Source organism: Dipteris shenzhenensis, chromosome 24 (genome assembly GCF_047967505.1).
Source record: "Dipteris shenzhenensis isolate YYH24624 ecotype China chromosome 24, Dip_SZ_1.0, whole genome shotgun sequence".
NCBI lineage: Eukaryota > Viridiplantae > Streptophyta > Polypodiopsida > Gleicheniales > Dipteridaceae > Dipteris > Dipteris shenzhenensis.
Genome location: NC_141619.1, coordinates 14961139 through 15231796, shown reverse-complemented (window position 1 = coordinate 15231796; position 270658 = coordinate 14961139). Strand labels below are relative to the sequence as shown.

General features: G+C 43.3%; 3 protein-coding genes across 4 annotated transcripts; 2 read left to right on the top strand and 1 right to left on the bottom strand.

Annotated features, from left to right (window-relative positions):
* The first annotated feature begins 24640 nt into the window (after positions 1–24640).
* LOC147886264 (protein argonaute 10-like) lies at positions 24641–52594 on the top strand. Its single transcript, XM_087395074.1, has 22 exons — positions 24641–24868; positions 25331–25533; positions 25678–25827; positions 25994–26127; positions 26216–26349; positions 26632–26732; positions 26945–27077; positions 27236–27352; positions 31081–31188; positions 31272–31331; positions 31521–31643; positions 31748–31907; positions 32031–32152; positions 32275–32412; positions 32806–32948; positions 33160–33222; positions 51084–51147; positions 51266–51437; positions 51545–51618; positions 51719–51813; positions 52196–52227; positions 52386–52594. Exons 1-22 carry the CDS (start codon positions 24641–24643, stop codon positions 52592–52594), a joined length of 2763 nt encoding a protein of 920 aa, XP_087251200.1.
* A 21618-nt stretch (positions 52595–74212) lies between these two features.
* Positions 74213–207604, top strand: LOC147886263 (uncharacterized). 2 transcript variants are annotated; one of them, XM_087395170.1, is made up of 14 exons: positions 74213–75127; positions 93649–93739; positions 93845–93929; positions 113471–113555; positions 113679–113757; positions 142470–142539; positions 158557–158602; positions 185268–185514; positions 185637–185848; positions 185970–186044; positions 186279–186348; positions 197270–197350; positions 197462–197541; positions 207161–207604. In XM_087395170.1, the coding sequence occupies exons 1-14, from the start codon at positions 74994–74996 to the stop codon at positions 207237–207239; spliced, it is 1434 nt and encodes a 477-aa protein (XP_087251296.1). In that variant the 5' UTR covers positions 74213–74993; the 3' UTR covers positions 207240–207604. The 2 variants fall into 2 exon arrangements, with proteins under 2 accessions (XP_087251296.1, XP_087251297.1); XM_087395171.1 differs by having other exon boundaries at positions 113679–113748; positions 207161–207601.
* A 32682-nt stretch (positions 207605–240286) lies between these two features.
* Positions 240287–241557, bottom strand: LOC147886262 (uncharacterized). The gene is made up of 2 exons (XM_087395878.1): positions 241214–241557; positions 240287–241076 (listed from the first exon to the last, which is right to left on the bottom strand). Exons 1-2 carry the CDS (start codon positions 241463–241465, stop codon positions 240393–240395), a joined length of 936 nt encoding a protein of 311 aa, XP_087252004.1. The 5' UTR covers positions 241466–241557; the 3' UTR covers positions 240287–240392.
* Between the last annotated feature and the right edge of the window lie 29101 nt (positions 241558–270658).

The following is a 270658-nucleotide window of genomic DNA, read 5'->3' as shown; positions in this document are numbered from 1 at the left end:
GGAACTAATGATGGGGATTAAACTCAGCGAGCGTAAGGGTATTGATTGAGGCATTGCACAGTGCATGTGATATGGCCATGGGCTAAATTTGTATTTCTTTGATATTGTAGACCTTAATATTAGTGTTCTTTGATGTTGTAGACCTTAATATTAGTGTACTTTGACTGCAACTAGATTGGGATCGATTGATTGGTGATTCATTCAATTGATTGTTACCAACTAATGTGATTGCGGCTTGTTGACTACAAGTAATGGAAATAATGATGGGGATTAGAGTTAGCGTAAGGATACCAATTGAGGTGCCGCATAGTGCATGTTATATGTGGCAATGGACCAACTTTGTATTTCTTTGATATTGTATACATTAAGCAATATTTACTGTGATAGGATATAATTAAATTTTGTATAAATCAACCCCAAAGAGGCTATGTAAAAAGCTTCCCTTATTTTGGAGGAGACAAGGATTTTTTAATGGAATATTTGAAATACTCTAGATGAGGAAGCGTGAGCCAGTCATCCAAGGGAGAGATTATATGTCGTCGTCTCTTTGTGCTTTGGTTTCTTTCTTAATTATCAAGTGTAGTGCTTTGTGTATTGGAGAATTGTTGTTTGACGTTTTAGTGGTATCAAAGTGTATGTAGATACATGCATGCATGCATACATACATACACACATACATACACACATAAATACATACATACATACATACATAATACACACACACACGTGTGTGTGTGTGTGTGTATTTATTTATTTATTTTGTGTGTGTGTATCCACACACACACACACACTTACACTTCAAACTTATAAGCCTCTAATATACTCAGCCCTTCCTTATTTGCAAAAAAAGCTTTTTCAAGGCAAAGCATCTTCTCAAAGAAAGGTTCTTCTTGAAAGCAAAAGTTATAAGAGAACATCAAAGGGAGGTTTCCACTCAGACTTTGGGTCAAGTAAAACTGTGACACCATTCCAGCAAAGTCTTTCCTCAATGAAGGCAAAAGCATAGCTAAACTTGAAATCCAAATCAAAGCAAGCATTTAAAGCCACAAAGTGATGGAGCGATGAATTTAAAAGCACTCAAGAGTAAAAGGCAAGAGATGTAGATTGATGACAAATTTCCTACTCCAGTTCAAGCTCCACCCAACCATGAGCGAGATAATTGATTTCTTTTCAATTTGTTATATCACATACACTTAGCATCGTTCACTATCCAATTCGTTATCATACACTTGAAGCGCATAAAGCATCTCACATTCACCTATGTTTTTCATACACTTAAATATCCTTATTGCTCTAGTCTTGATTTATTTATATCTATTGCATTATCATGGGAGATCGACAATATCCACACATGCTCTAAGAGCTATTGAATGCACTTCAAGAACAACAGAAACATGACCATAAGTGTAGGGAGAAATCAGAGAAGAAAGTTAAGAGCAAGAAAAAGAAGAGCCACTCTTTCAATGAGTTATCTGATTTTGATTATGAAGGTCATTATATTCAGAGGATGATGAACGCCACACTTAAAGCACAGAATTCGATCAAGGGGAACAAAATAAGTAGTAAAGGTTTCACATTCCAAAATCTTTATGGAAAAAAAGATGCGCACACTATCCTATCATGTATTAGTCAACTAGACAATTAGTTTTTGGTGGAGTGATTCTCTAAAAAATATAAAATCAAATGTGCTATGAGCCATTTGGTAGAGAGAGCTACACTCTAGTGGAATGTTATGAAGCATAGTTGAAGACATCCAAATACTTGGATGACTTTCCAAAAGCTCATAAAGAAAGAATTTCTAACAGCACACTTCCAAGTGAAAGCTAAGCAACAATGGGATATCTAAGACAATTTGAGAAGGAAACAATCTTTACATATATTGATAGAGTTTGGCAACCCTACTTTAGTTGTAATCCTTGTTGGAGAGATTTAACGAGGGAGATCAAAGGAGAAAGATGTAGCAGGGTTAAAGTTAAAATTTAGAGCAAAGATCAATATGCTCCATCCACATTCACTCAATTTTAACCATCTCACTTACCATGAAGTGTGAGTGAAAGAATGGTATACCAAAATATGGAAAGGGTCTAGACTAGTGTGTACCTTTTCATAAAAAGATAAATTTGATAAAAAACATTTTTAAAAACCTGAAATGGGTTTTTCCTGTCAAAAAAATAGATTCTCCTCTGGAGACCAATGACCCACCTCTAAAAGGGGAGTGATAAAGTGCTACAAGTGCAACAAAGAGGGACACATAGCAACAAATTGTTTGGAAATAAAGAAGACTTTGATCGCAAATGTGCATATGATTGAAGGAAAATGTATCCGAGCAAGAGGGTAACATGACATGAAGCCACTTCAAGGTGAAGGTAAGTACGATTGTCATGCAATTGTTAATAGAAAAGGTTTTATTAATGGGAAAGGAAGGAAGTTATTTTGTATAATGATGAGAGTACCCATGACTTTATTTTGGAAAGGGAAGTACCATTGTTGAATCTAGGGTCAGACCATTCTTTCTAAAATCAATCTTAAATTTGGTTATCATCAAGTTCATATGTTAGAAGAAGACATATCCAAGATGACCTTTTGAACTAAAACTGGGCATTATGAATTCCTAGTTATGCCTTTTGGGCTAATAATGCTCTGGCTAGTTTCAATAGAATGATGAATTGGATCTTTCTTAAACACCAAGACTGCATAGTGCTACTATTTGATGATATTTTAGTGTTTAGTTAAGACATAGAGGAACACAAGAAACATGTGGAATTAGTTTTTACACTCTTGAAGGAAATTTAATTATATCTTAATACTAAAGTAGTTTCTTTCAGATCAAATAGAATACTCAGGTCGCATAATATTAGCCCATGGAATCCAAGTAGATCCAAAAATGATCAAATGTATAGTCACATAGCTGACCTAAAGATATACATGTTAATTAATCATTCTTGGGATTGTAGCTTTTATAGAACTGTTTGTTAGGAAGTTTGCATTCATTGCAAATCCATTCAAAGAACTCCTTAGAAAAGTTAGACATTTTCATTAGACTGAGCGACAAGATAAACCTTTTTGCATCTTTTGAAGAAGCTCTTACAAAATCTCATGTGTTGCAATTACTCGATTTTTATAAACCTTCCTTTGTAGTTGTAATTAATGCTAGTGGTCATTGGATTGGAGCATTCCTTATGCAAGGCATATACCAAATCTTTGCATGGTGGGGCTGACTCTCCACCTCTCCAGATCAAGCTCACAATAAGTTTTACCCATGAAGTAAACAAAGACCCCCTTCTCCTTGGGTTCTGCGTATTCATGGATAATGGAGCTTCTCGAGACAAAAGCCTTGAACACGATAGCATCCTCTAGCAAGCCCTGAGTGAGCTTATCGAGACCATTGGAGATCTCGTCAGTGACACCCTGGAGGTTGAAGGCACCATCATCCGTGATCTCCATGTTGTCCTCCTTGTTCGATTCAAGCATGTTAGCAGCTCGCGTCTCTTTGTCATCCTTGGCCCTTTTAGCAACAAGAGAGGCTGAAGGTGACACAGCAGGAGCCTCACAAAATATGAAGAGGGGAGAGGAGAAGAGTTCAGATGAGGAGAGAGGGCACAGCTAGAGAGCACACCACAAATGACTAACTGTACACTAGATTTAGTTGAAAAATAGAATATATACAAACCCTTTTAGGGTTAGGGTTAGGGGATCTAACTCTTTCCTTTATAGCACTCTATAAGGTTAGTGCTATGCACATATGATCACGTGATGGTGCTATGCACACATGATCACATGATGTTGAGCATGAACTCTCAACACCTTCCCTCAAGATCAACATCATGAAGTAGGCCTTCCCTCAAGATGATGATCCTGGGGAATTGAAGAAGGACTGAGCATTACATTCCATCACACCCCTTTAATGGGAATGTCCTTTCTCTATGTCAAACCAAGAGCTAGTCGGTGTTTCTCGAATAGCTCTTTACCGAGTGGTTTGGTAAAGATGTCTGCAACATTTTCTTTGCTATCACAATGCTGCAGTGTGATGTCACCAAGTAACACTCTTTCTCTGATGAAGTGCTCTCTGACATCAATATGCTTTGTCCTCGAGTGACATACTAGATTCTTGGCCAATGCTTGAGCCGATTGATTATCACAATATATTGTTGTTGGCTTTGACTCATCAAAGTAATCTGTTTCTGACAATAGTCTTCTGAGTCATATAGCCTCACATGCACCTGTAGTGAGTGCTCTATATTCTGCTTCAGTCGAAGACAAAGAAACAGTTGGCTGTTTGTTTGACAACCATGATATAGCACCTTGACCAAGGAAAAATGCATATCCCTGTGTCGATCTCCTAGTCTCATGATCTCCGACATAGTCACTGTCATAGTATCCATGCAACCGTGGATGACTTCCTCTATATTCTATCCTAAACTATCTAGTACCTCTGATGTATCTCAAGACTCTTTTGGCTGCATTCCAGTGAGACTGTTTTGGATTTGCCATAAACTGTGCTAGTGAGCTTACTGCATAACAAATATCTGGCCGTGTGATTGTCAGATATATAAGAGATCCGATGAGCTGCCTGTAGTATCTGTCATTGATTGTAGGCTTTTCTGAATCTTTAGTAAGTTTCAAACTTTGTTCCATGGGAGTGGCTGCAATCTTGCAATCTGCCATATGAAACTTCTTCAGGAGACTGTCAACATACTTGAGCTGACTCATGAATGTGCTATCTGAATCTCTCCAGAACTCAATTCCAAGACAATAGTGCATAAGTCCAAGATCTTTCATGTCGAACTCTACAGATAAGTCTTGTTTCAGTTTTTTGATGAAGCTATCCTTGCTTCCTGTCACAATCAGATCATCTACGTACAAAAGTGCAATAGTAATGTCTTCCCCTTGAACTTTGTAGTAGAGAGTATGATCTACATTGGACTTCATGTATCCCAGATCAGCAAAATACTTGTCAATTCTATTGTACGAACTTTTGGTGCTTGCTTTAAGCCATAGAGACTTTTCTTGAGATGGCAAACCTTATTCTCCTTTCCTGGTTCGACATAACTTGTTGGTTATTGCATGTAGACTTCCTCGTCTAAGTAATCATTGAGAAATGCATTCTTGGCATCGAGCTGATACACATTCCATTTGCTGAGTGTCGCTAGTGATATCAAGAACCGTATGGAATCCATCTTTGCTATTGGAGCATAAGTCTCATCATAGTCCTGACCATATTGCTGTGCAAATCATTTTGCAACTAGTCTAGCTTTGTATTTTTGAATACTACCATCTGGATTGTACTTCACTTTGTATACCCATTTGTTTGCTATGGCCTTCTTTCCTGGTGGAAGGTCACATAATTCCCAAGTATTATTCTTATACAAAGCATCCATTTCTTCATTCATAGCAGTTTGCCATTCTGGCTTGTCTACTGCGTCTTTGAAGTACACTGGCTCTTCTGTAGCCATGATGGTAGTCATAAAAGCATAGTTGGTGGTTTCCACCTGAATTGCTTTGCCTTTCTGAGCATATGTCAATCTGGCTGGTGGTCTGCTTTCCCTAGTAGACCGTCTGAGTTGCTATGGCTCTGCTTGGGGTGTTTCTGGCAATTCTTGCTCTTCTTCATAAACCTGTTCTGTAGATGATTGTGAAGTCGATGCTTCTATCTCCTATGTAGGTGAGGTTTTCCATTCTGATTCCTCATCAAAGATGACATCTCTGGAGATAATGACTTTTCGGTTGATGGGATCATACAATTTGTATGCTTTGCTTTCTTCACTGTAGCCAACCATGATGCATTTGTGTGACTTTGCATCCAATTTCCTGTGATGATTATCATGTATGTGGGCATATGCTATGCAACCATTTATGCGGAGATGCCCAATGTGTGGCTTTTGTCCAGTGAATGCTTCATAAGGAGTCATACCCTGTATCGGTTCGGTAGGAAGTTGATTAAGCAAATAGTTTGCTATAGCTATTGCTTCTGCCCAATACTGGTTTGGAAGATGCTTTTCACTAAGCATTTCTCTAGCACTGTCTGCTAAAGTCCCATTCTTCCTTTCAGCTCTTGCATTCTGCTGAGGAGTATCTGCACATGTGAATTGTCTTCGAATGCCCTGGTTTCTGCAAAAGTTCATGAATGATGAAGACATGTATTCATCTCCTCTATCTGATCTCATGACCTTGATCTTTCTGCCTGTCTGGTTTTCTACCATGGCTTTGAATTCTAGAAATCTGGAAAACACTTCAGATTTCTCTTTTAGAAAGTAGACCCAACAATATCTACTGTAGTCGTCGATGAAGGTCAAGTAGTAAAGTAAACCATTGATGCTGCGGGTTTGGGCATAACCCTAGACATCTATATGTATCAAATCAAGAATACCTCGCACGAGAGGTACTTCTGACAAAGTTGGTTCTCTTTTGTTTGCCAAAGTAGCATGCTTCACAAAGCTTTCCAAGAAACTATAGCTTCAGAATCCCAATTGCCATATTCTGATTCTTGAGATCTAACAAGTACTTGAAATTGACATGACCATATCTCTCGTGCCATTTTGCAGATAGTGGCATCTGTTGCGGTTGAGCTGACATGGCATGCTTATCTGGTACTATAGCTAGCATTCTGTATAAGCGTCCTTCCTTGACACCTTTTGTTACTAGCTGGCATCTTTTGGATTTGTCTCTAATAGTGCATTCATCACCGTCGAAGATGACTTTGTAATTGTGTTCCGTCATTTGACCTACTGACAAATGGTTCTTGCTGAGCTTCGGAACATAGAGCACATCTTTCACTAATCCTTTTGTACTAGTGAAATTGTTCATAGGGATAACAGCTATCCCTTGAACTGGATTCGGTGTATTGTCTACTGCGTAGATGACATTTTTCTGTCCTTCTAATGGTTTCATCTCTGTGAACCATTCTTGATGATTTGTCATATGAGATGATGCACCGCTGTCGATGTACCAAGGATCCTATTCCACTTGGTCGACTTGATAGCTGTAATTTTCTTTGGGATTGAAATCAGTGTCTAGGTGCAATGTATCAGTCTGATGCAATTCCTCCCTTGCAAGAAACACATTTCCATGTTCATTTGCAAAGTGACTGACCAGAATGTCCACCACAATGACTTCCTCTGCCTCGGGAATCCCCTCGATTACCACTGGATTGACTGCCTTGGTCGTACTGCTACTTGCGGCAATCTCTTTCATAGTGTCCAAACTTGTGACAGTAGTTGCACTGAATTTTTAACACATTGGTGGATGCATTCCCTCGTCCTTGGTATCTTCCTCGGTTGGAATGATTTCCTCTTTGTTGATTCTGATGTTGCTGAGGATGATGCTGATGCTGATGTTGATGTTGACTTTGATTTTGTTGCTGATGATGACTTTTCTAGTATGATCTACCTCTGCCTTTGCCTTTGCTTCTATCTGAAGCTGTGAATGCCTGATCATTAGAATGACCTTTTCGTGCTTGGATGGCCTGAGTCCTGAGTTCTTCACCAAGTAGAATTGAATGAAGTTCTTCTAGTGTCGGAATTTGTCATTGGATGGCAATAGTATGGACTAGATTCTCGTATCCCTCTCCTAGTCCATTGAGAATGACTTGAACCATTTCTGCGGGGTTCATAGTCTCCCCTGCTGCTGCCAGTTGATTATTGTAGTCTTTTATGCGAAGGACATAAGCATGACCGGTTTCACTGCTATTGCAAAAACTCTGGTTGATCTGGTTTCTCAGGGTGAGAATCCTGGATGTGTTCTTAGACTCGTAGAGAGCTACGAACATATCCCATGCTTCTTTCGATGTCTTGACTGTGTTGAGCTGTCCTAGCATGACATCTTGCACATTCTGCTTGATCAGGTGATAGGCATACTTGTCTTTCTTATCCCATTCTGCCTGAGCTCGGGCAATGGCAGGATCTGCTATTGGTGCGGAAACTGTTTGTGTAGATGTAGATCCTGTTGTTGGTGCTGTGACAATAGATGGAATAGAGCTACTGGTAGCTGGATCGGCCAATGGTCTAGGTGTAGACCCATCGACATACTCCCATTTATCCTAAAGTACAAGAATGGTCTCCATTCGGTATTTCCATGTACCGTAATTGGAGTTGTCTATCTTAGCAGATGCCTCCAGATTGAGGTTGCTAGTCGACATGGTGCAAGAAATGTACTCAAAAGTGTCATGAAGATCTCTGTATGAATCAATTGCAAATACACTGAATATGCCAAGTGAAATCTCTGTACCATTAGTGAAGATAGATCTCCAATATATAAAATCTGATCTATATTACAAGGCTTGTGGCAATGATGCCGGGAATAGCCAAGAGGCTTTACAAGGCTGAAATGATGTGCACGATGCCGTGAGATAGCCAAATGGGCTTTACAATGGTGGCATGTGTGTGTGAAATCAAATGCTATCTGCCCATTGAAACAATCTACAATGCCTCTGTACTCTAAAGTCTGCTCACTGAAGTGATGAACGTAAGGTTTCAGGTAATGTAATGATGTGAAACTGTATGTGAGCATATGGACTGACTCCGAGTAGGTAATAGTCGGGAAATTCGAGCATGGCTTAAATTAGCAACTTGGGGAAATTCAAAGCATCCCCTCTATGGCAATCTAGTCTACTCTGATCTAGATCCAAACCAATCGTTGATCAATAAAAGAACAACAAATAATTCCTTTTCTTTTGTTCATTTTAAGTGCTGCGTCAGATGCGTCGATGTAGAGGCAAATGTGCGTGAAGGAAGTAGTTTTGCCGGCGAGGCTCAAATGTGAGTGTAACTTGCACCGAAATGTGCGCGTGATGTGACGAGCATGTAGAGCACAAAAAAACGAGCGACTTTCCTTTTTGGAGCGCCCTCAAATTCTTCCTGGACTAAGAGATATGACTTGATCTAGGTGGAGGGGCAAAAGGAGTGCAAATGTGCTCAATGATGGTGTCATTGTGAGTCACATGCAGTGATGATGTGGTGCTATGCCTAGCAAGAGGTGTGCCAGTGGAGCCCTGTGCTGAGGTGGTAGGAGTGGTCACATGAAGTGATTGTGAAGCACTGTGTGTGCCTATAGAGGTCAGTGCTGACTGGACAGTTGAGGTGGCACTGATGATGATGTCAGCAGATGACATGGCAATGTTGACATGGCTGTGATTACGTGGCACTGATGACATGGTAGTGGTGACATGGCAGATGAGGATAAGGGTGCCATGTGTCACAATTTTGACCACACCTTAATCGAGGTTAACTTGACCGAGTTAAGGTGACTGTACCACTTAACTGAGGTCAAATCCAATCTGCCACGTGTTGACTTCTAAGGTCTTTGAACCTTTGTGAAGCAAAAAAAAAGACGATGACGGATTTCGACGACAGAGTTGGAGAGCTGGAAGCTGTGTGAAAGGTCGTCCGGTTGTTGTCAATGGAGACCCGTCCGTCTGTGCGCTGGGAGCCAAAGCTAGTCGATGAAGCTTTGTAGAGGCCGCCGTGCGAGCTGAAGGAGTGCCTCTACTGAGAGGTGATGGGCTCACTGGCTGAGCATGTGTTGTGAGCACGGTTGAGTGCTGGCTATTAGGGGTAGTAATCGGTGGTCGTAGGAGCCGTTGGAGCTCGCAGTAGACATTTCGTTGAGGAGCTATGAGACCTTGAGGAGCCTGTAGAAGTCAAGCTGCAGATCTACTGATGGTGGGAGGCAAGAAGCTCGATGGTACTGGCTGTCAAGAGCCACTAGAGGTCTACGAACCAGGAGATCTAGAAGCCTTGATGGACAGGCTATCTTTGCTTGGAGCTGGAGGATGCGAAGTCACGTTGGAGACGGCTATGGAGCTACTGGTGCATACAGGAGCTGCTGTTGTAGAGGTCATCGAGAAACCCGTAGAAGACCGTCGAATGCATTGCTACATAAGGTCGAGGAAGTCAGTGAAGATCGTCGAAGGCATTGCTATAGAGGAGGCTTCGTTGTAAGTGGTTTAGTCGGTGAAGACCGTCAAAGTTTTTGGACTTTGGAGCAAGCTGATGAGACGGAGCTATCGGTGGGCTACGTTGGCCTTCGATGGAGCCATCGGTGGGCTGTAGTAGTTGATAGAGCCTTGTTACTACTAGCTCATTGGCGCAGAGTTGACGCAAAGCCGGAGCTTGTTGCAGGAGCCGTGGTTGCCATTACAAGGGCTTGTTGTAGGACTTTAGAGGGTCGTCGAAGCTCGCTGTTGCATTGCTGTGAGCTATAGTGCTTGGAGGCCACCGTTGTGAGTCGCTATGAGCCCGGGAGATAGGAGCTTATTGCATGGCTGTGAAGAGGATGTTGAATGAAAGCTTGCTACTTCAATAGTGTGCTTCAGACCCTTGGAGAACCTTAGGTAAAGCTCGCTGTGGCTAGTGACAGAGAATAAGATCTCTTACAAACACTCAAGAAGAAATACCGAATGAATATATCTATCTCATAATAGAAATCTCTCATGAAATCTCTCTCTCTCTCACAATAAGAATGTCTCACAAAATGAATTGAAATCCTCACAAGGAAATCTCAAGAAATGAATGGAAATCTCTTAAGCAATGATGGAAATTTTCTCTCAAATGGATGGATGAAGATCTCTCACCGGAAGTGGACTCTCACGGAGAACACTTAAGAGAACTCTCAATCTCACAATCTCTCTCACACTCTCAAGAATCGCAATGCCTCAGTGGAAGGCAAGGGTGCTCTGATACCATGACAAAATATGAAGAGGGGAGAGGAGAAGAGTGGAGATGAGGAGAGAGTTAGGGTTAGGGTTAGGGCATCTAACCCTTTCCTTTTAGGGTTAGGGTTAGGGTTAGGGGATCTAACCCTTTCTTTATAGCACTCTGTAAGGTTAGTGCTATGCACATATGATCACGTGATGGTGCTATGCACACATGATCACATGATGTTGAGCGTGAACTCTCAACAGAGCCTTCATGGAGCTTGACAAAATAGGAGCCCTTGAGATTGGAAGCACGGATTCGGGGGGGGGGGGGTTGAGCCAGCCGAAGCTCGGGGCTCCGAGATCAAAGCCAATTCTTCCCGCCTTCGAATTGGGGTTGGAGCTCATCTCCTTTTCTTAAATGCTTGCCTTATTAGTGCATCATCTAAATGTTTGCCTCCTCCCACTACCAGTTAGTGAGCACCCGCTTCCCCATCCCCCTGTTGTTTGCCAGCATGCAACAGTTAGTGGAGCACCCGCTCCCCCACCCCCCCTATTGTTTGCCACAGCATGCAACGCCTCCCTTCAATCACACCAATCTTTCCGCAATGCTCCATCCTTTCCCCATCATTCATGTTGCCACTTGCTCTCGCCACCCCCCTCACCCATTGCCCACCAATCCCTGGTGTCCACACGTCACCCTTCTCGAGCACCCCCAGACCATCTTCGTGTAGATGGTGTAGCAAGGGAATCCCCCCTCAAATCCATGGTTCTGATAGTAATTCTCCACTATAGGGAGGGTATGGGGGTGACCTCTAGGGCTCTTAATGGAGTGATTAGTAATTTGCTACTATAGCGAGAGTATGGGGCAACCTCTAAGGCTCTTAATGGAGTGTTCATGTAAGTGTGCATTCCCATTGGCATTTACAAGGTCTTAATATCTTCAATCACCTAACGGCCTATTAAAAATGCTTGTAAAGTAAACCCCCAACTGAAGGTGCTTTAAGGACTTCTCTAAAGAGAAAGAATTAAAATACAAAGATTTAATGGTTAATGTTGAGCATTGGGAATGCTACTTCAAGAATTAGAATGTAAAAATTTAATGGTTAAGGGTGAGCATGAAGAATTTTCTTGGCAAATATCAACTCAAAAATATACGCCATAGGTACATGTCTTGAAAAAACTTAATAGGGCCAAGAGTCAATGAAAAGCACCTATTAATTAATTAGTCTCCCATGGTGGGGGAGGGAATGGTACATGGTAAAATATTTATTTATTTTTTTAAATTGAAAGTGGTATATGGCAAAATATTAGGGATAAAGGGGGGAGGGGGAGAGCTTGAATTAAATAAAGGGGGGAGGGGAGTTTTCAATCTAGGCGTTGAGGAAAAAGAGGATTACCAAAAAGCGAGTGAGGAAAAGTGAGCGAACCAAAAAAAGCGAGCAAGAAAAAGTGAGTGAGCCAAAAAAAACAATCAAAACAAAACAATGATAGAGCATATACCCAATGGACACAATAATCTTCATTTATGTCAATCCTCAAGTGCTGCTTACCACTATATTAGGAGGCAGTGCCAACATGCACTTGTTCATCTTGTTATGCATCAAGCTTCAAAAACATAAACAGTAAGTGTTCAAAATCTATGCAAGTCATCGCTCTTTCTTTTTTTTGTTCATCCGACCACTAAACTGACAAACAGCACTGCTATTCTTCGCTCAGTCCATATACTCATATGCATAGTCCATATACTATTGTGAAATACTCCAATTTTACTCATTCAATTTTTTGTAATCCTCCATAATCAAGTTCTCTCTCTCCACCAACATAAGTGAGATCACCAATGAAATCTTCCACACAAGCCAAAAGTTTCATAGGACTTCTTGAATGGAATAGTCCACATTACATGCATGAGCAAATGCTTGGTTTTTGAAACTCTATTCACTCTTGGAACAAAACCTATGTTTTTCTGTTTGCAAAAAAACCCTCCCTAATGAATCACTCTTACATCCCACCAATCCAACAAAATCTAAAGAGTAAGTACATCCCTTTCTTTAAAATGAATTAAATTCCAAAACAAATTAATCTTTGCTTATAGAAATCAATGGTAGAAGCCAAAATAGACAACATATTGACATTGTCCCTATTAGGTAAGCTTTCCTCTAGATCCGATGCAAGAAAACTGCTAATTGTTTATTAAATTCACATTTAGATGCATGAATTTTTACTAAATGGTGCAAAAGGTAATGATAATCATCTGAATCAAGCCTTGCCAATTGTTTTGATATGTAACATGACTCCATTTGGATTCAAAAGATACAAGACGTCAAAATTGTCATCTTTTGGGCCAAAAGAGGGAGCATTAACACGTTGCCTCTTTTGGCCCAAAAGATGAGAATTTTGGATGCCTAAATTCTCACATTTTGGGCCAAAAGAGGCAGCGCGTTAACGTGCTGCCTCTTTTGGCAATTTTGATATACATCCCAATGGGGTCATGTTACATATCAAACCAAATGGCAAGGCATGATTTAGATGATTATCATGACCTTTTGCACCATTTAGTAAAACTTTTTGCATCAAAATGTGAATTTAATGGAATTTTTGCCAGTTTCTTGCACCAGATTTAGAGTAAGGCCGCTCGTAATAGGAGCATGTTAGAACTCTATCTATATATTGGGACAAAAAAATCAAATGTTTTCTATGCAAGTTCTTCTTATGAAAATACATATAACACTTTGCCCAAGGTAGACTTTCAATAACATGTTATGATCATGTTTGATGGGGTGAAGTTTTTATTGAATGATGCACTTCAACTATATACTACTTGATGGTAGCCACAACATTTCTATGCAAGCTCATCTCATGAGAATAAATAACACTATCACTAATGTAGACTTACAAGCTTATGTTATAATCATTTTCAAAATTATGGTAATACTATAAGGCTTTATTAATGATAAGGACATACATATAGTGAGGTTATGTTTTTCTCAAGTGATGCACTTCAACTATATAATACCTGTTGTTAATAGCCAAAGTATTTCTATTGAAGCTCATCTCATAGAATATAGAACACTATAACTAATGTGCACTTGCAATATTATGTTATAATCATGTTCAATGTTGAGGAAGCGCTATAAATCTTTATTAATGATGAGTACATACATACAATGAGATCATGTGTTGGTAGCCCAACCATTTATGCTTTGCTCGCTTTTTCTCGCTCGCTTATTTGGTCCTGCTCGCTCGACATCACTCGCTTGATCGACTGCCTTGAGGAAAAGGCGAAGACCTTTCTCATGTACACCTGCATAGAAATACATGCACATATTCTTGTTATAGACCCTCTCTCTCTCATACATAAACAAATTCTCTTTGAAACATTATCCTCACACAGACACACATGCATGCTTGCACACATACACACACAACCACCCAAACTTAGGAGCCATGCACACATACACACACAAAAACTCAAACTTAGGCTTGCAATCCCCTTTGGATGCCACATATGCTTTCCTAATCCAAGAATAGAAGTAAATATAGACATCTATATTTGCATATTTGGCCTTGATTGTGCAATACGCATGTGTATTTCCTTTTTTACTTTTCTTTTTAAACTCCATAAAACCTATTTTCCGACAAAAGCAATGCTTAGGCTTCACTAAGGTCTTATTTAAAATTTCTTGAAAAGAATTCAGATATTCAGCTCCATAGTAAAATGCAAAATGTTGTTTCTTTGAATTAAAGGAAAACTTACAAGGCATTGTTTTAACATAAACTTGCAAGAAATTGTCTTGACTCATCGAGTAGCATGACATGTCTCCAATGGGTTCGATAGAAATAGTTGGGTATGGGACATGGATGTATATATACTGACTTATATCTATGAATGGCAACCATATATGAAAAACACGATATATCAAACAATTTGAATGTCTTAAAAGTGACATATTTTGTCTTTCTGTGTCTATGTGTAGCACGCGTGTGTGCATGTGTGTGTGTGTAACATTGTTTACTCTCTCTCTCTCTCTCTATCTCTCTCTCCTCCCCTTCTCTCTCTATCACCTTTTATAAAATATTAAATAATATATCTCTTATATTATATAATACTATATATATATAAACACACATATATATTATTATTATTATTATTAAATCATTTATAAATAAATATAAATTATATATGTATAGTCTTCTCTCTCTCTCTCTCTCTCTCTCTCTCTCCCCCCTTCTCTGTCTATTATCTTTTATATAATATTTAATAATACATCTTTCTATTATGGAATATTATATATATATATATATATATATATATATAAACACATACACACACCCCCACCCACCCACATATTATTATTATTAATTTATAAATTATTTATAAATAAATATAAATTATGTATGGATAGTCTTCTCTCTCTCTCTCTCTCTCTCTCTCTCTCTCTCTCTCTCTCTCTCCCCTCACATGAAAATATATAAATAAAGAAAGAAAGAAATAAACACACACACACACTTTTTTAGTGAGAGGAGAGTGAGAGTATACACACATCCACACACACACACAAACACACATATTATTATTAATAATTTATAAAATATTTATAAATAAAGATAAATTATATTTGTGTAGTTTGCTCTCTCTCTCTCTCTCTCTCTCTCTCTCTCTCTCTCTCTCTCTCTCTCGCTCTTTTATGTCTCCATCTCTCTTCTTTCTTGGCCACCACTCGCAGTCTGCCAACCTCGAGCCCTCTCTACGAAGTCTAGCGAGACACTGTTTGCTATGTGGCGAGCTAGTTGAGGTGTCTATGGCTGCTTCACATGCCAGTGCATTAGACCGGGTCTCGCGTCAGCTGCCTTTTGCCTCCTGTCTGCTCACTGTGCCACGTGTTGCTTTGTGGATCATACTGCTCAGTCTGTCGCACTCAATTTTGCTAAGTGGTCGTGTGACATGGCATGTCATGATAGGGCAAAGCATGTCAGTCTACTCCACAACTAGCAGTCTCCCCCTCTCTTCGTATGCGCCGTCCTCACCACATGGCACCATGAGCTTCTCCTCTTCTTCCTCCTCCTCGAACCTCCTCTAAAGCTCCCTCCTCTCTTCCGAAGCCTCCAAATCAATGCCATGTGGTGAAGGATGAAGTCCGTCCACTTGCATCACTTAATATTGAATTTCAGAGACCTAGAGGGTTCCAACGCAAAGGGATTCAGTCTTGGTGTCAACTCTAGGATGCTAGGAGGGTGGACTGCGTTCTGTTGGAAGAGATGAAAGCTAGATTTGTCCTAAATGCACAGGAAGTGCATTTGCTAATGAGGGTGTATACCCTGATTCCTAAGGAGAGGCCATCTAATGAAGTTAGTTCAAAAAATTGGTTGTCAAATCAATGGGTTTTGGGGCACACCCCACTGAGTAAATTCACGGCTAAGATTGTGTATAAGAAGTTGTTGAAGATGCTAGAGTTGGTGGATGATCTTAACAAGAAATGGAGACTAAGAAGGGGAGGTAAGTGGTGGACTGTTTGGCTAAAAGGCTTTTGGAAAGAGTGCAAGATTGGGCAAGCGATCTTCCTATTAAGGAAGTTGATGCAATTATGGTTGCCTATGAGAGCCAAGCTAGCTAGATGGATTGTCATGATTCCATTGTGTCCACTCTGTGGGTAGATGATAAAATCTGTAAAACATTTGTTTTGGTCTTGCATCGAGGTGAGGGGAGTATGGACTAAGATGGAGGCTTTGGTAAGGAAGACTAGTTTGAAGCTTTAGTTCTTAAGAGGCTTGAGGTTTAATAGGAAATGGAGACTAAGAAAGGGAGGTAAATGGTGGACTGCTCAGCTGAAAGGGGTTTGGAAAGAGTGCCAGATTGGGCGAGTGAGCTTCCTATTAAGTAAGTCGATGCAATTATGGTTGCCTGTGAGAGCCAAGCTCGCTAGATGGATTGTCATGATTCCATTGTGTTCGCTCTGTGGGTAGATGAAAAAATCTGTAAAGCATTTGTTTTGGTCTTGCATTGAGGTGAGGGGAGTATGGAGTAAGATGGAGGCTTTAGTCATGAGGACTGGTTTGATGCTTTAGTTCTATATCCAGGCTAGACGAAAACTGATCTTGCTGGGGGATACATTGGGTCTGCCATTGACATTAGCTGGTTGTTGGCCATATATTAGAGTGGTGGTGGCGCCCCCAATTAGGAATTTGAGAAATCAAAGAGTCTTTTGTGACTCTAGAGCTTGTGGAGGAATGTCTGTTCAGCAAGAGGTGACTGAAGGGGTCGCAACATATCTTCAAGATTTTGGTGGGTTGCTCATGAAGATGAATGACTTAGTGGCCGAACATTTGAAAGATATGGGAACTGCTCTTCTGTTTGTTTAAACTCTGTAGATATTTGCATAAGCCCAAGGAATCTTCCCAAGTTGGGCTAAGTTTTGATTGGGGTTGTATGGGGTCTGACCCCCCCGTTTTGTTTTTTTTTTCAATAAAATCCGGCGCTTTTCCAAAAAAAAATTAAAAAAATAAAAGTTTCCTCTGTTAATGCACTCCAACCTATTATCCTCTCTAAGGGAAAAAATAAGGGAAATCAAGCATAGCTTTTCTCCTTGGAAAAGCATATTCTAGAGGTTTTTCTCTTCGTGAATGACATAACAATCAAAGGGAAAATGAAAGAGGGCTATAAAGAAATGTCACATCAATGGTTTATAGTGCCTTGAGATCTAGAGCATGGCATGCTATTTTCCATTGTCCTCATGTCCTACATATTTCCCATATACTTCCCAATAGTGCATCTTACTCAGCATAACAAAAATACCTAATTTACCCTCTTTTTCCAGTCCATGACATAAGACCCTAAGCTAGCCACTTTCGATTCTTCCTTTCGAGAACCTCCAAATGTTTTCCCAATTATATCTAGCATATCCACCATAGTCAAAGCATCCCTTCACTTTAACTCTCAAGAGGTAAGTAAACACTAAATATTTGATGTATGGCTTCACTTGTGTGGCCTATATTGGGATGGTTTCCAACCCAAAGAGTCCCTTTTAATTAAATTGTGAGGATAGGAAGATCCAATGAGAAATGCAGAGGTGTGCTTGGATAAAAAAATTAACATCACCATGGGCTATCACAAAATCGAACAGAAAGAAATGTACAAAAAGGAATTTTTGTCCTTATTTTATTATTGCAACTACTGAATATCATGCATTTAACAACACGCAAAAATCCATCTTTTGTGAGCATTTTTTAGCCTTGTCACAACTTGCCCCATTTAACTCTCTCTCTCTCTCTCTCTCTCTCTCTCTCTCTCCCATTTTTTTCTTTTGGTTTTGTGATTTCTTATCAAGTTCCTGGATCTACCTTTTGCTTCTCAAATTTTATGCATTTTGATTTACTTGAAAGCTCTTAGCTTCTTACTTACACCTTGACAGCCCTACAAATGGAGTGTTCATGAGATGATGACTTTGTTATGCATGAATCATATATTGTCGTAGGTCCTCTATTGATTATGATCTTGTTAATGCTAATGTTCTTGCTATTTCTTGTTGGCACAGATGTGGCATGCATTGGAGAAAAAGCCAAGCGAGGTGATCCAAATGAGCATTGGAAAGGTAGGATTTTGAATTTCAAGATAAGCAAAAGGGGACGGGAATAGTCAAAAGTTTTAGTATAGCATGTCTATAGGTTTCTCCAACTTGATTTGGGAAACTTGCACCTAAGTTCAATCTGTTTGCAAAAATGTAATAATCTTCTTTCTAGGCCACTTTGTTTTGTCGTATGCACTCACAGTGGGCCTCAACTAGCCAAAGCTAGATTTTTGGTGTCGAAGGTGGAGGTGCACACGTCTCTGCACATATGTAAGGAAATGTGCACATATACATGCACAGGCACATGGATGGCATAGCGATAGGAACCCTGGACCTCAATAGCATGAGGTCTAGGGTTCGATCAAAATTGTGTGTGTCTTTTTGCACATACTTACAATGCAGTTTTCGGCTACCTTTCTGGCAAGGGCATCCTAACGAATATGACAAAATAAACAAGCATAGGAATAACCCTCTATTTTGAGCTTTAATAGTCAAGAATGGCAAGTTCCTTGCACTGAAACACTTGAGAGTTTTCAAGTCAAGATGGTAAATGATATTCACAAGCACATGAAGGATACATTTGGATCACACAAGATACACCTCAAATGGATTTATGACACTTGGTAGAGTTCTCTTCCTTGGATTCAGAGACTGTTGCACATCTTGCACACACATGCCATCCATGTAAATTCACACATTGTTGACTATTTTTTGGCATTGGTTCTTGAACATATCCATCAGCCCTTTCATCAGGGATTCATGACACTTGGCACTTCTTCCATCAGGGATTTATGACACTTGGCCAAGTTCTCTTCCTTGGATTCAGAGATTGTTGCACATCTTGTACACACATGCCATCCATGTAAATTCACACATTGTTGACTATTTTTTGGCATTGGTTCCTAAACATATCCATCATCCCTGTACAGCCTCTTGGCCATAAGCCCTCAGTGGTTGCTCAAGCATAAAACCTGAGTGGCAGCTCTCATACAGTGTTCTCACTCTCATTAGTACACGGTTAAGCCTCTCACACAGAGCACTAAACCATTTCCAGCGTGGAGTTATTCACATCACACAATTTATGATATACCAGTCATGACTCCGAATGAGAATCATGAGAGGAAAGAGGACAATTCATTGCCACAGGGTATATACTCCAGCTTATGATGCTGACTCGATCATTGGTCTTGAGAGATCAAATGCAGATGTTATGCATGCTAGCATGGATCAGCCCACTTGTTCTAATCATGGACATTCAACGGTAATCACTCAGTGTGAGGCACATTTGACGTGGTAAGCCCTTAGCATGAGGCACTCCCATAAGTACATTTTGATTCTAGTGATGTATAGCCATCACATTCATGCATGGATCCGCCAACTCCATCTACAGTCACATTAGATGGAGATACACACGAGGAGCTCAATTATGATCATGCATATTTATAGTAGGTAAGTCCTTAGTATGAGGCACTCGCGTCTCTAGCAGCATGTAGAGATTTATGCCACATTGCATTAAGCTCCTCAGTTGATTCCATTGCAACATCCATCACCAATGCTTTCACCTTTGACATGAGCACATCACATCTTTGGAAATAGTTTCCACAAGCAGTTCAGATTAACACATTAGTCTTTAGGACATTGCAACATCGGCTCAATCATGCCGCATTGTACCACCCTTGGATCCAACAATCTCCACCTATTTTGATCAGTAGATCATTCCTTAGCATGAGGATATTTATGCATGAGTGCAGTCTTGCCCCAGTGCAGTGGACATCATCAGGTTCAGCCATAGCACAACTTGGGAAACCTCAATGTTTCAGCATGCACTTATGGTTGTTGTATATAGTCCATACTTGATACAAATTAGTCGTTGGATCCAGGATTATAGATCTATCCCGACATAAGTATTCGACACCTCCTATGCCTCAAGGATATCTTATGCATACACAGTTGTATTTCAAGCTTCTAGATCTTTACACTATCAACTCCATCATGAGCCTTTGACAGATGCTACATCCTATGCCGAAGGATGTTTAGCCATCCATGCACATAGTAGATGATCTTTAACTCATGACAGATGAGCATACAGGTTTGACAAGGCACCATGCCTTGTTAGTTTTATAGGCATTTTCATCAATAGAGAAGAGTATTATACTTGCACCTTCGACCATATATTTTCAACCCCTGGATCACTTTGTCCACACCGACTATGCGGTCTTCTTTAACCCCACATCATTCGAAAGAGATTATAGTTCTACTGCGCTTCCCTTCGGCCTATCTTCTAGGTTTTATTCCCGAAGGCGAAGGATGGCCCACAACTTAAGAGGGGGAAGTGCACGTTATGCACATTATCTCATAAGTTGTACTCATTCTACATGCTTCCGCTATGTAGTCACTGTGCTCACACATGCACATACTACTCTGATTCTTTCCAGTTTTCTTTTTCAGTTTTTGATGCTATCATATGCACCAAACGAGACACAAAAAGATCTTATACATGCACCCTCTATTTACCTAATGCAATTTAAGAGGGGGCATTGAGGATGGTGTAAATTACACCATATCTTAAGGGCATTAGGGGAAAACCCTAACCCTAACCCTAACCCTAAGCCTAATCCTAACCCTAAGGGATGTATATAGTCATGTTTAGTTTAATACAACATAGTGTACAAGTAGCTATATCGTCTGCCCTCCTCTCTCTCTCTCTCTCTCTCTCTCTCTCTCTCCACTTTATTAGCAAAAATGCGAGTAAACAGGGTGAAGGAAGGGGATCCAGTATGACTATACAAGCGATCCACGACAGGGAATTATTATAGAGTAAGATAAAATCTATTTAAACAAGACCTAAATCCACAAAAGATAGCAAGTGGCACCTAAGTCACCCAAAAATTGTCCAAACAATGGTGGCTCTAGCTAGAATGGCCACATACAAATGCTTATTCCACCACAAAACTAGATCTACAACAAGTGCATGAGACCAAGACAATGAAACCTGGAAAAATTCGAGTGTAATGAATTCCTCCTCGAAGCATTAGAGAAAAGTAAGTTAAAGAATTAGAAGTGGAAAAGACAAGTATGTTCTCCACTGCCGAGCAACTACTACACCGATTGCTCATGATCGTATAGGAAATCTCTAGTGTGGACTAATGTTGTGTCGGATTCACCAGTTGCTCATGATTGTATAGGAAATCTCTAGCATGGACTGATGTTGCATCGAACTGCTAAATGGCGGAGTGGTCTCTCATGTGCTCGCAAACTAGAAGCTCCAATGTGAGTGATAACTAGAACTGGAACCTCTTTTGTGAGTGCTAACTAGGACTTTCGTTCATATTTTGAGTATTAAATTGTGATTTGTGCTTCTTATGTTGCTTCATTTTGGATAGCCATCATCTAGGTAAAACTCGACTCTACTGACACCTATGTATATAGATAGATATGATATATAAGAAGATCAAAGCGGGGGGAACCGACTGGCAAATGTGAGCCATCACCCGGCTTCGATCTTTACTATTATAAACATCACTCGAGGCGAGGCGAACGAATCCAATCGGATGAAGCAGATCATCTCCTGGCCTGGTTGATACATAAACAGGTGTCTCTCCCTCCCTCTCTTTCCCTCTCTCTATTTTCCTCTCCCTCTCTCTCTTTCTCCCTCTCTCTCTTTTACTCTCTATCTCTCTCTTTTACTCTCAGTCTCTCTCTTTTACTCTCCCTCACTCTCTTTTTCTCCCCCTCTCTCCCCCCCCTCTCTCTCTCTTTTCCTCTCTCTTTCCCCCCCCCCTCTCTCTCTCTCTCTCTCTCTCTCTCTCTCTCTCTCTCTATTTCTCTCTCTCTAATAGCCTATAGACAATCAGCCAAGGTGAGGTGAATCTGACCGGCCGAGGTGGGTCATCACTTTTTTTAACTACTTCGCCTTCAGTCTGCTGAGATGGTCGAAGAGATCCTCGACAGAGGCAGCAAGATAGGGTCTTTTGAGCTCAGGAGGTCCATTAGGCAGGGTTGCCCCTTGGCTCCCCTATTGTTTGCTCTAGTTATTAATTTGCTTGCTATGTTCCAAAATTTGATATCAAGGGGCTCTCTGGATCCAATGAGGCTGCCGGGATCCAACTCTCTGTTCTTTGCCCAACTATTTGCTGATGACTCCAATTCAGTATGTAAAGCTGACCTAGAGCAACTGAAGCTGTGGTCCTGGGTTTGTTTGAGCTGCACTGTGCTGCTTCTGGATCGAAAATTCAGTGGGACAAATCTAAGGCACTTTTCATAGCAAGGAGAGATCCTACGGACTGGATGAGAGCTACTAGACTGCAATGGGTACTGAGAGGCTAGGTAATACGGCACTTGGGCATCCCCATCGGAGCTAGAATCTCAATTAGGCAGAGATTCATGTGGTGGTGGCCCAAATTCAAAGCAAAAATCGATGCATGGTCTAAAGTCCCCTTGAGCGTGTTGGGCAGATGCACTGTGGTCAAGCACATTTTAGCACCAGCTTCGTTCTACATGCTCTCTATTTGTGCATTCTTCAAGAGTCACATCGTGTTGATTGAGAAACAGCTAAGGGCATTTATTTGGAAGAAGACCAAGTGGAAATGGCTTTCTTGGTCTGTACTGTGTGCACCCAAAAAGCTGGGGGGTTTCGGGGTCCCAAACTTAAGGAGAAGATCAACCTCTTTCCTCATGAAACTGTGGGTGCAATTTCTGGGATCCAAGGAACCTTGGACTGCGTTCCTAGAGTATGATGTACGTAATGCAAAAGTCAAACATTTCAACGAACTGGACATGTGGACCAAGGTCTTCTTGGTTGCCCCCTTGACTCTTAAGGGGAGCTTCTTCAATCGATTGGTTGTGGTATGGAAGGAAGGACTAATTATGCTCAACTGGAAAGGCCTCCCGGCAGGGGCGTAAGATTTCTCCTTGAAGCTCTCCATCTGGTGGCAAGCGGCTTGGCCGAGCGGGGGTAAATTTACAGTAGGCTGCGAGAGAATTACAGGTTAGATTGATGCCAAAGGTGTACACACATGGGAGGACCTCTGGGATCATTGCGTCTGGGGGTGGCTGTCTCCCTACCAGATCGGAGACATATTTCTGCTGTCTCAGGCTAAAGTGAATTTTATCAACAATCTAATGGATAGAATCCTCTTGGAATGGCCCACCAACATACAGAGCTCAGAAGTCTCAGTGCTTGAGGAGTGGGTGTGGGGTGTAGATATTCCCCTAACTAAATTGAATTCTAAGTCTCTGGACAGTCTCCTTGCCTACAAGGATGGATGGTTTCACAAACTAAACGACCGATGGCTAAGGGAGGATTCAGAGGTGACTTGGAGGGGCAAGTTTGCTCGGCTGTGGAAATCGACACCTTATAGCAAGGTTAATTATTTTCTCTGGAGAATTTGTGGAGGCTACTTTCCCATTGGCAGCAACGTCCCCTGGCTCCAAGTGGATGACAGGTGCAAGCTGTGTAAATGCTCTGCTGAAACCCTTACCCACTTATTTTGGGGTTGTCCTTGGGCCCGAAACTTGTGGGGGATCATTCAAGGGCGTTGTGCCAAGCTTTTGGGTATGGAGTTCATCTCTAAAGGAGCTGCCATTTTTGGAGCCGATCTAGGTCCGTATAGGGCTACCCTATGGGAGATTGTTAGATATGCTACTCTCCACAGGATCTGGTCAGCTCGCTATGATGCCTTTGTTAGCAGGTTGGCTGTTTTTTCACTTGCATGCAAGCAAGCAGTAGTAGACAGCTAGAGTTCGTGTTCAGGGCATTTTGTTCGAGATGACTTTTGTATGACTGTGTTAGTGTGATTAATATATAAAGTATAACTCTTTCAATAAAAAGAAAGAAAAGAAAAAAAAAGAAAGGAGATGATGAAGTGATAGATATGAACAAAAAGTATTAGTGAAGTACGTTGTTGTAAGTACTTAAAACAAGCGAGGGGAGTGGTGGGCTTATTCACGTTTGATTTGTGAAGTCCACACTCTTCAATCATAGAGTTGCATGCAAAAAATATAAAAATATAAAAATATATATTTTGCATGCAACTCTTACACACTCAACCTTCTTCTTCTTCTTCTTCACTCTTCTTCTTCTCCGTCATCGCCATAGCCAACTAACAGCGCAAGCTTCGCCATAGCCTCTAAGCTCACAAGCTCCTTCTCCGTCTATTCGTTTGCCTCTCTGTTTGTGAGTGCCATCGCCATAGCCTTTACGCACCATAGCCAGTACGCTCACAAGCTTCCTCTTCTTCTTCTCCGCCCCCGCCCCTGTTTCTTTATGAGATCGCCATAGCCTGTACGCACAGGCTTCGCCACAGCCACTACGCACAAGCTTCTTCTCCTCCGTCCTTTTGTTTGCCTCTCTTTGCTTGAATGAGATCGCCATAGCCTTTAAGCACAAGCTTCGCCATCGCCAGACCCAGCTCCTCTGAGTGAGATCGCCACCAGCACCTTCGCAATGGACGCCCCGGCCGGCGACGCTTCAACCCCCGTTTCGCCTCGCCCGCCTCCGCCTCCTCGCAATCATCCTCCTCCTCCTCCTCCTCCTCCTCCTCCCCCTCCCTCCTCCTCCTCCACCGCTTCTCTCATTCCCCGCCCTGGCTTCGGTCGCATCGGCACCCCCGCTCCCATCTTTGCCAATCACTACCGCGTCAAGTTCGATCCAAAGATCCTCTACCACTACGACGTGAGTCCGAATTCGCCCCTCTCGCCTCTGTTGTAATTTGTTGCTGCAATGCTCAAGCTCTGGCGCATAAAAAGTGTTGCACGAACGTGGAATGTTGATGCGATTCTTGCTTTGCTGGAATGCTGAAGCTCGTAATCAGTACCACGCCTGCATAAAAAGTAACATGGAATGTCGATGCGATTCTTGTTTGCTGCAATGCTGAAGCTCATAATCATCACGCCTGCGGCAGAGTCGACGTTGCAGAAACATGGAATGTCGTTGCAATCAACCACCAGACTCGCGACGCCATATAACCGATTGCATGGCGCTGCTCCTTTAGCCTGTAGCTCGCCAATACTGGTTTCAATTAGCACTGACAGCAAAGAGATCGCTTTTGCATCTTTGCTTGGGTTCGAAGCAGTGTGGCGCGTTTCATAGCTCACCTGCTCGAGCTATAACTGTATTGTCTTCTGTCTTGTGCAGGTAACCATAACTCCGGAGGTTCCAAGAGGCCTGAATCGTGCAGTGCTCGAGGAATTTGTCAAACTTTATGGCGCAGAAAAGTTGAGGAACGCAAGAATAGCTTACGATGGCCAAAGGGCCCTATATACCGCCAAGGCGGCTGCGAGTGAGATCATTGAGGCGGAAGTGGAGCTGCCGGAAACGGATGGCACGGGTCCCAGGAGGTCTGCTTTCGTTTATCGAAATCTAGGAGCAAACCAGATGATATTCGCTTTGCTTTTAGCCAAGAATTTGATGAATCGATTTTCGGGTGAATGTTGTGCATTCGCTCATTCAGGTCGATGATATCATCGGTTTGTGAAATCCAGGCGCAATCGGAAATTCAAAGTCGCACTCCGAGAAGCCTCGCGGCCCAACTTGTTCCATTTGGCGGATTTTCTAGCTGGGAAACAGAAGACAATTCCCCAGGACTCCCTCCAAGCCCTCGACATTGTTCTACGAGAGGCTGCTGTGAAGTTGTAAGTACTCGACTCCGCATGATTCTGGCTCTTCATGAGATTTGCTTATATTCAAAGCGGACGACGAATCGGGTTGTTCGTCGTTTTATGTTCTATTGATGGAAAAATACGTCGCACCACCCCAAATTGCATGGCGTCTTACGTTGTTAATTATCGGTTGATGCAGCTTCATACCCAGGGGAAGGTCATTTTTTGGAATCTCTTTCGGAGTGACCAGCTTGGGAGATGGTGTTGCCGCATGCAGGGGATTCTACCAATCCATCCGTCCCGCACAGGACGGGCTGTTATCGCTAAACTTAGGTTCGTGCACGAACTCTGATAAGTTTCTGTAGTTTGCAAAAAAGCTTGGAAACAAAACCTTACGGCAATGTTTACGGTTCTATTTCAGACATCGCAGCTGCTCCTTTCTATAAACCACTGCGCCTCCCAGACTTTTTGGCAGAAGTATTTCGTATGGATGTCCGGGACCTTCAACGTGAACTTTCTAGGCCCGATGCTCGAGGTGACACTAATCGCGTGAAGGTGAGCTAATTGTGGGGTGGGAGGGAGGCGTACATATGTTCTTTGAGGTGGTAACCGATTGTGTAAAGCTGAGACCTTGAGGACAGAGAGGATGTTTGTAAGGCAATATAGATGTTTTATAGTTCTATGTGAATTGTGGCGATGCTGCGATGGCATTTATCTAATGACCACTCAGTGATGGGAGTCTAAGGGCAGTGGGGGTAAGAGATGTTCAGAAATTTAGCTGTTGCAATTGATTGAACTATGTTATCTTGCAATCTAACGTGACGTCAATGTGATCAGACTAAAAAGCTGTTGAAAAATGTTCGGGTCGAGACCGTACATTCAGTGAAGCGCAAATACCGCATTCAAACCATATCTGACCAGCCGTTAAGCATGTTAACGTAAGACGTGATACAGTCGGGGTGAATTTTGATGTTTTATACTACCTCACTTAACATTTTTGACACTTGGTTTGACTCATTTTGGTGGAGTCGATTGGATGAGGAAAAATTGCCAATCGTTGAGACGGAGTGGAAACATTTTATCGACACCTTAGCTGCTCGTCATCTTACATGTTTTATTTTACACCTTTTCTTTCTGTGCATCTGAACAGGTTTGACATGAATGGGGAGCGTGTATCCGTTGTGGATTATTTTGCACAGACGTACAAGTACAGGATTCTCTATCCTGAGCTTCCTGCAATCGAGTCTGGTACAAAGGACAAGAAGCGGTATCTCCCTATGGAGGTGCATGGATGCTTTTCAGCATTTTTTGGCCCAAAAAATGGACGTTTCTATTTATCTTATCTCTGGAAATCTTTAGTTCCTGCAGAAAATGTCTGGTAGTATTCTCAAGCGGTTTTTCAACCTGTTGATGAATCCTCAAAAGTTCATTTGATCTGCAGGTCTGTCAAATTGTGGCTGGACAACCATACATGAGGCAAATGAATGAGACACAACGAAGTGCACTTCTAACTGCCACGTGTGTCCATCCTAACGAAAGAAAGGCAACGACTGAACAGGTCAAATTTCAAGCCCCCTCTAATCCAGGAGTTGAGCAAAACATGCCTTGGGTTCATTTCTTTGTAAATCTAAGCACACTACAGGTCTGTGTTTCTCCAAAACGAAGCAACGTAATGACTGATATTTCACCTTACATAAACTCCAGTCTGTGGGGAACCAAATTTGCGTAGCGTCCAATTTAATCTTAGGCACAAGTCTGCTTGCAATTTCATACGTTGAAATTTGGAGACTAATCTTATGGATGTATACTGTACCATTAAAATTTGGAACCATGCCAGATGATCTGGACTGGTGAGAACATACTTCTAGCTACTCTCTTTTCAATATTTTGAAAGGTTGAATATATATTTAAGCTAGATATAAAAATCTGAGCTGGAAATGAAAACTGAAGCATTTCTTGGAGTACTCACTATAAACTTTTACTTTCCTTGCAATCGAAGCATGGCTTTCTGATGAATGGTGCCTAAGTGATACTATATTCCTAGTAATTAAGACGTTTACTAGGCCACAGCAGCTGTAACAGTAGGGCTGTTTGTATATAATACAAACTGAGAGTCAGACAAAACAAATGGGACCTTATCAATGGGTTCAATTTAAGAGCTTATACAAATTGTTTGCAATGTCCGAGCCAACCAAGAGCGGCATGAGAAGTAAATTGGACAAGAATGAGTCAGATACAATTGTTTAGGTTAGTTTATTCTGATAATGAGTTTGAGCTCCGCTGATTACCATCCACAGTAATGGAAGATTGCTCTCAGATCTGAAGGATATCTCAAGAATATGGCTCACCTGGTAGTAGCTTCAAGTCCTCAAAAGGGACACTCCTACCATTGTGGTGGGAAAATGAATGGCGTGATGCCTCTCCCTACAAAAACGGCCTTTGTCTCAAGCTACTCTACTTCTTTCTGTTCTTTCTGTTCAAAATATATATCTTCCATCCCCGCATCCTTTCCTCGTTGCACTACTGATGGAAGAGCATTTGTGGCATGTAAGGAAATCTTGAGAGCCACTATAACTTCACACTTAAATGCTTCTTGTGAGCTTAAGCCATCAAAAGTATGTAGATGCATATGCACACACATGCGTGCACGTACAAAGTTTATTCATATTAGTACTTTGGTTATCATTGCTTTGCACTTGTCTCTTCACTTCCAGCTTTTCCATTTTCTTTCCATTCTGTTCCTGTGCCTTCATGTGGTATCAGAGCTAGCTTTCCTCAAGGAATGAGGGGGCCTTGAAGCTCACCTCAGATCTATGGAGAGGCTAGCTCCTCCACTCCCTCTCGTCGTGAGCTCCTCTTGTAGCTACTCGTGATTTCCGCTTCTCCTTAGCCTCTCCTTGAGGTGATGATCTTCATCAACGTGGAGCTGCACACCTACCTTCCATTGCTGTGTATGAAGGGGAGCGAAAGCAAAGGGTTCTGTAATGATTTGACGACCTGATTCTAGGAGTGTTGCTATTCACATGTCTGCAAGTTCTTGCTATTGCATGTGTACCACGGAACGGTTTGCATGAAGCGCTTGGCAGCATTCAACGATTTCATGTATTTGAGGCTTTGAAGAAGCATTTTTTAGGGCCCATTGCAAGAGGCTTCTCCGGTTGCTCAATTGGACCATAGAGACGTCTACGATTACAGAGGTGTTTTGTCAAAGGCTTCAAGTAGTTTTGGATGCAAAATTCAGCTACAACCTCTACTCCTTCCATGACTATGTTTGCCCTCTATTCAACTAGCTGAAGAAATGTTCTAGCTTTTCCTGAGCAAGTTCATTGCCATATCTCCAGCAAACGAGCAAGACGTGTTACTTCTAATACCTATGCTACACTGAAGTTTGTTTTCTGAAGATCTGCAGAGACAATTTCTCCTATCAAGTGCTCAGTTCTCTTACGCAGCTATGAATTATGAGTTTCTTAGTTTGGACTATACGGCCATTCAATTCAGGAGGCAGTATTGAGCAGTAGCACCAGATGGAATCGGTATGTGTTTGGCTCGTCACAGATTCTTTGTTTCAGCGACTAATGAAAGTGTGACATATCGGACATTGCCAGTCCGGCAAAGGAGAGACCACAGAGGATTAGCTGTTTTGATTCAAATTGAAGCCTATATAGTATGTAAAATTTTGGGGCTTTTCTATTTCTTGTCATCCCTTGGCATACTTGAAGCCTCTGCTATGTAAATCTTTTGGGGATTCGCAAAATCCATGTAAAATCATCATTTATTTGTATTTTGTATTTGGTGATTTTGCTACCTTAAGCAAAATTAACCCCCATTGAGGCTTCTTTTCGACATCTGGTGATTCTCCGACCGACATTTTGAGTCAGCATGTGAGTGCTCCATGTGGCTGCCCCATGGACTTCACCGACATCTTTATTGGGGCATTCCTGCTTAGTGCTTCATCGACATCTTCATCGACACACAGCAATGGACACTCGTATGTGCCGCTAGCTGCTTGGAGGACATCTCTTTCTCAAAGAGATCTATATTTATTCTACAGCTTGATGTACTTGGGTTCTTTGCCTTGGGTAGTCTCCCAAAATTTGATGTATTGAGTTTTGGTTTTATTGAGTCAATAAAGGTACTCTGCCTTGGATAGTCCTCCTAAAATGATGTATTTGTGTCTTGTTTTTTTATTTGTGTGGCATCCTACCATGTCCTGTATGAAGCCAGGGGGGAATGTACTGTGGGAGCCATGTATTGGCTTTGATAGGATCTCATTTTGCTCTAGTTGTCTAGACCTCTGAGTTGTTCATGCATCCATGCATGATGGGTCTCTGAGCCATGCTTCATGAGCCTCTGAGTCCATTGTACCATGCTCACTAGCCTCTGAGCCATGCCCACTTGCCTCTGAGATTGTATGGCAACAATGTCTAGTTCTGACTTGGAGATTAGAAGTCCGTATTTGTCATGTTCTGTTCTTGGTTCCATTCTAGTAGTCCCTCACCTTGCCTTCATCGGGGGGTGTTAGAACATGAAGTCAAAGTGAGTGTTCTAGGTGGTCTACGTGTGGTTTTCTAGTCTAGTGAGTCCTAGACATGCCACATGTCATATTGGGATATGTCCCATAAACAGGTGTCTTTTTAGAGTCTAGTGTCACACTATATAGTGTTGTACTTGTCTATTGTCTATTATATCAGTCAACATCAAGCTATCTATTCATGTGAGTACTTTGGTTATCATTGCTTTGCACTTGTCTCTTCACTTCCAGCTTTTCCATTCCGTTCCTGTGCCTTCATAACATACCTGCTTTTCCTTTCTACTTAATTTTTTTTTCTAACACAAATAACCTCTCACTTTCTCATATTTAGACAATTGTTGTTTTTCCATCTTTTGATGGACTAAAGCCATGCACATTTTATCACAATTTTGAGAGTGGAACTAAAGTGCGTGCTTATGGGTAAAACATTCGAAAGCATCCACTAGACTTTTCAATTTTAAGAGCTTTATATCGATCATTTATTACTGATACCACCACGGTGGTAAGAAGACAGAAGCCATAGAGTTCTTTGAATTTACCAAGTTAATTTGTTAAAAAATAATGATATCAAGTTCTTAAAACATTTGGAAAAATAGAAGTACCTTCCTTTGATTCTATTGCTAGTTTCAGAGATGAGAGCTGCCAAGGAACTAACAACACTGTGTTAAGTAGACACAAACCATAGAATTGATAAAGTTAACCAAGCTGCAAGTTTTTTTTTTTTTAAGATTGTTTTGATTTTGTATTTTGAGCAGATAGCAAAAGACTTAGTAAAGGCATCCTACGGTATAATCGAAGAGTTTGGGGTGAAAATTAACAGCCTTATGACCAAAATCCCAGCAAGGGTCTTACCTGCTCCACGAGTGAGTGTTTTTTGTCAGCTGATGTCTAGTGCACCGTCTCTTTTTACAAAGATGATGAACCTGTGCTGGTTTAATTGTTGTAGATTCTTTATCAGAGTATGGAGGAAAATCCACGAGAAGGTCGTTGGAATATGAGGGGAAAGGTATACCTTGCAATTGTCTCAGAAAAAAGTACTAGCATTAAAGAGTGGGAAAAGTACAAGGATTCAAGAATTTTCGTGCTTGTGCAACCCTTCCTTGAGATTGTGATAGGTTCTTTTGTTTAGTTCCCATCCATCTGGTAGTGGCATTGATTTAAATTCTTGCTCTGCTTCACCACATTGTTCATGCAGCGAATTTTTGAAGGATGCAGAATTGCGAGATGGTCCTTGATTAACTTTTCACATAATCTTCATGATCGAGCCGTACAGGATTTCTGCGACAGACTCCCTCAGGAGTGTGAGATTTATGGTTTGGTGAGGTCCTTTTTTAATGCACGGGTATCTCATATTGACCAGAAATATAGTAGAAGTTTTTCACCAAGTTGTTTTACAGGATTGACTTCTCACAAACTCTGCAGATGATGAGTCCTCAAATGGCAGTTCCCTGGATCAATGCAAGAAACGATGGTGTTGAGAGAACTATCAAGAACCTCTACAATGCATGTAGACAGAATTTGAATAAAGATTTGGAGCTCGTCATCTGTGTCATGCCTCAGTCTGACAATAAGTCCATTTATGGTTTAATACATCCTTCCCTGTGAAACTTTCAGAACTTTCTTTGATAGTTACAAGCTAAATATGGTTTTGTGGTTCATAACACCATTTGAATTATCACTATACATATTATATTTTCTTTTGCAGCTGCTGTGAAGCGAACATGTGAAATAGAACTGGGCTTGGTGACTCAATGTTGCTTGTCGGATCACATTCGAAAGTGCAATCCACAATATATTGCAAATGTTATCTTGAAGATTAATGCCAAGGTCGTTTATCTTACTTTCAACTCTCGGCACATAATCAACTGATGCATACTTGACAAAGTCTTTCTTCCATGGACCTGGTAAAACATTTGCTGATTGGAAACGCTACTGCATTTTATGGTCAGCTTGGGGGGTACAATGCTTTGCTCACAGATGAAATGAGGAAGAAATTACCCCTTATATCTGATGTTCCCACTATTATAATTGGGGCTGACGTATCACACCCCCGAGTTGGAGATGACTACAGCCCATCAATATGTGCGGTACGTTGGCCTTAAAAAAGCATATAATATTATCAAAATTTTTGGTTCGGAAAGGTTTTTCAATGCTTTGTCTTCCTGGATAAAACAATTTAGGTTTGCAGCGTCCACTTGTCACCTAAGAAGCTAATAGCTGGTGCTTTGTGTAAGATGGTTATGTATATGCATGACACATGTGGGCGTGTGTAAGAATCACTCTTCTTACTAGTTGCTGCTTTTAAAGATCCCCTCTTGCTCTTCTTTCCCCTCCCCCTCTTCCTCTTTCTCCTTTTCTTCTATCATTTTGTTCTTCAAAACTTACATTTCATTTTCACTTTTGTAATGTTGCATGTATTAAAGCATTTTGAAATCATGTACATAGGTTGCTTTATGATTATTGTGGATAATTTGAAATAGATTGCGGCAAGCATGGACTGGCCATATTTCTCGAAGTATCAAGCTCTTGCATGGAGTCAGCGCCAGCGTGCAGAATTGTTGGAAGATCTATTCTGGGTAAAAGAAGATGGACAGGGTCTGAAGCAATCTGGTGGGATTCTGAAGTGAGTCCTTCCATACGACAATCATATTTTGCAATGGCACATGAAATATGCCCCTCAACATCCGACACAGTCTAGTACTTATCTATTCTAACGGAGTCTCATTTGAAACATAAAAAAGAAAGTAAATGATAATCCTGGCTATCATGTCTAAATAGAGTAGCCTTGAGTCTTGACTTGTGCACACAGTTCCTTGACTTACCTGACAATCCAGGGAATTGCTTTCTTCATTTAAAGACAAATGCGGAGAGAAGCCACAGAGAATCATATACTACAGGTATTTATCTGAAAGTTCTACATGTACTCCTTTAATGTTGCAATTATGGTCACAATAAGAGGGTGAATCTTCACAAGCACAGCCATTCCTTTGAATACTGCTATTGGGCACCCCTTTCCCCAAGTATGTGTTTATGCAATCAGCATCCACATATATAGATGCCTACACACAGTTATGTGTTTGTACATGTCCTCATCTGTGTGACTGTTGGGAATGCTGAAGTCTAGAGAAAAAACCAACATGAAGTCCTAATGCAAATGTGAATAACGACCATTGACTGAACGTAGAAAGAAAACATGTTGGAATACACGTAATCACATATCTCTAGTGCAAGATGTAAGATTAGACACCATGTTAGAATAACAATGACCTTGTATCTATCACACAAGTCAGCTAAATGTTGCAGCTTTGTCAACATTCCACACCCCCAATCTCAGTTCAACACATGTGAACACAAGTAGATAGAAAGCACTTCAGATCTGGATAGAATACACTCAAATGTGCAGCCAAAATGAACATTTATAAACGCATAAGACAAATACAAAACTGAGCCAAGTATGTATCAAAAATTTAATGTACAGCTGCTATGGTAAGGTACCAATACCGGATTTTTATGCTGCACCACATCTAATGTACCTAGTTGTTAGAGTATCTACACATGGGACAGATTAGGAAAAGTAAATCTCCCTTTGATGCTCTAGTGCTATTGAAGCACAGGGAAGGAAGTTGGAGAATGTGCGTGAACTATTAAAACTTGAACAAAGTTACAATCAAGAACCGTAGGGACTCGGGAGTTGCCTATTTTATGAAGATCAAGCTTTTTACTAGCTATCATCAGATACACATACTTGAGGAAGATGTCTATAAGATGAGATTTTGAACTACATATGAACATTATGAGTTTTTAGTACTCCCTTTAGACTCACGAATGCTCTTGCAACCTTCTAGCATATGATGAACAATATCTTTCGTGAATATCTGGAAGTTAGTGAGGGGACTATTCAAACTAACTGTTCCTTTGACGAGCATCTTTAAGGAATGCAAACTTTAGTTCAATAGTCATATCTCCTAGAATAATAAGCTTGATGAGGCTTTTTAGACTCTCAAGGTTGAGGTAAAAGGAGCACCTATATTGGCTTTATTGGTTCCTTACTGATCATTTGTGATCAAGACAAATGCTAGTGATTTTGCGGTAGGTACAATCTTATTCTAGGAGAACCGACTTGTAGCTTTTGAGAGTAAAAAAGCTAGTCGACACTCAAGTTCATTTGCCTACTCAAGAGAAAAAATTGTGTACGGTTATTTATGCATTGAAAACCTAGAGACATTATCTATATGGAGCCAAGTTTGTTGTATTGATGGATGATGAGTCTATCAAATAGACATATGAAAGGCATGAGTTCGAGGGGAATGAAGGTGGATTAAATTGATGCAAGATTTTGACATGGAAATTGGATATCCGAAGGGCTTGAACAAGATTACAAATGTTTTGAGTCGCATTGGTGAGGTAACCTCTTGGAGTTTTATTGAGATAGTAGCTGACCTTAATGATTATGTAGAATTGACAATCATTTTGGTTGTTATTGGCAGTAGGTCTAGATAAGGAGCTTCACATAAATAGACTAAGACTTAGGTATCACATGATCTATTTAGGTGGTGGGTGGTCAATTCTACATTCAGAATGGCTTGCTATTTTGAAAAGGATAGGTCTGCATTCCTAGTGACACAGAGGTTAGGAGAAAGATCTTACATGAATGTCACGACACTTGGTAAGAAAGACGTTTTATTGGCCTAAGGCAAAGGCTAAGACGATTGACTATGTGCCTAAAATACGAGCAGCGTTGATTAAATAAGACAAAGCACCTTAGGGCTGAAGGATTGTTGCATTCTCTAGACATCCCTAGAAGTAAGTGGGAGAGTCTTTCCAAGGACTTCATTGTAGGATTACCATGAACCTAGCAAGGGCATGATGCTATTTGGGTTGTGGTGAATAGATTGACAAAGATGGCTAGATTTTTAGTTACAAAAACAACCATAACTGAGTTGGATCATTAGGTTGTTGAGCTATATATGGAGTGTATGAGTTGCCATGTGACATATTAGTGAAAGAGATCAAAGTTTTATGGACACTTTTGGCAGAAAATATTTAAGAGACTGATCATCTTGAGTCTGATGGAAAGATAAATTAGGTCTTGGAAGATATGCTAAGGGCATACGTCTCCAAGAGACCAACTGATAACGACATGCCATTACATATTTGCAGGCCAAAGCATCCGCATAGTGTGAGGAGTTGCCTACCCATATGGGTGATTTCTGCGGCATATTTTGATGTCCTTTTCCAACCTCTTCTTTGTTCATTGTCCTCTTCCATTCTTCCATCCATATGGGGTCTCTCCCCTCAGTTGTTATGATGCTTGGCATTGACCTTGTTCGTGCATTAGATTCCCTTGCAAGAATAATTGTATTCCCTTTACAGAACTTGGCTATATCATCCCCTAAATGCATGAGGGGGTCTTCACGGGATATGTGGCTGTTATTTTTGTAGATGAGTGATGGCGAGGGTACAAAATAGCATGCTGCCAGTTAATATTACCCTCCTTTGCCACTACTTCTAACCACATGTATTGTATATGTGGGTCTCCGTTTACAACTTTTACTGTTTTCTCCCATATTATTCTGATGTAGCATGCTATCCCACCAAATAGTCGTCCTCCTATATGTGTTTTTGCTTTCCGGGATTCTCGAATCTAAAACCCTTGCTCTCATATTGGGATTATAAAGTCTAAAACCCTTGCTCTCAGTATTATACCCAACAAAATGGATTTCATACCCTTATCATCTAGCTTTGATCCTTGTTGTTCTAGAACCAAAGCATATGCCAGGAATCCAAACACTCTAAAATGACCGACCTTAGGCTTATCCCATAAAATGCCTGAAAAGGTCCAATGCCTTTGTAGGACATCTATTTTGGATGTAATTGGTTGTAGTTACAACCTCCCACAAAATTCCTTTGATGATTTCTTATGCTTGAGCATGCATTGTGTGATCTCCATAAGTGACTTGTTTCTCCTCTTTGCAACCCCATTTTTTTGTGGTGTGTAAGGCACTGTCATATGATACGTAATCCCATGTTCTAAGAAATATGCCTTGAAAGCATGTGACATGTACTCCCCTCCTCTATCACTTTTGGGTGTTTGATTGTAGAACTTGTTTGATTCTTGACCAAAGTCTTGAATTCACGATACCAATGAAAATCCTCAGACTTTCTTTTCAATAGAAAACCATGTGAATTGAGAATTCATCGATGAAGGTGAAAAAATATTTGGGACCTTGATGTGTGGCTATCTCCATGGGTCTGCAAACATCACTATGCACGAGCAACAAGGCATTTGATGCAACTTGCCAAGAACACACCCTTCTCAAAATTCTGAACTGAGATGCCATAATTTTGGCATTCCCTCAACCATATTGTGATTGAGCAAGTCAAACTTCTATGATTGACATGACCAAAACGAGCATTCAAAGAACACTTTGAGATGAATTTGACACAGTCATAGCATGTTGTACAAGAGGTTTTGCATCAGGCTTTTAAAGACCGCCATCATACGTTCGAGTGGCAAGCAATGCATACCCTTCCCTGGATCATTAATTCTGCATTGATCATCTTGAAGTTCCACCAACATGTGTTGATCATGATCTATAGATGGAACTGAATCAGATGTTTTCTGAAATTTGGAGCATACCATACATCACAGATATATTGAGCCTTGCCATTGGCCAAAAGAACGGGAACATTTCCCACCGCCGTGATGTCCTGAGAAGTATCATTAGCACATATAACCTGTCTACCATAAACAGGTTTGATGCTATCAAACCAATCATGTGCTTTGAAGCACCAGTCTAAACACCAAGTATCAGTGACAGCAAAAGAGGCATCATGTGTAATATCCACAGAATTTGCATGTAAGTCCCCTGAGAGAGATCTCCTCAATGGTAGCGAATAAAAAATCCTTGTCATCCTGCACAAATTGAGCCTGTGGTTGAGAAGTGCAACAAAATTATTGCTGGAATTGCCTTGTCTGCTTTGCTCATTTGTTATTCTCTTCTGACATTCTGCAATAAAGTGACCAGGCTACTTGCAGTAATTGCATCTTTTCTTTCTTACCTTTGCAGATTTTTGAGCTTTTGAATCACTTTTGTTTTGTTTGGCGTTGTTTCTCAGAAAAATTTCCTTGCCGTAGGTAGCACGTGCTTGCTCCTTGTGACGGAAGGCATGAGAAAACTTGGAGATTCTTTCCTCTTCTAGCAACAACCACCCTACCACAGCTCATCAAATGAGATATAATCTTTTCTTAGGGGAATACTCAAACAAGTGACAAATACTTCATAAGAGGGAGCCAAACTGTTGAGACCAACTTTTTGTTCTCAATGGCCTCATCAATGCTTCCAAGCTAATCTCTCAAATCTGGAATTTTGTCACATGCACCGTTATGGTCTAATCAGCGTCTTAAGCTCCTTGAGTTAATTGGTTTCAGCGTCTTAAGCTCTTTGAGTTAATTGGTTAAGGCAATGCCCCATGCCTCATTCTTGACATGATATATACTCAGTGAATTTGTTCCATGCATCCTTGACATGATTGCATGATTTGATATTTTTCATGATTTGTCTCTTGACTGACAACGCAATCAAAGACAAAGCTTGGGCATTCTTGTGCTCAAATCTTCATCGGTCCTTTATGAGAGGGGAAGATGAACCTATAGATAAGGCATGACTACTTGCCATGCTGGAGCAAGAAACCGCACTTCATCCCAACAATATCTCACAGCATAAAAGACAACCAGGAATAGTTGGACCCATCCAACTTATCATCCTCGATCAATGTCCAAAATTGTCTAAAAGAGACATTCACTAGCAAGAGCAATGGCTCTAATATCAAAACAAGACACAAGAGTGTAGACCATATAGAAAGCTCCACTGAATAGTTTCACAATGAAAGTACAACTCTTGGGTTATATATGAATTCTAGATACGAAGAAGTAAGATAGACTATAATAATTAAACTAAAGGGGTAATGATATGGTGGGAAAAGGGTTTTCATGGGAAAAATTAATTTCCCATGCTAAATGTCATAATGATTTTTAACACTATGCATTTTGTGTCACATAACCCTACAAATGCTTCACAAATTCGGTTTCCCATAAAACTACTAAGCTCAATTGCTCATGGGATTTGTGGTTAAAAAAAAGAGACAAAAATGTGGGGGACCACATGCCACCTTGGCATTGAATCCCGCTATTGAGCCCTAGGTCATGAAGGGGGAGTGGAATAGTCTAGTGATCCCTTTCCAAACGATCCTCGCCTGTCTACTGTCCCACAAGCAATGTTGAATAGACTCTTAATAGAAAAGGCGACAAATACATCTTCAATTAGAAAAAGACGACCCTTCCCTAGTTGGGACATCCTGTTCCTTGGCTGCTCCCACTGTCCGCCATGCCCGCCTTCTCCCTGTACCCTTCCGCCTCTGTCGCCTCTGCCTCCTCTCTGCCTCTTCCTCCTCTCCGTCCCTCCGCCTTCGCTTTCACCTCCTCTCTGCCCTTCTACCTCCGCCTCTGTGCCCGCTCCTCTGTGTCTCCTCTCTGGCCATCCCCCACCTCCACCTCCTCTTCGCCTTCTCCCCCGCCTACATCCCGCCTCCACCTCCTTCTCCCTCCCCGCCTCCACTTCACTGCCATCTCGCCCCATCCCGCCTTCACCTCCCTCCCCGTCTCCACCTCCGTCTCTGCCCTTACCTCCATCTTTACGACACATACACTGAGTCCATCTAGGAGTGCAACATCCTGGATAGCATCTTCACATTCTGGGAGGTAGTGGATTGGTCCAAGGAGGAGTCACAGCCATTGGTCATCCTCCTCTTGGATTTTGAAAAGACCTACGATAGGGTGAAATGGTCTTTTCTGGAGGATGTACTATGCAGAGATTCAGTTTCTCAGACAATGGATCAAAGAATTTCTGTGCTTTATGCGGGGAGCTCTAGCCAGATGCTTATCGGAGGACACATGGGCGAGGCCTTTCCTCTCTCTTGCTCAGTCCACCCCCTCGCTCCCTTTCTCTTCTTGTTTATGGCGGAGGCTTTGGGCTACTACTTGAGATCGGGTTGAGGCTTCCAATCAGGCAGGAGGAGGAGCTGCTGGACTCTGAGTTTGCAGATGACACGGCCTTGTATGTAGAGGGCACCTGGCTATCTACTGTGACGCCTCGGGTGCGTGGATCAATTGGACAAAATCCATAAGTTTCTTCACAATCTCTGAGGAGACACATGAGATTAGAGAGTGGGAAGCGACTTTGGCTTTAGATGGATACTGCGGGGCCAAACAGTGAGATACCTCGGATGTCAGGTTGATATTGATATTACAGTAGAGCAGCAGATCGCCTCGGTCCTTGAGAGTGTTTGGCATAAGTTTCTATACTGGAGCTCGATCAAACTATCCCTAGCGGGCTGTGCCTTAGTGGGAAACCAAGTCCTTCTTGCCACGGCCTGGTATATCGCCTCTTGCTAGTCATTTCACAGAGGGTGCATTGGGCAACTTCGACGGTTGGTTCGGAACTTCTTTTGGGCAAGTTTGGACGGCACGAGGAATACTAGAGCCCGGGTCGCTTGGCAGACGGTGATCATGTCACATGGCTCTAGGAGGCTTGGGTATCATTGATTCGGAGATGCAGAGCAGATCCCTCTTGGGCAAGTTGGTTGTTCGTGGCCTCATCCCAGGTGCAGAGCCTTGGAAGCTCCTCTTATAGTGAGGGCTTCTCGGGAACACCACACACATTGGGAGGCAGTGGCAGCATTCACACAGATGGATCTTCTCAAAGGACCCTTATGGGGCTCAGGTTCCCCCTTGATGAGGAGCCTCCATAGAATCTGGCAGAGATAAGCAGGGGATCTCATTCATACTCAGCCTTGATATAGAGGAGTTCGAGCGTGAACCCTTGTTTGGCACCCAGAGATTAGAGATTAGAGAGAGGTATGCTCAGGCAAAGGACTCACATTGGATGAGCACATTGGGACAGTGGACCGGCCGGCTCCTTTGGTAGATGGAGAAGATTACCCATGGAGGTAGAGGTGAGGCTTGGCGCCTTAGCACATTTGTGAGAGCCAGAGCAACGAATGGATGAGTCCTGGTGGGAGGGACTTTGCGTATGGATGGACAACAGATGGTTGGGCCAGTTTTCTCGGACTAGTATTTCCTTGAGGATGATGATGCAGTGAGGCAGCATGCAGCCCGATTTTTATCATGTAGGATCTAGACGCCTACTCCAGGCACTCACTGAGAGAGACCCAGAGATGAATGGAAGTCTAGATGGGATTCATTGGCAGATGATCAGAGTGGTGGGACGTATGTGGAAGGAGTGGCACATTGACCCTCCCAGTATTTCAAGGCAGGATGCCCTCAGATGGCACCTCTGGCTTTGGGAGGGTAGGTCCTTGAGGGAGGTCTAGTGGGATCTGGGGGAGTGGTTTTGGTCCTCCAGTGGTGGCCTTGCTGAGCAGGTGGATGAGGTGCCCTTCTTTTCCTACACCACACGGATTGGCAGGAGGCTTCACATGGACTCTTCGATGTGGACTCCTTTGAGGGAGAGGCATTGGGTGGCCCAAAGAGTGCCCCGGGATGTCCGTTCTAGGTTTTGGATGCGGTTATGGTCCAGTTTACGGCCAAGAAAGATCTACTTCTTCTGGCTGGCCCCCCATGGAGGCTTGCCGATTGGCCTGTGGTTGGAGCAGATGCAGGTGGAGGGGCAGTGTCGTTGTTGTTCTATTGGTTTTTTGGAGACGATCCCTCACTGCCTTTGGAGATGTCGTAGCGCAGCGAGAATTTGGATGGGAGCCCTCAAGATTATGACCCGTATGCAGAGTCTTTTAAGAGACTACACTTGGGGGACGGTGGCTTGATTGACTGAGGGAGGACACGCGTTCCAGATTGATGAGATCTCCCCAGCGTACCAGATATAAGGTCAAAGCATTCAGAGGATAGAGCTCCATGAGACAGTCCCTCCTGATAGCTCCTCCTCCTAAGGATAGCATATGGGAGGTAGTAGTCAGTATTATTGCGCGGAACATTTGGGTTGGTTGCTGCAGTCTGGTGATGGGTGAGCACCCGATTCCACTCTCGGCTACCTTGGTTGTCATCTTGCAGGATATCATCTACACCCTCCACTCCACCTGGGAGCGTGGGACCCCAAGCTCTAGGGTGGCTGTCGCAAGGCATGCTCGATTTTGCAAGGCTTGGCTTGTAGGAGTTTTTTACATTTTCACTCTGCGAGGGATTCGCTGGTTGTATAGTCCCCCCACCTGGCTATTATCCCCAGTACCAGAGATCCCCTAGGCAGTGGGCTGGGTTTCTTTGGAATAGGCCGGTTTTTCTTTCGGCTTTTCCCAGTTTTTTCCATACTAAGCACCTTCAGGGCTGCTGTTTTGTACGAAGTCTTTCAAGCATTAATAGAAGGTTCTTTTCTTTTCCCCCCCTTCCAAAAAAAAAAAAAAAAGAGTTGAATTCGTCTTGAACCTAGATTTCCACTGATTCATTGCAATCCCTTTGTTAATAGAAAAGAGTGATTTTCCTATTTTTGGGGGATTTTTAGAGTTTCTTCCAAAAAAAGATTGCAAAGCATTAGAAATCTGAAAATCCTTTCGAGCTTCTTGTCTTTGAGGCTAAGATGAAACTTCTTGGCATTATTGACCATGTATAGAAAGAAGGGAGAGCACTTCTCTTAGTGCCCTGCACCAATCCATTCCCATTCCTCAGGATTCCACAACAAGTACTTTATGGGGACAATTCGATAGAATCAAATCCTCCATGAACCCAAGGAAATGTGAGCTCGATTGGGATCTAGATACAATCCTGAAGTCGTGAAGCAATGCTCCACATGACCTACGACCCTGATAGGTTAAAATGGAAAATGCATAGGGATATTTTCTGTACATCTCGACAGCCTGTTGTTACGTCAACTATGATACCGTGACATCGGTATAACGGGGAAACCACGAGGGCTTGACAATACTTACCTATGTGGCTAATAGGGTCTAGGGGGAAATCCTAGGTCTAGGCAATTAATGGAAGGGTGCATTAGTTGAACCTAAAGTTAATGATAAGGTCCACTTGGACACATGGCACCATGAGGGATGGCCACTTGGCAGGTATTGGGCTAGGAGGGAGGATTCTAGAGGGGGCCAAAAAAAGAAAGAAGATTGAGGAGGCTCCAAGAGAGAGGAATCCGTGGTCGGGTGGATCAGAGAATGCGCAGAAGCCCTCGAGGTCTTGTATCATTGGTATCAGAGCTAGAGTTTGACGATTTATGCAGCGCGGGCTGTTACAAATTGACGAAGGTGGAGGTGGTGACTTGAGTCTTGAGAGACCGCACACGGCATAAATGAAGCAGAAGAATTTGAACGTTACCTTGAGGCTTGCCAGATACGGATTTGCATAATTAAAGAGTCGTGCGACCTACAATAGCAGTTAAATGGCGCAGTAGTAATTCAATGTCGCAGCAGCAGTCCCGGACGAAGGGCTTTGGAGAACTACGGACGATTATGCACTCAAAGAGTGTTGACACCGTGGAGAACTAATAGCCTATAGTATTTAAAAGAATCACAAGAGTCTGAGAACACCATCGCACTGCGCAGACCATCGCAATCATACAGCCATTGAAACTCGAGAAGGTCGTCATGCCAGACTACTTATCAATGTGAGAGCAAGAGCTGCAAGACAGGCAGGAATTCAGAGTAGAGGAAGCGGAAATGGCATGAACGAGCTTGCAAATGGTAGCGCAAATCATTGCGCAAATCGTCTGTTTGTCGACCTGCACGTTACACAGACAGACAAGGCTTAAGGCTTTGTAAAAGCCACGTCATACAACGAGACTTGCCACATCATCTAAAGGTCATAGACCTTTGTAAAATCCATGTCACCATAGTCTTTTTACCCCTCTCCACAGTTTAAGACCTCCCCTCTTTTTCCAAAGGATAAGGACCTTTTCACCCCTTTCTCTCTTTCAAGATCCTAAGGTTCTCCAACCTTTAGCCTCGCCGATATCAAGTAAAAGACCAAGGAGTTCGAGATTCAAAAAAGAGAAAGAGCGGAATTGAAAGGCGAGTTCGTGAATCAAAGAAAGCAAGACGACGAATCCAACGCCTCAAACAAATACCAGGAAAGTGGGCATCACATTTTTCTATCTGATATAAAGCGCTTTGCTTTACATTTTTTGGAAAATATACATTTTTAAAACGACAACTCCAGAAAGGGATGGTATGATTAGGGAGGCCGAGGAAAGGGCTAGAAAGGGAAAGGCAATAGTTAGAGAGAAAATACATGAGGAGGTACAAACTGAAACTCAAGAGGATAATGTAGAAATGGAGGATATTGATTATGGTGATTATGGAATTCCGTATGCAAAATTCACTAAACTTGAAACTCGAATGCGAAATATAGAAACACAGTTAGGGGTTATCAATGAAACATTAGAACCCTAGCTGAAGCTATAACTAAGATAGCCAATTCTCAATCGGTATCTATTACTGAAAAATCACTGATTCCTCCTAATCAAGTTGAGAGGTCTACCTCTCGACTTAGAGAAACCTCGAACATCCTTAAGGACTTAAAATCACCAATTTTCAATGGGGAAGAAAAGGAGCGTAATAAAGATGTGATTAATACGTTCTTGCAAAAATGGCAAGACTTTCATCGACTCAGGAATACACTTCCTGAAAATCAAGTCGTGGAAGCAAGTCTTTCCCTTGGAAATAAATCCTATAAATGGTGGATGAGCCTCAGGGAGAGTGATAAAATTCCTAGATATTGGACTGAGTTTGAACAAGCCTTCCTAAAAGAGTTTTTACCGAAAAATGAATTAGAAAGAGCGTGGGAGGCTTGGGACAATTGCATTATGGGTAAAAACACTCTAGTCCAGTACATAGAGGCACTCCTTAAGCTGAAGGGAATTGATGAATTCCAAAAGATAAGGGGTTTCGTGAGAGGTCTCAAAGACACTTATAAGGTTGAGGTGAAAAGAAATTCTCCAAAAACCTTTGAAGAAGCCATTAAGTATGCCCAAATATATGATGATACGATGGGGAAATTCAAAATTGGAACTTCGGAGCAAACAGGTTTTGTTCCAAAGTTCAATAAATTTTTCAATTTGAAAAGGAAGGGGCACTTTAAGAAGGAGGTTCCTCGGGCACCACCTAAGAAACCTCAAACACAAAATTATCCTCTCTTGAAAAAAGAGGATTATGAAAGGGCCAAGCAAGAAAATCTTTACTTTAAATGTCTGGGCAAAGACCATGCTGCTTGGAACTGTCCTAAAAATAAACCAACGGGAGCTAAAGCCCCAAATAAACCTCTACAAAAACAAGTGCATGCAGTGCAAGTGTTACCGCTTAATGGTACTGAAAAGTACACTGAGGTAGAGGTCTATCATGAGAATAGCACCCACATGTGCTGTCTATCATCGGCAATGTGGCAGCCCACCTTTGGTCCTCATGATTTAATGAGGATGCATGGAAAAATTAAGGGACAAAGAGTAAGAGTGATGGTTGATGATAGTGCAACACATAATTTCTTAAACTACTCATTAGTTAAGAAATTAAAATTGCCTGAGAGTCCCAGTGCCCATAAATATGTGGTCTCTTTGGCGAAGGGTAGTGATAAAAAAGTTTGGGACACCATGATATATGGTGTAAAGATGGATATTCAAGGCTATCATGATGCCTTGGATTTCCAAATCATGCATCTCGACCGAACAGATGTAGTGCTTGGTCGAGACTGGCTGTATAGTCTTGGGCATAGCTTACAGAGGAGTTATCTTAATAACTCCATTATGTTTGAAAAAGAGGGTAGAGTCTTTCAGATTCAAGGAGAACACAATGTGCCTAACTCTCCTCTTATTTGTTTGATGGAATTGGAATGACTACTACACCAAGAACAATGCGAGGTATATCTTTGTGAACTTACTTTTATAGGTGATTTTATGTCTTCTGCATCGGAAAGAAGTAATGTTGTTTTTTGTAATGTTAAAAAGTATAAATCTTCTTTCAATAATTTAATGTTTGAATTTAAAGATGTTTTTCCGCTTGACTTACCTGATGGTTTACCTCCTGAGAGAGAAGTAGATCATAAAATAGATTGAATTCCTGGATCTACCCCTATTTGTAAACCCCATATAGGCTTAGTCAAACGGAGGAACGTGAGGTCGAAAGACAGTTAACAGAATATCTTAGGAAGGGCCAAATCCAAACAAGTAGTTTACCTTGGTCTGCACCAGTTTTACTAGTTAAGAAAGGGATGGTACTATGCGTTTATGCATAGATTACCGAGCACTAAATAAAATCACCATTAAAAATAAGTATCCTATGCCTCGCATTGATGAGCTCTTTGATCAATTGCAAGGGGCAAAATACTTTACTAAAATTGATTTAAGATCAGGATATCATCAAGTACGAATTAGGGAAGAAGATTTCCCTAAGACATCATTTCGTACTAGGTACGGGCATTATCAATTTAAAGTAATGCCATTTGGATTAACAAATGCTCCAGCAACTTTCATGACACTTATGAATAGTGTCTTAAGACCATATCTAGGAAAATTTGCTGTGGTATTTCTAGACGATATCCTTATTTATAGTAAAACCAGAAAAAAACATTTGGAACATTTGTAAAAAGTGTCCCAATTGCTTAGAGATAATTCACTCTTTGCAAAAGAATCCAAATGTGAATTCTTTGCAAAAGAAGTGAAATACTTGGGACATATAATATTCCAAGAAGGGGTTCGTATGGACCTTGATAAAGTAAGGGCCATATTGGAATGGCCACATCCCACAAATCTAGAAGAATTACAGATATTCTTAGGTTTGTCAGGATTTTATAGGAGATTCATCCAAGATTATGCTAAGATTGCTGTTCCGATGACGGACCAGCTTAAGGGGAAGGGAAGCACCTTCATATGGGATGAACCTCAAAAGAGAAGTTTTGAAAAATTAAAGGTAGCTATAGCGGCAGCTCTCGTCTTAAAAGTAGTGGATCCCAATGAACCATTCATGGTGGAGACAGATGCCAATGATTTTGCTGTTGGGGCAGTACTTATACAAAAAGGTCGACCAGTAGCTTTTGAAAGCAAAAATCTAGATTGTGCCCAACGGAATTACTCGGCATATGAAAAAGAATTATATGCTATAGTCTATGCTTTTAAGAAGTGGAGGCAGTATTTATATGGTGCAAAATTTGAGATCATTTTTGATCAAGAAAGCATTAAATGGATTTGTAATCAGCCAGAGCTTAAAGGTAAAAAAGCTAGATGGGCTGAGTTAATGCAAGAGTTTGATATACAATTGACATATAGGAAAGGGAAGTTTAATGTGGTAGCAGACTCTCTTAGCCGAATGCCAATTGTTAATGAATTGAGTTTTACTCAATTTCAGAATGATTTCCTAGAGTCCTTAAAAGGGAAATGTGAATTTGATCCTCACTTCTCTGAAATATGGAAAGCAATTAAAAACAGGGATCCAACTAATCGAGAGGCTTTCACTGAGGAGTCGCATGGAAATGGCGACACACCATAGGTTGGTGATAAAGGACTCAAATGGAGAAAATATACTATTAAAGATGGCTACCTACTCTACAAAGGCAGAGTACGTGTCCCGGATAATAATGACATTAGGTGCCAAATTCTTTTTGAATGTCATGATAGTTCGAGTGCTGGAAACTCAGGAATTCAGAAGACATATGTACTTCTGAAAAGGCAATTCTTTTGGCCTGGAATAGGTAAGGACGTCCAAGATTATGCGTTGAAGTGCCAAAAATGCCAGGTTAATAAGGCTGAGCGCCTTAAGGTAGGAGGTCTCCTACACCCATTGGAGATTCCATCTGGCAAATGGGAAAGCATCTCCATGGATTTCATTGTGGGACTACCTAGAACACAGAGGGGGCACAACTCTGTGTGGGTAATTGTGGATCGGTTGACCAAGATGACTAATTTTATTCCTATCCATGAAGATGTTAAAACTCCAGAATTAGCTAGGCTATTTGTGGAGCATATCTATAGATTGTATGGGCTACCAGCCGGTATTGTTAGTGACCGGGATAGCAAGTTTAACAGCCATTTTTGGAGGGCTGTGTTTAAGAGGTTGGAAACTTCATTGAATATGAGCACTGCGGATCATCCACAGAGTGATGGTCAAACTGAAAGGGTCAATCAAATCATTGAGGATATGCTTCGAGCATATGTAAATAAATGGCAAACTAATTGGGAACAGTATTTGCCCATATTAGAATTTGCATATAACAGTGCCAAGCATTCAGCTACATGTTTTAGTCCATTCATGATGATGTATGGATTTCAACCTAGAGCCCCAATGACAGTGGGACTTGAAAAAGAGAAGGTTCAAGCGGCCAAAGACTTTCTTGAGGATATGAATCAAATGCTTAAGTTAGCTAAAGATAGCATAAGAAGAGCTCAAGATAGAGCACAAAGTTATGCAAACCCCCACTGTAGAAAGTTGGAGTTTAAAGTAAATGAGAAAGTCTACCTTAAGGTACCTGAATCTTCAAAATCTCTAAAAACAAGTAAATGTCCGAAGCTGTCTCCTAGGTATTGTGGACCATTCACAATACTTAAGAGAATTGGAGAACTTGCTTACAAATTAGCCTTACTTGAGGGATGTAGAGTACATCCAGTTTTTCATGTTAGTAGACTAAAAACACACAAGAATGCGACATACTATATGGAAAGAATGTCTAATTAAGTGGAAAGATAGATCTGAAGAGAGTTCAACATGGAAAAAGGTAAGCAATCTCCAGAGGAGGTTTCCCAATTTTGTTTTCGAGGACGTAAACAATTCTTAAGGGGGAGGGAATGTTACGTCAACTATGATACCGTGACATCAGTATAACGGGGAAACCACGAGGGCTTGACAGTACTTACCTATGTGGCTAATAGGGTCTAGGGGGAAATCCTAGGCCTAGGTAATTAATGGAAGGGTGCATTAGTTGAACCTAAAGAGGGGTTTAATGGTAAGGTCCACTTGGACACATGGCACCATGAGGGATGGCCACTTGGGAGGTATTGGGCTAGGAGGGAGGATTCTAGAGGGGGCCAAAAAAAGAAAGAAGGTTGAGGAGGCTTCAAGAGAGAGGAATCCGTGGTCGGGTGGATCAGAGAATGCGCAGAAGCCCTCGAGGATTCAAGTTTTGTATCACCTGTCCCCAAAATGGATATCAAAGACTAAGGCATCCTTTTCTATCCTCAAAATCCTATGACTTGAAGTGGAATCCTTGATCTTGTAAATGCCCCTAACCAAGTATACCGAGAAGGAGACCTGTCACATGGAAGAAGCCAATCCAAGGGTATGGGTGCATGAATCTGCCGGACTCTTGTGCACTTCCTATGAGGTGGCTTACTACTTTTATGATCATATGAAAGTCTTTTGAAGATATTCCAAGAACCTACCGAGGAGAAAGGACCTTCTCGCTGTCTAGAACACTGCATATAATGAGAAGTACCAAGTGGCTTGCCATGCTCATCGAATATACTATCATTCCATGTGACAGGTTGTCTTACCAATCTCTTCTTGAGAGGTAGGGGGAATTCTTTGAAGAGAACACGCTGAAGCTGACCTAATCTTTCACGATAGCAGCCATAAAAAGGGAGGTAGGACCTCCCTTCCATCTAGAACACTGCATATAATGAGAAGTACCAAGTGGCATGCCATGCTCATCGAATATACTATCATTCCACGTGATAGGTTGTCTTATTAGTCTCTTCCTGAGAGATAGGGGGAATTCTTCGAAGAGTACACCCTGAAGCTGGCCCAAGCTTATAGGATAGCAGCCATAAAAAGGGAGGAGGGAGTCCTGAGATGGGCTGAGGTGAAAATTTATACGATATTGTCCATCCATGAGAAGGGCTTATAATTCGAATGCAAAAAAAATTCCATGGTTCCTTTCTTGGCAAAAGAGCTCTAGCCACCATCTTACATAATAATGCTTTGCTGTGCAAGTTAGTTCTATTGCCTCCTTCCTTCGTGGGGAGAATCAAAGTCTCCCAAGCCACCCTGGCTCTGGTGTTTGCCGGATCATCTAGTCCACTCCAAATAAATTTTCTTTTAGGTATTTTTAGCTAAGTGATGCAATCCCTACAATGGCACCAACAAGAGCACATAAACCATGCCATGGCCAGCAAGACCTGGTTGACCGCCACCACCCTAGAAGCAAATAGGTTTTCTTGAGCTCCAAAAAAGGAGCTTCCTCTTGATCCTCTCCAACATTGGCATAAATTGTTGTGATGGAGAGATGCCTGCACCAACTTGGCAGTCCAAGTACTTGATAGATACACCCCTTTGGACCCAATTGAAACCAAAATCAGTCCTCTAAACTGGGGTGTCCTCATCATTGATCCAAAAGCCATTGGATTTGTTCCAGTTGATATGTGCACCTGGTGCAATACAAAACAAATCCAAGGCTTCCCTAAAAGATGTGAAGTTTTGTGTAGTGGCATTCCCAAAATCAGTCCTCTAAGCTGGGGTGTCCTCATCATTGATCCAAAAGCCATTGGATTTGTTCCAGTTGATATGTGCACCTGGTGCAATACAAAACAAATCCAAGGCTTCCCTAAAAGATGTGAAGTTTTGTGTAGTGGCATTCCCAAAAACAGCAGTATCATCAGCCACCCAATTATCCAAGAGTTCCTCACTAATGATGTCCACCCAATGATGTCCACATTGGATATTAAATATCTACTCATTGCTTTGGCCACAAGTAAGTACAAGAAGGGGTTGAGAGGGCATTAAGTACAAGAAGGGGGTGAGAGGGCATCCCTGGTGAATTGATATGGAATTCTGAAATCTCTCTTCCGCACTTGGCTGTGGCTATTTCTTCATATTTGGGTTTCATATATAACCTAGTTGCTGTACTTTTATCGTGGAACTATTCAATGGAGCTCTCCATATAGATTACACTCTTGTATCTTGTGACCAACTCGGTGCCTCTCCACAGTTCTAACATGCCCTGCATTACATGACAAGTCTTCTTTCACATGAATTTCTTTCTAGTTTGTATGTGAGCCCTAGACAACATCTTTCGCTTTTAATTCTCATGGATTGTGTGTGCACACACACACACACACACACACACACACACATATGCATGCATGCGTGTGTGTGTGTGTGTGTGTGTAGAGAGAGAGAGAGAAAGAGAGAGAGATTCCTGCATTACGTGACACGTCTTCTCTCACATGAATTTCTTTCTAGTTTGTATGTGAGCCCTAGATTATATCTTTTGCTTTGAATCCTCATGGATTGTGCGCACGCACACACACACACACACACACACACACACACACACACATATGCATGCATGTGTGTGCGTGTGTGTGGTGGGTTTTTACCTTGTATAAGGTTTCCCACGCAGTAATATATAGTATTACCACACACAAAAAATGTGTGTGTGTGTATAGAGAGAGAGAGAGAGAGTAAATTATAGTCTACGAAAGAATGAAAGGTCTGAGTCTAAAGAAACCAGAATCAATTAAGGACTGAGAGTCCAGCAAAACTAAATATAAGCTAAGGACTGAGAGTCCATCCTAGTGCTTATGTATTACATCAGTTATGGACTGAGTATCTCCACCTCTACGTTGGTGTCTTAGCAAATTTGAAATTTTTAATGAGAGCAATGGCTTCACGGTATACTTCCCACTTGCCATTCTTTCGAGATTCTCGTACTTTCTGAAGTTCATTAGCCTTTGTCTAAGAGAGAGAGAGAGAGAGAGAGGCACGAATTTCTGAATTGATTCTGTCTGGTATATGCCATTCTTGTTTCCAGAGATGGTGTTAGTGATGGGCAATTTGAAGCAGTTCTAAACCACGAGTTTGAATCCGTTAAGAAGGTAAATGCCATGATGTCTTAGAAAACCACATCTTAACTGCTTTTAGGTGAATGTTCCGGCTTATCTATTGTGCGCTACAGGTTGATTGTTAAAGCTTTGTATATCCTTGGATTGGTAGGCTTGTGAAGCCTTAGGATGGGGGACTCCATTTGACGAATCCAGAGCTGAAAAGAGACAACGTCAAACAGAAAATACCCCAAAAGTTACTTTTATTGTGGTTCAAAAGCGGCACCATACACGCTTTTTCCCAGCAGACAGAACATCCACAAGAAGTGGGAATATTGTTCCAGGTATAGTTACATTTCCAAATAGACTTGGAGAACTGGTTCCTTGGATAAGTCTCAAAATTCAAGGATTCAAAATTACAAAATAAAGTGGTGGCTTTTGCTTCTTCCAGGGACTGTTGTGGATACAATGATATGCAGCCCCAATCATTTTGATTTTTTCCTGTGCAGCCATGAAGGCATTAAGGTGACCTTATACCCATTAGTTTTTTATTTTGTGAGCTACTGGAATGATATGTGTCTGTATTAATGACAAAAATGTTACTGATCACATTGCATATTGATAGGGGACAAGTCGGCCCACACACTACCATGTTCTCAAGGATGAGAATGGATTTCCAGCTGATGCCATTCAGAAATTAACCAATGATCTCTGTTTCACGTAAGGGGCCAACATCCCTGTATTAATCTCTGTACCCACAAATGAGGACTTCAATATATCAATTGAGAAAATTTAGCATCCTTAGCCTTTACGTTCTGTATCTCTAGTGATCCAACAAGGATAACAGCTGTTGTGATTAAAACATATGAACTCTTTCAACTATGGTGCTTTGATTTGAAATGGTTGAACATATAAGCTTTGCTTCTATATAAGAAAACCTGCTGACTAAGTTTTTTCCATTTCTGGCTCAGTTTTGCCCAATTGCAAACACCTCTGAGTTTCGAAGCTCTAATAGGGAATGTTTCTTTCTAATGGATTAGGTGTAAATTTTCATATGGTACCTGCTAATATTTTCTATGAATCTCATATGACCTGTGTACAGATATGCGAGGTGTACTCGAGCAGTTTCGATTGGTGAGTGACTAGAGCTCCTTTTTTATGAAATTCACAGTTTTCCTATTTATTCAGCACATATTCCATTTGAATGCTGAATCTGGGGATATTTGTTGATGCTACAAGGGATTTTTCACTGCTGCTGCTCTAGGAATTCTGACCTTTGTTTGGTTGCACAGTTCCACCATGCTATTATGCCCATCTGGCAGCAACTAGAGCACGCCTATGGATTGGTTCTGAAACATCATCAGATTCAGGATCACATCATGACGGAAGTAGCTCTGTTGGTACGAGTGGAACAAGGACTAGCAGGGCAAGTGTTGGAGTTATGTCCAGGCCTTTGCCGGCTCTTCATGACCGGATTAAAGGAACCATGTTTTTCATTTAGCCTCGAAAAAGGATACCAACCATGCAGTACATGCATTATGTGATATGAAGTCCCCCCCCTCCTTTTAATCTGCTGGAGAGTTCCTTAACAGATTTCAGAAGCGTAATGATGCTGGAAATGGAAACCTTTTGCATAGACACTCAGGTTCTTGAATAGAAGTTAAACTTTTCATCGATATTGAGCTTAGAGTTGTATATGTGGTTCACCTGCTTTGCAGATTATGGTTTGCGATTGCACCTCTTACGTTTTGGCATTTTGAATTCGTCTTACTAAATATTGAGGCTAATTGCAGGAGTCTCGTTTTCACTCTCCCTTCCAAGGATAGGTATATCACTAGTTTTGCAGAACAGAATGTTCCAAACTATTTTTGGACTGCCTGTGGAATGTGCAACGCATCTTAATCCCCTACTTTCATTGCTTGATGATGATGATCCTTGTGGTAGACTCAATGTAGGAGTTGTCTCAGTGGTATTAGAGCAAATTTCATTAAAAGAATTGTGAGGAACTGAATACGTCTTGGATTTTTGAGTGGCTTGTGCTTTCTTGGTCATAGTTTGCTTTGAGAAATTGTGTTGTCTTTTGGTTTCTTCTTCCTGGTAAATGGAGGAAATTTCTATTGTGTGAGATAGAAAGAAAGCTGGAAAAAAGGAAAGCTATTAGAGAAATTTTGTTGTGTATTTTGGTTTCTTCTTCCTTGTAAATGGAGGAAATTTCTTTTTTTTTTGGGCAAAAAAGAGACTTCTATTAAGTAAGAAAGAAACTCGCTAGAGCAAGCTCTGAGCGAAAATACAACATCATGAAATCATGAGGATAAATAAAACCCCCTCAATGTGAGGTGGAAAACAACCAAGGCTGAGGTTGAAAGTGCCACCTCAACCCTGTAGGAGTCTCAGAGAAGAAAGGAGAGTCCTTCCATTCCCTGAAGAAAGAAGCCCTCCTAGTTGAGGCTGCACGGGAGTCTCCCTGTATACTCATCCATATGGCCATCAAAGTATGTACGGTGTCTGTCTAGATACTAGCCAAAGTGTGTGAGGGGTGAACCTGAGTACCCTCAATAGCCTCTATACATCTGGCCCTCCAGATATGCCAGGATGGTATGCTCGCTATGGAGGAAATTTCTATTGTGTGAGTTGGACAAAAAGCTGGAAAGAAGGAAAGCTATGAACATAGATTTTGTAAGGCTTCAAAGGGAAATATATTGCTTTATTAGAGCTTTTCATAATGCTAAGGAGAGCTTTATGGAAGAAAAATTGCTTAAAAAGAGATTGTAAGCTTTAGGAGATTGCAATCTACAAACCCTAAGCAAATAAAGGTTGTACACACAGTAGGAGTTACTATAGTCTTAGACTTTGTGCATTAGATGCTTGAATGTGACAGGTGAGTCCATCCATTTGCTACTCCACATTTAGTTTTTGGGGTAAATCACTTTAATTAAGGTTTAACCCATTATAAGAGAGCACCAACATTTGTTGAAAAGGCTCGTATTGTCTATGAACAATCACGAAAAACTATAGGCAACAATTTCTAGAGTAGACCACCTGACCATTGATAGCATATCTCCCAAAATGCCACATGATGGGGCTCTTTTTGACCTAGGGTTGGGTTGTGTCTTTCCTATGACCTTGATGGTGAGTGGGTTGATGTATGATTAGGTGGTGAGTTCTAAATGAAGCACTCAATGTTTTGGTTTCTAGTCCATGGTTTGTTGATGATGAGCTTAGTGATAGACTCAATGTAGGGGTTGTCTCAGTGGTATCGAAGCAAATCTTCATTGAAAGAATTGTGAGGGAATAAAGATGTCTTAGATTTGTGAGTTGCTTGTATTTTCTTGGTCATAATTTGCTTTAGAAATTTTGTTGTGTCTTTTGGTTTCTTCCTGGTAAATAGAGAGAAAGATAGAGAGAAGGAAATTGATGAACAAAGATTTTGTAAGGTTTCAAAGTGAAAGATATTGCCTTATTAGAGCTTTTCAAATAGCTAAGAAGAGCTTTTTGGAAGACAAATTGTTTCAAAGGAGACTGTGAGCTTTGGTAGATTGTCATATATAAACCCTAGGTAGATAAAGGTTGCACACAGTAGTAGTTATTATAGTCTTAGGCTGTGTGCATTAGACGCTTGAATGTGAAAGGTGAGCCCATCCATTTGATACTTAATTTTTTTTTTGGGGAAGAAACCACTTTAATTAAGGTTCAACCCGTTATGAGAGAGTGAGTCCATCCATTTGCTACTCCACATTTAGTTTTTGGGCTAAATTAGTTTAACTAAGGTTTAACCCATTATGAGAGAGCATGAATGTTTGTTGAAAAGGATCATACTATCTATGCACAATCATGATAAACTATAGGCAACAATTTCTAGAGTAGATCACCTGGTCATTGATAGCATATCTCCCAAAATGCCACGTGATTTTTAGCTTTCTTACATAGTGAAATTACAGACTGGATTGACCTATATTATGGTCCTTTCTAGACATCATGAGATGACGCATCTGAGGATAGAGGGTAGACTAAAGGGATTTATTTGAAGTATTAGAGGAAAGTTAGTAGATGGGGTAGATTGAAAAGTGCCTATGTGGATTTGGCATGAAAGAAGTAGCTTTCTTCATTGGATTTGCAACACGTTTAATTGTGGATCATGGAGCAAGAAGGTACCCCATGACTAGTCTGTGGGCTATGTAGAGTAAAAGGAGCTACACAATCACCCCATGAGCTTGAACAACTATCTGAGGGGGAGGTCCACTCACTTTCAGAGGTATTACCGGAGGCCTAAGGCCACTGATGTGAGGAGCATGAAGTGGGTGATGCGTAGACCTATGTCACAACTCCATCTCAGTTGCACTACACTACGTGATGTGTGAACCTATGACACAACACTAGTGAAAGATGCTATGGAGTGCTGAGTTGTTGAGTACTAGAACAAAACAGGAAGAACAAACCCAGAAAGGAGATAAGAAGGAACAATGCCATAGATAACAGAGAAAGCAATAGACAAGAGCACAACGCGAACAAGTGCGTATCATAGAATGAAGAGATCCTCATACGCTAGCCTCTCTCAACAGAGATCAGAGATCACTCATCCACAACAATGCAACAGTAGCAATACACCATAACAATGCAACAGGCGAGCTCGTAGCTCTAGCCTCTCTCCTTCTCACTCTCAATCCCTGTACAATGCTGAATGACTCCCCCTCCCCCTCATCTCCCTCTCTCCTATTAGCTGTCCCCTCATCCTTAGCCATCCCGCCGTTGAGTCCCTTCATGTCTCTTGCAACGACCAGCTTGCGCCGAGTCGGTGTTGTAACTACTCCATGTGCACCACCTGCAGCCACCCGGTATCTCCACCCTGTATCTGACAAGGCACTGCTAGATGAACATCTATGCCACCAATGAGTCAGGCTTGCAGAGGTTGGCAGAGTGTGACTGCACGACATGAAGACCCTTGAGGCATGACCATGTGCCTGGGTGATATGTCCTCCTCATGACTATGTCCCCATGTGACTATGCCATCTGGTGACCATGTCATTGCCATGACTTGTGTCATCCCTTGACTTCCCCGACTGGAGATTTGGTTTCTTGTTGAAGTTGCCTCAGCCACCATTGCAGTGTCAAAGCTATTTCAAACATTTAAATAGCACCTGTAGATATTGCAGCAGGTTATATTCAAAGCTGAAGCAATCTCTGCAAAAGGAACTTAGTGGCCTACGAAATGATTGTGCCACAATGGAAGAGCAGGTAGCTTTGCTATTGTTTGGAGAGTAGCTAGGAGCTGTTGGAGCAGAAGGCCTGTGAGTTGTAGAACCCGTGAATGCTCTTATGTCTCTGTGGATTCCTCTGAGAACCAATAGAATTGACAATGGGAGATTGTGAACGTTCAAAAAAGGAACATCAATCTCTCTGCTCTCAATGAGTGGAAGAAGAATATCTCTCTCTCACATACAACTGAGATCTTTGAAAGGAACGGACTATAGATGGAGTTCTTTTGATCGAATGGACGGAATTCACTCTCGCAAGCATGGAATTTCTCTCAATCTCTCATAGACGGAAGTCATTCTCAGAAGAATGGAAATTCTTCATAAAGTAATGAATGGAAATCTTTCATCAACAGAATGAAAGAATGGAAGCACTCAATCTCTCGATCTCTCGATCTCGCAATACTCAATCTCTCTCACAAGAATGGTTCCTCAGCAGAAGGCAAAACCATGCTCTGATACCATGAGAAAACATGTGTGCCTCGGGATCTATGGAGCGCTCTAAGGTGGATGGAACCTATGCAGAAACATGATGAAGAGAATGCTCATGACATGTATCTCAAGTCAATTAGGTTCCAAGATAGATTAGCTTGGAGTCATAAATAGAATCTTGAGTGAATGTGCATTTCTTCTACTCAACAATACATGATAGGCCTCTTATATAGAGAGTGCCCTTGGAATAGTCAACCCATGTGGGATCCTCTCATCCACATCTCTCCTTGTGGATGTCCTCAATTCACATCTCCACATCATGTAGTCCACATCCTAGGGTGGCTACTTTAATACATTCCTTAGCACATACCTTAGCCTTTAATCTATGTGCTCATGGCACCATATCTCTCAACAGGGTTTGTTGTTCAGGGCAAAGAACAGATGGTATGCAAGCTTCAGAAAAGTCTTTATGGGCTGAAGCAGGCTCCCAGGGAGTGGTACCATAAGTTTGATGTATTTATGCGATCCCAAGGGTACACACAGAGTGAGATAGATCATTGCCTCTACACAAAGAAGGCATCAGATGGTAGCCTTCTTATTTTGATTTTATATGTTGATGACATGCTTACTTTGGATGTGGATGCCTTGATGAAAAGGTTGCATGAGACCTTTGACATGAAGGATTTGGGTGATGCCAGTCACATACTTGGCATGAGGATTGTTCGGGATAGGAACAAGAAACTCCTTCATTTGTCATAGAAAGAGTACACTAGCAAGGTACTTGAGCGTTTCAATATGGAGAGAGGGAAGTCCATAAGTACTCCGTTGCCTCCATATGTGAAACTCAGCCAAGCGGATAGCCCTAAGTCAGATGAGGAGCAGGTTGAAATGGAAAAGATACCTTATGCATCCGCAGTAGGAAGCTTGATGTATGCCATGGTTGCTACACATCCAGACATTGCTTTTGTAGTGGAAGCTGTTGGAAGGTATATGGCAAATCCTGGCAAGAAGCATTGGGAGGCAGTGAAAGGTGTCATGAGATACTTGAATGGTACAAAGAACGTGTGCATCTTCTTTGGGAGGAAGAACACATCTGTTGTTGGATATGGAGATGCTAATTTTGCAGGGAATGTAGACACTAGGAGGTCTACTATAGGATATGTTTTCTCATTCACTGGAGTTGCAGTTTCATGGGTCTCTCATTTGCAGCCATGTACGGCTTTGTCTACCACTGAGGTAGAGTATGTTGCAGCCACTGAGGCATGCAAGGAAGCTATATGGCTTACTCGTCTAGCGGGAGACTTGAGCATTGCAGGAGAGGTTCTAGTTTTGCACTGTGATAGTCAAAGTGCCATCCAATTGGCACAGAATCCTGTCTTCCATGCGAAGACAAAGCATATTGATGTGAAGTATCACTTCATCAGAGAGGTGATTGAGGACAAGCGCATCTAGCTTGACAAGGTTCACATAGATGAGAACCCTGCAAATCTTACAAAGAGTCTTTCCTCAGAGCAGTTTACACATTGCAGAGTATTGATGGGTGTCAGATGACATTAGGATGCCCATCTTCTCCCTAAAAGGCGCATTGGCCTTTAAGTGGGAGGTTGTTGGGGTAAAGGCAAATGGCCTAGTATATACCCCTTTGTACCATACATACATAATAAGAGCTTACCTTGATCTGGGTGAGTTAGCACCCACAATTTCGGTGTTCTCTCTTTCTTTGTTGCTCTCCGATAAGACCTCTTCTACATCACTCTAATGGATTTTTGGGATTAGGACTGAGCAATACAACCTCATGACATTTGCTACTTGGAGGGTCTTATTGATAGTGGATTTTTAAAATTATAACCTAGATGAACTTCTTCTTTAATCATAATCACATTTGCTACTTTGAGGGTCTTACAGATAGTGGAGCTTTGAAATCATAGTCTAGATAAACCTCTCTCTCTCTCTCTCTCTCTCTCTCTCTCTCTCTCTCTCTCTCTCTCTCCTACTACTAGTTCCATGGTTATGGGAAAAAACATGAAATTTTATCGAACAATAGCTTCACCGAAAAAATCAATTTTATCATAACATACCTCATACATCAGTAAGCTTACTTAGGCTACATACTTCATTGTTAGATCAAAATTTTAAACAAAATCAAGAGCCTCCCCAAGATGATTCGGAAATGTAAGCAGAAGAAGACAATATCACAACCATGAAACTCAAGGTGAAAGCATATACAGACATGATTATCCTTGGAAATGCTAGTCACAATCATTAATTACAAGATGTGATTGGGAATCCCTCTTTCATCCCCAATATGTTTGGTGGGGAGAAAAAGGAAAAGCATGCAAAACATGTTGAGTCATTGGTAAATAGATGGAAAAGTCACTTTGCCTATTATGACTTTAATGACCAAAGGAGATTAAATAATATACACAAGTACTTGAAAGGTGAATCTCTTACATGGTGGTGAGATGTGAAAACAAATTCCCTCACATGGGAGGAATGTTAGGAGTTTTTTTGTAAGGAGTTTATTCAAAAAGGTAACGAGTTAAACCACTTTAATAAGCTAGCAAGCTTGCAAGTGAACCCACAAGGTTTGAGAACTTGTATCTTGGTCATATAATCTTTGTTGATGAGAATTGTATAGATGGTGCTAAGGTTAGGAAGGTGTTTGAATGGACTATCCCTCATATGGTTAGATAAATTTGGTATTTTTTTGGCTTTATGGTATTTTTCCAAAGTCATTGTTGACCTGTAAGTCAAATGATGTTTTGAGAATTTAAAAATTTAGGTTACCATTGCACCTATGCTAGCAAATTGTTGATCATAACAAGCCATTTGTGATTGTAACAAATGCTAGTGATTTTGCAATAGGTGCCACTCTTTTCCAAGATGAGAGACCTATTGCATTCAAAAGTAAGAAGCTAAATGATGCTCTCCTTAAGTCCCACTAAAGCATTGCATACAAGAGCAAGAATTGTATGTAGTAATACATGCCTTGAATGTATGAAGACTTATTTATATGGCTCGACTTTTAAGGTTATAGTTGATCATGAACCAGTTAAGTATTTTTATAACCAGCCTAACTTGATTAAAAGAGAGGTGAGACAAGTGGAGTCGATGCAAGAGTTTAACTTTTGATTAGATATTGTAAAGGCAGTTAGAATTAAATAGCAGATGCTTTAAGAAATATTAGTGAGGCATTAAATGTGCTTGCGATTGATTTCTATCATTCTCTTAAATCCCAATGCAAGACTAATAGGTATTTTGGTTGAGTATGGCAAAAATTCTACGTTTGAAGTTCTAAAGTGGATACAAACTCTTGTGATAGTGGGAATGTTAGTTTTGAGGATGATGATGAATTAGTATATAATCCATAATGGATTGTTACTCTACAAGGGAAAGGTTATGTATATCTGATAGGGATAACATGAAGAAAAATATTTTATAAGAATGTCATGATAGCCCTCGAGCAAGCCATATTGGTATACATAGGACCTATGATTCAGTCAAGAAAAACTTTTAATATATAAAAATCAAATTGTCAGGTTTAATGTCAACAATGCAAAATTAACAAGGTATAACACTTTAGAATTGGAGGCATGTCACTCCCTCTATAGATTCTTAGTGCTAAATGGTAAGTATATCTATAGATTTTGTCACAATGTTAACTCTATAGATTCTTGATGCTAAATTCTAAAGTACAATGTCACATTGTTAACTATATAGATTCTCAATGCTAAATGGTAAGTATACCAATGGGTTTTGTCACAATGCTAACTCTATAGATTATTGATGCTAAATGGTAAAGTACATCTGTGGATTTTTCATAGGGTTACCTTGAACAAGTCTGAGGACATGACATAGTTTGGTTCATAGTTGATTGACTTACCAAACTTGCATTATTCATACCAGGACAAACGTGAAGGCAAGACCACTAGCATAGCAATTTTTTGAACAACTCTTTAAAATTTATCATTCACCTACTAACAATATCTATGAGACAGAGACTCAAATTTTACTAGATAAATCTAGTAAGTAGTTTTCCAAAAATCAAAAAATTACTTTAAGCTAGAGCTTGGCTTATCCTCCTCAATATGATGGGCGAATAGAGAGGGTGAATCAATTTATGGAGGACATGATTAGAGAACGCCTATAAGAGTGCTAAGAATTTGGCACACAAGGTTGAGTGTATTATGTTCATGCGCCTACATACTAGCCTAGATCATTGATTGCCTTAGATCTAAAGGATACGAGCCAAAATATTTCTTGATAAATATGCATGAAGTTTAAGCACAAGGTAAATATTCCATGAAAAGTGTTCAAGATAAAGGGATTAGAAACATAACTATAGAACTCTCATGTTGAAATTCCAAAATATTTCAAGAATTTAAGGATTGGGAAATAAGAAAATGTTTATCGCAAATATTAATGTACTTTTTGCATCATTCAAACAATCAATGATGTAGATTATATGTTAGAACTCCCACTCCCTTTCTATGGTAGGGTTCATCCAAATTTCCATGCGAATAGACTCATGCAAAAATTGTGAGATGGTGATGGTTCAACATCCTCTAAAGAATTAGTAGACTTTGAAGGTTTGACCTAGGTTCCACATGAAACTTGCAAATTTTTGATAGAAACAACTCAAGAGTAGGATTATTCCTAGGTGTTGTATTAGATGGATGATAGACCCAGATGAAGATTCAACTTGGGAGAGAGTTGTTGACTTAAAGAAAAACTTCATTGGATTTATTGTTAAGGACATAAATACTTAAAGGGGAAAAGAGTGTTACATCCTTGGTAGTTAGCTAGTCACTCACATGTGTCAACGGAGGTCCTAGTGGTTGGAGTTAGGATGAGTAATCCTAACTAGAGTTAAATCTAGATGGGGATCTAGAAGGGAATGGGGCCTATACAAAACTATAGCCGTGGATTGTGGCTATATATCGATATTGCCATAGGGGGATTAGTGTTGAGGATATTGTGCAATACTTTAAAATGTTTCCTACTAGACTTGTTGCATGTCCTTAGAAGAAGCCATCTTCCCTAGAGATATTTTGGAATATGTGGATGATTGAATCATCCTTGTAGATAACTATTTATTTTCATTAGAGAAATTTTCTTTATTGGCCAAGGTGACACATTAGGAGTCTTTAAAGGCTTCCTATTTGTCCTCCCCATCTATATGCCTCAGTCCTTTGATACATGGTTACATTAGATTTTGCATTGATAATGGGAATTGCCATTTTTTTGTAAGAAAATATAACTTTTTTGTGTAACATAGACAACAAGTTCCCTAACCTTTGGATGCAAGAGGCTTCTCTCAAAAGATAAGTATCTTGTGTAACACGAAGTGCTCCCATGTGAGACCATTGATAGGCATCTGACTAGTTCTCCCTACATACAAGGCCAGGACCCATTGAATCCACCACTCTGAGAAGCCCAATATCTTCATGGTGCCCTCCAAAAAGGACCAGTCCACCAAGAGAAGTATTGCAAGAGGTTGACTCCTCTTAGGCCAATCAACAGCCTCCCAAAAAGTGAAGATTTGTCCAAGATATTGCACTCTTGGACAAAATCTATCTAAGTATCAAGGAGATGTCATTGAGGTGGGGTCACACCTATAGGTTTAAGACCTTAGCTAAAACCTTCTAGGTGGTATCCAACAGAGAGATCAATCTCCACTGGTAGATGTCAAATATATTTTTCACTTTTGGAATAAAAAATACATCCATCCTTGACCCAGGGATTGAGCAAGGGAGCTTGAGTCAAAAATCTCTTGAAAATCCAATGGAAGGGAGGTATGCATGAGATCCCAAAAGTAGCAAAAGGTTGGGATCAGTTATGTATTCCCCAAACACTTATGGGGTGTGAGAGCCTCTGAGAGATCTTCATCATAAAAGGTGTCTCCACGTGCATGCCAATGCTTTGGGAGACTACTAAGGGTATATGGGCCTATATGCCTCTCAAATAGCAAGAACCTATAGGAACTCCTCCTCAACTCAAAACAAACATTGATAGAATTCTATGGTAATTTCAATCTCTCCTATAGGTCTAAGAGAATCTACCCACTCTCATCCCTCAAGCGCTAAAGATGGTTTCTTGTTGACCTAGGACCTATGGTCTGAAAGAATTTCTAGTGAGTAATCATGTCTCCCTATTGTACCCAATGTACCCTAGAGGAATGATAATAAAGCTATATTCTATGGACCTTTGTGGCCTCAAGGTCAAGCCACACACACTCATAATGTTGTGCAAGCCATTGGGAGGCTAGGTCTTGCACCTTGAGTCACTCGATGGAAGCCAAATCTCACCTCCATGCCCTAGTCACTCGATGGAAGCCAAATCTCACCTCCATGCCCTATTCATAGGCACAAGACACCACCTAAGAGCCTAGGCCTGAATCTCCTTGCTACTCCTTTGAATGACATCACCTATTAAATCTTCCCACCCCTCCTATCAAGGCCAGTCATGCTATTACCAAATCTATGTTGCACCACCTCCTCCTATAAAAGGAAGTCAAGGAACCTCCTTTTGTGGAAGTCCACAACAAGGTTGCTTAAGAAGCAACAATACTAGGGAGTTATTTGACATCCTCATACCTATCGAGATGTTGGTGGAGCCCCTCTATGTATGGCCTAGTCTCCCACATAAAATCTATCAAGCCGCTCTAGCAAACCATCATGCCTCCTTTGTGTTAAGGAAATGTGTAAGCTACTAGGAAGTCTAGAGAAATCTGTCTCCTGATTTGAGTGCCTTCCACCAATGGTGAAGATAAATTATTCCCACGCACTAAAGTCCATCAATACTCGTAAAAGGAATGCCCCCCTTGCTTCAAACTCAAGGTTTTTCAAGTCTCCTCCAATGGCCCACAAGTCATCATCTACGAAGCTACCTCCAAAAGTTTGGGCACTGCTAGCAACAAGCAAGCATGTACGCGTTCATTATGCATATCCTCTAGTAAGCGGCTACCTCTAAAAGGTTGGGCACTACTAGCAACAAGGAAGCGTGTACATGTTCATTATGCCTATCTTGGAACCTCCCATCCAAAGACCCATCTATCATATAGCAAGTTCTCTCTCTAAGTGATGAGCTTGCCCTAGTCATATACTCAGGGGCAACCACTTGTGGAATAGAGATACATACACCACCACTCCTACCAACTCTGCGGGGGACTAGACTTCAAGGACTCTCTTTGGGAGAAGGAAATGTTGGAGAGGAATATTTGATGCTAAAACATACTAATCTATAGCAAGAGGAAGCCTGCTATCTATCCTACCATAGCCCTCTACAACTCTTGATGGAGTATTAATGCCTGTGGCCATTAACATGTATGATAATGGAGTATTAATGCATGTGGCTACTGATGGAATATTATTGCATGTGTTTGCTTACATGTATGATCATGGATCCCATGCACATCACGACTCATCAAAGTCCAACACATGGAGAGGTGGGGGGTGGAGAAAAATGGTCACCTATGGGTGGGAACCTATGCAACAACCTCTAAACTTATAAGAATTTGAGGGGAGCTTGAAAGAAGACTAATCTATAAAGGCATCATTGTCTCTACTCTAATCTTCAAAGCCCAATGCATCATGAAAGAGACCTCTACCCCAAGCCTACTTGCACACTACTACAAGGTCTAGTACATTGCTTGCCTAAGCTAAATCTCTAGCCCTAAATGAATAACTCTCAAGATGAGCTCTAGCCCCCTAAGCTCTAGCCCCAAGCTGAGCCTGTAGCCCAAGTGAATCACTCCCACTATGAGGCCCCACCTGGCTTGCCTATTGGGAAGCCCAATTGAAAGTTAGCTACATCGCCATGTGTGATTCACATCTACCTACATTGAGGGCCTAGCCAATCCTCCATCATGTGAAACAATTGATCTTTGATATGTCATCATCAAGTTGAACAACCTATATGTCCACTACTCCTCTCTTGTGGAGGCAAAGTTTAACCACAAAAAATGAGAAGTTTGGGAACCAAAAACTCAAATGGAAACCCCCCCTCCCTTTTGAGTTGTAAATCAAAACCATCACCTCCAACCCAAGCGGATACTTGTTCAATATCTTGATGTAGTTCCACAATCCAAGATGCCAAAACTCCCTTCGAAAGGGCTATTTTGGGTGAGGCTTTAGGCCAAGAAGTTAAGAGAAAGGACTGTTGGCTCTTGCACTAGCTGCATCCAGTGTTGGAGGAGTGCTTAGCTATATCCTATGTTGGAGGAGTTCTGGACTGCAGCTACAAGTATGAAGACACAAATTAGGAGGGAGAATATTTAGCCTTGCTCATGCTTTAGGGCTCAGGTTCTAGGCAAGGATAAGGCTCCACAAGAGAAGGACTAGAAGATGAGGAAGTAGGTGGGACTCTTGTAGTGGACAGGGGGGAGTAGGGAGGGGGGGAAGGTTTTGAGAATAACTGCCTCAAGGAAAATAGCCAGGGGGCATAATGAATGCAGTAAGAGGGGGCTCCAAAGGTGAGAGGGATATCTAGAGGGGAGACAAGGTCAGCTAGAGGGGTAGTAGGGGACAAATTGGATGGCTCTCCTATGGCTTGCTACTTTGAAGAAGCTTGAGTGCATTGGGCCAAACTTTGGGGAATTTCTAGGAAGACCAAAGAAAGCCTCAACCTATGGGGTCTAGGGTTTGGCCTAAGAGGGCATGCTCTGACAACTCCCCTTGGAACTAGGAAGTTGCCTCTCACTTTGCTTTTCAATGCTCTCACCTCTTGCTTTTCATGGCCTTCCTACTTGACTTCTTGCTCTCCACTGAGTCCAATTTCCCTGGGAAGGCTTGACCCAAGGACTTTGGAAATGCTAATGCTCTTCCTCCTAGGGACATTGAGCGCCATGCACCTTAGGCTCCCTCTACTATTAGGTAGGGGTAAGGGGCCCATCTCTATCCTCTGGGACAATCACATGCCAAGTTACCCATCTATTTGCATTGGAGGCACTGACCTAGTAACCTAGAGACCTCAATCGTCTTGCAACGCTCTCCCCCATTGAGGGTCTCAAGGTAAAGAACTCTAGACTCTCTACATCTAGCCTGAGTTAGGGAACTTCATCATCTGCCATGATGGGTGCTATTGTATTCAGTGGAGACTCCAGTACTATGGCAGAAGTACATCCAATGGAAGAAATAATGGCCTTATACTCCCTTGAGAGCCCTGGGAAATAGAGCGTCACCGAGAAGTGGGGCATGTGATAGGTTATATCCATGTGTTCTACTACAAAATCATGGTACTAAGGCCACCTTTAGCCCAAATGTTTGTAAATCAAGCCTAACCACCTGAGAGTAGCCATGTAAGCACCCAGGAGAGGATTTGTGTCACCCAACCCCAACCCAGAGGGTAAGACCACATGGTGGAGAGTAAGCCCCCCATGTGGAACTTGCTCCCAACCTACTGATAATAAGTGAATAAAAGTGGATCTATATGATAAGTGTCAAAATAAAAAAATGATGCCCAATAGTAAATGCGTAAACCACTTCAGCAACTTCTTTAAACCTTCAATCCTCCATGCTGCTTATCGATGGTGAGAGGTGGAATTTGTGGAGGCACACACAATAATTGTGATTAGTAAATGTATCTCACACACGTATAATTATTTCTTCACACACACACATGTATACTTCCCCAACTATTAATTATTCTTTTGTGTACCCCTCGTGAAATCTCCCCTTTACACTCTCTTTTTAATCACCCCACACACCAAGCACACTAATCCTCCCATACCTCCACTAATCCCTCTTAGCCCATGCACTCATTTGCTCCTTAGTCCACTTGTGACTTAAACTTAAATTGTGACTTAAACATTTCTTGAAAATCTAAGAATCCATATGGTTGTCTATATTCCTAGGTAAAGCGATAACAAGCCGAGGAAAACATGCATTACCTGTCTACCCAAATGTAACTCTGATGTTCTAACACCTAGCTTGCTTGGATGGTGGCAGGTAAGTGGACCCTGCCCTCGAAACCTGGACTGCCTCAGAATTTCACATCTTTTTTCAATATTGTGTTTGTCAAATTCAATATTATTAAACATCTTAATTTTGGTGGAAATTTTTGCAAACTTTGGTTGTTGCATTTTTCAACTTAGATGTCTGAAACATTTTTTCCTTAAATGTTTCCCTTTTTTTTAACTTTTTATCCAATTGATGGAATTACTTATATGGCTCAATTATTGATGGGACTTTTTAATCTAAACAGACATACACACTTTTTCTTCGTGAGCACTAGAATCGTGGGAACACCATTGCAAGGATAAGCGCCCAATCTAGAAAGAAGATCCCTAGTAAGGTAAGTCTAGAGAATATGCCTTGGTGAAGACTTTGGTGGACTGTAGCCAATGCATGAATTTGGTGGGTTGCAGCACAATAAATTTATTGATGAACGTCTACATAGTTACAAATAGGCTCACGCCTCTGTCTGCATTGTGTGAACACCACATAGCTCCTTTGTTTTCGTTTTCATCTTGACCCAATGAGAGGTACGGCGGCCGTTGGATGTGATTTTTATGTGAGTTTTTTAACCGGGGGCGGGTGGCTGCGCATCTCATTACACACACACCGTCCATGACCAAACCTTCCAGCCCTACATGGACTCCATGTCATGCCCTTGGAAAGACCTTCCAAGCTTAGCTGTCCAACAATGGGCACCCTTCAAATTTGTCAAACACTTGTTTGTCGAGGGTCCCACAAATTACAAAACCATTGTCGGGTGACTGTTGGGCAATGTGTAAAGGGGGTGTCCATGCGGATTGCAGTGCTAATCAAGACTGCCCAAGAGTCTTTGTAGGCACCGATGGGATGGGCGGTAGTGTCAAATCAAGGCTATCCAAGACTCGTTTATAAGCAACAACGCCCAATCAAGGCTACCCATGGTTCTTTTTACACGCAGACAAAGACTGGCCAAGGACTCTATTGGCACTGTGTAAGCACCCTAAGCAATAAGTGCAATGGGAAGGGTCAAAGTAACCCTTTTTCATGCCACATGAGCATGGATATAAAAAGGAGGAAATGTAACTTTTTAATGTGACACAAAATTGGCATTTTCTGTTTGCATACATCTTCTTCTTCTTCTTCATCATCTTCATCTCTATTTGTTTTTCACCCTGATAGAGGTATCTCTTGCAAATATTTATTACAATTCATGGTATCCCCCCTTTCAAAATTTCCCTCCCTCCTCTCTTTATACATTTTCCCCTACCTCTTTTTCCCTCCCCTCTCTAATTCCATAAATTTACCTTCTCTTACATTATGTTCATTGGAAACCCCTCCCCCCCCACCCCAACCTCCCCTCTATTCCCTTTCTTTCATTATGTTTATTAAATCTCCCCTTCCTTTTTATTTATTTATTATTGCTCAAATCTTAAGGTTTTTTAACCTTTTATTCCCTAGCCTATTTAATCTAATCCACCCCCCCTTCCCCTTCTTTAATCTTTCTATCCTCCACTTTAAATTTCGTTGCATAATCCTTCACATTAATTTCCTTCCAATTTTTTCACAATTTCTTTCCAAACTTTTGCATAAATTTACCCTATTTATTAAATTCTCCTCTTCTCCACCTCTCACACCTACATACATTAATCTTTTCTACCCACTATCTTCACCCCAACTATTAGTACGCTCAAAAGTGCAATGTTAAAAATTTGCTTTATAAGTCTTTAGCGTGTGCAGCTATTTTTTATTGTGATCCCGATAACAAGGGAGGGGTGTCTATGACACCTGTCTTCCCAACTAAGTTAAAATATGGTTCTTATCATTTTTCTTGTAGGATGGTGGTAGGTAGGCAGACTCCCCTCTTCAATAAAAGTGATGCTGCCAACAACTTATCAAAGCTCTACTGCTCACTTTTTCTCTTTTGGGAAAATTTGTTCATCCTTTAATGATGCTACTTCATTTTTTTGTGGATGTTTATTGCAAAGTTTATCTATTAAACATTTCTCTTTTCTACTCCAAATTTGTCTACTCTTCATAATGGAAAGGGGTGTTGTAAATGTCTACTACACACACACACACACACACACAAACACACACACACACACACACACACACACACACACACACACACACCCCTTTTTGGGCATATATTTATGCCCCTTCTTTTAGATAGACAACAACCCTTTTGGGATTATCTTATCCACGCACGCATGCGCTCTCTCTCTCTCTCTCTCTCTCTCTCTCTCTCTCTCTCTCTCTCTCTCGCGTGCGCGCGCACGTTGAATACTTTGTACTAAATGGATTGTGTATGAGACAGAGGAAAACCGATGGAGGGCACGATGTAATCAGCTATGCTTGGATTAAGGCCTTGGCACCTTTCTGCAAAGAAGGAAAAGACACATAGGGAGGAGGGAGGAAAATGCAAGGAGATGGCATCCTAATGGCAAGGTACATGGATTATCCACACACTTTAAGTGCATAGAGGGTGTTTGGCAACATAAAGGGACAATTATGGCAAGTAATGGGCCAACCCCATAACTTGAGCTTGGCTTGCACATCCCTGCATGGTTCTACTAAAGAGTGTGCGTCAACTCTTTTTTATGCCACATGAGCATGGAGATAAAAAGGAGGAAATGTAACTATTTAATGTGAAACAAAATTGGCATTTTCTGTTTGTATACATCTTCTTCTTCTTTTTCTTCTTCTTCATCATCATCATCTTCATCTCTCTTTGTTTTTCACTTTGCTGAAGGTATCTCTTGCAAATATTTATTACAATTCATGGTATCCGATAGAGGTATATCTTTATTTATTTTCACCCTGATAGAGGTATACACGAGGTATCTCTTGCAAATATTTATTGCAATTCATGGTATCCAAGAGACATACTCACGTATATGTTGCGAGCAAGAATAGGCCGCTTGAGGTATTTAACACACAAAAATAAGCAAGAATAAGGTCGTTACCTACAAATGCTAGCTATTGTTTTATGGTATATTGCATTGTGCTCAATAAGATGTAAGCTCATTACCTACGTAAGGTTGCTATTGCACATATGGTCATTCCCTACGTAAGACATGTACAAGGGTATTACTTGATTAATGCGACTCCAATAATCGTAGGGTACACAAAAAGAGCAGGTAGTTGAGCAAGCAAGGACTGTCTGGTATCAACAAATTGGGGGGTTGGGAAATAATTGTTTGGACTGGCTGTTTGACAATAGTAGTCACACTACATTGAGCTCGAGAGGTACAAATATTATTGGCAAAGCTTCACATCTCGGATTATATTTTTTATTATACTTCCTATTCTACGGCATAGAATATACAAAAATACTTTTGTACACACATGGATATGTTGTGATGTAGTATTTTGCTAGTACCACCCTTTAGAGGGAGAGTGGAAATAAATCATGGTTTGATAAAACAAGTGTGACATAAGACTAGTGCCAAACAAAATGGAACATTTGGAGGCATGCAAATCCAATATTGAAATTCCTCATGAGGCACCCCCCACTAAGGTGCCGGTGTAGGATTGTAAACTCCTTTTGTTGTGGGGACATCGATAACAACCAGAGTTTTGCAGCAGCGAAGCCTACAGTCCCACGTTAGAGGTTCTTTGTTCTTACAATTCCTTTTTGTGGATGGATGCAGGTGAGTGGAACTCCTTCGACAACATTATGAATTACAATTGCATCAAGTACTTTCTATTTTTTGTAAATAATATACTCCTTAATGTATTCTCTTGCCTTGATTAGTGAAAAAAGCTTGTCCGTTCACGCATTGTCTCCTCGATTGCAAGTCTTGTGAAAAAATTGTATGGGTGATGTAAAAGTTAGTCTTGCAAACACACACACACACACACACTTACCATCCCTTTCCCACTTTACATTCAATTTACCTTTTAACCCTTCCCCCTATTTATCTCCATGTTTAATTCCCCCTCTGGGCCCCTCCTCCTCTTCTTGCCCTCCACCCCCTCTCTATTTTTCCCTAGTTTTCTCATTTATCCCCCCTAATTCTGCTTAAATTTTCCTTAAATTTTTATCCTATATATTTTTTAATTTTTATAATTCCCCTCTAATTTTTTCCTAGTTTTCTCATTTTTTCCTAAATTTCTCCCTTGTTTCTCCCTATTTTGCTTAATTTTCCTAATTTCTCCCCTATTTTTCCTTAAAATTCCCCTGATTACTTCCTTTTTGTCATTTTTTCCTATATTTAATTTTCTTTCTTAAATTATTCCCATTTTTAAATTATCGTAATTTTATCCAATTTCCCCCTTTATTTTTGCCCCTTTCTTCCCCATTTTTTCCTTTATTAATGTTCCTTTTTCCCTTTGTTTTTTTTTCCCCTAATTAACTCATTGGTTCCTTGATTTTTTACTAAATCTCTACCTTTTTAGATCCCTACTTATTAGTAGCTTATTTATCTCTCTATTTTTTAATTTCCTTTTTTTAAATTAAACTCCTAATTATCCCCTCCTAATTATTTGCTAAACTACTTCCTAAACCAAAATCCAAAAAATCCACTTTGTTGCCCGACCCCCCTTCCCCGACTGAGACTCCCCTCACCTATATAACCTACCTCACTCATGCCTATCCTTCTAACTACGTGCCCGCACATGCCACGCCCACCCTACTCACAAACTTTTGTCCATTAGTGCGCTACCCTCAGCGTTTCCTACTGCCTCGCACATAGCTCCGTAGACTGTGTAAAATATTAAGCCTTCCCACCCACATGCTTCTTGCCCGCTGTCCTGTGCTCAGTAACTTCTCACGCTCGCCATAACCCAACTGTACTCCGTGCTTTGTACTCTCAAACTTCTTAAACTCTACAGTTTCCCCCGAGATCCAGCGGACCAATACCTACCTCAAGTCATCGTCTCGCTGACTGCCGCCTACCCGTCGACATCCGTGCTACCCAAACTTCTTGCAACTAATGGCCTTATTCCTTTACTTTTGACCTCTGCACAGCACTATATCTAAAGACCAACCTTTATTCATCGTACTCACCCGACGGCTAGTAGCTTCTCTGCGATTGGCTCGTTGCTTTTTAGTACCTTCAGTCCTCTTTCATTGCTTGTGGTCCTCTCTATCTTCTTATTTTCGTTTTGGATGTGACCTTCTTTACTTCCATAGTTTTTCGTTAGTTTTGCTTTTTAATTTTTAGTTAGAGTTAGCACGGTTTATGTTGGGTCTGCCAGGGTTTGTTAGTTGGTTAATTTTAGGTTGGTTTTTTGGGTTTAAAGGTTAGGTTAGTGCTAGCTAGCTAGTGTGAGTTAGCTTAGTTAGTTTAATGTTAGTAAGTTAATCTAGTTAGGTTAGTTTAGATTTTAAAGTTTCTTAGGACTTGGTTCTTGCTTACTCTTCCCCCTTGGTTTCCCCCTCTCCCCTACATTTCTTGCTTTTCTTAAAGTCCCGCTTATAAAGTTACCTTTTCACCTTCTAACTATTGTTAATTTTTTCAATTAACCTTGTCCTGAATGCCACTATTTTATATTTGCTCTCCTTTATTAACCTCTTTATTAAAAAAATAGTCAATTCCCTAAAAAATTCCTAGTTTGATCCCTTTCTGCTACACTCTTTCCTTAAAGACATTAATTTGCATTAAGCTTTATAAATTTGTTGTTAAGTTTTTATTTTTATTGTGACTTCGATAACAAGGGAGGGGTGTTTATGACACCTCTCTTCCTAACTTAAGTTTAAACTGGTTCTCACCATGTTTTTCTTGTTGGATGGTGGCAGGTATGCAGACTCCCCTCTTCAATAAAAGTGATGCTTGCCACGACTTATCAAAGCACAACCTTTTGAACAATTGTTTATTCTACAATTTTTAATAAAAAAATGCCCACCTCTCATTGATCTCTCGACAAAACATTAGCGTTCAATATTTTTCATTAATTTCAATTGCTCTCTCTTTTGAGCTACATTGTTTTCATTTCATTATGGAAAGGGATCTTGACGAGTCTAAAACACACACACACAACCCCCCCCTTTTTGGGCATGTATTTATGCCCCTTCTTTTAGATAGACAAGCAAGCCTTTTGGGATTTTCTAATCCACACACACATGCACGTACGCATGCGTGCATGCTCTCTCTCTCTCGTGTGCATGCGTGCGCATGCCTTGAATACTTTGTACTAAATGGATTGTGTATTAGACAGAGGACAAGAGATGGAGGGCACGATGTAATCAGCTATGTTTGGATTAAGACCTTGGCACCTTTCGTAAATATATACATGTGTATGTGTAAGCATTGGAGGTGGAAGTGATGAGATACAACATCTACTTCATAGAGACCTTGTGATATCCTAAAAGGTTACGATTATAGTTGAGAGATCACTCATAACTAGTGGAAAATACAAAGTCATATGGAGTGAATGTTTGGTCATTTGTTTATGTAAGAAGGACACATGTTGTGCTAGTGCAATCCCCCAACGTGCAGTACCACTTATGAATACCCTTTTGGTAATAAAGAATACCTAAGGACAAAAGGGGATGGGATACTCCCAAAACCTTGGACTATATTAGCAGGTACGAGAGTGGATGATATGATTAGGATCTGTTACTGTGTTTATGGACTATGGAGACTACCTTCTTAGAAAGAACATCCCAAGTAGTAGGACAAGTCTAGAGAAGATGCCTTGGTGAAGACTTTGGTGGAGTATAGCCAATCAAGACTTTGACAAGTTACACCACAATTAATTAATCGTTGGGGGTCTGCATAGTTACAAAGAGGCTCACGCCTCTATCCACATTGTGTGAACACCACATAGCGGTGACCCTCCTTTGTTGTTGCCGTTCTCATCTTATCCCACCCTAAGGTTGTTTACACAATGAGAGGTACGATGGGCGATGGATATGAATTTTTTAACGAGGGGCAGGTAATGGGTGGGCACTTCATTGCACACACACCGCCCATGACCAGACCTTCTAGTGCTACATGGACTCCACGTCCTGTACTTGGAAAGACCTTCCGAGCTTGGTTGTCCAGCAATGGGCACCCTTCAAATTTGCCAAACACTTGTGTGTCGAGGGTCCCACAAATTAGAAAACCATTGTCGGGCGACCGTCGGGCAGTGTGGAAAGGGGGTGCCCATGCGAAACCTATGATGGGCAGAACGCTAATCAAGACGGGCCAGGAATCTTTTTAAGCACTAATCAAGACTGCCCAGGAGTCTTTTTAGGCATTGGCACGATGGGCGGCAGTGCTGAATCAACGCTGCCCAAGACTCTTTTTACAAAACCCACGATGGGCAACAATGCCCAATCAAGGCTGCCCGGGGTTCTTGGTACGACTGCTCAAGGACGCCGTTGGCACTGTGTAAGCAGCCTAAGCAAGAAGTGCCAAAGGGAAGGGTGAAAGTGAGCCTTTTTCATGCCATGTGAGCATGGAGATAAAAAGGGAGGAAATGTAAAATTTTAATGTGAAACGAAATTGGCATTTTCTGTTTGTATACATTTTCTTCTTCTTCTTCTTCTTAATCATCATCTTCATCCTCAGCTTGAGCTTCAAGAAAGCTGGCTATGGCGTCCAAGCTTCCTTCGTCTTCCTCGTTCATCTTACCTCCTTGCCCTTTTTCCTTCCTCCTCCCCCCTCCTTCAACCTTCATCCCTTCCAACTCTGCCTTTCCTTGATTTGATTTCCTTCGACAATCGCATTTTTCCTCGTGGGACCTTCCCTCCCCTGGGTCCCCCTCCCGCCCCCCACCCCGCCGCTGAATGATTCGTCTTTCCTACTCCACTCGCTTCTCCGCTTCCCTTGCAACACTCGCACATTGCCGCCAAGAGTTCGCTTTCCTTGCTCTGGAAACTTGCTCAGCTGTCTTTGTTTCCTTTCTCAGTCCAAACTCCGCGTTGGCTTTTGTACCCGATCGACATTCCAAATCGACGTCAAAACGAATGATGATTGCGTGACCCGAGTGCGATTCGACGTTTTAATTATAAAGGGATTCAAACGTTTGACATACGAGCTGCGCGTGTAGGGGTAGCAAGGGGAAGTGCCAGGAGTCTGTAATTCAAGGAAGCGATACGTGTGTGGGCTCGGCTTTGCTAGCAAAGTCGTGGAAATGAAGAAATCGTCCAATGGAAGCTTTTGGCCAGAAGCGAGCTCGTGGCTTTCCGACTAATTGCTGGCGTGACAAACGATCTCGTTCTCCTTTGTTCGTCAAGAGATACCTGGTCCGACACAACATATGTAGGATGAGCGAAACTAAGCGGAAAACGAAAAGACAAGCGGAATTGCCTCCAAACTGATTGCGACGTCGCGTTTGTTATGCTTGAAAAATGCGCCCTCGAAGGATAGTGACATGGTCTCGTATTGGGAAGTCCGTTCAGGCCCTGGGAGCCCATTGTGCTCTTCTTTGTTTCACAATTCTGCTGGTTTCAAAGATCAGCTCTCAGACTCGCCTCTCATGGTGGTATGTTTAATCGAAGTTTTTATATTTCGCTTCTTTATGCATCTGTGCTATGCCGTCGTGCTGTGGTTCTTTCTGCTTCAAACGCGTCTGTGCTATGTCGTTGTGACTGATACAGCTTATAGTGTTAAAAGATACATATACGATCACTCAGAGCCGTTAAAGAGTTAAAGACTTTCGTTTGACATTTAGTCACTGATGGTATGAATCCTAAATGTTATTAATTTGGAAGTGGATATCACCTAAGGAGTTCAAGACTTTCGTTTGACATTTAGTCACTGATGGTATGAATCTTAAATGTTCTTAATTTGGAAGTGGATATCACCTAAACATATTAGTCTGGAATTGGTAGGCTTTAGCAAACTAGGCTTTACATATTATAGAGGTTGAGGTCTGAAATATCACCAAGATAAGCAGAGACCACAATTCCTTTTGGATGGAGCTGAAACAGTGCATGCATGCGAGCTCAATGTATAGAGCAAACCAAACTGAAGTACAAAAGAGGGGAAGGCCTCTCCTTGCCTGTGGGTCCAAGTGGAGGTAGGTTATAGAGAGGGGGACTGAGCTCTATAGACAGCCAGTTAGCCAACCCCACAGGATCTTTACTCTCTGTTGTGAACTCTTCTGCACCATGCGGACCCTTTTTTTAACTTGCCAAACTATAATGATCAAGAAAAAATCAAGGCACTTCCACGTAATATCAATTGGTAACCTCCAAAATTAGGTAAATTTGCTACATCACATGGGTCACCTCCACACAAATATGGCCTAGTAAAGCTAAAATTCACCAAAGTTGGAAGTGTTGACCTCCACTCAATACATCATGCTACATGGATCACCAGAATCAAAGTTCTTCTTACATGGCTTCACGATGTCTGATTATCTTCTTAAGCAAATCCAAGGCTTATCTTTTACTTGAGCTTCCTTGGCATGCTTTTTATCGTGTACCATTTCACCATCTTTGCTATGGTGGTGGCACCTTTGGTGGCACGGCTACCCATGCTTGACACGTCGTTGAGACAGTCACTGTGCATGTGCTTGATTCGTGTAATGCAGGGGAAAATTAGCCTAAGTTTGTGGGTGTAGGGCTGATTTAGGAGGGATTTGGGGGAAGGATTGTAAAAGCCCCGCATCCTCGCATTTGCAGATATGTATTGATTTGACTCCCTATCCTGGACTCCTCTTCCAACCTCAACGCTTTCTCTCTCAGATGGAGGCAGCAAAGTTAAGGATGAGCTCAAAGCAGAAAATGCAGCTCTTAAGAAAGTGATGACCATGAATGGTAAGCATGCAGAGTTCGCACAACAGCTTCAACAAGGGGAAAGAAGTGATGCTTGAATGGACAGATTTTGTTAAAAAGATATCAGCAGCTCCCAAAAAAGAGCTCATTTATGAGACAGTAGAGGAAGAGAAAAGACGGGCCGGTAAAGCAATCTGTATCTCTTCCATGCTACCTTAATAGGCTGAAGCTCCTTCTCTACCTCAAACCGCTCTGCATGCAGGTCTTGAGTGTGTAGTGTCTCTGAAGATAGAGGCTTAAATGATGGTCCTGCATCTCCCACTGCTTGCACAACTCCATAAATGTAGGAGTACGAGATATATTAAATGGAAGATCGCACTCGTAAAAGAACCTGCGACATGCCCTACGAGCATTTCTTGATATTGCTGCAGCCCAACCAGCCCGTAAAGATCCTCCCCTGGGTGCTTCGCTTTTCCCCCTTGCTGCCTTTGATGGGGCTGCATGTACATCTATAGATACACCCTGTCTAGGTAATGCAGTGGCTGATGATAAAAGCACAGCAGGTGGTGGTCCAGATGTAGCTCTCAATGGAAGACGTGAACTAGGACTCTTCCGAGAGGAGATCCATGTACATAAATAGCATGGGGAGCCTCAAGCCTCTGTCATCTAAAGTGTCCCAGGCATTCTTCGAAGTTAGGCAAGACTGAATGTGAGGTATATATGACTCTTTGCTGAGAGTGCAATGAAAGACAAAGCCTGTGCATTGCCTTTTCTCTGCTCTAGAGTGATACCAACAGGTGCTTGTACTTGTGGTGGAGCCTGTTGCCTTGCCCACGTCTTATACTACGACCCCCCCTTGTTGTGGAGGAGTGCGTGGGGCAATAGGAGTGGGATGGACCCAAAGTCCCTTGGCAACCGTAATATTTTTAATCATAAAATTCTGCAGAGAATAGTTGGTGCCATCCAATTTATGCTCTTGGGCAACTATACGAAAAACATCTCCTGCTTTTTGGGCCATATCAAACAAATGCACAAATACAACTAGCTCTAACAAGTTCATGTTCTATGAACACAATGCACAACCAAATGAATGCCCACTTTCAGAGCCAATTCTTGGCTTGACGATGCACCTCAAAAATCTGTCCCAAACTGTCAAAATCGGACAGCAAAAATTGACTGTGTAAATAGTCCCGAAATTCTCTGATGCAAAGCAGCAAATGTTGTTGGAAATGGATAGGTCACCTCCCCGTTTGTACGCCCCCATATGAGAGCAATGTATATTTTTACAATATGCCTAAAGAAGGTAGTGTTTACCTAAGTGATGCATTTGACAAAAGCATTTTATGCTGACATCCATTTATGAGGGCAAAACACTGGTTACACTCCTCAATCAGAAGGCACAGTTGGCAAATCTTCATATGGAAAAAGGTGATGCGTTGTTGGAACATCTGAACAAGATGAAAATCGTTAAGGACATATTGAATGAGAATGGCTTTGATATGGATGATCTGGAGTTTATGGAAAGGATACTCCAAAGTTTACCTCTGTCCTTTGAGAGCCTCAGGGTGGCAGTGACTGCCAGAGACACGGCTATCAAGTCAGATGAGCTGGTAAGACTATTGATCCAAGAGGAGGATCAGAGAGAGTATTGGGGCCGGGGGGTGGACCTAGGGTTTGAGGGAATGCCACATGGGCAGCATCCTGGTTGGCATGTGAGCACCATTCAGACATCAAGAGAGGGAAGTGTGGGGCTTCCACACGGGCAGCAAACAGACTGCCATGCGGGCAGCACACCTCACACCATACCTGGCTGGGAAGGGAGGCCTGAGAGTACAAAATGGCCATGCAAGGAGCACGGGAGCTGCAGTACAGATCTGGTGGCTGCAGGAAACTCCTGAGGTGGCACAATTGTACGGCTACATGGCGGGACCCTTGCAGCAGTTGTTGGAGCAGAATTTGGGGCTGACATATGCCCTGGATAGAGGAGGGACCAGCAGGGTACAGGAGGCCAGAAACAAAGGACTGAAGGGGGCACCCAACCAGGTTGGCTGATGGGCCTGCAGAAATCGGCCCGGGGGGGCTGCATGAGTTGGCTATTTCCCCCTCTTCTGGTCGGTCCACTTGGAGGGCCTTGTGTCCTATAAAAGGGAGGCCCCAAGGCCTCACAAATTATCACTTGGAGCAGCCTTCCAAGGAGCAGCAAGGACCAGCAGACCAGCATCATCTGGGCCTCATCCAGGAGGAGAGAAGAAGGCTGGAGAGTTGCATACTAAGTTTGAAGGAGGTGCCCACCTAGGCTGAGGTTCCAGACAGCAAGGTGCGGGGATCCTTTAGATAGAGAGTCTACATATGCTCAGTGGAGCACGTGGGCTCAGAGATCTAGAGGTGCTAGGCATTTAGTAGGAGAACCTTTTGGTATTGTATCTTGTCAAGTTTGTGGACAGACGGAAATATAAATTGTTGCTTCTATATTTGTCTCTGATCACAGTCTATTTGCTAGTCTGCACATACACATGAAATACACACACTTGATGAAGCATTGATTCCATAGTGAAACACTTTCGTGTGTAATTTCTGTGCTAACTATCAGTCTTCCGCTCCGGGTTACCTTCTGTGTGAGAGTTCACTTTTCTAACAAATGTTCTTCAAATGTGTGACCGAATGGCAGCACAAGATGTGCTGCAGACAATGGTCTTCTCGGCTTGAGCAAAGCAGTAATTTCCCAACCTCTGTAGGGGCTGGAACAGCATCAATTCTCCTCTAAAAATGAAGATCTCTAGCAAGTTAAAAAAGAGTAGAACAACCACAAAACCAGTAGTAGGTGCTCCAAAAAGCTTGAAAACAGGTCTGACAATGACTTTTTAAGGCCTACACCAACAGTAGCTGCTGAAACAGTACCAAAATAGCAGCAAATGCTGTTCCAACAGCTCAAAACTGCTTCAAAAACAGCAAAACCCAGTCTGAAGGAGCTCCGAAACAAGCCTCAGCAGGATTGACCAGTAAGAGAACAGCAGACAGCACAAAAATTCACCTTGGGAATGAAGTCAAAAGCCTCAAACTGAATCGACCTTATCAGAGACAGCTGCTGCAGCAATTTGACCAAAAATTGGTCGACCAGGTTTAGAACAACTCCTAGATGACCTCCAACAGGGGCGGCTAGCATTGGAAACTGTGCAGGCAGCAAAAACCAGACGACCAGCAGTAGAAATGGTTTGAAATCAACATCAAAGAAGTCGCCTAGCTTGGAGAAGTGCATAGAAGGTGGTGCCCTACTTTGAAACAACAGTAGGAGGTGGCAGCTGGTCCAAAATAGGTCGAAATAAGAAGAAACTCTTCCAAAAAGTGGTCGCACACTTAGAAAACAGCAGCAGGACCTCTCGAAAAGTGGCGCCTTGTCAAGAGAACCCTACAGGAGGTGGCTGCCAGCAAAAAAGAGCTGTTTTGCAGCAGTTTTCGTGTATAAAGTGAGATTCTTTGTGATGAAACCGATCCACGAGGCTTGGGCAAGCACGGGGAGGTGTTCGGAGGCAAGGAGCAGCTTGCTCTAATGCCAAATATTAGACAAGCGGGAGCAAGCTGTATTGAGAACTCAACAACACACAATGAATGAATGCAGTAGGGTACTCATAAAAACAAAACCCTCCAATGAACTATAATGAGTGTTAACATGTGGTGGCTAACTCAACCCCTAATTGTGGTTTAGGGGGACAAACCTCAGTAAAGGAAAAAAGTGCCCCTAACCCTTATCGCGTTGGCCACTAACATAGAGATTAATATTCCCAACAAAAGGTTTGCTCCTTTCATTGACAGTTCTTAAGGACATGCCGCTACTATTTATACTTCTGTCCTTCCTACTGCTTTCTAAGGGAGGTTTTCTTTAAAGACTCAAAATTCCGACTTTCTTCTTCTAAGGATTCATGTCTATTAAAGGCCATAGAGAAAGGAGTTTGAAGTTTGCTATCTAAGGTCTCTTATACATTGAAAATTGAGAGTTTTGAATCTAGTTGCTTCAAAACTAAGAGAAGTTCCCTTTGTTCGCACCTTTGATATTGGTAGTTCTCTCTCTTCAAAGAATGAGATACCCTTCTGTAAATTTCAGCAAAAGTTCGTGATTTGTTATGTAGACAAATGCTCAAATACGTTTGTCTTCGCTTGTAAAAACTGTTATTTGCAATCTCTACTAGGAGAGGTTAACTCTGCAGCAAAGGCGTATGCTAGTTAGTTTATATCTCAAAAGTATTTGATTTTGAAACATCAAAACTTTAATAAGTCATTTGGGTTCGCTTTTGCAACCTAAGTCTTCCTTATCTTTCTGTAGCTCGGAAGTTTCATAAAAACCCTTAAAACTTAGGTTCATTGTAGTTGCTCGTAAGATTCTCTAGCTTATGTCTCAAAAGTGGTTTGAGTTATTGCTTTAAGGCGATATTACCAATTCTACATGAACTTTGGAGACACCTATTGAGAGAGGCTATTGTTCTAGTAGATTTAAGTTGGATTTTAAATGATTCGGTGGGGATGCACTCCTCAGAGTATTGAAAAGAATTATACTCCAATCTTGCTTGAAACATTTGATTTTACTACACCCTACATTAAGATAGATTTGGAAGATTTGAAGTCACAAATAAGAAATCTTGTGACACGTCCCAGCACTCCTGAAACCCTTGATCTGCAAAACAACCACACACCACGTCAGATCTGAGCAGGCTGCTCACCACCCAACCATGACATCTACGGGATGTGATCCCGAATCAGAAGATGTCTCCTCCGAGCCACGAGCTGAGCTACTGGCACGAACTCCCAATCAGATCCAAACCAGCCTGGTGTCCCATACCACCAGGTGGCGCTGTGAAGCCCTGGTTCTGCCACTGGGCCTTGGGCTACGCTAAGATGCAGGCGCGCGTCCGCGACTCAATCCAGGATCAGACCTGGCACCTGGGAACGAGACTTGCTCCCAACTGCACACTGAGAAGTGAACCCCCTGGGCCTCTTTTATAGACTCGGGCCCCGGCGCCAAAAATAGCGAAGACCTATAAATAGTTCGTACCCTTGCCACTCAACCCGAGAATCAAGCTTGCCTAGCTCTAAGCCTCCCCAGGCTACCTGAGCTAGTCTTGTGTACCCAGTACACGTCAGATACCAATCCGTGCACATGACATACTCCCCCTCCTCTAAGAACTCACTCTTGAGTTCGCTAAAAAACCCGAAAATGTTCTTTGGAGGTTTTGTAATGTCTCCCATGTTGCATCCTCCTCAACACGATCCTTCCACTTGATCTTGTATTCCGTGATAGTACGATTACGAATCTTTCTTTCACGAAATTGAAGAATACACTCAGGTTCGTGAGGAATAAAAGTCAAATCTGTAACTTCTATAATCTCATGAGGAGAAACAAGTTGATCATCTGCACCCAAGACTTCTTTCAGTCTACTGACATAAAAGACTGGAACTTTAACATCAGGAGGCAATTCTAGTCGATATGCAACTGGTCCAATTCGTTTAATGACCTTGAAAGGACCACAATATCTGGGGGATAATTTCGGAACCAAACCAGTACTTAGGCTCTTGGATTCCTTCAGAATTCGCAAATATACCATCGTTCCTTCAGAGAACTCTCTGGGTGAACGATGTCTATTAGCATAAAATCTGTCCCGATCTTAGCAGCATCATTTTGAATCCCTTTTAATCCAACCATAACTGGTGACTTAGGTTGAAACCCGTACATAAGCATAAAAGGACTGTAACCCGTACTAGAATGCTTTGCACTGTTGTAAGCAAATTCAATCATAGGTAGATAATCTTCCCATGAAGACTGTCTCTTAGATACATATGCCCGAAGCATGTCTTCAACCAACTGGTTGACCTTTTCTGTACTGCCATCGGATTGTGCATGATCCGAGGAACTCATACTTAGAGTAGTTTCCAACTTCTCAAATACAAGTGTCCAAAACTTACTTGTAAACTTTGAGTCCCTGTCACTGACTATGCCAGATGGCAAACCATACAGCTTAAACAAGTGGTCCACAAACTCGTGAGCCAACTGAACAGCTGAAATAGTTGTTCTTGTAGGAAAGAATCTAGCCATTTTTGTCAAACGGTCGACTATGACCCAAATGGAGTCATGACCCTTGCGCGTTTGAGGCAAACCAGTAATAAAATCCATGGAAATACTTTCCCATTTATTACCTGGAAGCTGTAATGGCTGTAATAAGCCCGCGCTTCTAAGGCGTTCTGCCTTAGTAACTTGACAAACCCGGCAACCTACTACGTAGTTCTCAATAAATGCACGCATCTTAGGCCAATAAAAGGTATGCTTCACAAGATACAGAGTCCTATGTATACCCGGATGTCCAGCACTAGGAGCATCATGATACTCCCAGAGAATCTTGGATTTAAGGTCCAGAACATCAGGCACACAAATCTTTTCATTCCGAAACAGCAAGCCGTTCCTAATCATCCACTGACCTCTCGCCGCCTGTACCATAGGTGGCACAATCCCTGAGTCCTGGTCAACCATGGAGCTCCCATCCTGGACTCTCTGCCAATAAGAACTGAAATGACTATCAGTTGCGTATAGCCCTCTCAAGGATTGAAATAGGTCTGAGGATATCTCTGTAAATGACAAAGCATTTACAAACTTAACTCGACTGAAGGCATTCGCCACACTATTCAACGAACCCTTATGATAACGTATTTCAAAATCAAAATCTTGCATTAATTCTGCCCATCTAGCTTTCCTTCCCCTCAATTCTGATCCATCACACACAAACTTAATGGACTGGTGATCAGTCAATACAAGGAACTTTGAACCATACAAGTAGTGTCTCCAAACCTTAAGAGCATACACTACAGCATAAAGTTCATTTTCTAGTGTGGGCCAACGATATTGGGTGTCGTCTAGCTTCTTACTCTCGAAAGCTACAGGTCTGCCCTCTTGGAATAGAGCTGCCCCAATCGCATAATCACTCGCATTGGCCTCCACAACATAAGGCCGGGTAGGATCGGGTAATGCAAGAACGGGTGCTTCCTTGATAGAAAACTTCAAGGTTTCAAAAGCCTTGTTCATTGCATCATTCCAAGAGATAGGCTGGGTAGACCTGCGTCCACGACCTTTCAATATGTTTGTCAGGGGTGCCGTGATATGTGAATAATCACGCACAGACTTCCGAAGAAATACAGTAAATCCTAGGAAAGAACGAAGTTGTTTCACAGTCTGAGGGATAGGCCATTCTAAAACATTTTGGATACGATCCAGATCAATGCTAATACCTTCAGAAGAAATCTTGTGTCCTAAGTAAATGATCTTCTTCATAAAGAAGTCACATTTACTCATCTTGGCATAAAGCTTATGCTGTCTTAGAACAACTAAGACAACCCGGAGGTGTCCTATGTGATCCTGAAGCGTTTTACTATATACCAAGATGTCATCTAGGAACACTACAACAAATTTGCCCAGAAAATCCCTGAACAAATCGTTCATCATCTGCTGAAAAGTAGCAGGAGCATTGGTCAAACCAAAAGGTAATACGAGGAACTCGTAATGACCATACCTAGTCCAGAATGCGGTCCTATCTATGTGTTTAGCATAGATACGGATTTGGTGATAACCCGTACGCAAATCAATCTTAGTGAAATACTTCGCTCCGGCCAAACGGTCTATCAAATCATCGGAACGAGGTAAAGGATAGCGGTTCTTAATTGTGACTTTATTTAATCGTTTATAATCTATACACATTCTCCAGGAAGAATCTTTCTTCTTTCTTAAGAGGACAGGTGCACCCCAAGGTGATTTACTTGGGCGAATATAGCCCATATTCAGGTAATCCTGAAGCTGTAAAGCTAACTCATCCTCCTCTACCTGGCTCATCCTATAAGGTGGTACACTGATAGGTTGAGCCTCTGGGACTAAGTCTATGCGATGATCTACTGCCCGTTCTGGAGGTAAACCTTCCGGCAGTTGAGCTGGGAATACGTCCTTAAAACTATCTAACAACATTCTCAATTCACGGTGTTCAAACACACTTAATTCATTCTTGTTAATTACCGAAACAACAAATGAAGAAAGTGGAATCAAAACACATTGATAGACATCATAATGAGAATTGTTTAATTTATTCCGAAGCTGCATCGCAGATACAATAGGTCCCTGAGAAGAGGGAATTTTATCACACTGAATACAAAATTGGGTGTCCTTATCTACAAAAGAAAGAGTATGCTCCGTCCATCCGATCTGAATATTGTGTGTTTTAAACCACTCTATCCCGATCAACAAGTCTACATGCTCCAGATGCATAACATAACATGTAAGAGCTCCCGTGTAGGCCTGAATCCGGATAGGAAGCGCTTCAACCTTGTGATCCCAAAACTGCTTCCCTGCTGGAAGCTGCACCTCATAGGTGTGGTCGCTAGGTACTGTGGACAGCCCCATCTTCTGCACAAATTTGTAATTAACAAAGTTGTGAGAGCTGCCCGGATCAAAGAGAATGTGAACCTGTTGGTCCATAACTTCTCCATAAACTCGGAAAAGATCATGGGAACCAAACGACGACGTATTGAAAGTACAATTACAAGAGAGTGGGCAGGTAATGACATTTACTGAAATACCTGTCATCGAGACTTGGTTCGCTCCCTTGGCCTTGGTACCAGTACCCGCCTGGAGCTTCGGTCCTAGCACCAACTTTTGGTTCTTCCGCTTAGGACACTCATTCTTTGTGTGGCCCCGCTCCTCGCAATAGAAGCATCGTCCTTCTTTCTTGAGCCTCAGAGTGCGAAGGAAACGGGCTTTACCATTCTTTGCTGGAGTCAAGTTTTTCTTGGAGGCGTTGTCCGTAGACTTTGTCTCCCCAATATCAGTCGTATGCTGAAAGAACTTGCGTTTGTTCTTTCCACTCGTGTCGGTAACTGTGGTTGCTTTGGCACCGGCCATGGTATCATCATATATGCGCGCATAAGTCATGGCCTCCTGCAACGTTGTGCATTTGTTGTTCTTTATCTGCAACTTGTAGGAGTCTGGCAAACCATCCACGAAGAAACCTAACAAGGTCACTGGATCCATCTTAGTGGCCCTGGTTTGTAGATCGCGAAATCTTTGAAGATAAACTTCAAAGGTCAAGTTTAATTTTGACATATCGAGGGCTTTGAGCTTGCCAACGATATCGTAATCATCCTCCTCCTTCAGGAACTCCTTCCTGAAGATCCCTTGAAAATCTGTCCATGTATCGGGCTTAGGCTGGAGTTCCTTCCACCATAGCAAGGCTTTACCTGACATGAACCCTGCTGCAAGCTGGATCTTCTCATCATCTGGGTATGGGTGGAATTGGAAGTGTACCTGCCACTTGTGTAACCAAGTGTCAACTACCTCCTTTGTTCTCGACTTTTGGTCGCCCGGAAAAGGATCTGGAGTTATATTTGGGCCTAGCACTGAAGCCATGGCATCCACATGTGTGAGTGCCTGCACAGTGCTAGCCAGAAGGGTGAGAGTTGCTTGAATTCCCTGGAGTTGCTGTGTCAACCCCGATTGATTTGCATTGACCTGCTCAAATTTTCCATCTAGAGCAGTCGTAAATTCACTGAAGGCCTTTTTGGTTATCAGGTCATCATAGAGACCCTGATCCTCCTCTCGCATCCGGTAGCGGGTTCAACGAGGTCTCGGGATTCGTGGGCTTCCGGTTCACCAGGTTCCAGCATCTCTTTCCGTCGGCATCTCTTGGGACGGTTTTCCTCTGCTCCATTCTCCTTTGCGCTTCGTTTCAGTCAGTTATTTCTCTCAGTTCATATTCAAATCAGATTTCAGTCATGTCTGATGCTGCAAATCCCGAGTTCACCATGGGAGAGCAGGATTTGGATTACACTCCCTTGGGAGAGGAGGATCAGGGTCTCTATGATGACGCGATAACCAAAAAGGCCTTCAGTGAAACTCGGGATGCTGGAACCCCAGGAAATTAAACTTGACCTTTGAAGTTTATCTTCAAAGATTTCGGGATCTGCAAACCAGGGCCACTAAGATGGATCCAGTGACCTTGTTAGGTTTCTTCGTGGATGGTTTGCCAGACTCCTACAAGTTGCAGATAAAGAACAACAAATGCACAACGTTGCAGGAGGCCATGACTTATGCGCGCATATATGATGATACCATGGCCGGTGCCAAAGCAACCACAGTTACCGACACGAGTGGAAAGACCAAATGCAAGTTCTTTCAGCATACGACTGGTATTGGGGAGACGAAGTCTACGGACAACGCCTCCAAGAAAAACTTGACTCCAGCAAAGAATGGTAAAGCCCGTTTCCTTCGCACTCTGAGGCTCAAGAAAGAAGGACGATGCTTCTATTGCGAGGAGCGGGGCCACACAAAGAATGAGTGTCCTAAGCGGAAGAACCAAAAGTTGGTGCTAGGACCGAAGCTCCAGGCGGGTACTGGTACCAAGGCCAAGGGAGCGAACCAAGTCTCGATGACATGTATTTCAGTAAATGTCATTACCTGCCCACTCTCTTGTAATTGTACTTTCAATACGTCGTTGTTTGGTTCCCATGATCTTTTCCGAGTTTATGGAGAAGTTATGGACCAACAAGTTCACATTCTCTTTGATCCGGGCAGCTCTCACAATTTTGTTAATTACAAATTTGTGCAGAAGATGGGGCTGTCCACAGTACCTAGCGACCACACCTATGAGGTGCAGCTTCCAGCAGGGAAGCAGTTTTGGGATCGCAAGGTTGAAGCGCTTCCTATCCGGATTCAGGCCTACACGGGAGCTCTTACATGTTATGTTATGCATCTGGAGCATGTAGACTTGTTGATCGGGATAGAGTGGTTTAAAACCCACAATATTCAGATCGGATGGATGGAGCATACTCTTTCTTTTGTAGATAAGGACACCCAATTTTGTATTCAGTGTGATAAAATTCCCTCTTCTCAAGGACCTATTGTATCTGCGATGCAGCTTCGGAATAAATTAAACAATTCTCATTATGATGTCTATCAGTGTGTTTTGATTCCACTTTCTTCATTTGTTGTTTCGGTAATTAACAAGAATGAATTAAGTGTGTTTGAACACCGTGAATTGAGAATGTTGTTAGATAGTTTTAAGGACGTATTCCCAGCTCAACTGTCGGAAGGTTTACCTCCAGAACGGGCAGTAGATCATCGCATAGACTTAGTCCCAGGGGCTCAACCTATTAGTGTACCACCTTATAGGATGAGCCAGGTAGAGGAGGATGAGTTAGCTTTACAGCTTCAGGATTACCTGAATATGGGCTATATTCGCCCAAGTAAATCACCTTGGGGTGCACCTGTCCTCTTAAGAAAGAAGAAAGATTCTTCCTGGAGAATGTGTATAGATTATAAACGATTAAATAAAGTCACAATTAAGAACCGCTATCCTTTACCTCGTTCCGATGATTTAATAGACCGTTTGGCGGGAGCGAAGTATTTCACTAAGATTGATTTGCTTACAGGTTATTACCAAATCCGTATCTATGCTAAACACATAGATAGGACCGCATTCCGGACTAGGTATGGTCATTACGAGTTCCTCGTATTACCTTTTGGTTTGACCAATGCTCCTGCTACTTTTCAGCAGATGATGAACGATTTGTTCAGGGATTTTCTGGGCAAATTTGTTGTAGTGTTCCTAGATGACATCTTGGTATATAGTAAAACGCTTCAGGATCACATAGGACACCTCCGGGTTGTCTTAGTTGTTCTAAGACAGCATAAGCTTTATGCCAAGATGAGTAAATGTGACTTCTTTATGAAGGAGATCATTTACTTAGGACACAAGATTTCTTCTGAAGGTATTAGCATTGATCTGGATCGTATCCAGAAGGTTTTAGAATGGCCTATCCCTCAGACTGTGAAACAACTTCGTTCTTTCCTAGGATTTACTGTATTTCTTCGGAAGTCTGTGCGTGATTATTCACATATCACGGCACCCCTGACAAACATATTGAAAGGTCGTGGACGCAGGTCTACCCAGCCTATCTCTTGGAATGATGCAATGAACAAGGCTTTTGAAACCTTGAAGTTTTCTATCAAGGAAGCACCCGTTCTTGCATTACCCGATCCTACCCGGCCTTATGTTGTGGAGGCCGATGCGAGTGATTATGCGATTGGGGCAGCTCTATTCCAAGAGGGCAGACCTGTAGCTTTCGAGAGTAAGAAGCTAGACGACACCCAATATCGTTGGCCCACACTAGAAAATGAACTTTATGCTGTAGTGTATGCTCTTAAGGTTTGGAGACACTACTTGTATGGTTCAAAGTTCCTTGTATTGACTGATCACCAGTCAATTAAGTATGTGTGTGATGGATCAGAATTGAGGGGAAGGAAAGCTAGATGGGCAGAATTAATGCAAGATTTTGATTTTGAAATACGTTATCGTAAGGGTTCGTTGAATAGTGTGGCGGATGCCTTCAGTCGAGTTAAGTTTGTAAATGCTTTGTCATTTACAGAGATATCCTCAGACCTATTTCAATCCTTGAGAGGGCTATACGCAACTGATAGTCATTTCAGTTCTTATTGGCAGAGAGTCCAGGATGGGAGCTCCATGGTTGACCAGGACTCAGGGATTGTGCCACCTATGGTACAGGCGGCGAGAGGTCAGTGGATGATTAGGAACGGCTTGCTGTTCCGGAATGAAAAGATTTGTGTGCCTGATGTTCTGGACCTTAAATCCAAGATTCTCTGGGAGTGTCATGATGCTCCTAGTGCTGGACATCCGGGTATACATAGGACTCTGTCTCTTGTGAAGCATACCTTTTATTGGCCTAAGATGCGTGCATTTATTGAGAACTATGTAGTAGGTTGCCGGGTTTGTCAGGTTACTAAGGCAGAACGCCTTAGAAGCGCGGGCTTATTACAGCCATTACAGGTTCCAGGTAATAAATGGGAAAGTATTTCCATGGATTTTATTACTGGTTTGCCTCGAACGCGCAAGGGTCATGACTCCATTTGGGTCATAGTCGACCGTTTAACAAAAATGGCTAGATTCTTACCTACAAGAACAACTATTTCAGCTGTTCAGTTGGCTCACGAGTTTGTGGACCACTTGTTTAAGTTGTATGGTTTGCCATCTGACATAGTCAGTTACAAGGACTCAAAGTTTACAAGTAACTTTTGGACACTTGTATTTGAGAAGTTGGAAACTACTCTAAGTATGAGTTCCTCGGATCATGCACAATCCGATGGCAGAACCAGTTGGTTGAAGACATGCTTCGGGCATATGTATCTAAGAGACAGTCTTCATGGGAAGATTATCTACCTATGATTGAATTTGCTTACAACAGTGCAAAGCATTCTAGTACGGGTTACAGTCCTTTTATGCTTATGTACGGGTTTTAACCTAAGTCACCAGTTATGGTTGGATTAAAAGGGATTCAAAATGATGCTGCTAAGAACTTCTTGCTAGATATGCAAGAAATGTTGCAGTTTGCCAAGGAGTCTATTAGAAGTGCTTAAGATCGGGACAGATTTTATGCTAATAGACATCGTTCACCTAGAGAGTTCTCTGAAGGAACGATGGTATATTTACGAATTCCTAAAGAATCCAAGAGCCTAAGTACTGGTTTGGTTCCGAAATTATCCCCCAGATACTGTGGCCCATTCAAGGTCATTAAAAGAATTGGACCCGTTGCATATCGACTAGAATTGCCTCCTGATGTTAAAGTACATCCAGTCTTTCATGTCAGTAGACTGAAAGAAGCCTTGGGTGCAGATGATCAACTTGTTTCTCCTCATGAGATTATAGAAGTTACAGATTTGACTTTTATTCCTCATGAACATGAGTGTATTCTTGAATTTCGTGAAAGACAGATTCGTAATCGTACTATCACGGAATACAAGATCAAGTGGAAGGATCGTCTTGAGGAGGATGCAACATGGGCTCCAAAGAACATTTTCGGGTTTTTTCGCGCACTCAGGAGTGAGTTCTTAGAGGAGGGGGAGTATGTCATGTGCACGGATTGGTATCTGACGTGTACTAGGTACACAGGACTAGCTCAGGTTAGCTTGGGGAGGCTTAGAGCTAGGCAGGCTTGATTCTCGGGTTGAGTGGCAAGGGTACGAACTATTTATAGGTCTTCGCTATTTTTGGCGCCGGGGCCCGAGTCTATAAAAGAGGCCCAGGGGGTTCAGTTCTCAGTGTGCAGTTGGGAGCAAGTCTCGTTCCCAGGTGCCAGGTCTGATCCTGGATTGAGTCGCGGACGCGCGCCTGCATCTTAGCGTAGCCCAAGGCCCAGTGGCAGATCCAGGGCTTCACAGCGCGACCTGGTGGTATGGGACACCAAGCTGGTTTGGATCTGATTGGGAGTTCGTGCCAGTAGCTCAGCTCGTGGCTCGGATGGGACATCTTCTAATTCGGGATCACATCCCGTAGATGTCATGGTTGGGTGGTGAGCAGCCTGCTCAGATCTGACGTGGTGTGTGGTTGTTTTGCAGATCAGGGGTTTCAGGAGTGCTGGGACGTGTCACTCCCCTAGCTTTGGAGGGGGTGCTTTTTCGAAAAAAGCACCCTCTGTGCAGGCTGCACACAGCCCTCTACGCAGGCTGTACACAGCCTGTTCGCTGCCTTTTGAGCCTCTCCTTGCACCCGCTTGTTACCGTACTGCCCTGGGCGTCACCTCTACGCCTCCCTTGCAGCCTTTTCGCCTCTCTCTCCTACCTTTCTGCTCTCTCTCCACTTCCTGCAGCCTTCTCTCACAGGCCCTTTCAGGGATCTCGAAATCTCTCCCTCCTTTTCTTCTTCCTTTTCCCCTCATATCTGTCCACCCCTCCTATCCCAGGTACCCAGCAGAAAACGCAGCAACAGATTTCGAAATTTAGGGCATACCTGGAGGAAAAGTCCGTCATAAATTCCCGCATCAGAAGTTCCTACCTCAGGAGTTGGCTCTGATACCAACTGACACGTCCCAGCACTCCTGAAACCCCTGATCTGCAAAACAACCACACACACCACGTCAGATCTGAGCAGGCTGCTCACTACCTAACCATGACATCTACGGGATGTGATCCCGAATCAGAAGATGTCCCCTCCGAGCCACGAGCTGAGCTACTGGCACGAACTCCCAATCAGATCCAAACCAGCCTGGTGTCCCATACCACCAGGTGGCGCTGTGAAGCCCTGGATCTGCCACTGGGCCTTGGGCTACGCTAAGATGCAGGCGCGCGTCCGCGACTCAATCCAGGATCAGACCTGGCACCTGGGAACGAGACTTGCTCCCAACTGCACACTGAGAACTGAACCCCGTGGGCCTCTTTTATAGACTCGGGCCCCGGCGCCAAAAATAGCGAAGACCTATAAATAGTTCGTACCCTTGCCACTCAACCCGAGAATCAAGCCTGCCTAGCTCTAAGCCTCCCCAGGCTACCTGAGCTAGTCTTGTGTACCCAATACACGTCAGATACCAATCCGTGCACATGACATCTTGTCTCACAAGTTTTCAACTAGAGATATGAAAAAATAGATGCAAAGTTTTAAGAGTTGAAAAATCAGCCTTGCGTTTTGATGTTTGTTGGATGAAATCTAAAAAGCAAGACCTTGATTTTAAAAATTAAAAGGTGCACAAAAGTTATAGATGTTCAAGATGTTCTTTTTGGTTAAACTTTCTTCCAGGTAATTTGTTCATAACTCTAGGAGACTCTTTATTCCAACAAAGCATTGGTATTTAGATGGGCATTCGTGCTGTCTTCTTCACAAACCTCTATATCTTTTACTTATGAATTTGAGTTTATGCAACGATCAATCTCTTGTGAGACTTTTCTAATTGTTCTTCATAAACTCAGTTAGGGTAGGAGATTCATGGATGACTTATTTGTCCCAGACGCTCCTAATTTGACAGATTTCATGTGCAAAAATCTGTTTTTTTTTTGGGTGGACTGATTTATCCTGGAGAGTTTTGTGAATTTAATTGTAGAGCTAGTGGAAACTATTGTAGTTTAGCATTACTTAATCTTCTTTAGGTTTAGAAGTTGATATCTATGACAAATGACAACCACCTGAGTATGCTGTATTCAATATCATATGAATGCCTCACATTGACTCAAACATCTATGATATGGCTAAATATGGAGTAATTGCCTATTACTTTGTATAAAGGGCTATAATACAAGAAAAGTAACGAAGAAACTCCGCTCTGTCTTACGTTGTAGTCTTTATGTCTTTGGAATTTAGGCTTTGGATATGTTTAGGATCCTTGAAAGTAGAATCAAAATCCAAAGTGTGGAGCTTTAAAGCCCACTTTCTTTTTATTTCTTAGTTTGATTCTATTTTTGGAGGCCATATACTCTTAGGTACCTGTTTAGTTTTGGTTTTTTCCCACTCCCTTATATTATTATTTTAAAATTTAAAATAAATAAATGAGTAAATTACTAATTAAAAATAAGGATAATAATTGTTTCCTTGTGTTTGTGTTGATGTTTCATTTGTTTTCTTATACGTTCGCTGGTTTATCTTTGTCCCCTTGTGTGAGCATTAGTTTTCTTAAATTTGGTTTGGTTTGGTTTTTTAATTTTTTGGGTGATTGTTGTTGCGTGTTTTGTGATGGATATTTAACCTGATTCTCTCTGTCTCCCCCCCCCCGGCCTCCTCCCCCGCCTGCCCCTTTTCTTTTTTTATATTTTTGCTTTGTTTCTTTCTTTTTGCTTTTGAAGTTTTTTTGTTTGGTTTGGAATTTCAAAGCTTAGTAAGCACCGGGTTTATCCAAGAGATTCCAAAATCTTTCGAAACCTAAATGGCTGCTTATGCTTGGGTACTGATGAGGACATAAGCGTAGCTTTGCTTACTAAGTTGTTTTAGATATATTCTAGTCTTGTGAATGTGCGCGCGCGTGTGTGTGTAGTCTTTTATTTTTGTATTGAACAAGATTTGTTGGGCCTGGTTGTGAGCTAATAGTAAAGACAAATCTAAAGTTTAAATACTATTGATTATGATTTAGGCGTGCCCAAGTGAAGCCACATTATTGGGGTAGTCAAAATATGGGTGCATTTCCAACCTGCAGGTTCCAAACATCCAGTTGCCAAGAGAAAATTTGTTTCTCTTGGTCATTAAGAGTACATTTTGCAATCTAAAGCTTCAATGCAAAATTTACTCAGCAATACTTTCAATATACATTGGAATATAGATGTTTCTTTTACCTGAAATTGTAAAGTTGCATCTTTGTAGGGCAATGGATTTCTTGTTCAGGGAATTTATTTACAAGATTGTGCTTGCTATATCCTGTTAGGCTATTTGCTTTTCGCTCTTGTTATATCTAGTTAGGCTTTTTGAATCTTATGATCTTCAATGCTCCTTGTCAGGTGGATATTTTTGCCACTGTGGGTTTTCCACGGGATCGTGGCACGGGGACGTTTCTCTTTACCTGCTCCATCTGCTCCACACGATCGTCATGTAAAAGTTCTCATGTTATGCGTTCATTGACCTGATTGGTATACAATCCAGGGAATCTACATAAGATAAAGAATTCCATGTTTGACATGTTTTTTTGTATTGCAGTGGGCTCCCTGTCATGCTATTATTGCTGTGCCTCTCCTTGTGGCTTTTGAACTGTTGCTTTGTACCTATCTTGACCTCCATAATGGTAAAATATGGACCTTTTTTAAAGGGATTGAAAATGCTTTGTTGATGTCTTGTAATATTTCTACAATTTTGTCACCATAAAACAAGAAAGAATTTGGGTGCATTTTGTGAGACATTATACAATGACTCTTTGATTTGTTTTTGTGTTATCACTAGGAGTGTTAAATTCTCTATCTTTAATTAGGGGCCTTCTTTTTGCATATATTTTATGTATATCAGTGTTTCATGATATGAAGCTCCTAGATTTTATTATAGGATTCAAAAATTTTTGCTAGTTAACTTCAAATAGACCTTTTCAAAATGCTTTTTTTTTTGGGGGGGGGGGAGGGTGTTTGTGTGATAATACTGTTTTTATAGTGAGATCTCTTTGTTTTCAGCTCTAACAGAGGCATGAAATTTTGACCTTAAGAGACAATCGCTTTCATTTATTTTGGTATGAAGCAATGCGAGGCCAAAAAAATAATGATTTCGATAACTTCCTAATTCCATGTATGTAGACGGCAGGCTAAGAAATTATGAGGAGGTTGATGATAGGGGTGATCTTAAAATCTTGTTATTGTAGACATATGCGTGAAATATAGCATTGGGGAATGATTGTGCCAGTTGCTATTAATCATAAATTTTTAGTTTGCAAATTCTTTCCTTGTTAAGTGGTTTCAAGACACCTTGGTCACATCATTGACACATTAGTTGACTGAAAGAGATTTTGATTATACTTAAGCATTGAGTTTCTGGGTATAAATTATACCAATGTTGTATACTTCATATATGTGGCTGCCTTCGGCCACTTATTTGTTCCATATTGTTGTGAAATTAAATTGGCATTATTGCTATTAATTAAATCCACATGATTAAGTTTATGTGCACATATGGTTAACTAGAGCATTCTTGCTGATGGCCTTGCCAGTGAGCAATTTTTAGGGATAAAGGAGACCATATTGTTGCATAAAGTAAAATCATCTTTTGTTTGTGAACAAAATGTGTAGGGGGACAAGTGCTAAGATGGTTCTATCTATTTCAATGTATAGTAGGTTTCAGCAAGTCATGGTCACAAAGTAGTCTGTTCACGTGGTTGATTGCAGGAGACTAAACTCCTGGGTATTGTTTTTCAATGTCCTGTGCACTTTTTTGATGTTGCATTGATTTTTTTGTATAAATGATAGAAAATTATCTTGGCATTAAGAAACATGTGTTTGTGTTTGTGTACACCCAAGTGCAATGAGCATTCTTGTGTTCATACCTGTCTGGTGTAAGCAAGTGTAGCCCATGCTTGTGCATATGGTTATCTGTAGCCCACTTTGATTGGTCCGCTTATTCATGTCCTCAATTTCGAGTTGCTTTTGTTGCTTCTCTTCTTTCTGGGGCTTCTCTTCCTTCTTCTCAACCTTATCCCCTTTCGCCATGCTGTTTACTTTCTCCTCTTTTCTCTTTGTTTTTATCCTTTGCTGAATTTCCCCTTTTTACTGAACCTATGTAGGGGAGAAGGGCAAATAAGGGCTGAAAGCTGAGACTGTGTGAGGTGGCAAGGACAGGTCTTTGGCTTATATAACGGGGAAAAAGAAGCTCCGAGTTACACGACCTAGGAAATGATTTTTGCAAAAGGCAAATTGGGGTACTTGAGTATGGTTTAAGGGTGCATTCACACAGGGGGTCACCCCGTTGGAGCCAGCGGGGAGAATGCCAAGGATGCCTTCCCTACGAACCTGCTTTCCTTGCCTTTTGCAAACTTCAGCATCCAGAAGGGAAGTGGATGAGGTGGAGCGTAGGTGTGCTAGTGCAGCGTATATAGATAGATAGAGAGAGAGAGAGAGAGAGAGAGAGAGAGAGAGAGAGAGAGAGAGATGTATTAATGTCCGCGGGAGGCCTCATAGGCCTATGGGACAAATTGCGCAAAAAAAAGTAGACTCATACAAGCCTCAGTGGGGCTGGAGCAAAGGGCGCTAGGGCCCTTGCTGAATACTAATCCATGCTAGCAAAATCATAGTCAGTCAAACACCAGTCAAGTACAAGCTGAATCAAGTCGACTTCGGAGCTGGGCCGAAGCCGGGCACAGTAATGGCTCTTTGGTGAGCTGTGAAAACATCTCGTATCTGCGTCTGTCAAGCCGTCTTGTGCTGTGGTGGGGGGTGCGGTCTCCTTGATTTCTGAACTCTTTGGGCTATGTCCAGGGTGACCCCTCGTCTCTGTCGGTCCCCCTTGAGGAGGGCTGTGATAGGTTGGACGTCAATAGATTGTGCTCTAGGCATTGTCAGTCTCGTGCGTGATCTCTGCGTCCCTCTCTCAGTATTACCGCGTCGGCTCTCTCTGCTGATCCAGGCCAGCTAGCTGCTCCTCCTCTACTCCACTGTGTCCTGGGGCTAACTCATATGTATAGAAGGTTGTGACGCGTTGCTGTGTTTGGTCAGCCTCCATGTCCTGCGGTCTAGCTGCCTCGTGTTGCTCTCTGATCCGTCGCAGTAGTGTCTTCCTGTGCTGGCGCATGTCCATCAGATCCCAATACAGACCTGGTCATGGAAATGGATCAATCGTGATAGTGGACCGAAGGCACTCCCTCCAAGTAGAGAGTGGTAGCGTCCCTGTATCTCATAATAGGCTGGGCAAATACAGAGAAAATGCTCCTCTGTCTCAACTGCCCCAAGTGTACATAGCATGCAAATCCTTTGCTCTCTGGGTATACCTGCAGCTCTCCTTGCCTCAATCCTCAGCTGATGGGATGAAACCCGCATTTGTCCAATGGCATTCCTGAGTGCATGTGAGACTCCTCTATCCTCGAGGTACTGGGGCCTGATGATGAATCCCTCAGACGATCGGCCGGATGTGACAATGGCACTTGTTTGACGCAAGGCCACCGCGGAGCACACATATTGATCGTTTCTAGCGCTCTATCACAAGTTTTGTGCCGCCAAACCCCCTACATCACTAGAGCCTCCCGTGGACTGACTTGACTCCTCCACCAGTATCCAAAGGATCACCACAATGATGCTACATCATAACTTCCTTGCTCCACATGGGCTTAGACACTTTGCACTTTGCACTGGTGCTTTTATATTTTATGATGCACTTGTCTTGGGTGTAGATGCCCTCATATAAAACCATCGGTACCACACCAGATCATTCTAGCAGAGTTCGGCGCCTCACCCCTACAGCTTGATGCGGCTTTTCAGGCTATCACCTACCTCCACAGAGTCAGGGATTTTGGCTCCTCCGCTGACGGTCGCCTCCGCCTACCTTGGTTAGCCCTATCCTCCTCTATGGCCTTATCCGTTGATGGGGACCAGCGATGCTGGTATAGTCGTCTTTCCAGTTGGTTCACCCGACTGGGCCTCGACTTAGACCGGTTGCCTCCTTTTCAGTACAGCCTCGACGCTCCACTATCTCCTCTCTCCCCCACTGACCAGGAGGTCAACCGGCTCATTCGGGTGAATCTGCTCCAGCTCCACACCTGGCGGACATGGTTTCTTCACTCCGAGCTTCCTGTGAAGCTCGACTTCTACCGCCGACACTGCCTCCAGATCTCACAGGAGGGCTTCATCACACCTCCGGGTTACACACAACTTCATCTACCACATGCGCTCCGGATCTCCCTCGGTCAGTTTAGGGTCTCGTCACACCGATTACGGATCGAGAGTGGACGCGCAGAGGGTATCCCACGAGAGGACCGCCTTTGCCCACTTTGCGACTTACAGGAGATCGAGTCGGAGGAGCATTTTGCTTTGAGATGTCCTATCTATTATGCCATTCGAGGCCGATACCACTGCCTCTTCCACAACGGATTCGGCTCCCTCTCACACATGCTACAATTCCCGGATCAGCGGTGCCTTGCCGCTTTCTTACATGAGATGACCCGCCACCGAGATACTTCTCTCCGAGCACGGCGACACGAGCAGCACACACAGCGTGAGGATATCCAGCGGCCTATCACTGACTTCTTTCAGCCACAGGATACCTCTTCTCAGTCTAGCCGACGACGCGGACGTGAGCGAGAGCCAGAGTCACGACAGCTGTGTCAGCGGACAGATTCACACATCCAGGTCCAGGACATCTCGTCTCTGCTCTCGGCCCGCCCCACTGGGGTTACCTTTGCCCTCATCCACAGGGCCACCCGCCGCCCCCGACGACTGAGCTCGACTAGGCCGCGTGACGTCAGAGGCCAATCATCTATCGCAGGGTTTTTTCCGACTTCCCATTTGATGGCCCCTCTATGATTGGTCTCTGACGATCACCACCTGCACATGTATACTGTATCTCCCCCCTGTGCCCCACTTTTTTGTGCCCCCCCCTTCTTCTTCTTTGTATCATCTGGAGGTAGACACATATTTTTTGTATCAGGACTAGACACATAGTCCTTCATAACCTCTTTTTTTGTAGAAACGGTTGGTTGGCCGGTTTTGAGACCACCACCGTTATGCTCATTGTATCAGTTATCTTTAGTCTCATAGACCTTCACGGTCTCCCGAAGACTTTAATAAACTTTCTTTCTTTCTTTCTCTCTCTCTCTCTCTCTCTCTCTCTCTCTCTCTCTCTCTCAGGTGGCAAGTACGAAATATGATCTTTGGGGCATATGTGATACAGACAGTACTCTACGGAGTAGAGGTATGGGGTGGGAGTATATCTCCATCAACGTGGAATGAGATAGAGAAAATGCAAAAGTCTTTCATTAGGAGGCACCTGGGCATCAAGGCTACTACACCATACTCTTTGTTACTCCTAGAGAGAGGATGTATACCCATAGAGCTACATGCTCTGAAGAGGGTACTCAGATACATCACAAAGGTCAAGGGCATGGATAATGAAAGGCTACCAAAGAGAGCATGGAAAGAAAGTCAGAAGCTTCAAAAGACAAACAAGGGCAAGATTTTGACATCCGGATGGGCACAGGACCTAAAAAAATGGTTCAAGAAGTGGGAAGTAGAAGAGTATTTAAACTACTCTTCAGAGGAGATTGATGAAGAGGCTTTTCATTATGACCTGCTGAATGCACTACACAGGAAATGGCAAACAGCAGAAAACAAAGATAAATTTGAGTACTATCGCACATATATCAACCCCGAATATTGGTCAATTTATACAGGAAGGGAGACAACAACGCAGAAGTACATATGTACACCTATAGCAGTGCATAAACGGAGGGCTTTAGCCTCACTTCGCACCCGATCACACCAGCTGCAAATAGAAACAGGGGGATGGAAAAAGATGCCAAGGGAGAGTAGAATATGCCAACTATGTGATCAAGGTATGGTTGAAACAGAAGAACACATGGTAATGATATGCCCTCACTATGCACACATTAGGGAAGAGTTCAATCACCTCCTTGAGGGACATAACAAACTGGCTGATTTGCTGCATAAAGGGTCACCTTCAGCTTTAGGAACATTTGTGTATAAGCTCTTCAAGCATAGGAATCCACCTGAATCCTAGAAGGTGGTTTCTCTTTCCACCCTCCCATCTTCGGGAGGAGCTTTCATGTACTTGTGATATTGTATTGCTCAGGTCCCATAGGCCGGTTTTGGTCTTCAGAGGACGATAATATATTCTTCTTCTTCTTCTTCTTCTCTCGGAGCATAGAAGGAAGGAATGGTATGGGTGATGGCTGCAAGGCAAGAGGGGTAATGGGCAGTTTACAGAGATGGTAGGATGATCATTCGAGAGAGGGTAGAAAAAGAAGCACGAGATGCAATAGGAGGAGAAGGGGACAGCACATGACGGTGTCTGAACGATGCGGCGAGTATGCAAAACAAATCGAGGATGGCAGTGTGGAATTGTAATTGCACCCTATGGTCTGACCCAAGGGGGTTCTTGGAGACATACCATAACAAAGATGTGATCTTCTATACCGAGACGCATGAGAGCCCAGAGAGAGGGCTACCCACAGTGACAGGATACACATGGGAGTCTGCCCACAGGAGGGAATTGAGGAGGGATAGTGGGGTACGAGGATCTGGAGGTGTGGCTGTCCTTTTCAGATCACATCTGAGGCCACTCCTCTCTATGATATGAAGGGAGGAGCATGCACGACACATGTGGATTCGGCTATTCATGATGATATCACAGAGTTCTTCAGACATGGGGATACTCTCCTCCTTGGTGACTTCAATGCACGTACTTGGAACAGACAGGTGGGCGTGTTAGATTTCGATGAGGATTCCCTCATAGTATTGGAGATGGATGTAGCAGAGCTAGGGGTCGTGAGGCAGTCGGCAGATGCAGATGCAGATGCACCAGTGACAGCGTATTGGAGACATTTACTCGAGCTGGGTGCTATCTATGACTTGATCATATATAGTGGTATTTGCAGATGGCCATCATCTGGCGGACTCACCTGTTTCCCACATGGAGGGGGGAGTAGTACGGTAGACTACCTGCTCGGTCCACTAGCATTGGCCCCACGGATACATGATTTTATGGTGCCACCTCATATCTCACTTTCTGTATATCGGTCACCACGCCAACCATGAGGAGGGCCCCCCCACCCGCTCGTGTTCAGATTCATATTGACCATGCTGTTGACCCGGTGTACGTGAGCCACCTGGCTTCTGAGTTTCCAGTACTACTTGGCGATGGGATGGACCTCGTACATGCATCAGACACTCTTATATCGGTGATACATGATGTTGCAACCAGATCCTTTCCCACGACACGATCTGCACGTGTCCCAAATGGGAGGATGCCCCAAAATCCCTGGTTTGATGATGAGTGCATAGAGATGAGAGCCCACCTTACACGTGAGATAGCATTGGGACATGTGACTTCACCAAAGGTGCAACGGATCTCACATTGAGTGACACGGCGTAAGAAGCGGGCTTTCCTCACGCACAGGATGGATGAGGTGATCAGCTCCTTTCGCGGAGGAGATCCTACTACAGGATGGGGACTCTTATCATCAGAATGAAAGTCACCCATTCCCATCACAGATCCCATAGTCTGGCACACATATGCTTGCTCCCTATATGATGTCCTAGGTCAAGCACCACCTGATATGTCCTCTATGCCTAGACCCACCACATGCCATTTGTTTACTCCGAAGAATGTACGAGCTGCCCTTTGCACAGTTGTTCAACCATGCCATATGCCATGGCTTCCCACCTACCTGGGGCACCACCACCATAGTACCGATACACAAGGCAGGTGATCCCATGGACACTAAGAACTACCGTACTCTTATGATTGGCCATACTTTGGCTAAGATATATGGGTCGGTACTAGAGAGGGAGATCATCAGCCACACAGAGGGTCACGGGCAGCGGGCACTTGGGCAGGCAGGATTTCGGAGACAGCACTCTACCTTGGATCACATTTTACCTTGGATCACATTTTCACCCTAAGGGCTATTATTGAGGAGGCGAAGTCGAGGCATCAGAAAGTCAACACTTGCTTTGTAGACTTTCGTAAGACATTTGACACTGTCCCACGCTCTCGCCTGATCAAGAGGTTACAGGAGCTACAACTTCCAATCATCATGATTTGGGGGGTCATGAGTCTATATGAGTCTATCAAAGGGAGGATACGCGCCACAAGAGGCTAATCAAACTGGATTGAGAGCACCATCGGAGTAAAGCAAGGCTGCCCCCTATCACCAACTCTCTTCAGGCTCTATATCGACAAGATCACTTCTTTTGTCGATCGACTAGGCGGAGAGGGTTCGCTACTGGCTGAAATGATGGTGCAAATACTGTTGTATGCCGATGACATAGTCCTCATATCATCCTTAGCAGAGGGGCTGCAGAAACATCTAGAGGCTCTGGAGATGTTTTGCAGGGAGAGAGACATGACAGTTAACCTTGGGAAGACCAAGGTTATGATCCTCAACACCTCGCGAGCAGCAGTATCCCGTCACCATAGTTTCTCATACAGGGGCGAGCCTGTGGAGATAGTGCAGTCCTACACATATCCGGGGATAGTGTTCACTGGACCAGGTTTCACGATGATCCATGTGGGTACGGCACGACTCACACGAGGACGGGGTGCTCTGGCCCGACTAGAGAGGCGATGCTTCTAGGCACTTTTCCAAGACCCCCGACCAAGGGCTGGCTCTTTGACACACTGGTGAGACCGACTGCCATGTACGCAACACCTTTTTGGGGGAGTGATATTTCAGTGATGGAGTGGAAGAGATTTGAGAGATTACACGTGACCATGGGATCCATCGGAGTAAACCCTCAGTCCCTCATCAGATTATACAGGCAGAGTTTGCCATGACCCCCCTCCAGGTTGATGCCATCTTCCAAATGGTGACGTTCCTCCACAAAGTTTGGTCCTTACCCCAGTGGAGACTACCGAGGTTAGCATTAGAGTCCTCCAGGCGACTAGTAGAGAGTGGTGTCGATAACGGCATGGTATGCACGGATATCCACATGGTTTGGTAGTCACGGCATTCAGATGGACAGACTTCCTCCCTTTCAGTACAGTTCGGGTAGCTTCCATCACCTTGTGTGGTATCCTACTGGCGTCCATCTTCTCAACTTTGTTGAGATAAGCCATGGATTGACACAATGCCTCCCCTTCCAAAGGTATCATACCTATTTCAGCCAGTAGGTTGTAACTCCCCTATCAGGAAATGTTTATGTATAGTTTCTATTCTTTTCCTGTATATCCTAGACAGCCCAGGTGCCCAAGTGGGACACCCATAAAGGATGATTGTCTACACAAGCATGATGTACATAAACTTTCTCATTTCCCAATTCCACAAATGCATTTATTTTGGAAGCTATATAGGGGTTTCAAACCCCCCAGAATCCTTCTTTCCACACATGCATTCCATTTTAATTGTCTGTGAAATCTAGTCCTAAAATATTATATGAATTGACTCTTTCCAAGGGCTCCTCTCCAAATGTGTCATCTACTTCTTTGCTGCGAGTCGCGTTGACCATTACCTTGTCTTATCTATATTGATCTGCATCCCCGAGTGTTTGCAAAATCTCTGAGCACATCCAAATGTGCTTGCAGGCTCTCATTATTCTTTGCGAAGAATACTACATCATCTGCGTAGATAAGCAGTAACGAAGCATATCCCGCAATCTGAACCCCTTCCTTGATGTGCATTCTCATCCACTCTTCAAACTCACCCCTATGTCAATTCTTATTACAGCTTTCTCTTTGGAGCATGACCCATCCACTAGCGGCTGTGCTAACTCAGCTATACCTGTTCTTGAGGAACTTTTTGGTTTTCCAGTCTTTCCCATAGCCTCTTACGCAGCACTATGTCAAAGGCTTTCTTGAAATCTATGAAACAGCAGTATATAGCCTCTTTCTTGCATTTGACTCCTTCAGTTGCATCCCCTATGGCAACTAGATTATCTACTGTTGAGTGCTTCGGACGAAACCCTGCCTAGGATGGTTCCCTTACTTCTTGTTCCTCTGCCCATTGGCTGATTTTCTGCTCAAGTATGGTGCCATATAAATTTGCTTACCATGATTGTCTAATAATTCTTTGCCATCTTGCTTCCCCCCCCCCCCCCCCTTCCCCCCCAATCCTCCCCTGCACTGTACAATCCTGCTTATCTGCCCATCTAATGGGAACCCTTCCTGTAGAGCCATTTTCATAAGCCTTGTAAGCATTTCCTTTGTTTTGTCATCTCCCCATGTTAACATCTCTGCTACTGGCCCTTGTGTGTCTAGATCTTTCCCATTGGCTAGCTTTTTCGGGTCCCTTTCAATGTCCACCTCTTCCATTTGTTGCTTTGATAGTATAGTTGTGGTTGATCTTTTCTTCCCATCTCTTTCATAGAGGCTTTTGACAAATCGTATCATGTCTTCCCATTGTGCCTTCTTTTTTTGGGGTTTGTTGCTGTGTAGTTTCTGGAATTACTTTTGTTGCAGCCCCTCAAAGCTGTCAAGCTGCTTGTTTTTGAGATATATCCTTTTTTGTGTGCCTTACTACCTGTTTATATGTTCGAGCTTTTAACTCTTTCTCTGTTGGATTCTCTGCTCTTCAGGCTCTATTTGCATCCTTGCAATCGTGGTTGTACCAATGATTGGATGGCATTCCCGCATTTCTTTTAGTGAAACATTTTTGAGCTGTTGACAGCAGCATATTTGTTATGTATTTACTCATTTCTTGACATGTTGAAGGTATTTGCCCTTGTACCATTGCTGCCCCTATCTCCTCCTCATAAATATGTGCTTTTTTGTAATCCATTCTTAGCCTGGGGTGTGCAGTAATTTTCTTTTTTTTTTCACAGCGTTGCTCGTCTCCATTATGCCTATAGACGTTGCTCTATGGTCTGACTCAAGAAACTCCTCCTTGATCTTCATGTAGTCAATCATGTGCTGTGCATGTGAGTTTGTGATCACATAATCAACTACACTTGACCCTTGGGCTGTCTTGCATGTGTACCCTCCTGTGTTTTGAAAGTTTGTTGTGCCATTGCATATTTGTAGCCCAAAGCATCCACACAATGTGCGGAGTTGCCTTCCCATATGAGTGATTCCCCCTACATCTTTTGATGTCCTTTTCCATCCTCTTCTTTCTCCATTGTTTTCTTCCACTTCGTATCCATATGGGTCTCGCTCCCCTCCGTTGTTATGATGCTTGGATTGATCCTGTTCGTGCATTGAAGTCTCCTGCTAGAATAATTGTGCTCTCTTTAGAGAACCTAGCTATATCTTCCCCTAAATGCATGAGGGGGTCTTCTTGAGATATGTTGCTGTTGTTTTTGTAGATGGGTGATTGTGGGGGTGCAAAATAACATGCTGCCATTTTGATGTCCCCTCCTTTGCCATGATGTCCAGCCATTGTATTGTTTGTGTGGGCCCTCTTTTACAAATTTTGCTGTTTTTCCCACGTCATTCTTACGTAGCATGCTATCCCACCAAACCCTTGTCCCCCTATGTGTGTTTTTGCATTATGTTTTTATGAATCCTTGAAGAGCTTCATTCTACACACGGTTATGACAGTGAAGGAGAGGTTCTATTTCTCTCTACTTTGGATGCTCATTCTCTCCATGCAGGAGATTTTGCAGACATGCACTCTTGGATCATTGACTCAGGTGCCTCATTCCATGTTACACCTTACAAAGAATTGTTTGTAAGGTATGCAGCAGGCAGTAATGGAGTCGTTTTTCTAGGGGATAATCATGCATGCAGTATTGTCGGTGTTGGAGTTGTCAGGCTTGTATTTGCTGATGGTATTCAGCTTATGCTTCACAATGTCAGGCATGTACCCGAAGTCAAGAAAAATCTGATTTCTATTGGCATGTTGGATGACGAAGGTTTTGTGACCAGCTTTGGTCATGGTTTCTGGAAGGTCACCAAAGGTGCCCTGGTTGTTGCCAGAGGCTCTAAGGTTGACACAATGTATACTCTTCATGCTAAAGTATGTAATCATGCTGATATTCATGCCACCGAGCTGCCGAATATTTCTATGTGGTATAGCCGGATGGGACATATGAGCATAAGTGGAATGGAGCAATTGGCTCGCCTTGGCTACTTACCGTCTCTTAAATTTTCTGATTTAAAGTTTTGTGAGCACTGCATGTATGGTAGACAGTTACAGTGTCCTCATAAAAGGAGATTAGGACATAAAGATGCTCAACTTGAGCTTGTGCATACAGACGTGTGTGAGATGCCTAGTCCTTCACTTGGAGGTGCACGGTACTTTGTCACATTTATAGATGATTCCACAAGGAAGGTGTGGGTGTATCCATATTCCCCTCATGCTTCCATATCTCCAAAATTATAAGTATGTTTGTCTCAGCTATTTCCTTTTCTAGTGCGATAACTTTGTCCTCGGTTCAACCTCCTAGGACAAGATCAAGAAGAAGAACAAGAACATGATGATGATGATGATGATACAAGAAACTTTGAGCCATACAAGTAGGTCTCCAAACCTTGAGAGCATACACTACTGCATATAGTTCTTTTTCTAGTGTGGGCCAACGATATTGAGTGTGATCTAGCTTTTTACTCTCTAAAGCTACAGGTGTGCCCTCTTGGAATAAAGCTGCCCCAATCGCAAAGTCACTCGCATCGGCCTCTAAAACATAGGGCCGGGTAGGATCATGTAGTGCAAGAACAAGTGCTTCCTTGATACTTTGTTTCAAGGTCTCAAAAGCCTTGTTCATTTCCTCATTCCAAGATATAGGCTGGTTAGGCCTACGTCCATGATCTTTCAACATGCTGTTTCAAGTTCTCAAAAGCCTTGTTCATTTCCTCATTCCAAGAGATAGGCTGCTTAGATCTGCGTCCATGTCGTACGACCTTTCAAAAGCCTTGTTCATTTCCTCATTCCAAGATATAGGCTGGTTAGACCTGCCTCCACCACCTTTCAACATGCTTGTTAAGGGTATTGTGATTTTAGAGTAATCACGTATGGACTTTCTTAGAAAGACCGTAAGTCCTAGGAAAGAACGAAGTTGTTTCACTGTTTGAGGTATGGGCCATTTCAAAACCTTTTGAATGTGATCTAGATCAATGCTGGTACCTTCTGAAGAAATCTTGTGCCCTAAGTAAATGATCTCCTTCATGAAGAAGTCACATTTACTCATCTTGTTATATAGCTTATGCTGCCTTAATAGAATTAAGACAATCCTGAGGTGTCCAATGTGGTTCTGTAACGATCGACTATATATCAAGATGTCGTCTCAAAACACAACAACGAATTTGCCCAAATAATCTCGGAACAAATCGTTCATCATTTGCTGGAAAGCAGCAGGAGCATTGGTCAACCCAAAAGATAATACAAGAAATTCGTAGTGACCATACCTAGTATGAAAAGCGGTTCTGTCTATGTGCTTTGCATAGATACGGATTTGGTGGTAACCCATGCGCAAATCAATCTTAGTGAAATTCTTCGCTCCGGCCAACCGGTCTATCAAATCATCGGAGCGAGGAAGAGGATATTTATTCTTAATTGTCACCTCATTTAGTCGTTTGTAATCTACACACATTCTCCACGAACCATCTTTCTTCTTTCTCAAAAGAACAGTGCACCCCAGGCTGATTTACTAGGGCGAATATAACCCATGTTCAGATAATTCTGAAGCTGCGAAGCTAACTCGTCCTCCTTAAGATGGCTCATCCTATCAGGTGGAATACTAATAGGTTGAGCCCCAAAAACTAAATCTATGCGATGATCTATTGCCTTTTCTAGAGGTAAACCTTCCGGCAGTTGTGCAGGGAATACATCAACAAAATCATCTAACAACATTCTCAATTCTCGGTGTTCAAATGCGCTTAAATTTTTTGTTATTAATCGAAACAACAAATGAAGAAAGTGGAATCCATAGGTGCACTGTAACCAGAAAACGCGTTTCGGGCAATAGAAATATGAAGAAATGTTTCTGCCCGAAACGTTTCTAAGAAACGTGCAAAACGTGAAACGCTTTTTGAAACATAATTTATATAGAATACACTATTTTTATCATTTATATAAAATAATTTATATAAAATACATTTATTTTACACGTTTCTAGAGGAACGCTTGTCCAGATCCCGAAACGTTTCTTGTGACTATGCATAGGTGTGATCGCTAGGTGTCATGGACGGCCCCAACTTCTGCACAAGTTTGTAATTCACAAAATTGCGAGAGCTGCCTAGGTCAAAGAGAATGCGAACTTGTTTGTCCCTCACTTTTCCATAAGCTCGAAAAAGGTCATGGGGGCCAAATAATGATTTTGTAAAAGTGCAATTACATGAAAGTGGGCAAGTAATGATACAATCATCGACGCTTGGTTAGCTCCCTTAGCTTTGGTTCCTTGGCCTGCATGGAGCTTCGGTCCTGGCGCTTGCGTCTGGTTCTTGCGCTTAGGACAGTCGTTCCTTGTGTGGGCCCGCTCCTCACAAATAAAACAAGGTCCTTCTTTCTTTAACTTTAGGTTGCGTAATAAACGGGCTTTACCATTCTGTACCTAAGTCAAGTTCTTCTTGGAAGAATTGTCAACCGACTTCGACTCCCCTGTATGGTATCATCATATAAGCGCACACAATTCATGGCTTTTTGCAAAGTGGTGCATTTATTGTTCTTGATCTGGAGTTTATAGGAATCAGGCAATCCATCCACAAAGAATCCCAATAAAGTCACTGGGTCCATCTTTGTAGCTCTAGCTTGCAAATTATGAAACTTCTGGAGGTAATTCAAAGGTCAAGCTGCTTGGACATATCGAGAGCTTTAAGCTTGCCTATGATGTCATAGTCCTCCTCCTTCTTTAGAAACTCTTCTTGAAACTCTCTTCAAATTCACTCCAACTGGTGGGCCTCGGGCGTAATTCTTTCCATCAGAGGAGGGCCTTGCCAGATAAGTAATCAACCGCTATCGGGAGTAGGCTAAGAACTGGAATTGGATTGGAAACTCAGAAACCGAAATCAGGCACTGTGGTGGTTCGTCTATGAGCAGTGAAAATGTCTCGAATCTGAGTCTGTCTGGCTGTCTCATACTATGGCATCAGAGGGGAGCGTGGTCTCCTCGATCTCCGAACCCGTTGAGCTATGTTCAGAGTGACCCCTCGTCTCGGGCGGTCCCCTCTGAGGAAAGATGTGATAGGGCAAACCTCAATCGAGTGTGCTCTGGGCGGGTCTCCGTGTCGTGGGTGGCCTTTGCAGTCCTCTCTCGGTAATCCAAACTGGCCGCATAGTCCCGCTAGCTCCTGCTCCTCCCCACTGTGTTCTAGAGCTGACTCGAATGCATAAAAATCCATGACGTGCTGCTGTTTGTGGTCAGCCTCTGCATCCTGTGGTGTGATCGCCTCCTGCTGCTCTCTGATCTATCGTAGCAAGGTCTCCCTGTGTCGGTGCATCTCAAGCAAGTAGAGCCTAATGCAAACCTGGTCATGGAAATGGATCAAGCGTGATGTGATAGTGGGCCGAAGCCACTCCCGTTGTCACGACACGATTTTGTAGTCTAGAATGTATTAGGCTAGCATGATCAAATGTAATAATTAAAAGGTAGGCTAGGTAGGTTTAAATGGCTAAATGCCATATGGATAATGTATTGGATATGTTAATTGTTTTAATATATATGGAGCACTCACACATGTAGGTCCTAGGATAGGAATGGGTAGGAATGCATGGGTATGCATTAATAAATGGTAGGCATAAGATTCATAGGCTAAGGGTAGAATAATGGGGTATGCCCAACGGATGGATCCCAAGAGGCATGAGAGGTTGTGACCTCTCGTATGCATGGAATGTGTGCATGAGGCATTATGCATTCATATGTGGTATGGTGAATTTGCATGAGCATTCTAGTAGTTGGTCATAGAAAAAGTACACTCACGTGGGCACTCCTTCCACCCCATTTGGAGGGCCAATGCTTCAAAATTCTTGCATCATTCTTTCATATATGTGCATCCTCCAACCGGTACGTGACAAGTGGTATCAGAGCAGTGATTCTTTGACTGTGTGGACCTACCATGTTGTAGCATGCCGACATCAGCGTGACATCGTAGAGGACACAAAGAGAGAACAAGAATCAAGAAAATTACTAGGGGGCTTCTTTCTCTCTTCCCCCTTTGAAATTCGGTTAAAATTAAATCTCTCCTTTCTTTCTATACGGGAGGAGACGCTTAGTACATAGTTGGAAGAAAAGGGGTGACAGGATGCGCATGCCAATCATGGGCCTTCAGGGATTCGACGCACCTCATTGATTATGCCCCATCGTGGCGCAGTCCTCGACTCGAGGACTGGGTCTTGTGAAGGCCTTGTGTAAGGCCTTACCCCTTGAGTAGGCCTTGTGATAAGGCCTGAGGCGCACGGGTGGTGCACGGCGCCCCAAGCTGCACACGATCCGCGCCGCGAATCGCGGCCACCTTGCAACTGCAGCCTAATAAAGGATACAGTCCTCTGCTCTCTTCTGGCACTGCCCTCGCAGCTGCGTGACGCACTGCTCTGTTGCACGCTCCAGAGCAGTCCCTCTACCCTCTGTACCCCGTCCAACCATTGCTCTCTAACCCGCCGCCCCGTTGCCACGTGTTGACCCGCCGCCGCCGCCTCTGCCACGGTGCAGTCTCTGCCTCTGCCTTCTGATAGCCCTTTTCCTTGGAGTCCTGCACGTCGCCACGCGTCGCCTCAGCCACATCAGCCTCTGCCCTGCCGCCTTCATCATTAAGACCCCCTTTCCCCCCCTCTTAAAAAAAATGGCAACATCTTAGCTTCCCCTTTGCTGATTTGTTGTTTAAGCTCAGCATGTGTGCTTGCATTGTTTCCTGCATGGTGGCAATGTCCTTTCTGAGAGTGGCATTTTCTGTTTTCAGCTCCTCCATTGCTTTGCAATTTCCTTCCGGGGGTGCTTTCATATCCCTTATTTGCTGCAATTCAATCTCCAAAGCATGTACCCTGTCCTGGAGCTTGTTTTTCTCGCATATCCATTCACCCTTTTCATTCTCGCATTCCTCCTTTTTGCCCCTTTCTTTCCTCCATTCCTCCTGCATTTTCCCTCCATGCTTTTTCACTTCAACTAGTGTTTTATCTACATGTGCCTTCTCCGCAAGGAGGGCCACATTAGTAGATTCCAAGCTATCGATTCTTTCAATCAATGCAAGGCATATCTTTAGGAGGCTGGTGAGGACATTGGACGTAATGTTTGGAGTGGTTCCTGCTGTGTAAGCTGTCATGGCATTTTCAAGTGCTTGTTTCCCCCAAATGTCCTCCACACATGCTCGTGTAGGCATTGTGCAATGTGACTCGTGAGTATCTGCCCTTTTTTATTTGCTGAACTGGAAAATGCAGTAATGCAGTAATAGAGAGAATCTTCACATGTTTTCTCTGCTTCTGCACTTTTTTGTCAAGTTGGAGCCAATCCGGTGGGAGCCCGTATGAGCACAGCAAGGCAGCCCTGATGTGCTGATGTGGCACTGCCACGTGTCAGCAGTGACGTGGCAAGCATGTGTTGTGCCATGTGTCAGTAGTGATGTGGCAAGCATGCATTATGCCACGTGCTGTTGGCGTGGCTTGTGGCAAGCGCGAAGACGGGGAGCATAGGCAGCTTTGACGGATGGGCGTAGGCAGCGACGCAGTGTTAGACATGAGGGAGGCTACGAAGGGTTGCTGATGGAGAGGCTACGTGAGGTTGACGGAGAGGTTACGTGAGATGGTAGACAGGTTACGTGAAGGGGGGGGGTGGCGTCGATGGCAGAGAGGCTACGTGGGTGTAGCGTAGCAGCAGCAGGATAGGTGAGCGGAGAGGCTAGCATAGGCAGGGTAGGCTAGCAGAGAGGCTAGTGTAGGGGCAGGACTATTCATATGTTGACCTGCAATTTCAGCAACCTAAGCATCTTGGCATTTTCAGCACCCATCAATGCATCAAGGGATATTGAATAAAGCTTGAAGTAGCAGGACTATTCATATGTTAACCCACAAATTCAAAAACATTAAGACCTTGCAGGAAAAGTAGATTGATCATGGGTTGGGAGTCAAGTTTGCCAAGGGTTAACACATGACGAGCAGGCTGTGTTGCCAGAATGCACGATTTTGACTCTCAGGTCCCGTTGACATTGTCTTGGATGTAATTAGATGAGTTCTAGGGGAGTTTAGTGTCGATCTGAATGCCAAAATGGTGGTGTTGTAGGGTCTGATGACCCCTTAAATGTAGTTCATCTCAGCACGGCAATGGGCTACAGAACTCAAAGAGCGAGAGAGCAACGATGAGCGACGCTGAGCAATGGATGTCAGATGGGCAAGCAACGATGAGTAGACGGAGGTGAGCATGGACGCGAGCGATGGACATGAGCAACGATGAGCGACGAACGATGAGAGAGAGAGAGAGAGAGAGAGAGAGAGAGAGAGAGAGAGAGAGAGAGAGAGAGTTGAGCCCAATCTTGTCCTGCCAAGGAGTGTAAGAATTTTTATTGACATGTGGTGCCCAAGCAGGATTTGAGGGGGGTCACTCTCCGTGCGTGCTCTGGTCACTCTCTCTGCTGCATGTGGAGTGTGCATCTCTCGATGGCAGCATCGTGGTGGTGACTCTCACTGCTAATCCATAATGCTCTCATGTCATCAAGCTCCTCTCCCTCAGCCTCCCCAAGAGTTGACTTAGATGCATAGAAGTCTGTGACACGTGTCTGTGCTTGGTCAATCCCGGTGGCCTGTGGCATTGCCTCGTGCTGCTCTCTGTTCTGCCATATCAGTACATCTCTGTGTCGGCGCATCTCAATCAGATAGAGCCCAAATGGATCAGTTGTGTAAGTAGACCAAAAGCCATGTCCCTCCTGAAAGAGGTAGTGATATTGCCCTCGGATCTCATAGTAGAGTAGGTAGAGACATAGAAAATGCTTCTCTTTCTTGACCTCCCCCATCGGGCATAGTCTACAAATCCTCTGCTCTCTAGGTATGCCTGTGGCTCTCCCCGCCTCAATCCTCAACTGATGTGACAGGACCGCAACTGTCCGATGGCGATGAGACTTGCAACTGCCCGATGGCGATCCTCAGTGCATGTGAGACTCTCCTATCCTCGAGATACTGAGGTCTGATGACAAGACCTACTTCGAGACCCTCAGAACGTAGTCATGGTAGAACTGAATCTTGATGGGAAACTTCTGGTCTCCCCCCAAGCGAGAGAGAGAGAGAGAGAGAGAGAGAGAGAGAGAGAGAGAGAGAGTGTGTGTCTATTAACGTCCATTGGAGACCAAAAGGTCTATGGGACAGCAAAAAACCCTCTAGTACATCTGCTTTAGGGAGGGCACATGGCAGCTCCCAAGGAGTGCAAAAAGCAATCCCAATTATTTAGAGTACCTACATGATATTCTGGAGAGTAAACAGCCATACATCAGTTTAAGACTGAGAGTCTTTGGTTTTGATTTAAACTCTCTGATTAGTGCTACCCCTTCACGGTAAACTGCCCATTTTCCATCCTTTTTGGCAGCCTTGACTTTAGCTAATTCAGTTGTCTTAATCTTGAGTTGGGTTTGTGTAAGCTCCTCTGCTATCCATACTTTGGTGCCCTTCAGCTTGTAAGATTGTCGAAGAAGCTTGATCTGCATATCTTTTGACTTCAGCGTAAGGATTGCATGACCTCTATAGTGTAAAATAGAAGCTGGCCTGGAGTCGTCATCATCCTGCTCATCATCATTCACCCATTCGATGTTGGGCAAACTTGATTTGATCTTTGTCAATATTTCACTATATGTATCCTCCTCTTTGTACCAATCTTTTGGGAGCCCCCCTATTCTAATCTTCAGCGCATTATCACATCTAGCTTCGTGTTCTTTAATCTTTGCTTGGATATCAGACTTACTTGCTTTGTTGTCCACTTCCACAAACGAGAGAGAGAGAGAGAGAGAGAGAGAGAGAGAGAGAGAGAGAGAGAGTTTCTAAAAGTCTTCGGAATACCGGTGGGTCTATCAGATTGTGAAAAACCTAGTACAAACAAGCTGTGGTGGTGGAGCTACTAAACGAGCATCCACACCAATGCAAAATGCAAAATGCTCCACCACCACGAGCTGTGGTGGTGGAGCTACTAAACGAGCATCCACACCAAGAGAGAGAGAGAGAGAGAGAGAGAGAGAGAGAGAGAGAGAGAGAGAGAGAGGGAGGGAGGGACGGAGTTCATTTTTTGAAATAAGATCTTGGAAGGTCAGTTCTTAACTTGTCCTTTGCTGGTTTTCTTAAAAACAGATTCTGAAAGGTCGGTCCTCAATTTGAAGATCGTGTTTCTTCCTTTGTTAATTTTCCAAGTGGTGACCCTGGTTGACAACTTCAGGTTTGGATTAGCTTGCATTAAAATTGGTGATTTAGAGGTGTCTTTCATTGAAAAGTGCTTAGTTCATGAAGAAAGGCTATTATTCTTACCAGTATATTGATTGCGTCAAATTGCACTTATCAGGATGTGTAGGGCATTAATGCCTGGTGATGAGGACAACATGTCTGACGAGGCCATTTGGGAGACTCTGCCGGTGAGTAGTGTAAGTTATCTTTTTGATAGAGGGTGGAATTTCCAAACGTTTTAAAAATGGACAAGCATGGTTGGTTGTGAGGACAAGTGTTGTAGGCTGTGAGGACATTCTAGGTTACTTTTATATGTTTACAGCTTGGACCTTACCTTCAAAGGATATCAATGCATTGTGTGTGATTCTCAAATCATTTATTTGAAACAACACTTGGGAAGTTGGTGTTGTGAGAAACAACACTTGGGAAGTAGCACTCAAGAGGGCCTTTTCACTACAAGTATGGTAGGAGGCATCTTGGTCCATAGATGGTGGAAGATGGCTGGCCAATGGCCCTTGACTCATGAGATGGTCGTGAGGAGACAAAAGAATATCGAGATGGGGGTTATCTAGCAATGGGAGGTTGGTCAGAGTGCCTTGAGGGTGGAGGGTGGGGTGCGAAAGATGGTGGACATACGACCCCCGCCGCGTCCGGTGCGCTCCTATGGAGTACTTTGTCATAGTCATACTCGACTAAAAATAATAATGTCCAAAGCAAGATATATCATAAATATAATTTCCGTAACATCCCTCTTGCTTGGATTTGCAACTGACCTCAGTTGCGTGTTTGATTATAGGAACTAAGGAGGTCTGAAAAAGTTCGAAAGAACCGCTCAGGCATCCACTGAGCATCGTCTTTTGGATGGTTCTTAAATTTGAGCAAGTATTTAGTATAGACATTTCCTTTTCGGGTCGAGGTCTGTTGTTGATCAATAATGCATTCAGGTTCTAAAATTTCTTCTTCATCAACAATCAATGGAGCCTCTTCATAGACGGGATGAATAGGTAAAGGTCCTTTGAAGGGCTTTAAGAGGCTGATATGGAAAGCATTATGTATTCTCCAATTATCAGGTAATTCAAGCCTATAAGCTAGATCATTGATTTTCTGAATCACCTTGAATGGTCCATAAAAACGTGGTGACATCTTGATTACTGGCCATTTCTCAACACTATTCAATCTTCTTTTCTCAATCCGAAGTACATAATCGCCTTCTTTAAAAAGCATGTGTTTCCGTTTCTTATTAGCTTGTTTTGTGTACTTCTCTTGAGCTATTGCAATCGCTTCTCAAACTTCTTTGAGAATATTTTGATAATCATGGGTAAATGCATCTGTTGCTTCCACTCTATGGGTCAATCGTGTGATAGGAATAGGTAAAACCTTCTCATAGATAATCCCAAAGGGTGCTCTTCCAGTTGTAGAATGAGGGGTATTATTATAAGCAAACTGTAAGAGATGAATGTATTTGTCCCAAGTCTTTGGTTGACTTCCTGCATAAGCTCTTATCATATCCAGAATAGTATTGTTTGTAACTTTAATTTGTCCATTCGATTCTGGATGAAAAACTGATGAGAAGTCTAATTTAGTGCCTAGATTATGAAATAATGCAGTTCAGAAGTCACTGCAAAACTTTGAATCTCGATCAGACACTATAATCTTTGGCAAGCCATGATGAACAAAGATATGCTTGATGAATAAATGTGCAGCTTGCTGAGCTTTTAGAGTCTTCTTGCAAGGGATGAAATAAGCTTGCTTACTAAAGCGATCTATTATCGTCCAAATCATATCATTTTGATCGCTGTAGTAGGAAAACCTGTTATGAAATCCATAGATATTTTTTCCCAAGGTTGCGTAGGAATAGGCAAAGGCATAAGCAATCCTAGGGTCTTGCCTTTGTAACTCTTGATCTTCTGACAAGTGATGCATTCGGCTACAAAGTTAGCCACATCTTTTCTTATAGTAGGCCAATGGAATTCTCTTGCTATCACTTGTAAAGTGGCAGTCACTCCCCTATGTCCCATATATGGTGGTTGGTGCATTTCCTCCATTACAATTTGTCTAAAGGGTCGAGTGATGCATAATTTCTTTTGATAAAAGAGGTATCCATCATTGCATGAATAGAAAGAATGGTCTAGAGAAATCGGGTAATTGCAACATAGGAGCTTGAGTGAGAGCTTCTTTCAAAGCTGTAAAAGATTTATCTTGACGCTTAGTCCATAAGAAATGCTTAGCTTTTCTAAGAAGGTCTGTCAATGGATGTGCAATGTATGCAAAATTCTTGACAAACTTTCTATAAAAGCTACAGAATCCCAAAAATGATCTCAATTCATGTATATCTCGGGGTTTAGGCCATGTGACTATGCACTCAATCTTCTTTGGATCTACTTGAATCCCATCGACGGATACAATGTGACCCAAATACTCTATCTGATCTTGAAAGAAACTGCTCTTTTCAGGATTTATGTACAATTGATTTTCTTTCAAGAGTGAAAAGACTAGCTTCAGATGTTCTTTATGCTCCTCAACATCTTTGCTAAACACCAGAATATCATCGAAAAATACTACCACACAATCTTGGTGTTTAAGAAAGATTCGGTTCATCATTCTACTGAAAGTAGTTGGAGCGTTAGTTAGCCCAAACGGCATAACTAAGAACTCATAATGTCCCGTTTGAGTTTTAAAAGCAGTCTTGTATATATCCTCTTCTACCATTCGAACTTGATGATAGCCGGATTTGAGATCTATCTTACTGAAGACCTTTGCCCCTTTCAATTTGTCCAAAAGATCATCAATCCTAGGGATTGGATATCTGTTCTTCACTTTGATTTTGTTTAGTGCACGATAGTCTATGCACATTCGGTAGGTTTCATTTTTCTTTTTGACTAATAAGACAGGTGCTCCATAAGGAGAACTGCTGGGTCTTATCAATCCTCTCTCTATCAGTTCCCCCACTTGCTTTTGTATTTCCTTTTGCTTTGGCTGGTTGACTCTATAAGGAGCTTTGCAAGGTGAAGTATTGCCCGGTAGGATTTCTATCCTATGATCTTCAGGTCGAGAACATGGTAGTCCGGGCGGTAAATCCTCTAAGAAACAATCAAAAAATTGAGAGAGAAATTTTTGGTGCGTAGGCTTAGTGTTTGGCTGAGTAGCCGTAACTGTGTTCACCAAAATAAGATATGTCTTCTCACGTTTTCTAATTGCTCTTTTGGCTTGTGTGTGGTTGAGTAAAGGACTGACCTCAGATTTCATTGAGCTTTTCAGACATATTTCTTGTCTGTCCCTCTCAATCCACATCTGATGTGAATCGTAATCTATCTTAGGATTGTATTGATGCCTCCATGGCATTCCTAAGATGATGTCCACTCCCTGTAGGGATGCCACTAGAAAGTCTCGTGTATCCTTGTAGGGTTTGATTGAGATTTCAAGATTCTTAACTTCTCTAGTACAATTGTACTTTGTTTTGGTAAAAGCAGCTTTGACCTTATAGTTAGATGGGAAAGACTCTAGGTTTAGCTTTGCTACAGTTCTTTTCGAAATGAAATCATGTGTACTACCATCGTCATGCAAAATAACAACCTCTTTGCCATTAATGAAACCTTTCATCTTTAGAAGAGCATGACAATTATACTTACCTCCCTCTTGCTTGGCTGCTTCGTCGTCAATCATGTGCACTTTCGCTGTCGGGGTCTTCTTTCTTTCAGGACACTCAGTGGCTATGTGTCCTAGCTTGTTGCATTTGAAACACCTTATTTCTTTCTATGGAAAAGTCCCACCGTTCGGCTTCGAAGAAGAATCTGTCTTCTGTGGTACAAAACCATTTTTAGATTTAAAGAAGGGCTTTTTATCAAATCTCTTTTTCTTATGGAAGGGTACATGCCGTTCCTGATCTTTTCCTTCTTTTGGGATCCCATTCTTCCTTTCACAATTCATTGCAAGAGAAATTGCTGAGCTCAGTGAGCAAGGACGAAACATGTTAATCTCGGCTCTCAACTTAGACTTTAGACCTGCCACATACTTCTTGCGTTGATCGCGCGCATTAATTTTCTCTAAAGACTATAATTGGATCAATGTTTGCCAAAATCTATCAGTATATGTGGAGATCGTTTCCTTGTCGAATTGCCTGAAAGTGTCCCATTGTTGTCTAGCTTTTGCTTTGAAATGTGAGGGAAGGAAATCTCGCTTGATGAGCTTTTGAAAAGACTTCCAAGATTTTGGTCGCCTTTTACTGTGCTTAGTGATGTTCCACCAAAGTGCAGCACTCTCTACCAAATGATTTGCAGCACATTTAATCTTATCTTTTTTAGAGAATTTCTCCCCCGAAAAATAATCATCTAGCTGACTGATCCAAGACAAGACAGTGCGTGCTTCTTTCTTTCCATGAAAATTTTGAAATGAAAAAGCTTTTCTACTAATCTTACTCTTCTTCCTCGAATTTTGTGCTCTCAGTGTGGCTTTGACTGTCCTGATAATAGTATCATCGTCAGATGAATGTCTCTTCCTTTTCTTACCATTGATTTTCTTTTCCAATCTCTCCCTATGCTCACGCTCATCGGCCAACTGTGCCTGAAGTGCGTCTAACTGCTCTTGGAGCGTGGGTGGTTTTGGCTGATGTGCCATGATATTGCGATAAGTACAAGTAAAGCGGAGCGGAGAAAAATAAAGATACTAAGTGTATGAGAATTAAACGGATGAAAAAAAATGCGTTTCGAGTGTATGGCAAGAAATGGATAGCGGAAGATACTAAGTGTATGAACTATAAAGCAAAAGAAATCACTTATCTCGCTCTTTGATCGGAGGTAGAAAAGACTAGAGTGGGAGATATGTGACCGATGATGTCGCTCGTAGTCGTTTGTGCGCTCGACTGATCTCCAGTTAATTTCTCGGTGATTCATGGTTTCGATCGCCTTCTTGATTCCGATCGCTAATAGGAGCCTCGTAGCTTGCTGATTTTTCGTCTTCTTCTTTCTCTTTTATACGGCCTCGTTGGTCGGTGGAGTGGCTTAGCACTCGAGTTGTAGGTCACCAAATGGAAGAGAGTCAATAGGCTCTCATGCCCGCCTTTTCTACACTAGAACATGTCCCATGCTCTCCTCATATGGGGCTTTTAGGTGGGACAGTGGACCTTGTTTTCTAACACCCCCTTTCATTGTCACATTGTTGGCATCATGGGCCCGAAGATGTATCCACTCCATTTGCTCCGTTTCAGAAGCTCTCAGGAATAGATTGAGAAGTGTGTCAAAATCCAACTTAATACAAGCGTACCATCCACCTCCATGTCTAGCTATGCTTCATCCTTGTGTCACTGGGTACATCCCATTGTCTCCGTTTGAAGTTGAAAACCATCTAGACCTTGAAAAGTACATGTCTCCAAAGTCTTTTAAAATAGTATGTAACCCACATGATCCACACACATCCAGAAATGTTGGAACAACTCCAAGCTGTCTCCAGACAACTGTCCAAATGAAATCCTCTCAGGTTCAAACTCTAGGCCCAACAAGGTACAATGGTACAATAGCACTCCTAATAACAAATGCCTCTGGCCCCCTTTGAGAAGTCTTTATCATTAGCAACACCGGTAAGTTACCAACTGTAGAGAGCTACTCACACCAACACTCCTTGTACCTATCTAGAAGGTTTTGCCCACCATTCTATCCTGAGTTGGCCTTTAGAACGCTTTTTCTTCTTCTTCTTTAATATATATATATAAAATAAATAAATGAAGCCTTTGAACCTTTGATGCAAGGTTAGGAAGAGAAATGGCGATGCGGGCAGTGGCTATACAGAGGTCTCCCCAAGGGCGGTCGCTATGGAGTCTACCGCTCAACGCTGTCTACGATGATAGAGGTCAGAGGACCAGAGATTTCCCCACTTCGAAATTTGGAGTATAAGAGCATGGGAGTCAAAATTTTGCAGGCGGTTGGCTGCACGGCGTCCTCGGGAATGCTTGAGTGCACGACTGCCCTGCGCGCGGGCAAAGGCTGTTGACTTTAGGTCTATGGGACTGCGTGGGTTTACGTGCAGAATTGAAGGAAGAGAGACTCTAGAAGAGTCTGCAGCGGCTGCTGGTCCTTGGCTACAGTGAGGCGTGCGCAGATGAAAAGGCTCCCATAACTAGAGGCGGCTGCGCGATTTGCGATGGCTGTAGGTCTTGTAAATGGGGCCGCGGAGAAAGAGGTATTTACTGCAGGTCATTCCGCACGTGACGACAAGTGCTCCCAAGTCCCAAAAGTCTTCGAAGTTCGCGAACGAGCTGCTGCCAGGCTCCCGTGAGGATAACTCTGAGTTTAATACTTGGCGCGATCTTCAGAGTTCATAGCCTAAGGCTCGATGCGAACATCCCTCGATGCAAAATTTCTCTCCCCCATGACCACGAGCTTTTATTTCACGCATAAGCGTCACATAGTACTCTTGAATCTTCCAGAGGGCTTCTCTTTAATTTCTTTATAAGAGCGTGACCTGAGCTCTGATACCACTGAAACTAGAAGGTAATTATCTTCACACAAGCTCACCACTTAATCAATTGGAGAAAAAGAACACAATCACACCATGAAAACGACAGCAGAATGGGTACAATCTCCCCCCCTTAGATGAGTGGCTCACGCTTCCTCATCTAGAGTATTTATGATTTTTCATAAAAGCACCAAGGAGCCAAAATTATCCCTCTCATCCAAAAATGAGGGATTTGCTTTACATAGCCATCTTAGGGCCCAAAATGATTTATGTCCCCAACAAAATATATTGCTCAAACTTGCAATAATTAAACAAATACAAAATTGGGCCATGGCCATATATAATGCACTGTGCGACACCTCGATCGGTACCCTCGCACTAACTCCAATCCTCGCTATGAGTTCCATCACCTGTACTCAAGCCGCCAATTACATTAGTTATTAACAATCGATTGAACGAATCACTGAATCAACCGATCCCAACATAACCGCGCTCAAAGCACAATAATCAAACACAACACCAATGACACTAGCGACATCAATATTAACATGGAATCACCCACAATACCGACCATCTGGCATGGCAAAACACAAGCTAGTCTGGCGTCCCCAACTAACCACACAAAGTATCCACTAGGACCCCCGCCGCGTCCGGTGCGCTCCTATGGAGTACTTTGTCATAGTCATACTCGACTAAAAATAATAATGTCCAAAGCAAGATATATCATAAATATAATTTCCGTAACACCAAGGGGTCAGTAAGCTCTCGAGGGCAAATTCTCTATTGGCTGCTATGTTAGCTCGACCATATTTGTGGACAAATTGGCCATGGCTCTCCAGCATTTTCATTTGAACTATGAGAGTAATTTTCTAGTGCATTTTCCAATAATGAATGTGATGTGTGTTGCCTTGGGGCTGAGCCAATGATTTTGAACAATCAAGCAAATAATGCCATACAAAGCAGCCCTACATTGGTGAGTGTAGTAACAAGCACTCATGTACCAATGGTTGGGACTTCCAATAAAAGAAAGAAATATGGAGTTAGCTCCCAAATTCCCATTGCATGTGCATGATGTGGTTCGACACAAGAGGGAGCAAGAATTGCAATAATTTGAAATGCCATTTCGTTGAATGTGGTCAAGAGTCTTTACCTCTTGGAATGTTGAGAGAAATTGTCCAAGTTGGGCGCACCTTTAAGCCCCCTTCCCCAATAGGGTCCTTGTGATGCAAAACCTTGGGGCCATGCGCCTAGTGAAAGGCCCTGAGGAGGGATCTAGCTTCCATAGAGCAACTCACGGAGTAGGAGCTGGGCTCCCAGTGGTGCAGTGAGATACGAGGCCGCAAGGCCGATCCTGTAGGATATGAAGGTGTGGAGGGCAGAGTTCTGTTATCGCTCGTCTCGTGCCAGGTGGGTGTAGCAGGGGGATCGGATGACTCGGAGTTGTTCCAGACCATTGAGCCACGCTCAGCTAGGACATAGCTGCAACGACGGAGAGACGCACAGGGTCAGATGCATACGGACTCCCAAGAGATTTTAGAGATGACCACGAACTTTTATAGGCAGTTGTTTCAGTCAGAGGAGGAGACCCTGCATGCCTTGTGGCCAGGGAGTGTGTGTGGGAACAGGTCCCAGCGGTGGTATCTCTTAGCGTGAGCACGATGCTTAGAGGCCCCTTCACAGAGGAGGAGCTTTGGGAGGCTCTTATGGCACTTCCTCCTTAGAAGTGCCCAAGGAAGGATGGATTGGCCCCAACTTTCTTTCGCTTCTTTTGGGAGAGGATTCGCACTCCGCTCAGACGGGCTTGCTAGGAGATTTTTGATACAGGTTCTCTCTGAGACGAGGTTGGATCTGTTTACTCCCGAAAGGGGGGGATAGGGCGGACATTGGGCAGTGGAGACCAATTACTCTGCTGAATACCACATACAAGATCCTAGCCAAGGTCTTGAGCTTACGATTGAGGCCTCACCTTCTAGACATCATTCACGACACAGACTGGCTTTGTTCAGGAACACAGCATCTTGGACAACATATACATTGTGGGAGGCAGTGGATTGGGCCAGGGAGGAGGCGCAGCCTCTCGCTATCCTTCCCTTGGATTTCGAGAAGGCGTATGACAGGGTGGAGTTGTCATTCCTAGAGGGCACGATGCAGAGATTGGGGTTTTCAGAGAGATGGATCAGAGGGATTTCAGTCCTCTATGCAGGGAGTTCCAGTCAGGTGACCATCGGCGGCCACACGAGAGAGCCCTTTCTTTTGCCCCACTCAGTTCGACAGGGTTGCCCTCTTGCCCCCTTTTTCTTCCTCTTTGTGGTGGAGGCCATGGGTTGCATGATAGCCATACAATTGCCTAGGGAGGCGTGCATACATCCGTATAGCCTCGGGTTGCATGCAGGAGCTGGACCAGGTGCAAGAGCAGCAGCGATAGGTGCAAGAACAGTAGAAACAAGCAGGGAGAGCAAGAACATGCAACGAAAATCAGCTGCAAGAGCTTCTGCGGACTGAGGTGGCTAGTGATATAGCTGCAAGGGCTTCTACGGAATAAGGATGGTAGTGATACATTTTATAAGATACAATGTGCAATGATAGTATGGGCTAGGAGAGATTGAGAGTCCATCCATACATCAATGCATCCTTTGTGTCGAGTGTCACGAACACCCATCATGGAGACGTCACGGTAGACATATTGTCAGCAAGCATCATCTCGACTGAGACAACCAGCGTCATCAAGCAATCTCCAGATACGTGAGCAGTTTGTTACAAAGAAAGGGATTTGCTACGCTCCTCTCGAAATCAGGCAATGTCCTAGATCTCTGCTCTGTTGAACTTGTAGGAGCTTGCCTCGCAGTGGGATCAAGCTGAAAGGCGTCTAGGTAGAGTTGCAAAATCTGAGGTGACTCTACCAGATCACCCTCCTCCATCCACTTCGCATTCAGTGCAGGATAGTTCCTGAACTTCACCAGGTAGCGACGGGAAACTCTACCTCTTACCTTTCTTTCCATATGTGCCAAAGTCTGTTCCAGAACCAAGACTTCATCCAATTCTTCAACTAGCAGGCACATCGCCATGGAAAGGCTTCAGTAAACTCACATGAAAGGCATTGTGTATTGTCCAATTTTCAGGTAGCTTCAGTCTGTAAGCTACATCATTTATCCTTTCAGAAACCTGGAAAGGGCCATAATACCTCATCTTCAGCTTTGTGTACACTTTGCTCTTGCCTTTCATCTTCCTGAGTCGCGCCTTCTGGAAACACAGCAGCACGCAATCACCCTCTGTCAAGAGTAGCTCACGGTGATGTTTATCTGCTGCCCGTTTGTGCTTCTCTTGGCTTTTCTGGAGGGCTGATTTGACTTTCTGGTAGGCAGCATCCAAACTTTCCACAAATCTGTCCGCTTCAAAAATCTTCTCTTTCATATGCAGAATGGTACCTTCCGTTGTCCTGCCACAATCTCGAAGGGTGCTTCCCTTGTAGATGAATGTATAGTGTTGTTGTACGCAAATTCAACAAGTGGCAGAAATTGCTCCCATATCGATTGCTGATCCAAAACATAACACTTGAGAAGATCAAGGGCAGTTTGGCTTTTTCTGAATATCCATCAGATTCAGGATGGAAAGAGGATATGAGAAATTCAGCGTGGTACCCATATTCTTGAAGATACCTCTCTAGAAAAGACTTGTCATTCGCAAGTCTTGATATCAATGACAATCGATTGAGGCATCCGGTGACATTTGAATACCTGAGACATAAAAAGTCTCGCCATTTGGTCTGCTCTAATCTTCTTTTGTACGTGAATAAAGTGGGCCTGCTTGCTGAATCTGCAAATAATGGTCCATATCCCATCATGTCCCGATGATTTACGTGGAAGATTGAAGATGAAATCCGTGGCAATGCTCTGCCAGGGTTGATCGGGAATAGGTAAAGGCTGCAGCAGTCCAGCCGCCTTCTATCAGTCATATTTTACCTTCTGGCAGGTGATGCATGTCCTGACATATGCCTCGACATCCTTCCGCAATGCTGGCCAAAAGTAATAATGCTCCACATCTTTGATGGTGGCATTGATGCCTCGGTGTCCTGCATAGGGTGGGGCACGACTCTCTATCAAAACTTTTGGCCTCAGCTGGTGTGTGACACATAATCTGCCATGCATCATTAGAAAACCTTCCTTGAGAGTATAGTGCTCATGCCTCTGGCCATCGACCGACTAATCATAAATCAGCATCATTGGCATATTGATCCTTCATGGCATCAAGCTCATCATTATATGCAATGGTAATGGCTGAAACTTGCGGCTTAACAGACAATGCATCCGGGGTGGGCTTTTGAGAAAGTGCATTATGCAGCCAGCCACATGCACAATCTGAAAATGAAACATAGAAAGAAAGTTGGCCCACCTCATGTGCTTCTTGGAAAACTTTCTCTGAGTGAGAAAGTACCACAAGGATTGGTGATCTGTCTGAACATAAAAATCAGCACCTAAAGATAACGCTTCCAGGTTGAAAGAGCATGTATGACAGCCAACATCTCTTTCTCATAGATGCCAAAATTGATTTCAGCGTCTTGGAGCACTCTACTCTCGTATGCCACCACTCTATTGAAGGACAAATTGATGTAATGGGATCATACCAAGGTCCTAAGGTCTGGTTGTGAGTGTGTGAACACATGGTGTGTAGGTGTGCCTGAGTTAGGTGTGACTGATGATGTGTCAATTAGTAGGTGTGAATGAGTGGATCTAGGAGTGTGGTGTGTGATTGAGAGATAATTGTGGATCTAGAGATGCTCTCACGCTCAGCCTACGCTCAGCATATTCTTCTCACGCTCTCCCGCTCACGCCCCGTTGCCCTCTCCCTCGCAGCTTTTAGCCCCTCGCTCCCCTCAGCCACCCCTCGCTCCCCGCTAGCTCGCTCCCTCGCTCAGCCACCCCTCGCTCCCCGCTCCCTCGCTCTCCTGCTCCCCGCTCAGCTCCCTCGCTCCCTCGCTCCCCGCTCCCTCGCTCCTTGCTCCCCCGCTCCCCGCTCAGCCCCCCCTTCTCCCCGCTCAGCCCTACCCCCCGCTCAGCCCCTCGCTCCCTGCTACCCTCTCACTCAGCCACCTCCCTCCCTCCTTTTTCGCTCATCCACCGCCCCCCCTTCTCTGCTCCCCTCGCCACCTTCGCTTTTTTTTTTTTTTTGGGAACTTCCCAAAAAAAAAAAAACCCAACCACCACAAAAAAAAAAAAAAAACCTCGGCATCTTAGCCTCTCCTCCTCCTCCACCTCTTGGCTGCCTCTCCACCTCAGGCTTCCGCCCTGCCTCTCCATCACCTCGCACTGGATGTGCCTCCCATTATGGGGGAGGGGACCGGTGCTCCCGCTCTTGGTCGAACACTAAGATCTGCACCCGCACCCCAAGAGAAATGGGGGACAAAGCCAAGAAAGACGACAATAACAACAACAACAAAAAAAAGCAAACGACACAACTGAAATTGGAGGATGTGAACACACGTTACAACCAAAGTGGACTCGGGGTAGACAGCAAGGCAAAGGTAGGACCCGCCTCAGCTTCTTCAGCCTCTATCTCTACCTCAACCTCTACTCCCGGTACAGTGTCAGTTTTGTTTTCAGCTCCAGCCTCAGCTCCCTCTATCTCTATCTCTACTTCGACTTCAGTCCCCGCTTCAGGCCCAATTCTAGTTCCAGTCTCAGCTCCCTCTACATCTACGATCAGTGACATACTCATGCCCATGGTGCCGGTTGTTGTTCCCTTCCTGTCTTCTCCTGTTATAGCTCTCGCACAGCTTATGACCCCTACTTCGGAGGTGTCATACATTGTGCCGCATTACGCTTCACTCTCCCCTCTCCCTCTCAGTCAGCCCACATTCCCACACCCCGTTGGGACTGCCTCATCCATTCCACTGTTATCTCCGTTCCTCACTCAGTCACCGTTCAGTTTTCGGACTCAATCCCACTCTTTCATGCCACAGTCACCACAGTTTCAGCATGGACATGGGTGGGCTGATACACCAGAGGCCCGTGAGACCTTGCTCACGGAGATACATAGTTTTCGTGAGCGTGAGATGGAGCTAACTCGCATCGCACGGGAGCAGGTCCGCTTCAACCAGGAGCAGAGCCGCATCATACAGGAGCAGGCTAGGGCCATTCGGGAGCAGGCGGGTCTTATCCAAGGACTCAGACAGGATATCATGCAGCTCCGACAGGAGGTCACAGCCATACACACTGTCCTAGGGAGTACCCCGGTGGTCGAGGCACAGATTGCGAGCATGCAATCTGCTATTGAGGAGACTTCCAGATGGGTTGACGTGGCCAAACGGGAACCTGCAAGGGTAACCGTTTCGGCTACCCTCATGGAGCAGTAGCAGAGAGCTAGTAAGGCTCTCAACATCAGAGTACGCGGGATCCCACGCACTGAGGCTACACCGATGGTAGATGCGACTGCGTTCGTGGCCGCTACCCTGGGTGTGGCTGAGCACAGGATAGAGAGGGCATGGTGGGTAGGGAGAGATCCCAACCGAGATCAACCCCTGATCATATGATTCCATGACACTCAGGCACGACTTTCAGCTCTATGACGCAGGTCAGTCCTTCAAGATCAGCCAGCGATCTCTATGGATGAGGACCTCACACCTCTACAGATTGAGGAGAGGCGCTCTTTGCTGCAGCAGCGGGATCAGGCCTGGAAGGAGGGAAAGTGGGCAGTGGTACGAGAGGGATGACTTCTTACAGGCCCCCGTAGGGCACCTGCTCCCTTTGCTACATAGGGAAGCGGGGTCTATGAGACTCAGATATCCGAGACATTGTCGTGTACCATTTGGAACTGTAATGGTACCTTATGGTCAGAACCAGGGAACTTCTCGGAATCCTGTACAGGCCACGACATAGTCTTCTATACAGAGACACATCAGAGTCCAGTCTAATAGTCAGCGGATATACATGGGAGTATGCTTACAGAGATGAGACAAGGGATACAGGAGGAATTCGAGGTTCAGGTGGAGTTGCAGTCCTTTTCAGATCCACACTTCGGGGGATCATTTCAGTAGAGCAGGGATATACACATTCCAGATTTCTTTGGATCCGGATACGACACATGGACAGCTGGGATCTGTTTGTCGCAATTTGCTACTTTCCCCCGGAGACCTCCCACTTTGCCAGAGAAATTCGAGGTGATGATGAGACATCCCCATTTGCTGCCCTTTATCAGTCCATCATTGACTTTTCTAGCCGCGGAGAAGTCCTTCTAGTGGGGGACCTCAACGCGAGGACAAGGGCCCATCAGGTACCACTTCTTGACTTCAGAGATGAATCCACTCTACTGGCAGATGTTGACCTTGAGGAGGCAGGTATGCTATGGGTTTCAGCTGACAGGCGAGGTCCATTCTCATCTTATGGGCAGGCCCTATTAGACCTAGGCAGGATACATGATCTCATTATCTATAATGGTCTTGACAGATGGCCCGCTTCAGGTAGTTTCACATGCTTTCCACATGGGGGGGCCTCCAGTGTTGTTGATGACATCATGGGATCCCTTGTTTTCACATCTCGCATTACTGACTTCACTGTAGCACCTCTCCCCCCCGGGGCTGATCATACATACCTTTTCTTTCGCATCTCTACCTCCCTTCGCACAGCATCTTCCACCTCACTCAGTGCTTACTCCACCTACCACGATATAGGCTTTGATTGGGATCACTCACCTTCTTACTCTGGCTGTCTGTATATACTTGTCGCTTATATTGACTTCATATTCCTTTTAGAGGATCGTGCTGCCCTTGTCACACACACGAGGCTGCCATTCACGCTTTTTTCCACACCACCTGCTCCACCCGCCCACCACCCCTTGGAACTGTACCCTGTAATAGTTGGTACGATGATGAGTGTAAGGCCTTACGCCGTCAACTCATATTCGAAACCAAAAACAGTCTTCCAAGCGCACCAGATACGCTACGTGAATACCGTAGACTGGAACAGAGGAAGAAACTAGACTTCGTTCGTCGAAACGAGGAGGAGCTATTGAACATTTTGTTTAGTAACAACTCTTAGGGACTTCTGGCGGAGATTTCTAAAAGAACGGTCCCCTCCGCCACTCACTGACACCCAGATCTGGTTTGATTATGCACGCACACTTTATGACATCCCAAATCAGCCAGTCCCTAACCTCTCACACATGCCTCGTCCCACATCCTGCACTCTCTTCACTAGAGGAGGGATAAAGGATGCCGTAATGAAACTTCATAATGGCCGAGCGAAGGATCATGAGGGGCTATGCACTGAGTTCATTGCATATGGGATTAACCTCCTAGCCCCGATCTTAGCAAAGCTTTTTAATGAAGCGGTTTGTTTGGGATTTTCACACACTTGGACCATTAATACTATCTCACCCATCCACAAGGCAGGGGATCCCATGAGCCCGGAGGACATGTCGTGTCCAAGATTTATGCATCAGTACTTGACTCCTAGGTTAGCAGAGTGGTAGAGTGTCAAGGACTTAGAGTAACAAGGACAGACCGGATTCCGGCGTGATCATGGAACCATGGATCACATTTTCACGCTCAGATGTATCATCGAGGAGGCGAGGTCACGAAAGTAGAGGGTTTATTGTTGCTTTGTGGATTTCCGCAATGCATTTGACATGGTCCCGAGAGCCCGCCTCATACGGCGCCTACAGGACTTGGGTTATGACCAGGAGATCATTTGGGCTGTCATGGCACTTTACGAGAGAGTTTCTTGGCAGAGTTTGGGCAGGATCCGGGTGGACAGACGAGATCATGAGTACCATCGGGGTCAAACAAGGGTGTCCTTTGTCGCCTACGTTGTTTGGCCTGTACATTGACGAGCTTGAGACAGTGATGCAGACACAGGGGGGTGTAGGTTGCTCTTTTGCGGGCACGCTGATCCAGATTTTGCTCTATGCAGATGACGTGGCTCTCTTGTCTTCCTCAGCAGAGAGGCTTCAGAGACACCTAGACGCACTACAGTCCTTTTGTGAGTCTCATGATTTGAAGGCCAACCTAGGTAAAACCAAGGTCATGATCTTCAATACATCTCGAGCCATCATGCGTCAAGAGCAGTTCACATTTGCGAGGTCATCTGTTGAGATAGTTTCATCATACACTTATCTTGGGGTTATCTTATCCGGACCGAGCTTCACTATGAGACCCGCGATGCAAGCACGCTTGAGTAGAGGGTATGCCTCATTGGCCAGGCTAGAGAGGCAGTGCTTCCGCTCGCACTTTTAGGATCCACGCACCAAGGGGTTGCTTTTTGACTCCTTAGCTTGCTCGGCAAGGATGTACAACAGCCCTTGTTGGGGCCCAGACTTGTCAGATACAGAGTGGGTCTGTGTGGAGCGGCTATAGGTTCTCATGTTATCACAAATGATTCGTGGTAAGTCATCCGTTCCTCACCAGATCATTCAGGTTGAGTTTGGGTCACCCCCTTTACAGCTAGATGCTGCATTTCAGGTCATCACATATCTGTACCGAGTTAGGGAATATGGGGATTATACCTCGGGGCGTAGCAGGCTACCATGGATAGCTCTATCCTCTTGTATGACACTTGCAGTAGGAGGAGATCAGAGGTGTTGGTATGCACGTATAGAGAGATGGTTTGAGCGACTGGGGCTCCACATGGATAGACTACCTCCCTTAGCATGGATGCTCTGTTCTCTCCCCTCTTATCACACGAGGTCAACCAGGTTATCCGTGAGGATCTACTACAGCTACACACTTTTCGGACCTGGTTGGAACTGAGTGAACTCCCAGAGAAGCTTAGCTTCTACAGAGATCACTTCTTACATATCATAGTGGAGGGTTTCATTGACTTACCAGGATACACACAGATTCACCTACCCCACTCGTTGAGGATCTCTCTTGGGCAGTTTCGGGTCTCTTTAGACAGACTTCGCATCGAGAGCGGCAGAGCAGAGCGACTACCCAGGGAGCGTTGCATATGCACACTGTGTGACATACAGGTGGTTGAGACAGAGGAGCATTTCATCTTCAGGTGTCCTGTGTACTATGAGATCCGATGACGTTTCCATTGCCTCTTCAGGGATAGTTATGGTATTTTAGCCCGTTTCCTCTCCTACCCAGACGAGCGGTGTTTGACAGGTTTCATTCATGAGGCACCTAGACACCGCAAGAGGATACTCCGAGCATGGAGACAGGAGCAGACTTCTTCCTCGGTTGATTCCTCTCAGAGCTCTATCATGGAGTTCTTTTAGCTAGATCACATGGACCCCAACGAGACGAGGCCTCGACATGAGCATGACTCGGAGCCCGTGACCCGACAGCTCAGACAGAGGGTCGACACACATATCACACTTGGAGACATCTCCTCCTTGTTTAGAGTCGGAGCCCGACCAACGGGGGTCACAGTAGCCCTGGTTAGACGCAGAGCTACGACCAGGAGACGTGCCAGGACCGCACCTCTGAGTGGCCGACAACACTCTATTGCCGACTTCATGCCTCCACTGCCTCATCCATCCTGATATCTTGCTGTTGCTGGGGATGATGATGATATTGATGATGATGCTGAGATTGATATATAGTCGACCATCGACATGACTATGTTGTACTTAGGACTTAGTACTGCCATTCTGCATTTTTGCATTTTGCATTGGTATGGATGCTCGTTTAGTAGCTCCACTACCACAGCTCGTTGTATCAGGATTTTCACAGTCTCATAGACCCATCGGTCTTACGAAGACTTTAATAAACTTTCTTTCTTTCTTTCTTTCTCTTGAGCTCACATATGATGTCACTCTTGGATGTAGCTTATGCCTATATATTGGGCATATCTCTTATGAATAAACACTCCCTTTTCATCATCTTGCTCTCTCCATCTTGTCTCCATGCTACTCCAACATGTGGTATCAGAGCTTTTCCACCCTCCTTGAGCCTCCACCCCAGCCAGCTCTTGAGAAATGAAGTTGGCTTTGACTCCCGGATCGAACAACATCAAAGCTGTTTGCTCGACATAACTCTATAGCATCCGTATTGTGAACGGCCCCGATCAAGTCTGGCAAAAGACCAGTAGTGGGTTTAAGCTTCTTATTCTTATGATCATTCTTCTTCTCTTCCCTATGCTCGGAACGTCCTCTTCTTGTGTGGGTACTCAAAAGCCCTATTGCACTCCTCCTTGCAAATATAACATTTGTTGGCATCGTAAAGGATTTGTTTTTGTTCATCGGTATGAGACGGTACTCGCCTTTGTCCTGCAACAAACTCTACTTTCATAGGCTGCGAGAACTTTTTGAACTTCTTAGGAGATTCTAGCTTGCTGCCCTTTGACTTTGGTGCCTCCTGTTGGCTACCTTTGAACCCAGAAACCTTCCTCTGCATGAGTGCAGCCATAGTGGCATTCTCAATCAACTGGGACATGTTGGAGACCTCTGCATGAGTGCAGCCGTAGTGGCATTCTCAATCAACTGGGACATGTTGGAGACCTTTGTCTTTGTGCAGTAGTCCCAAATCTCCTTTGGCAGCCCGCAGCAATACCTTTCAATTTGCTCAGACAGCGGTACATGCCTATAAGAGTTCACTGGCAACAAGGCTTCCCAAAACTTCTTATTGTATTCTTCCAAATTCTTGCAATACGCCGCATCTAGCTTGTACCAAGTGGTCATGATATCTACCTCGAAAGTGGTAGTTAACCATGTAGCTGAGAACACCTGTTTGAATTCAACCCATGTGGTAGTTGCTCTGCCCTGCAAAGTAAATTGGTCCACCATCGGAGTGCATTGCCCTTCAAGAAGATGGCTGCCTTTGGAACTTTGGAAGACTCCGTGAAGTGTCCACCTGAATAGGTGGCATCAAATTGTTGCACAAAAGTCAAAGTCTTCAATCTATCTTGCATTCCATTGAAGGTTTCAAACTTCACAGCCGCCCCTCCCTCCTTATAATCCTTTAGCCCCGCTTTGGGGGTAAGATTTTCATGAACGAGGGGTTGTAGAAACAACAAAGCCATCATTGATCCCGCATTTTGAGGCATACCACCAATACCCATGGTGGGGTTAAACATTCCGGATCCCACTCTATCACGGGGACGTGAAAAGTGATGTAAAGTACATTTGTAACTCAACTGACGCTTAATCCAGGGCTAACCATGGTTAAATGTAGTAATGGTTTGGCCGTGAGGGATTGGCTAGGGGAAGTGCACACTTCCTAGAAGTTCCTAGGGGCAAAGTCGTAGGCCATTCTATGGGCTATCCATAGGTGCCACTTATTCCTTGGTATGTGTCTTGTAGGCCTAGTTATAGTCAGTTACGACTATTGGTACAGTTAGTACATGTACCACCTAGGTCAGTTAGGACACTTAGTCCAGTTAGGACAGTTAGCCCTAGGGTTTTGCTATATTGGCTCCCTCTTGAGCCTCCACTCTCAGTTTTGCAGCAATCTATTACAGCATCTCGTTTTTCTCCTTCTAACCTCCATTTTTTGAGCTTTCATTGCTTACCATAGCCAACAGTGGTATCAGAGCAGGTCAGGAAGCCATTCCCTTAGCCATTGACAGCTTTCCCAAGCTGTTTGGCAGCCTCCTGAGCCTTCATCCTTGCTGGTCTTGCTGGTTTCTACACACCTATGAGTGTTTGAGGCCTCTCGAAGCACTTCTGTTGCGAAAACCCTCATTTTGACACGAGAAGACCGCATTTTGGAGCATCCACCACGAAGGGAGCTACATTTCGAGGCGCTTTTCAGCTTCATCGAGCTGTTTTTTTCTTGTACGGTCAGTACCCTGCTGTACGGAATTCCATACAGTCAATATGGAGCCCTAACGCTTGCTTTTAATGCTTTTTTGGGGCTGTACGGACCTGCTCTCCCGTATGTAAGACATGTACAGTGCTGTATGGCTGCATTAACTGCTCCAGAACTCGCACGTGTGGTCCGTACAATAGTACGGACTGTTGTACGAAAGCATTTACTGTAGTACGTCTCTATGCTGTTCGGGTTTTTTTGCAGCGTTTTGAATGTAGGTCATCTCATGGGCTATCCATAGATGCCACTTATACCTTGGTATGAGCCTTGTAGGCCTAGTTATAGTCAGTTAGGACTATTGGTACAGTTAGTTTATGTACCATCTAGGTCAGTTAGGACACTTAGTCCAGCTAGGGCAGTTAGCCCTAGGGTTTTGTTATGTTGGCTCTCCCTTGAGCCTCCACACTTCAGTTTTGCAGCAATCTATTATAGCATTTAAGACATGTACAGCTAAGGCAGTTAGCCCTAGGGTTTTGTTATGTTGGCTCTCCCTTGAGCCTCCACACTTCAGTTTTGCAGCAATCTCTTACAGTATTAAAGACATGTACAGTGCTGTATGGCTGCATTAACTGCTCCAGAACTCGCACGTGTGGTCCGTACAATAGTACGGACTGTTGTACGGAAGCATTTACTGTAGTACGTCTCTATGCTGTTCGGGGTTTTTTGCAGCGTTTTGAATGTAGGCCATCTCATGGGCTATCCATAGATGCCACTTATACCTTGGTATGAGCCTTGTAGGCCTAGTTATAGTCAGTTAGGACTATTGGTACAGTTAGTTTATGTACCATCTAGGTCAGTTAGGACACTTAGTCCAGCTAGGGCAGTTAGCCCCAGGGTTTTGTTATGTTGGCTCTCCCTTGAGCCTCCACACTTCAGTTTCGCAGCAATCTATTACAGCATCTTGTTTTTCTCCTTTGTGCTTCCATTGCTTCCAACACCCAACATTGAAGCTATCTCTAGTTGTCTTGTGGTGCGTGCAGCCATTTGGAGCTTTTTCTAAGCACATTTCTTCATTTCGAAGTTCATGCTTGGCATTTGAAGATACTTGGAGCTTGCTGAAGTGATCCGGAGTCCACTCCTTGAGCCCATTCTTCCTCTTTTGGCTTCCCTTAGCCTCGGGCTGCGAGTACCCCTCCATTGGATCTCTCTCCTCTCATTTCTAAGTGCTCTCCTCATCGTGGGAGCAATTTCTCTTGCTGTAATTTCCAGCCCTCTATTGGCATTTCTTATTGCCATTTGCTCTCATTTTCACCTCTCCTTCAAGGGTGAATCTCTTTGCTCGCATTCAGAGCCTTTTCACTGCTGTCCTTTCGGGCTACATTATTGGGTAAGCCGTTGTTGTATTGGGTCTTTCCAATTTCTGCTTCATTTGCATTTTGGAAAGGCCCCGTGTTGCCTTGGAAGGCCTCGTGTTACCTTGGAAGGCCTCGTGTTGCCTTTCGGGGATTTTTCTTGCAATAGGTACATCTTGGGACAACAGAGTCTCTTGCTGGAATAAGCTTTGAAGCTTGAGCAGAATTTTGTGACTTGATTTTGAGAGGTTGCCTTCCTCCCATTTGCTTTGCCAGTTGGTGAATTTGTCTTGAATTTCAGCACCATGACTAGCAGCAAGGATGATTTGTTTCGGATGCTTGGGGCTGATGACAAGCTTGATGGCACCAATTATCCCATGTGGTCATACATGATGGGACATGTTTTGGTTGCCAAGAATCTATGGCATATTGTTTCATTGTTTCAGGTTCTGAGGCCAGGCCTACACGTAATGCCGCTTCTGGTGCTGCACCTACTGCCTTTGGTTCTACTTCAGATGATGGGTCTTCAAGTGATGGTTCTTATGCTACTTTTTTTTTTTTTCAAAGAAAAGAACCTTCTATTAATGCTTGAAAGATTTCATACAAGATAGCAGCCCCGAAGGTGTTGAGTATGGAAAAAACTGGAAAAGGATGAAAGAAAGAACCGGCCTGTTCTAGAGAAACCTAGCTCACTGCCTAGGGGATCTCTGGTACTGGGGCTAACAGCCAAGTGGGGGGACTATACAACTAGCGAATCCCTCGCGGGGTGAAGATGTAGAAAACTCATACAGGCCAAGCCTTGTAGAAACGAGCACGCCTCTCGATAGTCGCCCTGGAGCTTGGAGTCCCACGCTTCCAGGTGGATGGTAGTGTGTATATGATATCCTGCTAGATGGCGATTAGGTTAGCCGAGGGTGGAACCGGGTGCTCACCCATCACGAGACTGCAATGAGCCACCCAAATGTTCCACGCCGTGATGCTGGCTACCACCTCCCAAATGCTGTCCTCCCTAGGAGGAGGAGGAGCTAGGCTGTCAGGAGGGGCTGCCTCATGGAGTGCTATCCTCTGGATGCTCTGACCCTGTATCCAGTAGGCTGGGGAGATCTCATCAATCTGAAACGCGTGTCCTCCCCCTGTCAACCAAGCCACCATCCCCCAGGTGTAGTCTCTCTGAAGACTCTGCATACGTGTCATGATCCTGAGGGCTCCCATCGAAATCCTCGCTGCGCTACGACAGCTCCATAGGCAGTGCGGGATAGTCTCCAGGAGACCATTGGAGCAACAATGGCGCTGCCCCTCCACTCGCATCTGCTCCAACCACGGTCCGATGGGCAAGCCTCCGTGGGCGGCCAGCCAGAAGTAGGATATCTTCCTCGGCTGCAAATTGGACCATAACCGCGTCCAAAACCTGGAACGAACATCTCGGGGCACTCTCTAGGTCACCCAATGCCTCTCCCTCGAGGGAGTGCACCTCGACGAGCCCATCTGAAGCTTCTTGCCAATCCGTGTGGTGTAGGAAAAGAAGGGCACCTCATCCACCTGCTCGGCAAGGCCACCCCTGGAAGGCCTCCCAGATCCCACTGGACCTCCCTCAAGGGTCTCTACCCTCCCACACCCAAAGGTGCCATCTAGGGGCATCCTGCTCTGCCACTCCTTCCCCAAACGCCCCACCACTTTGATCATCTGCCAGTGAATTCCATCAAGACTCCCATTTATCTCAGGGTCTCTCTCAGTGAGTGGCTGAAGTAGGCCTCCAGGTCCTACACGGAAGAAGCCGGGGTGTGTGTTGCCTCGGTGCATCAACATCCTCAAGGGGACACTAGTACGAGAAAAATGCCCTAACCATCTGCTGTCTCCAACTAGGACTCAAGAATGGCTAAGTCAATCTCTCTCATCCGTTGCCTTGCCCCTTGCAGATGCGTTAGGGCGTCAAGCCTCGCCTCTGCCTCCATGGGTAATCTACTCCATCGGCCAAAGGACCCGGCCGGACCACCGTCCCACTGTGCCCAACCAATGTGAGTCCGCTGTCCGAGCATACGCCCCTCCTGATCTCTAATCTCTGGGTGCCACATAAGGGGCTGACGCTCAAACTCCTCTCTGCATCTGAGCGGAGTACGAATGAGACCCCTTGCCAGTCTCTGCTAGATCCTATGGAGGCTCCTCATCAAGGGGGAACCCTTCCCCGTAAGGGGGGCCTCTGAGAAGATCCATCTGTGTGAAGGCTGCCACTGTCCCCCAGTGTGTGGGGTGTTCCTTAGAAGCCCTCGCTATAAGAGGAGCTTCCAAGGCTCTGCACTTGGGGTGAGGCCGTGAACAACCAGCTTCCCCAGGAGGGCTCTGCTCTGCATCTCCAGATCAATGATACCCAAGCCTCCCACTGCCTGTGGCATGATCACCTAAAAGTCATTGTCTGAAAGATGGCATCAACCTGGAGAGGGGTCATGGCGAACTCTCCCTGTACTATCTCATGTGGGATTGAGGGCTTACATAGGATCATACTAGATCCCATCGTCACATGTAGCCGCTCAAAGCCCCTCCAATCTGTCCTCAAAAGATTGCATCCCCAAATCGGTGCTGCATACATGGCAGTCCATCGTACCAGTGTGTCAAAAAGCCAGCCCTTCGTCGGTGGATTCTGGAAGTGCACCTGGAAGCACTGTCGCTCTAGTCTAGCCAAAGCACTACGCCCTCGTGTGAGCCGTGCCTGGGCTAGATGGGTCATCGTGAAGATGGGTCCTTTGAAGACTGCTCCCAAACATGTGTACGACTGCCTTATCTCCACGGGCTCGCCCAACAGAATACTGGGAGGGGGGGCCTATATACAGTCTCACCCCCTCTTAGTCGCCTGCTACAACAGGCTGACCAACCTGCGCTAAATGAGCTGACCCACCTGCCTCTAGGTGCCGACTGGACATCCACTAGGGGGGCGACCAACAGGTTGGTCCTCCCCTGCTTCTTGGTCCTGGTGTGCTGTCCTAGGAACCTAACCAAACAGGTTGGTTTCTACAGCATAGGGTGGCCACATAGGCACCTCAACCAGGCTTATATAAGGCACAGCAAAGGGGCTGCAATTGCGCCAGCAAACAGGCCATATGGGGCCCTAAACAGTGTGGGATCTGGTCCATACCCCTCCTGGGAGCAGCCACAGCCAAGGCGAGTCCAAGGTGGCCTGCCAACATACTTATAGGACTTTTTGCAGTAGAACTTACAAATAACTAGCCAACACTGCTATATCAACAATACAGCAGAAGTACAAATAGGAGATTGGGAGCTAGAGTGCCCTTGCACCAAGACAAGACATAGATTGGCCCCAAACCTTGACGCCCCTTTTGGTATTTCTTTAATTAAGTGAGAGGCCCAGAATTCCAGGCTACATAAAGGATACAATCTTTCTTGCATCTTGGGCATTCCATATTCCATTAGGCATCCACATGCCGGGCATAACCTCTACTAATCACCGCTCTCACCAATCCTGGCAATAAGCCTCCATCCCTACTCCAAGAAGTTTGCACACCGCTTGGAACTATTACTAGTAACCACACTTGGCCACATAGTTCCCCATAGCGGTCACTAGTGCCCAATTAGCCATCTATCTGCTCAATGCAAAGAAAGAAAGCATATATAAGCTTTCTCAACTGTCCAGGACTGCCACTACCTACAGTTTCTTACACTATGGGCAGCAAATATCCTGATACTTCAACTTGTTTCCCATAAGAGAACTGGCATCACAACACAGCAAACACTATGGTAGTCACACTTGTACCATCCTTCTCGGGGTTCTAGGGATACTTTCCATCTCACACATGGATTCCCGTATACAAACGATGTTCCATCTGTCTAGCAACCATTACCCGCATGTGACATATCCCCTTGAGAAACCAAAAACATATTCCCACACGGAACATGTTACCTGCCAAAGCCTGCAAACAGGATACACAATGAATTCAATCCCACTTGCATTCAGTGCTCTTCCCACTCTCACTAGGCATCAGAGTTGTAAACATTAGCCCTGCTGGGCCCTGCTCTCACACCCAAATGACCATAGGCATCCATTTCAGTGCAAACACATGTATAAAACTTGGGAGCTGTTACTGGCAGCCCAATGCAAGATCACACACTTTCCAAACAGCCACAAGTGTCTACTGACTCACAGGTATACCCAAACAATGTGTGAAAGCATGACTGATGTGCCCACAATGCTCAGGAGCATAAACTTGCTCTGCTAGCATTCACGGTGGTCCACTTAGCCAACCTGGCCTCTCCAAACACAGCTCACAAGATGAGCGAGATAAAGAAGAGACAACCAGCTTACCCTGGTCAGTTAAGGAGCATCCAAACGAGCTCTTACACAAGCTTGAGCACTTCAGCCCCCAATTATGCATTGCCCTGTCTGTAAATCAGCTTAGCCTGCTCATACAACAGAACGAGACCAGCCCCTTCGGAAAGCCATTCGTGGCCCTTTGTACTAGGCCTTGTGAGCAGCCAATCCCTGAAGCAGTGAAGCAGCCAGCCCTCCATTCCTGTGCTGGCTGCTCTTTGTACCAGCAGCGCAGGGAGCTGCAGATGGACGATCCACCTTCTGTACGGACGCCCAAACAGCCTCACAATGTCCTAAACTGCTGTGTGCAGTTCTCGAGGCAGTTTGTGCGTCAAAAATCGTCACCAGCAGCCCGTCCGTGCGACCAAAATTTCTCCTACAGCTCCCATGCGTAAATCGTGAATATTCCAGCCCTTTCCTCAACTGTGAACCTTGCTAAATGCATCTAAGGATGGGAAAATGCCACGTGGGATTCCCCCCTTCATTTGCCCCTTGCCCACTCTAGTGGGACCTTTTTAAAGACCTAATTAATGAATTTGCACCTTGCCCCCTCTAGTGGGACCTTTTTAAGACCCAACCAATGGCAAATTTTGGATCCTAAGGTTCTTTGACCCCTCTTGGGCCTAAACCTCTCATTTACCCCCAAGGCACAATTCCCTAGGGGGAAAACTTGCACATCCACACCCCGTGGCCTTGCCCCTTAGTTTTCTAGGGTCCTGCCCCACGCAAGTACAAGCTCATGCCGTCGTGACAACACTCCTACTCTATCCTCACAAGGGGCGGGCACACCCACAACAAAGGCCTGCACTCTTACTTTAACCATGGTACATCAGGAGATGCTCAACTCCAACAGCTTTCTGCTTTGTGGGCTACTCTAGTTCTTTCTCGTGAGACTCATCGCTGCCTCGATGTCATTAAGATAATGATGCTTGAGCGAGTGCATGCAATCTTTCTTGTGACCCTCTTGCTCGATAACTACGAATTGATATGTGGAGCTCGTGGTAATCCTAGGGTTGTGGTGTATGTGTAGCCTTTGCGGTAGGAATTAATTGTGATACACGAGTTCGAGCCCTTGAATCCTCTAGTGTTAAAATTGTAGCATATTCTGTCTTAGGAGGGAGTAGCATGATTGTTCTTTAGGAGGTTTAATCTTAAGCTTATCAGGAGTCACTTGCTCTGGCCTTCACTCAATGCTACAAGATTTTTTTGGAGATCTGTACTCTCAAGGAGATGTAGGTTGACATCTACATATACCAACCTATCGAGCTGCTTTGTGTTCCACGTGACATAAAGTATAAAATAGTCAAATTTCAGGGCTTAAAACTCAATATGTTATATTATAGCATAAGCTGGCCTTATAAACAGTGGACCCTTTAAAAGGGGTCAATTTATGCTTTAAGAATATCCCTAGAATACAAGTGTCCTTAGATTAGGGACACCCTTAGGTGAGTCTATATATAATAATATATGAGATAATGAGGCGGGATATGATCCTTGGATTTGTGGAAACCCGTGGTATGGGATATGGGGTTGTGGCATATGGTGGAAACCAGTGGTATGGGATATGGGGTTGTGGCCATAAACGAGGTGCGGAGGGTGGTGCGCTTGCTAGATCCCCTAATATGGTCTTACTAACCCATCGCGGTTTTGCATGTATTGGCTTCAAAATAGAACCTAGATAACACCCACGCTTGGGCTTAGCTACCCCTTTACCTGGAGTGCCCATTTCAGTTGGTATCGGAACCGGTCTGTTAATGAGGATGTTCGTATCTCTTGTTTTGGCTTGTGCATGAGGTGAATAGCCTTGGAGCTGTTCGTTATACCTCCTATAGTCTCCAGCTGGAGCCCTGTTGGGTGCCGTTTTGTGAATGTAATTCCATTTCGAGAATAGCGAATTGAACAGCGAATTGATTTTGCTGTTGTGGGATGGTTCGCCCAGCTTGTGTGTGTGGAAGAAGCATATATGAATGTAGATGCGGCAGTTCTATGGGCTGGCCAGTAATCCTGAGGTATTTGGGCCTGTTTTGGACAGGCAAAATGTTTCCATTATGATTTAGCTTGACAAATCTGCTGGCACGTGGGATTGCATGCACCTGCATGTATTGCATGAGTATGCATGCTTCTAGCCTTGCATGCAATGCAGTTGATTCATGGCGAAGTGCTCACCTCGTGTATTTGCAAACTGCTAGTTTGTCCATCTGAGAATCCCAAAAGGTTCTAGAGCTTTATAAACTGGTGAAGCAAATAAATTGTTAGCTTGTTCTTGCAGACCTTTTAAGATTATCTGATTAATTAATAACACCAGCTTATGAGCTAGAGCTAACTCATGATGTGGAAGGTACATCCAGTTTTTCATGTAGCTAGAATTTAGGCGCAGCTGATAGCTTAGTTTCAGCAGAGGAGCTTATCCTATTACAACATGTGTCATATACATCCTCCATGAACCAAAAGCAGTTAGGGATTATACGGAGAGACCTCTCAGAACAGGGTGGTTCCTCAGCTTCTTATCAGACAGAAGGACGGATCATTAGTGACAAACTCCTGGGAGAATATGCAGCGACCCTTCCCAAATTTCCTAGCCGAAAACTTCCTGGTACGGATGTTTGTGCCAGAAGAAATGTTATGCCCACAAGGTCGTAGCATGAGCTGGTATCACTGATGAGGTTAGGTCCAAGTACTGGACCGTTTAAACGGCTATCCCAAGATACGGCCCTTAGGTTAAGCATACCCCTAGATGGGCCTACATATATAATCTAAGGGAGCATTTGTGAGGATCTCAAGGGATGGCGTTCTTGGTAATGCAAGTATGATCCCTATATCTTGCAACGGCGGTGTTTACATCATGGGGACTTAGTTGCATGTCACTCACTACACCTTTCATGCATCTGTAGAAGCAAGTCCTCTTTGCCATATACTCAGATGTAGGTCTCTTGCCATGGATTTCCACACCCGATCCATAACTCCCTTGCCTTTATCAAGACCTCAAAAAGTGTTGAGGTTTTTTTCATCTGATGTACAGCCGGATTCAACCTTTTTTATTCTAGAATGTACTTTGAGTCATCATTAAATATGCATATAAATGACCGTTGAAACTTTTCCATCCACTCAAACTGTGAAGTCAGCCCCTCCTTCACATAACTTTATCGCTCCATGTTCATCAATAGAAATCGCAATTCACAATTCTAGACATGATAATCCATAGCAATCATCAATGATCAAGCTTGAACTTAGATGAATGATGATCCATAGCAAATTGCAAACACCAATGACCACTGACTTTTGTAATTTATATAGTCTTTTTTTGTGCAATAGCATTGAAGAAGACCTAATACAATTCCACAATGACATGGGCGATTTTCTCCCATGAAATTGCAAAGGAAAGAGACAACAGGGTGTTGGCTGAAACTTGGGTTCTTGAGCCCCTTGTTGCAAAACCTAGCTTTCCGCATCCTATCACAACGTTGCACCGTGGTCCCAGCTAAGGGGATATGGAGCATTTGTGTAGACATACACATCAAAAGGGGGAAAAAAGTACTAATTTTTAAGTTTGGACTGCAAAAGTCCAACCTCTATAATTACTACCATGAGGTAATAACATAAGCTTTTTTACTTCTAATCCTATGTTATTTGATACACTGGTTCTTATTTTTTCTTTCAGGAAACACATGTTCTATCTTGCGATGAGGATGGAGCCTCTCTTCATTGTATAATTCAATGAATATTTCAGCATACCAACGTGTTGAGCCAATACATTCATAATTTTTTGTGTGTTTGGAATGTGTAAGTCATGAGCCAAGATATTCGTCTGTGTGTATTACTCATGCAATGTTTGAATTGACTATGATCCACTTGAAGCATTGGTTGTGCCAAACTCTCGTTTTTTTTGAAAAGGTTAGGGTAGCTTTGGATGAATATAAGAGTTCTCTCCTTGCCACCCAGAGCTATGAATGGTGATAATTCAGAGCAGTAAATTGCAATACGTGTGCAAGAGTGTTAGCTTTTCTCTCTACTTCGTATCTTTATTCCAATCCGGTGAAAGATTTTTTTTTTTGCGCTAGTTAATATCATTTTTTACTATATTTACTTTCAATTTGTTGTCTTTAACAGCATTTTTGGGTTGCGGTATCGATGGTGTTCTTTATAGCTGCGACAATATTCACACTACTGAAGCTAAGTGGTATGTAAAACAATTTCCTCCCATTGAAGCACAATCTTAGGTGCGCATGCACACGCACTCACATTTTTGTGTGCATGTAAGACAAAAAAACATGCCTCTTATATGCATGTGCATCCATACACAGAGAGGCATGCATGCATGCATGTATGTGAAGAGAAACATAATTTCTCCTATTTTATTTTGGTGAATGAATGATATCTATGGAAGACAAACTAAGAATGAACAATATCTATGGAAGATAAACTAGGTTTAAAGCCAACATCTCTATGTAGCAGTCTAGTGTAATATGTGTGTGTGTGTGTGTGTGTGTGTGTGTGTGTGTGTGTAGCTCGGTTTCCTCAGGCTGCTTTTGGGAAGTTCTTCTGGCTTTTTGGTGTACATCCACCCAGACAGGAGTTTGATTTCTTTTTTGTTTGGGTTCAATACTGGGCACTCTGGACTCTGTGGAAGGATTGCAATCATATGGTCTTCGGTGATCCTACTTTTTCTACTTTCTATTTCTTCCGACACTCTTTGCAGCAATCGCTTTTTGATTGCTTGCAATCTCGTGTCATTGATCATGATGTATATTTGTCCTACTGTGAGATTTTCTCTTGATGTATTATAGCTCTCCCTTTCTGGGATAGCTTCTTTGTAATATAATGACTGAAAGATTCCACAAAAAAAAGTGTGTGTGTGTGTGTGAGTGAAGGGGGGGAGAAAGAAGAAAGAAATATTCACGTCCTCGGGAGACCTCGTGGGCCTTTAGGACAATGTACACCAAGCAAAATTAACTCATACAAGCCTCGTAGGGCTGAAGCAAAGGGCCCTTGCTGAGTGCTATACTAAGCTAAAGAGCTCATTGAAAGCTGAGACTCAAAAGCTGAAACCTAGCACCGGGGTGGCTCTCCGGTGTGCTGAGAGAATATCCTAGATTTGCATTTGTCGAGTTGTCTCGCACTCTTGCGGAGGGCGTGGTCTCCTTGATCTTTGGATCCGATGGGCTATGTTAAGAGTGATGCATCATCTCTGGCGGTCGCCTTTGAGGAGAGCTGAGATAGGTTGGACCTTGATCACTTGTGCTGTGGTCACTCTCTATATTGTGTGTGGTCTCTGTGTCTCGGGCTCGTCGACATGGTTGTGTCGGCTCTCTTTGCTAATCCATACTGCCCTCATATCAGCTAGCTCTTCCTCCTCCACCCCATTGTGTCTTGGTCCCTGGAGCTGACTCAGATGCATAAAATATCTGTGACACATCTTTGTGCTCAGTTTGCCTCAATAACCTGTGGTGCGGTCACGTCTTGTTGCTCTCAGATGTGTCGCAATAGTGTCTCTCTATGTCGTCACATCTCAATCAGATAGGGCCCAATGCAGACCTAGTCATGAAAGTGGATCAATCGTTAAGTGGACCAAATCTGTGGCCCTCCTAAAGAGGTAGTGGTAATAGTCCCGGATCTTAAAGTAGGCTAGGTAGATACATAAAAAATGCTCCTTTGTCTCGACCTCTCTCAACGTGCATAACCTGTAGATCCAATGCTCTCTACAGCTCTCCTTGCCTCAATGCTTAGTTGATAGGACTAGACACGCATCTGTCCAATGTCAATCCTCAGTGCATGTAAGACTCCTCTGTCCTCAAGGTATTGGGGTCCGATGATGAGTCCATCTTCTGATACTCTCAAGAAGTGGTTGTGATAGAATTGGATCTTGGTGGGAAACTATTGCGGCCCCCCCCCCCCCCAAACAAAAGTTCGAGACGTATGGAGTTGGACGAGATCTAGCTGTATGATATGGTTAATCTCATCTCGTGGGATCAACTTGGGCGATGCATCCATGCTGTAGTGAAAGAAGGGAAATCGGTCCATCTGAATACCGTGGCTGGTAAACCATGTGTATGTGTGCATACCATACTGTATCAACCCCGCTCTCTGCTAGCCGTTTAGATGACTCTAGTGCCAGCCTCAGTATTCTCCTGTGGGGTAGGCCCCAAACTTTGTGGAGAAATGTCAATGTTTGAAAATGGCATCAATTTGGAGAGGTGTCATAGCGAACTTTGCTTGTACTATCTGATGAGGGATTGAGAGCTTACTCCGTATCATCCTAGACCCTGTCACCAAGTTGTAAATACTCCAAAGTCAAAGTTCCAGCTGACCATTCCTTTGATCATAATTAAAGAGTTCTCCCTTTATTTAATTATGTTATCTTTTATTGGTCAAAGTATTGACTTCGGTCAAAGATACTTAACTCCGGTTAAGTAAGCCTAACCCAGATTAGGAAGACTTGGCTTAGGCCAAGATGGTTAACTACGGTCAACCAAAGAACCACAGTGCTGACTTCGGTCAGAGAGTGTTGACTTCGATCAACTTGGTTAACTTCAGTTAACCAAGATGTGCCAACCTTGGTTGGAGAGACTTGGCCATAATTATGGTGCTTCGACTGTCGATCAAGCCCCTTAATTATGATCAAGAGGGTTGTTTAGTTAACCAAGATGTTCCAATCTTGGTTGGAGAGACTTGGCCATAATTAAGGTGCTTCGACTGTTGATCAAGCCCCTTAATTATGATCAAGAGGGTTGACCTCGGTTGACTAGAGAAATTGTTCTATGTTATGTGCACGTGTTTTTGCTTGGTGGGGACGTCCACAATGTTTAGGAATAGTCCACAGATCATTATTTGCATGCAAAGCATTGACCATCAATGGGTTCCATGGTTGTACGCTTTAGTCAATCATTGTAGGTACCAAGAGGGATTGAAGGCATAAGTGATATGGAGCCTAGTAGGCGACCAGGAGTGGTTCGCATGACCCAGTGCTACGAAGACCCCAGAATTCACCCTTTCGAGGCATGTAATTAAGGCTAGTCTAGGTTTGGACAAGTGGCATGCTACCAAGAAAGTATGAGCTTGTGTGCTCTTCGTAAAAAGGATGTACGTACGTTTTGTTTTTCAGCCTTGAGTTGAAGCTTGTAAAAACATTTTCTTTGATCAATAAAATCCCCCGCCGGGGGGGGGGGGGGTTTCCAACCCGACAAGTTGTCCTGGGCCCTAGTGCTGTGTATGAGTGAGAGAGAGAGAGAGAGAGAGAGAGAGAGAGAGAGAGATTGCAGCAGTAATTCCTCTCTTCTTGGTCTCAATAAAAGAATTGAGTGGAAGGTGTCAGTTGGACCTCGTGGAGCGGGTTTCAATTGGTATTAGAAAGAAAGAAGGAAAGAAAGTCTATTAACGTCCACTGGAGACCAAAAGGTCTATGGGACAGCAAGAAACCCTCTAGTACATCTGCTTTAGGGAGGGCACATGGCAGCTTCCAAGGAGTGCAAAAAGCAACCCCAATTATTTAGAGTACCTACATTATATTTTGGAAGAGTAAACAGCCATACATCAGTTTAAGACTGAAAGTCTTTTGGTTTTGATTTAAACTCTCTGATTAGTGCTACCCCTTCACGGTAAACTGCCCATTTTCCATCCTTTCTGGCAGCCCTGACTTTAGCTAATTCAGTTGCCTTAATCTTGAGTTGAGTTTGTGTAAGCGCCTCTACTATCCATACTTTGGTGCCCTTCAGCTTGTAAGATTGTCGAAGAAGCTTGATCCGCGTATCTTTTGACTTCGGTGTAAGGATTGCATGACCTCTATGGTGCAAAATAGAAGCTGGCCTGGAGTTGTCATCATCCTGGTCATCATCATTCACCCATTCGATGTTGGGCAAACTTGATTTGATCCGCATATCTTTTGACTTCAGTGTAAGGATTGCATGACCTCTACAGTGCAAAATAGAAGCTGGCTTGGAGTCGTCATCATCCTGGTCATCATCATTCACCCATTCGATGTTGGGCAAACTTGATTTGATCTTTGTCAATATTTCACTATATGTATCCTCCTCTTTGTACCAATCTTTTGGGAGCCCCCCTATTCTAATCTTCAGCGCATTATCACATCTAGCTTCGTGTTCTTTAATCTCTGCTTAGATATCAGACTTACTTGCTTTGTTGTCCACTTCCACAAACACTTCCTTCCCAGCAGTTTGTACTTTAGTGTAAACAAGATCTTTGAGTGTAGAGACTAGCTGCGGGGTAGGGGGGGAATCCTTACAAGATTTTACAGCCTCATCAATTACTGCCTGCTTATCAGGCCCTTCCAAGATGTGAAGTCGGGCCTTTACTTCTGCCAACTCCAATCGTAGCTCTCTCACTGCCTGTTGCCGATAAAAATTCTGATCCTGTGGCCCAAGGATGGGCCGTTTTGAGCCTTCTTGTTGGTAATTCGGTGCGTATGGAGAGGGTGTCATGGCTGCAACTGTAGAGTACCGAGTCCTAATGGATGTTTGAAGGAGTTGAGGGGGTTGAGGGAGTCTTGGAGGAGAGGGTAGGCCAATCCATAGTTGGCTGTATGATGAACCCCCTGGCTTAACCTAAACGGGGTTTAGCCCAACTCGGGGTTAGGGAGGACTAGAACTAGACTAGGATTAGACTAGGTGCGGACGGGAGATATTGAGGGATGGAGAGGTGTTGACGGGTAAAGGTACGGCTGTACGGTTGTATGGGAGGTACGGCTGTACGGAAGGTATGGGAGAGGCTGTACGGGTGGTACGGTACAAAAGGTACGGAGGTTGTACAGGAGAGAGGGTGTACGGGAGAGGTACGGAAGATACAGGGAGGCTGTACGGAAGGGACGGTACCGGAGAGGCTGTACGGGAAGGTACGACGGGAGAGCTACGCTTTCTGTTTCCTTTTGAGGAAGTGACAATCCGAGTTTCTAAGGTCCACGTTTTACTTTGACTGCACGCTGAGAGCAATCTAGTGAACACGACGTGGGGGCAAATAGCTAGACGGAGATGCACGGGTGAATGTTTCACGTAGGCGCAGACTCCTTGGTAGCACTGGCTTTCGGGAGGGGAATTCCACGCTTGTTGGGCGGCAATGGAAGAGGGACCCATGATTGTGTGTAGCTAATGCTCTCTAGCGACTGACGGAAGTATCATTTGGGTCACGCTATAATTATTTGCACGTTGTGTACGTGCGGCGCCACACAGACCTACTGTGAGATGCGATTGAGTCTTCCTGGCCGGGAGTGGATGATCGATTGGCACATCTTTCACGCCTGAGGCACTCATAAAAGGCGGACCTTTAAATTGAAGGTACATACGCCTGTTTGTATAAGCAATGGAATATACAGAAAGGCCGACCGGCTGTGATGAAATTCCGTCGTCATTTTCTTTTCCTCTGCGTGCACTGTTGCTGCGCAGGATTTAGGTTTCAGATGCAGCCATCTGATGTGGCAGCTTTGCAGGTGCTGACGTGTCATGGTAGTGCAGCCTGACACGTGGTGCTGATGTGGCACACATCTGACACATACATGTGATGAGGTGGCAGAGCAGTCTATGCAAGTGCTGATGTGGCAGACCTGTGGTTAGTATTACCTTGGTCTAGCTAACTGCAGTTAATTCATCTGGCTAGAGCTCTAGTCACAGACTAACTAGTCTGTTTACCTAACTAGACTAGACCCAGTTAGTCTGGTTAGTTTAACCAGACAGTTTTCCATCCAGTTAGCCAAACCCCTCCCTCAAAAAAGAGGGTTTTTCTTGTCAGTTTTTGCACAAAGACATGCAGTTGTAATCTTCTGCAAATTCTCATTTTATGTTGTTTTCTGACAAATACTAACATATAAACTGTACTGCAAAAACTGCAGTAACCAGGAAAGAGGCACACAGTTTTGAGGTTATGCCTTGACCTTGACATCAAGTTTTTGGCACGAGTTTGGGCTAAGTTGTGAGTGCATTACACCTCTTGTTGAGGTATTTTCATTTTGGAAAGGCAAGCCGAGCGCATAGGTTGCACATAATCTGTGTAAGAGTTTGCAAACCCCTGGGAAAGTTGACAGAGAATGGCTTCACAGCAGGATGCCATGCCCTCCCATGAGGAGAGTGCCAGGAATGACTAGGTCATGCAAGAGCAGAGTGTGCAGTCAAAGACTGAGGCAACCTACAGACATTTACTGGCACAACTCATAAAGCCAGAAGGGATCCATTGTTTCACAGGATCGTAAATCCTCATGCAGAGGAAGATCAATAGAGAGTTTCTTTTGGGGCAACCCAGAAGGTGACAGCCAAAAAGAGATCCCTGGACACAATCCATGTTTTTCCTATAGACGATATTTCTAGGAAGAGCAAGAAACCTTGAAATGAGGACATCAAAAAGAGGAAAGTAGGTTCCAAGAAGAAGAAGGCTAAGCATCATCATGGCTCTTCAACTTCTACTTCTTCTTCCAGCTCTACCTCTTCATCCTCATCTCTGTCTTCTTCTTCTGGATCATTGAAGCCAAAGCATAAGAAGAAGAAGAAGTCAGGCAAGAAAGCAAAGTCCAAGGAGCTCAAAGAAAGTGGGAAGTCTGCTAGGTTGGCTACATTTGACGGCCAGTATCACGAAACAGAAAAAGCCATGTAGTTCATTAGGCAGTTTGATGCAGCTTTTGGCACGGAATTTTTTTCTAAATTCTCTAAGCTGTGCATGGTTAGTGATTTATAGCTTAGTGATATGGCTCACATGTGTGGAATAGAAGATCAAGGGTTCTACTTATAATCTTATAATCTAGCCTTCAGTTTATTGAAAGGTGCCCTTTGATCAAATATAAAAAATTTCCTTTTTTTAAATAAAATTTTCTTCCGAAAAAAGAGAGAGAGAGATGTGTACCTTCTCCTCTCCCCCCTCAACATGTAATGTGACTTTCAAAACCAAAAATAAAAGCCTCTTAAACAAGGCTTAAAAGATTAACATATGCTAAGAATAAATTTATGCCTGCACATAAGTTCATCAGCCTCCATGCGCAAAAAAGGAAGCCTAGAGGTCACTGTCGTGCAAGAATACATCTTGAGGTAACTTTTTTAGCGAGAGAGTTGACGTGCTAAGACGTTATAAGTGAAGAACGACATGCCTGACACTTGTTTGACAAATTCCAAAGGACCTAGACGCTCCCACAATTGAAACTTGCCTGAGGCCTTAGGGGGGGGGGCGGGGGGGGGGGGCTCTCACTCATAGCATGTGACCCCCTAATGTAAAAGATTTTCTGCAGTAAAGTATTGAGAAGCTACCCAGTGCCCTGAGAAACCTTTGGGTTCTAAGGAGCAGAGAAAGCCACCAGGACAGCAAAAACCAATGGCAAGAGGAATTCCGGATGTTTTGGGCCAAGTGACAAATCCAGAGGAAAGAGAGTCGCTGCTTTCTTGGGGCAAGACAAGAGACCAACAGGCGCTCATATTGTTTGATCTCGGGGCTATAGATAACTTTATCCGAGAGGATTTATTCCTGATGTTTGGGATAAAGACGGAGGAGTTCGGCAGGGCCTTGGATGCTGACCGGATGTTTTGTGGGGACCCTGAGCCAGTTACTCCCTTGATAGGGAAGCTCTATCGTCATGTACAGAACTACGTTGATCAGGAGGATTTCTTCATCTCCCCATTAAAACATCATGATGTGGTTTTGGGTATGCCTTGGTTCCATCGCAAGGCAGTGAAGCTAACCGAGTGCTTGAGTTTAAACATGGGGGTAAAATGCAGCGTGTGGTTGCCAGGAATAGAGGGGAGACCATCCCCGTTGTATCTAATGTTTCAGTTGGAAAAGCAATAAAGTCTACAGTTTCAGCGGCTATAATTTTATAAAAGAAAAAGATGTTGAAATGCATGCTGAAATGAATGAGGCAGATAAAGAAAATTTCAGTTTCTTCTAAACTTTAAAGATTGTTTTTTCTGACGCTTTGCTAGGGGATTTACCCTGAGAGACCTGAAGATCATGGCATAGAGCTTATTCTTGAGCTTGCTGCTCAAAAAGATGATTTCAATTTTGCAAATGTCAAGCCAAAAATGACAACAAAGTACTTATAAATGTGATTGCCAAATGGGCTGCTCAAACACTGAGCCAAATGGCAAAATCTATCCCCAAAATTTGCCCTCAAAGTGTGTATCCTAAAGTCTACAAAAGGACTGTCCCAAATGTTTGCAAAAATTTGCTCCAATGTACCTAAAAGTCAAGTCCCAATGCACAAGGGCCAATGCAAGGCAATGGGAACAAAAGCCCCTATTTCTTGCAAGATGAATGTGAGAAATTCAAGGACAAGGCTTTACCAGGCAATCTGAGAGAAAAAGGCTGCAATTTTGGCAAAAGCCCCAAGTTTTGGAGAGGGTAAATGTGCCAAAAGAGGGCTAATGTAGATAAAATCCCTAAATGTGACTGCAGTGTTCGAATCAAACAAGAATGTGTTGCAAATCTGAGCCAAGGCACCCGAAACCAATCCAAATGCTTCGAAGCTGGCTGAAATAGCTGCTGCAAAGAGATTCAAATGACTGCAATGTGCTGCAAATTTGAGCAGAAACCTCAAAAAGACTGAAGGCAAACTGCAAAAAAACAGCTGCAGAGACGATTTACAGCCAGAAAAAGGATGGGCACATGTGACTCTACAGATTCGTAGAGTTGTACGGATTGCCGTACAAGTGTATGGACAGATTCGGATATAACTTTTTTTGTCAAAATGCAGCGCCCAGGTGTCATGCCTGATTTGAAACAAGAGTTGGTGACAAAAAATGCCACAAGTCATCAAAGGCTTGCCTTTTGCTGTTGTGACCGCCGGTAGATTTGCTGCCAGCTCCATGGAGCAAGTGGCTGGCACAAAAAACTGAATGGTGGTGCTTTGGCAGTTAAGTGGCACAGTACGTTGTGGGCAAGTCTAGAGCAGCGTAGGATAATTAGGAGTAGGTCGTGGCAGTTGAATAAGCTTCCAGCAGCTCAGGTCGTGGGAAACACAGCTTGTCGTGGGACGTGTGGGAGAATTCTGGAGTAGATCACGATTGAAAGAAGAAAGATGGTTCATTTCGTATGTGCGTTGATTATGGCACACTAAACAAAATGACCATCAAGAATAGATTCCCAATTCCGTGCATAGATGATGTGCTATTCAGCTCAATGGAGCTCCAGTTTCCAAGAGGATAGATCTAAAATGTGGTTATCACTGCCAGGAGAGTTACTTTTTTCAGAGTTTGGAGAGGATCTCCTTTCTTCTCTGAGTCTCCCTTAGGGTTGAGATGGCATTTTCAGCCTCCGCCTTGGTTTTTTATTAGCTCATTTTGAGCTGTTTTTTCCCTCATGCATTACATGATGTACTCCCGCATTTGAGCTCGCCAAGTCCGCATACGACACAGGATGTGCACAAGACAACATCCCGCCTACTTTTGGTCTGTATGAATACTTAGCAATGCCATTTGGGTTGACAAATGCCTCTGCTGCCTTTAATTGAATGATGGATCGTATCTTTCATCTTTACAAGCTGTTCATTGGTACCTTAGTCGATGACATCATAGTCTTTTCTACGTCCGAAGAAACATGGAACGACTTGCTACTGTTTTTCAGGAGCTGCGTAATCATCAGCTCTATGCCAACAACAAGAAGAGTGAATTCTTCCTGGAAGAGATCCACTCTCTGGGATATATCATTCCCAAGAAAGAATGGAATTCAGATGGATTCTGCTAAGATTCAAAATATTCAAGAATGGCCTGAATTGAAAAGTGTTCATGAAGGACGCAGCTTTCTGGGTCTTTGCTCGTACTACATAAGGTTTATTTGGCACTTTGCTGATATAGCTGCCTCACTTCATGACTTGACTAAAAAGAATGCAGCCTCAGATGGCATGAGCCACAAAGGACAGCATTCAATACACTCAAAAGAAACTTGACTACAGAACCAATTCTGGTAGTCCCCAATTTATACAAGTCTTTTGATGTGGATTGCAATGCTTGCGGAGAATGTGGTGGGGCTGCACTTCTTCAGAATGGCCATGTAGTGGCTTATGAAAGCCAGAGACTGCGGGATGTTGAGGGATATCTGGGAATCTAGGAGAAAGAATTGTTAGCTGTGATTCATGCCATTAATACATGGAAACACTATCTCTTGGGTGCTGATTTTACTGGAAAGACTGACCACCAAAGTCTGAGGTACTTCTTGACACAGACTAAGCTCTCGTGATGCTTTAAATTTTTAAGAAACTGAAATTTTTCTCTATCAGCATCATTCAAATCAGCATGCAATTCTAAATCTCTTTCTTTAATGAAAACCATGTACACTGAAATTGCAGACTTTATTGCCTTGCCAACAGAAACATCAGATATAATGGGGATGGTCTCCCCTCTATTTCTGGCAACGATACGTTGCACTTTACCCTTATGTATAAACTCAAGCAATCTTTCAGGAAGACACAACTTCACTGCCTTACGATGAAACCAAGGCATTCTCAAAATGACATCATGATGGTTAAGAGGGGAAATGAAGAAGTCCTCCTGATCTACATAACTCTGTATATGAACTTAAAGCTTCCCAATCAAGGGAGTAACAGGCACAGGGTCCCCATGGAACATCTGATCGGCGGCATCTAGGGCCCTGCCCAACTCTTTGGTCTTTATTCCTAGCCTTTGGATCAAATAGAATAAGTGCTTGCTGATCTCTTATCTTGCCCTATGAAAGCAACAGCTCTCTTTCTCGTGGATTTGATACTCTTTCCAAAACATCAGAATTCCACTCGCCACCGGCTTGGGCGGTACTAGGGATTTACTTTGCTCCTTTGAGCCCGAAGGCTTCTCAAGGCAATTGGCAGCCACATGCCCCTCTCTTCCACCCCTAAAACATTTCCCCTCTCTGCAAAATATAGCTATCCGCTCAGGGGAAAACTGAGGTTTGCCTTTATAAGCTTTTGGCATATGAGTGCCGCCTCAGCTTCTGAGGTTGAAACTCCCTTTTCTCGGTCTTGGGATACTCCCTCTTCTCAAAACAGGTGTCTTTTTCTTTGTTGTCCCTGCATGTAGAGAAGGCACTGCAGTGGGATCCAGCATGTACATCAAACTTGCCACAAAAGATGCATGCATAATATCCTGTATGCCTTTATGATGTTGGGTATTTACCACAGCCTGTATCTTTGGATTAAGACCAACCCTATACTTCCATGTCTGGGTCTTCTTAGAGACCTTCTTAGAAGGTGCCGATTAAGCAAGTAGTTTACAGTGGCTATTGCTTCTGCCCAATACTGATTCGAAAGATGCTTCTCACTAAGCTAGCACTGTCTGCTAAAGTACTATTCTTCCTTTCAGCTCTTGCATTCTGATGAGGAGTATCTGCACAAGTGAATTGTCTTCGAATGCCGTGACTTCTGCAAAAGTTCATGAGTGCTGAAGACATGTATTCAACTCCTCTATCCGATTTCATGACTTTGATCTTTCTGCCTGTCTAGTTTTCTACCATGGCTTTGAATTCTTGAAATCTAGAAAACACTTCAAATTTCTCTTTAAGAAAATAGACCCAACAATATCTACTGTAGTCGTCGATGAAAGTCAAGTAGTAAAGTGAACCATTGATGCTGCGGCTCTGGGCATAACAGCATACACCAGTATGTATCAAATCAAGAATACCTCTTTCTCGAGAGGTGCTTCTGCCAAAATTGGTTCTCTTTTGTTTACCGAAACAGCATGCTTCGCAAACTTTTCCAAGAAACTGTAGCTTAGGAATCCCAATTGCCATATTATGATTCGTGAGATCTAACAAGCTCTTCAAATTGACATGATCATATCTCTTGTGCCATTTTGCAGATAGTGGCATCTGTTGCGGTTGAGCTGACATTGCATGCAAATTTGGTACTGTAGCTAGCATTCTGTACAAGTGTCCTTCCTTGACACCCTTTCCTACTAGCTGAAATATTTTTGATTTGTCTCAAGAAATGTACTCAAAGTGTTGTGAAAATCACTGTCTAAATCAACTGCAAAACACTGACTATGGCAAGTGAAATATGAACTATCGATGAAGGTAGAACTGCAATATATATAATCCAATCTGAATTACAAGGCTTGTGGCAAATGATGCCGGGAATAGCGAAGAGGCTTTACAAGGCTGAAATGATGTGTAGAATGCCGTGAAATAGCCTAATAGGATTTACAGTGATGGCATGTGTGTGTGAAATCAAATCATGTGCTATCTGCCCACTGAACAATCGGCAATGCCTTTGAACACTTTGAAGTTTGCTCACTGAATTGATGAACATCAGGTTTCAGGTAATGTGATGATGTGAAACCGTATGTGAGTGTATGGACTAACTCCGACTAGGTACTAGTCGGGAATTTTGGGCATGGCTTAGATTGGCAACTTGGGGAGATTCAAAGTGTCCCCTCTATGGCGATCTAGTCTACTCTAATCTAGATCTATACCAACCGTCAATCGATGAAAGAACAATAAATAATTTCTTTTCTTTGGTTCTTTTTATGTGCTGGGTCGGATGCGTCGATGTCGAGGAGGATGTGTGTGTAGGAAGTGGATTTGTCAATGAGGCTCAAAAGTGAGTGATACTTGCACTGAAATGTGGGCTAAATCCAACCTCCCAGAGCCTATAAAAGGAGACCCTAGGGCCTACTTGAGGCCACACATCAGCAACCAGCCATCTTTATCTCCTTCCCAAGATGCTGCCTAGTGAGAGATCTTGCATTTAGCATTGCGCTTCTTGTCGTCTAGGCTGTAAATTTCGCCCAGCCCTAAAAAGATGCCGTCCTGCTCCCTCTTGCTCTCTCTATCCGATTTCCCTCGGCTCTCTTTCCCACTCGTGGCTATCATCATGGAGGCTTCCCTTTCACAAGAGGCTCGCAATCCAGCCTTTGTAAGCCCCCAAATGAGGAGAGCGTGGGGGAGGGAGACCGCATGGTCCTATATGGAGAGAGACATGAGGTAGGAAGTGGCTGGAGAAGGCCAGCCAGGTGGCACAATCTTTGGTGCAGGCTATGGGCCTGGAAGAGGTGCTACAGGACAAGGAAAGGGCAGGGCCATTGTACGGCCCTGTACGGAGAGAGACGTGTGGCAAGAAGCAGCTGGAGAAGGCCAGCCAGGTCGCACAATCTTTGGCGCAGGCGATGGGCCTGGAAGAAGTGCTACAGGACAAGGAAAAGGGCAGGGGTGGTGGCCATGGCAGGCCAGCCACACTGGCCTTCGATGACCCAAGGGAAGGACCCAATATGGGCTGCCCTTTGGGGCCAGGCAGTGGCCCAAAGGGCCTAGCCTTAGCCCTTATATAGGGCAGGAGGAGGCTGCAGAAAGTCAGCCCGGTAGGGCCCAGTAAAAGTCGGCTGAGGGGTCGGGTTGGTTTTGGGGGGCTCAGCCCCTATAAAAAGAGGCACTCGGGCCTCTTAACTGCATCCATCAGGACATAAAGGAGCAGCAAAGCACCATCCTTGGGCCTACATCCAGGAGGTGAAGGAGTGCAAGTGTTGCTGCAGACATAGCTCTAGAGTGAGGCTGAGACCTAGGCTGTCTGCCAGGGCAGCAACGTGCTGAGATCTGGACAGAGAGTCTACATACATTGAGGTGGAGCACGCGGGCTCAAAGTTCTAGAGATATCCAGCAGATAGTAGGGATCAAAGGACCATGCTCTGGTGGGACTTTGGATCTATTTCTCTTTGTATTGTGTCCATAGTTTTGGATGGAAATATATTCTTTTGGTAGCTTCTATATCTGGCTGGATCATTGTCTACTGATGAGTCCGCACATCTATTTGAAGCACGTAAGTTTAAGAAGTTTGTGATTCCACTCACCCCACACACTGTGTGAGCTCCTAGGCTATTCTATCAGTCTTCCGCTGTGCGTACCCTCTGTTGGTCGATTTCTAACAAGATGGTCTAGATAGATGCTGCTGCGCTGCAAAGGGCTATTCCAACAGGTTCAGCACCTTCATCAGCAGCAAATTTTGTTACAGCAGAGCCAAGAGGCTCATAAGAGACATTTTTGGATGCCCACTTTTGCTCCTGAGGTGTATTCAGGGGAAAAGGACTCCCGAATATGCGAGTCTTGGCTAAACAAATGGGAGGCACACTTTGCCATCGTGGATTACCCAGATGACATTAGACCTACTCTCATAGAGATGTATCTACAAGGCAAGGCATTCAGATGGTGGCGTGAATTAAAAGCAAAGCCTACAGCTCCTAAATCTTGGCAAGAGCTCAGTGAAGCATTCACGTAGGAATTCCTACAAGAGCCGGATGAGTATGACAACTTTAGGAAGCTCTAGAACCTATGGAAAGGTTCGAAGACTCTGGAGCAGTACATCCAAGACTCCAGGAACTCGGTTGCAAATTTTCCAGATTTTAGTTAGCAAGTCCAGAGGTTGTTCTTTGTTAATAATCTACCGAAGGACTTCTTGGTTCTACCCTTTGGACTCACAAATGCACCAGCAACATTCCAGCAGATGATGAATGATCTATTTAGTCAATATGTGGGAGTGTTTGTGGTGGTGTTTTTGGATGACATTCTAGTCCACAGTAAGGCTCTCTTGGAGCATGACCTGCACTTGAGGATTGTGCTAGCCATACTCAAGCAAGAGAAGCTCTATGCTAAGCTTTTTAGGTGTGAATTTCTGAAGCAGGAACTCACGAACCTTGGACACGTCATTTTGAAAGGTGTCTGTATTGACTATGAGAAAGTCAGGAAGGTATGTGAGTGGCCTATTCTGAAAAGAATTACCGAAGTCAAATCCTTTTTGGGATTAGTGAATTTTTCCCAGACTCGCATCTGGAACTATGCTAAGATAGCATTGCCCTGTCAAAATTACTCAAGGGGTGGAGAAGGGTAAATACAACAAGTATAAACCCATGATGTGGACAAAGGAGCTAAATGCGTGTTTCAAGGAGTTGAAACATGCAGGTACCACAGCTCCTATCCTGCAGATGGTCGACTTGAGTAAACCTTTTGTGGTTGACACGGATGTTAGTGACTACACCATTGGAGCAGCATTGTTCCAAGGTGGTAGACCAGTAGTAAAAAGCTATTTGAGCCACAGTATAGGTGACCGATGCATGAGAAAGAGCTATATGTTGTAATTCATGCGCTGAAAAAGTGGAGACACTACTTGTATAGCTCTACTTTTGTAGTCTACGTGGACAATTCTTCTGTGAGGGGTTTTTGTAAGCATCAAACCTGGAATTGATGCAGGAATTTGATTTCAACTGGAAATACCAAAGAAAAAATGGTAGTATTTCTATGGATTTTGTGGTTCGATTACCACTCACCTCTCATGGGACTGATGCGATTTGAGTTATCATGGATCGGTTAACCAAATTGGCGAGATTCATACCCACTAAGGAGTCCATTACAGCCACGTAGCTCGCGCATGTGTTTGTTGACAAGTTATTTAGCCTAGATGGCTTGTCGGCTGAAATAGTTAGTGACATAGATCCCAAGTTTACTGGGCATTTCTAGAGAGTTGTGTTCCGGAAATCGGGTACTCAGCTTAATATCAGTTCAGCTAATCATCCGGAATTCAAGGGACATATTGAGAGGGTGAATCAGACTTTGGAGGATATGCTGGAGCATACGTCTCCGTGAGAAAGTCTGATTGGGAAGATTGGCTGCTTGCTCATGAGGAAGTTAAAGAATCAGCCAAGTGATAAGTAGTTTTGGAAAAACTTGCAGCAAGCAAGGCTCTTTTTCTAAGAGGAGGCTGGAAGATTTCTTAAAAGTTTGACGAAGCATGGACAGCCATTGGACTGTCCAGAAGTGCTCAGTTTTTAAAGGCACAAAAAAGCTTGGATTTAAGACCTAACATGTCACTAGTGGTACGAGTGAGTTGACTTATGATAAGAATCTACAATAATTTTTCAAATCACATACAAAATATATTAAAAACGTTGCCTGTATAACACACTCAGATATATATTGTTGAGCAATGTTGCAAGCTTCTCTTGCTTTTCATTTTAGGAGATAAACAATGATATGCTATGAGCCTTCTGGAAAATAAACATTTGTTTTCAACTACATCTGGCTTTGTACTTCATATTTGATTTATATTTGAGATAATTGCTTCCTTGGCAATTTAGAAATCCCTCATGTCGATGTGGCTGAGTACACTTTTTCAAGTGCAAAGGAACTCCAATTTCATGCCAAATTCTGTCCATGGTTTTATGGCGTAAAGGGAATGCTCAGTGTTAACCTTATAACCCTAAAAGTTCTATGGTGTGTGATTGTTTTTTGCGGTTTGACACTTTTGCAGGAGATGTTGGTGCTCTTGGATGGTGGGATTTATTCATTAACTTTGGGTAAGAAAAGTTATTCCATAGTGATTGGACAAAGCTAATACACACTTATGTGCTTTGGACTCAGTTAACTGCCATTAGAAATTCAACTCTAGCAGTGAAATGTGGAGTAAAAACGTTCCCACCGAACGCCATTCATATTTTGATCAATGAAAATGATAGTGATATAATGGACGATAACGCCTATGTGTGGAGTGGATTCTGCACAATATTTAACTGAAAGTGCAAATTATCACTTGATCAAGCTCCAAAGGATTATGTGGCTAATCCTAGGTCACTCTAGCCTCTAAGGCTTCCTTTAAAGAAAACTTTTTAGCTGTGGAGATTACAGTACTTGTGAGACTGTTGGATAAATAGGGTCAATGCCCCACTTTTTTGCCCGGAAATGAGGAGTACAATGGGGCCTTATACATGCAGTATTATGGGTAATTATGATGCCATATGGGACTGCCATGCGGGCAGCAGACAGGCTGCCACATGGGCAGCAACAGACCATACTTCTTGTTTTGGTTTTGAGCAGCCAATGACGCCCCTTGGTTAGGACTCAGCAGACATGGCTGATATTGAGCACATGGTCTAGGCTGGTTATGGGGCTGTATATAGGCCAGCCAAGTTTCCATTGATGGGACTATTGGGCTAGGTAATCGTGCAACACTTTCAGTGGTCAGAGGCCCACTTCTGTAGGCCTTTTCTCAACCAAGTCAGCCTGGGCATGTGGATCCCCTGTATTTTCCCATTTACACATTTTGTACGTTTTCAATCCATTCTTCCTTGCCAAAATTAAACTTCAAGATGCGGCCCCTTCCATTTATGCAAGATATCACCTATGTTGCTCTTGGGAAGCTTATGTGGACCCTTGGCTTTCCTTTCATGACTATCCAGTCATACAAGCTGTAGGTGCAAAATATTCACTCGTCCAATGCATTTTTGGTGTTGTGGAACACATGAGAAGTCACAATATTGCATGGTCTTGTAGCCTTGTTCCTCACCATGCTTGAAGAGCTTGTAATAGGAGAACCAAGAGTCTCAATTGCAAGAATAGAACTCCAACACAGGGCAGTGTAGCTTCGAGGGAGAAAGCAACTCCAACAAAGGCAGAGGGGAGAGAGAGAGAGAGAGAGGGGGTACGATGGATAACAGAGCAGGTTGGAGTTTCATAGTTTCATAGTAGTTTAAAATTAAAATATTGGTGTCATCATTGCACAATCTTCTGCATCCAGGTGTTATACAGCAAGCTGAAAGTAGCTGGTCAATACTAGCATTGCCCAAGGAATCACTTCTACTCGAGATAGCACTTAGAGTGAGGACATTGAGGGTTTTGGTTCTAGCATTGCCCAAGGAATCACTTCTACTCTAGATGGCACTAGGAGAGGGGACATACTAGCATTGCCCAAGGATTCACTTCTACTCTAGATAGCACTAGGAGTGAGGACATTGAGGGTGTTGGTTCCTTCGACGAGGAGATGAAACTATGAAATAAAGTTTTGAAATACAGATGAGTCTTGCAAGAAAGGCAGGCAAAAAGGAGTATGACACATGGGAGACTAGGCCAGCAACAACATCAGACTGTAGTATACAATTGGGCGCAGGCCTGGGCAAAAGAAAGGGGTGGCAGAGGGCCATGGAAGTTCAATGGCAAAAAAAGAACCTATGAAATGTTATTTTTACAAAGAAGGCATCACAGGTCATTTGATGGAAGCTAAAGTAGGGCCATGACCCAGAATCAATAGAGGACTAGACAAGCCACCATGTGCATTCCAATCAACATTACATTTGAAACGGCAATGTCACATTGAAATGGCAACTAAAAGGAATCTTTTAGGAATAGATTCCCAAATTGGGTACAAGAGGCACAGGCCTGGGCAAAAGAAAGGGCTAGACCAGTCGGTAGAGGGCAATGTAATTTGAATGGCAAAAAAAGAAGCTATGAAATGTTAATTTTACAAAGAAGGCATCACAGGTCATTTGATGGAAGCTAAAGTAGGGCCATGACCTAGAATCAATAGAGGACTAGACAAGTCACCATGTGCATTCCAATCAACATTACATTTGAAATGGCAATGTCACATCGAAATGGCAACTAAAAGGAATCTTTCGGGAATAGATATCCAAAAATTGTGGAGAAACAAGCGAGTTTATAGATTGACCTTTTTTTTACATAGCAAAAATTGACATTTCATAAAATACTAAATTTTGCAAATGCTGTCGAAATCCTTACTTTAGTTTGGTAGTACATCCAAATTCCAAGTTCTCTACAACGAGACTAGGTGGGCTGGCAGCATGTTAGGTTGGCCTTCAGGTTTAGGTGGGGTGATCTGGTGATCCTTGTTGGGAGACTTCTTGCAATGGACTCAAGTGAATGATTGCTTACCTCAAAGGGGAGGAGGTGGCCAATTTACACCAGCTGCATCCGATCACCGTGCTAGGGTCTTAGATTGGATTTGGTCAAGATCAAAGTATTTTAGACATTGTTTCACCCCCCAGAAACTGAAAGGTTCTGGCATGAGTCCTAGAGGTTTTTTTGACAACAGTCATATGATCTTCCTTTCTCCATGATCAGCGCCTTCTGGATTGCTGATTTCTATGGTTGATTTTCAAGTTTTAATAGAAGTTTCTTTTCTCTTCTTTTTTTCTTTTGGGGGGGGAGGCAAGATGGCATTACAAGAATGATAGCCAATAGGGTTTAGTCAGCAACGAAGACTCTCCTTGCAAAAGAGAGGCGAGCAAAGGTCTAATAAAGACAATTATTGTCCATAATTGGGGAAAAATACTGCACATGCCAAGATCTTGGTATTTTGTTTTGGATTTTGGAAAACAGCCTATGATATTGTTGGATCAGGTTTCTCTTGAGGGCACGCTTTTTGGTTTTTGGATTTGTGGCATTGCATCCTGTTTCCAAGAACCCAGATCACTGCCCAGGGAATCTCTGGAACAGGGGCTTAGACTATAGCCAGAGCTATGCACAAGACATGAAAATGAAGCTCAAGGCTGAGCAGTAAGTCTGTATGCATAGACAATGTCTCAAGGGATAGCCTAGCTAGGGTGCTCAAGGCTCCAAGGGCTCTCCGATCCTGAGGGGAAGATGCCTGAACACTTAACCAGTTCTTTGAAAATGGGGATTTCGATATAGCATAACTGTGTCTTCCAGATCTCTGACGTAACTTTAAAAGCTATGTAGAAAACAATGTAAATCTGCTACGGATTTGCCTTGAATCTAGAGTGTAGCTGTTGGGAGGGAGTAAGATTGCATAGGGAAAACTACTGCTGCAGGACTGTGTAGGGGCAGCTTGCAGAAGGGGATGCTGTAGGAGAAGTACTCTAGGAGGAATTTCTGCAGAGAGAGAGAGAGAGAGGCTGTAGTAGTAGGGGCTGCTGTAGGAAGAATCTCTGCATAGAGAGAGGCTGCAGTAGGAGCTGCTGCTGTAGGAAGAATTTCTGCATAGAGAGGGGCTGTAGGAGGAGGGGCTGTGGCAGAGAAAGATGTTGCTTGCAAGAACCTGCTATTGCTGCTGCTGCTATGGAATTGCTGTTACAAGGGGCTGCTGCAGAGGAAGGAGCAGAAAAGGGGCTGCTGCTGCTGCAGGAGGAGCTGCTGCTGGACTGCATGGGGAAGAAGCTGCAGGGGCAGGAGGAGCTGCTGCTGCAGGAGAGGCTGCAGGGGAGTATGCACCAGCAAGAAGGGGAGAAAACTATGTCCAAATGAGGGTGGGGGAGTGTTTCTTTTATAGATTTAGGAGGGGAAGCTTCAAAAACGTGGGAGTCTTTCTTGAGGGGGGGAAATCGTGGAAGCATATGCCCAATTTGGCATGGGGGCTGGCTCCCTTGAATTTTGGTGGGCTGCATGGGGATGGTAGTTCCTGCATTTACAAGTGGTGCCATGGTTCATGCATGGCGATCCACATCCCCACAGGCTGCTGCCATGTGTCCTGTGCCACATGTCAAGGCTGCCACCTCAGCATGCCACACCATCAATGCCAAGTCATCATGCCACATCATCATGCCAAATCAGCATGCCACGTCACGCTGAAATTGTGAACTAAGGTTACTTTTTATTTGACCGGCTACAAAATCAATTTAGGTAACCACTACTACTCCGATTTGACTTCTGTTTCATCCTTAGGTTTCGGCAATTAGCTCTATTCAAAGGGCTAGTCTAGGGTTAGTTTGAGTTTGGTTGGCCTTCTCACATAAACTATTAGGCCTATTAGTTTGTCGGCTTGTTTTGTATCTCTTTGACGCTTTCAAGGCTACTGCAAACATCCTCTTTAATAGTTGCTGGTTGGTCTGCATTCTATGCATTGATTGGTCCCATATTTGGGTAGTCGGGTGGGGTGTGGTCTTATGTTTCTCTTAGAGAGATATGTCTTAACTTGTGGGACACTAATGCCCATAACTCCTTCAATGGAGGTCCATCCTCAAATGCTAGGTCCTAGCCAACTAGTACCTAGCTGAACAGTAGGAAAACATATGCATTCTTTTGGCAAACATCCTATTTTAAAGCACTTGAAATTTCAAAAAGTAAAGATATGCAATAAATGAATTTACCTAGCAATGGATATGTGTTTTGTGAAGAGAAGTGACAAAGGGTTTCATAATGAGTCCCATTAAGCCAAATTGGTCTTCTCTTATATGGATGATATCATATCCACAGGTAGAAAACTGCAGATATGAGGGATGAGCTGTCAGAAACACTTGATGTAACTGAGTATTTGTGCATTAGTTCTAGCATATACAAAATTGTATTTATGTATTTTAAATAAAGTATGGCAAGATTCTCTCAGAGAAATTTAGTATGCAGTTAAGAAAACCCATAGGGACTGTATTTGAAGAGTATCAAGCTCAGTTAGCAAGACTCTATTGAAAAGATACATTTCTCCACTATGCAAGGCATGTGCCATGGTTGCTGCTAACGTAGGGTTTGAAGTGATGGGCCTTTCTATGTCATTGGGTGCACCCTTCTTGCCTAAGATATAGGTTTCACTATCGTTAGCTGTTGTCTAGTCTGTTTGTTTTGCAAGCAACAAGCTGTGCTCTTCAATCTTTTCCTTTGCATCTAAAGGAGGAACCTTGTTTTACGGCCATCATTTGGCCTCCTTCTTGCCCTGAAGCCATCCTTAAAGAGATGTGCATTGGAATGACTATTGGTAGCTAGGCAGGGTACGGCAAGTATGTTCTTTTATCATTTTGAGCTTTGTAAACTGCTGCAAACATATGGAATAGATCAGTGCCACTTTTCTTTAGCATTATAGGGGTTTAGGAACTGAGTCTCTAGCCTTTATAACGAACTATTTGGTCAAGGAAGTATGACCTCTCTCCCTCAAAGAGTTCTACTTTTGTGTTCTTTTGCTTGGCCAAGGGTGTGATCTTTGTTCCATCAAAGTAGAGCCCCTTCGATAGCCAGCAATCGTGACTATGAACCGTCTGGTCAAGGAATTATGACCTCTCTCTCTCAAAGAGTTCTTTTTTTGTGGTGAACTTTGTCAAGATTTGAGCATTGCTGCACTTCACCATAGCCACCTCCTCCCTTCAACTGCTTCCCCTGCGCTTCTCCACACTTTCCCGTTCCCCTGCCTTCCCTCTTCCTCCCTGTCCATCTGCATTCTTCGTTTCGGAATCACACTCTAGCTCGGATTTGATGAAGAAGACAACACCACCCACCAGGTCTGTTGCGGGATAGCTCACGAGTTGCTGGCTACGTTCCTTGGTGCAGCTTCACTCAATTATGTATTAGATTCTCGAGGAAGCTTGCTGCCTCGCCGTCTCTTGCACCATGTGGTACTCTTCCCATACCACCGAGAAGCCATGGCCAGGGAACGCTTGTTTGCTGCCGGCACAGCCCGAGTCTTCATGTTGAAATTTATCGATATAATTTCGTGCTTCAACAAGATCTACTTGGTGAACATTTTTAGCAAAGGAACCTCCACCAACCTTGTTAAGGAACCTCCACTGACCTTGTTAATAAAGGAATCTCCACTGATTGAATAAGGTGGAGCAATGTGCAGAAAGTGGAAAGTTATCATGTGACATTCCAGCCTCGCACTCTTGCATCCTTGTTTATGTCTCTATCAAGGAGTCCCGTTTGAATGTCACTCGGCACACTACCTCTGCTAAAACCAGACTGACCGGTGAAAAACAGCTATGGCTTCACTTCAACAACGGAATTTTACTCTCAAAAGCTCTCCCTCACTCCCTCTCTCTGAAGATACACTAGGGCCCAGGACAAATCGTCGGGCTGGACCCCCCCGAAGGTCTTTATTCATTCAAGAAAATCTGTTACAGAAGTTCACCCTAGAGCTGTCTCGTAAATCTCTCTCACAAAACGTGAAAAAAAATCCCTTCTTTTACAAGAGCTTCAAGCTCCATTCAAATTGGCAACATGCCACTTGTCTAAAATCTAGACTAAATCCTATTACAAGCCTCTAAGGGCCATTCTGGAGTCTTCAAAGCTCTCGGTCACACGAACCGCCTCCTAGATGCTTGTCAGGCTCCCATTTCGCTTAGGAAAAATAATCCTTCCTAGTACCTGCAACAATTAATTAAAGCGCACCACCATGGTACCCATTAATTGTTAGCGCTTTGCATGCAAATAACACATTGTGGACTAATCCTAGTCACGGTGGGCGTCCCCACTGAACACATGTGCACATCTAAACAAATATATATACAAATAAATATATATATATTTTCTCTGGTTGACCGGGGTCAACACTCTTGATTATAATTAAAGAGCTTTGACCAAGGATCAAGGCGCCTTAATTATAGCCAAGTCTCTCCAACCGAAGTTGGCACATCTTGGTTAACCGGGGTTAACCCTCTTGGCGCATGCCAAGTCTTGTTGACCGAAGTCAACACTCTCTGACCGCAGTCAGGTTTACTTGACTGGAGTCAAGTATCTTTGACCGTAGTCAATCCTTTGACCATTAAAACAACTCTTTGACCGTAATTAACACATATAAAACTCTTTAATTATGATCAAATAAATGGTCAACTGTACTTTGACTTAGGACATTTACATTGTGGTGACATCCCCTCGGCTTCTATTCAGTTGACCTCAACTGAAAAGCTTCCGTGTAAACATCCAAAAGCTGTGGATGATCGGATAACATGTCTTCGTCCATCCACTTGGCATCTAATGCCATATAATTCTTGAATTTTATAAGATACCTGTAAAATTCCTTACCCTGAGGGCCTTTACGTACAATATGGTACACAATTTGATCTGGCTGAAGGACTTCCTCCAGCTCATCCACTTCTGGTGGATCTTCTGATACTGGTTCTGTAGGCTCTGGTCCTTGAAATTTCTTTAGAAGACTCACATGGAATGCATTGTGAATCCTCCAATGCTCTGGCAATGCTAATCTGTATGCAACCTCATTTATTCTTTCTGTAACCCTGAAAGGGCCATAGTATCTGGGAGATAACTTTGCATACACTTTCTGTTTGCCTTTAAACTTACGGAGCCTAGCTTTTTCAAACCTCAGAAGTACCCAGTCCCCTTCCTTGAGATCTAACTGTCTCCTATGTTTATCTGCAGCTCTTTTATGTTTCTCTTGAGACCTTTCAATAGCTGTCCGGACTTGGCTGTAAGCTGTCTGGAGGTCTCTTACAAACTGATCAGCTGCAAATATTTCATCTTTGGTCCTCAATATAGGTGGCAAAATCACTTTCCCATATATGATTTCAAAAGGGGCTTTCCCTGTAGAGCTATGTACTGTATTATTGTAAGTAAACTCTACTAACGGTAGGTACTTTTCCCAGTCTGAACTTTGGTCACCCACGTAGCATTTCAGCATATCCAAAATGGTAGAATTTGCTACTTCACTTTGACCATCTGTCTGGGGATGGAAAGAAGAAGAAAAATTCAGATTCGTCCCCATGTTATCAAATAAAGCTCTCCAGAATAGACTGGTCATTCTGGGATCTCGATCACTAACAATGGACTTAGTTATACCATGATGTTTAAAGATCTGTGACATGAACAGCTTAGCCATATGATCTGCCTTTATGGTTTTGCGAACCGGAATGAAATGAGCTTGCTTGCTGAATCTGTCTATGATAGTCCAAATCCCATCATTCCCTGACTTTGATCTCGGCAAATAAAAAATAAAGTCCATTGTAATACTTTCCCATGGTGCCTGAGGGACGGGAAGAGGCATAAGTAGGCCAGGTGCCTTCCGTCTATCATACTTGATTTTCTGACACGTAAGGCATTCAGTAACAAACTGATGTATATCTTTCCGCATTCCTGGCCAAAAGAAATACCTCTCTAGGGCTAGAGTTGTTGCTGTAATTCCTCTATGTCCAGCATAGGGAGGTGCATGGCATTCCCCCAAAATCTTTTTCCTCATCTCCTGGGTGATGCATAGGCAATCATCTTTCATTAAATACCCATCTTTCAGGGAATAGTGATTGGTGGATTGCCCTTCTTGCATTTGCTGTAAAATTTCACCAAAATCAGAATCATGAGCATATTGCTCCCTCATGCTTTCCAGGTCTTGATGATAAGCAATAGTTACATTATTGACCTGGGGTCTTCGGGACAAGGCATCTGCCACTCTGTTCCGAATTCCTGGAGTATGGACAATCTGAAAATGATACATTGACAGCATGTTTGCCCATTTCATATGCTTTTCTGAAAGCTTGGTCTGAGTCAAAAAGTATTTCAGACTTTAAACATCATATTAGGGAATTTGGAAAAATCCCAAGTCCCATTTTACAAAGATCTTAAAATGGGGTAACTGTGAATCCTTTCAAGCTTTTGTCAAAGCCCCCTCATTTGACATGTCATCGGAAAGATCTTGAAGAGTAGATTCTAAAAGAATAAACTCCGCCAATATTGAAGTTGTGATATTCAAGATATAACAAAAGCTAGACTGAAAAGAAAATTCCCAAAGTATTGGAATTTTCCCAAATTCTCTAATATGGTGTTAAAGTTTGGTGATCTGTTTTAACAGTAAAATCTGCACCCAAAAGATAGTGTTTCCATGTATGGATGGCATGAATTACAGCCAATAACTCTTTCTCATAGATTCCTAAATATCTTTCCGCATCCCGAAGTCGCCTGCTTTCATAGGCTACTACATGACCATTCTGATGCAATGCAGCCCCAACACATTCTCCACAAGCATCGCAATCAACATCAAAAGACTGATAAAGATCCGGGAGTACCAGAATAGGCTCTGTAGTCAACTTCTCCTTGAGTGTATTGAATGCTTTCTTCTGTGATAATCCCCATGTGAAGGCTGCATTTTTCTTAGTGAGGTCATGTAATGGAGCTGCGATATCAGCAAAATGCGTGATAAACCTTCTGTAGTAAGAACACAAGCCTAAGAAGCTTCGAACTTCATGCACAGTTTTCAGCTCTGGCCATTCCTGAATGGCACGGATCTTCGCTGGATCCATTTGTATCTCATTCTTGGATATTATATGCCCCAGATAGTGGATTTCTTCCAAGAAGAACTCACTTTTCTTGCTGTTTGCATAGAGCTGATGATTTCTCAGCTCTTGAAACACTATAGCAAGATGTTCTCTGTGGTCTTCCTCTGTCTTGGAAAAAACTAAGATATCATCAAAGAAAGTTTCTGTAAAATGCCTGTACTTCCGGAAGATGCGATCCATCATTCTATTGAATGTGGCTGGAGCATTTGTCAACCCAAAAGGCATCACTAAGTATTCATACAACCCGAATGTTGTGCGGAATGCTGTCTTATGCACATCCTGAGGCTGTATCCTCACTTGGTGGTAGCCACTCTTTAAGTCTATCATGCTGAAAACTGAAGCTCCATTTAACTGATCCAGGACATCATCAATACGCGGAATAGGGAATCTATTCTTGATGGTCATTTTGTTCAGTGCGCGATAATCGACGCACATACGGAATGAACCATCTTTCTTCTGTACTAACAGTACAGGGGAACAAAAAGGAGACGAGCTGGGCTGAATCAACCCTTTGGACAGCAAGTCCTGTACCTGAGCCATAATCTCCTCTCTCTGAGTCGCACTGACTCTATAAGGGGGTCTATTTGGTGGCTCACTACCAGGCATTAACTCTATCTGATGATCTTCAGGTCTCTCTGGGGGTAACTCCCCTGGCAAAACATCAGAAAAGCAATCTTTAAAGTTTACCAGAAACTGAAACTTATCTTTGTCTACATCATTCATTTCAGCATGCATATCATTCTCTTTTTCTTTTACAAAAACCATGTACGCAGAAATTGCAGGCTTTATTGCTTTACCGCATGAAACATCAGATACAATGGGGATAGTGTCCCCTTTATTCCTGGCAATTAAATGCTGATTTTTCCCCCTATGCACAAACTCCAGCACTCTTTCAGGAAGAGTCAACTTCACTGCCTTGCGGTGAAACCAAGGCATCCCCAAAACTACATCATAATGTTTCAGTGGAGAAATGAAGAAGTCTTCCTGATCCACATAACTCTGAACATGAAGACGGAGCTTCCCTATCAAGGGAGTAACTGGCACAGGATTCCCACAAAACATTTGATCGGCATCCAAAGCCCTGCCTAACTCTTCCGTCTTTATTCCCAGCCTCAGGGCTAGATCCTCTGATATGAAATTATCAGTAGCCCCTGGATCAAATAAAATTAGCGCTTGCTGGTCTCTAACTTGGCCCCATGATAGCAGTAATTCTCGTTCTTCTGGGTTCAAAGCATGACCCAATATATCAAGAATTCCCCCTGCCATTGGCTTTTGCAGTCCTCGTGGCTTCTCTGCCTCTTTTCCCTTCGATGCTGAAGGCTTTTCTGGGCACTGGGCAGCCACATGCCCCTCTTTTCCGCACCTGAAGCATTTCCCATCTCTACGGAATTCCGCTATCTGTTCAGGGGTGAATAGAGATTTGCCCTTATAAGTCTTTGAAAACTGAGTATCCCTCGGCTTCTGAGGCTGAAACCCTTTCTTTTCAGCCTTTGGGTACTCTTTCTTTTCTGATTTTGTAAAATCAGTTTTCTTTTTATCAGCACGTCCTGCATGCAAGGATGGCACTGTAGATGGATCTTGTAGCGGCACAAGACCCGCTACTGAAGCTGAATGCATAAGATCTTGAATATTCTTTGCCCCCAAAGCATTCACTACTGCCTGAATTCTTGGAGTGAGACCTGCTCTGTACTTCCTCATCTGGGTGCCTTTGGAGATCTTTTTGAACGGTGCAACCTGCAAATAAGCATCCCAGAACTTTTGGTTGTACCCATCCACTGTATCTCCTGCATCCATGTGCAAGCTGTCCCAATCTTGAAGAACATGGTCTCTAAACTGTTTAGGCATGAACTGCTGGTAGAAGGCTTTCTTGAAGCCCTTCCACTTCCTTGGGGCTGACCCATCTGCGGTCAGTGCAGCCAAGATGCAGTAGATAGATGCAGCCATACCAGTGGAGTGGATAGCCGTTGCTGTCAAGTGTAAACTGACCATTCTTAATTTGGAGGATTCTGAAAATTTTTCTGTACCGAATGCAACATCAAACTGTCTGATAAACTGCAATGCTTTGTCTGTATGACCATACTGTCCATTGTAGGTCATAAACTTGACAGATTTTCCTCCCTCTTTAAATTCCTTGGTCGCTTTGGAAGACTTTCTCTTCCTAGACTTCTCGTGTTTTCTTCTTTTCCTGGATGATTTATCTGATAAGGAAGAAGAAGACACAGAGGTCGAACTCGAGGTAGACGATGATGGACTAGGAGATCGGTGATGATGCCTCGATCTCTTTTTACTATGGGACCGTCTCCTATGAGATCTATGAGATCTCTCTCTCTCAGGCTGTACACGAGAGTGTGCCTCCGGCATTGGCACGTCATATACTGGATTAGGCATAGCTTCTGCTTGAAACAAATGCTGAGCCTTGGGATCCCTTTTGAGATTTTCCAGCTCTCGTATACGAGTGCGTACCATCTGTTCAAATTCTTGTTGAGTTTGCGGCACATTTCTTTGTCCTGGATGTACATCCCTATCTTGTGAATCCCACTGGATAGGTGATTGATCCATATTCTGAGATCTGCAGATTTCTCACACAGTGCGGGTAACTGATGCACTCTACTTTTGCTTTTTCAACAGAAAAAGTACCTCAACAAGAGGTGTTTTGCATTTACAATCTATGCCAGTACTAGCTGTCAGTTCAAGGCATATACCCACACAGTTGCCAAAGCATCAACAATTATATTGCCCTTTTCTGGCTGCTGCAGATGGCTTCAAAAGGCATCTGTTTTTCCCTCTTTTTACTGCTCAAAGGCATGCATACTCTTTTTCTGCAAATCTCTGATTCCTCTGTTTTTCTGCTGTTTTCTGACAGTAGAGATCTACTTTCTCTGTTTTCTCTGCTTTCTCTGTTTTTCTGCTGCTTTTCTGACAGTAAAAGTCTGACAAGCAGGTGAAAATTGCTAGCAGAAACAGTCTCTGCAACTGTTCTTTTTTTTTTTTGTGGAAAAGAACAGTAACCAGATAGAGTAATTGGCTAGTTACTCTAACCAGACTGACTGGTTCTGGTCTGGTTAGTCTGCAGTTAGACCTCTTAACCAGATTAACTGGATTCTAAAATAATTGAACCAGACTGAAATCTGGTTAACTGAACCAGTCTAGTCAACTGAACTAGACTCTAACCAGAGTCTAAGTAAGTGAGATTGAGTTCTCTTAACCAGATTGGTCTGGTTAGCTCAAATTGGCTGGACCTTTAACCAAGGTCAACAAAACCATGGTTGACTAACTGTAGTTAATATTGACAGGGGTTGCTCTAACCCATCTGCCACGTGTCCTGCCATGTCATCACCCTGCATATGCTGCCACGTCAGCATCCACATATGTCTGCCACGTCAGCATCCACACGTGTCTGCCACGTCAGCTCTGTGCATGCCACATGTACACGTGTGCCACGTCATCTACCCTGTTGGTTGCCACGTAAGCCTAAGGTTAAACCTTGGCTGGCAAAATCCAAGGTCGTCATGCACGTCCGTCAACGTCGCACGAATACGAAATCCGGCAAAAGTCTCCGTCTACAGGGTCTGCTCCTTCGCACCTTCTCCATGCCTGACCATATATGACGAATCTACATCACCTGATAATCTATACTTGCAACTTGACGCATAGCATCGGAAGCTCCATGCGATGGACAAAATCTTCTGCTCACGGCGAGACCTCCGAATAAAATCCCGTGACTAGTGCTTGCGTCGATCGCTTGTACTACTGAAACCAGATTCGCTCAGGCTTTCCAGTTCTCGTCCAGCTTTTCTGTTTGCAGACGCTTAATCACCACACTTTGCCTTCGCCAACAAGCTATGCGTTGTTGTCGTAATGGTCCTCGTCAATTTGGCGACTACCTCCTTTTCTCAAGTACACTTGCGCCTGCACGTCACGCTTACCCCGTACTATACAAGGTCACGGTGGGTCTATGCTTTCTTTCTCTCCTTGTCTCTTGGATCGTCACAGTTTAAGGAAACTGTGAAGCCATGCTCTGATACCAATAAAACCAGACTGACCGGTGAAAAACAGCTATGGCTTCACTTCAACAACGGAATTTTACTCTCAAAAGCTCTCCCTCACTCCCTCTCTCTGAAGATACACTAGGACCCAGGACAAATTGTCGGGCTGGACCCCCCCGAAGGTCTTTATTCATTCAAGAAAATCTGTTACAGAAGTTCAGCCTAGAGCTGTCTCGTAAATCTCTCACAAAACGTGAAAAAAAATCCCTTCTTTTACAAGAGCTTCAAGCTCCATTCAAATTGGCAACATGCCACTTGTCTAAAATCTAGACTAAATCCTATTACAAGCCTCTAAGGGCCATTCTGGAGTCTTCAAAGCTCTCGGTCACACGAACCGCCTCCTAGATGCTTGTCAGGCTCCCATTTCGCTTAGGAAAAATAATCCTTCCTAGTACCTGCAACAATTAATTAAAGCGCACCACCATGGTACCCATTAATTGTTAGCGCTTTGCATGCAAATAACACACTGTGGACTAATCCTAGTCACGGTGGGCGTCCCCACTGAACACATGTGCACATCTAAACAAATATATATACAAATAAATATATATATATTTTCTCTGGTTGACCGGGGTCAACACTCTTGATTATAATTAAAGAGCTTTGACCAAGGGTCAAGGCGCCTTAATTATAGCCAAGTCTCTCCAACCGAAGTTGGCACATCTTGGTTAACCGGGGTTAACCCTCTTGGCGCATGCCAAGTCTTGTTGACCGAAGTCAACACTCTCTGACCGCAGTCAGGTTTACTTGACTGGAGTCAAGTATCTTTGACCGTAGTCAATCCTTTGACCATTAAAATAACTCTTTGACCGTAATTAACACATATAAAACTCTTTAATTATGATCAAATAAATGGTCAATTGTACTTTGACTTAGGATATTTACATTGTGGTGACATCTGCACTACTAGCATCTCCCTTACCGCCTTCGTTTTGTGAGGGACTCCTATCTGGCCATCGTCCACACATTGGCTCTCTAAACCTCTAGCATCTCCCTTACGCCGTTCATTGCATGAGATAAGAGATCCACAAAAGGAATAGACAACGTTTCCCTCCTTGATGCTAGACTACTTGCTATGTCGATGTACAAAGACAATCACAAAGGGATCATGCAATGAAATCTTTCCGCACAAAAGAGCAATCATCATGGTTGAAGCACATCATTTTGCAATTTTACGTCATGGTAAAATAATTCTAAGTATTGATTAATAGTGACCCCTTACCTAGCGAGCTTCCTAGCTGCTCCTGTCGCCCGCCATCTCCCTCCTCCCTCCAGCCTTTTTCCACCACCTCCTTCCCCCGCCAGCCATCTCCCGCCTCCTTCCCCTGCCACCTTTCTACCTCCTTCTGGCCTCCTTCTCGCCCCCCTTCTCCGTTTCCTTCCCCACCTCCCCCTCCGCTCTTCTCCACCTCCCCCTCTGCCTCCATCTTGCCCCCCTTTTCTGCCTCCTTCCCCGCGTCCCCCTCGGCCTCCTCCCCCTTCGCTTCCTTTCCCATCTCCGCCCCACTTCCTTCCCGCCTCCATCTTGCCCCGTTCTCCCCTGTTCCCTCCTCCTCTCTCCTCCCACGTCCTTTTTCAAAGGACCTCCTTGCAACCTTCCAGCCCTTTCTCGACTCCTTCGACCCTTGGGCCTTGGGTGTGTTTGGGTTTGGGTCGCAATGGGCTTCTTCGAGGTGTCTCTTTCTTCAAAGGCTCTTCCTAGCCTTTCTTGGGGGTGAGGCAACCCCCCTGCCGACCTTCCAGTTGACTTTTTTTTTTCTTTCCCCCTTCTTCATAGGCGGGAGTTTTTTTTGTATTTGTTCGGAGAAAGAAAATCTTGGTGGACATCCTTGGTCTAGCCGGAGGGGCTCTATGGCAGCACCGTCGAATCCCACAGCTGTTAAGGTTATCCTTTCTCCAGCCGACAAGCAACAGGTGCAACATGCAGTACAATCACTTCAGGATAAGGCGTCTTCCTCGTCCAGAGCTCTCCTGCTACTGCCTTGACCCTTGTGGAGCAGAGCCCCATCCTCCTTGGCTTGCATTTGGTGTATCTTTTCCCTTGGTACCATGGCTTTACAGTGGAGGACATGGACACGACACACTATGTTCTCTGATTCCCGATGACGCACCGCTTCCCGGGGCCCTCAAAGGAATACACAACCATCCTCCCCTCCATTGGTAGAGCGTTTGGCACCGTGCTTTAATCCCTGCTTGATTCGAAAGCATCAGTGGTAGCAGACAATGGGGTCCTTAGGATCAAATTGGTGCCCAGAGTCCCTCCTAAAGTTGATCCTTCTCGAGACCCTTGAGGGGGGTACACTTCGTCAAAGAGTGGAGATTTTTGGTTTACCAGGCCAGTGTCTTCGTTGCAGGCAGATGGGCCATTTAGCCCGAAACTTCCCTTGCGGTTAGGGCTAGGCTCCTCCCCCCCCCCCACCCATGCAGGGCAGGCAGAGTCAGCATGCCAGGGCCCAACACCCCCTCAAACAAGAGCAGCAGGGGTCTCAGACTCCCTGGGGGAAGTATGCGATCCTCGAGCTCCTGCGAGCTTCCCCTCCCCCGCCGTACCTCTACCTCCCCCTAGCCCCTCCTTGCCTCGCCCTCTCCCGCCCCTACCCCTCCGCCCTCACCTCCCCTCACCCGCTGCTGCCACCGCGCCATCCCTCGCCTCACCCGCCCCTCCTCCGCTTCACCCCCGCCTCCGCTCTCACCCCCCCCCCTCGCACCTCCGTCTCTCCCCCCCCCCCCTCACCGCAGCCCCTCCCGCCTCCCCCCTCACTCCCCGCCTCACCCCCGCCTCGCTCTGCCCCCCCCTCGCCACGCTCCACCCCCGCCCCGCTACCCCCTCCGCTCACCCCCGCCCCGCTACCCCTCCGCTCCACCCCGCTACCCCCTCGCTCCACCCCGCCCTCCTCCGTTCCGCTCACCCCCGTCGCCCATTCCGCCCCCTCACCCCTCGCCTCCCGCCCCGCCCCCTCCCGCCTCTCCGCCCTCCCGTTCCACCCCCGCCTTCCCCCCCCGCCTTCACCCCCGTCCCCCCCTGTCCATTCGCTCCACCCCGCCCCCTCCGTCCCTCCATTCCCCCCGCCCCCCGCTCCGCCTCTCCCCCGCCCCCGCTTCCGCTCCCGCCTCCCCACCTCACCCGTTCCCCGCCTCCACGCCTCCACCTCGCGCCACCTCCGTTCCCGCCACACCCAGGCTCCACCCTCCCGCTTCTACCCCCCCCCCCCTCCTTTTTGGGTGGCAGCCTCTTCCTCATCGGAAGCCTCGCAGTTTGTCTTGGCAGTATGGCGGCTCTTTGCCCGGAACCGGAGGGCAGACGGTCCCTCCCTCTCCAAATGCCTACCGCGTCATCCTGACAGAGCAGCAATCATCTCAGGTTCAGGAGGTTGCCAATGACTTTGCTCTTACCTCTGTCTATGGCAGAGTCATTGGACATTCCCCCTCCAGATCAGCCATCAGGGACTGGCTCCAGTCCACTCATGCTAGAGGACGGCCATATTGAGGAGGTGGCCCTTATGGGAAGGGGCATCTTCTGGCTTAAACTCTCCAGCGCGAAAGCTGCGAGCAACCTGATTGCTGGCTCCCCCACGTCAGTGGATGGAAAGATTATCATGATAGTCCCGTGGTACCGTGGATTCAGCGCAACAGATTTTGATGCCCGGTTCCGTATACTTCGGCTGGGTTATGCACGATACTTTCGCCGATGCGGTGACTACGGCAGGAGCCCCTCGAGTCCGTGTGGCTGTGGCGGATCCTGCGACTCCCGGCAGTGATCGAGATCGTGACAGGTGCCGGCAGCATCACCCAGAGCATGGTAGTCACCGGACAGCCAGGACAGTGTCTGAGGTGTCACGGCTTTGGGCACCTGGCGGCTGTTTGCTCACGTTTCGTCAGCTCTTCTCGGCCTCCCCCGCCTCCCCCCTCTCCGCCCCCTCCCCCCCCCTTCGGGCAGCCACGCCAGGAGGAGCAGAGGCAGCCGGAGCCCGGACCAGAGATAGCTGGCGGCTGGACTGAGGTTAGAAGGAAAAGAGGAAAGAACAAGAAGATTTCTGATAAAGGCAAGGAGGCAGAGGTTACCCCGCCTGTAGCTGCACCTCAGAGACCCGACAGGCAGCCGCCCCAGGGACATGGGAGAGCATCTTCTTCGACGGTAGCCCGCCCTCCACAGCCTCAGGTCCCCCTCTCTTCCTCTCCCCAGCCTCTTCCCATCCAGCCCCAGCCCATCCCCCAACTGCACCCCTTGTCTCCCGACCCGCAGCTTCAGCCCCCTCCTCCTCCTCAGTCTTCTCCCCCTCCTCCTCAGCCCCAGTTCCAGATGCAGCCCCATCCCTCCCCCCCCGCCTCTTTCAGCTCTCCCGCAGAGCTAGCTGCTCCAACGGTTCCTCAGCCGAGAGCAGCCCCCGCTCCCCCTCCTTCTTCTCCTCCGCTAGCCGCCCCTGAGGAGTCTGAGCTGCCTATTTCCCCGCCTCCTTCCCCTCCCCCTCCGCTGGCAGGACACCCTGAGTCTACACCACCACCGGAGCAGGCTTCTCCGTCCGCTAGCCCGTCAGTGGCAGACTCTGACGGGCCTCAGCTTCAGGAGAGAGAGCTTCCCCGCGACTTTTACAGATCTGGCCCCTGGGACTACTTGGATGTGGCCGACCTCGGGACCTTCCCTGCTTGCCTCGACATCAGTATCTTCCTGCTCCGCAAAGGGGCGGATGGGAAGATAGCCGCCTTGGCCCCTAGGGATGGCCCTAGCTTTGCTTTCACGTTCCTCAGCGACGGCACCGAGAACTGGACAGACGACTCGGTCTGGGAGGCTCTCAGGGAGCAGACGCATGCTCAGATTTGCTCTTGGATAGGCCCGTCCGGTGGGCAGCTTCTCGAGACTCAGTGGTCCGAGGGTGACGTGCGCCTGCAGTGGCGCTGCGCCGCCAAACGATTCAGACTGATTGTGATCCTCAGGCCCCCCCTGTCTTGGCTCCTCCCCCAAGATGTCAGAGCCTGGACGCCTTAGAAACTCCGTGCCTTCTACGGGATGTCCACCTCAGAGATCTCGAGCTGGCTCGAGAAAGCTTTCGTTCATGGTACCAAAGGCCTCTCACCTTTGCTGAAGGTGTTGAAGGATTAGGACGACCCCGCCTCCCCCTCCAAACCTTCCCATAAGCGCCAGCGCCTCCACTCCGAAATGTCAGCTTCTTCGACCTCGACCGCGAGCAGACAGTTGTTCGCTGCCTCCGAGTCCTCACCATGAGCCTACACCTCGTATCCTGGAATGTGAACGGGTTTCACTCTTCTGGCACCCGTGGTCCTAGGAAGCTCATTTTGAGACATGAACTTCAGCCAACAGTGATTGGACATTTGGATGTACTTCTGCTCCAGGAACACAAGCTTTCGGCGGCTCACTCCCATAGATGCGGGAAGATCCTCCCTGGTCGCTCTCACACTTATTGGGAGCCCTCGATCGGCGCACTGGGGAGGAGTGGTGGTGTCTGTACTTCCGTGGGAGAGTAGCTAGCCCAAGGAGTTTTCGGTCATGGCACGTTGATTCCAGGTCGTGCCCTTTGGGTAGGCCTGTAATTGGAGGGCTCCAGAGTTGGAATCCTCAACGTTTATGCTCCCACAGATCTCCGTTGTAGAGCCACCTTCTGGAGGACACTTACAGGGATTCTCCCAGACATGGATTCCTGGATTGTTGGAGGTGACTTCAACAATTTGGAGACCTTGGAGGACCTGTAGGGCAGAGGATCGGAGTTTACAGGTATGTCTCAGGCAGAGCAGTCCGCTTGGGACTCTTTTATCTTTGCGACAGGAGGAAGGGACTGTTGGCGAGACCCGTCCTTCCGGCGTTGGCACGGGAGCTTGGACTTCTCGTGGGGTTTCCGCAGGGAAGGAGGCAGACTCCTGGAGAGGCTGGATAGATTTTATGTTAGTGATTGGGCCATCAGCAGAGGCGGTTAGGCCGGTATAGTTCCAGGGACGACACTCTCCGACCATGCGCCCGTGCTCTTATCATTAGATTCGGCAGCTCAGGCCCTTCCCCCCCGCTCATGCTGGATTCCCGACTCCATTTTCTCGAGGGAGGACGTGCGCAGCAGTATTTGCAGTCTTTGGGATAGAGACTAGGGCGAGTGCACGGATTTGGTTGATTCGGTGGCGCAGGCTTTGCAGGAGTCCAGCCAGATCTGCCACCTCGCAGCCCTACAGGTTCGACAGGAGTGGTGGGGTAGAGAGAGAGCTCTTCGGAGGGACCTTGCCTCCATTCAGCGGCTCCAGCAGGCATCCCCGGGCTCGGAGGAGCTTCGGATCCAGGCCCTTCGAGTTAGAGCCCTTCTTGAGGAGACACTCCAGCGTCGCTCAAAGTTTTCCTATCACGCCTCTCTCCTTCTGGGCTCGGAAGGGTGACCGGATGTGCAGGGAGTTCTTCAGGACACATGGCTAGAGAGCTGCAGGTGATCAGCTTCGGAGTCTCAGGAGAGCGGAGGGACACATCGTTACGGATCTGGGAGAGGTCTTGGGATTGGCCACCGACTTCTACAGGACCCTTTTCCAGCAGGAGCCGCTTGCTCCCTCGTACTCGTCGTGCCCGTGAGGAGGTGTGGAGACACACTCCTTCCTTGGTCCAGCCTAGCATGCAGGCGACGCTGTTGGCACCGTTTACCACGGATGAGATGCTGGAGGCCTTGATGGCCATCGATGGACAGAAGTGCCCAGGTGAGGATGGGCTATCCCGGGCATTCTTCACCTCCTTCTGGGACCAGATCCATCAGCCCCTCCTAGCAGCTCTTCAGAGGATTTTCAGCAGCGGTTATATGCCAGAGAGCCTCTCCTCGGGACTGATTTGCCTCATCCCGAAGGGAGGAGATAGACAGGAGATCCGTCAGTGGCGCCCGATCACTCTCCTTACCACTGCCTACAAAATCCTAGCCAAGATGATTAGCGCCAGAGTTCGGCCTCTACTCCCAGACCTCATTCATGACACTCAGACAGGCTTTGTCCAAGATCGCAGTATCCTGGATAATGTCTTCACCTTTTCAGAGGCGGCGGAGTGGGCTCAGCACAGCGGATCACACCTTGCCATCCTACTTCTCGACTTTGAGAAGGCCTACGATCAGGTGGACTGGTCCTTTCTGGAGGGGACTCTGGAGCGGCTAGGTTTCCCAGCAGGTTGGATTCAGGGTATTTCAGCTTTGTACAGGACAGCTTCTAGCAGAGTCATCATTGGAGGCAGGATGGGTGAGCGTTTTAGCTTGGAGAGATCAGTGCGTCAGGGTTGCCCCCTTGCTTCTTACATGTTTCTCTTCTTCGCCGAGGCTATGACTTACTACCTCCGGGCGAGGTCTACAGGGATCAGGGGTGTTCGCCTTCCCCTCCGGGAGGACACGGAGCTCTTGGACTCGGAGTACGCGGATGACACAGCCCTGTATGTCCAGGACGATGAGTTGATGCTGGAGAGGGTGAGGATGGCCCTGGAGGTCTTCTGCTCGGCTGCTGGTGCGAAAATCAACTGGAACAAATCAGTTGGTTTTCTCACAGACCCCGGGGCGCGTTCTCAGTGGGGGAGGTTTTTGGGTTTAGGTGGATCCCGCGGGGACAGACAGCTAGATACGTGGGTTTTCAGGTCGGCCTGGACATCACGCCAGCTCAGCAGTTTCTCCTGGTGCTAGATTCCATCCGACGGAAGCTGGCTTTCTGGAGCACTGCTAAGCTTTCCCTTGCAGGTCGTGCCTTGGTAGTCAACCAAGTCCTCCTTGCCACGGCTTGGTATGTGGCTTCCTGTTGGTGTTTCTCGAGATCCAGTGTGGCACAGCTTAGGAGGCTGGTTCGGAACTTCCTTTGGTCCGGGGAGGATGGCCTCAGAGATACCAGAGCCAGGGTTGCTTGGCAGACAGTTATTCTTCCGCAGGCTGAGGGAGGCCTGGGAGTCATCGATCCAGAGCTGCAGAGTCAGGCCTTGTTAGGCAAGTTAGTCATCCGCGGTTTGACCCCGGGGGGGCAGACGTGGAAGATGCTTCTTCAGCAGGGGGTCGGTTCTTGTGTCCCGCGCCGAGGTGGAGAGTGGCTCCCGTCCCTCAGGTGGATCTTCACTTTCGCCCCGCTTACTCAGCCCCGTTCCCCACTCGTTCGTAGCCTCCTCATGGTTTGGAGGCGGCTTCGCCTCAGTCTCATTCAGTCCCCTCCCCGCTGTCAGGAGGAGATCGATCGCTAGCCGCTTATCTGGAATGATCAGGTCAGAGATGCCAAGGGCCTTCAGTTGGGGGAGAGATCTCATATCAGGTGGGATGGTTGGATGAGGGGGCCAGCCCGGTCCCTTCGAGTTTGGAGGGACACGCACAGACATTTGGAGACGGTTGATCTCGCAGACGCAGCTGGAGGTGCACGTGGAGCCCAGGCGAGACGCATGGAGATGGACGGCGCGATCCCAGCTGATTGGTTGGTTCCACCTGAGCCTCAGATCCTCATGCCTGGTGACGACCATTGGCTGGGACAGTTCACCCCCCGTGGCATCCCACTGGTGGTCGCAGGACGTATGGACGACTCCTCTATTTCTTTTTTCGCGGTTATGGGGGATGGACGACTCAGGAGAGAGGATGCACTCATCGACCCCCTACTCCCATGGCAGAGGGTTCGGATCGTAGGCCTTTTGGGGAAGGTCTGGCGTACCGATCCTAGCATTGAGCAGGATCAGATGCAGCTTTGGCGACTCTGGCTTTGGGAGGGGCGGGCCTTGTCAGAGCTTGATTGGGACCCAGGAGAGTGGAGCTGGCCAGAGGTTGTGACAGGACAGGGGCCGACCTCCTTCTTTGCCTACAGCACGACTTTGGGCAGGCGAGTTCTTGGGAGGATGCAGAGCCGCCCACCCACCCAGCGGCCCAACTGGTATGCACAGGGTATTTCCAGATTCTTTTTGCAGGCCTTCTGGAAGGCCTTGTGGGAGAGCTGGCAGCCGCGGAAGATCTCCTACTTCCTGTGGCTTCTCGCCCACAAAGGTCTTCCGGTGGGGAGCTGGTTGAGACAGATAGGCCAGGACGGACGCTGTCAGATCTGCCATGAGGTTGAGGAGTCACCAAAACACTGCCTGTGGAGCTGCACTCGCGCCCAGGAAGTGTGGAGGTGGACTTTCGGGATTCTCACTCGCGCAGCACCAGAGCTAGGCTTGATCACGTGGGGCGCGTTCTGTTGGTGCAGCACCGCACTTGGTCTATATCACTTATTCGCGGCATGCCAGCAGGACCCCACTTTCCTTATCACGCAGGGTACATGGGGGCCGCTCGAGGGTATCCCGCAGCACCTAGCAGAGGCGGATACAGGAGTTCAGGAGAGGCAGCCAGTCTGGGAGATTATTAGCAGCATAGCAGGGTGGCACATTTGGACCTCGCGTTGCGCGCAGATCCTCGGTGGCACCTCCTTATCGACCGCCCAGATCATGGCTGATATTTGGTGCGAGATTATTCATACCCTCAGAGGCCAGTGGGACCAGATTCAGGGAGATTCCCGGTCCGGTCAAGAGAAGCGGAGACGCTTCCTCCGGGCTTGGAACACTCAGGGCCTCTTCTTCGAGTAGACTTCGCAGGGCCTTCGGTGGCGCTACTCACCACCCCAATGGCTGTTCATTCACACTCGCCTTACCCCGACGTGAGAGAGTGATTTATTGTGTTACCTTTTGGGCTGTGTCCGATTTGTGAACGCAGCCCGTCAGCTACAAGCTGACCTTTTGTATCTTGTTCTCGAAGTAATATAATTAGCAGTGTTTTTTCGGCAAAAAAGAAAGACTCCCTGGGGGACACCTTTAGAGGGAGAGTGGACCCAAGTGGGTAAATAGGAAAAGAAACGAAGCAAATTAGCTCTAAAGCACCCCAAGCAACGGGGAGAGAGAGAGCATGTCAAGAGGTTCTCGTAGAGGAGCAGCTCTACAGGAGCCCTTGGTTGGAGACCCCTCACCCCCCAGCAGCAGGGGCCATTGTTCAGCCAGGTGATCCTCCTTAGTGGAGGTCTAGCGACTGCAGTCATCCATGCATCAGCAGGCAAGCCTCAGGAGCTTCTGACGTTGCGGTGGTAGGAATTGCGGAGGGTAGCCCTGCAACGGTTGAGGAGGGGATCCAGATTCCCGGCGTGCCTGTTCAGCAGGGTGGGCCTGTGATTGCCCCTATTTCTCCCCCCCCCCCCCGGGAACCCCTCTCCCTCTCCACTCCCACCCCCTCCTCCCGAGCTCCCCCCACCCCATCTTCCCCCCCTTGCCCCTCCTGCGATGGTCATCCTCACCACCCATCCCCCTCCCTCTGCCTCCCCCCCTCCCTCCGCCCCCCCTCCTCCCCCCCCCCCCCCCTTCCCCCTTGCAGCAGCTTCTTCAGTCTCCCCCCCTTCCCACCCCTCCATTGGACTTGCCTTGGCTCCCTTGCCAGTAGGCAAGGGCACGACCGCGTCCCCTTCTGCTTGCTCGTCTTAGCATCTGTCCCCTCCCCCTCTCAGCCTCCCCATTCGGGGTGGGATACAGAGGGAAGGGGCTCATCCTCCCGGTGAACAGCTCTCAAACTCCAGCTCGAGCACCCTCTTTTGAGGGATTTGTGGAGTTTGGGGCCCTAGAATTACCTATAGATCTCGGACTCTTACCCTCTGCCACTGGAAGTGAGCTTATGATCTTACAGCCCCGGAAAGGGGGTTTGAGGGCATGATCATTGCTGAGGGGCCGCCTGGGTATTTGGTTGCTGAGCAGTGGAAGATTGGCTAGGCACGCACACACACACACACACACACACACACACACACACATATAGACTTTGTATAAATGGATGCTCAAGTATGCATGGGTGTGTGGATGTGTATGTGTGAGAGCATATTTTTATACTATGGTCTACACCCACTGTTGTGGGCACTGATGACGTCAGTGGGGATGTCATAGTAGCTAGTCCTTGCTATGGGTGATGGAGTTTATGGTTTTCAATCTTATGAGTGACTATCGTGAGACTGAAACTGCACTATGTTGTGTTTTTAGAGGATGAGTTTGGGAATGTTCCTGGATTCATCTAGGTATATATGTATTTATGGAACTGTAGGAGATCTGATCTGCAACTATGATGAGTTGTGGTGGGATACTGCAGGGAATCCCTCGCAGATACTGCTGTAGATTATTTGCTGGTTAAGGGGCTGCATAACCAGGGACATGGAGGGGCGAATCTAACATCAAGCAAATCAGAAGGGAGTGATTTATCTATGGAAAACAGTGTATTTAGCTGGATGCAGCTAAGGATTCCTTGCTGGATTTGCAAGAGACGTTAGTGACTGCACGAGAATCTATAAGAAATGCTCAGGATAGAGCATGGTTTTATACCGATATACAACGTTCACCTAGAGGGTTTTCTGGAGGCACGCTCCTATATTTGCGAATACCGAAGGATTCAAAGACTTTACAGACGGGCTTGGTAGAGAATTTGTTCCCTAGGTACTATGGACCGTTACTAATTTTGAAAAAGAATAGTAGTGAGGCTGCATATAAGCTAGAATTGCCTCCACATGTAACAGTTAACCTGGTCTTTCATGTCAGTAGATTGAAAGAATTGCTGGAGGCTGTAGACAATCTCGTTTTGTCCCTAGAACTTGTGGAAGCTGGGAATTTGACCTATATTCCACATGAACCTGAAAGGGTTATTGATTTTAGGGAAAGGAAATTTAGGAATAAGTTAATTCCGATGTTCGAAGTTAAGTGGAAGGTTTAGGTCTGAGGAAGACCGAATGCGGGAGTCAATTGCTAGTTTGCAGAAGAACGTTCCCATTTTCATAGAGTAAACACTTGGAGATGGGAAGAATGTGATGTACCTGCACACTAATCCTCAAATTACTAAACTTAATCTAGCAGGGTTAGGCGGCCTTGGGATCAAGGGAAACAGGCTAATATGGGTCTATAGGACTTGGGCAATAGCAAGGGGCCAACTGGCTATATTTATCTAGGGTGCGTATTTAAGCAAGAAGCTCTTCTATATGAGGGTTGTTAAGGCTATTGTGAAGGCATTTTGTCTGCACACACCATTGGATTGTCTGGTTTGGATTGAGTGCCTAGAGTCTATATTCCTGCCATGTTCCTGCCATCCACATAACATGGTGCAAAGGTGCCTTGGGAAACGGTTCTGGTCCTGCTGGTTATCTTATTCTCTTGCTGATTTCTGTTTTGGACTTATTTAGGGTTAGATCCTAGCGAGACGTTACATTGACTTTGGCAGATGATGCTGTTTGTACCAAGTCTTGATTAGAAGATCATCATGGTAAGTTGGTCAGATGTGTGATGCATACAGAGATGAAAGAGATCCTTTGTCTAGCGTAGGAGTCCAATCAATGTAGAATGACCAATCACCACTCAAAGCCATTGAGGGGCCCTAGACCACTGAAGGGCTGGAGGAAAATGACATTGAATGTTTGAAGAATTTGTCTATGATGGTCTAGCATAAGAGTCACAACCAATGGAGAAAGGCCATTGACCACTCAAGGCTATTTACAGGTCCTAGACCACTGAAGGGTTAGAGGAAAATGACATTCAATGTTTGAAGAAATTTTCTACAAAGGTCAGATGTACAGGATCCAGAAAGTAACACTTGAAAGAAAAAGAGATGCTCAGTAAAAAATAAAGTTCAAGACAAGAATTTGAAAATCTTGTGAAGGATACATGAAGGCATAATAAAATGTGACATACTAGGGAGCTTACTTCAAATCGAGACGATTTTGAGAAAAACGAATTAAAATGTGATCTATTCATGTGGTGTCATCATAACATCTGCTCACATGCTATAATATTACGGATCATTCATATGCGTGCAACAACATTCTATTTGACTTGTCACTTATTGTACCTTTTATCCTCGACATTACAATAGTAGATCGAGATACAAGTTATCGATTTTTATGTGTAAGAATTCATGGGCCCTTGTGCCATCACTTCAGCAGCTTTTGCTCAGTCTGAAAACTTGCCTAGTAATGCATAAATGAACTAATCTTAGACCGGCGAGTTTAGAATTTGGTGCTCTTCTAAGAACAATAGATAATCTTGTGAAAGATGTCAGGTACTCCTGTGAAAAGGGTTTCTGGAATTCTTTATACATGGTCATGGATGGCTGCTAAAATGATTAGTTTTTCCCATTGTTGAGACTTCTTTCCGTGCTTATTGTAGAAGCATTAGGCTTGGTGCATTAATTTTAATGTTTTGCTGACAACCAAGCCCTGCTTATCAGTATTGCAGAATGCTTTGGTTTTTTGGTTTGTACAAAATGGTCAAATCCGTCAATTCAAACAGAGGGAACACAGTCTAGCATGGCAGGACAAGCACGCCTTCGGCGGGATTCCTCAGGAGAACCCAGCACCTCAGGAGGTGACGTAGATGAAGTAAATGAGGGTATTTGTGGATTGGAGAATATTGGAGGGCATCTCATAAAAGTACCAGTGTTGGTGTTTCAGATTTTGTTGTGCATGAAGCTTGAGGTAAGCAACAAGCTCATATACTACTTAGGGCTTTACTTTCTACGGCATGTGCTGATTTTCAGTTGCTATGGTTATTTGGACTTGATGTTATGTGGACCTGATCCCTTGCTCTTTGTCTTCAGGGAACCCCAGAACGGGCAAGGTATATGCCTTTAAGTGTCATCTTTGTACCACTCTTCGTGGTTCAAGGGGTGGCCATATTTTGCTCTGTTATGAAAGTGGTCGAGAAATTTATATTCCTCTTATGCACCAGCGGCAACAGTGGCATTGAGGAGATTTTCCCCTATTTCAACAAGGCTCAGGACTTCTGTGGGTTCCTTGATCATGGATCAAGGTTAAAAAGCATGTGGCTTTAAAATTTGTAAAAACATTGCTGGGTTGCTGATTTCGTCCTTCATTTTTTGAGTGCTGGCAACATTGCTGTAAATGTTTTTTTTTCCCTATTTCAATATCAGGCTACTAGGATGGTGGTCAATTGATGAATGCAGCAGAGAAGAATATGCTCATCTTTGGCAAGGCGACACCTCAGGGTATATGTTGAAGTTTGACATATCACATATGATCTATAAGATCAAGTTCTTGCACTTTTTGTCCCTTTGGGGTGCTTGAAAGGGATGAGAGAGGGCGGCGGGGGGTGGATTGTGTTGGGACAAGTTTCTGGAGCTGGCTCCTCATGACAATGAGTGTTATTCCCATTTGCATTTTGATATTACTCAGGCCTTTACTCTAAAGGTTGTGACTGATAAATCTCCATGGAGTTGCAGATATGACACCTTCTCTGCCCTGCCCCCACAGGTGGTGAAGAAAATGCCCAGGAAAGATCTTGCAGAGGAGGTGAAGTTTTCTGCACCTCCATGCTTTTTTAAAGGTTGCCATGTGCTTCTCTGCTTTTCGTTGATGCCACCTTTCAATATTCAATTAGTTCGGCCTAGTCTCTTGAACTGAACAGCATACTTGTATGTAAAGTCATTGTTCTTCAAGTATGTCCATATGATATCATGGTTCCCCCTCATTGGACCTGCCATATATTTTAGTCCCGTTCACCTTTCATAAAATCTCAGAAGATGCCTCTTCAATATTTTGCTATTGTCATTATTTTTTGTGTTTTTGGCTGGAGAACGTTTGTAGTACAAATTTATGCCATCTTTCTGGCAGATTTAATGCCTTGCTCCAGTGCGATTTCAAAAGCGTGCGCAGATATATTTATAGAAATGAAAGCATCAAATCATAAAAGCACATTAGGATACTGAACTCATGCAGTTATACCGGGCGGGCATCATGACATGGCATCAAAATGTTTTGAGTCTGGATATGCTGCCTTGCAAATTGTGATGGACTTCTCAATGTATAAGAGCTAGAACTCCCTGCACCAAATGGCGTACATCTTGTACACAATGTTTTAAATTAACAAACTGGAATTTGGAGATGTGGCAATGATGTGGAATGTGTGCAGTATGGAAGCATTGACCTCTGGAGTACGAGCCAATTCTGAATGAACACTACTCATATGTATGCACATATGTACATATATGCATACATATGCATATATAGATTTGAAACACACTTTTTTTTTTTTTTTGGGGGGGGGGGGGGTGGGGTAAGAAGTAGTATTCATTCGAAAGAACATACATTCTAGCTGCCTCAAAACGAGACAACTACTACTCAAAACTAAAAACAGTAGTAAAAGACTTCTAACTGGGCCAGTCCAAGAAAATGCGTATCTTGGAGAGATCGATGCAAGGAGGAACAGAAGAAAACATCCAACTGAGAGTGCTCCTACAGTCGAATGTTATGAGCATGATATAATGGCCACAAAGCCCAGTAAGAGCACCAACAGAAGAACTGATCATAATCTGGCCCAGAGGCATATCTGCCAAACAACCAAAACTTCTTGCCATAGGACAGCCCTGGAAAACAACCACCAAGACCAGCTCTCAGCCTTAAAACAAAATGACGAGCGGCAGGACAAGTTGAGAAAAGATGCTGCACAGACTCCCTGGGATGCAAACATACAGGGCATACTAAGGAGGCTATACACCGGGCAGTCGATTGTACACGCACACTTTTTTATTTTGGTGAAATCCAGTTGTCATTATATTACAAGAAAGAGTCCCGAAGAAAGGGACACACACACACACACACACACACACACACACACACACACATTTTTTCTTTTTTTTTGGGTGAAAACTCTGAATGCTTTATATTACAAGATAGCTAACTAGGAAGAAACCGGCAAGATGAAATATTACATCAAGCAAAAATGTCCATATAGGACAATTATACATCCTGATCTATATGTAGTGAGTTTGCAAACACACACACACTTTTTGGTAAAAGAGATTTTGCATTAAGAAAGCATTTACATTCATAGCTGCCCTAGAGTAGGACAGCTACTACTCATAGCTAGAAAGATAATAAGAATTTTCCAACTGGGCATGAGGAAGGTCTCCAAGGGAATGAGCATCATGTAGAGACCGAGGCGAAGAAGATCGAAAGTATGGGAAAACACACACACACACACACACACACACACACATACACACACACCCTACTTTTTTGGGATGAAATCCATTCGTCATTATATTACAAAAAACAGTCCCAAAGAAAGGGGCAGCTAGGTACAAACATCATAAGATATCATTATATGACAGCATGATAATCTAGATCCCGTGCATGTAGACAATCATAAAATGATTTTCGTAGAGATGCCCGGAAAAAGTAATATTTAGCCAGGGAGGGACTGACCGGTGGTTGCGGTCCTTCCATAGGGTCCATAGTGCCCAATAACAAACCCAATAAAAGAGATCATATCCGTGCCTCCCTAGAGGAAATCCAAACATCCAGAATTTGCTTGCCAAAGCAAGCACTAGGAAAACAAGCCTGAAGCCTTTGCTATAGCAAGAGCAAGATTGTCCTAATGGAAGAGCCCCAACTATAACTCGCCATAAGGAGAATTGTTACGAAAATTAAAATTAGACATGATCACAAATTCATGATTTACAAAAACCATAGAAACCAAGAATAAGGAAATAAGTGGAGGGAAAGAAGAGAAAGAGAGAGTGACACTGCATAGGGTCCAATCTGCCCCCTCTAGATGAGTGGCACGCTTCCTCATCTAGAGTATTTATAATATTTCATAAAAGCACAAGGAGCCAAAATTATCCCTCTTTTCCAAGATAAGGGATTTGCTTTACATAGCCTCTCGGGCCCAATATTGATTTATGTCCTCTCCAAAATATATTACTCAAACTTTGCAATATTAAAGAAATACAAAATTGGCCCATGGCCATAAAAGTTATGCCGTGCGACACCTCGATTGGTACCCTCGCACTAACTCCAATCCTCGCTATGAGTTCCATCACCTATACTCAAGCTGCCAATTACATTAGTTATTAACAATCGATTGAACGAATCACCGAATAAACCGATCCCAACATCGCCGCGCTCAAAGTACAATAATCAAGCACATCACCAATAATACGAGTTACATCAGTATTATATGGAATCACCCACAATACCCGACCATCTAGCATGGCCAAACACAGGCTAGTTAGGCGTCTCTAACTAACCACACAAAGCATCCACTAGGAACTCTTGATCTTTTGGCAAGTGATGCATTCGGCTACGAACTTAGCCACATCTTTTATTATAGTAGGCCAATGAGATTCTCTTGCTATCACTTGTAAAGTGGCAGTCACTCCCTATGTCCCATATATGGTGCTTGGTGCATTTCTTCCATTACAATTTGTCTAAAGAGTGGAGTGATGCATAATTTCTTTTGATAAAAGAGGTATCCATCAATACATGAATATTCAAACATAGGAGTCGAATTATGATTTTCTAATTTGTTCCATATATGAGAAAAGTCTGGATGCTTGAGAAGCTTTTTAGTAGTCATGTGACCGAGGCTAAATCAATGTGGAATAATATATAGGACCTATGTAAAGATCCAAGCATGAAGTGGCAGAAGCAAGTGAGCCAGATCCAGTGCTACACAACAACTTTTGCAACGGTACTGGACATCAACGAGCCTCTAAAGATCCAGTCGCACCAAATCCTAGACCATGGAGTGGTGGCCTCCCGTGGATATCAGCTCAACATATCTATGACCACCCAAAGGGCACCATTTTGAGGCCGAGCACCCCCATTCTTCTCCCTGATCTTTTGACATTGGGAGAACATTGGCCCTTTTAATTGGCCACTTCATCGCAAATCTCCTGATAAGAATTCTTCATACCAGGTTGATACTGAATCATGGGCTGAAAACTTTGTGTAAATGATGCCCATTTGATGTACCTATCAGATATTAGTGGCTGAGTCAACAAATGCTTGATACTTTGTTGATTGGTTTTTATAAGAAACTTAGCTCCCATCAAATAATGTTTCCACATTCGTAAGGCATGCATAACAACGGTTAATTCTTTATCTTATGTACTATAATTGCATTCCTTTGATTTTAATTTTCGGCTTTCATATGCTATAGGATGCCCATCTTGCATAAGCACGGCTCCAATCCCATATCCACTAGCATCGGTTACAACTACAAAGAATGGTCTAGAGAAATCTGGTAGTTGCAACACAGGATCTTGCGTGAGAGATTCTTTTAGAGTTGCTAAGGATTTATCTTGACGCTCGGTCCATAAGAAATGCTTAGCTTTTTTAAGAAGGTCTGTCAATGGATGTGCAAATAATGCAAAATTCTCGACAAACTTCCTATAGAAGCTACACAATCCCAAAAATGATCTTAATTTGTGTATATCTCGGGGTTTAGGCCATGTGACTATACATTCGATCTTCTTTGGATCTACTCAAATCCCATCGGCAGATACTATGCGACCCAAATACTCTATTTGATCTTACTCTTTTCAAGATTTATGTACAATTGATTTTCTTTCAAAAGCGAAAAGACTAACTTTAGATGTTTCTTGTGCTCCTCAATGTCTTTGCTAAACATCAGAATATCGTGGAAGAATACTACCACACAAACTTAGTATTCAAGAAAGATTCGATTCATCATCCTACTGAAAGTAGCTGGAAAAAGACATAACTGGGAATTCGTAATGTCCTGTTTGAGTTCGAAAGACAGTCATGTATGTATCCTCTTCTACCATACGAACTTGATGATAGCCGGATATAAGAATAATCTTACCAAAGACCTTGGCCCCTTTCAATTAGTCTAAAAGATCATCAATCCTAGGGATTGGGTATTTGTTCTTCATTGTGATTTTGTTTAGTGCACGGTAGTCTATGCACATTGAATAGGTTCCATTTTTCTTTTTGACCAGTAAGATAGGTATCCCATAAGGTGAACTACTGGGTCTTATCAATCCTCTGTGTATTAATTCCTCCACTTGCTTTTGAATTTCTTTTTGTTCTAACTGGTTGACTCTATAAGGAGCCTTGCAAAGTGGAGTATCAACCGGTATACCGTATCCCATAATCTTTAAGTCGAGTAGGGGAGTAAGAAAAGTGAAAAATATGGAAAAGTAAAAATATGTATCTCCTTTGTCATTGAAAATCTTCGCTTGCTTGGTTGAGCCCCAACCAACTTTCTTTTGCTTCTTGTTCAATCGTCGCTCCGATAACTTTGTGGTTCAGAAGAAATTTCTCACAGAGCCTCTCTTTCATAGTGACCTCATCATATTCAACTTGAAAAGCAATTAAGTAAAAAGAAAGAAGAAGGATAAAAGATGTATCTAGAGACAGGACTGGGGGGCTGGCGGCTACTGGCTGTTGGCGGCGGGTTTTGTTGTTGTTGACAGGACTGGGGTTTTGTTGTTGACGACAAGACTGGGGACTAGCGGCTATTGGTTGACGGGGGCTGCTGGCTGTTGGCAGCGGCCCTGCTAGCTAGTTAGCTAAGTGCAAGTAAGGCTGCTGAAGGGCAGGCGGGGCGGTAGGTGATAAGAGCGACGGGAGGATGAGACGACAAAGGGGACGATGACGGGTGACGATCGGACGGCGACGGCTTGAGCAACGGGACGGGCTGAGCGACTACAGGTTGAGCGACGACAACAGAGGGGACGACGATGAGAGAGAGAGAGAGAGAGAGAGAGAGAGAGAGAGAGAGAGAGAGAGTTTATTAAAGTCTTTGGAAGACCGATGGGTCTATGAGACTGTGAAAATTTTGGTACAAACAAGCTATGAGGATGGAGCTACTAACGAGTATTCGCACCAATATGCAGAATGATAGTACTATAAGTACTAAGTACAACATAGTCATGTCGGTGGTCGACTATATATCAATCTCATCATTCAACATCATCATCATCATCAGGACATCAGGGTGGATGAGGCAATGGAGGCATGAAATCGGCGATAGAGTGTTGTCGGCCACTCACGGGTGCGGCCCTGTGACGTCTCCTGGTCACAGCTTTGTGTTTGACAAGGGCTACAGTAACCCTTGTCGGCCGGGCTCCGCCGACTCTGAATAAGGAGGGGATATCCCCAAGTGTAATCTGCGCGTCAACCCTCTGTCTGAGCTGTCGAGTCACTGGCTCTAGGTCACAACCACGTCGACAACTTTGTTTTCAAGGAGAAAGTACCTCAACAAGAGGTGTATTGCATTCACACTTGCGCCGTTCAGTACAATGCATAGAATCCCAAAGTTGCTTGAGCATTCACTTACTGTATTTCCTCTTTCCTGGCTGCTGCAGAAAGCACTCAAAATGCATCTGTTTCCCCTTCTCTGTGCACAAAGGCATGCATTTCTTTTTCTTTTGCAAATCTCTGTTTTTTTTTCTCTGTTTCCAGCTGATTTTTCTGACAGAAAATGACTGGCAAGAAGGTGGAAACTGATGGCAAATACTGTCTCTGCAATTGTTTTTTTCTTTTTTCTTTTGGACAGTAACTGGATGAGTAGCCGGCTGGTTACACTAACCAGACTAGCTGGTTCTGGTCCGGTTAGTCTGACTGGATGGTAACTTTTGGGTCAGACTGACCAGAGTTCTGTTCTGGTCTGGTTGGAAGAACGATCTAGTTAGGCTGTCTCAACTGGACCTCTAACCAAGTTAACTAACTGTGATGAGGTTAGCTTAACCTCGGGTCTACCACCTCAGTATCTAGCTGGCCATGCCACATCAGCTGTCTAGCTGGCACTTCATGTCAGCTACCACGTCAGATCCCTGGCCACATCAGCATGCACGTGTATGCCACGTCATCACGCACATGTCTGCCATGTCAGCCACGTACCAAAACCACGTCATTTGCCTTGCTGCCACGTGTCAGTGCGCCACGTCATCTCTGTGGTTTGCGTGCTCCGAATTCATCATGTGTAGCACCGACGGAATCCTGCCAGCGTCATCAGATAGCTTGGTCGCACCCATGCACGGGTGAAGCGCTACTTTGCAAGAGCCTTGTGTCAGATTTAAATAACGCCTGTGTTTCCACATGAAGGTCCGCCGTCTGTGTTCAGCTTCACAACGTGGTGACGTCGTCGCTTAGATCCGTCGGACGCCCGTGGCTTTAGGACACCTACTCACCATGAAGCTTTCCTGAAGGTCCTATGATCTCGTCAGATCTCGTCAGACGACAGTCTCGTGTGTACTCTGCGTTCTATTTGTAATTCTTCCATCGGAATCCCTGCGTGGTCACAAGAGTTGTGGTAGAGGTGTCGATGGCTACCTTGCGTGGACTTTACGTCGACATAGTATGTGCGTACCCGTGTTGGCTCTCTGTCAGTCACAGGCACTTAGTCAGTTGGCATAGTAGAGCAGAGGGTCTACACTCAAGTGCTATGATGGAAATTTGCCCGTAGGTGAATGCAAGCCTACCTGTCGGCTTGTCTTAAGAAATGCAATCACTGATAACTACCGATGTTCTAAGCTTCATGTTAGCCCAGTGCTCATTGACAGACCAACATACTCCTTTCCTTTGGATCATCACCTTCTTAAGAAAGAGGGTGAGCATGTTGCTCTGATACCAATTGAAACCATTTTCAAACAGCTCTCACTCACTTCCTCTCTCTACAAAACATTAGGGCCCAGGACAACATGTTGGGCTGGACCCCCCCGAAGGAATTTATTACTTGAGAAATCTCAATACAAAAGCCATATTTATATTTATATCCAGTGCTATATTTATATGCTCATAAATTTACAAGATGGGAATTCTCCAAAATGGAGAGTATCCCAAAGATCAGAAACAGAAAAAGAAAAGCTCTATGCAAGATGCATCTAGATCACCCTCATGGCAGGCATCATATAAGGATTGCCGAAATGAGGCTCGGAAGGATTCATATGACTTGTGAATCTGCCGGCCCAAGTATGCCAAATTATGCTCACTCCAGATTGTCCAAAGGGCCCAATATCTCACCCAAGAGAGAAATAGTGAGTATTGAGACAAAGACCTCATAAATCTGCCAAATAGCCAAAAATGTTTCCCAAATCTGTGACTCGGGAAACGAAGCCGAAGATGATTTGAAATCCTCCCGAGGAGGTTCCTAGAACACGGGCATTGCCAAAGCAAATGGGGGACAGTCTCTGAAGGAGCGTGACATCTCAAACATGTGGATGGTGCAATGCGATGTTTGGCAAGTGTGACTCCCACTGACAATGTGCCTGTCATGCATCTCCAAAGAAAAAGTCTTTGTTTTAAAGGCATTTTACACTTCCATAATATCTGGAGATTCTTCCGCCACCATGAGAGGGGCTTCCTGATATGCCACAGAGTATTAGCATATTGCTGAATCCATGGAGCAGGCAGAAGAACCGTGTAGGCTTTGATGGAGGTCAAGGCAGGCAGAGGAACAGGATGAGAGCATGTAGCAGATGGTTGGCTGTGTCAGCCACAGGGGAAACAGGTAGAAAAGAATGTAACAAATCAGCAATTTTCTTCCATATCAACCTATGGTGCATTCCCAATGCATAGGACGCAGTGGCCTGAGGAAAAGATAAGACATAACCCTGATTATCTACCACATCATGTATGTATCTAATGCCCAATTTCATGAGGTTGTATGCCCGAACAGGTTCTTGTAAAGCGAGTGGAATGTCAAAGATGGCACTCCAATGAATACTTTCTTTCCTCATTGAGTTTGTCCCCGATTGTCCCCGAGCAATTACGAGAAGCCCATTTGACCTTAGAAAGTACTTGTTTCCAGTCAAGTATTAGAGCAGTAGAGAAAAGACAGCCAGGTATCTTTCCTACAAATCTCCCAATGACAACCTCCCAATGATCAGTAGTCCAATGACCATAAGCAGAAGTCCTCATGTTGACACACATGGATGCTATCATACAAGTCCATGGCTGTTGTTGGCGGAAAAAAGTATGGAGCATAGTCGCCTTCCTTGCAAGTACATGATATCTTATATTGAGGAGCCGTAAGGCCATCCTAGCCAGGGGACTTGTATTTGCTGAGGTGGAGCAATGCATTATCAAGCTCTGTATCAGTAAAAGGTCTCTCCAAGGTGAGAGCATCATCCATTTCCACTATTTCAGAAACATATTGGAGGAATTCACTCCTCGCATCTATCATTTGATTTGATGGGGAACCAGGAGCAGAGAACAATTTTTGAAAATAATTTTGGCATTCATCTTGGAGATCAGAGAAAGAGTGCGTCCAAAAGCCATCTAGCTTCCTTACCTTGAGACATGAATTTTTCTGTCGAGTAGCATGTAGGCCCTGGAAAAAGGCTTTTGATGAGCAGCCCTTATCCACGAGGGGCTTCATTCTTGCTCTGATTTGCCATTTGTGCAATTTCCTCTGATCATTAGCAGTCAATTTAATCCGAGCATGTGAAAGGGAATCATTTTCTGATAGAGGCCTTAAATGTGAGAATTCAGTCAATTGTTGTGCTGTCCTTTTTGCCCATTTGACCTAATTCCTCCATTTAGTCATATGCCAGTTTCCATACTCCCTAATGGCATTCTGTATATGAGAGACAAAGCTATCCCAAGCATAGTCCATGTCCTCCTGGGCATGCAAAGGCAAGGGATGAATTGCAAGTCTGTATCATTTGCTGGAAATAGTGATGTCGGAAATAAGCCTGATTAACATGCAATAATCTACTGGAAAGGGGTGGCACACACGCACGCACGCACCCACACACACACACACTTTTTTTAGTAATTCCATGGGCTTGTATTATAAGATTAATATTGTACAAAGAGACTCTCCTAAAAGTGGAGAGCCCAAATTAAAAACACAAATAAACTATCTCCATGCAGGACCTGTCTAGATCTCCTTCCTTACAGGCATCATAAACAGATTGCCTTAAGGAAGCTCTGAAGAATTCATAGGGCTGATGGAAGTGTTTGTGCAAGTATGCCATATTATGTTCAGTCCAGAGGTCCATAGAGCCCAAAATCTAATCCAGTGAAGGAGTAGAGAATAAGGTCGCAAATGGAGTAGAACATCTGCCAAAAAGCTAAAAAAATTTCCCAAATGTGGTATTCAGGAATCTAAGACATAAGAACCTTGAAATCTTTGGAGTCAAAAGCATGGAGCATTGACAAAACCATAATAAGTGTGATACTGTCTCTGCATGTGCCTGGCATCTTAAACAGGTAGCTGTGGCAGTAGCTATCTTCCTCTTAACCAAAGTAGTTCCAACTGGCAATGTGCCAGTAATGCATCGCCAAAGAAATAGTCTTTGTTTGAGAGGCAGCTTGGCCTTCCATAAAATACTCAAGTTCCTTGACCACCAAGAGAGGGGTTTTTGCATATGCCATAAATAATTTGCATGAGTGTGTATCCACGGCATGGGCTACAGAAGTCTGTATGTTGTCATAGAGGTGAGTTTGCTTATAGGCACAGGGCGCATATTCAGGCCTTTGGGACATAACTTCCAGTCAGCTAACTTGTTATCATGTGAGAACTGGGGAATAGGCAATAAAGGCTCAGAAGATCTTTTATTTTCGTGCATTCCAAGATTGTATTTGGCCATGATCTGAGGAAAAGTAAGAAGTAGCCCCTGATCATCTATCACATCTGCACTGCATCTGACACCCATTTTGCTCAAATTATATGATCTAACAGGCTCCTGACAAGCAAGGGGAGGATAAAAAACTGCACTCCAATATATGCTCTCACTCCTCAAAGAGCTGTTATGGGGGTTTGCAGGATCCCATTTGATATTAGATAGGACCTCTTTCCAATCATGAATGAGTGCCGAGGCAAAGGGGGAGTTTGGGATTTTTCCCATAAATTTTCCAAGTAAAAGCTCCCAGGCATCCACTTCCCATTTACCATAAAAAAGTGTCTGCATAGTCTGACACATATAGGAAAGCATTCTTGTCCATGGTTGTTCTTGCTTAAAGAAGGTGAGCAGCATTAATTCCATTTTCAACAAACGGAATGCCTTCTTGGAGGCCTTATTCTTCCATAGCATGTCCATGGCTTTTGACATATAGGCTGCAATTTCTTGATCTGTCCAATGTAAGAGTGGCAGAAAGAATTGTATGTATGCCATAACAATGGACTGCACAATCCTGAAACGGACATGAAGTGGCTAAGTGGCAGTTTTCCAATAATTTAGCTTTGCATTTAGCTTGTCTAATATCCAATTAAGCTGCTGTTTTCTAGTGACCAGCCAGCCAATAGGATATCCCAGGTGCCTGATAAGAACATGAGGATCTAAAATCTCTCCTGGCCAAAGTATGGCATGCCAATCTCGACTCTTTAAGGATATTAGTTTGGATTTCTCAAAATGAACATGCAGTCCCACTGCCAGTCCCCCCCCCCACAGAGGGTTTTGAAGGAGGATATTGTGCTTCTCTAATATGCATTTTGAACATTTCGTCTTTTCTGCAGGTATGGAGGTTGCAAGCAGCATTAGGAGAACAGGCGGAGAGAACCAAATACCAGCAGGAGGAGTTCAGCAGGCTGCAAAATGTACCTTGAAGACTGCTTTTAAAATTTGCTATGACGTGTCTCTTTACTCTGCGAAGTACAAATGTAACATTGAAGTTTTTTTTTTGTTTCTAAGCAACTGTTTCATTTCAGGAAAAAGTCCTCTGTAGAGTGTGTTTTGAAAGAGACATTGCAGTGGTACTATTGCCTTGTCGCCATCGTGTCCTTTGCAAGTAAGGCTTTCATCCACAATTGATTACTGAATACTCCACAGAAAATGGTTCATTTAAGAACTTGAAAGTAGATCAACATATTGGATTTTTTGGGGGGGTATGTTTCCCCAGTTTTGACCTAGATAGCTGCTGCTTGATTCTTATGCTTTGAATGATCTAGAATTTGACAACAAGAAATAAATCAGTGCCATGATTAATACAACGGAGGTTCATTTGAAGTAATATCAATCAAGCACTTTGCACTATCTCAAGATTCTCTTTATGAGTCCAAGCTAATCTATCTTGGAACCTAATTGACTTAGTTATAGATCATGATCACTCTTAGGATTCATCCACCTTAGATTAGTGTTGTCTCATTAGAGTAGATTAGAATCCATAGGAGAGCTCGGTCCATGTGCTTCAACATGGTATTAGAGCTTAGGTCCTAGCTCTCGTAAATTAGATGTAGATTTTTTGATTGAGAGATCTCTTCTACCTGGAGAAATTCCTGTCATGCATTAGAAATTTTCGTTCGTATTTCTTGAGAGGTTCATGAGTGATTCCTTTGTGAAAGAAGGTGAGTTCTTCTTCTCTTCTGAAAGAGATAGAGAGCAAGCTTGTTTCGAGAGAGAAAGAGTCTCTCTGTTATGAGAGATCTAAGAGGAAGAGAGAGATTTCTCTCCATGAGAGGTTTGTGAGGGAAGTTCTTCGAGACGACTTCAAGCAACTAAGCCTCGACCTTCTACAACTTCAAAGAATTAAGCAAGGCAGCTGCAAGCCCGAACTCTCTGTGTAAGGCTAGCCACCTCTAGACGCCTCCTTGTTGCATCTGTCCCAAGCCGCATCAACAAGCTCAACCTTCAAGCTCCCGTGGCTCAACCTTCAAGCTCCCGTGACTTCTTCTGCCTTGTGCGACTCCAAATGTCTGGCTCCTAAACGGCCGACTAACCACAACAGCAATGGCTTCCTCATCCATAGACAAAGCCATGTTGCCTATTAAGAAGCCGTGACCTGCTACTCCAAAGCTACGGGCCACCGTCCCTCCTTCAGCTGGCTCTTGCTTTCCATACGCAACCTTGAATACCTATATCTCCTTGCGCCATCTCTAGCGACTCTTGCTAGCAGCCCTACAACTTCCATCTACATAGACGCAAGTCACCCATGGCCTCAACCGACTCCAACCTCCACATGTAGAAGCGCCTCCCGTCCAAGTCCCCCAGACCAATGACACAGCTCGTTTGCCTACCGTCTATAGCCTCATTTGCCTCCGGTTGAGCCGACCTTAGAAGAAACTCCCCACAGCGTCGCCGTCCAGCAGACCCCTCCACAGCCTTCACCGCGTCGATGTCGTAGCTACAAATCCTCAAAGCTTTCATTCTTCTCTAAGGTCTAACCTTAGGACATGTGGCAGCTGTTGGCAGAGACACGTGGCAGTAGATAAGGAAGGGTAGTCAACATGACCTTGGTTAAGTATGGCCTTGAGTTAAGTTTCTGGTTAGATTAAAATTACCATGGTTAAACTTGCTACCTTGGGTTAACTAAGCTGGGTTAAAAGGTCACCACAGTGCGTCCATATGTGTATCTAGTGTAAAGATAGGGTTAAGCTACTTTAACCCTAAACACTGTTAGTTGCATGGAACATGTGAAGTTTTACTATTTTTGTTGTTGCTGCTGCTGCTGTTATTATTATGATTATTTCCTCCTCACCCTCTTCATTTTACAGCGGGCTATACCTAGGGCTAAGAGTTAGCATAGGATTTCTAAGCCAAGTCCTTGGGGAGATCTTTAAATGGACCTAGGGGAGTACCTTGGATTGAGGATCCCTAGCAGAAATGCTTTTACAAGAGAGCATTTCCTAAGGTTGGTCTGAATGAGCTTTGTGTCTCTAGAAGGATATGAAGACATCCTCATGTATTCAAAGGGAACACAAGAGAGGTGTTGAGAGAAGGATAAGGCAGAGATGCTCACAAATTTTCTGAGGGATACTCGTGATCAAGACTAGTAGAATTCAAGGGGTTCATTGTGTTACATTATCCCTCTTTGTTCAGTTACTGTTTAGAGAATGGATAAGTTAATTCCCTTTGTATGACAAGAAAGAATACTTTGCAGTTGGGGGCACCCAGCCTAGATACATTTTGGATTGAGGCTTGAGATGAAGCCATGCAGCTTGTCGTCCTCAGTTAAGCCATCAATCTCCAATACCAGTCTGGTGAACTAGGAGATGTAGGCAGTCAGGGAGCCAGTTTGCTTCCAACTGTCGAAGTTTTGAACATGCTTGAAAGTTGTATTGGCAGGCATAAACCGCGTACAAAGCACATGTTCAGAATGATTGCATGTGGTTACACGTTTGCCATATTTGAGAGGTGTCTTTGCCACCAGAGAAAGGAACTGCCTTTCAATAGTGAGGCAGCCAATGCTATCTTCTTGCTATCAGATAGATTGATAATATTAAAAGATAATCACATTTTTGCGAGCTGTTGGCCGAGGATGGCGGTTCCTCTGACCAGAGTAGGCTTCTGGGAGTAATAAGTTCAATTGTTTTTGACATAGAAGCTTGTAGGAGATGATAAAGAACACAGAGTTTGTCATTTTCTACCCCTGTATTAAATTGTCTTGTTGCGAGTGTATGGAGGAGGCTAAATTCGCCATGTACTGAGCACACTCTCAAAGTCTGAAGCTGATGGGCTTGAGCCAAGAGGGTAGCCATATTATCCTGTAATTGAGAGATCTGATGCTGCTGAAGGGGGGGGGTGTTGTGAAGGGTCAACAGGAGTATTGGCTGAATACATATCACCTGTGAGCTGAGTTGTTGGATGTGCCTTAGGGGCTCATGGTGAATACATAATTGGAAGTCTTGAAGCGAGGGTGTGTAAACAGTGTGCTCTAGTTTGTGCCATGATGAAGAGGATCTGGGCTGCTCTCTAAAATTTCTCATCCCAGAAGGAAAAAAGGGTAGAGCAGGGATGCAGGTCAACCATCAAAATCTGGTAGCGGGGGTATTGGGCAGTGCAAAATTACTGATATAGAAACTGGTATTGTAACCCGTGAAGTAGGTGTTCGCTTCAGAGTCCATGGATCTGGTACGTGATAAGTTGCTGCTGTTGGCAAGCAGGTTATATCTCGGGGAGGAAGGAACCTCTGGGGTAGATAAATGTCTTGGTGAACGTAGAAAACCTGTAGGAACCTACCCAGTGGGATATGTTTGTGCCAGTATATCGGGAGTATAACTGGGTGAGGCTGGCCAAACTGGGTTGCCTCGATGGACAACCAGCTCAAGAGGAGGATCTTGGTAACACATGGTCTCGTGAAATACCACCTCAACTGCTTGGGGAAAGAGAGCCTCTTGGTAATAAGTAAAGGCGTGATCAAGATCTTGTGGATAACATGTGACGCATAATATCCACAATAAAAATAACATGTTGACTAATTAGTTGTGATGCTTGATTATCACTTAATTAATTATAGCCGGCGGTCCCCTCTGAGGAGGGCTGAGATAGGTCAGCGGACCTGGAGGATAGGAGAGTCTCACACACCCTGCGGATTGCTATTAGACAGATACGAGTCTCGTCTCACCAGTTGTGGATTGAGGCTGGGAGAGCAGCCGGCATACCTGGAGAGCAGCGGGTCTGTAGACTATGCACGATCGGGGAGGTCGAGACAGAGGAGCATTTTCTCTGTGTCTGTCCGGCCTACTATGATATCCGAGGGCGATACCACTGTCTCTTTCAGGAGGGGCTCAGCTTCAGACCACTCACACGACTGATACATTTCCCCGACCAGGTTTGCATTGGGCTCTACCTGATTGAGATGCGAAGACACAGAGATTCCCTTGTGCGGCAGGCCACAGATCAGCTACAGTTGATGCCTCAGGACACCGAGCTAGACCGAGCACAGACACACGTCACTGATTTTTATGCATTTGAGCCAACACCAGATGAGATCAAGGGGGAGGAGCTCGAGGAGACGAGAGCACTATGGATGTGGCTGGGGAGAGACACGGAGACCACACACGGCATGTGGGGCGACGAGAGCACGCACGATTGAGGTCCGACCTATCTCAACCCTCCTCAGAGGGGACCGCCAGAGACGAGGCATTACTCTCGATGTAGCCCATTGGATACAGAAATCCAAGAGAGCGCGTCCCCCGCCACCGCGGGAGATAGCCCGGCAGACACAAAGACGTGAGCTCTTTGCATCACATTAGAGGGCCACCAGGGAGCCGGGTTATATAGAGCTTGCACATGTACTTGGAGCTCTGGTTCTGACCAGTACTTGATTGCTCTTTTCCTACTATTTTGCACTAGCTTTTTGCATTTTTAGCACTTAGCACTCAGCAGGGCTCACTAAAGGGCCTTAGTGAGCCCTTTGCTTCCGCCCATAGTGGCTTGTATGGGTTACATATATTTTGTACCTTGTCTCATAGACCCGCGAGGTCTCCTGAAGAAGTTAATACACCTCTCTCTCTCTCTCTCTCTCTCTCTCTCTCTCTCTCTCTGCTTGCTGGCTCTCACTCAATTGCCGGCTACCTCTCAACAACTAATGCCTCGTCTTTTGCGGTCCCGTCTGAGGAGGGCTGAGATTCGGCCTCAATCGTGCGTGCTCTGGTCGCCCCACGTGTCGTGTGTGGTCTCCGCGTTTCTCGTCCAGCCACATCTTGGTGATGGGTCTCACTGCTGTTGATTCATAGTGCTCTCATCTCCTTGAGCTCCTCCCCCTTGATCTCATCTGGTATTGGCTCAAAGGGGTAAAAATCAGTGATGCGTGTCTGTGCTCGGTCTAGCTCGGTGTTCTGAGGCATCAACTGTAGCTGATCTCTGGCGTGCACAAGGGAATCTCTGTGTCTCCGCATCTCAATCAGGTAGAGCCCAATGCAAACTTGGTCGGGGAAATGTATCAGTTGTGTGAGTGGTCCGAAGCCGTGCCCTTCCTGAAAGAGACTATGGTACGCCCTCGGATCTCATAGTAGGCCAGACACATGGAAAATGCTCCTCTGTCTCAACCTCCCCCATCGTGCATGGTCTACAGACTCACTGCTCTCTAGGTATGATGGCCACTCTCCCAGCCTCAATCCACAACTGGTGGGACGAGACTCGTATCTGTCCGATAGCAATCCGCAAGGCGTGTGAGACTTTCCTATCCTCGAGGTAATGGGGCGTGATGATGAGACCATGCTTCGATATCCTCAGAAAGTGGTCATGATAGAAATGGGTCTTGGTGGGAAACGCGTGTCCCCCCCCAAGCCCGAGATGTGTGGAGTTGGAAGAGGTCTAACCGTATGATACGGTTAATCTCATCATGTGGATTGAGCTCTGGTGGTGCATCCACGCTGTACTGAAAGGGGGGGGAGTCTATCCATCTGGATACCGTGGCTATCAAACCATGTGGACACCCGCGCATACCATGCTGTGTCAAAGCCTCTCTGTCAGTCATCAGGATGACTCTAGTGCCAGTCTCGGTAATCTCCTGTTAGGTAGGGCTCAAGCTTTGTGGAGAAAAGTCATGGTTTGGAAGAGGGCATCCACCTGGAGAGATGTCATGGCGAACTCTGCCTGTATGATCTGATGGGGAATTGAAGGCTTACTCCGAATCATCCTTAGATCCCATGATCACTTGTAGCCTCTCAAATCCCTTCTAGTCAGTAGCTGAAAGGTCACTCCCCCAAAAAGGTGCGGCATACATGGCAGTCCGTCTCACGAGAGTGTTAAAAAGCTAGCCCTTTGTTGGTGATCATGGAAATGCGCCTAGAAGCATTGTGTCTCTGATCGGGCCAGGGCACCCTTCCCTCGTGTGAGTCGTGCTCTGGTAGCATGGGTCATTGTAAAGCCTGGTCCTGTGAATACTGCCCCTAGGGACATGTAGGACTGCACTATCTCCACTGGCTCCCCTCGGTAAGTGAAACTATGTCGACGTTGATGTCGATGAAGCACTGCTTGGGATGTGTTGAAGATCATAACCTTGGTTTTCCCAAGGTTGACTATCATGTCCCTCTCTGTGCAGAACATCTCCAAGGCCTCCAAGTGTTTTTGCAATCTCTCGGCTGAGGACGAAATGAGGACTATGTCGTCTACATATAGTAGTATCTGTACCATCAAATCAGCCAATAGGGAGATCTCTCCTCCCAGGCGATCAACAAAGGATGTGATCTCATCAATGTATAGCCCAAAGAGAGTTGTGAGAGGGGGCAACCTTGCTTCACCCCTATGGTGCTCTCAACCCAATCTAATAGCCCCCTAGGAGAGCGGGCTTGCCCTTTGACGGACTCGTATAGACTCATCACTCCCTAGATCATGACCTCTGGGAGATGCAGCTCCTGTAGTCGCTTGATCAGGCAAAGAGCGAGGGAGTGTGTCAAAAGCCTTCCGAAAGTCTACGAAGTAAGTGTAGACCTTCTGGCACCTCGACTTCGCCTCCTTGATGATGGCTCTTAGGGTAAGAATATGGTCCAGTGTGGAGTGTTGTCTTCGGAAACCTGCCTGCCCAAGAGCTCGTTGTCCATGGTCCTCTGTATGGCTATTGATCGCCCCTCTAGTACCGATCCATAAATCTTAGCCAGAGTGTGGCCAATCATGAGAGTGCGGTAGTCCCCAGTATCCATGGGGTCCCTCGCCTTATGTATCGGTACAATTGTGGTAAGTGCTCCAAGTAGGTGGGAAACCGTGGCATACCGCATGGTTGAACAGCTGCGCTAGAACTGGGGCGAAGACCTCCTGTCCATGTGCAAAATGCTTTGTACGTAGCCCATAGGATGATGTATTCGGAGGAAAGTAGCACACCGCAATGAAGATCGGTCATGCCTTTCGTAACTGAACTCTAATCCACATGTGTCGTGCATGTTCCTCTTTCCTAACCACTGAAAGGAGTGGCCTAAGAGCTGATTTGAAGAGGACAACCACACCCCCAGAGCCTCATACTCGACTATCCTTCCTCAGTTCCCTCCTGTGGGCAGACTCCCATGTGTATCCTTTCACGGTGGGCAGCCCTCTCTTTGGGCTCTCGTGTGTCTCGGTATAGAAAACTGTGTCCCTGTCAGTGTATGTCTCCAGGAAACCTCCTGGGTCAAACCAGAGGGTGCCATTGCAGTTCCAAACCGCCATTTTCAAACCCCCTTGAGCTCTCTTCTCCTGGGTCTGACACCGTCATGTTCTGTCTATTTCTCCTTCTTCTCTTCCTTCCCTTTCTCCCGTGTCTACTCTCTCTCTGATAATCACTTTTCCATCCCTATAGGCAGCCCATTTACCTGTGTCTCTTGCTGCCATAACCCCATTCCCTCTCTCCGGTGTGCCTGCTGCAGCAGTGTGAGGTCATCATCCAAGTATATTCTAGTCCCCTTCAACGTTGCCCTCATGCCTCATGCTCATGAGGGTAGACCTGTCCACAGTTGTTCGGAGTTTCATTACAAGGGGTCTTGTTGGGGCCTCAACTTTACCAACCCTCCATGCTGTCTCGCATGTGAGGTTGACTCCCATTTTGGTAAACAAAATCTTGGCATCTGACATGGGGGTGTCTCCAACTGTTAAGCCTCTGACTAAGACATTTAAAGCCTTGTTGTTCCTTCTTTTCTCTTCCTCCAGAGCTTCAGAGATGATCTCTTTCTTGGGGCTGCTGCACCCTTCGTAACCACATTCTTCCATTCTAGCATATATGCTTTCCCTTTAGTGATTTGCTGTGTGAACTCAGCATGCTTCCCTTGCATGGTAGTTTGTAGGGCTGCCATCTCCTTCTTGAGCTTCTCATTCTCATATTTCAGCACTTCCATTGCATTGCACGTCCCTTCCGGTGTCCCTTGCATGTACCTCAGCTGCTGTAATTCTGTCCCCATGGCTTGCATTTTGTCATTGAGGCTGGTCTTTTTCGCTTCCCATGTTTCTTTCTCCTTCTCCCATTTATCTTTCTTGCTTTTCTCCTTCGTCCATTCCTCTTGCATACGCCCTCGTCGTTTCTTCATTTCATTCAATGTTTTGTCAATGTATGGTTTTTCTGCCATCAGTGCCACATTGGTGGTCTCGAGGCTATCTACTTTCTCAACCAAAGTGATACAAATTTTACTGAGGTGAGTCAAGACCTCGGAAGTATTCTTGGGTGGTGAACCTGCCATGTAGACTGTCATTGCACTTTTGAGAGCTTTTACATAGCTCTGTGTCGTCATGATCCAACAATGCGTTTACTGTTCACTGTTCACTGTTTATTGCATAAGATATAATTAAAGAAAAAATAGCATCCCAAAAGTCCCCTTCAAATGTCCCCTTCTCTGGAAATTTCAAAAAACAGATTTGATAACGGAGTATGCTGATTTGCTGATTTTTCCGCTCTTTTCTTGCAGGTCCTTCTTGCTTGGTCCCTGTGGGTTTGTCCACAACCTGTGTGTGTGTGTGTGTGTGTGTGTGAGAGAGAGAGAGAGAGAGAGAGAGAGGCTGTAGGGGACACAGCTTGAGAGACAAGGGCTGGGGGAAATATAAGGGCGGTGACAAATGCTTCTAGAGGAATCTAGAAGGCTAGTCGTCTTCCCATTTACTAACTTTTCACTTAGCTTAATTTATTCCATGCTCCTTCGACTAGTACAAATTCAGTAATAAAACTCATTGTGGGGGGGCCTATTGCCTTTGAGGCCTTTGCATATAAGACCACTGGTCACACTAGAGAGTCGAAAGGGAGTGACTTTGTTTTCATGTTCTAGAAGTTTGCTCTCTCTCCAACCTCTACAGTGAGACATGGGCATGGCCAAGAATGCTTGTGTTGTTTCATAGTAAACTTGGGACCTGTTAAAATGCATCCCAGTATAAATAGGAATAGGCTATCTCAATCCATCCCCTTGCAAGGGCAAAATCCTAGGCCTCAATGACGTCGAAGATCATTAACTTAGCTTTAGATGAACTTGCTCATTTAGAGGCTGAAGAGGTAAGAGATAAGGGGCACCCTTATTTCACCCCAATGGTGCTGCTTACCTCCTTTGAAAGCCATTGTGTGGTGCACACTCTGCTTATGACTCTCATACAAAGCCATGATTACCCAAATAAGGTAATGTGGATCCTTGGGCCTTGTACTAGTGGGATGAGGTGGGTTCCTGGTACTGAATTGAAAGCCTTTCTAAAATCCACAAGGAATAGGGTACTCTTTGTTTTAGATGTGGCTTCTTAAAGGGTGAGATGTGGTCTAGTGTAGACTTGTCTCCCTTGGGAAGCCGCTTGTGGGAGCGCTTGCATGCATGCATTCTTTGTGCACTCATTGATGTGTGTTTGGAGAGTTAACTCATATAACTTGGCCATCAAGTGGACTACCATGATTGTTTGGTAGTTTCTTTCTTCCATGGGATCTTCTCTCTTATGGACCAGTATGATAGTATGTGCTCGAGGAGGTGAGAAGGCGGCATGCCTTTGTAGAAGGCTTCATTGAAGGGTTTGGCTAAGATTGTAGCATCCATTTATACAAAGGTCTATCTTGAGATTGAAATTGCACTAAGTATCATTTTTTAAGACAATGAGTTTGGGCATGTTCTTGGATTCGTCTAGATATATATGGTGATCTTCTTACTAGGAGTTTCACACAAACTTATTTAGAATTATTGCTTATAAAAGATGAGAGAGAGACAGAGAGAGAGAGAGAGAGATAGATATTTGAGTTTTTCGCGGTTTATCTTGTCCAGTTTCTGCTCAGAGAAATGTAAGAATTGCCCAGTGTGTCGTGGATGCATAACAGAGCGAATGCCAGTGTATGATGTATAAATGTACCAATACCACCATACAACAAATTACAAATTTCCAGCCAACACATTACAATGTAAAGCTATGTGTGCTGGTGGGGTTCCATGCATATTTGGAATCCCTTTTACAAAGTCCTAGATGATTCTAGGTTTGCACATGTAAATGGTACCATTGGTGTAATATTATTGGAATTGGATCTAATAGCATAAGAATCATAGTCGGAAATGATCTTGCCTTTTGGAACCTTGTACATGCTATGCAAAAAATTCATCTTCTTGAAAATGCATTGCCTTTTGGCTAGCATTCACCTGTTATGCAAGTTCTAGCTTTTGAATCTGTATGAAATCTTGGATGTGAGATATTACTTGGTTGTTGAAAGTCAAGATCAATGGCAACGCACACTATGCATTTTCTCATATGTGTGTGAACTCCGTGTCTGAAGTATCAATTTCACCAAGGCTATCTGCTTGTAGTTGGCTTCCTATCTAGGAGATGGCTGGCCTTTCTTATAGAAAAGGGGAGGGATCTTATTTGTTAATCCAAAGACTAGTATGGGTGGGCGGAGGTGGGGTGTGAAGGGGTGTCAATGCGATGGCTATACTACACATAATAGTTTTGTCGAGCCAAGTGAATTTACAGTAAAGAGCTATATGTGTGGGTGGACTTCCACGCATTAAAAATTTGAGTTTGTGTTTGCATGTAAAGCTCTCTTAATGTTTTTGGGTTTGCAAATATAAATGGTTTATGTGTATTAGACTAAGGAGAATCCTAGATTTTCTATGTCTCTTTGGTTGCAAATTGATTATAGGATTGTGCTTGTAGTTTGTGGCTTGATTGAAAAAATGTTGGTTAGTTGTATGAAAATAGAGGTCCTTTTAATATTTTGATTCATCGTCAATAGAGACTGATGTTTCCCCTTTATTGGGGCAAGGGAACATTGTTCCCTGAAGACAATTGCCTTGGGTAGGTTGGGATCTTTGCTAGCAAGGAATATTCTAGAATGGCATTGTGATGCTCTTATAATGTCCGGAAGTGGTTCGTAAATGTTCCCTTGCAATAGAGTATGTGTGGAGTGAAATGATAGGAAACTTCATGAAAGTTCTAGGGCTTGTACAATGATTTTGTTTGTTGCATACTTTTTGCCGCCTCCTAAACAACCTTGGTCTAGCATTTCACATGTTGGAATATTGTCGCTCTTCTGTATGTACACTTGAATTTTAATAACATCAGCATTTGATGTAACTATGTAGCTTCTAGAAGTGATGGTCTTGTTGGTAAGTATACTTTGATTTTGATAACATAGGCATTTGTTGCGCTGATGTGATCTTGGTAGTTGAGATAGTCTTAATCTATACAAAATAGATCCAAGTGCCTAGAACACAACACTTTTTGGCCATGTTTGCCATAAGTTTTGGCCCCTTTTCCGAACTCAAATATGCCAAGCTCATCTCCAATTGGTTGCCCTTTGAGCCATTTATAGGGTGGAGTCTTCATGTTCTCTTTTTTCCGGATAAAGGGTTGGTGTAGCCTAATGCTTAGGGAAGGAGAGAGCTTGTTATACACAAGACTTTGATCTTAGAGGGAGGGATGGGAAGTTTAATTACAATAGAGGGACGGGCATCCCTCCTACTTCTCAATGGTAAAGGCTATAGTCCCAAAGCCAAGGAAAGATTGGAGGGTATTAATGTCAAAAAGGGGTCCAAGGCCTGTAGGTTGCCATTCTTTTCAGAATAGGGGATCCGCGTAAGTTCCACAAAAGACAATTATCTAATATCAGATATATAGAACGTTAGTACTCTAGACCCACATTATTCTTTTTCATTTTGATTGGGAGGAGCACATTGTAGATGCCACATGTTGGTGGATGGTGTTGTAAATGGATATAAACAACATATGGGGAATTACCTTACAACAAATGCAACCTGAACTTTTATTTGGTGCACTGGCTTCTATCGTTTTAGAGGTTATAGAAAACATGTGTATAACAAGGATGCGACTAGGTAGCCACGACTCTGTGAAAAGGTGGAGAGTTCTTATAAATCTTGGTATGAACATGGTTTGGGTGAACATGGATCACTTCTTTTCCCTCCTCACTAAGTTTTGCAGCAATCTATTACAACATCTCGTTTTTCTCCTTTTTTGCTTCCATTTTTTAGCTTCCATTGCTTGTCATAGCCAACAGTGGTATCCGAGTAGGTTAGGGATCCACCCTCTAGCCATTTCCAGTCACCCGGAGCCCTTTCGTAGCCATTGGCAGCTGTTTGGTAGCCTGTTTCTTGCTGGTTTTCTGGTCTTCTACACCCCTGTGAGCATCTGTGGCTTCTCCAAGCATTTATATCGCAGGAAGCTTGCATTTTGGAGTGCCTGCTGCAAAGGAAGACCTATTTCGGAGCATTTTGGAGCTGGAGCCACCTCATAAGTGAATCCGTACAGCAGTACGGCATTGATTCCTACTTCAGCCTCATAAGTGCGTCGAATCATCAACAAGACTTAGGAGGTGCGACTTGCATCTTGTTATTGTATAGGTTGCATCTTGGTGCAATATAAAAAGTAGTAACACATTTTGATGCGACTGGATAATCCGGTAGACTTTGGGACCTTCTAGCATCAACTAAACAACGTAGTTAATGCAATAATGATTGTATGCACGTAAGCAATGTTTACACATTCATTAAATTTTGAATGTGGTAAGACATTGCACACACATCTTTCTTTATAAGAAATGGTGGTTGCTACGTGCACAACACTTTGGTGTGATGTGTCTGTGTCTATTCCTCCATTATGCTAGTGTGCTGAGGTCATTGCAAATGACTTTCCTATGTTGGATTAACATCATCATTCCTCAATCACAAAGCCATATATACCTTTGCTATCGTTGCATAGGATTGAAACTTCATCTTGCCCCAATCAAAGGGCCCAATAAACCTCTGTTAATATGCTCTCGAGTTTCAAACAATGAGCCCATCTCTCATTAGCATCTTCATGCCTCAATCACAAATCCCCATATATACCTTCACATGTGGCAAAGAATTGAAACAAAAATATTTTGTTTGTGGAAATCATTGTGTTGATGCATGGAGTTGATTGTGCCCTCAAAATGTCAATGGAGACGTCAAGTGTCTATTCTCAAATTGGGTATACAAAATTCCAATTGAACAAGTGTTGTAAGGTAGTACACCAACTGAAATGGAGTGAATCCCATGCTAAACTTGATGGTTATTTAGTATGATGCCCACAAGGCTGCCTTAAGGTTTGAAGCCCCATATGACCATTTTGGTTCCACTATTTTTCTAACAACATTTTATTTATGCCATCTAGAATGCACAGAGTTGTATTGACTAAGCATGTTCACCGTATGCTCAATCCCATTTGAGAGTACCTTTGGCTTCAAAAGCAAGATTGATGGGTTTCCTACATTTGCCACAATGCTTTAGAGCTCTAATACTCCTACTTTCAACATGTATTCTTAGTTCTTATCATTCTTTGAGATGGCACTAGGGAATTAGGTTTCATCATGATTGGATTTTCAATAGCACGAAGTGCACTACGGATTTCAAAGTCATTCTCCCACATATTTATTTCATTTCTACCACCAAATTCTTGGCCTTAGGGTCCCATGTTGACTTTTATTGATATGATTTAGAGACCTCAAATTAAATCGAAGCTATAGCTATATGGATACCACCTAAAGCTAGGGGACGTGCGATACAAAAGGAGGATATGACCTATGGCTATCTTTAATGATCCTATTGGCAATGCTTATTAATAGCCCAAAGGAAATGCACAATTAGATAGATATTATCGTTGGTCACTTAAGCAATTGAGTGGTACCATGAAAAGATAGCATACGACTGATCCCTAAAGACTACTTAGTCTTAGGAAGGATCTTATTGGAATGTATGCTGGCCAAATGGTTGTTATTATGAGAACTTAATCCCATGTGCTTGAGCTATTGGCAAACTCCCAAGATCCTTAGATAGGATCTATTGGCATTGATTGAGGATCCCTAGATTCTATTGGTGTCTGATAAGAGGTGATTTCATAGTTCATAGGAATTTGTTTAGGAAATAGTAAAAGTGCTATCTTTTTGATGGCCTGACATAGTCGATAGGGATGCATGATCAAGAAAATCAAATTCCTTAAGGTACATAGGACAAAGACTGCTAGAAGAAAAAGTGTGTTCAACAATGGATTCACAGAAGACATTAGACAATTCCCAAGAGGGAATGCATGTTCTGCAAAGACATTTGACATTTCTAGAGGAAACATGTATGAATGAGAAAAAGCCTAATTAGAATTCCTGTTTAGAACAGATTGGATGTTGAATTCATGTTTGAGAGACATTGAACATTCCAAAGACGAGAATGAGAACGACCCCAATAGAATGCATGTTCAAGTGGCATTGGAGATTAGAGGGAACATGTATTCAAGAGACACTAGACATTGCTAGAGGAAATATACATTTAAGAGACATTGAACAAACCTAGATATCATGAACATTGTATGATTAAATGGCCACTAGTAAATCAAGCATTGGATTGATGATGAATTTCCTTGTATATGCACGTTTATCTCTAGCAAATGCTAGAAAAATTGATGAACATTGATAGATCCCATAGTAGTCATAGCTCACCTAAAGTTAGAGCATAGTTAGAGGGTCTGCTCTAAGAAGGGTCAAAAGTCGGAGTGACTTGCTATATAAATATCAATTGATGTGCTAAATGGAGTAAAACCTCTTGAAGAAGGAGACAACTACAAAGAGCAGGAGGGATCCACTTAATAAATATCGAATTGTAGAACTAATAAAAGTGGGGGCTATACATTCATAACTTATACATGATGTGAAGTGGGTAAGAATTTGCTTATGTGAATCCCAAGAAAATCTCTTGATGGAATAATTAAGCCTCTTAATTGAGGATAACTATTTGTATTAGTTCTTGAGTGTGTATTAGTTCTTGATAACTATTTGCATTAGATCTTGGTGTATGAGATGGTAAACACCAAGAAAAAGGCCCTCAATCTTGTGTTGGATGCTTGTGGTAATGTCTATTGTGCTAACATGAGGATGTCCATAATGATCTACTAAGGTACTTAAGGATAATGCTTGTATAGTCTTCATGGTAAGAAGATGCTTCATGATATGAATTCCAAAATAAGATTCATAGATTCAACCCTTAAACATGTGTCTTATGGCATGGGATGCCAAGACATATGACCAAGAGGGATGAGGTTTGCTAAAGAAAGTGCCAAAAATAGATCGTAATCATGATTCTAGCTTTAAATATGGCTTGGTGCTATGGAAGACTAAGCATATAAAAACATGTGTCTTTGTGGTATGGGATGCCACATCATGTGGTCTCTACAGGTAAGAATTAACTATACATACTTTTTAATGTGGGAAATGGTAAGACCTATTTATTTATGTGGCAAGGGATAATACATGCATGATTTACCATAATAATACTTAGAATTCAAGGGTGAACCTTGACCATATGTCAGTGATAGTGCAACTTAAGTATTCCCTTACAAGGCTTAATAAACCATATGCAACTAAAAGATGTTGCAGTATGTCATAATGGACATTTGTATGTGAATGAAAAAATGCAACAAAGAATGTTGCTATGAAGTGCCACGATGGGCACTAGATGATGGATATCAGACGATGGGCACTGGACGGACTTGAAATGATGTCCAATAAGTGCCATGATGGGCATAGCTTATGGGAAGGCTATAGACATAACACACACATGTGTGAATGTGCGTACACACCCACCCAATCCCCTCCCCCCCCCTCACACACACAAACACATACACACACACACGTGCATGAAGGCATACATGCACACATGCATATGTGCATGCACCCACCCATGCATGCACATGCACTAGTGATTGACATGAAATTATGTCTATGAAGTGGGTGGCATGAAGTTGTATCCACAATGGGGGAATTAGTAGTCGATCATCTTTTGTAGCTATTACTTTCATCAACAGAATAGCTTGGTAACCAACCTCTGGTCTAGCAAGTTTCCTATCCCCTACATAATTTTGTGCCTGAAGATGAGGAATTGGGAAAAAAAAGGCTTTCAAGAATGCTTCCTTGACGATAAAATCCCACAAAATGATCTCCCATTTGCCAAATGCATGTGTTCAAACTCTACTACACATTTAACCAACCTTTTGCATCTATGGTTCCTTGTATGCTACAAAAGTAATCAGCATGGTAGCTTTCCTTGCAATCAAATGATAGTAGATGTTCAAAATGTTGAGGCCTCCCTAAATTTTTAGAGAACAAATACGCTCAGATTTTAGGAGGGGGAGAGCTTGTTATGTTTTCACATTTTCTAAATGTGTTCCATTACTTGTGACAGACATGAAGGCATCCAAGTTCATTTTGTCCCATGCTAAAAGTATGTATGCCACGATGATTGCTTGTACAATTTGTAGACATAAATGTAATGTCCAAGTAGAGAGCTTCAAGCTTTTGTCATATGCATTGTATCACCCAAAAAGTTTCCTCTTTTAAGATAGTAGAGTAGAAAATAGGATAAATTCCTGATTAGAAAGGGATTCCCATTAAAGGCTAAGTGTATTTGATTTGATAGTTATTTTTTGTCTCTAAGCTTGAATATTTTTGTGTTGTTTTCCTTTTTTATTTCAGGGAAGCAAGAGCAATACAAACTTGGTTTGATTATTTTTCAAAGTTATAATTCCATGGACTTTGAAAGAATACCTTGATAGTACAAAACCCAAGCATTGGACATGGCAAAGATATTCAAGTTCTTATGCAAAAGATGTATTGAGCTATGGGATTAATTCCTATGATGAGCAAAATCAGATGTTTATTTATAAATTTCAAGAGGTACTTGTAGATAATGCATGGATGTGCTAAAGAAGAGAAGTGTGTTGTCTTCTTGATTGTTTCGAGAACAAATTGTAGTTTAAGGAAAGGCCACCTTAATGAAAGGGTGTGTCCAGCAAGTTTCAAAATCAGTTTTCACATAGCTATCTATTCCAAGTCATATTATTTCAGCTCTAGGATTCCATTTATATTGGTTTTATTAAAAATCTAGTTTCTTCTATTCAATCAATAATGAGCACTAAGGGGTATTTCAGGGGATGAGTAGTCAATTGTGAGGGTGCAATTGTTTAGAGCTATTCCTATGAGATATTAAAGCAATGACATTGCCGTAAAGCAAGAGAGTAAAGGCTAAGAGAGCAAGGGGGAGAGGAGAGAGAGAGAGAGAGAGAGAAAGAGAGAGAGAGAGAGAGAGAGAGGGGGGGGGGGGGGAGAAAGGAAAGGAAAGTTATATTAACATCTTCAGGAGGCCTCACAAGCCTATGACACAAAGTGCAATCAATAGAATAACTCATACAAGTCGTCATGGGTTGAAGCAAAGGGCTCGCTAAGGCCCTTGCTAAGTGCTAAGATAAGCTAATGATCTCAAAAACTCAAAAGCACTCTCTGTCTTTCTCTCTCTCTCTCTCTCTCTCTCTCTCTCTCTCTCTCACACACACACACACACACACACACACACACACACATAGAGAGAGAGAGAGAGAGAGAGAGAGAGGGGAGGGGATTAGTAACTCCAACCTTATGGAAAGATACATGTGGCATCATCTACACTGAGAATGGAGGTGAGAATGATTAGCATATAATGGAGCAATTATGCACTTTCTACCCCAAAAAAACTATACTCTTAGGGAAAAGCTGTGATTATGTTCACATTTTCACGTTTGCATTGATGGGTTATTAGCATTAGTTAATTACGCTTTAAAGTAGCATGGAAACAATGTGATCATGTTGCTTACTGGAGTTGCAATCTTCTAGAAAAATCCAAAGAAGATGAATTTGGGAAAGTCAAGGTGTAAGTGGAGTAGAGTCTCCCATCGTACAAGTGTTGTAGCCTCCCATTCTAGAACTCCTTGTGTGGACACTAACATGCAAAATAAATCTCCACCTATGGCTTTTGAAGCTAGATTGGCAATTGCGACCCCTAATTTCAGGCAACCCAAGATAGTTGAGAGTCTTGATTCAAGATTTGGAGAATGCACATTATGTCTTGTGGTCAGGATATCCATTGAGTATGGTTGATAATAACGATAATATGAGAGCTGCATGGAATTGCATTGCTAACTATGGATCGATGGGCTTCAAGCCCCCTTCATACCATCCATTGCATACAACATTGTTAGACAAGGCTTCTGCAGAAGAGAGGCATATTGGGAACCAACAATTGTCTGAGCTATCAGAGGGAAGTGGTTGCATAGCATATGGTGGAGAAGATGAATGCAAACAAACAACTAGTCGCACCTCCACGCTCGCATCTCCAATCAGTGCTACACATGCATTGTGGGCCTCTTGTCACAACCTTGTGTTGAGGTCCTCCAAGCTCTTTAGTTGGGCACATAGAGAAATAATCTCATTTTGTAGCTCTGGCTTGGTTTGTGGTCTTTCGGTTTCCAAGCGTTGGACTTGCTCGAACCAAGCTACGTTCTCTTCATGGAGCTGTGCCACTTGTTGCTCCAGTGGTACACGTGCACCCTCTAATGCCTTGGACAATTGTGGCACGTACGCTTGTCCTTATAAGATGAGAAGTCCACCTGGATGCCCTTTATGAATTTGGTGAAGTACAATGCTACTTCATTATGGTGTGGTGCCTTTCCATATACCTCAATATATATCTGCTTGGAATTTTGTCGAATCCATTTGTCGCGGTAATTTGTGATCTTCCATCTGCCATGTTGGTCCAAATCTTGGGTTGGGGTGCTTCCACCTTCCTCTGTTGTCCTTCTACATCTCCTAGCTTGGCTGCATGAGGCTTCACCTTCATTGGCCTTTAAGGGCTAGATTGCCAAAAGCTCTCGTTTCAAGACACAAGCTTGTTGACTTCTTTCCATTGCATATGGTGTTGGTTGCTAGTTCATATGTGATAATTATTGACAAAAGACCTAAGCAATGATACATATAATATTAGAGGCATGCAAAATTTGTAATATCAAACATACAGACCTCCAAGCTGAGCATATATAGATGCACATGCAATAGTGTCTTGCACATGCTCAAGCGCTGCACTCGCAATATGTGATAATTGTTGCTAGTTCATATGTGATAATTATTGACAAAAGACCTAACAAATGATACATCTAATATTAGGGCGTACAAAAATTGTAATATAAAACATATAGACCTCCAAGCTGAGCATATATGGATGTACATGCAATAGTGTCTGGCACATGCTCGAGCGCTGCCTGCATAGTTGCTCGAACTACAAGCATCGATGCTCGACATGTCAAGCCTCCTCTTCAACATCCTCTTGTGTCAATGGATGCTTTCCTTCTCTTTTGGAACCTTCCGGTTCGTTGGGCGGAGGAGGAATACCCTCTCCTTGTGACATTCTCACAAGAAAGCATTACTTATTGCAGAGAGTGAAGTGCGGCTGAATGCTTGGTGTGCGACAATATGCAAGGTCTGCGTGCATCAAATTCAACATTTGTGAGGCACCGATGTGTGACGTAGGATGCAAGATGCAAATGTCACATGCAATATGGTCGATGCAAGATGAAGATGTTACAAACCCCATGCAAGGTGCAAAATAAATTATAACAAAATTATTTTAATTTAACAAAATGTACATGTTGCAATCCTTATTTACATCGAATGGTAAAAATTAAATTTTATTTTTGAATAAGAATCTCATTACAATAAGTTTGACACATGAGGTCCCAAAAATATTACAAGACTAAAAAGGTGGCTTATGTTGCAAGCCTAAGTGCAAGGCTCATCTCTTCCATAGGCCTCATAGACAATTCTCCCTCACATTCTACTCTCTTTAAGATATCACTGGTCTCTCCAGGTGGCTTTCTCTTATCAGCAATGCGATGCTTCATTTGTTCTTTTGCATGGTGTTTAATGGCATTGTTGATATGAGAAGGAGGCATTTTACAATCATCCTCAAGGTACCTCCAGGGGTCTTCAAAAATTGAATCATCTTAATAATGATCCATCCCAATGCATACATATCTACATGGCATGTATATCTGCCTCTTAATGCTACTTCTTGTAGCTTGGGTGTAAGCCATTTTTTCTATCCATGCTCTTCCTCTTTCCTACTAGCTCACTCAGCAAAGTCAGCATGTGTCTCCAAAGACTGCTTCTTCAAATGCTTGAATGCCTTTCGACTCTCCGAGAAGTCCATGGTCATCCCCTAGGCTATGATGCCTACTCGGCATCTAGACTTTCCAACAAAATCCAACAAGATATTTCTCGAGTGTAGGTCTATGTGCATCCACCTTCCAATGTGCAGCCTTGCTAAACCATCCATAAGTGCATGGATGATATGGAGGAGATTCTCACAAAAGACATTGATTTAGGAAATATCTTCCTTCTCCAATGTCACTTAGAACATGGTAGAAGTAGTGTGTGAAGCTACCTTGGTCCATTGATGAAATTTGAAGGAACTACAATAGGTTGTCATCATTAAAGTATGGCATGATGGTCCACAGTGGCTCTTCTTGGGTTGCTGCGATCATACGTATAAGGATTGGGTGTAAAATCTGCAAGAGTTGTTCTCTCCTTACTTCTCGTGTACACCTCCCAATATTGCCCTTGTACTTCTTTCCTTTATATTCCACATGATATGGCAACCCTGTTGCTCCTACTAAGCGCACTTTAAATATAGTGCCATAGGTGCTTGAGCCGATTTTCTCACCAACTTGTATCTCCCTCTCTATAACATATGCCAAGTGTGACACTCTATCTATGTTACTAGCCATGTGTTGTGAACTTTGAACCTCATCACCTCTCAATAGTTGAGAGGATGTAAAGATTGACTGTGCTCGGCCAAGGACGTAGCTTGGCCATAAGCTACTACAACCTTCTTGTCCTAGCTCTTAGCCACTGTGACATGGTGATCTAATACAAGGACCCTACTCTTGTGCTTGGCCAACACACCCATCCATTTTGTTAACATGAAGACATCAAACTCTTGTGCAAGAGTAGGATCTCCATTGCATGCTTCGTTGAAGTGGGTCGCTACATTTCTAATAAAGCTGTCAACCCAAAGAATGGCATCTGTCTCATGATTGCACTTAGCTAGCAAGGTCATCATGACCTTCAAACTGCAAACTACTCTTAGCATCATGAAGGATCCTCCTCTTCATAGTGCTGACTCCCTCTAGACTAGACATGGTTGATTCCATCTCACTCTCCTCCATGTTGCACACCCTAGCAAAAAAGGCATCTCGAATGCTTCTCATCACTCTCTTGTGCTTGCCCTTACTTAGCTCTTTCCCTACTTTTTGTTAGTGCCAGTGGTTGAGGCCATGCTTGCGAGTAGATCTTACTGTGTGTGCAAAAAGATTTATCCAAAGATCTGCATTTACCACACCATAGTGAGCAAGCATGCATTTGACAATAACTCCCACCCAATGCATTCTTTTTTTTTTAAATTACATGAAACCTTGGGATTGCATATTCACATAATCACGTGAATTTTCTTATGATTATGTGTCATGATGTATTTCATGCAATCATGGGCACAATCATGCCTTTGTGCTATCAAGTGGCCATGACCTAGAGATCAAATATATACCAATGGCAGTGTCAATACTACCAGTGGTAACATCGATAGTCATCTACCAGCAGTAATAGTAACGTTACCATTGGTAGTTTAACCTAGTACTACCAACGGTAGTACCAGCAATATTGTTGGTAATATTATTACCATTGGTAAGAGCAATATTCTTGCCTAGGATTCTGTTGTTGCTATTGGCGGTAATTTACACACTATCATCGGTAGTACTAACATTACCGGTGGTACTATAGACATTACTACCGATAATACTATCGGCCAAGATATATGCCAACCGTCGGGCTCATTTTCACCAAAAGTGGATTGAGAAGAGGTAAAAATACTCCTCTCTCTAAGTCTTGGTCAAGGGGCCTAGTCGAGGAAGTGGTTATTGGTTCTACATCTTGAACAAGATGGGGAGCTAGTTGGAACCACGACCTAGATCTAGGTTTCCTCAAATCTCCACATAAAGGGGGATTGTTTTGTCAATTTTTTAAAGAATTTACTTAGCATTTGTTGCATCCATGAAAGAATCATGTGTGCATTGAAAGGTATTAGCTTTTAGGAAATCTTTAAAGTTTTACATCAATGCATGATAATTCATTGTAGAAAACCATCGTCCTAGTATGAGGAACAACCTATACTAGTTGGGGAAAAGCATTGTACTAGTAATTTTGGGAAAATGAAATGGGGAGAGAAGGCCATATGTTCTCCCATTTTGGGATCCCTTTCTCCTATTCTTCTCGTCTTTGTGTCCCATCTTTATCTTCATTCTACCACAAAAATTTCATTGATTTTGTGAATCTCTTGCTTCATTGGTAGATAGATCCTTGGTTTAAATTTGTTAATTTAGAGAATGTATTTGTTTTGTAAATTTCAAGGAATGATCATATTTTACTATTCATTTCATTTCTATATTTTTTTAAGAGGGTGTGTTGGATGTTTCATTAATTTTGGGAATGACCTATTTGTCATAAAAACAATAGTAGTAGGCTATAGGCAATAAGCAAAATTTATGTCAAGTTGAGGCACACTTTGCAAATTTGCACAAGGAATTCAAGAGGAACTCCATCTAAGAAGTAGCAATGCAATCAGCCTCAAGCAAGAAATATTGATGCAAGAAGTACTAAAGAGTTAAAGGAAGGATAGCTAGAAGAAGATTAGTGAGCACAAAATGAGAAAAGGAAGCAACCCATCCATAAAACTGAACAAGGAGGACCGAGTGGGAACTCACATGATAGGTACCTACAAACAAAAATGTGGATACACTATTAAGGACAAGGGTTTCCATTGGTATCCCTCTAATTAACCTCAACAAGGCCACATCAAAAGATTTTAAGCATTATAACAATGCATATTTTCAAATGTTTCATTGAGCAATAAATGTGATAGCCCATGTGTAGGATAACTTCAACCCCTTTAAGTCATGGAGTTTGATGTACAAGCTACAAAGGCCAACATGTAGAGGTTGGAGGCCACATGTGCCACATTGGAGATAGAAAGAGAATAATGATAGCTCATAGAGAAGCTACAAAAATTAAGTAAATCAATAGCAGTAAGAATTTTTATTGAGCTTTTCTAAGGAATCCTTAGTAGTGGTTGGACAAATCAATGGTGAAATACTTGGTATGGAGTACACACCAACCACTAAGGGGTATTTAAGGGATGAGTTATCAATTGTGGAGAAATACCCAGTATGGAGTACACACCAAGCACTGGGGTATTTAAGGGGATGACTAGTCAATTGTGAGGGTGTGATTGTTACACTTGTTTATAGCTATTCCTATGAGCAATTGAAGTAATAAAGTTGTAGTGGGTATATACATGTGACATAGTAGATGAGAGAGAGAGAGAGAGAGGGGGGGGGGGAGGGGGGAGGGAGGGAGGGAGGGAGGGGGGGAGAGAGAGAGAGAGAGAGAGAGAGAGAGAGAGAGAGGGAGGGGGGGGTAGGGAGGGAGGGAGGGAGGGAGGGAGGGAGGGGGAGAGAGAGAGAGAGAGAGAGAGAGAGAGAGAGAGAGAGAGCAAGAACTAAGGGGTATTTATGGGAATGAGTAGTCAATTGTGAGGGTGCAATTGTTTAGAGATATTCCTATGAGATATTGAAGCAATGGCATTGTTGTAAAGTAAGAGAGCAAAAGGATGAGAGAGAGAGAGTCACACCTTAGACCTACGTCTTGTAATGTTATCTTGATTTTATTTGCATCACTTTTAGTGACACAATAATGAAATTAACAATATCGTAACGGTTTGCAATGAGGTTTGGCATTTGTAGATGGAGAACCTTCAACTTTCTACCTCACAAGTACATAACCACAACCTTACACAAAAACTCCAATGATGAAAATCAATTTTAGTGACACAATATTAAAGATTTCAAAACTCTTTACATTATCAAAATCTGAAATGCCCATCTATATATTAACAACTTGAAAAGGCACAAGCCAATTATAATAGAATAGAGAAGAGACTCAATGGATCAAAGGGCCATTTCTCAAGGATATTATTAAGGTCTATTCAAAGGAATTTTGCCATATAACTCTAACTACTTCATCCATAGTAGTAAGAGATCCATACAAGATAGTTGAGAATGGCCTTCCCTCGAGCTATAATATGTTTATGAAATAATCATGAGATAACACACTTCTCTAACTTAGTAGATGCATGCTTACTGTAAAAATACCTCTCCCAATTCATAACAAACATTCAATCTCGCCAATCATAGGAATTAGTCCCATAGCTCCCCATATATCTTTAGCATAAGAGCTATGTCCAATGCTTGGATTTTATCCCATCAAGGAATTCTCCCAAAATCCATGGAAGTATAACTTTGATAAATAACCAAACCAAGTGTGTGTTACTCTTGTTTCTGTGAAATAAACAAGGAAAGCAACATATAAATATTCAGGGCTTAGAGGCAAAGAATAACTTCTAAATCAAATATACTTATCTTTTGCTAGAAGTCTCTTTTTAATAAGGAATTATCTCATCCTTTGATTGTTTTCTAGATCTTTGTAATCCTTGGTTTTTTGGTTTCTTAAGATCAATGTAGGTAATGCTCTCCAGAGTTGGATCTTGAAGTGCTGAAATAACCATCAACATAAACAATCTTAAATATGGGGTGCTCACTTGCTTGTCTACCCCTTCTCAATTGCTACAAGCCCTAGGAACAATAGCAGCTTCCAGGTCAACTTTGAATAGGGAATTTATCTTTTCCTTTGTGCTCTCTTTTTTGACTAATCGCAAGGATTTGATGACACTACTTTAGTTGCTTCAAATCAAGTCCAAAAAACTCCTAATTTCTAGATTGTGAGTATGTAACTCACATTATAATCTAAGTAGGATGACTTTGAAACATGAATTGATCTAAAGAGCACATATTTCTCCAAAATTTTGGGGTGGCTTGCAAATAAAATTTCTTGCACTCTATTTACTGATTTGTGGCAAATTGGTTTGGGTGAAGCAAGATGAATTGATTCACAATCAACCTGCAGCTTTCTTGGTTGGATATTTTGCATTGAAAATCTCCTTTCTCTAGAAGTACTTTAGATTGTTCTCACCAGTGAAAGTGACAAGGCTGAGCTCTAATACCACTATAATCAAACCTAAAACCCTAAAACAAATCTGTAATTAGCACAGAAGTTCTACAAATGAATCAATTCTAGTAGAAACAAAGCCAATATCCAATGGTTTAGCCCCTTAGTGCTTGGTGTGTCCTCTCTCTCTCTCTCTCTCTCTCTCTCTCTCTCTCATCTACTATGTCACATTTATGCACCCAATACAATTTCATTGCTTCAATTGCTCATGGGAATAGCTATAAGTACATGTAGTAATTGCACCCTCACAATTGACTACTCATCCCCTTAAATACCCTAGTGCTAGGTGTGTCTATACTAGGTATTTCACCATAATTTATGACTCATCCACTTAAATACCCCTTAGTGATTGGTGTGTACTCCATACTAGGTATTTCACCACCGATGTTTTCCAACCACTACTAAGGATTCCTTTGAATACCTCAGTAAGAATTCTTACTGAGATTATTGGCAAAAGATCTTTGAGACAAGTTAGTCAGCCTCTCACTCAGTGCACTGACTCTATAGCTCCCCAAGCTCTATTGTAGTTCAATCTGAACAAATTTGAGCAATGTCTCAACTAATCCTTCACCTTTGTATTTGCCTTTGACTTTAAGTTCACTTTGCTATTGGAACCCTTTAGTTTGTGGGTACAACCTAAGGGATACTTTTATCATATCAAAATTTACTGAAAGGGTGTCTATAGGTTATAAAAATATGTAAGTAAAGGTTTTTTTAAATTCCCCTACTTACTAATTTTCATAACATACATATACCCCTTTTATGCACCCACTACAATTTCATTGCTTCAATTGCTCGTGGGAATAGCTATAAGTACGTGTAACAATTGCACCCTCACAATTGACTACTCATCACCTTAAACACCCTAGTGCTTGGTGTGTCTATACTAGGTATTTCACCACAATTGATGACTCATCCACTAACCCTTAGTGATTGGTGAGTACTCCATACTAGGTATTTCACCACCGATGTTGTCCAACCACTACTAAGGATTCCTTTGAATACCTCAGTAAGAATTCTTACTGAGATTATTGGCAAAAGATCTTTGAGACAAGTTAGCCAGCCTCTCACTCAGTGCACTGACTCTATAGCTCCCCAAGCTCTATTGCAGTTCATTGCAGTTCAATCTGAACAAATTTTGAGCCGTGTCTCGACTAATCCTTCACCTTTGTATTTGCCTTTGACTTTAAGTTCACTTTGCTACTGGAACCCTTTAGTTTATGGGTACAACATAAGGGATAGTTTTATCATATCAAAATTTACAGAAGGGGTATCTATAGGTTATAAAAACATGTAAGTAAAGGTTTTTTTAAAATACCTCTACTTACTAATTTTCATAACATATATATACCCCTTTTCTTTAAAACCCCTTTTGTAAATTTTCTTTAACTCCATAAACATATAAAACCCCTTCTGTTGATTGCATGTGCGATCTTACATATTTTGTAGTGACCCCCTTGGGAATATTGCCCACAATTTTAAAGCCAACTCCTCATAGCTTCCATAACTACTTGTTAGATGATTATTTATTGCTCGGTATTTTTGTTCTACCTTGGGATTTACAAGTTCTTGTAACCGTGCATCAAATCCATGATGTGCATGGATTCCATCTCTATGACCTCATACATCTTGTAGTAGTCATTCTTTGCAAGTTTGTAGTAGGTGGTTCACTCTCTTTTAGCAATGGTATCAAGAGGTATCAATAGATGCTACATTGCCATATCTCATATCTTTTTCCCCTTCAATATTTATCACTATTTAGAGATTTATGCCACTACACCACTATTTCTTTGTGCTCATTGGTATCTTCAAATTGATTGGGGACAAAAGATCCCTTTTTTGTGTCTTTAGTTGCCCCAATAGATGGGCAACCAATGTCCTAGCTTACTTGGCCATCTTCTTGGTTGTTGCTTTTTCCTAGTGCTTCCTTCTTCTAATGATTTGCTTAATTTTTCTAGCTTCTTTATGAGCAAGCCAATTTCATGCTTCAATCATTTCTATATATTATGTGCTTTAGAGAGGGCCTCTTGTGGCCTTTCTTGATCTTTCTATCATTATTCTTTTTCTACCTCCAATGTGGCACATGTGGCCTCCAAGCTCTGCATATTGGCCTTTGTAGCTTGTAGATCAAACTCTATGACTTGGAGGGGTTGAAATTCTCCTAAAAATGGGCTACTGCATTTATAGCTCAATGAAACTTTAAAAAGTATGCATTACTGTATTGCATATCAATAGAGGGATATCAATGGAAAGCCTTCTCCTTCGTGTATCCACATGTTTGGTTGTAGTTAACTATCATGTGAGTTTCCACTTGGTCCTCCTTGTTCATTTGGGTTGCTTCCCTTTCTCAGTTGGTGCCCACTGCACTTCTTCTAGCTATCCTTCCTTTAGCGCTTTAGTACTTCTTGCATCATTGTTTTTTTATTGAGGCTAATTGCATTGCTACTTCTTGGATGGACGTTGATTATGAAGGCCTTTGGGGTGGTTCGACAAATAGACCATCCAAGAGATCTAAAGTCAATATCCAAACAGGAAGGTATAGGTCGTTCCCTCTCCTAGAGTTATGCAACCCCGGATTTCTCTCCTCAAAACTAGGAAATCTTGCTTCGGGAGATGCAAAACCTTCCCCAACAAAGTTGCGATAGAGGAAATATGTGGGAGAAGAGGTACCGGCAATGCTGTTAGAGTAACCTAGACTGGACAGAAATGCATGAGGTTCTTTGCCGAGTTGAAGAGAGGATCCCATGGCATAACATATGCAAAGAAGCCTGCACCATGGACCCCTGGCAGATTTACCAATGTGTACACTGCCTCCACATCAACACAGCAAGCAAAGTAGAAACCTTTGCCCAAAAAACAAAGGAAACAATTCAATCAGGACCCATTGCTGTAGACGAACACATGCACAACGGAGGCAGAGTCATGATATGACCCATGAAGTCGAGACAAATTCCATATTGCTACGCTTGAGAGAGACGCTCAAATAGCGATTCTGGAGAGAGAGCCCGACTTAGCAATAGACCTGAACGATCTATCTTTGAAACGGATTCATCTTGCAACCATCAAAGCAAATCTTGTTGGGAGGATGAAGTAGAAGAACCGACGTTATCAAGCTTAATTGCTTTGTCAGGGTGAGGAGATATGGAGAAGGAGGCCCATTTCTTTCGTATTACACAGGTAGTGTGATGCGACTAAAAAACCAAAGGAGCGTGGAAATCTAATGGAATATCTGTGGTAGATGATGATTTGTTCAGCTCAAGCCTATTCTGTAATGCTTCTTCCTAGCCATTCATATACTACATTGCTACCCTTGGCTTGGGATAAAATTCCACTGGCACAATAACCTCCTTGATCTAACATGATTTCAATCATTCATCCAAGCCTATGTATGATATCCTCATGCAACCACCTTACTATGCGTCATGCCATGTTATCCCCTACAAGGCTCTTGCTTTGACCCTCCTTTGGCCCATTTCATAATATAATCAATTGCCACCATGATGTATGTGTTCCTCTTGGATGCATGTCAACTTTGAATGGACCTATGAATTTAATCCCCACTTTTGGAAGGGTTGCCCTAGTATGTGGAATTGAGTGGCATCGGATCTTCAAACTTTGGTCTACCCACACACTAGCGTATATCATAGCTCTTACAGTGCTTGAATACATCTGCATACATTTTGCTCTAGCAAAACCCAACCTTTAGTATCTTTTTGGTTATGATGGGGGTTAGAAAATGAGTTCTCCCCACTCCTTGATGTGCTTTTGTCATTGCTACCATGCTTTCATATGGAAAGATGCATTTTCTAAGGATCATATTCTTTTCTTCTGTTTATAAATGTCCTACGATCACTGTATATTTTCAAGATTTGAATGCAATCTTATGCCTTTAATTTACTTATGACCCTTAGGAAATTTGGATGTGGAGGGGCATGTCTTGTAATATTTCTTTGTGCTTATCCTCATATATCAAAACCACAAACAATCTTGCATCGAGTATCTCATTGTCCATCTCTTCTTTGGATATTTGATCTTCAATACGAGTCAAATATTTGCCCTATAGTGAGGTGAACCAAGTTTATGAATGATCTCAACATTGAACCCTTATAGTAGAAGCACCCACCAAATCAGTTTGGTTTTCATGATTATTTTATTGATCAAATTTAGCAATCCCTCACGATCCAGAAAGAAAAAGAAAGGGTTAAGTAGTTAATAGTGTTGAATCTTTTAAAAAATAGCAAATTTCCCAAGGATTCCCTTTCTATTGGGCAATAATTCCTTTCCACTATTTAGGACATTAAACTTGTAGATATAAGATGGAAAAGTCTATGTCCCTAGTAGGTGGAGCCATAATGGACCATTTCCCAGCCTCGATGCATTGCATACACATAGAAAATATTATTCTAATCTAGTAATATCAAGGTCTTCACCACTATCTCTTATAGAATTTGAAATGCTTCAACACATCCATCAGTTCATTCAAGCTAGAATGGACCCAATCGCCTTCCCCATGCATTGTATACACATGGAAAATCTTATTTTGGTCTAGCTTTTAGAGTATCAATGCCTTTACCACTATCTCTTGTAGAATTTGAAATGCTTTGATGCATTCATCATTTCATTTAGACTTGATTTCCTTCCTTGTAAATTGATGCAATGGTTTACCCACTTTAGGTAACTTATTGATGAATCTTTGATAGAATCATAGTGGTGGTGAGGCTTTCTGCGGTTCTGGGGGAGAAACAATCTTTTGAGCTTGAGTGAGTGGCACACGCAGCATTGCGGTGATCTCTTCAAGTAAGGGAGATAGAGGAACACGTAGAGTTGCAGCTATGGGATTGAAAGGACAGGGGTAGCATCCTAAGTGGGGGTGAGAGGTTGTGTTCCCTAGGATGCCATATTGCTCTATTCTTAGCATTGCATCTCCTCTTTTTCTTTCGCCTCTCTCTGTGCAAGATTGTGTACTTGGGCCAGAAGTGTGTTCTCCTCTTTTGCCAAGTTGTCTTCTTTTTGGATGTACACTTGTAGAGCTAAGAATGGATTTGGAGAATTCGTTGCAAGTTATCACTTCGCTCCTGGTTTGCAAACATAGATTTAGAAAAAAATCAGTAGCATCAATGTTGTTATCATTTTAAAAAATTTCCCATCAAGTAAACCATATGGATCACAACGCAGAAGCACGGAAAACATTCTAGTTGGGGGGAGCTCTGCTAGGCGTGTCACCCAATAGCAAGTAGGCATAGTTGAATGGGATCATGGCTTGATGTAGCTGTGCTGAAAACCATAGAGTTCTAGAAAGTCTACAGTGTAGGAAGAGGTGCGGGGTGTTCTCCTGTGCACATAGGAATCTCTTGCACAATCCATCATTGTGGCCTATCCTTCATGCTCGGCTGGCTAACTAGACTCCTTTGTGCAAGATTAACGAGAGAAGGCAAGACTATTTCTCGTATATGCTCTTATCCCACACCTTTTCAAATCTCTTATTCCAAGTTCTTTTCGAGTCTCTCTTGTGCCATTTCAGGTTGAGGCGCCTTATTACATCTTCCTGTCCTTCTACCTAGATGGGAATAGGAGTCATCGGTGTTTGACCTGCCCATACAAACTCCTTTAGGGATGGCTTGAGGTAGCCTCCAATCCATGGAAGGTTATCTCTACACCACAGTAGTTGTCGCTCATGTATCAGTCTTAAATCAAACATGTTGATTCGATACCTAGCTATCAGTAGGCTATCAACATTTTGTCCTCCAACCGCTTACCCTGCCCTCGATTCTAGAGATCACCCCAAAATCTTACTCCCTTCATGTTGAGTTGAAGAGCTTCTTTCGCTTCTTCACTGACATGTGAGTTTGGCCAGATTAAGGGGAACCAGATTGAGTCTTTGACACTTTTTTACCAATCTTGTGGTTTTTCAATATTGTCCTCAAATTTGCAGAATTTTTTACAAAATCTATATTAAGAGAAAATCTTAATTTTTTACAATTCTATCAAAATATTCAATTTACTTGTCTCAAATATTTTTATCCTTGTATCATATATCCAAATGATGGAATTAATTATATGATTTATTTATTGATGGGACTATTAAATCTACACGCACGCGCACAAATACGTTATGAATTGCAATGTGACATTACACACCTTCTAAAGATACTAGATGATGTCCAGTGGTTTTGTCTTTGAATTTGTGATTGGCTCTAGTAATGAGACTTATGAAGAGTACTTACTAGTATGCATGCATAAAATAAAATTTTGATGCTTTTTAAACATACTTCAATGTCCTAAATGTCCAAGACACATGCCTCTCTATCAAAGTGTAAATGCAATTGTTTTATGGTCAAGTTCAAGGAGATAAAAGTTTACTTTTTGGTCCTAGATTAAGGTTTTGAATGTCTAAATTAGTGTATATCGTTGCTCTTGCAAGTGGCTCATATTCAATGTTTTGGTCCTAGATTAAGGTTTCAAATATGTGAGCTAGTGTAGATCGTTGCTCTTGCAAGTTACTTATATGCAATATTTTCACAAAAGCTCACAAAAAATGGATATAATATTTGTAAGCTCATTTTGAGCATGTTGGCTTTTGATAAGCTTATGTCACGTTGGGTTCTAGGCTACGGGTTGCTCAGTGCTACGTGTTAGAATTCTATACTAGATGGCTCTGATTTGATGAATCCTTAACTTGCCTTGCAAGCTTTATGCTTGCAAACCATGCTATTTGTTAAAGCTTGACATAGTAAGAGTAAGAGAGCTACTATGAGGGTGTAGAGCGGGAGGATGGGGGGTGGTTGGGGGGAGCATTGGTCAATTATTTGCAGTGTTATCACTTATTAGCTGTAAATCTATGTGAATCTAGAGTGTCTATCCCTCACATTGACTCTGAAATAGAATTAAGAACACTCAACCTTTAATCCATTCAACTGCAGCAAAACCGTGGGGCATTTGAGACCATGATGATTAGTGGCAATTCACTTAATCACACATGGGAAAAGGGTGGACAATCCAGTGTGCTACACAAATGTAGTCCTTCTTTATATTGTAAATATAAAACAACATAATATATGTTGAGCCACCCTAATAGGGTTTCCTTAAGTCGATCTTGAATCAAAGTTCCATAAAGTTCAAACAATAAACACCAACCCACCACACAACACACATGCATATAAGAATTAGTACTGGTTGCACTAGCTCAAGCTATGTGGCTTTATCCACATAGACAATTCTGCAACTCAAGCTAGTGTAAAATTCCCCAAACTTTTTGCACCTTGAAATTGGAGGTGCTAAATTTTGTGCTAACTCATAGCCAGTTTTGAGCAACTACCGCCATGGCAAATTGCACAAGCATTATCATCTATTAGCGGTTGGTTTTTGCATGCCTCCCACATGTGCCCCATAATTGATAAAGCATGACATGTGAGCTAGCAAATACAAAACTTGCCCACTAGTACAAGTGAGCAAAGTCTAAGGCTTTAGGACTTATGTGTCAAATAAGAAGCACTTCGTCCCATAAATGCAAGCATAGCCATTATGGTGGTCTTAATCTTTGTTGCATTCATTTGGTGCTAAAACTTCGATTAGAGCTAGTTTTGACTAACATGTGTGAGTTGACTTGGTTAGGAATTACAGTGATATTGAAAGCTCCCCTTATCATTATTTGTTTGGTCTCAACAAAACCCTATTGTATATGGCCAAAATAAAACTAGCCTTTCAATATATTTTATATCTAGGTATTGCTTGGATACCAAAAGGAACCCCCCCTATATATGTGCTCTCAATTCCAAGAATTTAAAAGAACTTTTCTAGATGCATGTAATTTGGAATATTAATTGATATTATATCCCGAGTGGTTTGTAAACAAAATAGAATTTCTTAGATATAGATAAACTTCCATACCAAGCCTTATGTGTTGGATCAAAGCTCTTTAAGCTCTTGCACTCTTGGTGATTTAAAGCCCCAAGATGTGGATAGTTTTAGTTTGCATTTTTTGGTCAAAAATGTAGTTGCCGCCGTAGTACCTCACAAACCATACCACACATCAAAGTCTAGACACACAAGTGTTAAGTATTATAAGGAAGTGCAACTTGAAATCATTCAAGTGAAATCAAATGATTCAAATACGGGGTAACGGAACCATATGTTAATTGTGAAGTGCAAGTTGGTTTGTTTTAAATAATAAAAGCTAAACTTCCCAAGATGCCTTGACCACGTGAACATTGCATTGAATGCAACTAAAATCCTATCGTGTAATATGTATGCTTGTCAAAGCAAGGCCTTGCAGGATTCAGGACTGAGGAGACTTATGCAAGACTGAAACGTTGTTAAAAGCAACAATCTGGTTACTTTGCATGTTTCGGTGAGATCTGCGTTTCTCCAAACGTATTGGAGTTTAAGGCTAAGGAATCAGTGCCATTTGGCAATCTCTCTCAATGTTATCGCCTGTACCCATCTTGATCTCTGTGATATTGTACCACTTTTCTTGGCCATCAGATAAAAAGGCGTGGGCGTAGGCAAGTCGAGTGTAGATTCTAGCAGCTAGATACGTCAGTAATAATAAGTATCGAGGGGCGGGATGCGGGACCATCTGGGATCGCGCATGATTTTAGCAAAATGAGAGATGCCCTCACCATAACGCAACGGCATCAAGAGTGCAGTTAGTGCAGTCAGGAGCTGATGCATGGGGGCCGGGGAGTCGGGACCTGGAAGGATAGGAAAGCGGTCCCCAGGAAGCCTTAAATTGCATGAACGCAGGAGTTGAGACGGAGGCATGATGCTCTCATTAAAGATTAAACAGAGGTCGCTGGCTTACTTGCCCAGCCGTAGACTCATTCAAAGCAGGAAGTTATGATACACGATCCGTCGCTGAGAAGACTTGAAGGTGTGCCGGGCTCTCATCAATGAAGAGCCGTCTCCGAGCCTTTACTCGGATGAAGATACATGATTTAAGAATCAGTGTCAGGCAGTAGGAGCTCAACCGCTCGTGTCACACCACGTCATCGTTCGTCATCTCTCATTCAAGGCAGTGCAGAGATTAAGTTTCTTTCTCTGATCATTGATGAATACCAAAGTCTCATCTCAGAGCCTCATTGAAGTTTGTTGGGCCCCGTTCGCAAATACACACATCATGTTGGAATAATTGGGTTTAGCAGCTTGGAGCTTGGAACTTCGAGGTTGCAGGCGGCCCAGTTAAACTCAAATCTTATGTTTTAAGCTCCTGCAGGGTGCATCATTCTACCAGGTCTCGGGAGCTCTTCTTTGAATTTCTTTCCCGTTCGTTTTGGTTTTTAGTGAGTTTTGGACGAAGTCGTTGATGGGAGTCGTTACTTTCTGCAATCCGTTCCTGTAGTATGGACCTAAACAAAAGAGAAACACTGCACACTACTGAGAGCTGACGAAGCCAGGCCGTGTGTGGTGATGTAGCACATTCCACAGAATCCAAACTTACCACAGACTCGTGCGAGTTCGCAAGTTTCAAAAATTGGCAACCCACAAAAAATTGTTTCTGTGGGGTCTGCACGAGCACTTGAGCCTCGAATTCTGGCCACAAACCCATGAGGCCGGGATCGAGTTCGAACTGCGAAAACCTCCTCCAGAAATTATTGGTGATGTGTACAAACAAATTGGAGTGCATACAACAAGAAAGAGATTGCATAGCAAATCTTTGCTTTCAATAGCATATCTTTAGTATGCAAATATATATATAGAATGAAATCCGGCCATCCAATGTTAGGCCATATAGTAGTTGTTTTCAATAGTACGGAACATTTTCTAAATCAGGCCTTTGGACATCATCTTGCCAAATTATTTACTTCCAAATAATCGGTAGAGGCCATACGAATTCTTTGACAAGTACCACTCTCTTGAGGTGACACCCACCTTTATGGATTATCTCCTTGGGTCAAGACCCCCCTCATAGTTTGCCAAGTACAAACCCTTTCCTTTCCCAATCATTATAATGTTAGTTGCAGTCATGCATGGCACGGAAGTTTCACCACTTCAATTAAAATGGCCTTGATGGCAATGGTTACCATATGAAAGAGAACTAGGCTATACGTATTACTTGAAGCCATGAAAAGATTCATTATCAATAGTCGATAAAGTTTCGATTCTCCTTGTAATGAAGGGAAAACGAGTGGAAGGGATATGAGAAGAAGCTACATATCTGCTTTCGACATGAGAAGTCCAATATTACAAGTAGAGTTTTATGAAGAAATATAAGTGAAGGACAAGATAAAGCTTTTTTCTTAAGAAGTGGAAGGGGTAAGGAGGGCCCCTTTCGTGGGAGTCTTTCAAAGCTCTAAATCTAATAACATTATTGTCAATATATAACTCGTCACTAAAGCATGTAGTTGTGCTATATTTTATAGGATGTCTTTAAGACATGAAGGTAGACAACCTTGTCTTATTTTGAAAGTGGAAAGAATCTTGAGTTTTTTGAAGAGATAGTATGCCTTTATGTAAGTCAAAAAAAAATCTTACAAGTTTTTGATTTGACATCATCATTTCTTGATGAAGTTTCAAACACAATGTGCATTGTCATTGAATGGGAGTTGTTTATTTGATAATGTTCAAAACCATACTCTCTAAGTAGTACGATAGTGGAGTTTGTTCTAAAGCATGATGTAATCTTTGTGATTGTTTTATAAGCAAGAAAAATTACATCAATTAGCAACTAACAAGTTGTTTTTAAATATGCCTTGGAATATGTCGATGTTGTGCCTTATTGTGTCTTCTCTTCATCCATGACCACTATAGAAATGTTGTAGCTTGTGCATGGATGATCTCAATTATAGCATAAGAAGTACAAAGAAATAAAGGTTATATTTAAGGAATTAATAGCCATAACAAACAAGGATGTAATAATGTGGTATAATATTTCAGAAAAGCCATAGATTACGTAGGTGTAACATAAAGTTAAGTTATCCAAGATTATGCATTGATATATTAAAATGGTAGCTTTAGTAAGGCACCTAAAGTCTAATTTGGAAAGGGGATTTAATTGGAAGACAACTCACTCAACTTTTTCTTTTGAACAACTAACTAAATTGGACTTGAAAAAAACGGTGGCTAGATACAACAAAGGAGATATGAGGCTGGGCTTAAAATTTAAGTTATAGAAGAGTATGTATTGATATGTTAAAATGGTAGCCCAATGGTAGCTTTATTAAGGCACCTAAAGTTCTAATTTGGAAAAGGGATTCAATTGGAAGACAACTCACATAGTGGTGCTCGCTTTTGCTTTTGAGCAATTGACTACATTGGAATAGCAAAAAATTGTGGCTAAATACAACAAAGGAGATATGAGACTAGGTTTAATTGCTCGTACTAGCAAGGGGTTGGAAATATGAGGGTATGATAGTAGACATTCTTTTCAGATACCCTATCTTTGATTTCTTGAGTGTATGAACCATTGGAGATAACTTTTGATGCCTATACCAATGAATTTCCTACATGAAATAGAATCTAGTTTCAAACTTAAACATTTATCCAAAATTTTTTATCATTGTTTTCAAAGAAAAATAAAATCTTAAGTGTTATAGCATTTAAGAAAACTGAATCCAATAATAGATTCTCTTTCTCAATATATTTTTAAATGCATGAACAAAAGATTCCCAATGACACAAGCCATGAATCCAAGCTTTGGCTTTAGTAGCATTACTGTCATACCCCTGTGCTACAGTGTTTAAGCTAGAGTTTCATAAATGCCACTTGGACTATATATAATGAGACTCAATTGACTCGATAAACACCTCCTTTTTTGGATTCCCATTTTTGATAACCTTAGAAATAGACTCGAATTTCCTATCATTTCAATTAGTTCTTCCTCTTCACTTTTGAATCTCCACCTATAGTCCTCAAAGTCACCACTCAACTGTGCACATTTCTTGTTCCCTCCACCTTTATTCTCAAAAGCCACATCCTTACCATTTGTTTTTCCTCAAAATTGACCTTGACATGATCAAGACTTGGTCCCCATCCACATCGATATTGTTTTCAAATATCAACTCCCAATCCATTTGATTCTCTTCTTGGTTTTTTGAACCCTACCCAAGTTTATTAGATCCACCAATGCAAGATATAGTTTCATTGGAAACTCTACCTACATGCTCACTTATAGCACCCCTATTTTGTCTTTGTCCACAGTTATCCTCTGCATGATTAGATGCAAGTTTCCATTCACTTCGATGCTCCTTTTTATATTGGTAAATTGTAGAAAGGTTCGACACCAAAGTGCATGAAGGGAATGGGAGCAAATCAAGAGCATAGTGTAAGCAAGAGTCCAAGCAGATCTTGTGAAGGGATCTATGGTCCAAAGGGGGGCAACACAGGGAGGACACAAAGTGAGCAACCATTTGAGCAACAACATCGAGCTTTGGAGAAGAAAGCAAGAATGACCATGGATGCAAAAATGAAGCAAAGGCTATTAGAGGATTGCACAAATGAGTGAAAGGAATGGCTCCCTTGGTATAGAAAGTGTACCATCAAGTAGAAGGGCCTTATATGCCTATATTTTTTACTCAAACCATTTTACCAACTCAAGCTGGTCAAGCTAGTGAAAAATTGGGCTACAAATAGTGAAAAAGATAAAATTCATTCAACTCATAGGGCACATGGAATTTATTGGTTATGTATCCTTTTTAGAAGACAAATCCCATTAATTATAAGGGACTCATGTACTCCTTCTAGAATCAAGACATTTTACCCATTTGGATTGGCCAAACCAAAAAAAAAAAGGTCCCTTGGTAGAGACAATGTGAAAAAAGACCATCTATGCTTCAATTATAGGGGTAGATGGAATCTAATGCTTATGTGTCTTGCCACAATCTCAATCCTCTCAATTATGAGGGCCTTTCACAATCCCTTCATATTGATGGATAACGTAGGTGGATAGCTAAAATTACACAAACAAATTAACATATTGGAAGAAATGGAGGAGAAATGGCCCCTAACTATTGTGATAGATTAAGTCAAAGCCCTCTCAAAGCCCTAGCTTGCAGCATGGTTTGCAAAGAATTTAGTATGTTGCATGTAGATGTATGCTAGTTATGGACATCTATTTCCCATCAAAATGTTGCCACAAGTACCAAAATACTCCCATCAAAATATTATCACAAGTGATAAATGACCTTCCACTCTCTACATATGTGGACATAATTCTAGAAAGTAGTCAAAGCACGTCTGTGCCTTGTATTTGTGCCACAATGTCATTGGACAAGGCTCCTCCATTAACCCCTCCTTTTAATAACCATATAACTACTAGGTTCCGTTTTTCGATTAAGGAAGCTCTTACACTCTAGCTACCCTTGCCTTTTCGTGAAAATCATGCACTTGACTAGCACAAAAAAAGATAGCCCATGTATGGGTCAGATGTATACACTTCATGTGAGGTGGAAAGTATGGTGAGCCTAGCTAACATTCTCACATATCTTACCTTATCAAGCCCAATAGTCTAAACAAGTCTTTCTAACATGGCTTAATTCAATAATGAGTTCTATCCTAATTAATTGGGGATAAGTTGAATTAAGTATAGCCATTATGTGAGAAAATATTATTCATGTAACTTTCAAAAAGTTGGAAGCCTTAATGACATGGTGGAAAAATGGTTTTTATGGGTAAAACTAATTCCCCATATTTCTATGGAAATGTGGATTTAGTCATATTCAACCCTCAAATGCTTTACATAGTCTTTCACCCCACAAAACCATTAATCTTGAGAAAATGATTTTTTTGGGAATACTAATATCCATGTTAAATATCATAATGTTTGATTAAAATGTGGATTTATCTCTTTTCCATCCCTCAAATGCTTCGCAAAGTCTTTTCCCACAAAACCATTGACCTCAAACAACTCATTGGTTTTGTGCAATGAAAAGGGAAAGGACCACATGCCACCATGGCATTCAATTTTCCATTTCCCATGAAACTAACATAATGTTAAATATCATAATGTTTGGTGACGATGTGGATATTACGTCATTTTCAACACTCAAATGCTTCACAAAGTTTTGACCTCAAGAGCTCACTGTTTTGTGAGATAAAAAAGGTGGCAGTAAAATGCCACCTTGTCTTTTTTTTTGGGTGAAAAAGAGTATATTCAAGTTTAAAAGAAAAGGGAAATACCAAAAAAAATTATGTCTCCTAACTCAAAAGAATTGACAACTCAACAATTGAGAATCTGAGGAGAATCCTTACCAATTGTCTAAAGCATTCTCTAGTCTTTCCATAATATTTAATGATTTTTGGAAGCTCAACTAAAATTCTAGCTTCGAGTGCTTGACTTTTCCAACCCTTTCTAAATATCGACTCACTTTTTGAACCCTACCAAATGTGTATAATGTCCAAAGCTCTGATCAATGGTGAATGACTAAACAACATATTGTTTAATTTACCTTTTTCACCTAGTAATGCTATTCTCTAGGACAGTTTCACCAAGGTAGAATGGTTGTTCAGCCACTTGATCACACTATGCCAGCTTTTCTTGACTTCAACCACACACTTCTAGAGGAGATGCATTATACTTTCCTTAGAGCGATTACACAAAGAGTATAAAAGAGAGATCTTCAAGGTCCACTTGGGAAGTCTAGATTTGACTAGGAATAGAGACCAACAGTCTCCATAAAAGGAGATTCAAGTTGGTTGAAGGGGTGGCATTCCAAACCCTTTGCGACCTGCCCCTACATCCTACAATTCAATCAATAGGAGCACACACCTTGCATCTTAGCTTAAATTACTGCACATTCTCATCATTAAGTGCGCATTTGAGCAAGGGTTTACCCTCAAGTGAGACAAAACCCTCAAAAGAGTCCTCCCTCCTACAAGAGTGACTTGTAGGCCAATCATCCCTTATCATGCCAATGAGTGTCCTTGAAAACTCTCTCTCTCTCCACTCAAGAGTCAAAATATATTAATGAGCTTATCAATATGAATCCAATTTCTTGAGCTCGGATCCCAAATTTTTCTGGAAGTCTTTGACACTTTAGCATGGAGCTTCTTAACTAGCCTCAGGTGGCCCTTAAACAAGGCCTACCCTTCCTTAATGGCCCAATCTAATGACCACAATGATTTGCTGGAGAGCCATCTCTAGATAATGATCTCCTACCTTTCCACTGGTTTCCAAACATTAATCAAACTGTTAAGCTACTTAGATTGTAGGATCTTCAAAGGCACATTTGTAAGCAAAAGATCCTACCTAGGTTCACTTATGACACAAGATCCTTTCCTGCAAATCCAACTACTAGCTAGAACTTCCCAAGTCTCATCACATCCCACTCTCAATAGCCCCTTATTGCATAGAACTTGGCATTTATTCTTTATCTTCTCAATCCCCAAACCACCTTGAGATTTCAGTGAAGATAGCAAGTCCCATGAACAAGCATGTCATTGCTCTCTCCAAATAAAGTCAAACAACGTTTTGTCTAGCATTCAGAGAGTATTGTTAGAGAAAGGGGACACTGTTAAAACATACACCACAAAGGAAGCCATTATCTGTTTGACTGTAAGTGTAATTCTGCCAAGAAGCAACAGGTTCTTATTCTTCCACTTCTTAAATTTGCCAACAAAATTCAGAGTGCACCACTCAAATTTGTCTTTTCATGACACAACCAGTTTGTAGGCATCCAAAATGCCTAAGAATTTACCCCAATTTAATCCACTTAAAGGAAAAACCTTCAACCCTTCAGAGGGTTCCCCCAGCCAAGCATCACTATAGTGGTTTTGAGCACATTAATTTTGGAATCTGACACATAAGCAAAGGCATTTACTACCTTGATTCTTAATATTCCTCTTCGTCGCTACAAGGAAATAGTGTTATCATCGGTAAAGAATTGTGAGTAGAAAGTATCACCATTTGGAAGATTCAAACTTCTTATACTACCTAGATTAAGATGCAAATTGAGTTGGCACAACAGTGTTTCCATTGTGATAGAAAATAAGAGGGGTACTAGAGGGCAAGGCTTGCCTCTTAGATCTATGGAGGGCAAATTCCTAATAAATGTAGCCATTTAAAGATAGGTTGGCTGAAGCATTTCTTAAGAGCATATGGGTCATCCAACAGAACCCTTCTCCAAATTCAAGCCTCTATACGATCATAAGAATGGATTGCCAACTCACTCTATCGTAGGCTTTCTCGAGATCAAGGTTCAAAATGATAAATCTTTCATTCTTAGAGACAACAAAGTCGTGATTGCCAACTGCGTTAAGAATAGCATCGTGAATATTCCTCCCTTGAACAAAACCGTACTTCCTAGGGTGAATAACTCTACTCAAGATGAACTTGATTCTATATTCCATGGGCTTTGGCAAATATTTTGTACACAATTCAATAGAGAAATTGGTCTCCATTGATTCCCATTAAGTCTTTACGAGACTTAGGACTTAGTTTGTAATGCCAACATTACAACTCAAGTAAGCTTCCCCCTTTGTATGCACCAATTGCCAACATTACAACTCAAGTAAGCTTCCCCCTTTGTATGCACCAATTGATGAAAGCAATCAAGTGACTCACATAGAAGTCCCAAAAATCATGATAAAAGTCAATGCAAAAGCCCCTGGGCTTTTTCCCTTTCTCCATCTACATTACAACACATTTGATTTTTGCTTCTCAGAATGGCCTTTACAATTGCATTGCTTCACCTTGGAAGAACTACCCAACACTATATGGACATAAACTGTCATTTATTCTAGAGTTGTTTGCTCACATGCACAATTCGGAGATTCCTTAGTGTTTGGATTGCACTCGATCAACTTTTCTATCAGGTGACCTGGAAAACAACCCTCTTAAGTAACCGTGTGCATATGACTGAGACTCAACTTCGTCTTTGGAATTTGATGCACGTTATAATAATAAACGTCTTGTGGAAAACTCGTAACCAGATCAAGTTTGATAATGTTTACTTCCCATCATCCTTGCTATGTGACCTTCCCAGTGAGGTATTATTAGTTTTAAAGTATATCCACAAGAAGTTTTTTAGTGAGCTTGCTGTTGAAAAGGCTTTTTCCAATGTCTAAACACTCATGTATTTATCTTTTTTAAATTAATATAATAACTCCTTTTTGGCTGGAAATTTTTATTATACAATTTTACACAATCCTACTCAGCTTTTACACATTTTTACAGTTTCCGTGTAAATTTCCCATCGCTCTCATGTTTTTCCATTATGGATAAATTTCCCATCGCTCTCATGTTTTTCCATTATGGATCGTAGGTAGTGTCCATGGTCTCAGGTTTAATTGGGTGTCTACGAATTATTAAATAATTAAACCGTTATTAATCACATAAAACTAATGCAAGCCTCGAGCGCGATCATAGTTGACATCAAAGCGTGTTACATCATCGGTTTCGCACCAGCTGTGAGGCCAAACAGGCTGGAATCTGAAAAACGGAGTTGGACCATCCCTACGAAATTGGAGATACCTTCATCGACGATATATCCCTTTCGCCAACCATTTTAGAGCTTGTTTCAGATCTCCTGAAGGTTAGAACTTAGACGTCGCAGACCAACAACGATTATAAGAACATCGTTTCAATCGTTCACAAGCAGTCGACGACAGCTCGATTATCCATGGAGATGTAGTAATAAGCTTCTACTGATTATGTCCATGGACGACACGACGCCGCAAGCATAGATAACGACAGGGAATAATGACTGCTCAGATTCAGAAGTCACGTAACTACAATTAAACAAATCAGTTTACACGTTCATGCCGCTACTTGACACTATCTCGTGTGCACATTAGCGGATAATCGTCCAACGTGGAAAAAGACAAGCCATTACTTACGTCCCTCTTTGAGAAGAGGGACCAACGCGTTAAATTTCAATCCACGAACTGGGCAGCATACAATATACTTGTGAATGTAGTAAGAATGACTTACAGAAGGATTATACAGATCTAAATTACATGTGTCCTTAATTACTATCGGAGCTCAGAAGATACTGAGCACACATGATACAACCATATTCAAAAAAAGAGATCTTGCAGCCAAAAACAATGTGCTGCTGATGATCACACAAACTTCACGTAGTGAAGCCAAGTCTAGACCTTTTAACAACTGGTTGCAAGAAATCGAGGAGTGCACAAGTTCCACACTTTGGGCACTTCGGGTCGGTTCGAGAGAGCATAACGAACATCAGGCACTTGGCACAGCCGACGGTTATCATTGAGGGTGCAACGTCAGAGACGACACTTTCGACCTCGGAGACCTTGCCTATGCGGCGGTCTCTAGTCTCACCAGGCGCATCAAACTCTTGAAAACTGATGACAGACGGAGAGGTGGAGGAAGAAGACGAGGTTGTTGACATACACCCATTAGGAGATGTTTGAAATCCCTCTCGATCGGTGAGCCAAGCTTGCTCGGGAACAGGAATGGGATTGGCCGCCAGAGAATGATCTTCAGCAGGGAAGTTCAAGTCAACAGATAAGCTGAGACCCAAGTCTAGACGTCTATCGCTTGCTGCAGAGTTTGCTAAAGTTGACGCCGCACACTTTCCTACAGAGCTCTGCGTCTTCAAGCTAATATCGTCGGCAATTTTAACAGCAGAAGCTTCAGAAGTCAGCTCGGACGCGCAAGGTGATGGAGGCGAATTCAGATCAGCTAAGAGAGGCTTCCTTGGGTCACGACGATCAGCAACCACAGGCTTCCTCGGATCCCCATAAGTGCTAGCGCCCGTATTACGGTTGAGATAGAAGATGCTTCCAGTCTGCAGAAAAAAATCAAAACGTGAAGATTAGAAACCTCTACAATCCGCCATTACGTTCAATGAGATCAACCGCTGCGCTCAATGAGTAATCTGCTAAGCGAAGACCGCAGAAAATCGATATTAGCGAACTAGCTCACCTTCAGATCAAGACACTTTTCCCATCCGGATGGAAGTGGAGCCTCTAAATCCAGTTCTAGGGACTCGAGCGGCTGCGGGGAGGGCGATCCACCGAGCAAATCCAGGGTGGGTCTACTGCGTTCAACATGGCCCAACATGAGCTGTAGCATGAGATGACTGTCGTCGTCCCAACGACGCTTTCTGAGAGCAGTCTGGGACGAGGGGGGCTGTTGAGGAGACGAGTTCCAGCCAACATCGAAGGAGGCAGCCATGGATGATGCTCTCAAGAGAGTGAGGATAACAAGCCAAAGCAGAGGAGAAGGTATATTTGAATATCGATTGATGCGAGGAGAGTGCTGCAAAAGCAAAGCTAATGGTGTAAGGGAGAGTGCACTGTGGGGGATTAAACGGAGATGAAGGAAGAAGAATTAGAACGTTGACGAGGCAGAAGCCAGGCAGGCATGGGGGGACATTGAATGGCGAGCATTTAAGGTGGGGGGTGACGGGTGCGGAGACCATTCATTCGAGCCTTTAAAGCATGCTGAGAAGAAGGCAGCAGCAGAGAGAGACTCTACCTAGATATAGCGTGTAGCACAACAAAGACTCAACACTCATCCAAGGAAACAAGGTTTAGCTAGACACTGACTTTCAATAGGTCAATTGGCCTAGGTTTACCTCGCCACCAGGTGCCTATGATTTCAACTGCAGCCAAGGGTAACCTAGCCAAAGGCAAGTTTCCCAAACTCTCATGCCCAAGTGCTTGGACAACGGGGAAGCCGTTCAAAATTCCAACAATGAGAAGTTCGCCTCGAATTCACACATGGGCCAAGAACCGTAAAATTGCACCTTGCCTTAAGACCTCATCCAAGCTGTTAGGCAGATTGCAAAAATAAAAACCATGGGACTCAAAGTAGGGATCCATCCACCATCTCTAGTGGACCTTACCGCTAAGCCATTCGTTGATTTAGAGTAAACGCTATAAATTATATCTTTGTGCATCCGCCTCTGTGTGAATGTACCAAGCCAAACGAGCTATTTTCAAGCTAGACATGGGACGTAGACCTTCTTCGTCCGGGTGCCTCTTTCTGAATCTAGTCAAATTCGTGCTAGATCCACCTCACATGGCCTCCCCACACATCCCATTAGGGCTCTCCTAGCACCACTAGCAGCAACGTTTGTAGGCCCCATGGTGGTTGTCCTAGTGCTAATGCATCCAACTTCTTAGCTCATTAGCACCAACTTCTTAGCTCTGTAAAGCCAGCCTAGCAACTTTGCTTGAGGGTCTCCTAGGAAGATTGTGAAGTGCGTCATGATTCAGTTTTGGTATATACAGTGCAATTCGTATGTCATGATATAGTGCAAATCATGAAGATGCTGAGCTTGTTTCTAAATTTTTGGAAGACCTTTCGTAAGGATGTCACACTATAGTGTTGGATGGAAAAGAGTGACCAATTTCAGACAACAGTTGTCGCAACCCTTGTCAAGTCTTGTGCTCATGATGACGACAATGTCAAGTCTCATGCAATCAAGTTGCCTTCATCATGACTTAAGGTGTCAATAATAAAAGGAAATAAATAGACTATGATCAATATGTACCTGCTTGGATCGATCCAAAGTGTTGCCCTCCAAATCCAATATTTTTTTTGTAGCCGTATGCTCAACCTTCCTGTGTGAATTATGGCAATTGTCATGATTCCGATCTATAGTGTACACATAGGTATCAATAACCATTGATAGAGCATGATAGATTCAGTAACCATATACTTATGTGTGTTTGTTTCCTTGAACCGTGAATATAAACATGGAATAATATAAGCATATAAGCTCATCGAGTGCTATGAGGAAGGAAAGCTTGTGCTAGTTGGGCACATCTAACACAATCTTGACTAGCTGATATGAAAAGGGTAGCATTAAGCTTGTGCTAGTTAGGTGCAGCTGCATAATCACATTTGAAACCATATAATATAAAGACATATAATCTTGGCCCCATGACTGAATAGCAAAAGTGGGTTAGCAATGCCATGGCCATGATCCAAAGTGGATTAGCAATTGTGAAGAGGCTCATAAGAAATAGCTAATAATATGCTCTCAATAACATAGAAGATATCATTGTATCAAGCCTTTATGGTCTCTGCCCATAATTTTACAAATGCTTTTGCGACCTTTGAAGGATGAATTCTATCATTTGCAAGGATGGAAAGCAAAATGTGCTCAAAATGTCAAAGAAGGGACAACTTAGAGACTATGTGCATTAAGATACTAAAAACCATCTCCTAAAACCATGAAAGGTTTATAGTGGGACATTGCAAACCTCTCATAGTAGTGAATAGTTAGCATAAAAGATTATGTGAAAGCTTGCATCACTCCCAGTGTCAAGTTATTGTTCCTAATTTGACAAGCCATAATCTAAATTTGAGTTTGTAGAAGAAATTGTAAAGGCGAGAATTTTTTGTTCAATGATATTGAAATATATTAAGATAGGAATAGTTTGAGGCATCACACCTATTACGTTGAGCCTAGATTTCAATATGTCTTACAATAGAATCTATTAGCACTACATTATACTCAAAACTGATGACAAATGGGACAAATTTATGCAAATTGATTAGTCCCATTTTTTATAATGTGAATGGATGCTAATGTAGTTGTTCAATGATATAATTCAAGGTATGGCCATACATGTTGATGTCATGGCTCTAGTATTAGGAAAGTTGGACCTCAGTTAGATACATCATGCATTCAATGGATATTATTGAATCCCTACTTACACATTGGTCTTATATTCATTTCAAAGCTTGATTTTTATGACTTTGTCAATTAAAAGACCCTTCTTTTTGTGTATTTGTCGCGAATTATGAATAAAGCCTAGGGGATTAACTTGAATGAAAGGAACCCTTCCATAAGTATTTTCAAACCTCAAAGAGACCTCAAATTTCCCTTGTAGATGGCGTGCCCCTATGGAGGACATTCCCTTTTTGTATATAACACATATAGTATGAAATTTGTGAACCTCTTTGTACCCTACTAGGAAAACCCACTGTCCTTATATGCATGTGGTCGATAAGAAATCAAATAGGGTTAATTGGGTGAGTGTTTAGGAGAGCTTTAGGCATTTGAACAAGAGTAGTAAATTTTTATTAAACAAAGACTCATGCATTATTTGATGAAACTTCAAAATAAAACAAAGTATCACAGCAAAATGATACTCGAGATTTAATGCAAATCGGGTGACCATTAAACTTTTACTTAAAATAGAAAACATTATGTATTCAATCTTCATAACTTTAAGAAAACCCAGTTGCACATTTTGGAAAAAAACCAAGGAAGCTTCTCATGGGAAGATCACTAATGTAATGATCTCTCTTGATTGGAATTTCAATTCATAAGGCCAATGGGAGTCAAATCTAAAAGTAAGGTCCAAAATATCTTTGAATAAAGCACTTACCAAAAAATGGGGCTTGGGCGAGGCACTAGTGCTTGTGACCAGCCTATCAGTATTTGTTTCATTGAAATAACCATAAAGAGGAAGATAGGAAAGTGGGTGGGGGTCAATAAGACCAGTAAGGTCATAATCTAATTCCCAATTAATATGTTGGGCTCAAACATACGCATGGTTAGAGGGTCAAACATTATTTACATCAAAATGGAGTGAAAGAAACATATTATTGGGATATGTAGGGGAGGTGCTATCCTGTTTGATAGTGTTTGGTGGAACATGATTCCTCTTTATTCAACTCTCTATTTGTGAGAATGACATTAGAAGAGCTCATAAGCTCCACAACAAAGAGATGGTCCGCTAGGGTGACTTGTGGGATTTGATTACATTTAGTTGCTTTACTTTCAATGAACTCATTAATAAACCATATTCAAGCTCAAGGATCGAAGTATACTAAAAAAACTTCATAGAGTCAATTAGAGAGATCGAGTCAACAAAGTAGTACACCAACATGAAATACCACTTTGTTTTAATGCTAAACTTTTCAATTGACATTTACAACTCTCTATGTCTACTCCTATCCCATTCCATATTCAGAAAATACACATTTATAGCATTAACAAGGCATCACTGTCTCCTCAAACCTCTCCTAAATTAGCTCCTAGATTCATGCTCAATCACACCCACCAACGTCACACCTCTTAGCTTATATCATACTTATCCACCATATCATGTGTCACTTTTCTTAATACATGCATCCACTTTTTAGTCCTTTGTTACATTGCATTGAACTTTGCATTTCATTGGCCATCTCTTGGCTCTTTTGAATGTTACCATTTACACCCCCCTTTGCAATTGTCCATGTATTCAAAAATAACTTCAATTGGGATAGATTACAAAGATAATTCAATTAGAGATTATATATATATATATATATATACGCACACATGGAGAATCACTTGTCCTATAGAAAATGAAGGATGTATAACTATTTGCAAGCAAGAGCATGGAAAATGATTCGCATGGGACTCTGAGTGATAGTTAGAACTATAAAGTGAAGAAAAACCAATCACAAATGTGAATTCTACATAGTTGAAAGAGAAGGTGTAGATGCATCTTTTTTGTTAATATAATCATTGCACTGAAGAGTTGCCCAACCAAAATAAGGAAAGCAATAGCCATGTCTTTGAAAACCACAAGGTCTTATTATGTATTGCACTTTTTTGATATTTTTTTTGCCATGTGTGCTACATCAATAATGTGAGTTAATCACTCAAATCCCTCAAGTATCCTTAAGAGACCCACCAAGTCCAATCATTTAGACTTTACCTCTCTTTTTTGTGACCATACAAGGTTCATAAATATGGGCAAGGGACCATCTTCAATGAACTTCATACTATGTTTTGTTTCCACACACCCACGAGGGCAATGAAGTATAGTAAAGCCCAACAATAATGCTAGTTATATGTAATAAAGCTTCCCAAAATAAAGGACATGACCCTTTGAAGCAATGGCATGATTGCTTTTTATAAGGAGGCACCTTCTACAGTGATGCATATGATGTGGGGAGACAAGAAACTTAGTGGGCTTTCCATAGCACCCCACCAAATTGGCATATGCTCCATTTCTATCACTAGTGATGCCATGGCCAGCTTGGACATGGCTCTAGGAGAAATATGACGAGGCTGAGGGGGGTAGTGAGGAGTGCGTAGGTGCTATCTTGTGTGTTTTAAAAGGGATTTGGGCGAGAAGGTGGTATGCATGGGAGAGATATAATGTGGGGAGATCTCACCCGTGCTATGAAAGAAAAAGGTCTCAACTTAATATACTAATCTTTTAAGAAAAGGAATTGAATAAGGGAAATGTTTTAAAAACAATAAAACTAATGAAGAGATTTTATTTTATTTTTTTAAATTGAAAGAGGTATACTTATATATTACTTCAACGAAAAAGTTTCTTACATACGACTTAGACAATTTCTTACATACTCCGACAAAAGACATCTCCACCAAAATATTCTGGAGGCGGATTCTAGCGCTCTCATCAGGCCAAGTGGCCACTAGCCATTTAACTTGGATCCCTATGTCAACTACTGCGTGTTTACAAGTGAGTGTAAAGATAGCCGAACTACTCATCGTATCGGATGAATTAAGAGATTTTAGACCTACGTGAATGCATGCAAAATTTACGGGATGTTGAGGGGATGAATCATCATGAATGAAAGATAGATAGATAGGGGCCGTCATTTGCCCTAACTGCTCTTGAATTCAGTCTAGAAGCTATTTAAGAACCCTCCAACAACTCTGTCGGAGGTCTTAAATCGAGGCAATAATGATAAGTATCCATCCGACCCAGTCCCCAGTTATGAGCCCTCTTTGAACTTTCCTCTTCTACAAAATCGGATGATTCGGATCTCTTCGTCCCCTATCACGCTATCTCACTCACATTTAGGTTTCTTACATCGGTGGCTTCGTCGTATAATCTTCTAATAAGTTTCCATGCTTCCTTTCGTAAGTGCCTTTCAGTTGTAAGTACATGAGCATGCTGATACTATTACGTCTCTAGTAATTCATCTCTAGTCTTTCAGCTGTAATTAGTAAACTACTACTACTAAATTACATGAGCTTACATAATTCATCTCTAGGCTTTCAGTTGGAATTACCTGAGCATACAATAGAGCGTCTCTGCTTTCGCCGCTTCATCAGCAAGAGCTATCGTATTATTGCAAGGAACTATTCCTACCTGTTCCCACGCAGGGATTATTAGACGGTATCGCACACGTTGTTTCTGCTATTTATCACTCTAGATTTACTCGTCTCCACCCTTCGCATAGCGGCCGTTTTTGATGCAGTAAAATGCAACAGGTTCAGGCGATGGTCTCCTGGGTATTCACAATTTCACACCCTTCGTGCAGCGTGCTTTCTCAGTTTCTCTCCTGTTTCCTCAGGTTGCAGTCCATCTTCAACCCCGGCCCCAGCTACTGGGCACATCGACAAAGCGTTTTGCTGCTTTACATCTCCTGCAGCTGCAGAAGGATGTCGACTTTAACGATAGCTAGCCCACAGTCTCCCGTAGCGGGGAGTAGCTTCTAGCATGTCCACTTATACTATAGTTAGATCATTGATTCCCGTCAGAACTACTTATTAAACACCCACCAGAATTTGCTACAATGCAGCGTGCTCGCTGCTTTGTTTTTCTTTTATAATTTCTTTCATAAGCGACCCCTCCCCGCTCATGCTCATGCGGCATGCCTCCCTATTGACTTCTAATTTCTGCTACAGCACGTGAGACGCATCATGTTTGTATGCTCCTCTCTAAGTACGAAGTTTTTATGAGAGTTTTATGAGGCCGTTGAGTGTTTACTGTCCTCTTTAAGCGCAGACTAATAATTGTAGAACAACTCTTTCGTGCTAGGTCATGGATCATTGGTGCTCAACGGGCTCCTTGAATCCTGAAGTTCACTCGGTGGCCATTGCCTTTGTCACATTCAAATTTCAAAATATCAGCTATTCTTAGTTGTTATTAGGTCCTCAGTTGTTATTAGGTCTGTACAGTTCACCATTGAAAGGTGGAAATTTGGAATTGGAATGTTCACGTCAGCCCAATGGCGTTCCCTTCCGCTACTGAAACGTGCAGGTGCTTCAAAGTAAATATTAACAGCAAACGTTGCACAGGCCGAGAACTCTCACACGGCAGTGTCCCAAATAAATGTAGCGTCCCTTAAATTTTGTTCTCTCAATATCGCTGCTGAATAATAACAACGGCGTTACGGCGCAGTTCAGCGTTTGAACAGGATCGGCTTTTTCACGCCCCGCCGCATGCATAATTTCGTCTCTTATCCTTTACCATCAGATCTTGCAATCCAATCAGCGCGCGTTAAATAAGTTTACGTAATACGTCTAATTAAACTCAGGTTTATAGCATTCTCTCCAATACGTTGCCTGTGTGACAGGTGTGTCAAGTTTGAACTTTCATTGACGTAGCTCATGCGATATCCCATTTACCATCAGGATTCAGAATTGAGTGTTCTCAAATCTCAACACAGTATTCTCGAGGCTCGCATGTTGTCATAAAAAACAATTGAATAACTGAGTAGTCTATTAGTCTATTTTAGCTAATCTCCACGCCTTAACAGCTGTTAGGGAAACGCAGACCCAGATTCACGCAATCGCGGGTGAAATCGCTGTAAAAAGGATTTCATCATGAGCTATCAATGCTCCTACAGATTATCTACGTATAAATCTTTCATTATTAAGAAGAATAAATTAGCAATCACTTAAAACCTGCACGCGTGTTATGTATTTATTTATTTATTTTATTGAAAGAGGTATGCTTATATATTACTTCAGGAAAGAGAACCTTACAAAGGTGTCACACAAAAGACATCTCCACCAAAATACTTTGAAGACGAGCTCTAGCGCTCTCCTTTGGCCAACTCGCCACTAACCACTTTACTTGTATCCCTATATCTACTACTACTTTTTTACATAGTAATGAGAAAAACACCGTGTTGTTCACAAACGCATCATAACGAGCAAACCATATATGGTGAAGAGTAGCGTAGCGAATAACATCCCAAAGGGTGGCCTTATTTGGACCGAGATCAACTCCAAAGATGGCTGCACCTTTAGAGATAAATTCCATGCCTAAGATCTTGGCACAACGCCCATGAATCATCCCCCACAGGTTTTGGACCCAAGGGCACCTCCAAAAGAGGTGTGTGAGGGTTTCCGCTATGCCTTTGCAAAGTTTGCACCTGTCATCCACGTGAAGCCACGGAACATGACTACCTATGGAAAAGTAGCCTCCACAAATCCTCCAGAGAAAGTAGTTAATTTTACTAAAGGACGTTGACTTCCACAACCGCTTGAACCTGTCACTCCACACAACCTCAAAATCCTTCCTGAGCCAACGAATATCATTGAGCTTTAAGTTGTGCGCTAGAAGCTTGTCAAGGGCCTTAGGAGTTAACTTATCCAAAGGGATATCTGCACCCCACACCCATTCTTCAGGGATTGAGCACTCAGAAGGGTGAGAATTGGTAGGCCAGTCAACACGAATCCTAGCCATTATGCTGCACATTAGATCCAATTCATCCTAGGATAGCAAGAACTCTGCTCCAATCCGAAAAGGGGACATCCAACTACCTTCCCATGCGAAAATGTGGTCCTTATGACCATAATGCAGTGTACTTTTTGTATTGTAAAAGAGCATTATTAAAACAATGAGGATGCATATATTTTATAGCATATATTGCCACAAATAACTTAATTACGTCAAGAGGTAAGAAACTTACATGCATCATACATCGAAATAAAAACTCTTACTTGCACTCGTTTATTGTCTCGCCATCTTGTTCGACTTTATGTAGAGCCACTTGTCGCCAATTAAGTGACATATCTTTGGGGAGAAGGATGAGATCCCATGGATATGGTTGCGCTCGCATGTGCATGAGACCGAATCTCATCCTTACATTTATTCTTTCTGGTTTGGTTGCTTTATATCTCTCAATCCACTTCTACATCTCCTTGTTATTGAGGATACAAAACTTATTGAAATTCTCCATTTGATCTTCAGGGAAGTAGCAAGCTAAGGGTGTCCACTTTTTGTTCACTCCCCAATCCTTAGGAGGTGGAAAAACAAGCTTTTTAGCACACAAAAATGCAAATCTCACCTACTTCCCTATGGATGTAGTCTTTGAAGTCTTCACACATAACATCACACATCTATTGTGCACACAATGGTATAGTCTGATCGAAAATTCGATGCACACACAAAAAATTTCTTTGTGTCACACGGCATGGTTCCAGGGCGGTCACACCTTTGTCATGAACAGAGAGTGTCATATTAAATTCTAAATTTCTCACTCATTTTAGATTAAATATTATTGAAACTTTGTAGGTGGTCTCTTTACATTATGTAGAGCTTAATTTGATTTATTGGTAATTATTTGAATGATTTATCTAATTATAAATTATTATTTATAATAAATAAAGTAATAAAATACATGCATTTTAGTAGCACACCATATTTTTTTAGTATTTTGAATAATTAAGTAAATCTAATTCGGTGGAAGGTTAGTAGGCACATAGGGGTGTGTGGTTCAATCATCAAATCCCAAATCCAACGGTTAGATTTAGGAAGATTGAAGTTTAATTTTTACTTTTACTCCTTAGAGGATCAACAAAGAATATTAAAAATAAATCTAGTAATTCTTAAATATGACCAAACATTTCAAAATGTCAATGTCCTCCGCATGATGAATAATAGAAAAAAATTTTAGTTAAATTTGAGTAAGGAAAACGTACAATATGGCCTCCAAGAGTAAAATCTCCCTTTTGTGGGGGAAAAAGGGCCAACCAAGCCTAATACCAAGACAAGGTAGGCTTGGTATTAGGCTTGGTGAGGTGGGCTAGGAGCATCAACGACCCTAGTGGCAAGCCTTTGGAGTGTGCATCGTGCCCATGTGGAAGGCTGAGTCATCTATTTTTGCCTTGCAACCATGCCACGTTGTTAGACCGCATGGTGCCATGTCATCAAGGAGATGTGACATCACTCCTTGCCATGTCACCTTAGATTGCCACACGTGCTGCCGCATCAGCCACATATGGCACCTCATCATTCCACATCATAGGAACTCTTGGAGCCATGTCATCACACCTTGCCACCTTGGCATACCTCGTCAACATTGCCACGTCACCGATCCCTCCATCTCAATTTGCCATGTAAATCTACCACCTCATGAATGCCAACTCATCATGCCACATCACATTTCCATGTCATGGAAGAGACTCATATATTCCACACCATCACCATGCATGGTGCCACATCAGTCACATGTATACACATCATGATGATGGTGAGCCACATCATCAACATGCATGTGATTTGAGTGCGTGAGGCATAGAATACTACAATCGAGGTTTATGACCACGATGTGCATGAGGCATAGAATACCATGATCGAGGTTTATGACCACGATGTGCATGAGGCATAGAATACCTCGATCGAGGTTTATGACCGAGATGTGCATGATGCATAGAATACCTCGATCGAGGTTTATGACCATGTTGTGCGTGAGGCATAGAATACCTCGATCGAGGTTTATGACCACGATCGAGGTATTTGGAGGTATTTGGAAATGGCAAAATAATCAAATGACAAATCAAATTGTCATGGTTTATGACCACGATTGAGGTATTTGGAGTAGACCACAAAAATTAGTTTCAAAACAAAATCCAACGTAATTTTAGTAGCCAATTATTTTCAATCTTAGCACCTTCTCCACCAATAATAATCCATAGCAATCTAGTGGATGAGTTGAGGCTCTCTATAAGACACCATGTTTTGGTTCATTTCACCCATTCTTAGCCATTCTTGCCTCCCCATCACTTTGTCACACCTTCCATCCTACTTTCATTGAGAATGGGTTCTCAAAGCCGCAGCATGAAAGATGTAGGAACCCCCCTCAAATCTCATTGACGAGGAGCGCAAGCGGAAGGCTCATGAGCGCAAGAGAGCCTCTAGAGCTAGAGCTTGCGCTGCCACCACCGATCCACCTCCACCTCTACATCCCACCTCCACCTCCACCTCCACCTCCACCCCCACCCCCACCTCCATTGTCCCCCCCTCCACATCCTCATCCGCTCCCCTACCTCCAGCCTCCGCCCTTCCCCTAGCCACCTACATTTTGCCCTCCACCTCTACATCTTCCCCCTCCACCCTCCCCCCTCCCCCTCCCCCTCCCCCTCTCCCCCTTCCCCTTGGCGCCTCCCTTCCCCCCTCCACCCTACCATCTCCCATTGATCCCCTTGCCCCACCTTGCAGTAGCAGTGTTGCTTCACGACATGACTTGCTGAAGTCCACTATCCGTCGTCGTACTAGCAAGATTGTGCAGTCTTTTTTTAGTGACCTCATGCCAGCTTCATAGTCTGCTCTTCTCACGTCCCTGATTGATCACCTTGCCTTGGTAGAGTGTAGGAGGCTTGCTGATCTTGGTGCACGTAGAGATAGGGTTGTATGTAGCGAGGTCCTTAGCAGTGTTCGACGTTCCTATGCTTCTATTAAGCATAGGAACTCCAGTGATGCCTTGGCAGCAAGTCGTGCTATTGTGGCTACCATTAGTAGACCTCATATGATAGGCCATGTGCGTACCGCTTCACGTCTTCTTCAGATTACACCACGCACATTGCAAGCAGGCATGATTAGGAGGCAGAGTCTAGAGGATAGTGAGACTGATGCTCTTTGGGCTTCGAGTGGTCGTGCACCTCGCAGCGATCGATTGTTGGATGATTCCACTAGGTCCTTCATACAATAGTTTTGGGAGGAGCATTGCAGAGCATCCCCGGTGTTCAAGAAGGCATTGCGAAAGAGGGTGTCGTGGTGTGTACATTGAGCATGGTGCATGTTTTTTGGAGTGTACCCAGAGTAAGTTGTACACTCAGTTTGTGGAGGCGCACCCAGAGTTCAGGATTGGGCAGAGGTCATTTGAGCGATGCAGGCCATGGTTTGTGTGATGCTCTCAGGAGTGTGACACATGCTGTTGTCATTACCATGTGGATTTTGGATTGATGTATGACGTATTCCATTCCCTTGATGGTCATAGGGGAGTGGTTCCTACTAGCCCTCGCGACTTCATTCATTCCATATTATGTACACGAGATGGCGATGCTTTATTCCACTCCCTTGATTGTGTGAAAGGCAGGTGTACTTTGTGTGGTGACTTTGCTAGAGTGCCACGAGTTGCACTAGATACTTGTGACATGTTGTGGGGAAGGAGACACCACGTGTTGTATTCATTGACAGTTTTCGAGGGAAGCTGTACCACTACATACGCCACTTGCACATTGCGAAGTGGGACGATTGTCAGTTCCGTGCATGTTTGAGGACATTTCCTATAGGGGTGGTTGTCTCAGTGGTGGACTTTGCGGAGAATTATACCTTTGCACCATAGCATGAGATCCAATCGAAGTATTATTTCTCCAAACAGGTGACGTATGATTGAGTTATTGGTTTTTTAATGGCCTCATTATATTGAATTATTTCATTAGTCATATTTTTTTTGAATGCCATATTGCAAGTTGCTATATTTGTGCACATTAGCTATCGTCATGCATAGGCTCATGTGGATGGCATTGATAGCACCATGGACTCACGCGTCATTGTGCGAGAGTATCGCTTCTACATTACTGATGATCAATCGCATGATGCCCATTTTGTGTAGCATTGCTTCAATTTGCATGATAGTTTCTTGAGGGTCATGGTGTCACATGGCAGCGGTGCTGGATCTGGTCAGACGGCTGTGGTGGTCAGTTCAAATCTGCTAGACAGTTTTATTGGTTCTGCAGATGGCACCGTGAGACAGGCATTCCGATCACATGGAGCTACTTCGAGACAGGGCACGGTAAGGGAGAGCACGATGGTGCAAGTGCTTGCATGAAGTGTGCTTTGCATTGATACCAGTTGCGTCATAGTGCCGATCACTTCAAGGATGCACATGATGTGGTGCAGCCAGCACTTATCCACTAGTACTATCTCCTCGTTTCAGTCGCGTGACAATAGGGTGGTGAGCTGGTATTTTTGGTGCGTGGACATTGGGAGTCTTGATCGGTCTAGGCCTTTTGAATGTCGTTTAGTGTCTAGGACTCTTGATTTCCATTCCATTAGGAGCATAGGTGAGTCTCACCCCGTGATCTTTTCTCAACGGTTTGCATGTTTTTGCTTTGCATGCATTGATGATGATTGGGGAGGGTGCTCCATGATACCATGGGCCGATCCATGGGCATGGCGAGTGCTTTCTCCCTTCCAGCCTTGGGAGGAGGTACATGATGATCAGGATGCGAGATTCAGTTCCTCTAAAGATTATGACCAGCTTACAGATATGTTGTGTATTGGTGATATCTTCGCAGTCATTGCTTTGGAGGGCAATGAGGAGGGTGTGGATTATTACTTGTTGCGATGCTCTATGGTGAAGAGTGTGCTGAATGAGGATACAGTGGATGGGCATGGGATGCACTTCAATGCTCATAGCATGATCGTATGTGGCCACTATTTTCAGCAGATACAGAGGCGTGGTCGCTATATTGAGTTCCAGGAGTACATAACGGATCAGGAGGCATACATGTATTCTCATCTTGTTGTTGCGATCAAAATTACTTTGAGTCATGTTCGCACTCACAAGGCGACGTCCACTCCATGATGGTGCCTTGCAGTGGAGGATCACGAGAGCATACTTGCAACTATTGGCATGAGAGCCAATCCTGAGGAGTAGCACATTACATATCATAGTTTTGGGATCATCAGTCGATCAGATAGATTTTTATTGGGTATCACTAGTTGATTACATATTTTTGTATTCGATATGTATAGGCTCACTGTGTGACCGTACCATTGTAATTTTCATGGACTCATATTTTGTATTTCACTATGATGGTTTTATACACGTTCATACACATCATTGTATTAGATTCTATTTTATACAAGATTTCCGTTGTCTTCTCAATGGGATTTGTTCTTTCTATACAACAAAAAATTGTTTATTAGTAGTAATGTTGTAATTGTGTTTTGTGCTTTAGGACATTTTAAAAATGTGACTAAGAAAATTTATCCATGTGGACTTATCTGTTAGGGATGAGACTTTGCACAGCTCCTAGGCTACCCTAGACCTACATCCATGCAAGATTTGGTCTCCAATTGATTTGGTATGTACCACATGGAAGGTATAATGCGTACATTTTTACAATCCCTACTCGTGACTATGCATGAAAAATGGTGCATGTACTAACCAAATACGCATGTGGACTTATCTATTGGGGATGAAACTTTGCACGGCTCTTAGGCTACCCTAGACCTACATCCACACAAGATTTGGTTTCCAACTGATTTAGTATGTGCCATGTGGAAGGTATAATGTGTACATTTTTACAATCCCTAGTAGTGACTATGCATGAAAAATGGTGCACGTACTAACCAAACCTATCACATTCATAAGCATATGCATATGCTTATGGATATGCATGATTCCTTTGACTTGCCTTTCCCTCTTCCACTATCCTATCACTCATAAGAATATGCTTGCCTTGCTCTCTTCTCCTATCCTATCACTCCTAATCATTTGCCCTCTTTGCATTGCTTATGCCCTCTTTGCCTTGCTTATGCCCTCTTCCCTAATTCCCCTACCCTCTCACATTCATAAGCATATGCAAATGCTTATGCTTATGCATGAGCATATGCTCATATGCTCATGCATATGCATATAAGCATAGGCATGATCATATGCTTTCCCTCTCCCCTATTTCACTCATAAGATCTCTTCCCCCACCCTATCACTCCTAAGCATTTTCTTATGCCCTCTTTGCCTTGCTTATGCCCTCTTCCCAAATTCCCCTACTCTCTCACACTCATAATCATATGCATTTGCATATGAAAATTCTTATGCTTATGCATGAGCATATGCATATAAGCATAAGCATATCATATGCTTTCCCTCTCCCCTATTTCACTCATAAGCTCTCTTCCCCTATCCCATCACTCCTAAGCATTTTCTTAGGTCCACTTTGCCTTGCTTATGTCCTCTTCTCTAATTCCCCTACCCTCTCACACTCATAAAGCATATGCATATGCCCTTGCATTTGCATGACGCATATGCCTTGCCCTCTTGCCTTCCCTTATACCCTCTTCCTCTAATTCCCCTCCCGATCACACTCATGATGCATGTGCTTCATATATGTGTATGCATATGTATTTGCATATTGTCATCTTCCCCTTTATCTCATATCCCTTTCACCCTCCCTTTCATGTACAGATGTCGTACCAGCAATTCTTATTTGTGGCTATTGTAGGGTTCCTACTTCTAGCCACGGTCTTGTCATGCGTTTGCGAAAAGCTGGTACACTTGGTTGTTAGGAGAGGCACAAGCAGCACCGACGTGGAGATGGACAAGGCTCGATTGACACCATGCACCACCCGCACCTCGTTGCGGGGAGATCCGCATGATCATCTTCCATCAGAGCGAGCTCCACATGCAACACCGAGACATCCCCATTGATGATGCTCCTTGCCATGCTCCCCTTTTCTTATACATTTGTAGATTTAAACCTAGCACCTAACACCATATACACCGTAAATTCTTTCTTGACAGTTATTATGGACAATGTACAAATTAAACCTTGTGTTTTGGACAATGTATCTTAATTATGTGAATGCATATTGTCCTCTTGCTTGCATGGATATTTGATATGTTTTTTATTTATTTGTGTGCATGTAATTGGTATTAACTTGTTTAATAGTACTAATTGTATTTGTGTTTACCCATTCCAACTGCAAACCATGCCCTCTTCACACAGATCCTTTCCATCTTCATAGAGGTCCTCCCCTTCTAGGGAATCCAAACCACTCATGAGTTTGGAGGACTTTGTGAATTTGATGAGCATAGCTGACCTTGAGACATTTCGAGGTCTCATCGAGTCTCAGACAGCCTCCTAAAATCCCTCTCCTCTAGGAGGGGCATTAGCTCTCCCCTCTAGAGGAGCGTCTAGGTTCACGACCATGTAGGCGTGTTGCCTACATACTCTTCTCCTGATCATTGATAGAGGCATTCCAAGAAGGGTGGTAGGGGACCCTGTTTGGGACTAGGTGTAGCAACAAATGTGGTTGAGTCTGCCCACTCTAATCCCTACCCTTCACATAGGGAATGATAGCAGCCTCCTAACAAGAGTGTGAAAGCCCCTAGCTCCTATTGTGGTCTGGGTTGTAGTACATGAGATGCACATGAGCCGATGGAGGTCATTCATGACCTTCCCCAGTATGATGAGGTACCGATTGCCACTGGTCCGTAGACGATGCCCATTCCTCCCTCCACCCGATCTGCTACTACCAACATTGCCACTTCCACCCCTCCCTCCACCCCATCTACTACTCCCATGCCTAGCCTTAAGGAAGGATCAAATCATCCCCCCCCCCCCCCCCCCGGACCTTTACTATGAGGTCACTATGGGTTGAGAGATAGTAGAAAATAAAAAGAAGATGCAAGTGATGACCGCCATGAGGCGGTTGATGAGCCACCATTTCAAGAACGACATAGTCCTTGACTGGCAGCTCTAGGATAATGACAAGAAGGAGGCAGTCTTGCAGGAATTGAGAAGTAAATTCCCTAACCCCCTCGAGTATGGGCTCAATGAGCACTACATGCAAGAGTGCATGTGTGGTATCTTGAAGCATCGCAGGTCGGAGCTACGAGATGCCATCATGGTGAGGAAGCCTAAACCCAGTTGTGCAGATAAAGGTGACTGGAAGCTTTTGAAGGAGCTGAGGGACACGCCCACAAAGCTCGACAATCAGAAGAAGGCTACAAGGAGACTATTGGACATCATAGGTGCTTTGCACCTCAACAGTGGCGGATGGGCCACATTCAAGGCATGGGTGGCAAGTCTACTTCTCATTTAATTTATTGTTCTATTTATTACATATTGCATGCACTTTATCTAACTCTCGTAATTTGGATCCATAGCAATCTATGATTAGTTGCCATCCCAGGATGAAGAGCACAAATGCACATTCCACATAGGAGCGAGTTAGTGGCTCTCTAAGATGGTAGCGTATGGAGTAGTAGTCGATTGGGCTACAGTGGCTGCTCGTGCGGTATAATTCTACTCCAACTTGTAATCTCACTTTTTAAATTATTTTATTCTTTAAGTTCCAATCTAGTTTTAAATTAAAATGATTTCACTCTTAGGGTGCAATATTGAACGTCCCATCAGCAAAGGTGAGCGGTGATGACAAGGAGGCAGTTCTCAGGGGATTTGGCATAGACATCGATGAGGGACAGGGATCAAATAGAGGTTAGGAGGGCTAGGGATCACAGGCGAAGGTTACAAGGGCCAAGGATCAGACAAACCTATATACAAGGAGGGTGACGACGAAGATGACGACAATGAGTCAGATGAGTAGTAGAAGTAGTTTGTATATACTTCGGCATGTATATGCTTTTGTCTGTCGGCTCATTTGAGCGATTTTGTATAAGGTTTGAGAGTTTGATCTCGCATGTTTTCTTGTAAAAATTATTTTGTAATGCCCAAAAAAAAAAACATTAGTGGGGCAAAATGGGGCTACAGCAAGCCATGTTTTGCCCCAAATATATACACACACATATATATATATATATATATGTTCTATTAAATGACTCTTCAGCTTCCACTTTTCATTCAATAGGCTTGTACCCCCCAAGGCCAAGAGGTTATAAGCCATGAGATTTCTTTACACTGCTCTAGCTGTCCAACATGTATTCCTAAGGCCACTCTCCAATCCACACAAGGGCTACCACTAGACCTCCACCCATCTAAAACATTATGAATCACTCTAAAGATTATTGTCCCTACCTTTGTACAAATGTTAGTTACCCCCTTTAAACAATATGAGGAATATTTAGCCACACTTTCTTGAGTTGGAAGACACTTTCCTCTTTTCCTCCAAATAGGGAATCCTAGTAGAGGATGAGAGAAGGATATATAGGTCACATGCGAAAACAAATGGCATGGATCTTGGTGGTCTTATGTCATTGCTTTTATTTGGAAGTATATGGGACCATACTTCACTACCTTTTACTTCAATAGGAAGCACCACCCCTTATTCAAACAACATCTATAAGGAGCCTTTACATGATGGCAAATACTTGGATTAGAGAAAATCTTAGTGGTGGGATGGAAGATTTGGAATTAATTGAAGTAGTATTTGTAGCCTACTTGAGTGACATGTGGTTCGATTTCACCCTCCTTTTATCAATCAATAAAAGGAGCTACTTCTAGAAGTACCTCATGTGTTGATCAAGACATCCAATGACCTTGTAATCACTTTGTTAGTATTCATATGTAGCTTTTGCAATAAAGGAGGCCTCATAATAGAGGATACAAATGGAATGGAAGTATGTGATAAATGTAGAAAAGATGGACCAATCATTCTTTCTACTACAATGATTGGTTAAAGAAGGAATCCTATGGGACTTTATATTCATTTGCCTTTTTTTTTTAAGGAACGCCTCACCTTTGCAGCCACATATTCTTCGTTTTGATGCTCATTTTTTGAGGGAATCAAATATAATTCAATCTTGCACAAGGTTTGTTAGTAAGGAGTTTCATGTAAGTTTCTTTATTTTGCTTTGAACATACATACATTGTGATTTGATATTGTCATTGTCATTGCCATTAGGAGTATAGATAGATGTGGGAAACTAGTATCTATATAGCACACTCCAAGTCCTAGTTAGCCCACTTAATATTCTATATAGCACAGTATTTGAGTATATGTAGATGTGCTCAAACAACTTGGTAATGGCACACGGTGTGTAAAATAACACATTTAATGTGAATGTGCTATGTATGCAATGCACTACATAATTGAACTCTGTTACTATATAGCACATACAATATTATACATTGAATAAACTATGATTTATAGTAGTAATAGTTTGCTATATAGCTCATGCATCGTGCTACATTCCATATACAATTTGTTGTGCATAGCAAAAGGTGAGTCCGCCCTCTAATTTTTTTCTCTTTTCTTGTGCTTGTGAGCAGACTTCTTTATGAGGTTCAAAGTTGCATTGCTAAGTATCTATATAGGGTAGTGATCCTTTGAGAAAATGAAACCTTACTTTGAACCCATGTTGCTGCATATAGTACATACAAATGATACTTGAAGAATGCTCTTGACAATATTTAAATTGATGCATTTGGCTTACATGGAGTATCACCATGTTATGTTTGTAGTATATGTATTTCATCAAACAAGAACATACAAATGTAGTATATAGGAGCATGCTACTTTGATGATAATCTAGATTATGAATCATAATATTGATTTGAGGGTGGACTCATTCTTGTGAAAGATTTGAGGAGTCAGTCTCAAGGACTTACACCTCTGCGATTTGCAAGATAGCATTCCCAAAGGAAGCTCAACTCAATAAAGGAAACACGATTAGAGGCCAGTGATTTGTTACTCCTACTGCTTGTTCTAGTAGAAGATGAGACTTAGTAGCATACAAGAAGTTGCAAGTCCTCCGTCTAGCAAAGATGACACTGAGCTACATAATGTAGTGTCTTGCCAAGTCAAGTATTTGGAGAGCAAGGGTTGTTTGGATTGGTAGTGGAAGATAAGCCTTAGTGACATGTAAAAAGTCACAAGTCTATCATCCAAAAAGATGAAGCTTATCTGTGTAACATAGTTGCAAGCGAAGATGCACATCCAAGGGGCTTAGCCAAGCTTAGTACATAGAGTTGAAGCAACTCAAGGAGTTGTGAAGTTGTGCGAGCACACAAGATTCCATTGAGGCTCTATAAAGAGGGATGTAGAATCTACATCATCCCTTCATAGTTGTAGCTAAAGTGTCTGTGCATACTTCAATAGGGTCAAAACGATCAAATCTCCTTGATGTATAATCAACAAATAAAGTGGTGTAGCTTCGGTAATGTAGCATAGTTTCTTAATGTGCATCGTTTTGTCTCTTTTGGTACTAGTCAAGTGTGGGGCAAAAGATAGTGTTTCAAGATTAGAGTCCCCGAATGAAGAGTTTTTCATTGCATTGTTGGGGGAATGGTTGGACAAATTTTCAAATCTGATTGTTGAGCGTGTTGTGTCTTCTAACAATGCGATGGAAGGATTAGATTGGCCATGAGATTGACCCTTAGATATTATAAATGAAGGAATAATAACAAAATATCCCTACAATGATAATCTACAGCTTGGATTTCCAATAAGCTATTCCTACAAGGATAATTGTCACAAATAGTGGACAATGAGTAGACCTACATTTATAAGTCACATGCATTGAAAATGACGTTTATTATAAAGTACACCCATAGAAGGCTTCATTAAATTAAAAAATTTGTAAAATGTTAAGGTCACAAGTTTAACAAACCACTACTTAATCTCATTCTCAATTAATGACGATGACAATAACAATGACAATGGCAACCCCCCTAGGAGGGCTACTACACGCTTCAAAACTGTTGGCATCACAATATTAGGAAATTGCTTTATGAATCTTTTACACTTCTCAAGTAGCATCCTCTTTTGAATTGTCTTTCCACTTTACTAAATATTCTTGACTAACAGTATGATGTGTAGGCCTTTCTTTAGAATTGTTCCTTGCTTGTGTGGAAACACGAACATTCAATCAGGTCTACACGAAGCTCCTCTCCTACTAAACTATCACCTACATAAGTGGTCGCTCCTTCAAACAACTAATATAAAATACTAGATGCACTCTAAAACTTTTGATAAGGCTAACTATAAACAAACCGAACAATCCGCTAAAGTATAGAAAGCCCTCAATACTCTTTAGAATTTCAAAGAACTCAAGTACTCCCAAATAAAAGTTTCCCCCCTTCTTTAAATTCAACTTTTCTTCTATACGGACTCTCACAACTTTTATCTTTTCAAGCCCTGAAGATGGTGGAGCTCGAGGTTAAAATTCATATGTGAACTATAGCCCATAGCTAAATGCTTCAAACTATTACAAGCAAACTCTAATATTGAAAGATACTCTTCCCATCTTTTGTATGTCTTTTACTGGACTATAGATAATTAGTGTTCCAAACTATCTATCAAACTTGGTCACGAACAATACCAGATGGTAGACCATACAACTTGAAAAATTCTTTGAGAGACAATCTTGCTAACTCCAAGATTTTCATTAGAATGAAAGGAGTCATCTTAGTCTATGTATCACTCACTTCTAATAAAGCAATATGGGATCTACAATGGATAAAGCAAACCATCCACCTTAAGACATTATGCTTTATTTACTTGGTACTTGGCAATTAAAATGTAATCTTGGACATCCTCAACGCTACTAGGCCATATGAACTCTCTGCAAAAGAGTGGTCTTCTGAATACATGTCCACACTTGGACTATCATCACAATTATATATAAGTTGATGCCTATTTCCAAATAGAATTCCAAACCTAGCACTAAATCAATAGTGCATCCATATTTTCAAAGCACAAACAATTGCACACAGTTCTTCTCATATGCTGAATAATTTTTCTTAGCTATCTAGTTTCTTACTTTCAAAAGTGGCCTAATCACATTGTTCATGAAGATCATAAATGTAGCAAACTCGACCCTTTTGGCTTCTAAATCCAATTTTAGAGCACCATCATGATATATCTTAATCCAAGTATCAAGCCAATTTTACTAAAAAAAGTAGGTCTTATAAGTGATTGATCAAAGAGCTCCTCAATATGAAATGCATAGTTGTTTTCAATAGTTACCTTATTAAGAACACGCACAATCATATAAACCCATCTTTTCATTTTGAGCACAACTAAAGGTACTCTATTATTTGTTACTCTACTTTCTCCTCTTTGTTTGCCGCTGCCTCCCAGCCGTGCGCTCTTGTGAGAGAAGCTTCGATGGCATGCTGGAAACAGTAGAGGACGGAGGCTGGATGCTAAGGAATCAAGGTTGCTATAGCCAGTAATAAAATGGGCTTCACGGGCTTGCTCTTATATAGCTAGTAGTCGTAGTTGGTTGGACCCAATTGGGTGACCGACCCAGTCCGCCCAAAACAATCGACTGGGGATCGGTCCCGAAATAGGCCATCGACCACATGATAGAACCGTGGCGTAAAATAGAGCAACTAACCTACGGCCCCCGTTCGGCCCAGAGCCATCCGAGATCATCTGGGGCTCCAAACGGGCCCCGCCACCCGAGAGTGGGCTGCCCCGAGAAATGCTCCGTCTACCCTCAGTGCGGTCAGTCATGGAATGCCTTCTCGCACTTACATGTAGCCAAGTTAGCAGTGTGCCAATTATGTCTAGCCATCAGGCCACACATGGCTCCCATCTGGTGTCCAAACCAGGACCTACCGGATAACCGAGCTACTCAAATGCCTTCTCCTCATATGGGGGGCTTATAAGTAGAGTTAGTTGGTTCCCGCGTAGTTACACGAGAGTGGAGCATTGATATCTAACACCCCCCCTCAATGTCCACCCACAAGTGAACTTACTTTTTCGAGCTAATGCCAAGTCGATGAAGATGCCTCTCCAGCAAGTCTCTTCCAAGAGCCTTCGTGAAGATATCTGCAGCATTCTCTGTAGTCAGATAGTACACCAAGTCAACCTCTCCATCCATGATGAGCTCGCGTACAAAGTGATATTGAATCTCAATGTGTTTTGTACGAGCGTGGAACACATGGTTCTTTGCAATCGCCATGCAACTCTGATTGTCACATGATAACTGCATAGGCTTGTTCTGTACTGCACCCATGTCCGCTAAAATCCTCCTCAACCACACTGCCTCGCAAGAAGTAAAGCATGCTGATTTGTACTCAGCCTCGGTAGAAGAAAGAGCAACTATGGGTTGCTTCTTGCTGACCCATGACACAGCTCCAGATCCAAGTGAGAAATAGTAACTTGTCACTGATCTCCTGCTGTCCACGTCTCCTGCCCAATCCGAGTCACAGAATCTGGTTAAGATGTTGCCCTTGGTATAGGTGATGCCATAATCAAGTGTGTCTTTGATGTATTTCAGCACCCGCATCCCTACCCTCCAATGGTTCTCCCGAGGCTTATTGGAAAACCTGCTTAGTACACCAATCGCAAAGCTGATGTCCGCGGCCGCGTGTTGCACAAGTAAATCAAACTGCCCACAAGTCTTCTGTACTTCGCTTCGTCCACCAGTGGTGATGAATCCTCGTTTGAGAGCTTCACGTCAACCTCCATAGGGGTACCAACTGTCTTGCACTCAACCATGCCAAATGCCTTTAGTATCTCTCCAGCATACTTCAGCTGTGAAATGAAGATCTGTTTTGGCTCTTACCAAGCTTCAATCCCCAAACAGAAATGCATCAGTCCGAGGTCTGTCATTTCAAACTGTCTTTTTAGTAAATGCTTTGTCTGTGAGATCTTCTCTTCATGGTTCCTTGTCATGACAAGGTCGTTCACATAAAAGACCACGATCATACACCTACCTCCTTCTCTGAAGATATACAAATTTGCATCAGATGGGCTCCTCTTGAACCCGATTTACAAAAAGTAGGCATCAATCCACTGGTACCATGCTCGTGGGGCCTGTTTCAGCCCGTAACATGCCTTCTTTAGTTTATAGACTTTACCTTCTAAACCAGGGATCACAAAACTTGGTGTTTGTTCCATGTATACCTCCTCCTTGAGATCTCCATTCAAAAAGGCGGATTTTACATCCATCTGAAATACGGGCCAACTTCCTGGGCTGCTAAAGCCAAAACACTGCGAATTGTGGTTAGTCGAGCTGTGGGAGCAAAAGTATCTTGATAATTAAAACCATGTACCTGTGCGAATCATTTTGCCACGAGCCGAGCCTTGTACTTATCCAACGTGCCGTCGGACTTGTACTTGGTCTTGTACACCCACTTGGTGCCGATTACCTTGTGTTTTGGTGGTCGATCCACAAGGTCCCGAGTATTGTTCTTCATTATGGACCCATACTCCGACTGCATAACCTCCATCCACCTATCATTACCCTGTGCCTCTTCAAGACACTTGGGTTCATCAGCACGGATCACTTCTGTCATCAAAGCATAGTTGACCAAGTGTTCCTGCGCCCTTCTTTGCTCCTCTAATCTCTTGGACCAGTGGTGTTCGGATGGTTCCTCCTCAATGGCTGGAGGTTATCTGCCGTCCAAAAGCTGCTTTACCCACTTCGGGAATGGCCGTTGCTATTGTGGTTCTGCATGCTCTTCTTCATCTTCTTTATCTTGAATCCTCCCAAGCACCGTTGGGGGAGTTCGGTCTGCTGTTGGTGGTGGTACTGGATGGATATCCTGGTTCTGGTTGTCTGGGAAGGAAGCATCCTCCTCCAATTGATGCGACTGTTCTGAGAAGACCACATCGCGACTTACTATTACCTTCTTGGTAATAGGGTTATAGAGACGGTAACCCTTCACTGTAGCCTAAGAAAATACACTTCCGGCTCTTCGTTTCCCATTTGGTCCTGTTAGCATCAGGAACATGCACAAAACAGTCACATCCAAAAACTCTGAAATGTGCAGCTGAAGGTTTCTTACAAGAAAAGACTTGCAGTGGAGCCATCCCGTTCACAACCTTTGTGAAGCTACGATTCATAATGTAAACTGCAGTGTTACATGCTTCAGCCTAGAAAGTCTTTGGCAAATCTTTCCCTTTCATCATACTCCTGCCATTTCGCAGATGACGCGCATCTTGTGTTCTGCTACTCCATTTTGCTGTGATGTATGTGGCGGGGGTTTCTGCCTCTTGATCCCGTGACTTTTGCAGTAACTTTTGAATTCATTTGATGTGAACTCTCCATCTCTGTCTGATCTCAATTTCTTTACCTTCCTCCCCATTTCTTTCTCGACCATTACATGCCATTCCTTGAACTTACTAAAAGCCTCGCCTTTAGTCTTCAAGAAGTATATCCATATCCTTCTGCTGTAGTCGTCGATCAGCGTCATGAAGTAGTAGGAACCACCCAAAGCTTCCGTCTCCATCTTTCCGTAGAGGTCCATGTGAACCAGCTCTAGAGGAGCCTTTGCCCTGCTGGCCTCTTTAGGAAAGGGCTGCCGATGCTGCTTGCCCATCATGCAAGCTTCACATACATCGGGCAGATTTGTAATTTCTGGTAGGTCTGCAATCATTCTACTTTTATGCATCTCCTTCAAAGAACTAAGGTTTAGATGACCAAAGCTCTCATGCCACAGCTTAGTGTTCTTCACATCGGCTCGAGCACTGAAAGCTGAGAATTCGTAGATGTTGTTGCGCTGTGTACCTTTACCAACGACCTTCCCTTGAAGATCCAGAATCTGTGCACCAGTCTTATCGAATTGAACTTTGAGGTCCCGATCCGTGATCGCAGAAACGGACAAGTTCCTCTTGATATCTGGCACATAAAGGACATCGGACAATTGTTTTACAACTCCATCTGACTTGAGAGCAATCGTACCTTTTCCTTTTGCTGGACATTTTACATCATTGCCGACTACTACCAGGATGTCATTGCCTACCGGCTGTAGAAAGGTATACCAATCCTTCCGACTGGTCATGTGGCACGATGCACCACTGTCAATGATCCAAGGTTCATCCACAAGTACATGAACTGCCTCCGTGCAAATCTCCTCAATTGCTACGAACAGCTCTACTGGTACTGCATGCGTGCTATTGCTGGACTCTTTCTTTACTCCATTCTTCTCATTTGCAATCTTCTTCTGGCACTCATTCTGCTTGTGCCCTGCCTTGTTGCAATAGAAGCACTTGATCTTCTTCTTTCTTTTTTTATCATCAGAAGAAGATGGATTACCAAAGTCCTTACCCTTACCTTTCTTTGATCCAACATAGAAAGCCGAATCTTCTCCAATCCTCGTCTTTTGACGCATCTCCTCCTCCAGAAGCATCGCGCTGAAATCCTCAAAGTTGAGGGACGGATTTCTGTTCTGCGTATTCAGCGCTGTAACAAGACCGTCGTACTTTGGTGGGAGAATCCGTATGCACCTTCATGCTAGATTCTCGATGGTGATGGTAATGCCAATCGCAGTCATCTGATCGTGCAGATTCTTCACCCTGGTGATGAACGTCTCTGCCGCTTTAGACGACTCAGACAATTTCTCGTTCGCGAGTTGAGTCTCCAGATTTTGAATCCGCATCTAATTCGTGGTCTCGTAGTGATTTTTCAAGACCGTCCATGCCTCTCCGCTGTGGTGACATGTTGAATTAACGCCATGACAGAATCACTTTGCAGACAATAGAACACAGCGCATCTGCATTTCTTCTTGTCCACGCGAGAATCTCATCTGCAGTTGGTACTATCTGTTGTCCTGCATTGGCTGGATTCGGTCTCGCAACCGGCTTCACGTCCATCCCAGTAGCAGTATCTCAAAGCTCGTATGCGCTTAGGATGGTCTTTATCTTGAACTTCCAAAGTGAATAGTTAGAGCCGTCCAACTTTCCGCTTTCGCCGAACGGTGGGATTCGCAGTCTTGCAGGCTGGGCCATCTCTCACAATCTGCTCACAAACAAAAACACACTACCAAATCTTCTTGCTAGAGTCCAAGCTCTGATACCATGTAAGAAAATAATACATATGTGCTCAACAGATAACAGGATCTCGTACGCAAGAGAGAAAAGCAGATAGTATGGAGAATCAAAAATTTAATTACTGTAGAAATGATACAATAGATAGCGCTGCCTCCCAACCGTGCGCTCCTGTGAGAGAAGCTTCGATGGTGTGCTAGAAACAGTAGAGGATGAGGCTGGATGCTAAGGAATCAGGATTGCTATAGCGAGTGATAAAATGGGCTTCACGGGCTTGCTCTTATATAGCCAGTAGTCGTAGTCGGTTGAATCCAATTGGGTGACCGACCGAGTCTGCCCAAAACGATCAACTGGGGATCGATCCCGAAATAGGCCACCGACCACACGATAGAATCGTGGTGTAAAATAAAGCAACTAACCTATGGTCACCGTTTGACCCAGAGCCATCTGGGATCATTTGAGACTCCAAACGGGTCCTGCAACCCGAGAGTAGACTGCCTCGAAAAATGCTCCGTCTACCCTCAGTGCGGTCAGTCATGGAATGCCTTCCCGCACTTGCATGTAGCTAAGTTAGCAGTGTGCCAACTCCGTCCAGCCATCAGGCCACACATGGCCCCATCTGGTGTTCAAGCCAAGACCTACCGGATAACCGAGCTACTCAAATGCTTTCTCCTCATGTGGGGGGCTTACAAGTAGAGTTAGTTGATTATCGCGTAGTTACACGAGAGTGGAGCATTGATATCTAACAATATAATTGCCACCAAATAGGTATTTTAAGGGTACTTTAATCGAAATTTTAATTACATATTTTTGAAGGTCAAGGCAAGTAGAAACTATAAAAGATGGGTACTCGATTGAAAGCCCACCAAAAGAAGAAGCCGTTATGATAAAGAAGATCCAAAATTTCATGTTCAGACAACTTATGTCATGCAATGGCTCAAAACCTAACCTTGTGTAGTGTGTGTCAATGGTCTACCAAATGCCAAGATAGTTACAACTTTTGTAAACTTGTGGACATGATCATTGCAAGAGAAAATTTTATTTTACCAACAATAAGATGATATTTTTTTGCCAACACAAATCCGCCATCCTGACAACTTGCACACACTTAGTGCCATATTATATGCTCTCACTATGATCACCATCAAGAACTACAATATTAAGAAGGCGTCACTGGACGTGCCTGATAGCACTGCCCCTTACCAAAATATGAGACTTTGGCCACCAAGGTTTCATCAAGGAGGAGGATGGTGGTCATCACATCACGGTGGATGGAGACGATGGAAACGTAGAGATGATTTGGTGTTGTATGCTAAGGTAAAGAGTTAATGCGCCAGGTGGCTAAGGTAGAGAGTGTGCAAATGGTTCTTCTTCTCGATGTCAAAGGGCTCCCAAAATAGCATGTTATGTTTCTCTATTGAATTGATTGCCGAATCTGCCATTTTGGATGAGCAAAAGGGCTCTTGGAATAAGAATGGCAAAGGCACTTGCTCCAAAATTCAACTCATCGAATAAATAAACTACCACAAACACCAAAATTCTGTGATCAACCAATTAAACCCTCCTATGAAAACACCTCGTCTAGTCTCTGCTCTAAGTCGTCCGTGCTTGGCCTGTCCGACATACGTCACAGTTCGATCGCTTCTGCAGCAGAGCATGAAAAAGTAGATGTACATGGAAATCGCCACTCCACTCGCTTTGATGGTTCAGAGATCTCTCGTTGTATACTATCCCTTACGGACGTCTTCACTAACTGACCTTTTGCCACTGGCCCTATCCAAGTTGGGCGCTCCAGCTTTGGCAGAATTATGCAGGTCCGGAGTGATAGGGGAGTCTGCCCCCACTTCCATGTTGGAATCACACTGTCTCCGCTGAGGGAACTGGTTTTTTCTCAAAAGGGATTGCACAGCCAGCATCACTTTGATCACTGATCCTAGTAATCCCAATGTGAATATCAACGCCTGCTTGCAGGCGGCTCTTCGATAAGCAAATTTTCCACCTCAATGCAGAAAACATTAATCTGAGTCGTTTTAAGAGTCAGTGCGAGGCGAGCAATTCTTGAGTTTTGGAGCAATAGCAAGCGGACCTTGCTTTCTGGCACTCCCAATGCATAACAAGAGCTGTGCAGAGAACCAAGTGGAGTGCCAAGGGTTATATCCAGGAAGATCAACCACTAACATATTCAGAAAACATTAATCTGAGTGAGTGGAGAGCTCTCATGTGAGTGCGGGTCCCAAAAGACACAGTGGTGGTGTGTGAGATGTTCTGCTTTACAAGCAAAAAATATGGCGAAGACTTGAAGCACTGTGGGTATATTCGATACTGATTTGATTAAGCGATAGATGGAGGAAGTCCTAAAGCGCAATGGGTAAACAAACAATTGTATACAGGAAAGCAGCACTATGGACGGAGATACCGAAAACAGGTCAACCAAGAAGGAGGTCATAGAAGTGAGGGAAAGAGGTCGGCTACAACTCACAACGGTCCGTTGGAAGGGTGCAGTGCGACATGCATCAGCTGCTTGGAAGTTAAAACTGTTTTCTTCACAAGCCCACAGTGCATGGTGCAATATCCGCTCGTGATCAGTGACCCCGGCAGACTCAGAGGCGATTCCGGTGTTTCGAACATATTCAAGAGCATGCATTGCATGAATCAGTTTGAGAATGATGTATCGATCTGTGGCGGAGGAAAAGTCACTGAAATACAAATTGTTTAAGGTCACAATCGTGATTCTGTGAAGCTCGCATGTGAGGCTTGAGCTAGAAAGGTCGGATTTGAATAGAAGGCACAAGGCGAGGTGCATGGCTACCCAAAGACTCGAGTGGCACCAGTTGTGCGGTTGCCAACAAACTCGAGTGCTAAATTCTGATTTCAAAGGGCAACTAAAACGTTGCTATAGCCTGCCCCTTTTAGGGGCAATGCTAACAAACATATCCATTAGTGGCAGCCAAGCTTCAAACCAAAGGTTGCTCGGCCAAACTGTTATTGCACGCACCTATCAACCAAA

Excerpts from the sequence above, each read along its gene's own strand:
- LOC147886262 (XM_087395878.1), bottom strand. The coding sequence starts at position 241,465 with ATGGCTGCCTCCTTCGATGTTGGCTGGAACTCGTCTCCTCAACAGCCC. Across the intron at positions 241,077-241,213 it reads AAAAGTGTCTTGATCTGAAG|ACTGGAAGCATCTTCTATCT; the intron begins GTGAGCTAGTTC and ends TTTTTTCTGCAG.
- LOC147886264 (XM_087395074.1), top strand. The coding sequence starts at position 24,641 with ATGGACGCCCCGGCCGGCGACGCTTCAACCCCCGTTTCGCCTCGCCCG. Across the intron at positions 24,869-25,330 it reads AGATCCTCTACCACTACGAC|GTAACCATAACTCCGGAGGT; the intron begins GTGAGTCCGAAT and ends TGTCTTGTGCAG. Across the intron at positions 27,078-27,235 it reads AGCGGTATCTCCCTATGGAG|GTCTGTCAAATTGTGGCTGG; the intron begins GTGCATGGATGC and ends TTTGATCTGCAG.
- LOC147886263 (XM_087395170.1), top strand. The coding sequence starts at position 74,994 with ATGCGCCCTCGAAGGATAGTGACATGGTCTCGTATTGGGAAGTCCGTT. Across the intron at positions 186,045-186,278 it reads TGGCAAGGCGACACCTCAGG|ATATGACACCTTCTCTGCCC; the intron begins GTATATGTTGAA and ends ATGGAGTTGCAG. Across the intron at positions 186,349-197,269 it reads GGAAAGATCTTGCAGAGGAG|GTATGGAGGTTGCAAGCAGC; the intron begins GTGAAGTTTTCT and ends TCTTTTCTGCAG.